This window comes from Muntiacus reevesi, chromosome 10, assembly GCF_963930625.1.
Source record: "Muntiacus reevesi chromosome 10, mMunRee1.1, whole genome shotgun sequence".
Lineage (NCBI taxonomy): Eukaryota > Metazoa > Chordata > Mammalia > Artiodactyla > Cervidae > Muntiacus > Muntiacus reevesi.
The window spans coordinates 77096413-77381118 of NC_089258.1; the positions used below are offsets into that span (position 1 = coordinate 77096413).

At 51.2% G+C, this 284706-nt stretch overlaps 4 protein-coding genes and 1 long non-coding RNA gene across 11 annotated transcripts; 3 read left to right on the forward strand and 2 right to left on the reverse strand.

Moving 5' to 3' along the window:
* The first annotated feature begins 15129 nt into the window (after positions 1 to 15129).
* Positions 15130 to 30351, forward strand: GINS4 (GINS complex subunit 4). The gene is made up of 8 exons (XM_065946911.1): positions 15130 to 15307; positions 16450 to 16564; positions 21133 to 21219; positions 22256 to 22369; positions 25419 to 25516; positions 25663 to 25751; positions 28194 to 28284; positions 28373 to 30351. Exons 2-8 carry the CDS (start codon positions 16469 to 16471, stop codon positions 28467 to 28469), a joined length of 672 nt encoding a protein of 223 aa, XP_065802983.1. The 5' UTR covers positions 15130 to 15307; positions 16450 to 16468; the 3' UTR covers positions 28470 to 30351.
* Positions 30352 to 61445: 31094 nt separating this feature from the next.
* On the forward strand, positions 61446 to 91237 carry GPAT4 (glycerol-3-phosphate acyltransferase 4). 2 transcript variants are annotated; one of them, XM_065901589.1, is made up of 12 exons: positions 61446 to 61543; positions 82423 to 82492; positions 82634 to 82934; positions 83598 to 83672; positions 84410 to 84499; positions 84629 to 84722; positions 85377 to 85492; positions 86253 to 86308; positions 86791 to 86876; positions 89910 to 90038; positions 90123 to 90202; positions 90381 to 91237. In XM_065901589.1, exons 2-12 carry the CDS (start codon positions 82438 to 82440, stop codon positions 90487 to 90489), a joined length of 1191 nt encoding a protein of 396 aa, XP_065757661.1. In that variant the 5' UTR covers positions 61446 to 61543; positions 82423 to 82437; the 3' UTR covers positions 90490 to 91237. The 2 variants fall into 2 exon arrangements, with proteins under 2 accessions (XP_065757661.1, XP_065757662.1); XM_065901590.1 differs by lacking the exon at positions 61446 to 61543 and adding an exon at positions 74284 to 74834 and having other exon boundaries at positions 90381 to 91235.
* Positions 91238 to 108067: 16830 nt separating this feature from the next.
* Positions 108068 to 112489, reverse strand: NKX6-3 (NK6 homeobox 3). Its single transcript, XM_065946540.1, has 3 exons — positions 112108 to 112489; positions 109844 to 110013; positions 108068 to 108310 (listed from the first exon to the last, which is right to left on the reverse strand). Exons 1-3 carry the CDS (start codon positions 112487 to 112489, stop codon positions 108068 to 108070), a joined length of 795 nt encoding a protein of 264 aa, XP_065802612.1.
* Positions 112490 to 117075: 4586 nt separating this feature from the next.
* ANK1 (ankyrin 1) lies at positions 117076 to 239723 on the reverse strand. Of its 6 annotated transcripts, XM_065947487.1 has the most exons (44): positions 226085 to 226517; positions 219333 to 219434; positions 195542 to 195640; positions 190594 to 190692; positions 189994 to 190092; positions 188849 to 189034; positions 187724 to 187822; positions 187226 to 187324; positions 186854 to 186952; positions 185830 to 186027; positions 184114 to 184212; positions 183609 to 183707; positions 183043 to 183141; positions 180600 to 180797; positions 180099 to 180197; positions 179543 to 179641; positions 175982 to 176179; positions 173172 to 173270; positions 170895 to 170993; positions 170112 to 170210; positions 168938 to 169030; positions 168398 to 168470; positions 167627 to 167650; positions 166358 to 166451; positions 164904 to 164982; positions 162741 to 162838; positions 162423 to 162647; positions 161113 to 161267; positions 160611 to 160822; positions 159906 to 160110; positions 159545 to 159641; positions 159053 to 159281; positions 157551 to 157676; positions 157158 to 157277; positions 155851 to 155929; positions 155542 to 155616; positions 152248 to 152379; positions 150385 to 150531; positions 133849 to 134407; positions 130786 to 131023; positions 125707 to 125790; positions 124684 to 124749; positions 124255 to 124388; positions 117076 to 117815 (listed from the first exon to the last, which is right to left on the reverse strand). In XM_065947487.1, the coding sequence occupies exons 1-43, from the start codon at positions 226121 to 226123 to the stop codon at positions 124290 to 124292; spliced, it is 5616 nt and encodes a 1871-aa protein (XP_065803559.1). In that variant the 5' UTR covers positions 226124 to 226517; the 3' UTR covers positions 117076 to 117815; positions 124255 to 124289. The 6 variants fall into 6 exon arrangements, with proteins under 6 accessions (XP_065803559.1, XP_065803560.1, XP_065803561.1 ...); XM_065947488.1 differs by lacking the exons at positions 124255 to 124388; positions 226085 to 226517 and adding an exon at positions 239681 to 239723 and having other exon boundaries at positions 124609 to 124749; XM_065947489.1 differs by lacking the exon at positions 124255 to 124388 and having other exon boundaries at positions 124609 to 124749; positions 133849 to 133921; positions 226085 to 226556.
* LOC136176841 (uncharacterized) lies at positions 191002 to 205054 on the forward strand. The gene is made up of 3 exons (XR_010664636.1): positions 191002 to 191116; positions 194482 to 194651; positions 204964 to 205054. It is a non-coding gene; the product is annotated as an uncharacterized lncRNA (long non-coding RNA).
* Positions 239724 to 284706: the final 44983 nt, after the last annotated feature.

A 284706-nucleotide genomic window follows, 5' to 3' on the forward strand; every position in this document is an offset into this window, starting at 1 on the left:
TGGACTGCAGCACACCAGGCCTGCCTGTCCATCACCAACTCCGGAGCTTGCTCAAACTCAAGTCCATCGAGTCAGTGATGTCATCCAACCATCTCATCCTCTGTTGTCCTCTTCTCCTCCTGCCTTCAATCTTTCCCAGCACCAGGGTGTTTTCCAAAGAATTGTTTTTTCCCATCAGATGGCCAAAATATTAGAGCTTCAGCTTAGCATCGGTCCTTCCAATGAATATTCAGGACTGATCTCCTTTAGGATTGACTGGTTTGACCTTGCAGTCCAAGGGACTCTCAAGAGGCTTCTCCAACACCACAGTTCAAAAACATCAATTTTTTGGTGCTCAGCTTTCTTTAGAGTCCAACTCTCACATCCATACATGACTACTGGAAAAACCATAGCTTTGAGTATAGACGGACCTTTGTTGGCAAAGTAATGTCTCTGCTTTTTAATATGCTGTCTAGGTTGATCATAGCTTTTCTTCCAAGGAGCAAGCATCTTTTAATTTCATGGCTACAGTCACCATCTGCAGTGATATTGGAGCCCAAAAAGATAGGGTCTGTCATTGTTTCCCCATCTATTTGCCATGAAGTGATGGGACCAGATGCCATGATCTTAGTTTTCTGAATGTTGAGTTTTAAGCCACCTTTTTCTCTCTCCTCTTTCAATTTCATCAAGAGCCTCTTTAGTTCTTTGCTGTCTGCCATAAGGGTGGTGTCATCTGTGTATCTAAGGTTACTGATATTTCTCCCAGCAATCTTGATTCCAGCTTGTGCTTCATCCAGCCCAGCATCTCTCATGATGTGCTCTGCATATAAGTTAAATAAGCAGGGTGACAATATATAGCCTTGACGTTCTCCTTTTCCTATTTGGAACCAGCCTGTTGTTTCATGTCCGATTCTGTTACTTCTTGACCTGCATACAGATTTCTCAGAAGGCAGGTCAGTTGGTCTGGTATTCCCGTCTCTTGAAGAATTTTTCACAATTTGTTGTGATCCACACAATCTAAGGCTTTGGCATAGTCAATAAAACAGTAGACATTTTTCTGGAACTCTGTTGCTTTTTCGATGATCCAACAGATGTTGGTAATTTGACCTCTGGTTCCTCTGCCTTTTCTAAATCCAGCTTGAACATCTGGGAATTCACCGTTCACGTACTGTCGAACCCTGACTTGGAGAATTTTGAGCCTTACTTTGCTAGCATGTGAGATGAGTGCAATTGTGTGGTAGTTTGAACATTCTTTGGCATTGCCTTTCTTTGGGAGTGGAATGAAAATTGACCTTTTCCGGTCCTGTGGCAACTGCTGGGTTTTCCAAATTTGCTGGCGTATTGAGTGCAGCACTTCCACAGCATCATCTTTTAGGATTTGAAATAGCTCAAATGGAATTCCATCACCTCCACTAGCTTTGTTCATAGTGATGCTTCCAAGGCCCACTTGCCTTCACCTTCCAGGATGTCTGGTTCTAGGACTTTTGCCTAAAGATAACTATTCTTGATTCCAGTGAGCTTTTCCCTCTGGATCAGGAATTCCCAGGGAAACGAAAGGAATTGCTTTCAAAACTTCTGACAAACATAATGAATGGGCCTCATACTTACACTTTGTTCTTTTGTTATTCTGTATGTCACTGGCATTGCCAGGGTGTTATGTTAAATCTATGTCTGTGTGTTAATTGCTCAGCTGTGTCCAACTCTGTGACGTCATGGACTGTAGCCTTCCAGGCTCCTCTCCTTGGGATTTCCCAGGCAAGAATACTGGAGTGAGTTTCCATTCCCTTCCCCAGGGGATCTTTCTGATACAGGGATTGAACCCAAGTCCCCTGCATTTCAAGCAGATTCTTTACCATCTGAGCCACCTGAAAATGGTTAAAACTAGAAGACACTTTAAAGTGTTGTAATATTTTTCTCCTTAATTCTTTAAACTTCTTTAATCTGATAAACATTCACTTTTAGAAAGTTTACACTTTTCAAAGTTTTCTAGAACCTTGTAAAGCATAAATGATACTTTGTATTCATTTACGATTTTACTGACTAGAATTCTCTGTACAAAGTTCCAAGAAACTGGATGAAGAACGTGCTTGTGGTTCATTTAGCAGTTAAAATGAACCCAACAGGCATGCAAATCACTTCTTAACGGGATAAATACTAACTGATATAGGTCAAAGTGATCCTCATCATTTGTCCTTGGCTGGAGGATAAGCATCAATAAATAGAACCATTACACAATGACCAACTTTAATCTGCAGATGTGTAAAATGTGAAGACTTTATCCTTCCTCCCACAGAGTTTATGGTTTTAAAGTAGTTCTCTGCACACCACAAAACTTGGAAACCTATAGAGAATAGCAAATGTCTGCGCACCATCTTATCTGCCCTGAATTTTGAATGCCAAAATGTAGCTTAAGCCCTCCTAAGTTCTAGGATAGTTAGTACAGTGGTACATATATGTTGTTCCAAAATGAGTGAACAGAATTCTGTGATCAAATAAAGGATAGGGCTCTTCTGTGCTGTATCCTAAGCTCTTCCCATAAACCTTCAGTGGTGCAGATGTGAAGTTCTGAGAAATTCTGCCTAAAACTAGGAAGCCCTATAGGAACTTAATGCCTACTTAAAAAAAGAAAAAAATTAAGCCTCCGTTTTGCAAAAAAGAAATAATGAAGAGCATTGGCTAGGGGTCACTGTCAAGTTAAAACAAATTTGCACCAGTAGAATTTTCAGATTTTTTTCCCATAGAATATAAGTAGTAAGTATTTATGGACCTTGTCAAGCATTTAACTTTGTACTGTCACTTTTTACCTTGGTAATGAAATCTCTAATCTTCAGATTAATTAAGTCACTTTGTCTTTGAAGAATCTCCTTTTATTTTTCATACAAAGAGTTTGTTTGTTTGTTTAAAGGCAGGTGGGGGCATAGGGTGAGGGGATGGCAGCGAAAAATCAGTCCATTGACTGCCAGACCTGTTGTCCTTAATGTTTCTGTTCATGTATATATTCTGTTACTTCGTATTTTCACAGACCAATTTATTGCCAGGAAATGAACATCATACTTTTTATTCAGTATGTTTTGGCAATCAGTCTTCTGGGAACAATCAAATAAATGCCTGGCAACACAACTGTAGAGCGCAGGTTCTGTGATATGCAAGGACTCAGAAACTTAGATGATTTATGACCTTTTCTTTCCAATTAAAGGATTAGTGTGCACAATTTTTGCACAGCTTTGTGCATCTCATGCAATGTACAAATATTTTATGTAGTCTAATTCATATTTTCTCAGATATTTGAAAGATTATGAAAAAGGACCATTGTTGTAGATGTTATTGTCTAATTTAAAAACAAGGAGTGCTTCAGTTAGACAGGAAAGGAAAGGCCTGACGGCATGTTTGGGCATTTTTAATATTGCAGAGAAAAAAAATCTTTGCTTAATATCTAATGATTTGGAAGCACTGCTTGAGGATAGGAAAAATCATCTATAAGTAACCATCCCAACAGCAATCATATTGACAATAGCCACTTTACCAACCCCTGCCAGCAAGGGCTATACATTAAAAATAATCAGATCCCTGATAGAAACAAAATTCCGAAGAAAAGGAAAAGTGGCTTGTGTACATCGTTTTCTGTCGGAAAGTTCTACACAGATTTTGAAGTGAACACAATATCTCTGTTTATTAAGGAAACTGTGTGGTGTCTGGATAAAATGCAGATACATATTGCCCACATGTGACAGAGGCAGAAAGTGAAAATGCCTCTGAAATGGGGGGCACTTAGGCTCACAGGGTAAAACTAATCTAATCAGTCGCTTAACAGACCAGCTTAATAGAAACTGAAGAACGCACTGGCCTGATAAAGTCCCTGTAAGAGTTGTTTGTTTGTTTTTGATGGCACTTCACATGCTGATTCTAGGAGAAGTGAAGTCGTGCCTTATATCTAGCATGGCGTGCAGACCCCGTAGAGTTGAGGTGTGTGGCTTTGGATCAAAGAGGGGCTCGTGGAAGACGGGGCAGAACAGAGAGCTGGCCGCGGGCTCCTGTGCGGTGGGCGGGACAGTGGCTTCGCCCCTCCGATCCTTTCTCCTTCGGTGTCCTCTCTACATTCTGGAAACCTGGACCTGTGCACGGCATCACCCTGGTTCCCTGGTACCCGGGCTTCCGGGAGGTTCGGCCCGAGGGAGGGATGCTCAGAGCCTGATCTGAGCATGCGCACTGATTCGGGGCGTGGCCAGCTGGCCATCCACGCCGTGCGAGGGCCCATTGGAGAGTGTCCCGTGCAGAGCTTCTTACTGAGAAAGTGGAGAGCGCTTTGCTGTCGGCCAGTTCACCCCAGCCCCCTGGTGCTTGCTCTGTGGGACCGCGTGAAATGGTTCTAGGACCGAGGTGGGTGGGGCGGGCAGCATGTGGTTCAACCACGTGGACTTCACAGCCAGTCTGTCCACCGCCAGGACTGAGTGCCTGCTCAGCCGTGGGACGCCGATTCAAAGCCCCAGTATGGCACTCCTCTCCAGGGGTTTCTGATGCTAACAAGACATCTTAATGAATGAATTGGGACTATGCTTTGTGACCTAAAGAGATCGTGGGACTTTTTTTTTTTTTTTTCAATCGAAGAGTGACAAGAGCAATCATGGACCTTTGTCAGTTTTCATCCAGCAATGGGGAAGATCTATTCCAACAAATGAAATGTCAAGGGACAAAAGTAAAGTTGCTTTATGACTACATTCTGTGAGTTATCTTGATACACACACACAGAGTTTTTGTTGTTATCATATTTTCTTTGGTACGAACATATTTGATAAAACATGGAATCATGCCTAGAGTGGGGAATGCCAGGCTGTTACCTTTGGAGGGGGAGGTGGGTAGTGTCAGAAAGAGGAACACAGGGCCCGAGACTGAACTCCTGATGTTAAATGCCTTGTTTTCCATACTTCATCAAATGCCTAAAAAAAAATTTGTGACAAAAACAATTATATGTCGTAAATCAACTATACTTTAAAAAGAAAGGGTAATACTCAATACTCTGTAACAACCAATGTGGGAAAAGAATCTGAAAAAGAATGTACATACATATATATATATGGAGAACTGAATCACTTTGTTGTACACTTGAAATTAACACAATATTGTAAATCAATGTTATTCCAAAATAAAATAAAATTAAATAATAAAAAAATTAAAATAAAAAACTTCATGTATTTGCCAACATAAACTACTATATCCTAAATATTCTGCACACTAGTTAACATCTTCAGGATCAGAATGGGCTTTGATAATTTTATACACTACCTCTCCCCTCCCCCCACCCCCAGATTTCACAATCACAGGTTTCTATTTGTGATTTGCATTCTGGCCAGTTGGTCTCTTCAGTTTCATTGTCACGAGACACTAGCCTCTAAGTCCTGCTAGTTCTAATTATATCCCCTCCCCCCAAAAGTGAAAAATATGGACAAATACCTTTTTTCCACTTATATGAGTGAGAGTCTGAAAAAAAAAAAAAAAGAACTGAACTTGCAACCTAGAAGCAGACTCTAGCTAAGGTTAAAGTTCAGGGTCAAGCTGAATTTCTCTCTTAAAGTAAACACGTCTAAGACGAAACAAAGAAGGTGACTGGGAAATGTATGATCTCACTTCACCACCAACAGGGAAAAGTCCAAAGTAATTTCAGCCTTCACAGAGCTCCGCGGGTCACATCCAGATTTTATTGATTCTCGTTGAATTAGCAGCTCACAGGATGACAGCTGCTCATGGCAAGATCACCTCTGACAGACCAACGGACCCAAGGTTTCTGGTTCGTTTCCCAAGATACCAGCAATTAGAACTTCATGACCAAAATTTCAGCATTTTCAGCTGAAAATATTTTTATAACTGACAGAACACAGCGTAAACTGAAAAATCTAATTTTTTGCATCCCTTTCGGATATTCCAAAGGTGGAATTACTACATTATCTATTTCGACTAATTCAATAGTAAAATACCCAGTGACATGGGATGTAATTAATCATGCTATTCTTTAGCTGTCTGATAGACAGAAGGTGAATATTGATCTCAATCAAAATATTCAGTTTCACCAGTGAGAAACTTGTAAGAAGTGTTTAAATGAAGAAATTTAGACAAAATACCAGAAGTTTTAAAGATGTCATAAATTTTTAAATTTCACATTTTTCTACTAACCCAAGTCTCTTATTCCTTATTATTTCAAGTACTGACACCTCAAGAGATGTATAATTTATACATGCTTATGCAGAAATGAAAACAAAATGGTAACAGTCATGATACAATTCCATCTCTGTAACTCTAGTTAGAAAGTTTGGAACTGGAGAAAATTTTAAAATAAATCTTACTGTATATTGTCAGTTCAGGGAAACCATACCTATATATAGATGAACTTGACTGTATTCTAAGAGTTCTATGCAAAAAAAAAAAAATTTAATAAACTTTAGTCTCAAGTAGAATGACCCATTTCATTCATTAGGTGAAATTTTCAAAATGGTTTCATGCCTACGATCCACTAACACAAAGAAGGTGACTTTTTACTTTTCTTGGTTATACTGTGGGCTTGTAATACCTTAGTTCCCCAACCAGGGATTGAACCCGCCCTCTAGGCAGTGAAAACACAGGTCCTAACCACAGGACCACCAGGGAATTCCCTGGAAGATGGCATTAAAATGAAGAACAATGAATGAAATTTTTTTTAAATTTATTTCATTGAAATACAGTTGATATATAAAATGCTAATTTCTGCTGTATAGCGAAGTGATTCAGTTATACATATACCTGTGTGTATATTCATAGACACACATTCTTTTTCAAATTCTTTTCCATGATGGTTTATCACAGGATATTGAATATAGTTCCCTGTGCTGTACAGAAGGACCTTGCTGTTTATCCATTCTCTATGTAATAGTTTACATCTGCTAGTCCCAAACTCCCCATCCATCCCATCATAAATCTCCTCTATGTTCGTGAGTCTGTTTCTGTTTTGTGAACAAGTTCATTATATCATACTTCAGGTTCCACATGTAAGTGATATTGTGTATTTGTCTTTCTCTGTCTGACTTCACTTAGTATGATAATCTCTAGTTGTATCCACGTTGTTGCAAATGGCACTATTTGATTATTTTTTATGGCTGAGTAGTATTCTATTGTGTATATATATATATACTCATACACACACCACATCTTAGCCAGTCATCTGCAGATGGACATTCAGGTTGTTTCATGTTTTGGCTTTTGTGAATAATGCTTCTGTGAACATAGGGATGCATGTATCTTTTTGAATATAGTTTTTTATGTATATATGCCCAGGAGTAGAATTGCTAGATCACATGGCAACTCGATTTTAGGATGCTGAGGAACTTCCCTACTGTTTTCCACAGTGGCTGTACCAATTCACATTCCCACCAACAGTGGGGGAGGGTTCCCTTTTCTCCACACTCTCCCCAGCATTTGTTATTTGTAGATGTTTTAATGATGATCATTCTGACCTGTGTGAAGTGGTACTTCTTTGTGCTATTGATTTGCACTTCTCTAATAATTAGTGATGTTAAGCATATTTTCATGTACCAGTACAGGGTATATTCTTGAGCAAGGCTGCCCTTTAGGTTTTTCCTATGACTGTGGTCAAAACTTTTCCTATAGCTATATATATATATTTTAAAAAGAGCATTGCCCTAAGACATAAGCATGTAGAAATACTGAGTTTGGCCTGGTTTTCATTTTGACCTAGACACATTTCCCTAGAGTAAATTATGTGGACCTAATAAACCAGCACTTGGACACAGAAGCTTTTTATCGGAGGTTCATGACACAAAGGCACACATATTTCTTGATGGAAAGGTCACATTTCTCTTTGCTTGACTCTCATCCGGAAAATCATTAAGAAAATCATCTTACTTGGTCTGATAAATGCAATTTGGCCATAGTTTTTCAGAAGATATGTTTAAAATGTTTTTTTTAAAGGAAAAGTCATGGTCATTGTGTATTGTGCAGTGAGCAAGTAACTGCAGAGCCTTTGGCCCTGCTCACAGTTCTGCACACCCCTCTCCTTGAAGCTGACTCATTCTTCCTGCAAGCATCGCTCACATGTCAGCTCCTCAGGCAGTCTGCTATACGCTGAATGTTTGTGTCTCTTCAAAATTCACATGTTGAGACCCTAACCCCCACCCAAGGGGATGGTGTTGGGAGGTGGGACCCCTGGGAAGCAATTAAGTCACGAGAGTGGCGCACTCGTGAATGAAATTAGTGCCCTTACAAAAGCAGCCCAGAAAGCTCCCCCTTCCTCCCACCATGTAAGGTCACAGTGAAAAAGACAGCCATTTGGAAGCAAGCCCTCACCAGACACTGACTCTCTCAGCACTGTGACCTTGGACACCCCAGCCTCCAGACCATGAGAAATAAATGTCGGTGCTTTATGAAACACTTAATCTATGGTATTTAATGGAACAGGGCATGCAATCCACTCCAGTATTCTTACCTGGAGAATTCTGTGGACAGAGGAACCTGGAGGGCTACAGTCCTCTGGGTCACAAAGAGTCGGACACGACTGAAGCGACTTAGCACAATACATGGTTACAGCAGCAGAATGGAGGAAGGTGTCTACCCCAACCAGACTCACTGTCCTTACTCTTGAAGTTCCCTATGTGGTTCCAGCTTTATTCTATCACCACCTGACAATCACTTGATATTAGTTTGTTTTCTGTCTCCCATCACAGCGTCTGTGTTTCCTCCTCACTGCTTTATCTTCAGCACCTACACAGGGCCTGGCAGTAAAACCTCAAGTGTCACTAGATGCTCAGAAATGCTGTGGAATGAAGAAACGAAGGCATGCAGAAATGATGGGTGCTGTACTAGATTTGCAGATACCCTCCGGGAATTCACAACTTAACAGGGGAAACGGACATGCCCACACTGCCATATGTGCCACGGGCTTAGTCACTCGGTCATGTCCAACACTTTGTGACCCCATGGACTGTAGCCCGCCAAGCTCCTCTGTCCATGGGGATTCTCCAGGCAAGAATACTGGAGTGGGTTGCCATGCCTCGCTCCAGGGGATATTCCCAACCCAGGGATCGAACCCAGGTCTCCCACATTGCAGATGGATTCTTTGCCAAGTGATCCACCAGGGCAGTCCGGCACTGCCCTATAGTGTGATAAATGCTCTATCAGAATAGTGTCAGACATGCGTGTGTCGGTCACTCAGTCGTGTCCAACTCTTGCGACCCCATGAAATATAGCCCACCAGGCGCCTCTGTCCATGGGATTCTCCAGGCAAGAATACTGCAGTGGGCTGCCATTTCCTTCTCCGGGGGATCTTCCCGACCCAGGAAGCGATCCCAGGTCTCCTGCATCGCAGGCGGGTTCTTTACCATCTGAGCTACCAGGGGAGTCCTGCAAGGTATACCGGTGACCTAAACGCCCAGGATGACCTCCCAGATGGAGGGGTCCTTCGGCTGAGTTCTGAAGCTCTCTTTTCAGGTGGTTAAAGGCAGAGAGAGACGCCCAGAAAGAGAGCACGGCAGAGGCAAGGAAAAGAGACAAAAATCCCACGGGTCCCTGAGTAGTTCCACGTGAATGGAGTGAAGAGCGTGTAAGGGGAGAGACCCAAACGACACGAAAATCAACAGAGCTGCTTTCAGAGCGAGACTCAAATCACAGAGCGCCCGATCACCTCCCTCCTCCTCTCCGGGAATTCCCTCTAGCTCCAACAGTGGTCTGGTGCTGCTGAGAGCAGTGGTCTCGGTCCGAGGACCGTGAGGAGCTGGCCGGGAGGTGTCCTGTCCACTCCCCTCCAAGGACAGCTCCAAGGTCGTGAACCAGCAACAGTGGGACACAAGAGCATCATCTTCCTCTCCGCCAGCCTTGGCGGGCGTCTGCCTCTGCCTCCTCCCTGACCACCTTGACGGCAAGCGGGGCGGTGGCACCCACCTCTCTGCCCGGGGTGGGGAAGCCTTCTTAGAGCTGAAGTCAAAGCCAGACGCTCTATTTCCTGGGTCAGCTTTCTCTTCTGGAGATGGCTACCCCAACACAGCAAACTGACTCTGGTATTCCCGAGGCTTGTCCTGGACTCGGGAGGAAAAAGGCATCCTCCATCAAAGAAGTGAAAGTGAAAGTCGCACAGTTGTGTTCGACTCTGCGATACCATGGACTCCTCTCTTGGTGGGATTCTCCAGGCAAGAATACCGGAAAAGGTTGTTATTTCCTTCTCCAGGGGATCCTCCCGACCCAGGGATCAAAACCACACCTCCTGCATTGGCAATCGGGTTCTTTACTGTCTGAGCCTCCAGGGAAGTCCATTGTCCCATCAACTATGAGGCAACAAGATGGAGAGCTGGAGGGTGTGTCTTCATCATAAACCAGAAACATGTTAAGACCAAACCAAGGAAAGAAAGGCCTCACTCGTGCTCCTCCAAGGGAGCAGGTAGGAGAAGAGAGCTTTAAACACTCGTGCTCACTTTTTTTTTTTTTGGTTTAGTTAAACAACATTACAAAGCCACATCATTCTTGAAACCACGATCTCAAAACTTAGAAGAGATTAGAAAAAATTATATCTTTATTGGAAACATACATGGGTTAATTTTTTTTTTAATATTTATTTCTATTCATTTATTTGGCCGAGCCAGGTCTTCCTTGTGGTGTGTGGGTTCTAGTTCCCTGACCAGGGAATGAAATCCAGGGCCTCCTGCTTTGGGAGCACAGATTCTTAGGCGCCGGACCACCAGGGAAGTCCCTACATGGGTTAATTTAATGTGCTTAAAGGCGGGGTTTGGAGAAGGGACAAGGAGCTAAAGTCTGAGGGTAAAAAAAGAAATAGAAATATCAAGCGCTGCCCAGATTTTACATTTTTCAGGGCTCTGGCCTCCTGAGTTTTCTAGCCTCTCAGTCACACAAGTGGGTGTGGGGTTTTACCATTGATCAGAGAAATAGTTACGAATTCACCGGTCAACAGCTTTCTTTGTGAGGCTAAAAGGATGCTGCACTTAAAAATGCAAGTTTCCTAATCTTTTCCTAATCTTCATTTCCTAATCTTGGTCCAAGTTTTCATTCATTCAGACAATCGCGGGTTACACTCTACTTAAAGAATACACTCCCCAAGCCTTCAGGCTTTGCTTCTTATAGTACCGAGAACAAGAATTCAGAGGAAGGAAACATTGAGAAACAGCTGTTGACCAAATGAGCAAGGGCCGTGATGATATGTGAACAATAATGGTGGTATCACCTTGTATTTAGAAAGTGTCTTTCTCCAGAAAGGATCACGGTACTGTACAGACATGTATATTTTGTCTTTTATCCTTAGTGACTGAAAAAATTAGGTCCATTCTTATTAATGGGTATTTCCACTCTTATTAACATGTATTAATGTATGGATATTTCTTATATCTATTTTGGCTGTTTCCATTTGCCACGTGTTAACTGCAATGAATTCCTTCATTGAGCAGTATCTAGAAATTGCATTGACTTTCTTCAACTGTCTAGGGTCGTACTTTCTATATCCTCTTCACCTTTGGGCAGTAACTTCTTTCTGCTTTTGCTATGTTGGTAGCTTCATGCTTTACCCGTCTGGATTCATGTTGGCATGTTCATCTTCATCTTTTTCTTCCTTTCTTCCTTTATTTTTGGCTGCATCAGGACCAGTTATAGCACACAAGATCTTCTGCTGAGGATCAGAGCTTCTCTTCAGTTGTACTGCATGGGTTCTAGCGCGTAGGCTCAGCAGATGCCACACGCAGCCTTAGTTGCAACGCCACACCCCACACCTGGGATCTTAGTTCTCAGACCAGGGGTCCAACTAGCATCCCTTGTGTTGGAAGGCAGATTCTTAACCACTAGACCACCAGGGAAGTCCCTCATCTTGCCTTTTGAATCATCAGAACTTGCCTATAAATTCTGTCCTACAATTCCATGTATCACCACTGAACTTCACCTTCCTGCTATTGCACCTTATGCAATTCCCTTTTTTATATGATTGCTTTCATGAAAGATGTTCCATCTGCACAGCTATGTAATTTTTTTTAAAAAACTCCTTGACACTGGGGATACATGCACCAGATGTTCCCGACTTTTCTCTTCCTTCTACATAATGTAACTTAAGATGTGTCTTCTTCTCCCACCTTCCTGAACGTCACAGGCCAACCGTCCCAACATAAGTTTGTGCCACTCCTTTAGACTCTTTGGATGGCTCCTTAAATGCTCCTTCTTTACACATCAATAGAAGAAATCTTTCTCTGGGAACGCATCTTACTCTAAAGTCATTTTATCTGATGAATATTAGTTGGAATCAAAGATCACAGACACAAAAGGGGGCCCCGATTTTGTATCTTTCCCTCTGCCTTCTTGTTTTCACTTAGTCAGTGCCACTGATCGAAGCCCAAAGAAGTGATGTGTCCCAGGTCATGGCTCTAAGAAAAGGAAGCAGGAGCTGGATGCCAGCTCCCCAGAGGAGGTGCCGTGGGACTGGGGAGGCAGCTGGCACCAGAGGAGAGAAGTCTCTGAGTGAGTAAACTCAGCAATTGGTACTTGCAAGGAGAAGTTATCGGCGCGCTTGGACTCCAATCTATAATAGTTAGGGAATATTTTAAAAGACCATTGAAGGGAATTCCTTGGTGGTCCACTGGTTAGAACTCCACTCTTCCACTGCAGAGGTTGAGGGTTCGATCCCTAGTAGGGGAGCTGAGATCCTGAAATCTGCACTGCTTGGCCAGTTTTTTAAAAATTACTATTAAAAAGCTATGTAGGAATGAGAACTATGGAAGAATGGGATTGGGCTCAGAGACTATTGTTCCAGTCATCCGAGGCTGATTAAAAACCACCCAAGGGGACTTCCCTGGAGGCACAATGAATGAGTTCGCCTGCCAATGCAGGGGACATGGCAGGTTCGATCCCTGGTCTGGGAAGATCCCACATGCCTCGGGCAGCTAAGCCCATGGGCCACAACTACTGAGCCTGTGCCCCAGAGCCCAAGAGCCATAACCACTGAGTCCATGTACATAGAGCCCGTTCTCTGCAAGAGGAGAAGTCACTGCAGTGAGAAGCCTGCACATTGCAACGAGAGAAAGCCCGCATGAAGGAATGAAACCAGAAAGAAAAAAATAAACTAAAGAAAAAACCCCCATAACTTAGAGCCTTGAAACATCCATATTTTGCTCACAAATCTGCAATCTGAGCAGAGTCCTGCAGGGACGTCTTGTCCCTGCTCTCTCGGGGTCAGCTGGGGTCACTCAAAGTCTAGAGCTAGAACAACAGTCTGAAGGCTCACCCCATTTGGAGTTCCGGAGGACCGAACAGCTGGGGCTCCTCAGACACGGCTCCCATAGCTATGTGATCTCTGCACGTGGACCTTCCATGAAGGCCACAGGAAAGTCAGACATCCTACCCGTCCCTGTCCCTTCCCAGGGCACACAGCTCAAGAAAGCTGCTAGAAGCTGCAGCTACGTTCATGACTCACCTCCAGAAGCCAGGCAGCATCACTTCTGCCATGTTCTCTTGGTCCAGCAGTTACAAAGGTCTTCCCAGACTGAAGAAGAGAGATCACACCCACTCCTGGGCATATATCTGGACAAAATGATACCGAAAAAGATATCACATACCCTTATGTTCATCGAAGTACTATTTACAAGAGCCAAGACGAGGAACACTAAACGTCCATTGACAGACAACTGGATAAAGAAGATGTGGTACATAGATACGGTGGAATACTACTCGGCCGTAAAAAAAGAATGAAATAATGCCATTTGCAACAACACGAATGAACCTAGAGATTATCATACTAAGCAAGTCAGACACAGAAAGACAAACACCATGTGATATCACTTACATGTGGAGTCTAAAATGAGACACAAATGCATTTATCTCCAAAACAGATACAGACTCACGCACATAGAGAACAGATTTGTGGCTGCCAAGGGAAAGGAAGGGTGTGGGAGTCATGGAGTGGGACTTTGGGGTTAGCAGATGCAAACTGTTATACATAGGATGGATAGACAAGGTCCTACTGTATAGCACAGGGAACCCTATTTAATACTCTGTGATAAACCATAATAGAAAAGAATATGAGAAAGAATGTGTACACAGGCATAACTGAATCACTTTGTTCTACAGCAGAAAGTAATACATTGTAAATCAACTATACTTCAACAAGATGATTTTTTTTTTAAGGAGGAGAGATTACAAACTCCATATCTGGATGGAGAGGTGTCAGCGGTCATGCTGCTGTAAAGAGTTCAGGATGAGATGGATATCAGAGCAGCTCTCTTGGAAAAACACAACCTGCTACAACTGAAAACCACTGAATCACCAACCAGGAAACAGAGCTGAAACGGACTTGGGGAAGGTCATCATCTGTCATTAACCAAACTCATTTTGTAAGACACGGCTCAAAGGGCCCTTCCCTTGGAATCGGTCTTCTGTATCTGTGTGTGTGTGTGTGTGCGTGTGTGTGTGCGCGCGCGCGCGCGTGTGCGGGCTTTTGCCCTACAGTCAGGGCAGAAGGCATAAACTGTACATGTCAACCTAGAGAGCAGCTGGGATTGTCCAAAGCAATGGCTCTCCAAGTTCACCTGCATCAGAATCATCTGATGAGCCAAGTCTGTTGAACTCCCCCCACCCACACACCCGTTTCTGGTTTCACAGGTCTGGGTTGGCCCTGAGAACTTGCATTTCTCAGGGGTCCCAGCCCGATTTGTTGCTGGTGGTCTTGAACGGCGTTTAAAGAGCCACTCGCCTAAAGGCTTTCAGAGCCGGGGGTAGTGGCCATAGCTGCAGCCCCGGCAGAGACGCGGGAGCCAGAAGGTTGGAGAAGACGACCCCAGAGGTGGAAGCAGCCTGATCTAACTAACACAGCTCACCTCCTTGCCGCCCGGGCTCGGCCAGAGCACACGCGGGCGCCCGTGCCGGGTGGCGCGAATGCTCTTGCCGCCTGCCGGAGTCCTCAGCCGCGGGGGCCGGGCGCCCCCTGCTGACGAACCCTGGGCTGTGCGAGCCGGGGCCGCACGCCGGACCCTGGCAGAGGTGGGCGGGGCTCAGCCGGACCCGCCCCCCCCGCCGCCTCCATTCGGGAAAGGGCGGGGAGAGCGGGCCGCGGGCACGCAGGCCCCGCCCCCACGGTGAGGAGGGACAGCCTGGCCGTGATTGGCCAGCGTCGCTAGTGCGCGGTGACGTTGCACCTGGACAGGAAGTGTCAGAGAGGAGCGCGGGAGCTGCGAAGTGAACGCTCTGGTCTGTTTGGGAAGCGGCTCGCGCCAAGCGTTCCGCGGCAGGTTGCTCCTCGGGCTGCTTCCCGCGAGCGTCCGGCTGTCGCTGCCCGCCGATTTGGAGGGCCTGTCAGCCTGCCCCGACCCGGGTGAGCGTCCGCGTGGGCTCACTGGAAGCGCGCTCGCCGCGTATCCGTGTGTGTGTGTGTGTGTGTCTGGAAGCGCGCTCGCCGCGTATCCGTGTGTGTGTGCGCGCGCGCGCGCCTGCTGTGTGTGTGTGTGTGTGTGTGTGTGCGCGCGCGCGCCTGGTGTGTGTGTGTGTGTGTGTGTGTGTGTGTGTGTGCGCGCGCGCGCGCGCCTGGTGTGTGTGTGCGCGCGCGCGCGCGCGCCTGGGGGGAGGCGGTGACCCTGTGCCCGCGACGCCAGGAGGGGAGCGGAGAGGAATGTGCTCTCGGAATCCCTGAGGCTCCAAGAAAGCTGAGCGCCGAAGAATTGATGTTCTTGAAGTGTGGTGTTGGAGAAGACTCTTGAGAGTCCCTTGGACTGCAAGGAGATCCAACCAGTCCATCCTAAAGGAGATCAGTCCTGGGTGTTCATTGGAAGGACTGATGCTGAGGCTGAAACTCCAATACTTTGGCCACCTGATGCGAAGATCTGATTCATTCATTTGAAAAGACCCTGATGCTGGGAAAGATTGAAGGCGGGAGAAGAAGGGGACGACAGAGGATAAGATGGTTGGATGGCATCACCGACTCAATGGACATGAGTTTGGGTAAACTCCGGGAGTTGGTGATGGACAGGGAGGCCTGGCATGCTGCAGTCCATGGCGTCGCAGAGTCGGACACAACTGAGCGACTGAACTGACTGAATTGACTGAGGCTCCTAGGATGCGACCTCGTCTCCATCACCCATCTTCCTAAGCCTCTGGGTCACTGACCGGCCAGGTCATTGTGTCCCCAGCCCTGAGAGGTGCCACGATTAATATTATAGCCAAAGCCAGCGCAGCCACTGAGGAAAGGATCTCCTCCTGGAAGGCAAACATGTGATTGGTGCTCCATTCAGCGAGCACCTGGAAACCCTTGTAAGGAGTGACCGCTTTGAGAAATTGATCCCTGACATAAGATTTGAAGGAAGAGGCAACGCATTACAAAACCAAAGCCAATGAACGCTCTAGCCACTGCCAACTCGCCTCTACAACCCGCGTAAACCTTCCTCTCCCAGGTATTGTGGTTGTGTGTTCGTGCCAATGAATACAAACACACAGCATTGTATGGGTTCTTTTATTTATCAGGTTCCTGGTTTCAGAGAAGATGGCAGAGGAAGCAGACCTCTTGGGACAGGACTCTGATGGGGACAGTGAGGAGGTGGTCCTGACCCCTGCCGAGCTCATTGACCGGCTGGAGCAGGTAAGCAGACCACACGGAATCCCCCTGCTGCAAGCGCAGCCTCTTTAGCTAGTCCAACGCTGCAGATGGCAGGATTCAAGAAATGAGGGGATGGAATTCAAGGCTTCTTAGAAGAGAAGAGACTTCATCTTACCATCTCCACAGAAGTAGGAAGCATAGGCACAGCCAGACAGAAAGTTCATAATGTCGAGCACAGAATCCTCAGGCGGGTCCAGTAAAGGCCGGCTTTGGGGACAGTTACAAGAACAGTTCACAAAGCAAGGATCTACTTGGTTTTTGTGAGGACTACAGAAGCACTTGATAGAGACATAAAAGTTCTAGAAAATGCTGAAACACCTTTAGGAGAAAACTGGTCTCATCCCTCCTTTTCCTCCAGTTTCTTTTGCCAACCATTCTGTACATTTCTAGTGCTTGCCTCACATCACCCCTGGGATGTTTCTTCTTTTAGTCATAGTCGCTTTGGTTTATTGAGTATTTCTTGTGTGTCAGGATTCTTTATATTTCTGGTCTCATGAAGCCTTGGTAGTTAGAGTTCAGACTACCTGTGTTTAAATCCCTCCAGCCCCTGGTCTGTTTTACAAACATAGGCAGGTTGTATAGTTTGTCTCTAGCATGCCCTTGACTATAAAGTGGAGGGAATGGTAGTGGCTACCTCATGGAATTTTTGTGAGGACTGAATGACGTAACGTGTGTGAAGCACTGAGTGTGGACTGAGGTGTGTGAAGGGCTCACTGAATGTCAGCTGTGAGCAGTAAGGCCCTTCACAACCCCCTGAGGGAGGTACTGTGTTATTTCCGTTTTAGAGAGAGGAAACTGAGGCTTCGAGATGAGAGGTGTAAAGAAACTTGCCAGGGTCCCACGACAGCATCAGAGCCAGGATGTGAACCAGGTCTCTCTGATTCAGCCCACCTGCTGCCTTATTCCTCTCCCTGCAATTGCCCCTTTCCAGAACTCTCTTGTGTCTGTTACTTTAGGATTCATTCTCCCCTACCCTACATGCCATTATGAGTGACGAAACCCAAGGAAGGTAATTTTAACCAGTCAGGGAAAGCCCCTTATTTCTGTTTTGTTTATGAGAAACCCTGGAGCAGCCAGGTGAGGCATTCTAGTTAAATAAAAATCCTGGGGAAGGTCTTATGAAGACTCTTTCTAAGTGTTAATAGGAATTTGATCAGCTTATTTGGGTTGCAATTTCCAAGGTTTAGAAACGTTACATAACCTTCCCCACATCCTAATTCTTATAGATCTCATTAGTGTTGAACTTTCTCATATCTCAATTCTTTGTGTATGCATTCTTTTCAGATGTATTAAACAAAAATCCTTCAAAAACTAAATTCTATCACAAACCTTTTTAAGAATCTAGTGAAAACTCTGGCTCTTCCTCCCAGAGCAGTGCACATGTACACTCACACAGAATTTTGCATATACTATCAGGAGATTCCCAGACACCCTGAAATTTTTAAACCCAATGAGATATCACTCATACCCATCAGATGGGCAGAAATGAAAAAGGTGAACAGTAGAGAGTGTTGGCAAGACTGTAGAGCCTCTGGCACACTTGTAAACCCATTCCAGCATTCTTGCCTGGAAAATCCAGGGACAGAGGAGCCTGGCGGGCTCCCGTCCATGGGGTCGCAAAGAGTCAGACACGACTGAGCGATGACACTTTGCCTTTCACACCTTTCATTCTCTTTCATGCAGTGGATGTGTAATGTGGTAGTGTCACTTAAAAAAATAACTTGTCATTTTCTGGTTGAAAAAAGCACACATATCCTGTGGCCCAATTATCCTCCTCTCAGGTGCATACCTAGAGTAAGGCATATTCACATAAAGAGGGGGAGAAAGAGTAGGAAAATGGATAAAAGCTCCTGCCGCCGCATGGACAGCTCTCAGGAGCGTCATGTAGAAGAGCAAACGATGGTTGCTGAAGAAACTGCAGCTCAGACCCCTGCCAGGCTGTGTCCAGGGCGGAGCTGGCCAGCATGGTGGCCGCACAGGCCGAGGCTCCGCAAGGGCCCAGATGCTGCCCCCCGTCCTCGGGGACAGCGGGGCCCCAGACCGATGGCTTCTGAGCGCCCTCGGGGCTCCTGGGAAGGCAACCCAAGGAGGGCGGATCTGACGGCCTTGGCAGGGGGTGGCAGGAATTGCACCCGGGGCCTGAGGCCCTCCTGCAGGGATGCCCTGTGGGCGGCCGAGCGCCTGGACAGCCTTGTGGGGTGGCCTCACAGGCCACTGGTGAGCACGGCTCCAGGACCCGTGGAGGAGACTCCTGAATGCTTGTGGGGAAAGAAAGGGTTTCAGACTTATTGCCTAAAACGCAGAGTTTCTCATCTTAACGGTGCTATGAGTTTGCTCAGGCTGCCTGACAAGTACCACAGGCGGGCGGCTCCAACAGAGCCGTGTCTGCCTTCTGGAGGCTCCTCTGTCTGAGGAGATCGGGGGCTGACACGCTTGGTCTCCTCGGCGGCCCCGCTCCTGGCCTTGGAGACGCTGTCTCCGTGTCCTCACGTGCTCTTTCCTCCCCGGAGATAATTTCACACAGAGAGCGAAGGTACATGAAGAAGAGAAGGCGACCACGGGCTGAACCTCAGGTCGCTCGGAGTCCGCCTCCTACTCTGCTGCAAGGACGCCTCCCATGTTGGATGAGGGCGCCCCCTAACGACCGCGTTTTAACCTGCTGTTTTCTTCCCTGGTGGCTCAGAGTTTGCCTGGAATGCGGGAGGCCCGGGTTCAACCCCTGAGGTGGGAAGATCCCCTGGAGAAGGAAATGGCAACCCATTCCAGTGTTCTTGCCTGGAGAATCCCATGGAGGGAGGAGCCTGGTGGGCTGCAGTCCATGGGGTCGCTAAGAGTTGGACATGACTGAGCGACTTCACTTTCACTTTACTTTCTTTTGTCCTTCAGCAGCTTGAGTCGGCCGGATTCTTCTCAGCGTCGTGGACGGTAGCTCGCCAGGCTCCTGTCTGTCCTTCTTTATCTCCCAGAGTTTGCGCAGAGTCCTGTTCGTTGAGTCAGTAACGCCATCTTAACCTAACTAGCTCTTTACAGACCTCACTCCAGAGACCTTCCGGGGCGCTGGGAGTTAGGACTTGAACATATAAACTGAGCGGGGGAGGCGGGCACATTTCCTCCCAGTAACAGTGAGAAACAGATTGTCGTTAAAATTTTTTTCAATGTAAGTCATTTCCAACACAGAACTGGATTTTAAAAGACTGAACTGAAACACAAGATTCTCACTAAAAACTTTGACAAGATTTTATTTAGACATTTGTACCAGTGTAAACTTCTAATGTTATATATTTTTATTACCATGATTTCATTCTGTCATGAGAAATCTCCCCAGATCTCTTCCATTTTACCCAGTGTACCACACACACACTGTCTTTTCTTTGAGGGCCCTGTCATGGGAAGGTTGGTAACCACCATGTAGAGATACAAACAGATGTAGTGAAATGACAGAAAATTAAACCCTAAATTCAGGCTAATGATCACCTCTGAGGAGGGAGGGAGAGAGCCAAGGGGACTTATAAGAAGATGGTATTCTTTAGTGAAGTTATGTGCAGTCAGCTGTTGATCATTGTTTTTCATGTTATGTATTTCATAAATATTTTTTTACCTATTCAATATATATTAAAGTCAGTTAAAAGAAAAATTCCTGCTAAAAGTCCTCACTGACAGTTTGATCTTTTCTCATTCAGCACACTACTTGAAAATACAGACCATCTTTCTGGTTAGTTTTCTATATCTGCAAACTATTCCAGAAGCCTAAACACCTGAAAAAAAAAAAAAAGTAAATAACTTTACCGTAGTAGCAACACCCAGTATTTAATAATGCTTCTGGATGGTGATAACTGGAGGAACGGAAACTGGAGGGTGTCAAAATGAATAAATGGAGCTTGCCTGACCTCTAATTCTGAGCTATGCTAAAGCTAAATTTTTTTGTGATTGAAAGATAAGTACAGTTTCCTCAGTCCCCTGTGGATATTTCAGTCCCCTAAGCCTTGGTGATTTCTGAAATGTACCAAGCATCTGGGCCTGAGTCATAAATTAGGGATTTAACCTCTTGTTCCACAACCGCTTAACAGATGAGTTTACATTTTCGTCTGTGATCCTTTGTACTCATGCGGTTAGCAAATAACATAATCTGTATTTTCTCATCAAGGAGATAAGGATAACTGAATCTGTTTCCTCTCAGTTATTGTAGTGATAAATGACAAAGTATTTGTAAAGTGCACCAAACTTCAGGCAGGAAAAAATGTGAGGTTAATATAGCTTAACCTCATCTCTCAGAATGGAAGGGTGTTGGTGCCCCCTGGTGGGCAATATCAGGTATAGACCTGTGTACACCATGTGGGTTACTCTCAGCTGTAGGTGTGCTAAGGACACAGCCTTCCCACCAAAGGAAATAAAAAAGCCATCATTAGACATAACTTGTCTTCAAAGCATCCCCAGTATTTCCAACCAGTCATTTTCTTTGCTGAGGTCGCTGTGATTTTAGGGTATGTACTGAGTCACAGGGTTATTTTGCTCCATGGTGAGTAATGCTCTTTTTTGGCTTTGTTTCTTAGGCGTGGATGAATGAGAAGTTTGCCCCTGAGCTGCTGGAAAACAAGTCTGAAATCGTAGAATGCGTCATGGAGCAGCTGGAGCACATGGTAAGCGGCGCCTGCCTCAGGGTCCAAAGGAGAGACCCTTAGGAGGTGTTTGAGCGCAGTGGGAGTCTGCCAGCAAATCTGTTTTGTTGGGCCCAGCCTAGTTTTGGGTTTTTTGTTTGTTTTTTAATGTTGAATTCCTTATCTACGTTTACAAAGCCTGGGAGCTCCTGGGAACATCTGGATGTCAGCTTCTGAAAACCTGTTCTCAGCCTTCCCGCGTTTGTGCGTGAGAACAGCTGACAAGCGCCTGGCAAGGCCCCCGCTCCCGACGTGCCCCCCAGGCCGCCGGCCCCTGGGCGCCCCCTCTCTGTGTTCCTCACCAGCCTGGCCCTGTAGCCTCTAAGTGTGCTGTTGTTTAACCGCAGAGTTGTATCTGACTCTTTTGTGACCCTGTGGACTGTAGCCCTCCAGGCTCCTCTGTCCGTGGGATTGGGCTGCCATTCCCTTCTCCAGGAGACCTTCCCAACTCAAGGGTCAGACCCACGTCTCCTGCGTTGGCAGGCAGATTCTTTACCGCCGCAGCACCAGGGATGCCCTCTGAGTGTGTGGTCCTTGGCTTAGATGAGCCAGTTTCAGCCACTTCCAGCCTCAGGCTAGCTTTAAAACTTTGGTATTTTGCAATTTCTCAACTGGTGTTTTCATACTGCTTTTAAGACCTTTTAGACATTTCTTAAATGCTGTGTTATCTAGTTTACACTTGGGTTGGAGTTCTTCTGGGCCCTTCTGACTGACCAAGTTCAGGTTCTATTCAAATGGTCATTTTCTAAAAGTGAATGAGCGCTGCTTGCACTTTATGTCCTGAGCTTGTGGTCACATATTGTTTGTATAATTAAGAGATGAGAAGAGAATCAGAGCTCTTACACAGGGAGTATTTTGTCCTCCTGTGACCTAAATATAGCCTCCGAGTCCTCAGCGTTGCCAACGATGACAGTCCTCGCGGGCCGCGGGCACATTGAACAAAAAATGTTCTTAAGTCTTTGACTCTCGGCTTTTTTTTTTTTTTTTTTTTCACAAACTTCTTTTTCTCTCTGAACAGGAGGAAAATCTCAAGAGGGCCAAGAAGGGGGACCTGAAGGTCAGCATCCATCAGATGGAGATGGAGCGGATCCGCTTCGTCCTGAGCAGCTACCTGCGCTGTCGGCTCATGAAGGTCGGGGAGCCTGTCGTGGGGGCTGAGGGTCCCAGGAAGGGGCTGGGAGGGTCCCGGGTCTGGAAGCGCTGCCCAGGCCCCACGTCAAGGGAGCCAGAGTCAGGGGGGCGACAGACCGTCCTGGAGGAGCAGACGCGAGACGTGGGTGGCCGTCGGCCTCCTCCTCCTCCTCCCGGGACACTTTGAGTCTGTCTGCTGCGAGAATGGCGCCCCCTGGAGTGACAGCGGGGCAGTGCTGAGGGCGGAGGTGTTGGCAGCGGCTGACCAGACCACTGGCCAGAGGGGACCGGGCTTTAAGAACTGTTCTGCATGTCATTCAGTCAGTGTCTTGTGGACCGTGATAATGACGTTAAGCTGTATCTGACTTACAAAAACGGAACTGCAAAACCTTCTTACTCAGTGTTCCGTATGATGTCTGTTTTAACCCCGGGAGGTTCTTACCTCCTTGAAGTTTCTTCTCGTTTGTTTCCACTTGTCCTCTTGGTTACGACAAAGCAAATACGGCGGATTCTTGAACAGCACAGTTGTGAACCGCACGGGTCCACTGATACACGGATTTTTTTCAGCAAATACGTGACGCATCTGCAGATGCAGAACCTTGGATATGGAGAGCCAACTGTAAAGTTACTCAAGGAGTTTGGGGTCGGAGGTGTGGTTCCCCCAACCTCCCTGTTGTTCAGGGACCACCATGATCCCTGATGTACCATCTTCCACGTGCGGTCACTTCCGATTCTGAGGACCGCTCACAAAGACTCATCGGAGTCCTCTCGGTTAAACATTTCAGTCATTTATTTCCCTTAACTCTCCTGGTCTCTTCCCTAAAACATCTGTCAGTATCCTTCTTAAATCATCCCACCTGTAACAGAACATAGAATTCCTCTTGTCCTTTGGTCACTTCTGTGAAAAGCAGGATGGTCACGTCCCTTCTCCTGGGCATCAGACTGGGAGTAATGCCGCCCAGGTCACATGGCGTCTCTGATGGTGGCATCCTGGGTTCATCCTGCGCTCACCATGAGCGCCAGCCTCTTCTCTAATTTTTCAGCTGTCATGATTATCACCTCTTCCTGTCACTGTCCTTTGCCTGTCACTGTATTTGCATGGCTTGATTTTTGACCCTTCCATGTAGGGCTCAATATGTCCCTCTTAAGCTTCTCCTCATTAAGTTGCGCAGTTCCCTGGTCTCTGGATCTCCGTCTCGTCACCTAGTTTATTCGTTATCTCAGCAAGTTTGATGAGTGTGTCATCAGAGGTCTTACCTGGCTTGTTAATAGGACTGGGCCAGAGTGAGATCGTCCCCTGAGCCTTCCCCGTGGGTCAGCATCAGTCTGTTCAGTTGTTTATGAGCCTCTAGTCTGGACTGTCACCGGTCTCCCCACCCCTGCTCCTGCTCACCCACAAAGGCATCAGAGACAATACCGCCTGTTTGGAACAAATGGAGACACACGGCCTGCCTCTCCCCACCTTCAGCTACCTGACCGCTCAGTTTTCTGTGTGTGGTGGGGTGAATCCTCGTCACGGTCACCACTCACTTTCCTTTGAGTTCACAAACCATCTTCTCTAGTATTTATTCTAATATAACAGCACGTACGACGTGAAGGACCCAGATCTGTGTTGACGATCCCCATCCTCCTTTGTATACTTGAAAATCAGGAAACGCGCCTGCCTCTTATCTTTCCCACCCCTTCTGAACTCAGTGACTCTGAGATTCTGAAACGGCGCGCATTCTGCTGCAGCAGCAGTGACGACCCACATGAAGATGGCAGACAGTGCATCACACACTCAGACTCCATCCACACGTGAGTTTAAGTCATCCTGCAAGACAGTGGTTCTGAGCTGGAAGACCTCACCCCTTTAGGGATAAATGCTGCCTTCTCTTGGCCTTCAGCTCCTCCTCACTTGTGCTTGCGAAGGGCACGAGTTTCCCTGGCCAAGGTGATCTTGACAGCCTTGACTCCGAACAAGAGACTGCCCTTCCTGGTTCCTGACCACGCACCTCTCTGTAGCTTTTAGCTTTGTTGTTGTCCTATTTTCTCATAGTTCTTAGCAGTTTTCCAGGCCTCACCCGTTTGTGGACTTTATTCTTGGCCATTATATTCTTTGATTCGAGCATCACTCCTCTGTCAGCTCATATGTTCTCTGTGTGTCTGTCCTGCCTCTGCATCTGCTCCGTCTTGCAGAAGGACACCTGTACAACTACACAGAAGTGCTGGCTGATGGCCCCATCCTGCCCCTTAAACTCCATTTCCACATGTCTCTCCAGAGTTTCTTTCATGAAACCCTTCCACCATTTTTAAACTGTCTTCCTTTTTCAAGCCCTGGTCTTCCCTCTGAATTCTCTGAAACCTGCCTTCTTGAAGTGTAGCAGGTAGGTCTTATGATTAGCAAGAGGCTCAACCATGAAGACTCACCATTTTGGTTTTTTTCCTGTTTTTTGGCCGCACGTGGTATGTAGGATCCTAGTTCCCCGCCCAGGAATTGAACCTGTGCCTCTTGCATTGGAAGCAGGAGTCCTAACCAGTGGACCACCAGGGAAGTCCCAAGACTTGCCTTAGTTATTTATGTATTTTTGACTCTGCTGGTTCTTCACTGCTGTGCAGACTTTTCTCTAGTCGTGGAGACTGGGGGCTACTCTCTAGTTGCGGCCTGAGGGCTTCTTGTTGCAATGGCTTCTATTTTCGCAGAGCGCGGGCTCTAAGACTCGAGAGTTTCAGTAGCTGCAGCCCATGGGTTCAGTAGTTGCGGCTTCCAGGCTCTAGAACACAGGATCAATAGTTGTGGCACACCGGCTTAGCTGCCCCACGGCATGTGGGATCTTTCTAGACCAGGGATCGAACCCATGTCTCCTGTGTTTTGGCAGGCAGATTCTTTACCACTGAACCACCAGAGAAGCCCAAGACTCACCATTTTTAAAGTCCATTTCTAGATTAACCTCCACCTGTTTCAGGAGACTCGTCTGCGTGCTGCTGGAATCAGACGAGGCCTTCGATGACCCACTTGATCAAACTAAGTGATGGCATGAAGCGTTGACAGATGTTTCCTGTCCCCGCAGATAGAGAAGTTTTTCCCTCACATCCTTGAAAAGGAAAAGACCCGCCGAGAGGAGGAGCCTTCCATCCTTTCTCCGGAGGAGTTTGTCTTTGCCAAAGAGTGAGCAGGCGCGGACCCGCCTTTACCCCCGCGGCCTTGGGAGTATGGGTTTAGTGGTTGTGTCCCTGAGGCCGGTGGCAGGGCCCCCGCTGTGGGTCTGATGACCGGTCAGGTGTGTCATCACAGCGTGGGGGTGTGTGTTTCAGGTTCTTGGCTAACACCGAGACCTATCTGAAGGACGCGGCCTTAAAGCACATGCCTCCCAATCTACAGAAAGTGGATCTCTTGAGGACAGGTGAGCAGAACATTCACTTTTCAGACATCCCGAGGAGCTGTGGTTCACACCCCACGTGTCTGCAGGTACCTTAGAATAGATTGTCACCTTCACTGTCTTCCCTAGAATGAAGGAAAATAAATGTGTAAACAGATGAGCAGAAAAGAGACCTAGAGGAAGGGTTAAAAACCAAGAATCGTTAAAAGCAGGTACCAGGGTAGCCGTTTGTAGCCATTTGAGCGTCACTTTTGTGTTCTGGTTTGGAGGAAATTCTCCAAATATAGACTAACCTCGTGATATATTCCGTTACCTCCTGGGCATCCACGCTGTGCTGGGCTCTTTGGGGCATGGAAGCTGCCAAGGTCTCTGTTTTCCAGGCGGGGATGGGGGGTGGGAGGGGCAACCTCCCCTTCACAGATTCCAGGCTGTGCAGGGCCTGTCTCCCTGCCCTGGGGGTGAGGGAGGGATGTTGGCTGGGAGGTTTCCAGGGGATCCCTCAGCGCTCCTGATCTTTATTTGTGAGCGATTTCCAGGCTGTGGACAGGGGAACAGAACTGAGGCTGGGAGAGGGGAGGCCCAGCCATCACCCCCTCACCCAGTCCCCCCAAGAGTCTGATGAGCAGAGGGGCAGGGGCCCTGGTGGTGACTCCTGAGGTCGGCTCAGCCAGCGGGGCCCCTGGTGTGTGGGCTCTAGTCCGCACCTCATCTTTGCCAGCTCCCTGTCTCCACACAGGACCTCCCAGGGGGCCTGGAGTCCAGGCTCACAAACTAAGTCTAGCACAGCCCACCCTTGGACATCCCCCAACTCAGCCACGTCTTTCCCCGACCCAGTCTGGGGGCCAAGCGGTGAGCCCTGCCGCAGGGGGCAGGCGACTCAGCTCCAGGTGGCATACTCAGTACCGCCAATCAGGGTGCCTGAACAGCAGGCGTGGATTCTCACACAGATCCAGAGGCCAGAGTTGATGGTCAAGGTGTGCTGACAGCGTTGGGCCCCCCAGGCCTCTCCCCTCGGCCTGCAGGTGACTGCCTGCACCCCCACACGCACACACACACACACACTGGGGTCCGTCCCTCTTCTTGCCAGGACACCAGTCAGGTTGGATTAGGGCCACCCCCCTCAATGGCTTCATTTTAGCCCTTTTAAGGCCGTGTCTCCAAACCTATTCTGTCCTGAAGTTCTGGGGGTCAGGGCTTCAACGTGTAAATTTGGGGGGACACAATACCAGGAGCAAGCCCAGCCCACGCAGGGTTTGTGGAACTCTGAGCTGGTCGTTTTGGAAGACCTGCCTGAGGGACACAGAAGGCCCAGGCCCTGTCCAGTTCAGCCTCTTTGTCTGCACGTATGAGTGGAGTGGGGGCCACGAACTCACCACCGCCCAGCGCTATCTGTCGTGTCCGTTGGGTTCAGCAGCTGGGAACCACCGATGGGCCTGCGTTGATTCCTGAGCTGGTCCAGGCCGTTTCCCAGGAGCTCCTACTTGATGCTGGTCAGCGCCTCCTAACACTCAAGTGTTGCTTGTGTTGAGTTCCTTCCAAGGACCAGAGCCAGGCTTCTAGGACTGGAACTATGCAGTGGGCAGCCTGCCCTGGGGGGATCAGAGCCTGGCTCACTCAGCCCAGATGCCCCGAGTCCCCCTCAGGCCCCTGGAGCATGGAAACCCTGCTGGCAGGGTCCGGAAGGTTGTCGTAACCTAACATCCTTTGAGGGTTTCCTTGAATCAGCAGCTGCCCAGGGGGCTCAGCTGACTCTGCTGAAGTTGGGAGTCTCTGGAGGCCCAGAACCCGGGAGCAGCCCAGAGGATCCGCGCCTGACTTTTGCAGTCAGTTATCCTCAGCCCCCTCCAGTGGATGGGGAACCATGGGCAGCCCCACACCAGAGCTGCGCCCTGAACACCGAGTGGTCCAGCAGGTTCTCTGGACTCTACTGGGTGGTGGGGTCCTCTGCTGGCAATGCAGGGCTGGAGGAGCAGCTGGCTCTGGGCTCTTCCTGACGAGGTGTGGCTGGTGGACAAGGAGAGGCACCAGCCTAACCTGTGATCAATGGAGGGACATGGATGGGAGCTTCCGGCGGTGGCCTGGATCCCTCAGCCTGACGTCCAAGGCCATCACCATGTGACTCCATCTCCCTGACATCCTGTCCTCCCGCCCTCTCCACAGATCTACTTTCGGGCTCCGTTCACACGCTGTCCTCCTGAGACGCTCGGGCGTGTTTCTCTCCAATGGTCCTTGCTCCCTCCTCCCAGGCTTCCCCTCATCTTAGGACCTCCCCACTTGTCCAGCCAGCGGGTGCCGAGTTAGAGCTTGAAGGAAGTAGGATCTCTCCTCAAATCCTTGCAACAATGCCCCGCCCCCATGCTTTATATCAAGGGTCCCTTCATGATTGAGGCAGTTAATCTCAGCAGCTCTTCCCTCTTGCTCTGATTAGCTGAGCATTTTCTGATGATATTACTGTTCTCCTGGCAGTTCCCAAGCCAGACCTAGACGCATACGTGTTTCTTAGAGTGAAAGAGCGACAAGAGAACATCCTGGTGGAACCAGAGTCGGACGAGCAGAGGTGAGTGACCTCTGCTGCGCACGGTGGGAAACAGCCCCAAGGGGTTGCCGCCGAGCTGGGCGGGTACAGAGTTCCCCTTCTTTTCCAGGGACTACGTGATCGACCTGGAGGAGGGCTCACAGCACTTGATCCGATACAGAACCATCGCACCCCTGGTCGCTTCTGGGGCCGTACAGCTAATTTAAGACCGGAAGTAACTAACCGAGAAATGAGGCCATGGGACCTCAGAGGACACATTTTTGGAAACCCTGCATGCCACCCCGTGCCGAGGGCAGCAGCGATCTCGGCGGTGCCGCGGGTCCCTGGAGCGTGGAGATCTGCTCGGAGCAGCCCCCTAACTTGTCCTCAGCTCTGCCGCTCCGGCCAGAATCAGCAGATGATACCACGGCTGTGCTGGTCCAGCTGCCAGAATCACTGAAACGCCCTTGGTGGTGGTGTTTGAACTGAGGAAAGCGAGGCCAGGGCGGTTCATAGAAAGCCATCACTGTCTGTGATGAGGGCACCCGTGGGCCCGACCTGACTGCGGCAGGAGCATGCGCCCGACCCTCCTGGTAGGAAGAGTGTAAATGGCTTCAACCGCCTGACCCTTTGTGGAAGTCACCGACTCGTGTAAACTCACCTTCTGGAACCTCTCCTCTTGGACGTAGAGCTAACCTGTGTCACATCTAGCTGAGCCTCACAAACCAACCAGTAAACTATTATTAGGTCTGGGTTTCGTGGCAGAAGGAGCACTGGGCCGTTCCCAGCGTGTGGTCTGATGAGGTGCGTCCTCCCCACCGCCTCGGCAGGCCAGCCTGCGGGCCATCTGCCGGCCTGGACCCGGTCAGAGCAGCAGCCGCAGCTCCTGTGGCCAGCGTTCGGTTTCTCAGGGAAATGGTCGGAATGAAACTCAGCGAGTGGGCATTGTCACCCAGGGAGGGATGTACAGACAACTGATGAATTGTCTTCCCTTCAAACGGGATGCAGAGGAACTGGGTTCCAGCCTATCTTGCTCCCTGAGAAGGCAGGTCTCCATCTACGTGATGTAGCCTCATAGAGTAACCAGTGCGGTGTTGCTGACCATTTCCAGGAGAAGACATTCAGTGAAAGCAGGGGAGAGTGTTTTTTATTCATTAGTAAAAGCATTTTATGTCTCATGCAGTACTTTATTTTCTTCAGAGCATTCTCAGCCTCCTCAGCCATTCACCGAACAAACGTTCAGTGAGCAGGGTGTGCCGGGTACAGTCCAGGGCACTGGGGTTCCACCCAGAACGAGGGGTCCCTGGCTCTGCTCAGGTGGGAGCAGCGCCTCATGGAGAATCAGACAGGGGCTCACCAGCATGCTTAGATGGGGTGCTCTGAGGAGCTCTCACTAATTTCAGCTAATCTTACTCAGTTAGGCTGAGGTGTGAATAACAAGAAAGGGCCAGAGACGCAGAGCTCAGAGGGGAGGGCTTTCCAGGCAAAGAAAAGGCAGCTTGTGCAAAGGCCCTGTGGCAGAAATGAATCCTGCCGCAGTCAGTGAGGCTCGAAGGCAGCGGGCACAGTGGAGAGGGTGCAGATGAGGTCTGAGAGGCAGTCTGGGCCCAGGTCACTTCCCGCTTGGTGAGCAAGGACCCCCTGGTCCTCCAGCGTCCTGAGAAGCAGGCAGGGCTGCTAGAGCTGACTCTTTGCGACCCTGTGGACTGTAGCCCGCCAGGCTCCTCTGTCCACACGGATTCTCCAGGCAAGAATACTGGAGTGGGTTGCCATGGCCTCCTCCAGGGGCCCTTCCCCATCCAAGGATCGAAGCATGTCTCCCGCATTGCAGGCAGATTCTTTACTGTCTGAGCCTCCAGGGAAGAGATGGAAAAGAGAAGGTGCGCATCTGGCAGTGAGTCTGCACCCAGGTCTCCTTCCTCGGGGCCGCCTGCGTGCTCCCGTCCCCCCGCTTCCGCTGCTGCGGAGAGGAGAGGATGGAACTGTGTCGCGTCACCCACTCCCTCCCGCGGGGGCCAGGCACGCAGGGGAGGGGTACAGCGTGTGTTGCTCCACTTCCTAGGTCGCCTCTTCAAAGGAAGATTGGTTTAGATGAGTCATTTCAAAATAAAGGGGAAGTTGAATTTCAAAACCAAGTATAGGGAATCGGTGTGATTTAGAGTGACGTTGTCTAACATTTTCAGCGCGTGGGGAGCATCTTGCTTTATAGGTAAAAGCGCATCCCTGGAGGCGTGATGGGACGTCGATTCAGGTAACGGCGTCACACTCTATTACAAGCTGGTCGCCAGCGAGATTCCTGAGAAGTGCTTGCAGCCCCCGTCTGAGTTTTCCAGCTGCAGCAAAAGCATGCATCAGCTGTGACCTTGCAGCAAGGCCCCGGCTGTGTTCACTGCCCAACCACAGCCGTCCGCCCCACCTTGCACACCCCCGCTGCCTCTGCGAGGGACGTGAGTTGACCGTGAAGCTCTCAGAGGGAACTGAGCAAGCGAGTCATTCACCAGTACTTCAGAAAGATGTCGTATGGTATCGCTTATATGTGAGATCTAAAGAAAGAAAACAACAAATGAACTTATTTCCAAAACAGACCCACAGGCATAGAAAACCCAGGCTACCAAAGGGGAAAGGGGGGTGGGGTGGACTGACAAATTAGGAGGTTGGTATTAACATATGCTTATTACTGTATATAAAATAGATAACCAACAAGGACTGACTATACAGCACAGGGAACTATACTCAATATTTTGTAATAGCCTATTAGGGAAGAGAATCTGAAGAAGTGTATACATATATAATATATAAATACATACACACATATATATAACTGAATTGCTATGCTTGCATACCTGAAACTAACACAGTATTGTAAATCAACTTTCAATTAAAAAATACTTCATGTAATATTAAGTGATTTATAATTGGAGGCTAAACATTCCAAACATTTGTAGTTGTTGAAAATTGATTTTTTTTTTTTTTTTTGTATTACGGTAAAATACATATAACATAGTTGCCATCTTAACCATTTTTAAGTGCACAGTTCAGGGATATTAAAGACCTTGTTGGTATCTGTCACCACTCTCCATGCCTGTGACTTTTCATCTTGTAAAACTGAAACTCTATACCCGTTAAATAGTAACTCGTTGGCCCCAGTCCTTGAAAACTACCAAGCTGCCTTGTCTTTATGGTTTTGACTTTTCTAAGTACCTCGTTCAGTTCAGTTCAGTTCAGTTGCTCAGTCGTGTCTGACTCTTTGCGACCCCATGAATTGCAGCATGCCAGGCCTCCCTGTCCATCACCAACTCCCAGAGTTTACTCCAACTTATGCCCATCGAGTTGGTGATGTCATCCAGATTTCTCATCCTCTGTCATCCCCTTCTCCTCCTGCCCCCAATCCTTCCCAGCATCAGAGTCTTTTCCAATGAGTCAACTCTTCGCATGAGGTGGCCCAAGTATTGGAGTTTCAGCTTCAGCATCAGTCCTTCCAGTGAACACCCAGGACTGATTTCCTTGCAGTCCAAGGGACTCTCAAGAGTCTTCTCCAACACCACAGTTCAAAAGCATCAATTTTTTGGCGCTCAGCTTTCTTCACAGTCCAACTCTCACATCCATACATGACCACTGGAAAAACCATAGCCTTGACCAGACGGACCTTTGTTGGCAAAGTAATGTCTCTGCTTTTTAATATGCCATCTAGGTTGGTCATAACTTTCCTTCCAAGGAGTAAGCGTCTTTTAATTTCATGGCTGCAGTCACCATCCGCAGTGATTTTGGAGCCCAAAAAAATAAAGTCTGACACTGTTTCCACTGTCTCCCTATCTATTTCCCATGAAGTGATGGGACCAGATGCCATGATCTTAGTTTTCTGAATGTTGAGCTTTAAGCCAACTTTTTCACTCTCCTCTTTCACTTTCATCAAGAGGCTTTTCAGTTCCTCTTCACTCTCTGCCATAAGGGTGGTGTCATCTGCATATCTGAGGTTATTGATATTTCTCCCGGCAATCTTGATTCCAGCTTGTGCTTTCTCCAGCCCAGCGTTTCTCATGACGTACTCTGCATCTAAGTTAAATAAGCAGGGTGACAATATACAACCTTGACGTACTCCTTTTCCTACTTGGAGCCAGTCTGTTGTTCCATGTCCAGTTCTAACTGCTGCTTCCTGACCTGCACACAGGTTTCTCAAGAGGCAGGTCAGGTGGTCTGGTATTCCCATCTCAGAATTTTCTACAGTTTATTGTGATCCACACAGTCGAAGGCTTTGGCTTAGTCAATAAAGCAGAAATAGATGTTTTTCTGGAACTCTCTTGCTTTTTCGATGATCCAGCGGATATTGGCAATTTGGTCTCTGGTTCCTCTGCCTTCTCTAAATCCAGCTTGAACATCTGGAAGTTTTCGGTTCACATATTGCTGAAGCCTGGCTTGGAGAATTTTGAGCATTACTTTACTAGCGTGTGAGATGAGTGCAATTGTGTGGTAGTTTGAGCATTCTTTGGGATTGCCTTTCTTAGGGATTGGAATGAAAACTGACCTTTTCCAGTCCTGTGGCCACTGCTGAGTTTTCCAAATTTGCTGGCGTATTGAGTGCAGCACTTTCACAGCATCATCTTTCAGGATTTGAAATAGCTCAACTGGAATTCCATCACATCCACTAGCTTTGTTCATAGTGATGCTTTCTAAGGCCCACTTGACTTCACATTCCAGGATGTCTGGCTAACTACCTCGTTAAGTGGAAGCAAATAGTTTGTCTTTTTGTGACAAGTTTCCCTTTTTTGTCTTGGCTTATTTCCCTTAGCATAATTTCCCCAAGGTTCATCCAGTTTGTGGCACGTGTTGAAAATTCCTTTTTAAGGCTGAATAATATTTCTTTGTGTGTGTAGACCATACATCTGTCAGTGGACCCTTGGGTTGCTTCCACATTTCAGCTGTTGTGAGTAATACTGCTGAGAGCATGGATGTGCAAATATCAAAATCCTGCTTTTAATTTTTGGGACTGTACACCCAGAAATAGAACTCCTGGGTCATAATGTAATTTTATTTTTAATTTTTTGAGGAGCTACCACACTCTTCCACAGCAGCTGCACCATTTTGCAAGGTTTCTCTCATCCTTGCCTATGCATTTTTTTTTTTAAACAGTAACCATCCTAATGAATATGAGGTTATATCACTGTAATTTTTATTTGCATTTCCCTAGTCACTCAGTATCGTCTATGTGCTTATTGGCTCTTCCTATATCTTCTTTGGAGAAATGTCAGGTGCTTTGTGATTTTTTTAAATTGGGTTTTCATTGATACTGAGATTTAGGAGTTCAGTGTATGTTCTGGGTATTAATCCCTTATCAGATATATGATTTACCAATGCTTTCTCTCATTCTGTGGGTTACCTTTTTACTCTGTGGATAGTATCTTTTAGGCACAATCTTTTAAATTTTGTTCCTCTTTTTCAAGATTGCTTTGGTTATTTGGGCTCTTTGAGATTCCATATGAATCTTGAGAGATTTTAGGATGGGTTTTTTTCTCTTTCTATAAAAAAAAAACAACAACAGATTTTTATAGAGATTGCTTTGAATCTGTAGATCTCTGGTTAGTATTGACATTTCAGCAATATTACGTCTTCTGTTCCATGAACATACAGTGTGTTTTCATTGATTTATGTCTTTTCTTTCAGCCATGTCTTGCCGTTTCCATTGTACAAGTCTTTTACCTTCTCAGTTAATTCCTAGATATTTTAGTCTTTTTGAGCTATTGTAAATGGAATTGTTTTTGTAATTGCCTTTTCAGATTGTTCGTGTATAGAAATGCAATTGGATTGCTATTTTGCTACTTTGCTGAATTCATGTATTAGTTCTAACAACTTTTTTGTGGAGTCTCTAGGGCTTCCTACATATGAGGTCATATGATCTTCAATCATAATTTTATTCGGTGGTGGTGGTGGTGGTTTAGTCACTAAGTCATGTCCAACTCTTAAAACTCCATGGACAGTAGCCCACCAGGCTCCTCTGTCCATGGGATTTCCCAGGCAAGAATACTGGGGTTGCCATTCCCTTCTCCAGGGGATCTTCCTGACCCAGGGATTGAACCTGGGTCTGCTTCTTTGCAGGCAGATTCTTTACCGACTGAGCCACCAAGGAAGCCTAATTTTACTTAGTCCTTTCCAATTTGGTTACCTTTTACTTTCCTTGCCTAAAGGCTCTGGCTAGAACTTCCAGTACTCTGTTGGAAGAAGTGAAGCTGGGCATTCTGATCTTAGATGAAAAGCTTTCAGCCTTTCACTGTTGAACGTGGTGTTTGGTGTGGGTTTTTACATATGACTTTTATTATATGGGGCTAGTTTCCTTCTCATTTTGTTGAGTGGTTTTACTATGAAAGAGTGTTGATTTTTGCCAAATGCTTTTTCTGCATCAATTGATAAGATTTTTTGTTTTTTCCTTCACTTGCTATTGTAATAATTGTAAAGTTATTGCATTGACAGTTTTCATATGTGGAGCCATCCTTGCATTCTAAGAATAAATCTCACTTAGTTGTGGTGTTTAATCCTTTTAATATGCTATTGAGTTCAGTTTGCTAGTATTTTTTTTGAGAATTTTTGCATCAATATTCATAAGGGATTTTGGTCTGTTATTTCCTTTTTTCTTTTCTTTTATTATTATAGTTCATTTACAATGTTGTGTTAATTTCCGCTATATAGCAATGTGACTCAGTTGTTTACATGTATACATTCTTTTTTATATTCTTTTCCATTATGGTTTATCCCAGGATATTGAGTATAGATCTCTGTGCTATAGTTTTCTTGTAGTGTCTTTGTCTGGCTTTGGTATAGGGTTATGCTGGCCTCATGGAATGAGTTTAAAAGTGTTCTCTCCTCTTCAGTTTTTTGGAAAAAGTTTGAGAAGGATTGGCATTAGTTCTTTATCTGTTTGGTAGAATTCACAGTGGAACCATCAAGTCCATGGCTTTATTTGGTTGGGAGATGCTAGATTCAATCCCCTTAGTCAGTATAAAATCTATTCATATTTTCTGATTCTTTGTGATTTAGTCTTGGGGTTTGTGTTTCTAGGAGTTTGTTCATTTCATCTAGATCATCTAATTTTAGGCACACAATTATTCACAGAACTCTTAAAACTCTTTTTATTTCTGTAGAATCTGTAGTAATGTCCCCACTTTCATTTCTGGTTTTAGTAATTTGAGTCCTCTCTCTTTTTTTCTTAGTCCCTCAAGGTGCAGGTTTGCCAATTTTTTTAATCTTTTTGAAGAACTGAATTTGTTTCATTGATTTTCTCTATCATTTTTCTATTCTCTATCTCATTTTTCTCTGCTCTAGTCCTAATCATTTCCTTCTTTCTGCTGACTTGGGGTTTAGTTCTCTTTTTTCTAGTTCCTTAAGTTATAAAGTTACTTTGTTGATTCTCTTCCCTGTTTTTTAGTGTAAGCATTTATAGCTATAAATTGCCCCCCTTAGCACTACTTTATGTACCATAATTTTTGGTACATAAGTTTTGGTTCTTTTCATTCGTGTCTAAGTATTTTTTTAATTTTCCTTGTGATTTCTTCTCTGAGCTATTGGTTGTTTAAAGGTGTATTATTTAACTTCCATAATTTTGTAAACTTTTTAATTTTACTTTTGCTATTGATTTCCGACTTTATCCTGTTGTGGCCAGAGGAGGTACTTTGTTATTTATCTTTTTAAATTCATTGACACTTGTTAATTTGTGGCCTAATATATGGTCTGTTCTAGAAAATGCCCCTGTGCACCTAAGAAGGCATATCCTATTGCTGGGTGGAGTCTTCTGTATACGTCTGTAGATCTAGTTGGTTTTCTGTATGTCCTACATTTTCTTATTTTCTGTTTGTTCTGTCCATTATTGTGAGTGGATATTGATGTTTTGGGGCTTCCTTGGTAGCTTAGCTGGTAAAGAATACTTCTACAATGCAGGAGACCCCGATTCAATTCCAGGGTCGGGAAGATCCCCTGGAGAAGGGATAGGCTATCCACTCCAGTATTCTTGGGCTTCCCTGGTGGCTCAGCCGGTAAAGAATCCTCCTGCAACGCTGGAGACCTGGGTTCAATCCCTGGGCTGGGAAGATCCCCTGAAGGAAGACATGGCAACCCGCTCCAGTATTCTTTTGGAGAATCCCCATGGACAGAGGATCCTGTCCATGTAGCCCGGAGCCCGTCTGGGCTGTGGTCCATGGGGTCGCAAAGAGTTGGAACCAACTGAGTGGCTAAGCAGCACAGCGCACTGGTGTCTTAACCGCGGAGCTTGCTACTTAGCACACACACACCACCCTGATGACACCATCAAAATGTATGAAGCTAAAGCTGACAGAGTTGAAGAGAGAAATAGACAAATAGGTAAAGACACGAGTGTGCATGCATGCTAAGTCGCTTCAGTCGTGTCTGACTCTGTAATCCTATGGACTATAGCCCTCCAGGCTCCTCTGTCCTTGGGATTCTCCAGGCATGAATACCGGAAGTGAAGTGTAGTGAAAGTTGCCCAGTCGTGTTCAACTCTTTGCAACCCCACGGACTATACGGTCCATGGAATTCTCCAGGCCAGAATACTGGAGTGGGTCGCCATTCCCTTCTCCAGGACATCTTCCCAACCCAGGGATTGAACCCAGGTCTCCCGCATTGCAGGCGGATTCTTTTCCAGCTGAGCCAGCAGGGAAGCCCAGAACACTAGAGTGGGTTGCCATTCCCTTCTCCAGGGAATCTTTACAAACCAAGGATCAAACCTATGTCTCTTATGTCTCCTGCATTGGCGGGTGGGTTCTTTACCACTCGTGCCACCTGGGAAGCCCTTCATTAGGGTAGTAAATGTTTATAATTGTCATATCTTATTGCTTATAATTGTTATATCCTCTTTTACTAATATATGACGTCCTTTGTCTTGTAAACTTTTTTGATTTAAAGTCAGTTTTGTCTGATGTTAGCATAGTCACCCCTGCTCTCTTTTGGTTACTATTTACATGGAATGTCTTTTCCCATCTTTTCCTTTTCATCCTCTTGTGTTTTGCATTTCAACTGAGTCTCTTGTAGACAGCATATAGTTGGATCATGTGTTTTTATCCATTCTGCTAATCTCTGTCTTTTGATTAGAACGTTTAATTCATTTACATTTAAGTTAATTACAGATAAGAAGGGACAGACTTCGGTTATTGTGTTCTTTGTTTTCTGTATGCCCTATAGCCATTTTCCCCCTCATTTCCTACACTCCTGTCTTCTTTTCTTTTTTGTTGATTTTTTGTTGTGAAGTGTTTAAGTTCCTTTTTCATTTTCTTTTGTGTGTACTCTAGCCATTTTCTTTGTGGTCACCATGAGGATAACATGATAAAGTTTTAACACTTTAGTTTGAATATATATCAGTTTAACTTCAATAAGTTTTGTATAAAACTGTTCCTTGGAACTTCCGTGGTGGTCCAGTGGTTAGGACTTTGTGTTTCCAATGCTGGGGGCCCTAGTTCCATCCCTGGTTGGGAAACTAAGATCCCCACAACCTGTAGCAAAGCCATAACAACAACAACAAAAAAAAAACCCCGCTGCTTTTTTACAATTCTGTCACCACCCCTTTCAGTGGTTGATATCATAAAATTACATCTTTATGCTCTGTAAGCCCGAAAACATAAATTTAAAATTCATTTAAATGTGTTAGTCTAGATTTAGACTTACAAACTAAAGTTACAGTAGTATTAATTTTACACTTGTAATTGATGTGATTTTTTTTTCTTAAAAATGTTTAGTCTCTTAAATCATGTAGAAAACAAAAAGTACAGTTACAAACCATTGTTACAATGATACTAGCTTTTATAATTGCCCATGTGTTTGCCTTTATTGAGATCTATATTTCTTCATGGGACTTTAAATTACTGTCTATGTCCTTTCATTTCACCCCAGAGAACTCCCTTGAGCATTTCTGCTGTTGCAATTGCTGTCTGGGTGGAGAGGCAGATTCCTGATGCTTCCTGCTCTGCCATCTCACAGAATCCTCTGAGACCTGATTTTTTAATGTATCTAGTCAACTAGACCTGAAAGTACACTCATCTTGTCAAAAAAAAAAAAAAAAAAAAAACTTCAATTTCTTCAGAAACAAAATTGCTATTCTTTAATTAATATTTAACAGACTTGACTTCAAATAACTTTGCCCTTTCAAAAAAAAATTGAATCTCCCTTTCACAGCAGAAGAACAACTACCAAGGTTTTCAAAGTAATAAATACACTATAGATATGAAGGCAATAATAATAGTAATAGCCAATGTTTATCACTTATTTACTGTGAATCAGACTCTCATATGCTTTAAGTAGATAACCCTGTAAATCTTTACAACAACCTATGCAAGGAAAAACTTGAGTTTTTTGGAGTGAGCAAAAGAGATTACTGGATATCCTTTCAATGGGATGCTTGATCCTTGTAGGGTGTGTCCGTGTTTTTGAATAGGCTATTTTACAACTCTGTAGACGTAGAAGTTAATTCATAGAAAACCGATAGTAATGTGAATTTTTCCTAACAATTGCTATGCAAGTGATTTCTATCCGTGGCAATGCAATTGAATTTTGTTCTGTAGAGAATAAAGCCAAATCCTTCTTTGAACTGGTTTTAACATTTTCTTGGTTCTCTCATTAAATAATAAGTTAAATAAAATCATTGACACGTGTTCATTTTATATCTGAGAGTCAACAGTTTCTACTATTAAATACAGTTTTAAATGTTTTGTATATTTGTAAGGTAGGTAATATTGACATCCCCATTTTAAAAAAGAGAAAGCAGATTGATCCACTGAAGGCCACATCTAACTACTAGGTAGAGGAGGTGGATTCAAACCCCAGTGAGCCCAGAGCTCCAGATTCCATCCTCTTCATTCCCTTCTCAAAAGGAAAGAAGATCCAAAAATATTTGAGCAATGATAATTTCATTGGAGTAAATGCAAGTCTTCCAAAAAGACTCCTTGGGGGAATGATAACTGATCAAAGTTCTTGGCCTTCCCCAGTCAACTGAAATTGACTAGAGGCCAGGCAAGGAATTCAGGCAAGACTTTATTGGAGCCCCTGATGCAGTGGAAGTGGGGACCCAAAACGAGTAATAGATTCCTTTGCTTGTTCCCTGAGCAGGGCACAAACTTGTTCCTTAAATGGGGTGAGGGTAGGGGTACGTCTGGGCTTCCCTGGTGGCTCAGCGGTAAAGAATCTGCCTGTCAACACAGGAGACAAGGGTTCACTACAGAACCCTGTAGTCTGGCCTCCATTCTCCACAGTCACCAGGGGGATTTTTCGAAATGCAGATCAGGTTTCTAAAAATGTAAATCTGATCATATCAGTTCTTAAGGTCCTTCAAAGACTTCTAGATGTTTCAATGCAAAATTTCAGATTTTTTCGAGCACAGTAAACCAGACCCCTGTAAGATTCCTATGTCAAGTAAGTCTTATAAGTCTCCTAGGACACCCTGTAAGATGGGTGCTCTCCTGCTGCACCCCACTCTCATCCTATGCTCTTGCCAAGCCCTGCTCCTCGGGGGCCCAGAATGTTCTGTGTGCTTAGAGGCTCCTGTGCCTCTAAACACGACATTTCCACCCGAAACAGCCATTACCTCTTCCCTCCTTGGCCTGGCTAACTACTTGAGTATTTCAAGTCCTGGCTCAGGCATCACCCCCTTCTGAGCAACTTTTGCTATTTCTTCATCTTTGGACATCTTCCTACGCTCTTTCTTAACGCTCCTTGCCCGTTCTTACGTTTGTAAAAGTGTATCGTCTGTGATTTGCACTCTGGTTGGTCTGTCTCACTAGACCATAGGCTGTTTCAGGTCATGGGGCATCCTTGCTCTGAATGCACAAGGGTACAAGCGGGCTACACACCCCAGTGTCTGGCCCTGTGGGTTCATGAACCAAAAGAATAGAGTTACACTTGGCAACTGCTATATGGATTGCCTCATTGATCTGACCTGTTCCCTCTTTCCAGAGTTCTAAAGAGATAAGACTCTACAGCTCTTGTCTTTATTACCACTTTTGTTCCTGTGCCTCACTTAGGAATTTGTGTTCTGTGAAATGGCTCATCCTCATACAGTATTTTTTTTTTAATGGCTGTGCATTGCTGAGAGAGCTTTTCTCTAGCTGTGATGAACAGGGGCTACTCTCTAGTTGCGGCGCACAGGCTTCTCATTGCGGTGGCCTCTCTTGTGGAGAACAGGCTCCAGGGCGCACAGGCTTCAGTAGTTATGGCCCGTGGGCTCAGCAGTCGGCTCCCCAGCTCCAGAGCACGGGCCCAATAGTTGTGGCGCATGGGCTGAGTCGCTCTGCAGCAAGTGGGATCTTCCCAGATCAAGGCTCAAACCCGTGTCTCCTGCATCGGCAGGCGGATTCTTTACCACTGAGCCACCAGAGAAGCCCCCTCACATAGGTATTTTAAAAATTAGGAGCTTGAGGTTGCTCATATATGCCCAAATGACTATGCTTATTTTCTTAATTTATTTCTTCTTTACTTAATTCTTATTTCTTCTTTACTTAATTCTTATTTCTTCTTTACTTAATTCTACCTGGGGTCACTTTTTAAATTAAGACAAAATAAAATAGAAAAATTGGAGGTATGAAAAGGAGATCAGTATTTAGGGAAAGATCCAGGCCAATGTTACAGGAAGCTGAGGTAAGACAGTGAAACAGGAATTGCCTCTGAGCCCCATGGTAGGAAGCCTGAAAGGGGAAGTGATAGGACTCATCTGTGTGATAAAAAAGAGTCATATACGTTTGAAGAGGCAAACTTTTATTGCACTAAATTCTGAGAAAAATGCATTACGTGGATCCTCATAAAGAAAAGAATGGGTCATGTGACTGAGCGAGCGCGTGAGAGTCGCTCAGTCGTGTCCAACACTTTGCTAGCCTATGACTTCAGCCTGCCAGGCTCCTCTGTCCATGTAATTTTCTCCATGTAAGCATACTAGAGTGGGTTGCCATTTCCTTCTCCATGTGATTGACAATGTCTTCAATTGTAATTTTCGGAAGACAGGAAGATGTTGTTCACAGGGCTATGTCTTTGCTGAAAGCAAGGAACTTATACATTAGCTCAGGGGTGTTGCTCTCTGGGTTTCCTCAGTGGTTCAGGGATAAAAGAATCCACCTGCTAATGTAGGAGATGCGGGTTTGATCCCTGGGTTGGGAAGATCCCCTGGAGTAGGAAATGGCAACCCACGCCAGTACTCTTGCGTGGGAAATCCCATGGACAGAGGAGCCTAGAGGGCTACAGTCCATGGGGTTGCAAAGAGTCGGACACTCTGGCAGTGAAAAGGAAAAAAGAGGAATGAGTTTTTCCCTTTCTCTTTCCTGAGAACAAAGAAGATAAAGAGAAGAGTGAGTAGGCCTGAATTTTCCTAGCTTTTACTTTAACTATAAAATGTGTAAAACTTGCATGTCGGTAAGTTTGTTTTTCTGTCCCCTAACTCTGCAGGAACTACAACTCACATTTTTTCCTTTGACTCTATGCTAAGTATATCCTCTATCTGGTGTTTACCCTTACAACACCCTTCCCCTTGGAGTTACATATCAGAAAGGCGGCCAGAGAGCCCCCCAACTGCCAGACTCAGTTACTGACGCCAGTCAGTAACCGCTCCCTTTACCAGACTGTGGAGGTTGGGGGATCCTGGCGACCAGCACCCACCGGTCACTCCTCCAGGCCAGGTCATCTCTTGTCTCCTGCTGCGTCCTGAGTGCTCGAGAGGCCTGCCTGGCACAGAGCAGATGCTCACTAACAGACTTGAGGGGGTACTGGTCCCCCATTTTACACAAGGGACACTGAGGCTCAGGCCTGCTGCCCCCACCTTCGGGCCAGGCTTATCAGGGAGAGACCCCATGGGGGGCAGTTCAGTTCAGTTCAAGTCAGTCACTCAGTTGTGCCCGACTCTTTGCGACCCCATGGACTGCAGCACGCCAGGCCTCCCTGTCCATCACCAACTCCCAGAGCTTACTCAAACTCATGTCCATTGAGTCGGTGATGCCATCCAACCATCTCATCCTCTGTCGTCCCCTTCTCCTCCCACCTTCAATCTTTCCCAGCATCAGGGTCATTCCAATGAGTCAGTTCTTCACATCAGGTGGCCAAAGGATTGGAGTTTCAGCTTTAGCATCAGTCCTTTCAATGAATATTCAGGACTGATTTCCTTTTTCTTTTTATTAGTTGGAGGCTAATTACTTCACATCATTCCAGTGGGTTTTGTCATACATTGACATGAATCAGCCATAGAGTTACATGTATTCCCCATCCCGATCCCCCCTCCCACCTCCCTCTCCACCCGATTCCTCTGGGTCCTCCCAGTGCACCAGGCCCGAGCGCTTGTCTCATGCATCCCACCTGGGTTGGTGATCTGTTTCACCATAGATATTATACATGCTGTTCTTTTGAAACATCCCACCCTCACCTTCTCCCACAGAGTTCAAAAGTCTGTTTTGTACTTCTGTGTCTCTTTTCCTGTTTTGCATATAGGGTTATCGTTACCATCTTTCTAAATTCCATATATATGTGTTAGTATGCTGTAATGTTCTTTATCTTTCTGGCTTACTTCACTCTGTATAATGGGCTCCAGTTTCATCCATCTCATTGGACTGATTTCCTTTAGGATGGACTGGTTTGGTCTCCCTGCAGTCCAAGGGACTCTCAAAAGTCTTCTCCAACACCACAGTTCAAAAGCATCAATTCTTTGGCTGGCACTCACCTTTCTTTATAGTCCAACTCTCACATTCATACATGACTACTGGAAAAACCATAGCTTTGACTAGATGGACCTTTGTTGGCAAAGTAATGTCTCTGCTTTTTAATATGCCATCTAGGTTGGTCATAGTCATGACTGCAGTCACCATCTTCAGTGATTTTGGAGATTCCCCCAAATAAAGTCAGTCACTGTTTCCACCATTTCCCCATCTATTTCTCATGAAGTGATGGGACCGGATACCATGATCTTAGTTTTCTGAATGTTGTTTCAAGCCAACTTTTTCACTCTCCTCTTTCACTTTCATCAAGAGGCTCTTTAGTTCTTTAGTTCTTTCGGACTCAGAAGTTTAGCTGTCTTTTCCCGATTGATCCCGTGCGGCATGTCCACTGAGTTTATGCTCTGGACTCCTGCTCTTCAGGCGACTTTGCACGCAGGCTATGCTTCCCAGCCGCCCCATGGAAAACCTGTGTTGAATAGTGAGGTCGCTTAGTGTGTAGGAGCTCTTTTCCAGTTCTCACTCTGGTTGAGTGTCTCCTTCCAAGTCAGGGTCTCTTTGTGGGTGAAGGATTTTTAGAATCTTTAAGACTTTGGCATATTCGTGTGTGTGCAGATGTGTTTCTGTATTGAACAGATTTAAGAGGTCTAAGGCATGCAGGATAAATGCACACAATCTTGATAAAAGAGGTCTAGATAATTGCCTGTGAAACTGTTCTTGCAATCTACATGAGCGCTGATGGCAGTGCCAGGATCATGCTGAGCTAGATGCTTGGCATCAGCCAATATAAACAGAGAAAAACAAACTTACACAATGTAGGTCAACCGAAAACAGAGCTTTCTGAAAGTGCAAGAGAAAAAGAGGTCAAATCTAGAAAAGCACAGTCCGACTGCTTTCTGTTCCCCCCAAATAACCCGACATTTAACACAGTGGAAAAGTGGATAATAGAGAAATAAACAAAGCTGTAACTTTGCCAGACTAATACTGACAAAGCAAAATAGAAGTACCAATAGCATTATCAACATAGACTACAAGGCAAAAAATACTAGCTAGGATAAAGAGGTTTATCATTGACTATATGAGATGAAACCCCCAAGAAAATATAATAGTGCTTCACACACCAAATAAAATACTGTTACAAAAATATGAAGCCTAAACTCTGGGAGAATATTCAAATTTGAGAAAAAGACAATCGTCACAGGAGACTTGAACTCTCTTTTCTCAGAATCTGAAGATCGAATGGAGGAACCTTATTTGAACAAACTGAGAAAACACTTGCTTTTTAAAGAAAATTTGTTCAAATACTAGCCAACAAAGAAAATTTTAATAATTCCATGTTTTCTGCATGCTAGAAGTTAAACCCCAAGGTGATCAGCAACCTTGCCGGTTTTGTTCACCTTTGTACTGGCGCAGCAAACACATTGTTTAGCACATAGTAGGGATCCAGAAGTATTTGTTTCATAAGGAAGAAAGGATGAAGGATGACCCATGACACAAAAGCAACATGAAAAATGCATCCTCACCCCGATATAATCCTTTAGAAATTTCAATTACACTCTTCACAACAATTCTTGTATCAAAGAGAAAACTGAAGTGGAAATTAGAGCCTATTTAAAATGAAATGGCCATGAGAGCACTGCACATAAAAATGTACTGGCTTTTCTGTGAAAAATGTACACCCAAATGCATTTCTTGGAAAACATAAAAGATGGAAAATAAATAGAGTATTCCACTGAAGAAAGTGGAAACAAAGTAGAAAAAGAAAAGGGGAAAATCATACAATGAAAACAAAAAATCATGAGCTAGACAGAAAGTCATTGCCTATAAAATTTAAGAAAACCTCATCTGATCATGAAAAAAAATAGAACACACAAGCGAAGTATGCTGGGAATAATAAAAGGACTGCAGAGAACTTCCCTGGTTGTCCGGTGATTGGGAACCCGCCTGCCAATGCAGGAAGCATGAATTTGATCCCTGGTCCGGGAGGATTCCATATGCCACCGGGCAACTGAGCCCATCCTCCACAACTATTAAGCCCACATTCCACAACTACCCGAGCCCCCTAGACCTGGTGCTCCGCAACAAGAGAAGTCACAGCAACAAGAAATCTGCACACAGTGACTGGGGAATAGCCCCTGCTCACTGCAACCATAGCAACCCCTGCTCATCACCTGCTAGAAGCAAGGAAGACCCAGTGTAGCAAAAAAATAAAATAAAGGACTGCAGATAACATGGAAATTTTAAAAAAAATTAATAAAACACTATGCCTAACTTCATAGCATTAAATTTAAGTTTAAAGTTTACAGAAAATAGCTGATTTTCTAGGAAAATACAAAGGCTCGAACCTGACTCAAGAAGAAGTAATATAACCTTGATTGGTCAAATATTTCCAAATACATTTTACTAGTCTTTTGTTCTATTGATTTTTTTATGGTGTCATTAGCCATACAAAATTTCTCACAGCCCAAAACTATACAAATATTCTATAATTCTTTCTTATAATTTATAGTTTCTTAAATTCTTCAGTTATTTTTGGTGTGAAGTAGAGTTCTACCTTTATCTTCCTCCAGCTAGATAGTCCACTCTGCCAATATAATTTATTAACCTAAGAGCTACTATCACTTAATTTAAAAATACGCAAATGGTTTACTATAAAAATTGGCCAGAGATTGGAATAAGCATTTGATTGAGAAGGAAATGGCCAGTAAATCATGAAAAAATACTACTACCATTTTTGTTTAATCAAAACAATCATGAAATAGTTTTTCACCTATCATATTGGCAAGTATTTAAAGTTTGATCATTTTTAATGATAGTGAGGATGCAGGAAAAAGGCAATTCAAGGTTACTGGTGAAATTAGAAATTTGCACACCCTTTCTGGAGGCAATTTGGCCATACTTACAGAATTTTTTAAACGTACCTTTGAACTAACAGTCTTCATTCTAAATATCTGTCATGAAATTCTCACACATGTACACAAATGTATGCATACAAGACTGTTGATTGAACTATTTTATTAGCCAGAAACATTGAGAACCACTTAAATGTCTGTAGTAGAGTACGGTAGACTGAGATGATGGAATCCCATGCATTAGGGTGAAAAATGGGCTATGTCTATATTAATATGAAAAGATGTCCAATATATAGTAGGTTAAAAATACACATTGCCTATATATGCTCTGAGGCTGTTTTTGTAAGACTAAAATCTTAATTTTATAATTAACAACCTCCTTCCTTTTAAAAAAAAAACAAAAACTTATGATTGATTGAAGTAAAACACATATACAAAAGATTATGCAAGGGGCATACCTGAGTTACCACCACCCAGATCAAGGAGTGAATCATTATCTAGGAGTCTGGAGCACAAGAGAAAGTTCCAGGCTAAAGGCAGAGACTTGGGAGTTAACATAGGAAAGCAATTGAATATTGTCAAAATCAGATAAAGACATCCAAGGAAAAGGTAGAAAGTCGGGGGTCGGGGGCTGGGGCAGGAAGGTATAAAGTGGAAAATGTGAGGGCTGAGGACTCAGGGTACATTAAAGCTTAAGGGGTAGGGACAGTGTACTGGGTCTGCAAAGGAGACTGAGAAGGATGCCCAAGATAAGAACCCGGAAAGAGACAAAGATAGTGGAGTAGAAGGACAGGAGCTCACATCTTCTTAGGAAAACACCAAAATCACAACTAATTGCTAAACAACCGGCAACACAAAAAACCACTTTGTTGTTATTGTTCAGTCGCTGGAACCTACTAAAAATGATATCCAACTTACAAAGACAAAGAAGCACAACAAGATGGTCAGAGGGGCACAATTCAGTTCAGTTGCTCAGTTGCGTCTGACTCTTTGCGACCCCATGGACTGCAGCACGCCAGGCCTCCCTGTCCATCACCAACTCCCAGTGTTTACTCAGACTCATGTCCACTGAGTCGGTGATGCCATCCAACCAACTCATCCTCTGTTGTCCCCTTCTCCTCCTGCCTTCAATCTTTCCCAACATCAGGGTCTTTTCTAGTGAGTTAATTCTTTCCATCATGTGGCCAGAGTTTTGGAGTTTCAGCTTCATCAGTCCCTCCAATGAGTATTCAGGACTGATCTCCTTTAGGATGGACTGGTTGAATCTCCTTGCAGTTCAAGAGATTCTCAAGGGTCTTTTCCAACACCACAGTTCAAAAGCCTCAATTCTTCAGCACTCAGCTTTCTTTATAGTCCAACTCTCACATCCATACATGACTACTGGAAAAAGTACAGCTTTGACTAGACGGACCTTTGTTAACAAAGTAATGTCTCTGCTTTTTATTATGCTGTCTAGGTTTGTCATAGCTTTTCTTCCAAGCAGCAAGCGTCCTTTAATTTCATGGCTTCAGTCACCATCTGCAGTGATTCTGGAGCCCCCCAAAATAAAGTCTATCAGTTTCTGTTGTTTCCCCATCTATTTGCCATGAAGTGATGGGACCGGATGCCATGATCTTAGTTTTTTGAATGTTGAGTTTTAAGCCAACTTTTTCACTCTTCTCTTGCACTTTCATCAAGAGGCTCGCAAAGGAAAAAAGGAAAGATATACTCATTTGAATGCAGAGTTCCAAAGAATAGCAAGGAGGGATAAGAAAGCCTTCCTCATTTTTCTTTAAGCTGTTTAGTTATGTTTTATAATACTCTTCTGAATGTATAATAAATTTTTCAATAATTAAAAAAAAAGAAAAAAGAAACGCTTTCTCAGCGATCAGTGCAAAGAAACAGAGGAAAACAATAGAAAGGGAAACACTAGAGATCTCTTCAAAAAAATTAGCGATACCAAAGGAACATTTCATGCAAAGATGGGCACAATAAAGGACAGAAATGGTATGGACCTAACAGAAGCAGAAGATATTAAGAGGAGGTGGCAAGAATACACAGAAGAACTATACGAAAAAGATCTTCATGACCCAGATAACCACGATGGTGTGATCACTCACCTGGAGCCAGACATCCTGGAATGCAAAGTCAAGTGGGCCTTCAGAAGCATCACTCCAACAAAGCTAGTGGAGGTGATAGAATTCCAGTTGAGATATTTCAAATCTTAAAAGTTGATGCTGTGAAAGTGCTGCACTCAATATACCAGCAAATTTGGAAAACTCAGCAGTGGCCACAGGACTGGAAAAGGTCAGTTTTCATTCTAATCCCAAAGAAAGGCAATGCCAAAGAATGCTCAAACTACCGCACAATTATACTCACCTCACATGTTACAAAAGTAATGATCAAAATCCTCCAAGCCAGGCTTCAACAGTATGTGAACCATGAACTCCCAGATGTTCAAGCTGGATTTAGAGAATGCAGAGGAACCAGAGATCAAGTTGCCAACATCTGCTGGATCATCAAAAAAGCAAGAGAGTTCCAGAAAAACATCTACTTCTGCTTTATTGACTATTCCAAAGCCTTTGACTGTGTGGATCACAATAAACTGTGGAAAATTCTTAAAGAGATGGAAATACCAGACTAACTGACATGCCTGCTGAGAAATCTGTATGCAGATCAAGAAGCAACAGTTAGAACTGGACAAGGAACAACAGACTGGTTCCAAATCGGGAAAGGAGTATGTCAAGGCTGTATATTGTCACCCTGCTTATTTAACTTATATGCAGAGTACATCAGGCGAAATGCTGGGTTGGATGAAGTACAAGCGGGAATCACGATTGCCGGGAGAAATATCAATAATCTCAGATATGCAGATGACACCATCCTTATGGCAGAGGGGCACAATCATGGCAAAATCAAATCCCATGCCTTCCAAATCATCAGCCTACAAACTAGATTCCCAGGAAAGTGTGAGGGCTGAGGACTTGGGGTACATTAAAACATACGGGGTAAGCTTCAGGTGGTCTCTCCACCACCTGAGACAATCTGAGCTGGCCCAGCAGAGGCTTGGAGTCCTGGAGTGCCATCCAGGTACACCGGTGGGATGTTATCGATATACTTTGTATCCCACGACCCTGTAACTCTGGCCACAACTGCCTGAACCAGAGATCTTGGCCCAGGTCTCTGTGCCAGCTCTCAGTATGGGTCCAGGCGTGGTCTCCTTGAACCACACACACACACACACACAAGTACAAAGAAGTGGGTCAACAGAGAATCCAACACGGAGAGAGAAACCAGTAACAGGCGTGTGGCTGGGAGGAAACCGTGGTGGAGAAAAACAGCCAGAAAGCGGGCAGCTTGAGGAAGCCGGGAAAAGGCAACAGGAGCGGGGGAGAGCGCGGTGCGAGCCCTGGGCAAGCCTCCCATTCCTGAAAGCCCATCTGTTGGCAGCCCAACGGGCTCAGCCCCCTCGCCGCGCGCACTGGCCTTCCCACAGGTGACCCGGAGCCTGCCAGGTCAGAGACGCAATGCCATCGCCTGGGCACAGTGTCTGAGTCACGCTTGCCTCTTGTCACATCCTTGTCCATTTCCCCCAACGCTTGACACGAAAGGCTCTTCTGATAGGCTGTCTCCGCGGTGGCCTCAGTACGGCTGACTCTCTGGGGGGTCAGGATTATATAAATAGTTGCTGCGGGGGGCACCTGGTCTCAGACGGGAGGAGCGCCATCTCTGCCACCGCGGCTGCCCGGTCCCGAGGCGGGGTAAGCGCTCCTGAACGTGACAGCTCGCTGGGCGCGCCGCGCTCCGCCCGGTTCTGACCGACCCTCCCGTGTCGTTTCATCCGACGCGGGTGGGCCGGGGACCCAGGGCGGGAGAAGGGCGGTGGTGGGACGAGGGGTCGGGGGCGGCGGGCTGCAGCTGGGAACGGCTGGCCCTTCGGCCCTGTCATCAGAAGGCCTCTCCCCCTCTCTTTTCAAAGGTCCGGGTCTCCCGCGCGCTGCCCCATGCACCTCTGCCTCGGCCGGCGCGCACCCCCGCGGATCGGCCGCGGGGACCCTCGGCCCCGGCCGGCCTTCCGCTCCTGTCTGGCACCATCTCCCGAAGCCCGGAGGCCCAGGAAGCGGGTGGTGTTCGCAGACACCAAGGGGCTCTCGCTGACGTCCGTGCACAGCTTTGAGGATGCTGTGGGCGCAGACTCAGAGAAGGACTCCTGCGGTGGGTCCAGGGGCGCGCGCCCCGCACCGCCCAGCTCGCCAAAGCCAAGACCCTCGCGCCCGGCCCCGAGCAGGACTCCGGGGTCCGCCGAGGCGTCTGCAGACCCCACGGAGGCCCGGAGCAGTGCGCGCGGCCGGGGGCCTCCCGCGAGGCGCCGTGCGGGCTCAAGGACTAGGTTTCCAGAAGGTGCCGACCGTGCGCATCGCCCTGGGTGCCTGGGGCTCGGTCTTTGAAGCGCCGCGACTCACGCGCCCCGTCCTGAAGGAAGCGGCAGCTTCGCCCTCTGCGCGGGGTTGCCGCGAGGTCCCCCGAGCGGGGGGAACCATCCAGCTGTGCTTCTCTTAAGAGTGTGCTCAGCCGCTTTCAGCGGGCGGTGATCAAGGTCAGAGTCACTGCTCGACGCCCAGTTCACCGCCCTGCCCATCAGAATGAAACTGAACTCTTCGAGGGCGCACAGACCGCAGTCCTCGCGGGTTACTTTCCCTGCGTCAAGCGAGACTCCCTGGCCTGGGTGTGCGCCTTTCCGATTTCCCCTGGAGCCCGTCACGGACTCCGCCAGCATCAATGTGGGGAGTGGAGAGGAACGCAACTCCTAGCCCCCCAGCAAGCCTTGAATGCCTTGCATTCTTATCTCTCAAAGAAAGACGCGGCCAATGGCCCCCTTCACCCTCTGCAGAGAAGCCAAATATAAACAAAGCTTTTGTATGTAATTACTTCAAAGGCCTGGAAGGGAGTGTCTGTAAGCAAGGTGCGGTGGCTAGGCGAGATGGGGAGGGGAGGGGGGACTGAACGCAGAAATGAGCTCTTTTACTTCCCTCTCCCTTCGGAAAGGGCTCATTTTCTGGTCGTTTCTTCAGCCTTTTCCTTTGGCCAGTCCTGCAGCATGTGGGATCTTAGTCCCCCAGACCAGCGATGGAACCTCATCATTGCCTACACTGGAAGCGCAGAGTCTTAACTACAGGACAGCCAGGGAAGTCCCTTGCTTCTTCAACTTTTGCCAAAAGAAATGTTTGTTGAAGCATTCTCAAGCTGTAAGCAATTGACCTTTCTCCTCTTCAGCAGATAAGAGTCTGGGACAAGTTTGTCTACCTCAAAATAGGCACACTTAAAAAAATTAATGGTTACACCTGCAATGCAGGAGACAGAGGTTCCATCCCTGGGTGGGGAAAATCCCCTGGAGGAGGAAATAGCAACTCACTCTGGTATTCTTGCCTGGAGAATCCCATGGACAGAGGAGCCTGGCGGGCTACAGTCCACGGGGTTGGATATGACTGAGCAACTAAGCATGCACCTTTTAAAAACTATAATTTACTGAAGCCGGAAGGCTGACCTTTGCTTCTGTGGACACCCACACTTTCCCTGTTGTATTTACCACCCTGTATTGAAACTATCCACTGAACTGTCACCGCTGTAAAATAAAGAATGCTGCCCACCATCCGGTTCTACAAGAATCAAGTCATTAGCCACTACAGTAACTGGTCTACAACACACCCTGAAAGGAATTCAGGATGAAAATCAGGATGAGGTAGTCTGTGCTCCAGGAAAACAGGCCAGATGAGCCCTTAGAAAGTTAGAAATATTGCAGGAGAAATTTTCTACGAACCTGGATTCTTGCATCGTCCTCTACTTAAAAAAGCACTAAAATCATTAACTGAGATACATGCTCCTCGTGACCAGCAGCAATCTTCTACTGAGACGTATGCTTGAAAGCATGTATCTTTTTGCCAAAATCACATATATACTGACCTGATCTCTTCAGAGCAGTTCCTCAGAGCTCTCTGAGAGGCTGTCTCCCTGGCTACAGCCCTCAGTAGGTCCTCCAATCAAACTGAAACTCACGGCTCTCACATGGTGGGTTTTTATTTCAGCCAACACCTCCCTCAGGTCTGGAAAGGCTGCTATGTACACTGCTGGCCCCCAGACTGGCCACCCTTGACATGCTCAGAATGTGTGCATTGGGATAATACATAAATTTTTAGTGTGTATGCCAAGCTTCAGTTTACAATGGTCTGAGATCTCTAGTCTTTGGAAGACTTTACCCTCTTTTCAGAGATTGTTCATTCTCTCAGATTATTGTTCATGGATGACAAATTTTAAATAAATGTGTCTAAAAAAACCTTTAGCTCTTCTGATCCTTGACTTCTTGGGTTACAATTGTCTGTAATTGCTGTGCCGGAAGCAGGCTATATAAATGCAGTCATAGTGGTTGAGCAAGAAGCATGTTCTTTATTTGTTTTTCTCCCTAAAGGGCCTGCCCCAGCCAACTCTATGTTATGCCCGATGTCCGAATCCCTGAGCGGGACGAGAGAAGGCTTCCAAGACAATGCAACTCGCAGGAAGGGAAGTTTATTACTGACTCGAGTTAGGACTCTCCGCCCGCAACTAACGCAGTGGTGCGAGTCAGAGAGCCCCGAGCCCAACCTGTTACAGAAATTTATAGAGTGAGAAGCGGATTGGTTACACGTTTGCAAAACAATTTCATTGGTGAATACTTTCGCGCAGGCGGGACTTTCCTGGGGGTTTCCGCCCCGTTCCTAATTTCCTAATTGGCAAACATCGGTGAAAGCTAATTGGTCCTAATTGGCAAACAGTGGTCATTGTTAAGCGAAAGCTACCTGATAGTAGGAAGGCCTACTCCTAATCTAAGTTGCATTACTTCTGCTCGCCTCACACTCTATAAAATAACCAAGTGGTTAACAGCATAAAGACAGAGGCAGCAAGACACACAGTCTTCCAGAGACAGTTTAAACACAGCGCGGCTTCCTCATCCAAAAAGGGAGGCTACTGTAAACACGCCGGATTCCTCCCAGTCTCTATATTCTGCCTCTGGTCCTGACTCCATTAAGTAATCAGGAATAAGGTGAGAGGTCCCCACAGAATGTGTTGTCAGGATTGGGGGGGGCACTTTCTGAAATTAAAGTTAGTAAGAGTTGTCCATGAAAAATATAGTCAATTGACTATGAATCAATAGTCAATCTAAGAAAAAAATGGAAAATTTTATTTGTGCCAACCTGAGGATTATAACCCAGGAGATAGCCTTTTAGAAGGCTCTAAGGGCTCTTTTGTAAAGGCAAAGGAAGAAGTCCATATATAGGTGATTTTGGCAAGTGGTTTTCAAGCACTCATCTTGGTAGAAGGTTACTGCTGTTCTCGAAGAACAGAAATCTTTCTCAGTGGTTTTAGTGCTTCTCTAACTATGGGACGATGCAAGAAAATGGATTCATATAATTTTCTCCTTGGACATGTCTGACTACTTGAGGGCCAGTTCTGCCAGTTTTCCCAGGGTGCGAAGGGCCTCATCCTGATCTTTGCCCAGAATTCCTTTCAAGATGTCCTGTAGGTCCGCAGCTGCAGTGGCAGGTGACTTGATTCTTGTTGCACTGGATGGTGGGCAATATTCTTTATTTCATAATCCCTTCCCTTTCAGTCTTAATTTCGATCAAGGTTGGGGAAGCTTTTGTGACTAGTCTGTCCCACGGCACTTGGAATGCTCACTCCCAGGTAAGACAAGGATTTTGTTGAAAGGCCTATCAATGGGCTATCACTACATTTGGCCCTGTTAATAGAAGCTCAAAGCCTCTGGATTGCCAGGCCTACTAGTCTCTTGTGGTCCAGAAATGTTTCCCTCTTGCTGTTTCCCCCTTTACCTAGAGTTATAATGTATTCTAATCATTGATTTATAGAATTATATATTTGATCAAGGGCTTGCCAGGTGGCACTAGTGGTAAAGAACCCACCAATTCAGGAGAGGTAAGAGATGTGGGTTCGACCCCAGTGTCTGGAAGATCACCTGGAGAAGGGAATGGCAACCCACTCCAGTATTCTTGCCTGCAGAATCCCATGGACAGCGGAGCCTGGTGGGCTACAGCCATAGGGTTGCAAAGAGTTGAACATGACTTTACCCCACACGCACATATTTGATCAATCATTTCAAGTCACCTAATCATCATCAATTATATTTGAAATTCAGTCACACATTTGCAAGAAACAAGTCTTGTAAAATTAGCAGAATACAGGTAATATCACTAGTGGCATTAATAAGGTCATAAGTAGGTATTTAAGAATGTCCATTAGGTGTGTCCCTAATGGGACACCCGGTGTCTCCCTAGGTCGTCTGACCAGTCTGTTCTTACCAATTTCTACTTTTAAGGGATGTGATCTATTGGCATTGGACATAAAGCTCACCAAAGATGCCTGTAGGTGCAAGGTGAGTGGTGGGTCATCGTGATCCCTTACAAGACTGAGAAAGGAATGTTATCATCTAAGGAATGTTATCCTCTGGCTGGAGCCAGAAGAAGAAAAATGGATCTTCTTGGTTGAGCAGGTATTTCTGCCATTGGAGAGGTCTAGTTAATTCATAATGCAGATGCCCAATGCACACTGGAGGGGAGAGAAGAGGCCCAAAAGGACAGATTTTATAGTTATTTTATGTTTAAGTTTTTGTTTATGTTTATGTGTTATGTTTATTTTATATTTATGTTTATTTTCTAGTTTGTTTTATTTTATTTCCATTTTTAAAATTTAAATTTCTCTTGTCTTACCTTAAAATGTGAAACATTATCTCATCAGTGTCAACAGGAAAAATGAGTAGCCAGCTATAATGGTGACTTACCCCTACAATGGGAAAGTGAAAGAGGAGAGTGAAAAAGTTGGCTTAAAGCTCAATATTCAGAAAACTAAGATCATGGCATCTGATCCCATCACTTCATGGCAAATAGATGGGGAAACGGTGGAAACAGTGGCTGACTTTCTTTTTCTCGGCTCCAAAATCACTGCAGATGGTGATTGTAGCCATGAAATTAAAAGACGCTTACTCCTTGGAAGGAAAGTGATGACCAACCTAGAGAGCATATTAAAAAGCAAAGACATTACTTTGCCAACAAAGGTCCGTCAAGTCAAGGTTATGGTTTTTCCAGAGGTCATGTATGGATGTGAGAGTTGGACTATAAAGAAAGCTGAGCACTGAAAAACTGATGCTTTTGAACTGTGGTGTTGGAGAAGACTCTTGAGAGTCCCTTGGACTGCAAGGAGATCCAACCTGTCCATCCTAAAGGAGATCAGTCCTGGGTGTTCATTGGAAGGACTGATGCTGAAGCTGAAACTCCAATACTTTGGCCACCTGATGCGAAGAGCTGACTCATTTGAAGAGACCCTGATGCTGGGAAAGATTGAAGGTGGGAGGAGAAGGGGACGACAGAGGATGAGATGGTTGGATGGCATCACCAACCCAATGGACATGAGCGACTGAACTGAACTGAACCCCTACAATGTGCTGTAATATTCAGTTCAGTTCAGTTCAGTCACTCAGTTGTGTCTGACTCTTTGCGACCCCATGAACCGCAGCATGCCAGGCCTCCCTGTCCATCACCAACTCCCGGAGTCCACCCAAACCCATGTCCATTGGGTCGGTGATGCCATCCAACCATCTCATCCTCTGTCGTCCCCTTCTCCTCTCACCCTCAAATCTTTCCCAGCATCAGGGTCTTTTCCAATGAGTAAGTTCTTCGCATCAGGTGGCCAAAGTATTGGAGTTTCAGCTTCAGCATCAGTCCTTCCAATGAACATCCAGGACTGATATCCTTTAGAATGGACTGGTTGGATCTCCTTGTAGTCCAAGGGACTCTCAAGAGTCTTCTCCAACACCACAGTTCAAAAGCATCATTTCTTCAATGCTCAGCTTTCTTTATGGTCCAACTCTTACATCCATACATGACTACTGGAAAAACCATAACTTTGACTAAACAGATCTTTGCCAGCAAAGTGATGTCTCCACTTTTTAATATGTTGTCTAGATTGGTCACAGCTTTTTTTCCAAGGAGCAAGCATTATAATCTATTTGTAATGAGACTGGATTTCTGAAATCTTATCAAGGAGCCTCTGAAAAAATGCAGCTCATGTTAAGACCCACCACTGGGGAGGGGAAGTCTGGAAGACCGTGTGGGTCAGGTCTCACAATTACTGGGGTCTGGAATCTAGACTTTTGGTATTATCTCCAGTATCATTATGTATCCAACCACAGCCGTAGCTAACAGGATTGATAAAAGATGCTACTCATTATTGTCTTTGAATTTCACAAGCCTGTATTGCACTTTGAATTCATATTTGATAATTTTATAAAGTTTTATTGAAATGAAGCAGTACTCTCTGGTCCTTCCCCGCCCCCCCCCCCACATCCTCCACCTGCCTTTTGTCTATGGAAAAATTTAGCCAGAGAACAAGTTTAATCGGGGAAGTGAGAAAATGCAGAAACAAAGGAAGACAACCCAACAAGACTAAACAATAATGATAGCTTAGTCAATAAGCATAGTTAAAGACCTGTCATTCTGTTCAAGGGCTATATTCTGAGCCATATCCTGTGAGCCTTCTTGTAGATACTGAAACCCCCACCAGGTGGAAGAAGTTAACCAAATGATGACTAGACGATGACATAAGCTGCCACAATGATAAGAACTGGCCTCAAAGACATGGGAGCGAACTGACCCTGGAACTGAAAAATAACTGTACTTACAACAGTCAAGATGACCCTGGTCAGCCCATCGATGATGACCAATTTCAAGATGATGGTCAGAGCCGACTGTGCTGTTTCTACAAGCAGCCCACTCCCTCAGCTTATAAAAGCTCCTGCCCACTGGTTGGGGGCAGGGAGCCAGCTTTTGGCTAGGAGTCTGCCATGCCTCATGTTACCCCCACCAGCAGTTGCCAGCGTCCAAAATGAAGCAACCTTCCCCTTCCACCAACCTGGCCTTTTTTTGACTTTTGAGCAGTGAGCAGCCAAACCCCACTTTGAGCTACATTAGCTTGTAAATAGCACAGCTGTGTTTATTGCTCCCCTTTTCTATTAAAATTATTAATTTTGGAAATAGATATGTACTATATGTCACAACTATGATCCTGTAAAGTTTTTTCTAGTGATAATCTAAAAAAAAAAAAAAAAAATGAAAGTGGTCCAGGACTCTTTTGACCTTTGAAGAATCGAGACTAAGATAAACTGGCCTAATTTATAACGCTCTTTCTATCTGGGTAATGTGTCCATTCACTGAGCTCTGGTATTTTTCCTGTTAAAAACCCCTTTTACTATTTTTCCGTATACAGAGTATGTATTGTCGACCAAATTTCAGGCATTCAGTACTAGCTCATTGCATGATTTCATTAACTGCATAAATAATTTGTCAAGTTTCTGGTAGTTACACTGTGTATGTTTTACTCATTTAACAAACATTGATTTTTGAGCAACTGCTATGTGCCAGACTTTATATTCACTGTTGAGAATGGAAAGATGCATTTTAGAAATTCACAGCCCAGCGAAGGAAGCCAGACACATAAAGAGATAACAAAAAAATGAATAGGGAATTCCTTGCTGGTCCATGGTTAGGACTCCCCAGTTTCCCTGTCAAGGGTACAGGTTCAATCCCTGGACTAAGAGTGATACGGACAGTAGAGAGACATCAGAGAACACGCCCTGTTGGAGTCGACCGCTAACATGGGTCTCTAAAAGGTGACCAGATGTTAGCCAGAAATTGCATTTTAGTTAGCTTAAACTAAAGCTACTTTTTGAGTTATTATCAAACCAACTGAAGCTCTCCTTTTCATTTTTCTTTTCTTGAGACTCTCAGAAAGGCAACTTAAAGGAGGTGGTAATGACAGGTGGGTGTGAATGTTAGAAAACAGAGAGCTGGGTAAAAAGAAGTAGTTTTCTGTGTTCATCCAAGAGGATGCTCTGCTCAGCCAAGGTTTTCTCAGCCACGTGGCAGGTAGAATGCTTTACAAGTAGACTTTGAGGGCGGGTGTATCCAATTGCTAGAGCCTTTAGAGTCACACATTCCATTTTTCTTTTCTTAAATTTTATAGTCAACAAACAACCTATTGATGATGGTTTAGTTTCCCAAGTAGATTTCCTGCTACTAAGAGTATAAACTGACCTATAGATTCTCTTATCCCAATTCTATGATTATCCTAATTCTATTAGTTAATTTAGCATTTCAGTTATCCAGCTAAATTAACTGAGCCTTATCAGTTATGAATGAGCCTTATCTTGTTATCAGAGACTCCTGTAGGTTTGATTACTACAAAAATCAGTACCTAAAGCCAGATTATCCTGCTGTGAACTGGCAAAATCAAGTTCATGTATTTTCATACTGAGAATCACAAATACAAACTGAAAAACTCATCTTCATTTTGCTCTTGCCTGCAAAGTCCTATTGAAGTCCGAATGTTCTTGTATTACTCTCATCCAAAATCTATATCATCCATATTCTGATGAGTCTCAAATTTACATCACAAGCTTGGATTTCTCCTCCCAACTCCAGACTCATGTATCAAAGAATAACATTTCAAATGGTGGTTCCCATCAATATTAAAAGTAGAACTACCAAACAATACAGCAACTCCATTTAGGGGTGTATAAATAAGACAATTAAAAGCAGGATCTCATATATTTGTACATTCATATCATACCAGAATTATTCACAGTATCCAAAAGGTGGAAGCAACTCAGACGCCCACCAATGAATGACTGACTGAAGAAAATGTGACCTATACCTACAATGAAATATTATTTAGCCATAAAAAGGAAGGAAATTCTGGATGAAGCTGGAGGACATTATGCTAAGTGAATTATGCCAGTCACAAAAAGACATGAATCTTATGACTTCATTTACATGAGGTATGAGTATGAGGTTTGAGTATCAAACTCATAGAAACAGAGAGTAGAATGGTGGTTGCCTAGAGCTGGGGAAAAGGGGAATGGGGAGCTTTGTTTAATGGATATAGAGTTTTCCTTTTTCAAGATGATACATTTCTGGAGGTTAATGGCCCAACAATGTGAATATACTTAACACTGCTGAACTGCATACTTAGAAGTGGTTAGGATGGTCAATTTCATGTGTATTTCACCACAATACATTTTTTTAAAAGAACCCAACTTTTGCTTAATTTGACATTTCCTCTTGAGGATTGGAAATCAATGTTTCTAGTTGAGGATTCACCTCTCAATAAATGTCAAAGGCTTTGCACACACAGCAGGTGACTTGGATAGGAGGAGAGAAGGTATACAGCATACTTGCGGGATGTTTGTACTAGGAGAAAGAGTATCTTTTGAAAGAAGTATCTTCCCAGTTCATAAGACTGTGTGTCACACACACAGCAAATGCAGTGATTGTAGAGGCTCATTTTGGGAAATGATCTCAAAGTTAGGATGATGGGGGAAGTTATCAAACTTCTCACTGAGTCCCTGAACCCTGTGATCCCCAACTCTTAAAGGACTACCCTTCGTCAGGTTTTTAAAATTACTCATGTTGTTTTTGTATTATGAAAGTATGCTCATTCTAGAATGTGAAAATACCTTTAATAATAATCTAAAAGTATAAATTCACAGTGACAAGGGGTTTGCTGTTGGATATAAGCCTGATCATGCTTTCAGCAACAGGCATCATCTGTAGGTAAACCTACTTTGTGTCTAATTTTTCAAGCATTCCTTGTTATTTTCTTCCTCCCATTTATATTCCTCCTATCTAGAAATGACCATGAGAGAGATGTGCCCGGATTATTGGCCTTTGCAAACAAAACTTTGGAGCCTAAGGGAACTATATTAGACCAGTTCTTATTGGCTTCCTCTTTGGAATGAAGTTTGATTACCTTCCTGAACTCAAGAGGATTAGAGACAGCCCCAGGGAATGTGTGTGCCTATTCTCACGTGTGTGTGTGTGTGTGTTGATAACCACCAACTGAGTCTACTATTTGGTTGGGCAAAGAATTGATCAACAGCATTTCTGTTCACTCTCTAGTATGTGTAAAATATTTTTAAATTTCAGAATTACTATGCACAAAGAACTGCAGTGTATGGTAAGAATCGTGAAGAAATTTAAACATGAATACGTATGAGCAAAGCAGGTGAATGGACGACTCCTACGTTTTGACTGATCCTGGGTCAAGAAAGGAGAGCAGATGCAAGAACCCAAAAAGCAGTTTTGATGGTGGTGGCCACTTTAAAGCCCGATCCCTGACACTGATGATGTCCAGTTTCTTCTTTTACAGAACTTAATCTAGTTGAAGATTAGAGACAGCCATGCATTATTCAGCTTTGCACCACTGGGACCAAAGTTCGTTAAACAAATGAATAAATGATTGAGTTAATGAATTCGGGAAAAGTCCCACAGGTATGGTAGCATTTAGCATGAGGAGGAGCAACCCTGTGTCTGGGAGCAAAGTCATCATTCTTACATGTCGATTTTGAGGTCTAAGAATATGGACGTTACCACTGTCAGATCATTTAGCGTGAATTGGCAATCTGACACCAGTGTGCAGAATAAACTAGGAGAGAGGGCTTGACCTTTTAAGAAGGAAAGGGCTAATTTTTTAAATAGGAGGATCAACTTTAGGACAGATGATATAAGCTCGGGTCAGGCGTTTGAAGTTTAAATACATGGTGAGAAAAACACGTGCAAACTTCAGCAGGCAGTAACCAGACTTTAGCAGAGAGGTTGGTTCCAAGTTGAGGTAGACACTGGAAAGTTGCACCTTCGAGGGGACTCGGAAATGCCAACACCAACCCTTGAACTCCTTGGGTTTTCGCTAGCTGGCAAAGGAGACTCTGATGAATGTGGTGGTGGTGGTGATGACAGCTAGCATTTCTTGAGCGTGCCGACCGCAAGTGATCTGTATCTCACTGTATACTCACGACGGCCCCAAGATGACAAGGCCGTTTCGTGACTCAGGCCTCTTTTGCTAATCAGGGCTGATTTCACTATCTTCAGAACCTACAACGAGTGTTCCTAGGGCGAAGTAGCCAGTATTCAGGTCCTGGAGCAGCGCGGAAGCGTGGAGACCCGTCTTTAGGAAATGGCAGCCCACTCCAGTTTTGTTGCCTGGAGAATCCCATGGATGGAGGAGCCTGGTGTGCTACAGTCCACGGGGTCGCAAAGAGTCGGACACGACTGAGCGACTTCACTTTCACTTTTTCACTTTCCCCTTATTAGAGCTGGAGTCTCGGGAAGGCACGCGCCAGGAGCGCCCAGGGAGCTCAATACTGGTCTCTGCAGCAGCTAGCCCGGCCAGGGCAACGGTGTTCGCCCTCCAGCTGGCAGCTCCGCAGCTCCTGGGCGCGCCCACAGGGAGCTAGCGACGCGGCAGCCCGCCTCTCCGCCTCCCGCACCGCCCACTCGGCTCCCCGCCTCCCCGGCCCCGCACTCGGCTCCCCATCTGCCCGTCTCCCCGCGCCCCGCCCCTCGAAGCCCCGCCTCCTCAGCACCGGCCTCCTCTGGGCCCCGCCTCCCCGCCTCCCCGGCCCACCACTCGGCGCCCCGTCTGCTCGTCTCCAGGCGCCCAGCCCCCTATCGCCCCGCCCCTCGGGGCCACGCCCAGCCTGGCCGGGCGCGCGCCGGCGCGTGGGTGCGGGGCGTGAGGTTAGATGGTGGCGGGCGGGGGTGGGGCTGGGACGCGAGGGTCACGTCAAGGCGGCGTAGACAAAGGGCGGGCGCGCGCACGTCCCTACGCACGCCTGGGGCCGGCGGCTGAGGCGGCGGCAGTGGCGGCAAGGGCGGGACGGACGGTCCGCGGAGGGATTTGGCGCCCGGAGCCTCGTGCTTGGTGAGTCGTGCGCGGCCGCCGCTTCCTGAAGGTCACGGGCCTCTAGCGGGGCTGGGGGTTTGGGCCGGTGGCCGCGAGGGCCCGGTCGGGGGACCGCCCTCTCCCTGCGCCGCCCCGGCGTCGGGAGGCACCACTGCCGCTGCCGGGGTGGGGGGTTCCGGGCGGTGGAGCGGCCCGCCAGTCCTCGCCGCGCCCTCCGTCCGGGGCCGGGCCCGCGCCCCCGCGCCCTAGGCGTGTGAGAGGTCGCGGGGAGGCGCCTTCGCCGTAACGGCTGAGGCGGCCCCGGGATGTCGGTTTTCCGCTCTTGATACCGAAGGGAGCCCCATTTTGCTTTTCTTGAGGATTTCTCAAGCCTCAAAATCCTTGCCTTTCCGTTTTGATTTCACGACCCGCGAAGCATCCTCCTCCCAGAGGAATTAGTTTATTTCCTGGCTTACCGTGTCACCGAGGGCTTTTAACTTTTGCCGTTGAAAAGTTAGGGAAAATGTACACCGTATGAAACACCACACTTCTGTGGAAGACAGCCCCGTACCGGACCTTAGTGCCTCTCCGCCCAGGGAAGGTCTCTGTGCCGTGTGAATAACCTTATTGAGGTCCGTTGAAGAATTTCCCTTTCTGCTTCATTTCCCTTAATTTTGGTTGAAGTTCGAGTACCTCTGCCCCGTGTCGTGTAGATTCTACCTCAAACCAAGAGAAATGGCACGAAAAGCAGTTATCCTTAGATCAAAGATTGTAGAAAAAGAGCCCTGTGTTAATGCCAGTTGGATATTCTTTTCTCGTTTTCACAACGATTTTTTTTTTCAATCTTGTATTTAGAATTTCAGACAGAGAAGTAGATAGAGCAGTGAACCAGCGTGTATGCCTCAGCCAAACCCACGAGCTCACCTATGACTGAGCTCGTCTCATCCCCCTCACGCCACCCCCATATCTCTGGGATAAATCCTTGATGTCAAAAGTAGCTTAAGAGTCAGAATAAAAATGTTACTTTATGACTGCATTGGGACTGAGCCTACCATTACAAGGCCTTCAACTCAGAAACACACAATGACATTGAAGAGGGATGGGAAAAGACATCTAAAATAATTAAGAGGCTGGAGGACAGGTTAAAACAAAAGGTGGGGATGAGAGCTTCCAGAGCATCTTGTCTTAACTTTCATTTCTGATGAGCCCTCAAGGCCCTCAAGGCCCAGAGAGGTTCAGTGACTTGTCCCCATCTGCAGGGAGTGTGAGAGGTTGAACTGAGGCTGGAAAAGACATCTCCCAAGGCCGCATCTAGTCTTCCTCCTGTACCCTGCTGGTTGCCTTTGGCGTTTTTTCTGGAAAAGAGAAAAGTGTGAAAGGGCTGTGATTGAAAACTCTTGCAACGAAGGGCTAGGGTGGGCAAATATGATCCTTTCTGCTAAAATCTGGAATAAATGAAACTTTGGGATAGGCCTTAAATTATTTCTTAAGCTAGACTTGGGATAGATTGAGGAGTTCTCACCATAGCTTTGAGGAAACATGGGAAGATGCTGACCTTAAAAGTGGAATTCCAGACTGAGAATGAGAACAAACTTGAAGATTTAGATTACACTCATAGCTATTTAATGAAGTGTGACTAAGAGAAACTGGAATTATTTTTAAGGGGGTTAACCCTTGGCTTCTCTGGTGGCTCAGACAGTAAAGAATCTGCCTGGAACCCAGGAGTCCCGGGTTTGATCCCTGGTTTGGGAAGATCCTCTGAAGAAGGCAATGGCAACCCACACCAGTATTCTTGCCTGGAGAATCCCATGGACAGAGAAGCCTGGTGGACTACAGTCCATGGGGTCACAAAGAGTTGGACAGGACTGAGCAACTTACTTACAACCCTAACCCTTGATGTTTTGCTCTTGGTAACCTGGAAAACAATAGCACCCTCCCATAAAACATCCTTCCTTGATGTGAGCAGATAAGAATCCAGCACTGCATGTGTTGCATTATAGACTTTTTTCTTTTAAACCATAATCTGCATTTTCTAGTGTACTTTATCCAATTAAGTTTCCTTGTCTCAAGTAAGACAGGTAAATTCAGTATCTGGGCCTTAATTTTTTTTTTTTGCCCTTAAATGCTGCCCGAGGTATGCTGTAATTCTTGTATGTAGACTTCTCTGAGTTTGCTTATAAGTTCAGTTTGTATGATATGACATAATTGTTTATAAATTTACTTTCAGGATGGACTTTTCTTCTGTGAGTTTGTGACCTAAATACAGTAATTGTCATGCACATCTAGCTTATGGAAATGCGACTCCAGTGAACAACATCTGGGTATCTTGGTAAATCATTACCCCTGAAGACATGGGGTGGTTGGGGGGAATTGTATTTTTCTTTTTGAGGGGCGAAGGTGGTGTGTGCTGGAGAATATGGTTCTGGTCAAGCTTGAGCTGTACTGCAGAATTGTTTCTTTAGGTAAAACAGAACCTCGTCACGGCAGGTCATTTACTTCTCACTGTATCATTAGGCTCATGGCAGGGAGGGTACCTGAGCAAGTGTCATCAGTGCCCTGCATAATAACACTTACTGTAGCATGAGGAATGAATTTTAGAGTTAGGAGAAGCTTGGGATTCCCCGTAAGTCCTTTAAGGCGCTCTTTCCTATAAAACATGGACATGCACACACCACCAGCCATGTGGAGGCTGGCCTGCTCTGTTGAAGCATTTGTCGTGGATAAGAGTTTTAGGGTGTTTGCTTCCTATAAAACTGTGAGCTCAAGATCTGCAACTCCAGAAAAGTACTTTGTAAAACGTAGGCATATAGTACACTTCTGTTGACGTTTTAAATAGAAAAACAAACCAAAATACCAGTGAGGGAACTTAAATCCACAGAAGGCGAGTAACTTATTGACAGTCACACACAGAAGAGAGGAACAGAGCTGAGCATCCAGCCTCAGACTGGACTCCTGAGTCCAGTTCTTAGCCCCTCCTTTGTATAGTTCTCTTCACACCTCAGAGGACAAGGGAGGGGAAGATACGTGGCATGTATTTTTTTCTTTACCCATTGGAGTTTTCATTATCTTCAAGGTCTGCCTTCAAAGTTTGTGGTCAGTGCTAAGTAAAACAGGTGAAATAATTTTAATAATTTAACCCAAATTATCCAGAATATCTGGTCAACATGTAATCAACATACAAGCCCTTCGTTAAATTATCTGTTTTTAATTAGAGAATAATTGCTTTACAGTGTTGCATTGGTTTCTGCCCTGTATCATCATGCATCAGCCATAGGTGTATGTGTGTCCCCTCCTTGAACCTCTTCCTGCCTCCCACTGCGTCTCACCCCTCCAGGTTGTCACAGAGCGTCAGAGTTGAGCTCCCTGCATCACACAGCAAATTTCCACTGGCTGGCTAATTTTACATACAGTAATGTATATGTTTCAGTAACATACAAGCTCTTAATGAGATCTTTTACATTCCTGGTTTTTCACCTTAAATCACTGAAATTCCAGTGTCTGTTTTTACAGCTCATTTCAATTTCAGCTGTCCACGCTTCCCAGTGCTCAGGGGTTATACGTGGTTAGTGGCTGTTGTGTCGGGCAGCACAGAATCACTGTCAACTGAACACAGAGATGAAAGAGCGTTTTATGTTCCTGGTAGAATGCAGGTCTGAGGTTAGAGTTTTTTTTTCCGTTGCACTGGGTCTTTATTGTGTGAGCGGGCCTTCTCGAATTTCGGTGAAGGGGGCTCCTCCTCGTTGCCATGCACAGGCTTCGCGCTGCAGTGGCTTATTTGTTGCAGAGTGTGGTCTCTCGAGCTCAGGCTTCAGCAGCTGTGGGGCCCAGCCTTAGTTGCTCCATGGCAGGTGGAATCTTCTCAGACCAGGGATCGAACCCCTGTCCCCTGAATTGGTGGTCAGCTATTCCCATCCACTGTGCCATCAGGGACGTCCAAGTTTGTGGTTTTGGTCATGCGTTTGTTTTTTTCTTTCCTGTTGAGGTGATTTCTCTTTGCCTATTTAGGGTTGTTGATACCTTGTGGCATGTTGAACAAAGAAGTCCCCCGTGTTTCACAGATTTTGCTTTTGTGATGAAATGCTTTCTCATTTTAAGTAAGACTGCTTCGTCATAGGGGTGAAGGAGCTTGACTTTTAAAAAATGGCTAGTGACAAAACTCAATAAGAAAATAACCCAGTAAAAAATAGGCAAAAGATTTGCACGCTTCACCAGGGGAAACATACAGATGGCTGGTAAGCACACGAAAGATGCTTCATATCATTGGTCACAAGGGAAACACAAAAACTATGAGATACCACCTCACATCTATTAGCCTGTCTAAAATTAAAAAGATTGATTGTAACAAGTGTTGGTGAGGATGTAGAGCAGATGGAACTTTCAGGCACTGTTGGTGAGAATTAACACAAGATGGTCCAACCAGTTCAGAAACCGGTTTGGCAGTTTCATCAAAAGCTAAATGCTACCTCTTTCCACTCCTCGGTGTTTGTGTTTATCCAGGAGAAGTGAAAGTGTGTGTCCTTACATGGCTGGTAGGTAGCGGCTTTATTTGTAACAGTCCCTGACTGGAAGGACCAGTTGCTGGGTGAGTGGGTAAAGAAGCTGTGGCCTGTTCTACCCAGGCAACAGTTCAGCAGTAGGGACTGCCATGGGCAGCCCTGAATGGTTCTCACAGGGATTATGCCAAGTAAAGTAAACCAGACAGAAAGGTCTTGAAAAAAGAAGGGCAGGAGGATGCTTCCAGTTACACGTGCAGTACTCAGATATCAAAGCACCAGTTTTGAAATGGAGTTCTGAGAGCTTGGTTCAGGGTCTTACAGCCCCAGCAAATCAAATTGCCCTTTCTTCAACTGATGACCCCAGAATAGCAATGTGTCCTGTATCTTTGTCCTTTTTTTTCTTTTCCAGTGATGTTGCTTTATGTTGAACTTGGTTCCATGTTACTTATTACCCAGATCCAACTCACGGGAGGCCTTTCTGGGCAAGGAGAAAGTGTTTAGGCCTTAACTGAGGTCTACCTCAGTTAAGACCATGACCCTGAAGCTGACCATATTCCTGTCTTCTTCCCAGTAAGTTGAATCATCCTTGAGCCTGCCATATCCTGGCTTTGTCTGAGACCATCTATTTTATCCAGGATTGCTCTCTGCTATAAGCATATCCCTTGTTTTTCAGCAGTTCAGGTTTGCTTCACCTAGCAGCTCTGGGTTGCCCCATCTCCTTGGAAATGTGTGTACACCTTTCCTCCTGAGCAGCAACATCCTACTCAAGCAAGTTTCTTACACTCCACTCCTCTGACACGCTCGACATCAGATTCACCCCAGTGTACATTTCCTCTGTGTGTGTGCCTTTATTTACCATCATATCAAAATGGGGGCATTTACTGGGTCTGTGACCTGACCGAGTAAACTCGGAAAAGTGGATACTTGCTCCGTAGCGAAGGAGAGGCCAGCCTAAGGCACAGAAAGACCCCTAGAGGGGGATGCAGATCTGAGGTGTAGTCCTGCCTCTAACAGGCCAGCTACGTGGCTCATCTCAGTCACTTAACTCTTCCAAGGCTCAATAATTTAGAAGAGCTTGGATTAGAATTCTCAGTGATTGACTAATAAAGTTGTGGCTTGCTCTAGTCATCTTTGGGGTTGTAAACATCTTCCTGCAGCAGTAGTGTCGAAAACAGATTTCTCCTAAGTGTTAACGTCATGATTTCTTGGGAAACACCTTCCAGTGCCCCTTCTCTGTAGTAACAGGAACTTAGCATAGTAGTAATAATAGTTGATGTGTTTTGAACATTTCCCTTGTTCTAGGCTTCCCTGGTGCCTCAGCTGGTAAAGAATCTGCCTGCAATGTGGGAGACCTGGGTTCAGTCCCTGGGTTGGGAAGATCCCCTGGAGAAAGGAAAGGCTACCCACTCCAGTATTCTGGCCTGGAGAACTCCATGGACTTTATAGTCCGTGGGGTCGCAAAGAGTTCGCAACGACTGAGCGAATTTCACTTGTTCTAGGCACTGTGAAAAGTGAACAGTTTTTTTGGTAGGTGTTGTTGAACAGAAGCTTAAAGAAATTTAAGTAATTTACCCAAAATAACAGACTGTGCTTCCCAGCTGGGTGATTGGTAAAGAATCTGCCTGCCAGTACAGGAGACTGGAGTTCGATCCCTGGGTTGGGAAGATCCCCTGGAGGAGGAAATGGCAGCCCACTCCAGTCTTCTTGCCTGGGGAATCCCAAGGACAGAGCAGCCTGGTGGGCTGTAGTCCACAGGGTCACAAAAGAGTCAGACTTGACTGAAGAGCAGAGCACACATATACGCACGCACACTCAGACTAGTAAGGTGATCAAGTTAGGGTTCACATCTAATGTCTTTTCTTTTGATTCCTGTCTGCGGACATTACAATGGTCCCAGGGTGGGTAGAATCAGCTGCCCCACGTTGAGAACTCCTGTTCCTGCTTATGTTTAGTATGAGTTTTTAGAAGTATAGTTGCTGGACCTAAGGTTATATGTAATTTAAATTCTGATGGTGAGTGCCGAATTGTTCTGTGTAGAGGTCGTACCCTTGTACATGCCAGTCAGCAGTATTTGAGGGTATTTTCTTTTTTTCACCAAAAGGATGGGTTATCAGAAACGTTTTTTGCCACCTCACTGTAGTCTTCATTCACATTTCTTGAGAGCTGACCTTTGTCTGAGCTTTTAGTGCTTGCTAGGCGCCGTGTAGTAGCTTGTGGTCTGTGGATTTTGTGATGTTTTGAAATGCCTCCCTCCCCATCCAACCTCTTAAAGTTTGGTACTTAGAATTGTGGACAGCACTCAGGTCATAATCTGGTAACAATGAAGCGATCACAGGTACCATTTATTGAGATCTAACCTGTGCAACAGACATTGTGCTTAGTATGCTTTAAAAATATGCTATCTCTACTTATTTTTCATGCAGTGGCGTGTCGTCTTGTTTCTGAATGGGTGTGTGACATCTCCCTGGACAGCAGGTACGGTCTCCGAAGTGTAGGGTGTCACAGAGCCACCGAGAGCTGACAGAAAAGAAGTTCCTGCAGCTGGGAATGTAGTAGTCCCTGCCTGGGCTTCCCAGGTGGTGCTAGTGGTAAAGAACCTGCCTGCCAGTGCAGGAGACGTGTTCATCCCTGGGTCAGGAAGATCCCCCAGAGAAGGAAATGGCAACCCACTCCAGTATTGCCTGGAGAATCCCAGAGGCAGAGGAGCCTGGCAGGCTGTAGTCCGTCGGATCACAGAGAGTTGGACACAACCGAAGCAACTCAGCACCACATGCCTGGTGATCAAGTCAGAATTGGTTTAGAAGCCCCAATTTAAATTTGTAAGATCCCTCCCTCTATTATTTTCTCTTCCAGGACTCTTGTTTGGTTTTTTTTTTTTATATATATACATAAATTGAAGTATAGTTGATGTATAACATTATATAAGTTACAAGTGAACCATATAATGATTCATAATTTTTAAAGGTTATACTCCATTTATAATTATTAGTATTATAGAATATTGACTGTATCATCAATGTTGAATAGTATGTCCTTATAACATTATTTTATACCTAATAGTTTATACCTCTTAATCACTTACCCTTTTGTTACCCCTTCCCTCTCCCCACTGGTAACCACTAGCTTGTTTTCTGTATCTGTGACTTGGCTTCTTTTTTGTTACATTCTCTAGTCTCTGTCTGACTTATTTCACTTGGCATAATGCCCTCCAGGTCCATCCACATTGCTGCAAATGGCAACATTTCATCTTTTTATGGCTGAATGGTATTCCATTGTGTGTCTTTATGCATTCTTCTGTTGATGGACACTTAGGTTCCTTCTGTATCTTGCAAATAATGCAGCCAGGAACATTGCAGTGCATATATCTTTTTGAATTAATGTTTTTTGTTTTCTTTGGATATATGCCCAAGAGTGAGATTGCTGGATCGTATGGTAATTCTGTTTTTATTTTTTTTGAGGAAGCACTATACTGTTTTCCACAGTGGACACAACAGTTTACATTCTCACCAACAGTGTATGCGAGGTACCTTGTCTCCACCCAGGACTCTTCTTGTTGACAGTCATCAAAGTGTGAAGTGATGACTGTGTGTGTGCCTTTTTGCTGAAAACGTGCCTGCAGGTGTGTGTGTTTACCACAGCATGCTTTCATACCTAACATGGTGTGTGGCATGGAGTGTGTGCCCTGAGCTAGTCACCCTGAGAACTGAGAAGCCCTGAAAAGTGACCCATTTGGGGACTCCGGTTTGTACCCCGTGGTTGAAGAGTCTAGTTAGCTTAGAGGTGGGCTGTCAGCTTCCTAGGATGAGACCACCTTCCCTCCCGAAAGGCTTAGAACTCGTTGGTTCTTCGGGTTGCCTTGGACTGGCTAGACTCCTGGGGGAACGTTGGTCCAAGTGACTCTGCATTTGGCTGAAAGTGGGGGAGGTAAAGAGAAGGAGTGACTATTGCTTTGCGCTGATGACTTACCCTGCTTCCTGTCAAGGAGTTGCAGTCTTGTTTACATGAAGCAAAATGGTTGCCTTTCTTACACGAGGATTTATCTAGAAACTTGTGTGACAGAGTTCTGATGTGAGCAGTTTGCCATATTTCCAGAGACTGAAGTCCGTGTTAAGGGGCCTTAAGGCACTTGCACCTCTGGCTGTGATGGCTGCTCCGCAATCCAGCAACATGTTTGGGGGCCTGTCTGATACCCACAGCTTTCTTACCTCGTCCCTACTTCTAAGAATCCACGGAGGATTGTTCAGAGTTGGCTAGTTGCTGTTGTGTGTTCTGGAGTCTGGTACTCCATGGCGGAGTCTGGGTAGGGGCTAGGGACAGTGGGGCAGGTCGCTGCCTCTGAGGGGAGGAAGGAGCAGTGGGGTCAGGGGTCTGCAGGCTGCTGCTGTGAAGGGTCGCCTAGTAGATAGCTGAGGCTTTGCAGGCTGTGGTCCTGTCACATTATCCTTTTTCTTAGGACTGTCTATAAATATGTAAACACCTTTCCTAGGTCATGAACTTTATCAAAACTGGCTCAGATTTTGCCCAGGGACCTGGTGTGCCCACTTCTGAACTAGGTGAAGTAATTAGTTTATTGCTAAATGTGTTTACTTTCATGTTTTGAGGACATGAACCCAGAATAACCTTGGGAATTCTCAGTTGGTTGTGATCCAGAGTAAAGAGATCTAAGCTCTGGCTTGGGAAATCAAAGTCACCCTGGTGTCTGTCACCTTGGGCCCATGGCTAATGTGACAGCAGCTATCCACTGGCACAGGGATGGGTAAGTGGGATGGAGGTGTGGCCCTGGGATTAGGCTGGAATTTGACAGGTTTAAGGAATACAGTGACTCAGCAGATTGACTTGATTATAGTCTCAGAAATAGATGTAACTTCCTATTACATCTGGGACACTGTTAGAAATTTGGCATGTACCAACAGCATGACCAGTTTATAGAAATGGGCAAGCAGGTTTGTTCCCTGGATTCTGAGAACACCAAATTCTGCTATAGGAACCCAGATTTGGCTTGTGGTTTCTCCCTGGTCACAAGAAGTTCTACGCAGCTGGCCCGGCATGGAGGAAGTGTTAACGTAGCTCAAGGTGTGTGAGAGATGAGAGGCCTGGGGGCCCCAGAGCGGGGCTGGGAATGGACGCACTTGTCCACGTGCCGCCTCTGCTGGTTGCAGCTTCACCCTCTCCGCCTCTGCTCCCTCACCTGTCCAGCGGGGTGACTGACTCCACCAGAGTGCTGCGGTGGGGGTTCAGTGAGGACGGCCCATGGAAGGAGCTCATTGTTCGCGCTCAGCGTCCGTCCCGGTGGCGTTGCATAAGCGTTAGCGATGATCACGAGGGAGCGGAAGTGGAGGACACCGCCCCTGAAGCAGCCTTGTCTAGGTTTCCCTGCCAGGTGTGTGGGACGTGGTGGGAGCAGTTAGGGGTCAAGGAATGGGGTCTGGGTCTCCCCTGCTGAGTTCTCTAACCGGTAAAATGGAGAGAAATAGAGAAATGGTAAAATGGAGAGAATACATATTGACAGGTTGTGGGATAACATGAGAAAGGGCTTTGCGCTCTCTACAGCAGTGGACAGGACTCACAGTGAAGTCAGTCACCTGTTCACTTGTTCCATTTCTTGAACTTTCAAATGTACTGGAACCGAGCCAGAAGGAGATTGGTGTGAGGACAGAAGTGTTTGCCAGAGAAAAGTGAGAGGATGGCTCCCACGTTTGGAACAAGGGACTGTATTGAGTGAAAGAAGCCAAGAAGGCTACATCCTGTAAGATTCCAATTAGATGACATTCTGGGAAAAAAATCTAACTGGAGACAGTGAAAAGATCAGTTATTGCCAGGGGTTGAGGGCAGGGAGGGGTGAAAAATCAGAGCCCAGAGAATTTTTAAAGCAGTGAAGATACTCTGTACTGTACAGTAATGATGGGTACAAATCACTGTACACTGTACATTTGTCAAAAACCTTAACGTGTACAACCCCAAGAGTGAACCCTAATGTAAACAGCCTTTATAATAAAAGAGGGGGCGGGGCCTGGTGGTTAAGAATCCGCCTGCCGATACAGGGGACACGGGTTTGATCCCCGGAGTGGAGCACCTAAGCCCGCGTGCCGCAGCTCCTGAGCCTGGGCGCAGAGCCCTTGAGCCAGGCGCTAGTGAAGCCTGTGCGCCTGGAGCCACTGCCGGGAGGGGCGCTGGCGCCGCAGCTGAAGAGCAGCCCCTGCTCACCGCAGCAGAGGGAGCCTGAGTGCATCAACCAAGACCATCTTGGCCAAAACCAAAAACAGAATAATAAATCTTAAAAAAAAAAAAAAAAGTGGCCAGAAAGGCTGGAGGAGTTAATCTACGAAGAAAATGTGACAGTATCTTGTAAAACTAAAACTGTACTTCTGGAAATTCCCTGGTGGTCCAGGGGTTAGAACACAGCACTTCCATCACAGGGACCACAGGTTCGATCCCCTGTTGGGGAACTCAGATCCCACAAGCCACACAGTGAGGCAAAAAAACCCCCTGTATTTCCCAAGTCAGAAGTGAAAGACAGATACTGTATATTCTCACATAAATGTGGCATCCAGAAAATATGAACTTGCAGAAACAAAAGTATGGTGGTTATCAGGGGCCAAGGGGTAGAAGAAATGGGGAAATATTGGGCAAAGGGTAAATACTTGGAGTTATGAAATGAGAAAGTTCTGGGATAGTGATTACAGTTGAAAGTTGCTGAGAGGGTAGATCTTACATGTTCTTACCACATACACAGAAAAGGTGACACTCTAACACTCTGGATTGTATCAAATCCTGCTTTGGCTCTGCAGAGTTGCTCAGTGTTAATGTGTTGGTATTATCAGTAAATCAGGGGAAATAAAAACAAGAGTTATATTTTTTCCTTAAACCTCAATTTCCTTTTCCCCTGTAATTACATCTCCAGGAGTTTATCCTGAAATTATATTTGCACGTGCATTTTGTATGCTAAATCACGTAGACAGGTTCATTGCATTTTCTGTAACAACAGAAGGGTGGAAACACTGGTGTCCAACCTCAGGAGAGAGCCAATAGCCGATTCACGGAGCATTCTTACAGCTGAGAACTGTGCGCCCGTCTGCAGGAAGGGAGCTCCGTTGGTGCGGAGGCAGCACTGTCCCTGGACGTGTCGAGCTAGGAAACAGAAAGCAGCGTTTCAGCGCACCCTCGCTGCTGCCTGGGTGGCTGGGGCAGGAGCGATCCCTCACGGTGTCCTGGGATGTGCGGGAACATCTCAGGAACCATCCACAGCATCCTCGTGTTGGGGCTGCTGCTGTGACCCAGAGCTCCGGGCAGCGGGGGACAGCGAGGAGGCCCGTCTTCTCCTCGGAGTGTGCCCTCTTTATCTCTTGAGCGGTGTCTCGTGTCCATGTCTTTTCATTTCCTTAATTCATTTTTTAAATTTGAGGTCTCTAATGATTTTTAGTTGAAGTATAGTTGGTTTATGGTGTGGGGTTAGTTTGTTCTGTGCAGCACAGTGACTCAGTTTAAACATGCACGTGCATTCCTTTTCGTATTCTCTCCCGTTATAGTTTATCAGGACTCTGCATATAGTTCTCTGTGCTGCACGGTAGCATCTTTTTGTCTGTCCAGTCTACATGTAGTCATTTGCATCTGCTAAGCCCAGACACGCATGTATTTCCTATTAGAGAAGTGTGAGTGGCCCCAGCTAGCACTTACACCAGCGGGGTTGAAAGCTGGATGAAACGCCTGCGGTTTTCATCCACGCCCACATGTGCCACCTGTTTGCCCCGCCTGGTCCCCTCAACCTTGGGGCTGAGAGGGGCTGGCCCTGGCTCTCGGCCGAACCTGACCGCCCTCGCCCCCGCGTGCAGTGGTGTCCCCCCCCCTCGGTCTGTGTCGCCTGCCTGACGCTGTTTCTGTCTCCTCCTCCAGCTTCGGCAGCATGTAAGCAGCTTCTTGCCAAGAACCCAGGTCACCGCTGAGAAGAGGGCCTGAGGGAAGAGCATCCAGAGGAGCCCAATGCCAGGCGTGCCTGGGATTACACGCCCCGCAGGCAGCATGAGCCGTTCCCTGCCAGTGCCTCTGTGCCCCTGGCAAGGCCTGTAGCTCTCCAGGGAGGAGGGTCCCGGGAGCAGCGTGCCAGGAGCCCCCAGAGGAAGGATGGGGCCAGATGTGAACGCAATTTTCAGCTTATGAAGGAGTTTTAAGGAAAACAATTATTTAATTTCCACTTATTCATGTTCACAAGACTTCTGTGGGAAGTGCCAGCAAGTCACACCCCGCCCCCCACTGGAGTTATCAGGCTTTTTCTGGCAGCACGTTGAACTCTTCTTGGTACTTCTGGCAATGACAGACCTTCAGGACAGATTTATCTGCTAAATGCTCTTGGGCAGGAGATAAAGGGACACTTCTGGAAGCAGTGCCAGCGGAGCAGAGCCCAGAGCGTGCCCGGGCCGCTCACTGGACGGGCCGCCCTGCCTGTCCTGAAGACTGAGCCCGCCCCGTCTGCCTGCAGCCCATCTCCTCCAGGGAGGCCCTCAGGGCCCCCTTCTGCTCTCATCCTCTGCCCAGTCTCCGTTCCGGCCGTCGAGGGATGCGAACTTGGGAATGGAGTTGGCGCCCCTCCCCAGGCCGGTGCTGACGGAGAGGACCATCTGAGGCCGGCTTTGTTCGTGGGGAGGAGGGCGCTGGCCTGGCCTGCATCCCCCACCATGTTCCTGCTGCTGCCTTTCGACAGCCTGATTGTCAACCTCCTAGGCATCTCCCTGACAGTCCTCTTCACCCTCCTCCTGGTTTTCATCATCGTCCCTGCCGTTTTCGGAGTCTCCTTTGGTATCCGAAAGCTCTACATGAAAACTCTGTTAAAGATCTTTGCGGTGAGTGTGCTGTCTACAAACAGTTGCTTCCCCGAGGAGAGAAGTGCCGTTAGCCCAAAAAAAAAAAAAAGAGTTGTTTCTGTCTGGTTGGTTGTGAGCTCTCGGCGGGACGTGGAGAGTGTTGGTAGAGTGGGAAGGAAGTGGCGTTTTGAGCAGAAAGGATAACTAGCATGAGCTTCTGAAGCCTGTAGCAGTCTTTTCCTTTGAGCTCAGGTACTTGGTGTTTGGTCCATCTGAGCAGAGGAACCACACCTGGCCTGTTTATTTCAAAAGGAGGGACTTAGCATTAAAGAAACAGTCACTGCTGGACACAGCCTATGATTATGTAACAGATAGTGAAAGTCAGCGCTGCTGCCAGCATGTTCCCTCACTGATAAGCATGGGAGGTGCGCTCTTCTGTTTCAAGCATTTATCTTAAATAGGTTCTTGCACTTCAGGCAAAAAGGAGTCACGAGAAGTGCATTTGAAGAATTGTGCTAGTTTCTTTAAGACAGAGGAGAAGAATATTTCCTAACATATGTCAGAACCTAAGTAGTTAGACTGCTGAACAGAACTGGTCATGGGGTTAAGGAAATGGGCAAGAAGTGGTATTTCCTGGAAGTTGATCTGTGCCATGAGCCTTTCAATATCTCTTCAGAGATTTGGTAATTGATGAGCAATATCTGTTTTCAGTAGTCACCAGATCTTCAGGTATTCTTTTCCATGGCTGAGACCATGTGTAATTGGGGAAATGCACTCATAATAGTGAAAACAATGCAGGTGTATTTGTTCAGATAGTATCTTATAGTTGAGAATAATTTCAGTTGCTGTCCTTTGGTTTTTTGTAGTTCTGCAGTGGACCAGGGTGTCTATCAATGATAGATTTTATCAGTGAAGAAATAGTGATTCAGAAAGATGAAGTGAGCTAGATGAAATGCTCCATTACAGCAAAAATATTTCTATGTATATCATTGAATCCTGTGTTTTGATATTTAATATTTGTGTAAGAATATGACTTTTTCATGTTTAAAAAATTGAGGTGATATTGACACTACAGAAAATTAACCATTTTAAAGGGAAGAGTTCCTCGGCGTTTCCTGTAGCCGCAGGGTTGTGTGACCGCCACCTCGGTGAAGTCCCACGGCCTCCTCATCACTCGAAGAGGAAGCCCCGTGCTCATTGAGTGGCTGCCTCTCTTGTCTGCTGCCTCCACCCCCTGGCGTCTGGCAGCCGTGGGTCTGTGTTCTGTCTCTGGGTTTACCTGTTCTGGGTATTTCATATTAACGAAATGATATAAAGTGTGCTCTTTTGTGAGTGCTTTTGTTTAGCATAACTTTGTAACACGTGTCAGTGCTTGGTTTTCATGGCTGGGCAGTGTCCCACCCTTTGTCTCTTCCATGATTTGCTTATCCACTCACCCACTGTTGGGCTGTGCTCCACCTTTTGGCGCTTGTCCATAGTGAGCTGTGCTGTGCTTCTACTTACTTGAGCGCTCGTGTTCGGTAGGGAGATTTCTGAGTGCTCTCTATGGTCTCTGGGGGAGAGAATGCTCTGAGATCAGCAGCTGAGTGTCACCTAAGACACTGGAAATGCTGCCACAGGCCCCCTTCAGACCTGCTAATTAGAATCTGCTCCAAGAAGCCCAGATGCACGGTGAAGCTTGAGAAGTGGCAGTCTAGTCAGTCATTAGTGTTTGTTTCAATTAATCATGAGATATAATTTTCTTGAACTTTAGTCCAAGAAAATCTTCAATAGAACCCAGGGTTCCTGTGAACCAAGTAACTACCCACGCCCACTTGCCACTGCATCAGTATGGAGTGGGTAGGACAGCTGATAAACTTCACGATGATGGCTAGCTTTTATTCACATTTATTTAAGCAAGCAATTAATTCATAGATCTATGGGAATCCTTAATTTTAAAACATAAAGTAAGAGTATTGAAATCAGAGTCCTTTTGTAATAGCTAAATTCTTAAAATTTGGGTCACTTTGGGTGAAAAAGACCTAGAATGTATGTACATTCCCTATTCCATTTTGAAAATGTCTCCTCAAATCAGTATTTTAAAGTTCCATGGGACAGGTATTCCTGAGCCATCAGAGACTGCTGACCACATCTTGAAAATCACTGGAAATGGAAGTCTGTGTGTGTGTGTGTGTGTGTGTGTGTGTGTGTGTGTGTGTGTGTGTGTGTGCGCGTGCGCGCGCGCCCGCCCCCTCATTGGTGACCTCCAGATTTCAGGTTTCAGGATCTCAGTTTGTACCTCGAATTTCCTGGAGGTGTGTGTCCGGCACTCGGACGGTTCTGGGTATCCCATGGCTCCTGTCCTGCTGAGCTTCCTGGATGATGACGACAACTTGGCTGTGAGCCCAAGTAAGGGGTGGGTGAGGAAGGGCCGATGCCTGCCAGCAGGGGCAGCAGGTGGTTCTGCAAGAGTAGTCCTTTCTCACCATCTGAGCAGGGTTGTTGCTCTGATTTGATCTTGGTGGACATTAAGAACTGAATGCCGTTTTTATCAGCAGTAATATGAGATGCAAGTTGGATTTGGCCAAACTGACTTTGGATCTTGGAAATACATCTGAGTATCCATGTATACATCTAAAATACACCTAAACTTGTGGGCGCTTTTAATAAAGACGGCACCTTTAGTTTGCCTTTTTTGTCATCTTCATCCTGTCATAACTGGGTTGCTCTATGTGGTTTTGCAATTGGAAGGAGGCTTAGAGATCATCTTCATTTCGTGGGTCTCTTCCTAACTACACATCTGAATCACCTGGGGAGCACTTAAAAAGTAACTTGTTCGGGAGCACTCAACTATCCCCTGGAAATTCTGGTTTAACTGGTTTTGGTGGGCATTTTTAAAAAGCTCCCTCAGTGATTCTAACATCTGTCATCATAAGGTGGAGTCTGATTGACTTCCTTGGGAGTGGGTGAATGTTTCTAACCTACAGGACGTGGTGGTCTTGGCTCCGTGTGACCTGTGAGGTTAGGGTGGGAGTGATGGTACAGCTTCCATCTGACTCTGCAGACTTGCCCCTGGAGCCTGGCTGCCACGTCATGAGGAAGCCCAGACCCCGTGTGGAGTTGCGGCTCCCAGTCCCGGGAGGCTGTGACGACAGGCTGATGGCATCAGCTGCCACCCTCGGGAGCCTGCGGGCCTTTGGGGAGTTCCAGCCCCTGCATTCAGCCTTCACCAGCCATGCCGGACCCTGTGTAGTTTGCAGATTCAAAAGCAGAGTAAATGGTGGTGGTATTTTAAGCCAGTGAGTTATGGGGTGGTCTGTTCCACAGCAGTAGATAACCAGACAAATAGTAATAGTTTTGTGTTACCTTTTGGTTGTGGTACTATCTTATGGCAGTTTAACAGACTGTGCATGTTATTTTATGTCTGCATTTTACTTTACAATCTTATCAGCCAGTTGTTTCGCACATTTTACTAGATAACCTCATAAAGATGAATCGAGCTGGTTGTCTGGTAGTCTGCACAGCGCATACACGCGTGCCTGTGGAGGACCTGAGGCAGTGCAGCTGGTCTCCCGTCAGAGCTCACCTCTCGCGTACCTCGGTGCTCCTGCCCGGGGCGGAGGGATGGGTGGTCGGTGTCTTTCCTCCTGGAGGACAACTTGCAGGTCCTATTAACACTGAGTTGAAATGCTTTAGTTTTCTTAATGTCTGTGCTTCAGGTTTATTACACAGCACAATGGTGGTGATTTTTGGGGGGTACAGTTCCTAGTGGACTTTCAACTGAGTTGAGAATGATTTAGGAAAGAAAGAGTGAAGAAAGTCTGTGTGTAAAGAAGAAAGATGGGGGAGGGGGCATGACTTGAGTTTTTTGCCCGATGTGAAAGGGATTGAGCAGATCAGGTCAGAGGAGAGGAGGTGGCTGTAACGTGCTTTGACATCGGGCTCCACAGCAGAACTGGTTGGAAACCGGTGATGGAGGTGAGGAGGTGGAAGAGACTGGACAGGCGGCGGCATTGTGGCGGGTGGGCGCGGCCCTTCTGAGGGTTTTCTTACCAACTGTGAAACTTGACCTAAGTCCTCAGAGTCTCCAGGCTGCTTCCTCCAGGGAGTGGGGGCGGTCATGGCTCCTTCACGAGGTGCAGGTCCAGGAGGGGATTGCGCCAGTGGCACCCCTTCCCTCCCCCATGGGAAGGGGATTCCAGTGTGACTGGCAGGAAGTAGCTCAGAGGACGGACGGAAGACGAGAGCGGGCTTACGGCGGGGAGGGTGCTCAGAAGTGGTTTTGGAGACCTTGATGAAGGGAAACCTTGGTCGTGGGTGAATTAAACCCAGTCCTTGTTGACTGCCTACTAAGTGCCACGGGGCACTTGGTCAGACTCCGTGGCACCACTGAGGCAGCTGTAGTTGAGTAGGAAAGACCAATGTCTGCCTACAGAACTGATTCAGAATGTAACACCAGTTAAAATATGCGGGTGGGATGAGCTCTGACTGCAGGAGTTGGGGAGGTGCCATTTCATCTGAGATTTGGCCTTTGATGGGTTTACAAAGGAAGCAGCTCGCGGAATGCCGTAGGTGGAGGCGAGAAGGGGCAGTCTGGTGTAGACACAGTGCCTGTTTCAGGAGAGGAGAGCCCTCGGGTCCCCGGATTGGCTGAGGTGGCTTATAAAACCGCTGTTCTTTAGGCTTTGAGAAGCCATTGAAAAGCCCCTGAAGGCTCAGGCCAGGGGATGAGACCAGAGTGTGCGTCCGTATGGCTTGGAGGGAGGAAGGAGCAGGGTGGAACCTGTTACACCAGTGTAGGTAAGAGATGACGGCGCTGGCCTGACTCAGACAGCTGGGGAGGAAGCGTCCGGGGCGGGCTGAGAGGACTGGGTGGACACATGGGGAGCCCGGCAGCTTGGGGAGCCCGGGAGGAGGGCGGGTGAGGGGGAGCACAGTGGGGTCCAGGCGTGTGCCTTGGCCACTCCCTCTCACACCGGATGCGAGGGTGGAGGGGCGCTGGCACGTGGTCACGACCAGTAGGTGATCAGAAACGTGAAGTGTGAAGTCAGGATTGTAAATTTAATGGCAGCTACCGAGTGATTCCCTCATAGCTCAGTTGGTAAAGAATCCACCTGCAATGCAGGAGACCCCGGTTCAATTCCTGGGTCAGGAAGATCCCCTGAAGAAGGGGAAGGCTACCCACTCCAGTGTTCTGGCCTGAAGAATCCCATGGACTGTATATAGTCTGCAGGGTCGCAAAGAGTTGGACACTTTTTCACTCACTGAGTGATTCTAGCCTAAGCAGGGAAGGAAGAGAGCATTGTTCAAAGATGCTCTCTCTGCTGGGGAAGTGGGAGAGGGTGGGGTGCTGGGAGCCTGGCATCTCTGGGGGCTAATTCTTGGGCATCCACAGTCCGGTCGGGGAAGGTGCGGTGCAGGCCGGCTGGAGAAGAGGGGAGGTCTTGCTGAGATGAGGCTGCCGAGGTTCTCCGGCCTTCCCTGGGAACTGGGCTCCTGAGCTGCCATGCAGCAGAGCTACTCACCGGCAAAGATGCACCTGTCACCCCGCCCACCTTCTAAGGGTCGGGCCTGCATGTCACCTGCCAAGAGCTGTCTCGGGTTTAGTGTTACCTACAGGGCAGCGTGTCTGTGCCCCTAACAGTCTTTGTGCAGGAGAAGCTGAGAAGGGAATAATTAAGTAATCTGACCCTGAACAAGGACGTAAGTGGCATCTTGGGTCAAGGAAGGAAGAGGAGAATTTGGGGAAACGAGCTCTGGACCTGGAGCTCTCACTTTTATTCTGGATGTCTGCACACAATAACTTCTTAAAGGGGGGCTGAGAAGCAGGCGTGTCATTCTCAGATGTTGCTGGTGCCAGCACCGCCTCCCGAGTCCCTGCGCTGGGCGAAGCAGCCGGTCCCAGGCAGCCCCCCCCCCCCGCCCTCCGCCCCTGCTCAGCTGCCTGGGTGCTGAACACAGACGTGTGTTGTATGTCCCTGAAGTTTGGAAAAGCAAAGCTAGAAGTACAGAGCAGGAGGACGGGGGATGTTTACGATGGAGCCAGAAGCCACATCGAACCAGCATCTTTCCAGTTAAAGCAGGAACCACAGGCTTCTAGAACTTCCCATCCTGAGTAGGTGCTCACAGATCTATGTCCTGGTGCTCCAGTGGCCTGAGGGCACGTGCTCCCTGCCTGTTACAGTCGAATCCGTGTGTCAGAATGGAGAAGTTCTGGGCGATGGGGCTGTGTCTTTGTACCAGGCTTGCTGTGCACTCACTTGCCCCTTAATCACCTCTTCCCTAGATGGCATTCCCAGGTGGGAGTTCGTCTTCCTCCACTGCAGCAGTTAAGTTTACATTTTCTTCTAGAAAAAAAGTCCTCCGTGCCAGAAGCCGTCAGGGGCTAAGAACCTGACGGGTTGTGTGAGTTTTCCGCCTCAGACCTTAGCGTGGGTGACTCTATGCGGCCTGTCTTCTCTGGGCCGTGACGTCTGAGAGGTTTCCACACGCGGCCAGATCGCTGATGAGGCGCGCGTCCTGCTGCTCGCTCCGCCACCCTGCTCACACTTCAGACTCTGCCAGCAGTCTCACAGAGGCTTTGGGCCGTGTGGATTCTGCTTCATTGTGGAAGGACAGGCTTCTTCTCTCCCTTGCATAGCTGTGGAGACAGAAGTTTGAAAAAACACCTTTAAAAGGCTCTGTGTCCTTGCTCGCCACGGTCCTGGCTTCTGCGCCGCGTGCCCGTCCCATCCTGTCCGGTCCGTCCCATCCCGGGCAGGCGGGGGCTGCTGTGCCCGCCCCTCCCTCCTGCTGGCAGGGGCCGCCCAGCCCCGGGCTCTCGTGCGGCACGTCAAAGGGTTCTGATAATGGCGAGAGGCTCTGGGAAGAGACTCTTCTCTGCAGTCTGTGCTGTTTCAGTCATGAGGGGCCTGGGGGCTCTGCAGTTCCCCAGAGTCTGTCACACATGGCCTCCTGTGTCCTCGTGAAATGGAGGTTGGCCTACCATCACCCACTTCTGTGGATGAAGAAGACCAGCATGATGGGATGAATCGCTGAAGGCACACAGCAGAACTCTCGAACTTGGGATTTGAACCTGGTCTTTTTTTTTAACACTTCTTTTTTTTTTAATTAACACTAAGCTGCTTTCAAGCCTTTTGTGTCAAGTTGTGGCGCTTCCTGTTAGAGATTACTCAGAGGGTGAATGGACAGTCCACATATGCATAATATTTAAATCTTTTATCAACTCAAAAGCTAAAATCGTTGTTCTCTTGGAATAGTTTGGGAGGCAGGCAGTACCTTCTCGAACACTTGGCTTGTCAGTTGGCGAAGAGCTCTTGTTTGGCAGAAACGAAGGAACCAGTGGGGTCTGTGGCCGGGCAGCCGGCGGGCTCCTTCGTGACCCAGGAGGCGGGAGGGGGGCGGGGGATGGCGAACCCCAAGCTCTCCTGGCTCCTCAGTTCACAGCTCTTGACCGCCGGGGACGAGGCTCAGTCCAGATCGTCAGGGACGGGTCTGCCCAGAGGAGAGGGCTCCGAGCCTCCCCAGAGCCCGCGCTCCCGGCTGCGGTCTGATGGGGGTGACTGGGCTTGAGGCTGTCCCAGACCAGAAGTGGAGGAGCCCCCTGAGAGGGGAATGGTCAGCCTGTGCGTTGCTGTTCCCCCTGCAGTGGGCTACCTTGAGGATGGAGCGAGGCGCCAAGGAGAAGAACCACCAGCTCTACAAGCCCTACACCAACGGTAAGACGGGGCCTCGGGCGCCCCCCCCCCGCCCCCCCGAGCCCACCCCACCCCTGCTCCCTGCGGCGGGCGGGGGTCTGCCCTGAGCGTTTCCAATGCCCTTCTCCCAGCAGACCACCTGACGGCGCTGTTCTCTTGTAGGAATCATTGCAAAAGACCCCACGTCACTAGAGGAAGAGATCAAAGAGATCCGCCGGAGCGGGAGCAGTAAGGCCCTGGACAACACTCCCGAGTTTGAGCTCTCGGACATTTTCTACTTCTGCCGGAAAGGAATGGAGACCATCATGGACGACGAGGTGACCAAGAGGTTCTCGGCAGAGGAGCTGGAGTCCTGGAACCTGCTGAGCAGGACCAATTACAACTTCCAGTACATCAGCCTGCGGCTGACCGTGCTCTGGGGCTTGGGCGTGCTCGTCCGCTACTGCCTCCTGCTGCCGCTCAGGTGAGGCCGGCCCCTCCCCGCGCTCCCACTCCAGAGGCGGACGGCAGGGTCCTCCCCCAGCCGGGCCCTCTGGCCCTCGGAAGAGTGCCCGGGGTTGTCTGCAGAGCAGACAGAAATAAAAACAGTTGAGTTTCTCGAAGACAGGTCGCTTGTCTGAACGGACTAAGCCCAGGGACAGGAGCACGGTGTTCTTCGGGGCCCGCCTCCCCAGGCCTGGCTGGTTCTTTCCTGCAGCTTCCTCTCCAGGACAGAGGCGGTATTGATCTCCCGAGTCTCTGTGCCACGTGCTGTTCTGAGTAGGCCTTGCTGGCTGCTGGCACCTTCAGACCCTACTTCCTGCTGCTTCACGGAGAAGCTGTGCTTCTGCCAGGGCTTAAAGCCAAGGGGAAGGGTGAGGCCGCAGGATGGCAGGTGCCTGAGGGCAGCACGGCTGGCCATCGGCTGTGCGGTCCTTCTGGCCGCTGCCCGCTGCCTGAGGAGAGGGTGTCTGTCGGCTGAGAGCCAAGTCCATGGTGCCCTGTCATGGGGCAGCAAGCGACCCCGGTTCTGATCTCGCTGGGAGTCCTGTGGGGCCAGCGATCGCATCTGCCTTTCTCACACATTCAGGCCTACACTCGGGGCAGGGGTTTGTCTGCTGTGTTGTAACCTGTCCTTTCGTCACAGGGTAGCTCTCGCCTTCACGGGGATCAGCCTCCTGGTTGTGGGCACAACGATGGTGGGGTACCTGCCGAACGGGAGGTGAGCGGAGCGTGGGCCTCGGACTCTGGGTACCACAGGGCGCGGGGGTGCGGCCCAAACCACAGGCTCTCAGATGGAGTCAGTGACTCCACGGTAACTGACGAGGCAGCAAAGCTTTTCCCCCTCACTGATCTCATCTGTGACTGTTCTTTTTGCCCTCCAGCCCTCGCATTCTTCCATTTTTAAAGACAAAACAGAGAAACCACAAAATGGTAGTGTCCAGGGCTAGCAGGCTTTACAAAGCAGGTAGTTGGCTTTTGAGCATTCTACTGTGTTGATGAACTGTTGAGAGGGTAAGAAGTGTAAGTAGGTAGGTCCTTTTTGTTTGCCTTTTCCCTTTTTTTATTTTTTTAAAGAAATGGGCTCCTTCCAGGAAGTTCTGGGGCTGGCAAACCTCTCTTCTGCCCCAGTTGGTGGGGAGGTTTGACTCTGGCTCCGCCTGCCTCTGTCCATCACTGGCAAGGAATGTAGGGGACTCACCTTTGCTGGAAATTCTCAGGCTGAGAATTCTGAGTCCATCACCCGCGGTGAATGTGAGCCGTCCTCATCATTTCTTCCTTTGTCTGTAGACAGAAAGATGCTAATGCCTACGGTAGACACTAATAAGTATAAACATACGTTCATACGCAGTTGTGAAGGGCGTAGGCAGTGGTGGTTAGGTGGTCAGACCTGGCGCCCTTTGCTGACTCCCGTATGCGTGTAAGGTGGAAGCAGAGCGCTCTGTCCTGTTGGCGCAGGTTCAAGGAGTTCCTGAGCAAGCACGTTCACCTCATGTGCTACCGGATCTGCGTGCGCGCGCTGACGGCCATCATCACCTACCACGACAGGTGAGGGTCCGCGGGGGCTTGGGGTGCCTCGGGGGCTGGGCTGCCAGGACTCGGGGGGCTCTAGCCGCTGCCAGACGCGCGTTCCAGATGCATCGTCTCATGCCGATTTCCATTGTACCTTGTGAACAGGAAGAACCGGCCTAGAAACGGCGGCATCTGCGTGGCCAACCACACGTCTCCCATTGATGTCATCATCCTGGCCAGTGACGGCTATTACGCCATGGTAAGGCCTCCCTCAGATTCCTCTAGCTGGTCAGGGCTGGGAGCTTTTCTCCAGGGGGTGAGAGGGTGAGTGTGCCTTCAGACTCGGACCCCAGCCTAGGCTATCGCCTTGGTTTCCATGGCCTCGGGGGCTCCCTGGGACCTGGGTGCTGTGAGCGGAGTGGCTGAGCACGTGGGGAAAGTGTCGGTGGGCAGCGGAGAGGGGGCTGAAGGTGGGGAGGGGGGTTTTCTTTTTTTCTCCCGGACTTTAAACTTCTTATTTTGTGTTGGGGTGTAGTTGATGAACAGTGTTGCGGTTCTTTCAGGTGAACGGTGAAGGGACTCAGCCATAGGTATACATGTATTCATCCTCCCCCAAGCCCCCAGAGAGGGCGATTTGAAGGGGCGGGGCGAAGAGGCCTTGGAGAATCCGCCCAGGGAGGGAGGGCATTTGGACACTGGGGGTTCTGCTTCACGGTTCTTTTTAGGGTTTTTAGTAGCACATCTCTGGTATCACAGATTAGAAGGAGAATTTAAATTCAGAGAATCTAACTAACGGTGGTTTCTGAACAGTGAAGAACGTCTTGTTACCAGCAAAGCGTAGGGGGCTGGAGGTTGGGAACAGGGACTTTCTGTGAGGATGGGCCCGCTCCCCTTGCCCTTCCTCTGCGAGCAGGTGGGACAGGTGCACGGCGGCCTCATGGGGGTCATCCAGAGAGCCATGGTCAAGGCCTGCCCCCACGTCTGGTTCGAGCGCTCCGAGGTGAAGGACCGCCACCTGGTGGCCAGAAGGTAACCGAGCGACACCCAGAGTCTGATTTTAGGGGAAGTCGTGCCTCCAGCCTTCTCCCCTGAGCCCAGCCGCTTCCACATCTGAAGTGTGGAATGTAGAGAGTATGAAAACGCTAGTCTAAACAAGTTAGTAGTGTTTTTAACCTTTTTAAATTTAATTCCTTGAACCCATTGTCATGAACAACCTACGAACTTTTAACATGATTTCAAATCTCAACATGAGTTCACTGTCACACGTGAAAGCACACTTAGAGCAATAGAATAAAGCGCAGCTCAGTTTTCAAGGAAAATAAAAGGCAGACGTGGCGCAGGTGATGGTGAGAGCGTTGCCGTAACTTGAGAGGAGTCGAGGCTCCCGAGAACCGCTCCCCAGGGCCAGTGGGCCGCCCTGAGTTCCCTGCACTGCGTCTCGGGGCTGCAGGCCCACCCAGCACGGCCCTAGGAAGTCGCCGCAAACATTTCTCAAGGCTGCTCTGTGGTGGGTGAGCCCGCTAGGCAGTCCCAGATCAGAGCCGCAGCCTCTACACTCAGACTCATGCGCTTCACTCAACAGCTGTTCATTTAAATAGTAACCAACCCAGGTTCCCTGTCCTGAGGCCTATTGTCTGTTAGAACGTGGGTTTATAAAAGAGTTATATTCATTAGCCTGCCTTCATACCACACCCACCCAGCGTCACATCTAGACAGAGTATTGACAGACGCATGGATGGTGATGGACGTGAGCCTGTCTGACCCTCCCTTCCATTTCTCTCTTCTGCAGGCTGACCGAGCACGTGCAGGATAAAAGCAAGTTGCCCATCCTCATCTTTCCAGAGGGTAAGCTTCTGTGTGGGGAGGCTGTGCAGGCAGGGGATCCAGGGTTGTGCTGGAGGAACCTGTCTTCCCCGCCTCAGGTGGGGGCCCTTTAGGCTGGTCCTGGAGCTGGAAGCCCAGGGGACTCAGCGTGGATTGCGAGTGCTGTCGCGTGGCCTCCCCAGTGCGGGAGCGCCTCCTGCGTCTTTGCCCACAGGCTGCCTGAGCTTGTGGCACAGTCCCTCCCGACTCGGCGGGGGCTCTGGCCTCCCCTCTGGGCTCCATGGGACCCCAGGAGGTGGTCCTGTAAGAAGAGAAGAGGAGGCAGTGCAGGGGTCTGCTCACCTCTTTGCAGCGTGCGTTCCCGAGCTGGGCAGATGACAGGCTTATCCTCTCAGAAGAGCTGTCAGAAGGACTTCTATTATTATGTTTAATCCACAAACTATCACCGACCTTTGGGGTGAAGCACCGAAAGGAAAAACATTTTGCCCTCTTTCGCGTTTTAGGGACCTGCATCAATAACACGTCAGTGATGATGTTCAAAAAGGGAAGTTTTGAAATCGGAGCCACAGTTTACCCCGTTGCTATCAAGGTAGGAGCCCCCGAGGGCCAGCGGTCATCGCCGCGGCTGCCGCAGAGGGTGGGCGGCTCCAGCCCGCGCTGCAGAGCCTTCGGGGCTCGGCAGCTCTCCCCACGTGCTCCTCTCTGTTCATAAACCCAACAGCTCGGAAGGCACTCCGCCTGAAGGGGGCTTCCTGTGGGTCGGGGACGCCCGGGGGATCTGTGCGTTTGCTTGGAGGTGCGGGTGGGTGGGTGGGCGCAGGACGTGTGTCCTTGTCACCGGAGAAGGAAACGGGGCCTCTACTTTGGCTCATGTGGCCGCTTGGGAAAACAGAGCAACCTTAGCAGCCGTCCTGTCTGCCCCGCTTGCAGGAGCTTGAACCTCTGACTGTTCAGACTCGCTTAGAAAGACGGGGTGCACTTTGCCGGGTTCCCTTCTTCCTCCTTCCTCTCTCTCCCTTCGTGTTCATCTGCTCTTATAAATAGATGCACATTATTATTGCTAAAAGAATGCTGTTACTCACATTACTATCTCTAAAAATACACGGCCTTTGTCACTACTTTTAAAGTATTTAGGTTGACAAATCAGGGCAAGGGTAAGCTTGAGTCAGAGTGGTGGTTAGAATTTCGCATGCCTTGGTTGTCTGCAGAGGCTTCTGTAGGAATGGTCCTTGTTTTCACTGGCGGCAGCTGGGGAGGTGGCATTCCCCTGGGGGAAGTGCAGGCTTCCAGGCCATGGCGCTTTCTCAGGGAGGTGACAGGCCAGGGCTGGCGGGGGATGAGCGGCTGCAGGGTAGCTAGCGGGTTCCTGGACCAGGGCTGCTGGGGGGTTGTTGAGGTTGCTGGTCTGGAGGAACAGGGGAGGCTCTGTCCACAGGGTCTGCCGTGGTGTGAGAATGGGGAGCGATGGTGTGGCACGCATGTCGTCCCACAGTGTAACGTGCTGGGGCTCAGGGCCTCCCCCTGGGTGTCTATTAAAACCAGCTGCTGCACAGAAGCCCCCTTCCTCGCTCCAGCGTTGGGTGTGTGTTTTTGGTTGCTCTGTGCGCAGGCTTTCTCTGGTTGTGGTGAGTGGGGGCTCCTCTTCGTGCGGTGAGCAGGCTTCTCACTACAGCAGCCTCTTACTGCGAGCGCAGGCTCTAGGCACACGGGCGCAGCGGTGGAGGCTCCCGGGCTTAGTTGCCCCGTGACACGTGGGATCCTCCCAGACCACAGAGGTGGAGCCCGTGCACCCTGCTTTGGCAGGTGATTCTTAACCATGGTGCCTGGAAGCTCCAGCGTTGGGTCTTCGCATCAGCTGGTGGGGCTGTGAGCATGCCCGTTGCTGAGCCCCACACCCAGAGTTTCAGAACTTGCATTTCGACCCCACCCCGGGTGCTGCTGGCGTTGCTGCCCGGGAATCTCAGCAGGAAGCTGCTCTTGGCATTTTCAGAGCGTGAACCATTGGACAGCTACAGCCTCTCTGGAACACGGGCATGGCCATTTTCCTTCCGTCCAAGGCTGAGGAAAGCCCACATGTGACTAAGAACTTCTGCCTCCCAAGTAGTTTTCTAGTTTTTGTGAAGCCATCATTGGTAACCAAACTTGCATAACCTCAGTGGTTTCCAAGCTCTCACTGCATTTCCACCAAAAGCAAGCTGTTGTCTGATCTGGAGGAATGTATTGCTGATCTTGAGCGTTGGCCTTGCTCTTCTCTCCACGGTGCCTGCCCAGCGTGGAACAGAGGCTCAGGCCTCAGCAGAGGGCTCTCACACGTGAGGTCAGGTTTCTCTCCGGTCCTACTGCTCCCGTCCCACGCGAGCTGCGATCTGAGGTCCGTTCTCCCTCGTTTACTGGTGGTGGTGTAGCGTGAGCCCAGTCCGCCTTCAGGGCTCCATCTGAAGTCTCTAGTTTCCGTAAGTAAGCCTGAGTGCCTTCAGTTCTGTAGTTGGGCTTGCAGTGAGGCACAGTTCTCTAACTTTTACTCTGAGAGTCATAGAATTCAGGCTTGAAAGTCCTGGAAGAAAAGCATGCAGTTCAAACCCAGCCCCCCCGAAGCGTAAGAGGCTGCGCTCGGGCATCTCAGCCGGTGTCCCTTCCCGAGGACTCGGGGGGCGGGGGTGGCCGCTGAGGCTCGGGTCGTCTCTGGTTTTCCGCTCGGGCCCTGGGTGCTTGCGCTGCAGTCACTCTCTGTCTAGCGTCACGTCTGGGAAAGCCCCAGACCCCGTGGCGGCTCAGCCCTGGTCCTTCTCAGCCCTTCTGGAGGACGTGGCCCGCTTGCTGCCTCTTGTGTCACCTCCCCGCCCCACCGTGCTCATGTTTGGGAGAAAGAAGGTGGGTCACAGCGGGGGCCGCGTCGCCCATGACGTGTCCCTTGCCGGGGCCTCCACCAGAGGGGCGGGCAGGGGACAGCGTCCAACGGGCACTCCCCCGGGAGAGGCCTCTGTGCCCGCACGGCCCCTGCAGCTTCTCACGGTCCGCGGGCCCCGGGAAGGGTGGGCAGAAGCAGAGCTCCCTCGTCCGCTCCCGGGCCTGGGCCCCAGAGGTGGGCTTTGAGGGCTGGCCGTCGTGTGAGGAGGTCTCTCTCTCTCTGGGGAGCTGCGTGTCAAAGTGCTTGTGAGTGTGTGACGTGCTGGGAGTGGGTTGCAGGAGCGAGTGTGGGGACTCTGGTGGTGGTTGGCTCGGGGCTGGGTCTATGGAGCCGCGGTCCCATCCTCAGTGTGCGGGTCGGCTTGAGGACGGAAAGAGTAGATGCCAGATGCCCGTGGGGGAGACGGGACGCGGCGGGGGAGGGCCGCCTCCCTGCTCTGCCGAGGAGGCAGACGCCGCTGGGGGCCAGCGGTGCCCGGGGTGCGCCTCCTGGGGAGTGTTCGGGTCGTGGGGCAGGGAGCCGTGTCCTCGTGCTGACCTTGCCCCCGGGTGGGGGGCGGTGTTCGGAAAGGTTGCTGTTCACACACACAGCTGATCCACACAAACACACATGCACACATGGAGAGCCGTGTCGACACTGCTGACGCACACACACTGTTGACACGTTTTTGCACGCGTGTACACACACACCCGCCCCCTGCCTGTCGCCCCGCAGTACGACCCACAGTTCGGGGACGCCTTCTGGAACAGCAGCAAGTATGGGATGGTGACCTACCTGCTCAGGATGATGACCAGCTGGGCCATCGTCTGCAGCGTGTGGTACCTGCCCCCGATGACCAGACAGGTGGGTGCCCAGCCCGCGCCTGGGGCCCCCCGTGCTCTGTGCCCCGTGTCCGGCTCAGGGGCTGGCATGCGTCCTCTCTTGCAGGCGGAGGAGGACGCGGTCCAGTTTGCCAACAGGGTGAAGTCCGCCATCGCCAGGCAGGGCGGCCTGGTGGACCTGCTGTGGTGAGTGGGGCCGGGCTCTGCCCGCCGGCTCTGGGGACGGGATTTCTGAGGCGGGTGCTGCCGGGTCGACTCCGTCCACGCAGACGCCCGCACCCTGGGTGTGGGGGCGCACAGCCGGCCGGGGGCAGGGTGGGCGCGGGCTGTTGCTCGGCGCCCAGCCCTGCCGTGCTCTCGCCAGGGACGGCGGCCTGAAGCGGGAGAAGGTGAAGGACACGTTCAAGGAGGAGCAGCAGAAGCTGTACAGCAAGATGATCGTCGGCAACCACGAGGACCGGAGCCGGTCCTGAGCCACCCGGCCAACCCGGGCCCAGCCACCTCCGTGTCCCTTTCCGCCGAGTCCTCTGGAGGAAGGCCATTAAAGTCCCTCCCCACCGAGCCAGAGCGGCCTGAGTGCTGGGTGGAAGCCCGCGTCCCCTCGGGGCCTGGGCGCCGTCTGAGGCCCGTGTGCAGGGGACCTGGCCGGCCAGCACTGCCCCAGGAGGGCCCGGCCTCGGGGCCAGACTCACGGGAGAGACTGTGACTGCAGGCTCCCGGGAGTGCCGTTCTCCCCGAGGGGCCGGCGTGGCCGTGGCTCGGCCCCCCGCTCAGCCGCGGCGCCACGCTCGTCTGCCCCCAGTCTGGGGGGTGGGGACGCCTGCCTCCCCGGGTTGTTGTGAGGGAGGGGCGGCCAGCCCAGTAGGTGGTGCAGGGCTGGGGGGCGGGCGGGCGGGCGAGGGAGAGCCAGAGCCAGCGGGGGCTTGGGCTCTGTTCCTGTGAGTCAATAAAGTTGTCTTTGATGGTGACTGAATCGCGGGGTTTCTCCCTTCACGCTCTCTCCCCCGGCTGTGAGCCTGAGCAGCGGGTTTCTCACCAGCGTTATGATTCCCTGAGTTAACCTACACGGGGCTTGGCTTCCAGAATGGGGGCTTGTGGCGTTGGGAAGAAAGTGAAACCCCCTCTCAGATGTCCGCACATCTCTGGGTGACTTGGAGTCCCCAGCACTGTTGAGATGGCGTTTCCCCCCACGGGGGTGCCGCGGGGTTGAGAGTGGGTGACACTGGGGGGTGAGTAGGAGATGATCTGGAGTACGGGTGGGGGATCCACATGGACCTGGGGCCAGGCGGGAGCCGGGGCGGGCCGGCGTATGGTGCCCCGTGCGCCTCGTGCAGCCAGAAGGAAGCTGTCGGCCTCCCTTGCCCGCCTGTGCTCGCTGGAAGGCAGGTCCAAAGCCAGGCCCCTTCCCGGTGTCCAGCTCCAGGCTTGACTGGATTCAGAGCTCCAGGAGAGAACTGCCTCTCCCCCTGACTCGTCCGTCTGTCCGCGCATCCGTCCCCGCGCATCCGTCCCCCCGCCCCGCACTGGCACCGCAGCCCCCACGCTTGGGCGTCTTGCGGCAGCTGTGGAACGTGTCACTGGCCGAGCTGTCCTCTGGATTCAACGCGAGCAGGTGGTGGCCATGGAGCCCGGCTCGGGGACTCCTGACCGACAGCGGCACCTCCTGGGACTTCAGTCTGACTCCCTGCCTAGCCACCCTCTTCCCCCTGAACAGTCTCCCGTCTCCTCCCACACACCCCCGCCCACCAGCGAGGAATTCTCTTTCTACCCTAGTCTTCTCAAACCAAACACTGTTAGGACAGTAAGAGCGTCCGCTTGTGAAATGTTTTACAAAACGTGCAAGAATAAACTGCTTGTTTAGACTTTTATAGGCAGTACTGTTTGGTGGTTTAAGAGCTCTCTGGAATGATCTTTGTAAAAATCAAGTTCCCTCTTGGAAAAGCTTCCTGCCGTTGAGTACGTTTGCTTCATGATTTTCGTGGGTACTTTGAATCACGTTGGTTTTCATCTTATGTTCTTTTTCAGCACATTAGTTTGTTGCTGATGACGCAGCAGAGTATTGTAAGAACCTGATCTGGAATAACTGTTACGTAAAGAAATACTTGAGACTAGTGATTATTTTTACTTTTACCAACTGAGAAGGGATGGAAATTACATCCCTTTAAAAAGAAATCTCTACAAGTTCTATTCAGTGCTTGTTACAAGCATACAGACTCATCAGACTGCTCCATCCTTTTAAACTGGGGACCCTGCCACCCCCCAGCTAGTCATTCGTTATTTGTAATTGATTTGGGGTAACTGAGTCAGCCATGTGGGAAGTCAGATAAAATGTCTTGACACTTCAGAATGACAAAAGAAACACATAGAGCAATGTAATGGACAAAATGCACCCACTCCTGGGACCCCGGCAGCCAGGAGGCCCGTCTTGGAGTGAAACTGAGTGGTCCTATCTGGGATGAGCGCTGGCCAGCTCCTAATCCCCGCTGTGGACCTGCTGCCGGTTTGCCGTTGGGGCCTTATTTCTCTGTGTTCTGACCCAGAGCTAGGGACTTGGGCCGGATGACCTCTAAGGCCCTTCCCACGTCTGAAATGTAATTTTTAAACCCGTGGTTCAGACTTCGGCTCTGAGCTCTGAAGTCGTCTAGGTTTAGTCATAAGTGAGTTTGGATCCATTTGGTTCGTGCAGAACATCAGGCTAGCGAAACTCAACCCCTTCGGAGAGTGTCACACGTGTCAAGGAGGGTCCCAGGGCTTCAGGTGGTCGCGGGGCTGGTTGGATTCGATTGTGGATCTTGGAAAGAGTTCTTTCACTAAAATGTGAGAGACTCGTTCCTCAGCTGTTTGGAGAAGGAACTTTGTGAAAAGGCAGGTAAAATCGCCATGGGGGGAAGCCTCATATAGAAGTTTGTTTCCAGGCCAGGGCTCAGTGAGCAGTTTAGGGGACTGTCCAACTTGGGGACCTGATTCTTCACTGGGTCGGACCCCACTGTGGGTTGCTGCCCTGCAGCCTGATGTGGGGAGGCAGGGCAGGGGACAGCTCTGCAGAACCCTGAGTGCCCAGACCAGGCAGCGACGAGCCCTTGGGCATCACCCCGGCTCAGCCCTTCTCAGCAGCATCTCCCAGGGCACCAACCCTGCTGTCCTGCGGAAGCCTCTGAGTCCATACACTCCCATTTCCTTCCTGAGTTGACCACAGGATCTGTGAGATGGCTTCTCCCCACAAGTCCTTGACAACCAGATCCACCTGGGGTGCATCCCAGGCAGCCAGACCTGATTTCTCAGGCTGCCCTCGCCCCAAGAGGCTGGACGCCCGGGCTGGGAGGGCAGCTGCCCGCACGCCGACTGTGAACGGGCTCAGAGACGACCATCCTGCCATCCATCTTGCCCTGCACTCACCCCCTCTCCCCCTGAGTCAATACGTCTCTCTCCGATGGGAAAGTTAATAAATTTTGCTCTAGATTAAAAGTATTGATCATTTCATTTGTAAACGATAAATAAAAAGGGGGAACTTTTCATTGCACCAGGGGTAGCGTCTGGTCTGTGTTGCGGGTGGAATTGCGCCGGCCAGCCGGGGGGAGGGCTCCTTGTATGCATCCCGGCCGGCCGGCACATCGATTTCCTATTAGTCTCCCGGCACCACCCAGTACCACATCATTCCAGTACCTGCTATTAATGGTCTTTTGATAAATAATCACTTGTAAGTCAATAAATTTTTATTAAACAGTGTGGCTCTCTGATTTATTAAAATCCGACCGTGTTTGTCTGGGAGAAAAGGGATGCTGAATTGAAGTGGAGGTTTTCATACATCTTCCTGACGGGCGAGCAGTCACGGCCACCCTCCAGAGAAAAACAATTGCATTTTAACAGAAACAAAACAGCCGAGTTTGGAACTTGGGTCCGGGGAAACTTTATCTCCGTCAGCCTGAGGCTCACTCTGCAGGGAGAAGCTGCCAGCACCGGGGGGCTTTTGAGTCCAGAAGTTTGTGTCTGCTTCCAGGAGGGGTGAGGTGCCGGGGCTGGGCAGCTCAGACCCTTACGCTGTGAATGGCCCGCGTGCACCCTGGAGCAGGTGCTCTCAGCAGACAGACTGAGATCCACGAGATTGCAGTCTTAGGATCCACAAAAAAGTTGGGTGATGTTTCAGCATCCTTCCTGGCCAGATGATGGAAGTCACAGCTTGTGGCAGTGACTGCCAAGGGATGGTTCGTATTTCACCTGGAGATCTGGCTGTACGGATTATCTTAGAAAGTGGGCCAAACTGCTGCAGATTGGAATCTTTTATGACTGAGACTGTCATCAGCATACAGTTCGCTGGAGAGGGTTTAGTTTGCAGTAGAGGGTTTGGCAAGTTTTCACTGAGACTAGTATGGCCCCAGACTTGGGTCCAGAGAGGCCCAGCCACGGGGTAGAGAACCAGAACTCCCAGCCCAGAGGGACGCATGAGACCAGGAACTCCCTGCCCTGCCCCACCTCCTCTGCTCACGTCCAGCGTGACCTGTGTCAGCAGGAAGGGGTTCTGAAGCGGGATGGCTAGTAAGTTCCGCTGAGGGCTTTAATGTTTTTAAAACACGTTATCAAATCTTTCAATCACGTGTTAAGATGTCCTAAAAATGGAATGTTTTAAACCTGCTGCGAGATTTCTCTTGTCGCTTGAGTTCCGCTTCTGTCCTGGTCTTGGGAGCGACAGCTGTGGTATCGGGGCACTGAAGGTGGTCGGGATGAGGGCCTGCCGGGGACGAGCGTGCCGCCGTCCTGCTGGGCGAGTGGGTGGTGACACGGCTGTCCTGGACCACGGCCCGTCCTGCCCCCTCTGCAGGGGTGCCCAAGAAGCCCTGGGGCCCGTGCCGAACACTCAGGTCCCCTCCTCCCAAGGAGGGTGTAGAGGTGACCCCGGGCAGGGGACCACAGGACAGCCTTCTAGGACATGCATCACAGGAAGGGTATTCTGCACTTCAGTGTGGACGTGCTAGTCCGACTCTTTGCAACCCCCATGGACGGTAGCCCACCAGGCTCCTCTCTTCATGGGATTCTCCAGGCAAGAATACTGGAGGGGGTTGCCATGCCCTCCTCCAGGGCATCTTCCCGACTCGGGGATCGAGCCCGGGTCTCCCGCATGGCAGGCAGATTCTTTACCGGCTGAGCCACCAGGGAAGCCCATTCTGCACTTTAGCCCGTGCACAACTCAAGTCCACTTCGGAGGTGAAACAGGGCCCTGGGCCTTGCTTCACCTGGGGTTCACCTCTAGCCTTGGTTCATTCTCCCTCTCTTCGCTTCCCCCATCCTTGTTCATTCCACCCTGCGTTAGGGACGCCAGAGAAGATTCACGTTAGGGTTTCTCCGTCAATCTACCTGCAGGAGATTGAGTCAAGTACATTACCTTGGGAGAAGGTGAGTCCTGCGGTGTGGCTTCTGTTAACCACCGCCGGCGGTGGGGGCAGGGGGAGTGAGTGAGGTTGGCACGCGGAGTTACAGGGGCATCTGGGCAGCACCAGGCAGGTGCCTGAACCACCTGTAGGCAGAGCCAGGCAGGAGGAGGCAGGGACAGTGGACAGAGTGGGCAGTGGACAGGCTCTGGCTGTTGAGAATAAGGGTGGAGGCCTGAACCTTCTAGAACAGAGGACCTGGTGATCCCAGAGTCCAGAGTTCTCAAGCTGCTCTTCACTGCACGTGACCCTCTGTGGGCTGCAGACTCACTGCGGAGTGGCAGGCGGGGACTGGGGTCAGGAGGCGAGCTAGTCCCTCTGCATCTGATGCCATCCAGAGCCCTGAGCCTAGGTGTTCTGTTCCCCCTGACCCCTCCTGCCCTCTTTTGGGGGGTCTGGGCAGACACTGCCCCTCCAGAGCTGAGGAGCGTCTCTGCAGGAGGACCCCAGGGGGGGAGGCCGAGCTCTTGGGGCGCCGGGTTGGGTGGCTGCAGCTCGGACTCGGGAAGGGCTGTGAGCACTCAGATTGATCCCCCAGCTGTGATCTGTCATTTCTGCGAGGCAGGCGCTGTTTTCTCCTGCTTCAGGAGCCCCTTCGACACCTGCTTTATTTTTCTTCTTGCGCTGACGTGACGGGAGACAGGTGTTAAACTACTTAATCACTTTAAAATTGTTTTAATTTTCTGTTTTTTATTGATCTCTCCAGCACCAATTAATCAGCTCACTGGACCAGGCAGTTAGTACATTAAAAATTGTCAGGGAGGCCGTGCATCTTGCAAAATGTCTAAAAAATATTCGGCTGGCAAATTTCGTTTTTCTTTGGCATGCAACAGTCCTCAGGCGGCAGAACTCCCACTCAGGAGGGGCCTCTACCTCTGGGGCTCACATACGGGAAGTATTCAGGGTGCAGGGGGGCTTCCGGGAGGAGGTGACCTTTTCATCCCTGATATGCATCTTTCCTTCCACTTTTGTTCCCGGCATCCCACGCGGCATCGGGTCTCCTTCCCCCAAGACCATTGGGAATTTTCAGGGAAGGGGCGCTTGCTCGGAACCTCCCGTCCTGACTGCCATGCGGGCAGGACCTCCCCATCTGTAACTGCCCTTGGGACCGACCAGGCACCAGACCCATAGGCAGGTTTCCGTTCCTGGGATGTCGGCACTTTTAACTTGTCCTGACGGTGCCAAAGCCAGCTCTCTGGGGCAGGGTCACTGCTAAACTTGGTAAGCTCTGTCTCTTGGCAGGTGGCTGCGTATCACGCCGCCCTGTCCCTGGCACCCGGCGATGCGCCTGAAGTCTGTCCATGGAATGTTCTGGACAGCCCCACCCACGCAGTCACACTGTCCATTGTGGCAAACCCTTGCCACTTGTCTTTTATCGCCCCTCTTGAAAATGATTAACGGCTTGGCTGTACTTTCTTGTTTAATTTATTTGAGTTTTGATTTTATTGAAGTGTAGTTGATTTACAAGGTTGTGTTAGCTTCAGTATACAGCAAAGTGATTCAGTTATACAAAACCACACACACACACACACATATATGTATATGTTCATTCTTTTTTAGATTCTTTTGTACTTTCTGAATTAAATAAAACATGGGCAGCATAACCAGGGGCTTCAACATCATTTCTTGGGGGTAGAAATTTGTTTTCTGGTTTTCCCATTGTTGTCACTGTTTTGCATTTTTTTCCGATCACTTTCCAAAGCAAGCCCCGTTTTTATGGTGTGTGTGGTTTTTTTTTTTTTTTTTGTGGCAAGTGAAGTCCCAAGCAGCCTACCTGCATGGTCTGAGCTGTCTGCTTCCTTCCGGAGGGCTCCATGCCCCCTCCCTCTCTCACCCTCCAGGCCCTCTCCCTTCGCTCCCCACGGGCTGAGGGGAGCTCTGTGTATCTCCCCCCGCCCCAGGCTACACCGTTCACTCCGGGTCCCCAGCTCTGGAACCAGGGCCGGCAGCCCCCATCTGAGCCGCAGGGAGGGGGCAGTGGACAGGGTCGGCCCCTGCCTGTGGCTGGAGGGCTTATCTCTCCCCTGCACCCAGCGCCACCTGCCCTTATTAATTGGTATACGATGGGGCTCGGGCATATAATCTCATATTGATTTTCTCTCTGGACGCCACAGCTTTATTTGCTCACATCTGCCTCGTGTTTAACAGGCGCTTTGCTCTGGAAATGAGAGGCGTTATCGGGCAGCTCGGTTTCTTTTCCTGGGGCACACAGGCACGCACACACCCTCACGCTGCAGCCGGTGGCCCAGGCTGGCCTCTCCCTGACCCTCCCTCGGAGGCATTCCTGGGGGGGGCGCTGGGGTAGAGGACAGTGACCCGGAAGGGCCGTCTCCGAGACTTCCTGTCTTTGCACTTGACCTCGCGCACTGGGTCTGACCCTGCCTGCTGCGAAAGTGCCTTTGGCTTTGGGGGTCAGACCTGGGTTCAAGTCCACCTGCTCTCCGCAGGTGCCCTTGACGTTGGCATTGTTCTGCACCGCAGTATCTTTTTAAATTAATTAATGAATCTTATATTTTTAAGTTACTTATTTTGGGGTTCTCTGGGTCTTTGTTTCTGGTTGCAGCGAGTGGGGGGGTACTCTCAAGTTGCGGTGCACGGGCTTCTCATCACGGTGGTTTCTCTCGTTGCAGAGCGTGGGCTCTAGGGCACTCGGGGCTCAGTAGCTGTGGGGCATGGGCTTAAGTTGCCCCAAGGCATGTGGGATCTTCCCAGGCCAGGGATCAAACCCGTGGGACCTGGATGGGCTGGCAGCATTCCAACCACTGGACCACCAGGGAAATCCTAATCTTCCTGAAGTTCAGTTGATTCACAACGCTGTGTTCTTTTCTGCTGTGCCACCTGCAGTATCTTCTTTATCTGAGAAGAAGACAGCATACCTGCTTTGTAGGACTCTCGGGAAACGAGTCTCGGGCATCATGCACAGTGCCAGGCACTTACTAGGTGCTTAGTAAACAGTGGCCACGGTCAGCCCCTGCTGGCATGAGAGATCCCAGCCTTGGGTGCTGGGGAGAAAAGAAAAGAGATACCCCGACCAGTCACCGTGTCCCGTGGGGCGGGGAGCACAGGTCCCCAGGCCCAGGGTGCAGGGACAGAGCCTGGGCCCCGAGGCACTTCTGTCTCCGCCCCCTGTCTGAGCCCCACCTGCATCTGGGGGTTTTGATTTTCTCCTCTGATTACCGTCCTGCCTCTGGGCTGGTCCGCCCTGGGGTTTTGGTAGCAAAGGGAAGGCGTAGAGGCCAGAGGTAAACACCAATTTCCTATTGACACAACATTAATTCTCCTGCTCAGACAGGTGAATGTGCTTCACTCACTTTACCAAGATTAATGATGTGTGTTTGCCCCACTAGGAGAGGTCTAATGGGGGGTTCTGAACGTGGACCTTCTGGGGGACTCTGCGGAAGAGGCTGGCAAGCAGCTCCACGTGGGAAGGACCAGCCCCTCCACCACTTCCAGCGTCATCCCTCCCCCTGGAAGGAGCAGGAGGAATTGTTTGTTAAAGAATGTGTCCTGCCCCCGGGGGGACTCTGACTGAGGGGGAGGCCTTCTGCCCAGACCTGCACCCTGAGGCCTGGAGGTCAGCTCCCCCACACCCCCTTGGCTGTCCCCTGAAACTCTCTTCCCACCTGTGCAAACCTGGGGGGGGGGTGTCCTTATCTCTACTCGCACCCGAGGCTGTTGTCAAAGGTCGGGTCCGTCTCTGGGGCATTGCTCTGAAGAGTGACAGAGTATTGGAGTGGACAGGCCAGGCCCTCTGAAGTGGGGCTTCTGGTAGAGAAGCACCAGGACCACCGTGGGAACAAGGCTGGACCCTGGCAGCCTCTGTGTTGTTACTTTGCAGGTTCAGCACAAAGCTTCCCTGCTGGCACAGTGGGAAGGCATCTGCCTGCCAAGCAAGAGATGTGGATTCCATCCCTGGGTCAGGAAGATCCCCTGGAGAAGGAAGCAACAATCCACTCCAGTATTCCTCCAGTATTCTGTCCTGGGGAATCCCATGGACAGAGGACCTGGTGGGCTACAATCCATAGGGTTGCAAAGAGTCGAACACAATATAGCGACTGAACAACAACAGTAGGTTCAGTGCAGCTCAAACATGGCAAGAAGGGGCCCGCGGCTCGGCTCTTTGCAGCTGAACAGGTCAAGACAGATAGAGGAGGTTGGAGGGTCGGGGAAGGAAATGGAGGAGGTTGCTACTCCAAATGCTGGACTATCAGGGTCCCCTAACGGTGTCCTCAGCCTTGAGGGGGACTGACAGACCAGGCCATCTCCTCCAAGACTGTCTGAGTCGGCAGAGCCCCGCAAGGAAGCCATGTCGCTCCCCACAATGAGGGCTGGGTGCTGCTCTCATCAGGAATTGACCACGGCTTGGAGCTATTAAATACCCGAGAAAGGGAAAGGGAAAGTGAAAGTCACTCAGTCGTGTCCCACTCTTTGCAACCCCATGGACTATGCAGTCCATAGAATTCTCCAGGCCAGAATACTGGAGTGGGGAGCCTTTCCCTCTTCCAGGGGATCTTCCCAACCCAGGGATTGGACCCAGGTCTCCTGCAGTGCAGGCAAGATTCTTTACCAGATGAGCCACGAGGGAAGCCCCAAGAATACTGGAGTAGGTAGTCTATCCCTTCTCCAGCGGGTCTTCCCGACTCAGGAATTGAATCAGGGTTTCCAGCATTGCAGGTGGATTCTTTACCAACTGAGCTATGAGGGAAGGACGTAACACCAGGGATGGGAGATTTAATCCAATTTAACCCAGTCCCTTTCTGTCACTAAGGATGGTCCATTATCCGGGGGCCAGAGCTGAGAGCAGAAAGTGGGGAATAAAGAGAGGAAGCCTGGGAAATCCGAACCCAGGCCAGCTCCCCTTCGTCCATCTGTCCCCTCGTCCCCCACAGGCTCCGTGGCAGGGCCAGCCTGTACGCAAACAACAGGATTCACAGATGCATTTTCTTGCTCTGTTAGTATTCTTTCAGCTATAAATTTTAGAAACCCAACGCATCCTGACTCAAGACACTAGGATGTGTCTTGTGTCCTGAGAAGGCTTAGAGGGGCACCACGCCTGGCTGAAAAAAGCGCCACCGGTCCAATTCCACTCTCTCCCGCCTCTCAGGTCTCCTGGGGTGGCCGCCTCCCGGGACAGGTGGACGGCCAGGCCACAGGGTGCGGCAGGTAGAGCGGGAAGCCCGCGCTCCCAGAGCAACCGGGCCCTTCGCTCATTGGCTGGGACCGAGCCGCAGGCCCATCCCTGGACCGACGGGTCACAGGACCAAGGAGCTGGCTTTCGCTGATTGGCTCAGGGCCGCGTCACTCATCTGCACCTGGGGATGGGGCGAGCCCGCCCGCCCACACAACATCAATCAAACGTGGCAGGAGGGTTGTTCTCGGTGGAAACTCAGGGTGGCCTTATCAGAGGCCGCAGGGATCCATGCCCGGCGAGCCCAAACCACAGAAGCGCTCTCCTCCTCACAGGAAGGAAGCTGCCGTTCGCTGGGCAGGGCACGGTACTCTACAGCGTTGCTGCAGCTGGGCCACGGAGACCCCGCGCGGCCCGTTTCCTCGTGGTCCGTGGCGCCCCGGCCAAAGGGCGCTGGAAATGCGAGGCTGTCGCTCAGAACCTAGCGGGGCGGGTGAGCAGATTCCTCAGTTCCAGCAGGGTCTCTTGCAGAATCCTTGGAGGTTTGAGTTGTCGGAACGTCCCACAGAATCACAGTCACAGGGCTGATGCCGGTGACGGCGGAAAATCGGAAGGGTCCTGCCATCCCTCCGTCTTTCCTGGGGAAGAGCATCTTTTCCACTCACCCTGGCTGCCTTCCGCGACTATGCGCTTCTCTGTCCCCTGGGCAGGAAGGGAAGGCTGCGGAACTCTTCGCAGGTCACCGAATAAACTCAGGGAGAGCCGAAACTCGTGGATGTAAGTCAAACTGGCTGTTGAAGGTCACCATTTATGAGGGACTTCCCTGGAGGTCCAGTGGTTAAGAGCCCACCCTCCCAAAGCAGGGGTCCAGGGTTCCATCCCCGGTGGGGTAGCTAAGACCCCACATACCTCAACTACAGAAGCCCTTTCCCCGCAAAGAAGAGCCCCTGTGGCAGCAAAGACCCAGCACAGCCAAAATCAGTTGAGAGCTAGACAGATTAAATGTATTTGTTAAAATCACCACTTGCCACATTTGTCCACTCCCAAGTCCTGGGACACTTGGTAACCAGGCACATTCCAGGGCCTCACCCACCCAAGGGGGAGTATCCCAGAAGGGCCCTACGAATCTGTATCTCTGGCGAGTCCTGTGGTCACACAAGCTTGGGAAGCTGTCGAAATGAACATCTTCTCTGGCTGTGGTGTGTCTGCTCCACCCAGGAACACTGGATGTCAATTATACAGCAGCAGAAACCATACCGAGGGCAATGGTGTACACTTTAGCCGTGCGCTGCAGTGCACTTGATCAGTGAGCCTTTGATGACGGGACCCTCCAGGTCCTCATACACCTGCAAGCTGACACAGCCCTGGCTTTCCAGGGTGGCTCAAAACGGTAACGAATCTGCCTGCAATGTGGGAAACCTGGATTCAATCCCTGGGTCGGAAAGACCCCCTGGGGAAGGGAATGGCAACCCACTCCAGTATTCTTGCCTGGAGAATCCCCATGGATAGAAGATCCTGGTGGGCTACAGTCCATGGGGTTGCAAAGACGAGTGAGCAACTTTCATTTTCACTTTCACATATCTGCGAGTCAACACAGCCCTGGCCTTAGAGTGGAAGACAAGGAATGTTGACCTTGGGTAGGTAGATTCACAGCATTTGAAGCCACGTATTAATAAAACAGGAGAAGGGAATGGCAACCCACTCCAGTGTTCTTCCCTGGAAAATCCTATGGGCTACAGTCCATGGGGTCCCTAAGAGTCGGACGTGACTGAGCCACTGAACAATAACAACAACAACAGCTGATTCACTTTGCTGTATCGCAAAAACTAACACGACATCGTAAAGTAGAGATACTCTAATAAAAGTAATAATAAATGTTGTTGCTCAGTTGCCAAGTCACACCCAACTCTTTACGACCCCGTGGACTGCAGTAGGCCAGGTTTCATAAATAAATAAATAATTTAGTATTTAAAATAAATAATTTGTTATTTAAATAATAAATAAAAGGAGGAAAAAAGAGAACGGGGCATTTCAGAAGTATAGGCCCCCATGGGCATTTGGCGATACAAAACTCAGCTTAGGTCAGTGCATCTCTTTGCGTCTAAGTTTTTCTGTTTGGTTTTGGTTTTGGTTTTGGTCGCACTGGGACTTCCGTGCATCGCGCCAGCTTTCTCTCTGTTGCAGAGCATGGGCTCCAGAGCACACGGGCTCAGCAGTTGCAGCCCGTGGGCCCCTCGAGTTGCGCAGGTTGACTTGCCCCAGGGCACATGGGATCTTTAGTTCCCCAGCCAGTGATGGAACCTGCGTCCCCTGCCTTGGAGGGTGGATTCTCAACCACTGCACACCAGGGCAGTCCCCTGACTGTTTTTTTATTGAGCTCCTAACTTGGGCCACGCTGTGTGCCCTGTGAAAAGAAGGGTTGTCTACACCCACTTACGTGCTCATACCCGCACTCCATCTTCTCACACTGCCGTTGTGTTCCTGCAAACCAACTGGAGATCTTGTCAAAAATGCAGACGTGGATTTGGGAGGGTTGAGATGGGGCCTGAGAGCCTGCCTTCCTACAAGGCCCCAGGTGAGGTCACTGCTGCTGGAGTGTGGACCGTGTCCAGGGTATCCAGGCTTTAGAGCAGGATGGGTCAGGCAGGAGGGGATGGAGCCCGTGGGTTCCAGGCCTGGAGATATGCTGGGAAAGGGGGGATCACCCCCTGGACGAGGCCTGCCCTGCCTACAGACCAGTTAAAGTTTCTATAAAAGGCATGGTCCTGTCCCAGAGAAACATATCTGCAAGCTGAATCCAGCCCTCGGCATCTGGCTTGGCTCCCTGTCCCAGAGTCCAGAACCACAGGCTTTTATTAATAGCAGGTAAATAGATCTGGTCACACACCAAGCCTTCCATAACCTCTATAGATAGCGACTGACCTGCCGGCGCTTGGGTACTTTCAGGACTGGGTATCTGTGACTTTGAATCTGCCTGTCCCGCTGCAGAGAAGACCCATTTAGGACGGAGTCTGCCACTTCCTGAGCTTTGCAGGTGGCGCTAGTGGTAAAGAACCCCCCTGCCAGTGCAGGAGATGTAAGAGACACGGGTTTGATCCCTGGGTCAGGAAGATCCCCTGGAGGAGGGCATGGCAACCCACTCCAGTATTCTTGCCTGGAGAATCCCATGGACAGAGGAGCCTGGCAGACTATAGTCCATGGGGTGGCAAAGAGTCAGACACGACGGAAGCGACTTAGCACGCACGCACTACCACTTCCTGGGTGTCTGAATTTGAGGAGGAAGGAGGGGCGCGTCCACTCCTTTTTATACCTTGTAGGTGATTTCAGCGCATCTTCTGCTGGGTCTTGCTGACACCCATGTCAGCTTCACTTTACGAACTGGATTTCAAGAGGTTGCCTAACTTGGTCACAGTGACCCAGAAACTACTTGGTGATGTGGCAACTCAAACTGGGGACTGTCGGGGTGCACATCCCTCTTGAAATAACATAGCAGATGCTGTTGGGTGTCTGTACAGGTCAGGCATGCCTGTGAGTTCTGATCTACTCATCCCATCTTACGGATGAGTAGACTGAGGCGCAGAGGTCGTCACTCATCCAAGAACACAGACAGTGGTGTTGCCAGCATTCGAGCCCAGCTCTAACGGAATGCAGTTCCGTCTGCCACACTCAGGGAAGACTCAGGCTGGTTGATGTCTGGGGCAGGAAGAGGGGTTGCCAGCAGTGTGATTTTAGTTCCCAGTCTCCTCATTGATTGTCACCATTGGGATATGGCCACTCAGAACCTGCTCAGATGCTGCCATCCTTACCTTCACCCTCGCCCTATTCGGGACAGGCAGGTCTGGGTTCTTTCTACACTGGAAGCCACAGACAGGAGGGCTGTGGATGGGACAGAGTCTTTTCTGCTTGCAGGAGCCTGGCCTGGGCTGCTGGCAGAGCAGGACTCTGTCACTCCTGGGAGCCCAGGCCAAATTGCTTTCTCTTTGCTCATCCCCAAAAAGCTTGTCATGTGGTCAAATTGCAAGAGGCATGAATATTCTAAAAGTTGTGTTGTTTTGTTTCTTTGACTCAGCAGATACAGGAAGGCCCTTTGTGAATGAAAAGGGGAAGTGAGGGGGAGTCTATGACTTATGATTTCTTTATGATGGATGAAGCGAAACAGTCCTGAGTTCCCCCCAGCTACACACCACACATGCGTGTGCTCACATGTGCACACGCATGCGTCTGCAGAGGACAAAACTTGCCCCAGACTACCCTCAGCCATCTGGGCTATTCATTTCCAGCCCTTCTCCTCCTTCAGACTCCGAGTCTGGTCCCTGGACAAGGCCTGAGCCATGCTTCTCTGTCGCTTGGCACCTGTGCTCGGGAGCAGGGGTGCGGTAGGGGGACGCCAGGAAGGCTGGACTCCTTGGTCCTGAGATTCCAGGGACAGGGACCCCCAGAATTTGGACACTGTAGGAGATTTTGTTTAGTTTAGCAAACGTTTCCCCAGCGGGAAAAAACTTTCCCTGGGTTTGATTTAATACTGACCTCAAACAACGTGGACTTCCCTGTGGCTCAGAGGGTAAAGCGTCTGCCCGCAACGCGGGAGACCTGGGTTCAATCCCTGGGTCGGGAAGATCTCCTGGAGAAGGAAATGGCAACCCACTCCAGTATTCTTGCCTGGAAAATCCCATGGATGGAGAAGCCTGGTAGGCTATAGTCCATGGGGTCACAAAGAGTCGGACACGACTGAGTAACCTCACCAAACAGTGTGAATCAGACACACAAGACTTACAGCTGTAATAGAGTGTTAGGATGGTAATATAGTTACAAAGAGAGCAAGAGTCTGCTTTCTTGTCCCTGACTGCTTTATTCCTCCATACCTGCCTCATGACTTTGCACCTGGAGTATGCTGAGAGGGGCTTCCCCAGTGACTCAGCGGTAAAGAATCTGCCTGCAACGCAGGAATCGCAGGAGACAGTTTCTATCATAGGGTTAGGAAGATCCCCTGGAGTAGGGAATGGCAACCCACTCCAGTTTTCGTGCCTGAAGAATCCCATGGACAGAGGAGCCTGGCGATTAACAGTCTACAGGGTTGTAAAGAGTCAGACATAAGTGAATTGACTTAGCATGAACGTATGCATGCATGCACACATATGTTGCGAGTCTCCTCCAGGCGACTCCTCCTCCCAAACTCTCTGCAAAGTGCTCAGGAAATCCTGGGCCCCTAACCTTGCCTCCAGAGCTTTTTTCTCTGTGGCTGTGCCCAGAGGGTCCTCAGGTCCTCCCAGTGGCCCCACCTGCTGCAGCTCAGCCTCCCGTGTTAGCTTGTGACCAGGAGCACACACAGGGGATGTTTGTTTATTTCCTTCCCACCTTGCAAGGAGAGAGACGGCACGTGGCCTCCTCGTGGAGTTAGGGTTACAGCTCAAAAGCATCGGAATCTTCTCATCACCTTCCCCATCCTCTGGGTTCGCTAGGGTTATGGTGAAGGGTTGGAGCCTCCATTTCTGAGAGGCCCCAGAGCTGGGGTCACCCTCCTGCTCCAGGCTGATTCTTCCAGCCCCATTCTCCCACCCTGAGGGCTCGAGGGATCAGAGAAGGACTTGCTGGGACAGCAGAGGTGGGCAGGCTGCTTATAGCTCGGAGGCCCTTGATGGTGTTGGCACAGGTGGTTACAGCTGGAAGGCGCTGAAAGCACGTCTCCTCTCACCTCTGGTTTTGCAGGAGGCGGTGAGCGGCATCAGCTCAGGTGGCCTCGCCCACTTCCGGGACTTGGTCTCGGGACTGTCTGGGTGTGTCTCCCCATCCCAGGTTTCTGGTGGGGTCGTGGGAGACGGTCCAGGCCTTCCACACGGGAGGAGTTGGTAGGTGTTCAGTGGGGTCCGTGATGCTCTTCTCTGCTCTGGGATCTTTTCTTTAAGGCACCTTGTTCCCCATAGATAAGTTCCCCAAGGAGGAAATTCCTGGGGGAACTCCTGGGAGGACTCTTGAGGGACCAGGAACCCCCGCTAAATGCCCTCGGGTTTCTCTCCCACCACGTTGTCTGGCATATACCAGCTAGACTTCAGGTTGCCCAGTGCCTGTAGGTTCCCTGACTCCCTGACCCCCTGGGGGCAGAGATGCAGTCATCGGGAGGGAGGGACCCCGGGAAAGACCCCCCCGCCCCGAGCCAGCATACCTGGGACACCCCACAGCCAGCACACCTGGGACCCCCACAGCCAGTTGCCTGGAAACACACGAGCCTTGGGGAGGGTTATGGGACTTTTATTTTTACTTTTTATATTTTAAAAGCCAGGGAAGATGGGCCAACTGTTAGTCGCTTTTGCCACTGCATGCCTCTAGGGCCACCCCCTCCCGCCTCCCGAAGCCCCAGCCCCTCCCGCCTGGTGGGCGGTGCACCCCTCCGCAGCACCTGCTCCAAGGCCCTGCCGCAGGGCATCCCAGGAAAGTGAGGGTCCTGGGTTCCATGCAAGCCCTGGGTGCCGTCCTCTCCTCTCCTGCGGGGGTACCCCACCGGAGGAGCAGGGACTCTGAGGTCCCTTCCGGCCCCGAGTGTCCCCCAGGAAGGATGCTCCTCTCTCTCCAGGGTTCCCGTCCTTGCTCTGGCCCCAAGGGCCGCCCGGTGGGAGGCTCTGGGACGCAGCATCGCTGCCAGGAGTCTCTCCTGTTTTCTCTGCTTCTGTCCACAACCTTCCTCTTTCCCAGCCAGTGGGGGCTTCTAATCTCCTCCTGTCCTGGGTAGAGGGGGGATGCCCTCTGAGGGCAAGATGGAGAAAGGATCGCAGGAGGACAGCTCCCTCTTGGGGGTGTGATCCACAAGTTGGGGTGTGGGGGTGTTCCTTCTTGGCTAGACCCTATTTCCCCGCCCCTGGTTTGGGGGGTCCTCCAGGCTGGGTTCAGCATTTATCTGTTGCCCCTAAGGTGGGATCCTTCTTGTGCCAGGGTCTGGGGAGAGGCCCTGGACTTGCCCGCTTTTCTAATCAGCCTAGAGGGAGACCCCAGACTTCCCAGAGGGAAGCCCCCCACACCCACCCAGCTACCGCGGTGGCGTGTCTGGGACCCCGCGGCCAGTGTCCTGGCTGCAGAGCTTGGCCGCCCTCATCCACCTGTGCACATAAGAGTCTGCAGAGCTGGCGAGGCCAGGCCTGGGCCCACAGAGGCGCAAGACGGCGCAGGGGCCCGGCTCGCGTCTCCCTCTTGGCTCCCTCCCCGCGCCCCCCACCTGGAGGAGGGCAGGGCAACCCACTCCAGGATTAGCGCCTGGAGAACCCCCATGGACAGAGGCGCCTGGAGGGCTACGGCCCATGGGGTCGCCAAGAGTCGGACATGACTGAGCACGAGCCCCCCAGAGGCTGGCCTTTCCTCCCCCTCCTCCTTCCCCGGCTCCAGCTCCTCTCCCTCCTCCGCGCCCCCTCCGCCTCCTCCCCTCCCCGGCCCCTCCTCCCTCCTCCTCCTCCCCGCAGCCCCCGTTCGCCCGCGCGGGGACCGCGGGGCCCCAGAGGCGGCGGGCGGGCGAGGTCAGACGCCACCGTGCGCGCCCAGGCCGAGCACCGAGAAGGCGGCGCGGTGCTTGCGCAGCAGCAGGCGGATCTTTTCGTCGTCCGAGTCCGGGTCCAGCGGCTTGTTGTACTCGTCGTCCTCGGTCTCGGAGGCCGCGCGCTCCCCGCCCGCGCCCGCGCCGCCCGGCGCCCGGGGCGTGGACGACGAGGGCTCCAGGGCGCTCTTCTTCCGCCACTTGGTCCTCCGGTTCTGGAACCACACCTGGGACGAGAGGGGCCCTGAGGATGGCGCGCGGCGCCCCTCTGGGGCCGGCGGCTCCCCGCGGCGGCTAGCTCTCTGCATCCTGGACCAGGCGCCGCAATGGACCAGGTTGCCACCGTCACACGACTGGTTTTTTTTGTTTGTTTTTGGAGGAAGGCAATAAAATTAAAACAGTGCAGCAGCTTTTCCGGCTTCCCTGTAACCCTTCCGTGTGGTGTATATCTTCTCCTTTGCCATCTGGGTATTGGGGTGGAAGGGGATGAAACGCTTTTAACCTCCTAGACGTGCACTGAACTTCACGAATAATTTCTCCAACAATAAAACTAACATGCCTCCTGCTGGGGATAGAACCCTGCAGAAAGGGCGCTTCCTCTCCAGCCGAGTTAGCATTGGGCGGAGGAGGCTGCGGGGGATGGGGGGGTCGGGGGGGGGGGCTTGGGGGTCCTGGGGGAGCCCAGACAGGGTCTCCAGCTGCCCCTGTGCCTCCCACTGCCCTCAAGTCCGTCACCTTGTCACGGAGCCAGGCAGTTCCAGCACAGCTCAGAGCTAGCCCAAGATGGTGCCCCGAGCCAAAGCCGCTCAGGGCACAGTGAGCCTCAGAGTTTCCAGGGTTGCCCCAGGAGCCTGAGAAAGCAGAAGCCCACATACTCACTTTCAAGTGGGAGGTGTGCAGTGAGACGGGTTTCCCCTGCTGAGCCTTGCCTCCAGATGGGCAGTCAGGCTCATGGGCAGTTGTGGGGAGGAGTTATATTCACTTTGAAGTCCTTGAAGTTTATTTTATATTGGTGGTGACCCAAGGCCAAGGCTGCCTAACAGAACAAGCCTGAAGTGAGTTCTGATCTGGCCCAGAGGCTGCCATCAGCTCTTGAAGTTTCCAGCCTGGGCCATGCAGAGGCTGGGGAAGGCATGGGGTTGGAGCCCTGTAATCCAGGTTTGACTCCCAGCACTTACTAGCCAGTTACCTTGGGCAAAAAACGGCTGAGTCGGTGGGTGGCTCAGACTGTAAAGAATCTGCCTGTTGTCAAGCAAGTATCCTTCAATTAAAAAATAAATACATTAAAAAAAAAAAAAAAGAATCTTCCTGCAATGCGGGAGACCTTGGTTTGATCCCTGGGTTGGAAAGATCCCCTGGAGAAGGGAATGGCAACCCACTCCAGTATCCTTGCCTGGAGAATCCCGTGGACAGAGGTTATAATCCATGGGGTCGCAAAGAGTTGGACTAACACGTTCACTTCTCACTTTCAAGTTGGGTAACAAGTCCCCCTTCCACTGATAAGGTTGCTGTGAGGTTTAAAAGGGCAGTTACACATCCAGCTCTCAGAAGAGGGCGCCGCGGATGACAGCCAGCGGGGTGATGGTCACTATTGCCATCTCCGGAGTTGGGCGGGCAGCTGGTGCCCACACACCTAAACATCCTCCCACTGAGCTGCAGTCGCAGTGAGCACAGGGCTGCCTCCCCACCAGGGAGTGGCACCCCATCCCAGCAGGCTCCTCACTGCCACGCAGACAGCCTCTTCACCCGCCCGGACTCACCTTGACCTGCGACTCGGTCATCCCCAGCGAGTACGCCAGCCGCGCCCTCTCGGGGCCAGCCAGGTACTTGGTCTGCTCGAAAGTCTTCTCCAGGGCGAAGATCTGGTGGCCCGTGAAGGTGGGCCGGGTGTGCTTTTTCTTATGCATGCTGTCGCTCAGGGGGTCCGGGGCTGGCGGGAGGAAGGAAGTGTGCCCTTAATGTGCGGAGTGTGGGGGAGTCCCAGCCCTGCCCTGCCTGCCCCACAGGGCGAGCGCCCCTACCGAGGAGCCGCTGAGGTTGCGGAGTCATCAGGGCACCTCTCACCTGAGCAGCCTGCCTCTGCCTTGTCTGGGTGGGTGGGGACCCCAAGGGCACCTGCCCCCAAGTTGTAGCTAACTACGGCCAGAGGGTGCTTGGAACTGCGTCTCCCCGTGGAACGTCCTCCTCACTACTCAGTGATGCCGCCCACCCCCGCCAAGGGGCAGGAGAAGCCTCCTCGGGGTCGCCGGGATGCCCCTTCAGGTCACCGAGAAACGGATTTGATGCCTTCTATCAACCATCAGGGCCCGGGGGGGGGGGGTGGGGGGTGGGCGAGGGACCTGGGAATTCCTCCACTTTCTTGCTCTTGGGATCCTGTTTTCCAGGTTCCTGGGAAAATCAGAGCCTGAAGCTCCAAGTGACTGCCTGGTCCCCAGGCCTGGGAGCCACGAGGGCTTCAGCCCCACGGGAGAGTCTGGAGGCAAGGCCTCAAGAACTGAGCCCTGGGTCATTCAGCAGCTTCCCGCCAGCTCTCTGTTTTACGTGTGACCATATATATGCTTCAGTGCTGCTGTCTCAGACCCGGGGAGTTCAGCCTGGTGCTCCGTGACTACTAGAGGGGTGGGATGGGGTGTGGAGGTGGGAGGGAGGCTTCAGGGGGGATATATATATATATATATATATACTTATGGCTGATTCACACCGTTGTTTGGCAGACACCACCACAACATTGTAAGGCAGTACATTGTAAGGCAGTTATCCTCCAATTAAAAATAAATTAAAAAAATACCCAAAACAGTGTGTGGGGGGGGGTGAGAGAACTGACCCCTGCCCATCCAGGGCAGCCTCTCAGGAGCTTGGTGGGGTGAGGAGAGTGTGGATGGGCCCCGGGGAAGCAGAAGGCCCATATGCTGGGCCTTGTTCAGCATAGTCTGACCCCCACATCCCACATCCTCGGGTCACAGGTGAGGAAACCGAGGCAGAGGCAGGCGAGAAGACCTCCCGAGAGACTGTCACCTTTGGTCCCCTCCCCTTGAGTGACTCCAGCCCCTGGCTCTAAGGTACTTTGCTGTGTGTGTGTGTGAGTGCATTCAGGGTTGAAGGGCAGGGTGCAGAGAGGGGGCTGTGTGTGCAAAGGGGGACGTGGACGGGAGAGTAAAGCACCCCCAAACCAGCTGTAAGATAGGTCCCCTGTGGGCCTCGCCATTTCAGGCTGATGGGGGCCATGGGGACCCCAGGAGCACAGAGGTGGGAGGCAGATGTGCTCCCGGCTTTCCTGGGCGGCCCCAAGCCGTGGAGGCCCCCCAAAGGGGGACAGAAGTGGACGCCACCCTCTGCCCCTGCCTGATGCGGGCCCGGGGGTGGTTCCGACAGCCACGATCACCCTCCCATGCCTCCCAGGTGAGGCCCCCCTGCCTCTGCACGACCTGCCACCTCCCCCAGGCCCTGCACCAACCCTCTGAAAGCCACAGTCTGGGGAAGCCTGGGTGAGGGGCTCCCCCAACAAGGAAGGTCCAGCGGGACGGGGTTCAGCAGCGCCTCTCGGAGGCTGGGCGGTCTGGCTGCTGCTGTTGACTTGAACCTCCACCCCCCAGGAGGGAACCAGCCCCCTGGATCACGGCAGGACCGAGGTGGGGTCGGGTACATTCGGGTCCCTGAGTGCTGCCGGGGCGTGGGAGGACTCTGGGAAGGTGATGGGGGGCAGATTCCCTTCACTGGGGAGAGCTGGTGACACGGCTCTGGGTGGGAGAAGTAAGGCGAGCAGGACCTTGTAAAGGATGGGGTGGGCCGTGTGGTCCTCTCTGGACCCCGGGGTCCCCAGGAGGGCGGCTGGTAAAGGGGTGGGGGCAGGGGTCGAGATGCCCATCCGGGCAAAGCCGGGGCGGGAGGGGGAGGGGAGAACCCCACGCCGCCCCTGGGTGGAGGGGCAGACCCAGGGTCTGCCGCAGGCAGTCGGACGGCCGCCGGGGACCCCCCACCCGCGCCCCCCGTGAGCGCCCGCTCCCCTCGCCCTCCCGGTACTCACTGCTGCCGCACTGCCGCCCGCCTCGCCAGTCCTGGCCCGTGTCCGCCCAGCAGTTCCGGGTCCGGCCGGGGTACTCGCTCCCCGCCTTGGAGAAGCTCCCCACCTGGGGGCCGTAGTAGACCCCCTGGGAGCCGAGGCCACCGAAGCCAGCCACGTGGGGGTAGCCGGGCAGGAGGCTGCTGCTGGCCGCGGCCACGGGCCTGCTCAGGATGTCCGTGATGCCGTGGGGGGTCCCGGCTGGCAGCTGGGGACCCAAGCCCGGGGGGCTGAGCTTGTAGAAGGAGTTCTGCACAGAGTACTGGCACACAGGCGCCTTCACCTCCGAGAACTGGGCCAGCGGCGCGTTGTTCAGCAGGAAGGGGCCCTGCAGGTTGGACTCCATGGCCCCCCCACAACAGGCCGAGGGGAGGCCGGAACCCCAAATCCGGGCCCCTAGAGCCCCCGAGGTCCAGCCCAGAACCCCATGGCAGCTCCTGAGGGTCAAATTGGCTCAAGCCCTGGGCCAGCCTCCCCCCAAGGCGTCCAGCCCAGCCCTTGCCCAGGTCCCGGACCACGTCAGACACGGGAAGTCAGGTGTTCCCAGGCAGGTGCCAGCACCGCCCCCCCCCCCCCACTTTCCCAGCGCCCCTGCCTTCTGCCCCTGCCTGGGGAGAGGCGGCTCCCCACGCCTCAGCTCAGGCCCCTTCTCTGCCTCGGAGTCCGGGGACCCTCCATGAGAAGTTTCCAGTTCAGAGAAGCAACATTTCCCTGATAAAGATGGGGCCCATTAGAATACAGACCCGAGACTGGCTGAGCGGCCGGAGTCGCCTCGCCATTGGTGGAAACCCTCTCGGGCCTCACATTGGCTTTTCCTAGACAAATTGCACTTTGAAAGATTGACTGTAAAATCAGCCTCTGTGTGTGTGTGTGTGTGTGTGTGTGTGTGTGTGTGTGTGTGTGTGTGACAGAGAGAGAGACAGAAAGAGAAAGGAGTGAGCGCTCAGAAACTGCTGTTCATTCTGAGAAGGTCTACCCGCTCCTGGTTCAAGTGAGCGTCTAAGAAAACGTGGGTACCTGGGGGGTGCCTCCGGGGCACCCGGAGGGCACAGTTGGTCCCCCTGTGGTCTCGGGAGATGCTACCCTGAGGTGCACAGGCCCCTTTCTGGGCAGATGCCCAGGCTTCTTGGGGGAGTGTGCAGAGTGGACATGGAGGCTTGCCCCTCCTCCCCGGCGCTGGGACGGGTAAGTGGGGAGGCTGGGCTTTGGGGCCCGAGAGCCTGCAGGTGGGAGCCTGCCAGGTAGGCTGGGCCGGGGTGGGAGTGGGACCCCGCTGCGCGTGCTGGCTGGGTGCTCCCCAGGCTCTGGCTCCGCCTCTCTCTGGCTCTCCCTGATCCCCTCTGTCCTCCCTTCCTCCTCCGAGGACTCATTTGTGCTTCTGCCATGTTCTGCTTGGCTTGGCATCTGGGTTGGATGGGTTGATGGCCTGGGATGGCCATTGATTCAGCAATGAGTGCCTGTGCCAGCTTTTGGTTTGTGCTCAGTAAATATTTGATGGAAGAGATGAGATTGAATCACAGGGCACCCATATGCCCTTTTTTTTTTTCTAATAAATTTTTACAACATGCAAGCCTCCACTAGGATCTCTCTCTCTCATTTTACAAATGGGGAAAACACAGTAACTAACTTGGATCATTTCTGCATGGAACAGCATCCTTTCCTGCGGTTTATTTTTATTTATTACTTTGTTTTTTTAATAATTAAATTTGTTTATTTTTGATCGGTGGATAATTGCTCTACAATATTGCGCTGCAGTGTTAGTCGCTCAGTCGTGTCCGACTCTTTGCGACCCCACAGACTGTAGCCCACCAGGCTCCTCTGTCCATGGAGTTCTCCAGGCAAGAATACTGGAGTGGCCTGCCATTTCCTTCTCCTGGGACAGTATTGTGCTGGTTTCTGCCAAACGCCACCATCAGTCAGCCATAGGTATACCTACGTCCTCTCCCTCCCCGTGTGTAGCTTCTGTTTAAATGCCCGTCAGCATGTCACTGGTTTGGACATGCAACATGACTGGGAACACAGAGGCTGCCAGACAGATGGATTTGTGTCCCTTCTCTGCCTGGCGGTCCCAGAGCCGTTTCTTTCCAGCCCACGGTCGCCCTTTGGCAGGTGGAGACGAGCCTGCTCCAGGGTTTTCAGCAGGAGGCCCAGGGTCCAGGTTGTAGGAATGGCTCCATTTCACAAAGAGCTGGCTCTGCCCACGCTTCTGTTATCTGCTCGGGCTGGAACTGGCTGTGAACCCTGTCGCACAAGTGATGCAGGTTAAATCCAAGAAAGACCTCACAAAGGCCATGGACCTTGTTTTTCTGGAAGTTTGGGTTAAACACAAGAGAAAAGGCTTTTTATCTGTCCGAATTGGCTGCGCTACAAAGCTGTCCATCACCACCCTTTGGGAAGCCATATTCCAGTTCCCCGCGTGGCCGCCTGAACCCACCCTGGCGGTTGTGATTCTGAAACTGTGTCTTAAAATCCCTCTGGGTGATGGTGGTGCACAGCTCGGCAGGCTGCTTGGCCTGGATACTGAGAGAGAGGCTTCAGAATCAGACTGAGGCTGGGTGCGCTCCTAACACCCTATGACTATGACTTGGCTATATACCCTGTCTCCTGCCCCCACCAATGATGCCAACTTAGGAAGAGAAGCCAGAGTAAATAATTTATTTCATGCCAAGGTTGACAAAGGCATTTGTGTTCAGTGATCCCAGGATGGCAAGCTGAAGAGACTTTACTACTTGCTTGATCCCTTCCCCCATTTGATGGATGAGAAAACTGAGGCCAGCTTGGTGGCTAGCCTTGCAGGAAGTGTTAGGAACTAGTTAGGATCAGAGTGATTTTGTTGGAAGTTGTTGAACTTTGGCACTGAATGCAGGGGTCAGACACCTTCACAGGGAGCACTGGGGGTCCCCCTTAAGTGTATGCCCGCTGTGGGCTTACCCACCTACCTTGGTGTTTGTGGTTCCCTCTGCTCCGCCCCTCCCCCCCACAAAGATCTTGGACTTGCCCCCATCGCATGGTCCTTATGGGGTGGGACAGCAATCTGCCCTATCATCTGGAGGGTGGGGTGGGGGGCCTCTCCCAGAATGGGTGGTCCTGATTAAGGGGCTGCCCATGTTTCCAGAAGGTGGGCGGGGGGGGGGGGCGCAGGCCTCCCTGCAGACTGATCACCCCCAGACTCCTCCAGCTCTGCTACCCCCCACCCCCAACTCCCTAAAGATGAGCAAGCCAGTGCCATGAATCGATTTCTTTATTAATTTTGACATTTGTTCAGCTGGTGTAGGGAGAATGGTCTATACATCAGAGAGGGGTGGGTAGGGGGGAGATTCCCTCCAGAGAACAGAGCCGTGTGGAAGAGTCAAGAAAAGAATCATTTTCATAACAATTTAAAAAAATCAAGGTAATTCCAAAACTTCTAAAAAGCGTCTAAGGTGCAGACTGCAGCATTCTCTAGGCATCGTGTGGCGACCCCAAACCCCTCCCCTACAAGCTCCTACTAGCAGCGGACGCGGCAGGCCGCCGAGGGCCGGGGCCGGAGGGCCAAGCAGCGAAGCCAGACAGAGAGAGGGGCCAAAGCGCAGCCGGGCCGGGGCCGGGGCTCTACGGGGGCTACTGGGGCGGGGCGCCGGGGCGAGGTGGGGGCCGATGGCGGCGGGAGGCGGCCCCGCGCCGGTCTTCCTTGGCCTTCAGCGAGTCCAGCCGGCCCGGGGCGCTGGGGGGTCGGGGCGCCGGGGCCGGGCGAAGGGTCAGGCCGGCGGCGGCCAGGATGCTCGGCGCGCCGCCCCGCGCGCGCGGGGGGCTCCCTCTCCCCGCTTGCCCCTTGGAGGCCGGGCCGACCCCGACCCCGCCGGGACCCACGGGAACACGTGTGCTCTGGGGCCGGCCGGGGCCGAGGGCGCTGGAGGGTGGGGGGGCGCGCTCTGCCGTCGAGGGGGGCTTCTGTGCTACTTGGAAGGTTCGGATGTGTTCGGAGGACACCTCGGCAGAGCGGCGGGGAGGACGGGGACCGGACATCCACACTCAGTGTGGCCCTTGGGCGGGCGAGAAGAGCCTGCAGTCTCTCCCGGCCTGGAGGGCGCCGCGGGGCGGGCGCGTTGTGCTGATTCGGGCCTCCCTCTGCCGGGGGTCGGGGGCTCTGGTGTAACTTTAAGGCTCTTCCCTGATGGCACCGAGGCGAGGAACTTCGTCTCCTTCCTGCCCTGACGGCGGGGGAGCCCTGGGCCGGGAGGGTCTCCTTCCTGGCTGGGGCCTCCAGGTGGTCAGCCGTCTGTCCCCTGCGCTCCGCCCGCGCCCCCTGCGCTGCCTCTCCAGGAGGCGGGCGGGGGCGGGGGGAGGCGGGGGCACCTTGACTGCCCAGCCCAGACCACCCCCCATCCCGCCGGCTGCCTGGACTTAGAGCACCGAGTTCGCTCCGGGAGACCTCGGGTGGCGGCTGACCTAAGAGCTGGGCAGGTCCGTATTCGCTAGCCCTATGCCCTTCCTTCCTGTTTCACTGAGAGGCTGCGGAGTTCCTTCTCCCGCAGCCTGGAGAAGTCCTCAGGAGCTGAGCTGTTTGTGAGTGCTCTGTACATACTGCTAAAGTGTTTCTATTGATTTGCATAGTATTTATTGTTTTCCATATACACAAGGCTTGATTACTGTACAGTTTACACTTTGAACACAGACTAGGATATAAGTGCCTGAAGGTATAGAAAACCTCTTCTCTATTGATCATGCTGGTGCAATCCTGGGACAGCCATCGGCCCTCCCCCAGCTGAGAGCAAAGACCCTTCCGGATGGGGCGCTGGCTCCCTTGGAGCCCTGCAGCTAAGCCTGGGGAGTCCTCGCCTCAGATTCTTAAGTCCCTGACACAAGGAACCCCCGAATGCATTCTGAAGATAATGATTTTCCATTGGAAGATGATTAATACTAGCAGAGAGAGAGAGAGAGAGAGAGACAACATGAAAAAAATTCCAGTTTATCCACAGGAGAGTCTATACAGCCTCGGACATCACAGTAAAATCTGTGTGTATACTGAGCGGAGGGGAGAGGTGTGCATGTGCGGGCGTGTTTGTGTCCTGATGCCGTGTAGCGCATTCTGGAAGGTTCTGGAAGGTTCGGTCCACCGGCAAGGATGGTCACACGTGGAGCATGGAGGTGTGTGGGTGTGGAAGGCTGGCAGATGAGGGCAAGGGATTAAAGGTGTGGAACTGATTTCATGTCTAGTTTTCTGGTTTTTTTTTTCCTTTCCAGGAAGCTTTTTTTTTTTTTTCCCCCTTTCCAGGAAGCTCACATGGATTTCCTACAGAATGAGGTTGGGGAAAAAAAAAAAAGTACCCTGTAACAAGTTGAAATTGAAATGATTTAAAAAAATATCTCATCCCAGCCACAAAAGAGCCCTTGTTTTGCTGTTGCCTTCGGCGCTCTCCTGCGCGTGTTTTGCGTCCCTCTCTCTCTGCACACCCCCTCTTGTTGCTTCCGTCCACATTCCCCACAGAGATCCACCGTCGCTAGAGGCAGGACTGAAGACTGTAGGTCATGCGTCTACAGTCGTTCATGCGAATAGGTGACTAAAGGAAGTCCCTTACAGAGGTCATGCCGTCAGCCTCCAGGGACGCGTGCGCGGGGCCTCCGGGCCAGCTCTCCTCCTGGATGTGTGGCAGAGTGGGTGGAGTTCAAGGGTTGGGTGTCGAGGTGTGATCCTGGGGGACACACAGACAGAAGGGGTCCCTGAGAAGAGGCGCAACCCCCAGCAAAGAAAAAAAAACAAAAAACCCCCGCCATCCTGAGCTTTTGCGCTGGCGGCCCCGGGGCAGGAGTGAATCAGGAAAAGCGGCCTCCCCAAGCAAGGCAGGAGCTGCAAGCTGCTGAGCCCAGCGGGGACCTTCCTGAAACCCCAGCTGCCCCGCTCCCGGACCCAGAGGTGCCACAGGCTCCATGCCCTCGGATGAGGTCCCTGGACAGCACGGTCACCTGGGGAGAGGCCCCCCCGTGTGCCCAGCACCCAGGAGAGGGGCCGGGCTGGGCAGCACCGCCCCGGCTCGTTCAGTTCAGTCCAGCCAGCGGGCACGGGTGTCTCCTGTGTGCCAGGCTGCACGGAGCAGGCGTGGCCTCGGGAGCTCGTGGCCTCAAGGGACCTCAGTGCTGCTTTGGTTCTGTCCACGACTGTATTTGTCAGCAGCCTCTGGCTCCTCTCCCCATGTCTTGCGGATGGACAGCCTTGACTGGGGCCTACAGGCCTTTGAAAACCAGAGGCCTTCTCCCCAGGAGACGAGGTGTATCAGACTGGAAGACGGCAGCTGTGCCTGCCGAGTGAAGTTGAACTCTGCAGCCTACAAGTCACAGCCGCATGGCCTCCCTGTGGGGCCTCGTCTTCCAGCCTGGGGCGGGGGGCACGCGTAAAACTCCATGTTTGTGGGATTGGTCACCCAAGGTTCTATCTGTAGGAATTTAACATGAAGAGGAGCTGACAGCCTCCTAGGCGGGGCTGGAAGTGATACAGAAAGGCAGAAACTCATCTGAGGCACAGCTGTCTCCAGGTGGGGAGCTCGTCATCGTGGGTCCTACAGGAGCCAGAAGTTGGGGAGGAAGCTTGGAGGTGACCAACTGGAGCTCAGCCCCAAGTGGCTCCCCAGGGATGGAGAGCAGGGTTAAGCTCCTCGCCAGACTGAAGAGCCAGGCCTGCTGCCGCTATGGCGTGAACGAGCTGTCGCCCTGGAAGGGACCCCTCCACCACGGCCCGTGTCCCTGTTAGCGAAGCCACCTCCTCGGAGTCCGAACCCCCGTGCCTGCTGCTGCCTGCCTCCGACCTCGGCTCCTCCGTCAAGGACACCATCCAGTTTCCTCTCGGCTGAAGTTCGGCCTCCCAGCCCTCTCCTCCAGGAAGCCCTCCTGAAAACTCCAGCTCCCCTTCTCCCTAGCCTCTTGTGCCACATGAGGCATGTGACGAACAGTCTGGCTGCGAGCAAGGACTCTGAAGCCAGGTTGCCTGTACTCACATCCTGTCTCTGCCTGTTTCCTGCTCTGTAGTCTCGGTTGAGTTACTTATACTGTCGGGGACTCGGTTTCCCTTGCTGTAAATCGAGGCCAGGAGGAGGACGCAGCTCGTTTGACTCTCGTGATGCTGGACAGCTAACCCTCTAGGAAGCGCTCGGGACCCTGAGCGGTACTGGATACCGCCGTGGTCGGGACCCGGAAACGCTCCGTCCTATCTGTCCTGTCTCTCATCTGCCTACCTCCCTGGCTGGAGTTATCAACACTCTGAGGGCAGTAGCCAGCCTTAACTCTTCCTGTGGGGGGCTTCCCAGGTGGTGCCAGGGGTAAAGAACCTGCCTCCCAATGCAGGAGATGTAAGAGACTCGGGTTCTTGGGGTCGCAAAGAGTTGGACACGGCTGAAGCGACTGAGCACGCATGTACATACCCTTCCCGCGGGCGCCAGAGCGCCTACCCCAGCGCTGTGCACGCCTCTCGTAAGAGACCTTACAGGATCCTGAGCCTGGGGAAGACAAGCTAGGATCTTCCTCCCGCTCTTCGGCCCTGACACGGAGCAGAGGAGAAGGTTCAGCGCAGAGAGGGATGATTCTGGGGTAACCGCTCTTCCTGTCTCTGGGTGAGCTCAGCTCCAGGAGGCGTTTGGGACCGGCTGGCAGTGGCAGCGGCAGCCAGGGAGTGCGGATCTCTGCTCGCCACTGCCCTGGATGCCCATCCAGAAAGGTCTCAGCCCCCAAAACGCTAAGCCAACAGCCTCCTGCGCTCCAAGTGGCTGGGCAGGTCAGGCTCCTTCCCTCATGTCATTTCTCTGTGTGTGCCACCAGCCCCTACCCCTGCCAGCGTCTGGGGATGTCTCCTCTCTCCTGAAGCCCCAGGCTCCAATATACCTGCGGAGGCTGGGGGTGAGAGTGGACTTTCACTTAAAAGAGGAAAGTAAACAGGACCTCAGCCCTCCTTGCCTCCTCCTACGGAGACTGTGCTGTGCTAAGATGCTTTAGTCATGTCTGACTCTTTGCCACCCCATGGACCGTAGCCTGCCAGGCTCCTCTGTCCATGGGACTCTCCAGGCAAGAACACTGGAGTGGGTGGACATTCCATTCTCCAGGGGATCTTCCCGACCCAGGGATCAAACCCGAGTCTCTTAGGCCTCCTGCACTGGCAGGTGGGTTCTTTATAGGTTAACTTTCATTTATTAAAATATTCTGGGCTTCCCAGACAGTAAAGAATCTGCCTGCAATACAGGAGACCTGGGTTCCATCCTGGGGTCAGGAAGACCCTCTAGAGAAGGAAATGGCAACCCACTCCAGTATTCTTGCCTGGAGAATTCCATGAACAGAGGAGCGTGGTGCTGGGTCGCAAAGAGTCAGACACAGCTGAAGCGGCTAACAGTTACTTACTATTAAAATGCTCTCTTTAGTCAGAGCTAACACAAAAGGAAACAAAAAAAGCAACAGCTATGGCATGCGTGGCACGGCCCACACCTGGCTGGGCACCTCTAACCTAGGGGGCAGAGGCTGCGTGCTCCCTGCTGTGCCCTGGGAGCGCTGACACCCTGATTCTTGCACCTGGAGCAAAACCCACCAGCTGCTTCCGGCCTGCCGCACACTGACCAGGCTTGTCTCCACAGCAACTATCTAGCGCCTTCAATGGGACTAGAAAGCGCCCTCCCCCACCTGCCAGAACTCATGCAAAATCCTTCCCAAGGGCCGGCAGGATAGGTGTGGAATTGCAGTGGGCACTGGGGATCAGGGTGTTCTGCCCTCTGGGCTGTTCCACTGCTTCGAACAAACTGTCGCTGTCTCATCTCAGCTCACCTTTTAGGCATCAAGTCTACAACTGTGCCACAGGATCTCTGGGCGGTTTGGGAAGAAAAATCAGAATGGGTCCTACTAGCCCACTCTTCAGTCTGCAACAAAATCACTGGAGGTTGCCCCAATCCTGAGCCCCAGGACGGTGGTTCATAAGTGCTGGGCAGGACCGGGAGTCTGCTATCACCAGGCGCCCGGATGAGGGTGCCACAGGGATGTGGGCGGCACTTGGAGAATCAGTGGACTGGGACTGGACAATTTAGAAAACCCTTTCACGAACGTAAACCCACAGATCGCCATAGCCACCCTGCAAGAGGAAGACGCCGGGGCACCTGAGGCTTGGAGAGGTCAGCTGACCCGCCTGGGTCACGCTGCACGTAAGACTTGCCGTTGGTTGAGTGCCAGGATACACCTTGTATTCTCCTTACTCCTCACAGTCGCCCTCACGGTTACCATGGTTATTTTTAAACCTAAAAGGAAATGGCAACCCACTCCAGTATTCTTGCCTGGGAAATCCCATGGACAGAGAAGCCTGCTGGGCTATATAGTCCACAGGGCTGCAAAGAGTCAGACACACCTCAGTGGCTAAACAACAACAGCACCGGAGTGACACGAATTCAGAGAGAGTAATTTCATCCTCCCAGTAGGAGACGGAAGCTGGAGGAGCAGGAGGAGCAGGAGGAGCCAGGCCTGGACCCTGGACCCCTGCCCAGCTTCCACTCTCTCTCAAACAGCCAGTTCTCATTGTCTGCAGGAGGCATGTTCTCTCGAGTAGCCAGGACCCCTGAATTAGCCAGGCCTTGACCACTGCTCCCCAGCAAAGTGCCGCTCAGGGTTCCTGCCAGCCTCTGGTCATGACATGTTTTTCAAACTATAAACACACAACCCTGTGTATTTCTGGTCAAAGACAACATATTTAATGTACCGCTGACCCTTGAACAATATGGGTTTGGACTGCACAGACCCACTTACACATTGGCTCTCTTTTTCAGTAAATACAGTACTTGCATTTTCATTTCACAGGATCTTTAGATGAACTGAGGGTGGGGACGAGTTCGTATCGGATTACAGATCACAGCACTTAGAGTTGAAAGAACCAGGGTTTGAACCCAGGATTCTATCCAGACTGTTCCAGCTTCCTGCCCTGGGGGTGAGTCATTCATCAAAGCCTTTGTTTTTTAGGCAGACAGAACACTGCTGAGATTTTCAACTGCCTGGAGGGTCAGCGCCCCCTAAGTCCCAAGTTGTTAAAGGGTCAACTGGATATTGTTGCATTATTAATACTGAACTAGTGTCCCGCAGAGCTTTAACTCATGACTGAATGAAGCTCATTTAACACACGGATTTCCTCCACACGGCCCATCACAGCCCTGCTGCTCTTAGCGACACCAGACAGCTGGGCTATTTATAACAGCGAAAGCACCCACCAACAGCACAAAGATGCAAAAAAAAAGTGACACTAAATAGACACCAAAAGGACGCTGGGTCTGAGTGTGATCTGAAACAGGGACAGAGAGACGGTCGCCTTGTTTGACCTCCGCTGGGAACAGGCCCGCAGGGTACTTACTGCTTTACCACCAGCACGTCCCTGAAAGGCCACAGGAGGGAAGCGTGGGCGTGCTGGATTTGGGGGTTACAATGAGCTGTAACTAGTAGGCGACTCTGCAAGTTAGCAATTATTTGGAATCCGGGAACCCTGGGGCCTGTGCAAGCTTGCAAGTGGCAGGTAGCAAAGCAGGAAGGACTGAGCACCCTCAGCCCCTTCTCTGTCTTGTCTGCACTCTGTCTTGCTCAGGGGGTAGAGCCTTGGCTGTCCCCCGGGCTCTGGGGACCAGACAGGAGCCTCCTGCATGCTGGCCCCCGCCCCACAGACTTCCCTGGCCTCTTCCAGGCAGAAGCCTCATCCCTCTGCGGTAGCCAGGCCGCTCTGCACCATGCCACCCACGCCAGGTGGCCTTGGACCTGCATCTCCCCAGTGTGTGTGTGTATGTGTGTGTGGCGGGGTTCAGCCACTTTGCAGATCTACAGAAAAAAATTTCCGAATGTCTAGGTTCCGTCCTTCCCCTGGCCTGTGGTCTGGGCCGCCTCTCTCCTGTTTGGGAACAGCAGCAGAACCTGAGCCAAACGTCATTGCCCTAAGAAAAATAAGGCCAAAGAGTGTCCTCTGCCTTCCACTCTGCTTTCTCAAAGTATTTGCACCTCTGGATAATTTCCAGGACTGACCACAGCCGATGCTCTAAACCAGCAGCCCGCTGGGACCCTGGCAGCGTGGGGGTTAACGCGGTGACCTCCTTAAGCTGCTGAGAAGTCAGGTCTAATTTTATCCTATGACTGGATGGGCCAGACTTTTTCCCCCCCTCCAAGTGCTGAGGGAAGCCCAGAGTCAGCACTTCTGGGGGCTTGGGAGACAGCGGCCCTGCGGGTTTTTTTTGCCAAGTGCAGAAAGCGAGCCTGCTGGCCTCGGGCCCAGAGCCAGGCCCTGCGGGTGTAAGTGACAACAGCCCGGTGCGTGCGCGCGCGGGCGCTGGGGCCGCGTGCTTCCTGCTTCCGGCCGACTCCCACCCCGACGCGCCCGGCACTGAGCTGATCCGAGCTGGGCACAGCGAAGGGCCTCGGGGCAGCTCAGTACAGGACCCGTCAGGGAGGACGCAGGTCCCCGCGGGCCGCGAAGCCCCGCCCCCGCCCCGCACTGCGCAGCCCACTGGAGCGCCTTCGCCGCCTCTTCACGGCTTCCTTCCCTCCCGCGCTGCACATCACGCCCGGCACCCCCCACCCGTCGCCCCTACAGCCTCCTGTGGTTAACTTTGCCTCTTCCTAGAAAGCCAGGGAGTCACATGCTTCAGAAAACACCAAGGAGGATGGAAGCCTTGGATTCCGGGTTCAAGGTACAGCTGGGTTCCAAGCCTCTCCCCGATCTTCCTGGGCACGTGCGCTGAAACCTCACAGCTAGCGGACCCCACTGCACCCTCCGGGGCCCTGCCTCCTACCCCACCCCAGGCTCCCTTGCTGGGCTGGGCTCCCAGAATAACGATCCTACGGAGATGCACCCAGTGCTTCTCACTTAGGGAAGCACGTGTCCCACATCTGTTTCTGCACTCCCGAGGAACGGGTCAGCAGAGGCTGTAACGGTTCTCTCAAGGAGGAAACAGCTCAGAGGGCACTGTTAGTAAGCAGGAGTCTGAGCTTGGAGACCACAGCCGTGCCTGGTCCTCCCACTTCATGCTGGGAGAGGCGGGAGTTGGCGGAAGGATGGGGATGCAAAATGAGCCGCCATGGCAGAGGTTGTGGAGGGGGTGGCAGCGGGAGACCGGGCCATGCAGAAAAGACCGATGCCCGTGTTACCTCCAAAGAGGCCATTCCATAGGAGGGGCTGGAGATCACTGCTTCCCCCTTTTGAGGCTGGCCCGCTTCACTATCTGAGCCCCCTTCCTGCCCTCTATCAGGTCCGGCTGCAGGCCACTTCCTCTCAGCTCCACCTGGAGATAGCAGTTCAGACAGAAGGCAGGACAGATCACACAGAGAGACGGCGGGAAGGCCAGAGAGAACAGGCACCCTACGGAGGCAGCGGGAGGCTCGAGGGGGAGCCGGCAGACAGGTGAGAGGAGAGGCCCAGGCGGGCTGGCGCAGGGGCAGTGGAGGTCACGGGCCGGCCCCTCGGAAGAGCGAGGGCCTGGGAGGCCGCGGCCCCGGCAGTACCTTGGCGTGAGTCATAAAGGAATCAATGTCCACCTCCATCTCACTAGGGTCCTCCGGGGGCCCCTCGGAAATCACCTCCTCGAGCTCCTGGGTGTCATCGGGTCCGGAAGGGTCTATCTGGCGAACGACTTTGCGGACGATCTGGAAGAATGAGAGGGAGGGTAGGAGGGCGCTGGGGGAAGCCGTCGAGGAAGAGCTTGAAAAGGGGCAGGTCCCGGAGTGCAGGAGGGTGGGGGGGAGGACGCGGGCTGTGACCCCAGGTGCCCTTCCCTGTGGTCAAGGTCAGGGGCGGCCTCTGACCCCCTGGTTGGGTGGGGAGCCCGCACTGGGCGGTCTCAGAAGGCCTGGAATTTGCGGGGGGGAGGGGGCGGTCTCGGTGAAGCTCATGGACAAGCGGGTCTGACCCCATGACTTCCATCTCTAGCCCATGGGGTCCATTCTGCCTGCTGCTGTGTGACGAACATTTACACTGTCTCTCTTCCCTGCACGACAGTGAGCCCCTGACGGGGAGGGCGTGTCTGTCCCTGCAACCCTCTGTTCCCTATTCACACATCTGAATATGCCAATGACTGTCTGCTCTGCACCAACCGTGTGCAAGGAGTGGGAAGGTGAGAACATGCACAAGCCTGGAGCTCCTCGTGCAAAAGGAGAGACCAGGCCCTGCTCCGACCGAGTGTGTGCACTGGAGCCACACCGGTCAGCCCCGCCCCGCACCCAGCACAGCGCTTGTCCAGCAGAATCGCAGCTCCTGGTGGAGACCTGCCGCCAACCCCCTGCATTCTCACATCCTTTATATCTCAGGAAACCCCGTGGGGACCCCCGGAACTGCTGTCACGCAGCTGTTTTCAGGGCCAGGCGTCACAGGACTAGGCGTGGGCTGCATCCACAGGGCCCCGTCCTTCTGGAACACGGCCGCCCCAGCTGAGCTCAGGCCGAATCAGGCAAAGTAAGGACCGCCACGTCCGGAACTGCGACAGGTACCCGAACCGTCCCATCTGAGCCGGGCTTACCCCGCTGTTAGGGCAGCAGCAAGACGCTGAGGGTGAGCCCAACGCCCTCTGCCTGGCTCAGGGTGAGCCCAGCATCCTCTGCACTCACCTTCTTGGTGACGACGTTGCCCTGCTCATCCGTGAAATGCTCCTCTGTCACCTGCTCCCCTGGAATATTCTGAAGCTCATTCCCCTGGAATCAGAGGCAGGGAGAAAACTCAAGATGGGTAAGTGGAGATAAGGATGGAAAGAAAGGGGAAGTGAAAGTCGCTCTGTCGCATCCGAGTCTTTGCAGCCCCGTAGACTATACAGTCCGTGGAGTTCTCCAGGCCATACTGGAATGTGTAGCCGTTCCCTTCTCCAGGGGATCTTCCCAACCCAGGGATCAAACCTGGGTCTCCCGCATTGCAGGCAGAGTCTTTACCAGCTGAGCCACACAAGAGAAGCCCAAGAACACTGGAGTGGGTAGCCTATCCCTTCTCCAGCGGATCTTTCTGACCCAGGAATCGAACCGGGGTCTCCTGCGTTGTAGGCGGATTGTTTACCAACTGAGCTGTGAGGGAAGCCCAATAAGGAAATAAGGTAGCGGTAGCAGCAGCAGCCAGAGTCTGGTGAGACCCCACCCTGGCAGGAAACCGCAACTCAGCAAGAACTGAGCTGGACTGACCAACGGCTGCTCCAAGTTGAGGCCGTGGCGGGGGAGGGGGGCACCCCCGGGGGCCCTGGGCCTGAGGTCGGGAGGGGAGCCCAGGCTCACGGGAGCGCCGAGTGACGGATCCCTGCCATCACGCCCCAGAGTGGGTGAGACAGGGGCCTCAATGATGCAGATTGACGGAGGAGCTCCTGGGAGAGGGAGACCCTGATGTCTACTCTGACGGCACTTTCAGGGGAAGAACGCCCCGGCCACAGACACCCGTGCCCCGGGGCGGGGGCTCTTGCTGCCTCCCTGAGCTGGTTGTGGACAGAAGCAGGCAGAGGGCCAGCCTCCTGAGTCCCAGAGCAGTGCCTTCTCGGCCATTGTGGGGGACGGGGGGTGGGGAGGGCGAGGAAGTGCCGCCTAGCTCTGGGCCTGCACATCCCCAGCGCCCCCCGCAGCCAGGCCGCCTGACCTCTCTTCCCGAGGGGCATCGGAACTGGTGCCCCCCGCGCCCTCCCCACCCCGGGTTACCTTCAGGAGGACCCGGCGCCGGACCACCCTGGTGGAGATGGTCTCCTCGTCGTCGCTCAGCCCCTCACTCTCCCCCAGCTCCTTGTCTAGCTCCTGATGGATGTGCTTGAGCACGAAGCCCAGGGAGCCCCGGACAATGTGCGCCACATTCTGGCAGCTGACCAGGAAGAAGCCCAGCAGCACCAGGGTGACCAGGAGCTGGGTGACGAAGGTCCACATCCTCGCCTGCTCACCAGCCCAGGCCTCCAGGGCCTGCGGAGCCAGGGCGGTGGGGCCAGCCGCTCATTCTCCCCGGGGCCTCCGGAGGCCCCCCGGGACCCACTCCATTCTCTGCAGTGCTTGCAGGAGGCTGCAAGGCCCCACGGTGGAACTGCCGCCCGAGTGCCCGCCCGGCTGAGCGCCCGCCTCTGCCCCTGGACTGGCTGACGTCAGGCCCCAGTAATTCTAGCTGCCGAGCCAGCTGCCCCAGGCTGTCCGGCGGGGCCAGAGGGAAGCCGGCAGGTGTGCGCGTCCCGGGCACCAGACGTGCGTGTTAAAGGGCGCTGTGAGAGACGCCGCCCCCACCCCCCACCCCCACCCCCGAGAGCCCGCCCCTGTGCTAGCCAGAGGCACCTTTAGCCATGCCCAGGAAAAGGGTCCCGTTCAGGACTTGGGGAAAAAAATCAGACATCTACAGAATGCGGTTCCTGGTGTGTGTCCTGGGTGGCTACCGCCGGGACCACGGGGACGTCCACCCGCTTGCTCGTGGGGTGGGGCCAGCTAACACCCTGGAGGGTGCAGGGTTTGTTTTAAAAATAGCACCCCCCGGGGTGAGTGGTCAGCCCCGGGAGCGCAGGTGTCCAGCACAGGTGGCCGGGGCCTTGGGAGCCCGTGCGATTTCATGAGCCCTGCGGCCCTTGGTGGCCCCCAGCCCACGCCTTAGGCAGCACAGCCACCCTAAATGCAAGCGGGTCCCCGGTGTGTCTATTTAAGGCCTCTCCTTCACGGCTCTTCCCCGGGCGGGGCTGGCAGTGCCAGGGGCAGGAACCAGGTGCCTGCAACTCGCCTCTCCAGGCCTGGCTCCCCAAGGCAACCCAGCAGCTGAGGCTCAAAGGAGTCCCATTTCTGGGACGGGGCGGCCCCTCTCTGGGCAGCAGCAGGTATGGCGGGAAGAACCAGGATCAGGACTAGCACCCCGACCCTGTGGAGGTCTAGTGGGGTGGCTGAGGGGGTGCGCTCCTCTGGGCCTCGGTTTCCCAGCCATCAAGATGAGGGGTCGGGTTGTGAGCCCACCCACCGCTAGGGACTGTGACGGCCCTCACCCCATGCGGCCCGCTGCCCAGGCGGGGCTCTGCCTACCCTTCCACACATCAACTGGGTTACATTAACACCGTCGTGTCTCTGGAGTTCCCACGTCCCTCACGCGAGGGCAACGGAGGCACAGAGAGGTTAATGACTTGTCCCATCGCAACACAGGCGCGCCGGGGACGCAGACACGGCGTGTGCAGGGGACCCCTGAGCCCTGGGTCCGAGCCTGGGCCGGGAGCCCAAGGTCAGATGCTGCCCACTGGGCCAAAGAGAAGGGCTGGCTGCCTTCCAGGTTGAGGTCCCTAGTTGCAGTAACCACCCCCCCAGCCCCCACTGTGCGCTGAGGCTCGCTGGAAATACCAGTCAACAGGTGCTCTGCATGCTGTCACCTTCAACAGGCCTCTTGATCATCCCCTGGGGCCCAGGAGACCGTGAGGAGACAGTTCGCCAAACCTCGCATCCGCCCTAGACGGGGCGGCACGGGCCCTGCCCGTTCCTGGGACCCGGGACCAGGAGGTCTGGGACTCTCCCCGCCCTGACGCCGAGCCTCCTGGGACTCAGTTTCCTCATCTGTAAACGGGGCAGCTGGGCACAGGGACCCTGGCTTGCTTCTCCAGGATCCTGCTTTCTCTCCAGTCCTCGTCCGCCCCACGAAGCCGAGCACGGAGCGGCTCCTGTGCGGTGTCGTCCCCAGGACTCGCGGTGGGGGGCATAGACCCAGGGTTGGGGAGCGGGCCCGGTGCTTTGGGACAAGTGCGCACGACCAGGCGTGGCAGAAGCGGGTGCAGTCCGACCACCAAGAACGCACGGGGTGGCCTGGGGTTAAAAACGGGAGCAGCGGCCTGGCCATCGGAGGCATGTCCTTGGCAGGGACGCCTTCTAAATAAAACCCTGTTTAATTCCTGGCACCTCTTGAAAGCCAGCAGCCCGGGGCCCATGGTGGAGCCCGCCTGGTCCTGGGGTCCTCAGAGGTGCCTGCGAGGCTCGGGCTGGGACAGGGGCGGGGGGAGAAGCCGGCAGTGAAGGGGAGGGCGGAAAAGGACGTGCCCACGGAGGAAAGGGACCAGGGAGGCGCGGAGCACAGGCCACGCGTTTGCTGAAAGCGTCGATACGTGCTCACAGGGCAGCTCACACTCCATACAAACACAGATTAGAAAAGATGTCAGGGATGTCCCCCGCGGCTCTGTGGATAAGCATGCACCTGCCAGTGCCGGGGGCACGGGTTCGATCCCTGGTTCGGGAAGATTCCACGTGCCACGGAGCCACTAAACCCAGCGCACCACAACGGCTGGGCCCGAGTTCCAGGGCCCGTGAGCGGCAATGACTGAAGCCCGCACGCCTGGAGCCCCGTGCTCAGCAACAAGAGACGCCACTGCGGTGAGGAGCCTGCCCGTGCCACAAGGAAGGGCGGCCCCCGATCGTCGCAACCAGAGGAAAGCCCGCACCAAGCAACGAAGACCCAGTGCAGCCAAGAGTAAATAAATAAATAAAATTATTACAAAAAAAAAAAGATGTCATGATCATAAGGGGCTTCTCAAGTGGCACTAATGGTGAAGAACCCGCCTGCCAATGCAGGAGAGGTAAGAGGGGAGGGACGGATCCCTGGGTCGGGAAGATCCCCTGGAGGGGAGCATGGCAGCCCGCTCCAGTGTTCTTGCCTGGAGAGTCCCCATGGACAGAGGAGCCTGGGGGGCTGCCATCCATGGGGTTGAAAAGAGTCAGACATGAGTGAAGCGACTGAGCATGCACGCAAGATCATAAGACACCTGGGATTAGTTTCAAGACAACGTCAGGGGGAAGTGTGTGTGCGCTTGAAGGTGATAGGCTATCCTATCTGGTTTTGTATCTATTTGTAATTTTTCCAAATACAAAAAGGTTTCAAAAAATACATTGAAACAGATGTCCATGGAAATGGGGAGTCAAGACAAAAGGGAATAAATAAATTAAGTTGGGGGACTGAAGGGAGGGTCAAACCAGAGCCTGTGCGGGCGTTGCCCCCCCGTCCCAGCCTGTCCCCACAGGGGTCCACCCGTGTGGGCACAGAGACCCCAGGGAACCCTGGCGGCAATCCTTTCTCTACCTCTTTTACACAAGGGAACCCAGAGGCCTGGAGGAGAGTAGCTGGTCCTTGGCCCCAAAGACAAGGTAAGACCCACGTCAGCCCAGCGGCCAGGCCTCTGGGTTCTAAGCCCTTCTTCCTAAAACATGATGGATAAAGAAAACAAACAAAACCAGCTCTCCAAAGACCCTGATGCCGGGAAAGATGGAAGGCAAAAGGAGAAGGGGGCAACAGAGGATGAGGTGGTTGGATGGCATCACCGACTCAATGGATATGAGTTTGAGCAAGCTCTGGGAGACAGTGAAGGACAGGGAAGCCTGGCGTGCTGCAGTGTGTGGGGTCGCAAAGAGTCGGACACGACTTAGCGGCTGAACAACAGCTACAAGGCCCCCCTCTGATCCTGTGACCACCTTGGGCATATGAAGGGCAGCCGGCGGTGGGGAGTGGGAAGGGGGCACCATAGGTGTGCTTGGGCGTCTCTGGACCCCCATCAAGGAGAGCCCCTCCCTGCCCTCAGAAGGGTCATGGAGGCCGACAGGTGGGCAGACAGAAAGAGGAGCCACCACCCCAACCTTGAAAGACAGAAACCACTCCCGGCAGGGATCTGACGCCAGGGGCCCTGGTCCTCCAAGTGGAGTGTCAGGGAGGCCCTGCCCCAAGGCGCCCGCCTTTACCTGGAGGGAGAAGGTGCTGCCAGCCTCCTGCGTCCACTCTTGGGGGCCGGGTGGTCTCTGCTCCCTGCCAGCCTCGGACAGCTCAGCTGCAGGCCCTGGGCCCTCCTCGAGCTCCGGAGAGCTGCTGACCGTTCTCTGGAATGAGCGTGGGCCAAGCAGGGCCTCCTCCAGCCAGGAGCCATGTGCGGCCTCTTGCAGGTAGGAGACGATGGAGCCTTCCGCATCCCAGTCGTGCACCCTGCCCCCGGGAAGAGCCCGAGGACACCGGTCACCCCCAGCCTCCACTCTCAGGGGTCCTCCCCATCTGGAGCCTGCCCTGCCCTCTGGAGGCTGGGAAGGCGTGACCCATCACACAGCATCTGCCCCGTTCAGACAGACGCGGACATAAGTGCGGCTGGGCCCTGTCCTCTGAGTGGACAGCTCTGCTCCTGAGGCCCCATGATGATCCGGTCATCGGGGGTCCCCCCACCCGCGTCCAGTTCCCCCCCACATTGCTCCCACACCAGAGTCCTCATGCCGGGGCTCAGCTGGTCAGATGACCCCCCCGCCCCCCCGAAGCAGGACCTTCCACGGCCTCGGGGACACATGCGCCTGCTCCTCCCTCCCTCGCTGGCTGTTCCTTCTCAGTGTCCTTCATGTCTCCTCCTAACTTCCCCCGGCGTCTGACCCTGGAAGGGCCCAGGCTCAGTTCTCAGACCTCTCTCTCTCTGTCTATCCCCACTTCCCAGATGAGGTCATTCAGCCCGTGGCTTTAAGCCCACTGGCGGGTCCCTGGTAGCTCTTCCCGGAGCTGCAGGCCTGTGTGCCCAACGGCCTCCTTGACACCTGTCCTGATGGGCATCTCGGGGGCTCAAGTCCTCACCGAGGGGCTCCTCTCCAGGCCCGTTCCAGCCGTCTCCCCACCCTGCAGTAGACAGCACCCTGGGTCCTTCAGGTGTCAGCTCAAGGATACCCATGTCCTCTTGGACACCCCTCTTTCTCTCAATCGCTACATCTTATTTGCCAGCAAATCCTTGGGATTCAACTTGCAAAAATACATCCCGAGCACGACCACTCCTGGCCAACCATCTGGGTCCACGTCACCATGGACTCTTTCCTGCAGCTCGTCTTCCTGCCTCTACCCCTGGCCGTGTCCAGCTATGGCCACATCACCTTGGATCTCTGCTCAAAACCCTCTGACGATTCTCCATCCTACCCAGGAAGCACCACAGTCCTTCTACGACCCCAAGGCCTGCTGTGTCGGGCCCCACCACCTCCCTGATCACCCTGCTCTGGGCGCAGCCAGCTCCTCGCTATCTCTGGAATGTGGTGGGCATGCTCTGCTCTGAGGCCTTTGCACCAACAGGGCCCCTGAGGGCACCTCCGCTCAGATGCTCACAGGGCTCGTCACCTGAATTCCTTGACATCTTTCTTCCAAGTCACTCTCAGGCATCCCTGGCCGCCTTCTCTATAATTCCAATCACCCCCTTTTCCTCTTTTTTTCTTCTTTTTCTTTCCTGCTTTATTTTTTCTCTTCAGCACTTAGCACTGACAAACATTTCTTTTTCAAAATTAGTTTCCATTCCATTTATCTGTTTATTGTCAGCTTCCTCCCTAGAACAGGGGTTCCCCCACCTCTGGGATCCCAGTGCCCGATGATCTGAGGTGGAGCTGATGTAATCATAATAGAAATAAAGGGCTCAATAAATGCAATGCCCTTGAATCATCCCCAAACCATCCCTCCCCAACCCTGTTCATGGAAAAACAGTCTTCCACGAAATCAGTCCTTGGTGCCAAAAAAGGTTGGTGACCGCTGCACAAGAACATACATGTCTTGTGGGTGGCGACTGTCTTTTTGCTCAAGGCCACATCCCTGGCTTGGAGGCATTTGCACAGGGGCCGGGCACACAGCTGGCCTCAATACACTGTCGCGTGAATGAATGAAATCCATCTGTCCCCACGGGAGGGCTGGCCCAGGTCACAGAGCCCGCGGGTCATGTTCTGAGGCTTGGCCGCCAGGCCCCTGGTCCCTGACTAGGGATGCTGCTGTCACAGTGGGGCAGTGGCCAGCACACACGGGCATCCAATCCATGCTTCTTGAGCAAAGGGCCACTGCAGATGCTTGGGAGGCCAAATTTCACCTTGGATCCTCACCGCTCAGCCTGCCCAATTCTCCTCACGAATCAAAGGGTTCATCTGGGGCACTGAATGATTCCCGGTTATCCTGTCTCCTAAATGGCTTTGGGCCTCGGCCACGCCTTTCCTGGGCCAGCCCCAGAGGCCACAGTGATACCTGTCACTCATCTGTCTGTCTCGCTCTCACCCCAAGACCCCTCTGCACTTAGCTCAAGCGCCAGCGTGTGGCGGGCTGTCCATGGCATGGATGTGGCCTGGACACTCCGTGTCCACCGAGGCGCACGAGGCCCTTCCGCCTGCACTGCCAGCCTGGCCGGGTCCCAGGCCTTCTTACGGCAGGAAGCGTGGCCAGGAGCTACCCAGGAGAGGAACCATCTTCAACGACTGAAGCTCTGTCCCGCCCAGATGAGCCCAATTGGCCTCACTCCTCCGAAGAGGTGTAACTAGAAAGGGCAGCCTTATCAGCTCCGTCACATGCAGGCCCTGTGACTGCCCACCCACTCGCCTGGGCCCTGGAGCTTCCAGGCTTCCAATTATGGTTTGCTTTCAATCATTGACATAGAGCAGCGACCGGGGCCCAGGGCCTCCAGCTCTGCTGTACTGCCAGGGCTGTGGCTTGTCCCAGCCTGACAATCGCTCTCCCCATCCCAACACCCCCAGCCTCTCTCCTGGGGGCTGCACAAAATTTGGGGGTGGGGGTGGGGAAGGACTGACCTTTGCAGACGCAGCTCCACTCTTTATCACAACACAGCGGCCTGCGTGCCAGCTGGGAGGCACAGGGCGAGCTGGCACCTTACTAAATTATTTCCTCCAGGGCGTTTCGCACACAAGGTTTGGGGGGCAGCAGCATATAAAAGTTTCCCCTTACTCACTGCTAGGCACAGGACCCCCCTGGAAGCCCGGGATGGCAAAAGGCACCCCGCCCAGCAGCCCAGCCCTTGCCCTTACCTGTCCTCGCTCGAGTCCGTCGCCCAACTCACGGTGGGGGTTTCTGAGATGCGGGCGTGTACCCTCTGCTGGCCTGAAACAAGAGACACTTCACGCTCTGAGTCCTGCCCTGCACCTGTCGAGTCCTCCTGCCTCTCATGACCTGGCAGCTTCTCTTCTGACCTCTGACCTTCCTCCTGGTCAAGCAAATCGATAAGGCCATTTGTGGCATCTGAATCCACCGTGTCGTCCTCCACGAGGTCCAGAGAGCCCAGCGTGGGGCCCCGGGGTCCCTCGGAGAGCGCCCCCTCCAGCTTCCACTCGTGCCCGGTGGCGTCCGAGTCCTCGGCCTTGCTGCACTCCAGAGAGGAGTCCTCAGCAGTGACCAGCGAGGGCGTGAGGCCCGCGGACCACACCTGCATGTCAGACATCTCCAGCAGGGCGTCATGCTCCGTGCCCGCCAAGGGGATGGCGTCTAGGACGGCCACCTCGTTCCAGTACTGGTCCGCGCGCAGCGGAGAGGGGAGCGCGTAGTGCAGGGAGGCGGGGGACAGCAGCTCGTCCTGCAGCGACGAGTAACCTGGATGGGCAGACAGAGGACGACGTGCTCCAGCGGCGCCCTCCGTCACACGCGCGCACGTGCAGGGCCACTCACGCGCGCGCACGGGCTCGGCCACGATCGGGCATGCGCATTCCGGGGCGGGGCTGCCCAAGCCTTGCGGCTGCTGCCCAGGCACGCGGGCCAGAGGACAAGGCTCTGGGGCGCGGGGCGCGGGGCGCGGGGCAAGCCGGGGGTGGGAGCTGGATGCCAAGAGGATGGAACGCTTGCTCTTCCGAGTCCAGAGCAGGGATCAAGATGCCTTGATCCAAAGGCTTGTGCCAGAGCCTTCCGACAGCCGCGCGGAAGGAGGGGCTGCTCTCTCGTTGCACCCACGTCCCCTGGGCACAGCTCTCGGGGGAAGGGGCTCTGTTAGGGAGGCATCTCCAAGGGAGGGGGCAACCCCAGAACCATTGTGGGTGACTGCGCCCTGGCTGGGGGAGGGGAGTCTGGCGTGTACAGAGAGCATCTGCAGACCTCGGCGCGGTGGTCAAACGGGAAACCCCAAGGAGGTTGAAGATACGTCTGCAAGCAGCGGCGTATGGATTCTAGGAACTGGGAAGGGTCTAAAGTGGCATCGGGGGGTGGGGGTGGGGTCCTTCGGGGTTAACAGCGGGAGGCCGGGTTAGAGGGCCCAGGAGGTCCCAGGCACATCGCCGCTCCCTTGGAAGCCTGCCTGCTCCGGCCAGGTCAGCCGTGAGCCAGTAGACGTGGCTGCCTGGTCCCACGCCTGGTCCCTGGGGACGCGCCGGGACCCCGACCTCTGACAGTTTCCTGGTTGGGTCTGGTGTGCAGACTTGAGGAGGAAACTGAGGGGGCGGCAGATGTGAGTGTGAGATCGGTGTGTGTGTTAGGAGCCTCAGCCCTCCTCTAACTGCGGTGAGGGAGGGGATCGCTGCCCTCCCTTTGGAGCCGGTGCTGATCCACCGGCAGGAGAAAGGCTAGGAGCCAAGATTCTCCACTGGGTCCAGCTAGTCTGGGGCCCCCAGGAGCATGCGTGTGCCCACAACCTCTGAAGATCCGGCAGAGCCCAAAGGGACCTGCGGCATGGGTGCGGCTGCCCTGCAGGGCCCCCAGCGGCCCTTCCCAGGAGCCCAGAGAGGCCCCTAACCTAGTGTCCACACTCTCCATCCCGCCGCTCCTCCCGCACTTCTACTGCTCCACTGCATGCAGGCTTCCGGTCCCTCTCCTGGGCAGACCGGCCCACCTCGAGTCCAGCTGGGCCTCAGCTCCTGCCCTCCAGCTGCCAGACTTCTGACAGAGCTCACTGTCCTCATCCACTCACTTCTCCCACCAACACACACTGAGGTCTGCTTCCATGGCAGGTACCGTACGTGCCAAAGGGTTGGGGACAATAAACATACAGGCAGACACACACGCACGCGTGCACACACACGCATAGAACATAGGTTCTCTTCGTCCTCTTTCTTTCATGACGTTTTCCCAACGACTCCAGCTCACCTAGATCCTCCATCTCTGAACCTGCCCCACAATCCCCCCGGGCTGGTTCCCGGGACTGTCCACCCTGCGGACAAGGAGTCTGTCCCAGGGCGGAGCCTTCAGATACGGGAGGGACTCGGGAGCCAGGATGGACGACCTCGCCAGTAAGTCATGAAATGGCAACGACGAATAAGGACAGGTGTGTAACGTGGCAGGCAACCGAGCTACGTGCTTGACTCTGGTAATCTCCCACGGGAGCCTTCCTCCTGTCTGATCTACAAGACTCCTACACATCTACATGGTTTTGCGTTCCCAAATTAGGAGAAGGAGGAAGAAACCATGATGTCTGGGGTGGTATGGGCTGGTGGGAGGGCTGTGTGGTGACAGGGACCAAGGGAGACCCCCAGCTCTGGCCAAACTGGGAGGGACAAAGCGGAGCGTGGGGGACAGGCGTGTGTCGGAGCCTCCCATGATAGTGACACCAAGTCATCACATGTGAGATTATGACCGAACTGGGAAACCAGGGCCATGGCCTTCCAACCCTCCACAGAAATCTTTGCGGGTAGAGGTGAGCAGGCTGTTTAAGAATCATGTAATTAGTTTTCTTCTTGTTATTATTCTTGAAAGCATCATTCCATTATTACCATTACTGAATGAGTTCTCTCTCATGAAAATGTATCCCGCTTGTGGATTGACAAATTTTATTTGTCACAACATTACTCCCACCTTATAAATGAGGAAACGAGAGATTCAGCAACTTGCTGGATGGACACGGAGTGGTTCTAAATTTCGCCAATACAGTATTTTAAAGATAGCTTCATGGAGGTACAGTTGGCACATGATAAATGCACATTATATATATAATTTATTTGGCTGTGCTGGGTCTTCGTTGCTGTGAAGCCTCTTCTCTAGTTGTGGCGATGGGGATTGCTCTCTAGTTACGGTGCGAGGGCTTCTCATTGTGCTGGCTTCTCTTCTTGTGGAGCACGGGCTTCAGGGTGTGCAGGCTTCGGCAGCTGAGGTATGTGGGCTCGGGAATTGCAGCTCCCAGGCTGTAGAGCAAAGGCTCAGTAGCTACGGCACACGGGCGCAGCTGCTCTGCGGCAAGTGGGATCTTCCTGGACCAGGGATTGAACCCGTGTCCCCTAGGTTGGCAGATGGACTCTTTATCACTCCGTGAGCCATGGAGGAAGCCCTAAATGCATGCATTTAAAGTAGATAATCTGATAATTTCGGACACAGGGAAACACCCATGAAACAAACCATCAGCACAGTGACGAGGGGGCCATTCATCACCCCTGAAAGGTTTCCTCAGGCTTCGTTGCAGTCCTTCCTTCCGCCACCCTGCTCCCAGGTAACCACTAATCTGCTTCCTGTCACTGTACATTAGTTTCACTTGCCAGAATTTTATCTAAATGGAGCAATACAGTGTGGAATCTTTGTGTCTTTTTTTTTTTTTTACTCAACTTAATTTCATCCACGTTGTTGCATGTATTGACAATTCATCCATTGTTTTTTGCTGAATGGCTAGGTCACACTGTAGGGATATCTTTAAATTTTAAAGAAACAACCAAAGTTTTTTGCAAAGTGACAGTCCCATTTACATTCCCACCAGCAGTGCACGGAGGTCCCAGGTTCTCCATATCCTCCTTGACACTTGATATGCTCAGTCTTTTTCACTCTAGCTCTTCTTACAGATGTGCAGTGTACCTCCTTATATCAATAGTTTTAATTTGCATTTCCCTGATGACTAATGATGCTGAGCATCTTTTTGTGTGCTTCTTCACCATCTGTCTATCTTCTTGGTTAAGTTAAAATCTTCTGCTCATCCTAAAGCTTGGGTTGCTATTGAGTTTTGAGAGTTCTTTGTATATTGTGGATACAAGTCCTATATCAGATGATTATTTGCCAATACTTTCTCCCAATCAGTAGCTTGTTTTTTTTTTCCTTTTTTTTTCTTTCATTTTTTGTAGTGCATTTTGAAGGCCAGAAGTTTTTGATGAAGTCCAACTTGTTGATTTGTTCTTTTGCTTTTTGGTATCGCATATAAGAGATCTTTGCCTTATCCAATCTAAGGTGTTTTTTTTCTTATGTTTTAATCAAGAAGTCTTATAGTTTCAGGTTTTACATTTAATCTATGATCCACTTTGATTTAATTTTTGTATATGATGTAAGGTATGAATCAAAGTTTATTTCTGCATATAAATATCCAATTGTTCCTGCACGATATGTGGCAACAATGATCCACTGAATTGTCTTTGCACCTTTGCTGAATATCAGTTGTTCCTGTATGTGTCGTTCTATGTCTGGACTCACTGACTTATCTATCTTTATGGCAATACCACATTGCATTGGTCACTGTAGCTTTGTAATAAATCTTCTTGTTCAGTCACCAAGTCAAGTCTAACTCTCATGACTCCATGGACTACACCCCCAGGCTTCTGTGTCCATGGGATTTTTCAAGCAAGAATCCTGGAGTAGGTTGCCATCTCTTGAAGTCAGTGTAAATCCTTCAACTTTGTCCTTTTTCAAAGTTGTTTTGGATGTTCTAGGTCTTTTCCTAGATAAATTAGAGATACCAAGGGAACATTTCATGCAAAGATGGGTTCAATAAAGGACAGAAATGGTATGGACCTAACAGAAGCAGAAGATATTAAGAAGAGGTGGCAACAATAAACAGAAGAACTGTACAAAAAAGATCTTCACGACCCAGATAATCACGATGGTGTGATCACTCACCTAGAGTCAGACATCCTGGAATGTGAAGTCAAGTGGGCCTTAGGAAGCGTCACTAGAAACAAAGCTAGTGGAGGTGATGGAATTCCAGTTGAGCTATTTCAAATCCTAAAAGATGATGCTGTGAAAGTGCTGCACTCATAATGCCAGCAAATTTGGAAAACTCAGCAGTGGCCACAGGACTGGAAAAGATCAGTTTTCATTCCAATCCCTAAGAAAGACAATCCCAAAGAATGCTCAAACTACCGCACAATTGCACTCAACTCACATGCTAGTAAAGTAATGCTCAAAATCCTCCAAGCCTGGCTTCAGCAATACGTGAACCGTGAACTTCCAGATGTTCAAGTTGGTTTTAGAAAAGGCAGAGGAACCAGAGATCAAATTGCCAACATCCGCTGGATCATTGAAAAAGCAAGAGAGTTCCAGAAAAACATCTATTTCTGCTTTATTGACTATGCCAAAGCCTTTGACTGTGTGGATCACAATTAACTGTGGAAAATTCTGAAAGAGATGGGAATACCACACCACCTGACCTGCCTCTTGAGGAAGCTATATTCAGGTCAGGAAGCAATAGTTAGAACTGGACATGGAACAACAGACTGGTTCCAAATAGGAAAAGGAGTACGTCAAGGCTGTATATTGTCACCCTGCTTATTTAACTTACACACAGAGTACATCATAAGAAACGTTGGGCTGGAAGAAGCACAAGCTGGAATTAAGATTGCTGGGAGAAATATCATTAACCTCAGCTATGCAGATGACACCACCCTTATGGCAGAAAGTGAAGAGGAGCTAAAAAACCTCTTGATGAAAGTGAAAGAGAAGAGTGAAAAAGTTGGCTTAAAGCTCAACATTCAGAAAACTAAGATCATGCCCTCTGGTTCCATCACCTCATGGCAAATAGATGGGGAAACAATGGAAACAGTGTCAGATTTTATTTTGGGGGGGTTCCAAAATCACTGCAGATGGTGATTGCAGCCATGAAATTAAAAGACGCTTACTCCTTGTAAGGAAAGTTATGACCAACCTGGTTAGCATATTAAAAAGCAGAGACATTACTTTGCCAACAAAGGTCCGTCTGGTCAAGGCTATGGTTTTTCCAGTGGTCACGTATGGATGTGAGAGTTGGAGTGTGAAGAAAGCTGAGCGCTGAAAAACTGATGCTTTTAAACTGTGGTGTTGGAGAAGACTCTTGAGAGTCCCTTGGACTGCAAGGAGATCCAACCAGCCCATCCTAAAGAAGATCAGTTCTGGGTATTCATTGGAAGGACTGATGCTGAAGCTGAAACTCCAATACTTTGGCCACCTCATGTGAAGAGTTGACTCATTGGAAAAGACTGATGCTGGGAAGGATTGGGGGCAGGAGGAGAAGGGGATGACAGAGGATCAGATGGCTGAATGGCATCACCGACTCGATGGGCATGAGTTTGAGTAAACTCCGGGAGTTGGTGAGGGACAGGGAGGCCTGGCGTGCTGCGATTCATGGGGTCACAAAGAGTTGGACACAATTGAGCAACTGAACTGAACTGAACTGAGGTCTTTTCCATATAAATTTTAGAACAACTTTGTCACTTTTCACAAAAAAGCCTACTGGGATTTTGATTGGGCTGCATCATATATTTAGATCATTTCAGGGAGAACTAACAACAGTATTGAGTCTTCTGACCCATGACACAGTGTATCTCTCCGTTTATTTGTTGTGGCTCAGCTGCTGAGTCATATCCGACTCTTTGCGACTCCATGGACTGCAGCACACCAGGCTGCTCTGTCCTCCACTATCTCCCGGAGTTTGCTCAGGTCTTTAATTTCTCTCAGCAATGTTTTGTAGTTTTCAGTGTATATCTTTCACGTCTTTTATCAGATTCACCTCCAAGTATTTCTCTTTTTTCAATGCTACTGTAAAGGCTATTCTTTTTTCAATTTCAGTTGGTACTTTTCCACTGCTGGTATATAGAATTCAATTGATTTTCTTATATACTGCAATTGTATCCTGCAACTTTACCAAACTCATTTGTTAGATTCCATCGGATTTTTATATATATCATGTTGTCTGTGAACAAGGACAGTTTACTTCTTCCTCTCCAATCTAGCTGCCTTTTATTTCTCTTACTTGCCTTATTGTACCAGTGGCACCTCAAGGACAGTCCTGAACAGAAGCAGGGGTAGTGGGACTTCCCTAGTGGTCCAGTGGCTAAGACACCGTGCTCCCAGTGCAGGGGGCCAGGGTTCCATTCCTGGTCAGGGAACAAGATATCGCATGCTGCAACTACGAGATCCCACACACTGCAAGGAAGACTGAAGACCTGAGTGTCCTAAGACCAGGTGCAGCCAAACAAATATTAAAAAAAAAAAAAGCAGCAGCAGGAGAAGAAGACATGATTGTCTTGTTACTGAATGTGGGAGGAAAGCACTCAGCCTTTCATCATCAAGTGTAATGTTAGCTCCCCGTTTTTTTGTAGATGCCTTTAGGTATCTGCTCCAGTAAATTGCTATTCTTCATATTCACCGATCAGACTGTCTGATTTGGAGGATAGTAATTTGCCCTAAGCCCTCACTTCTACAGATTCTAGAAGAGTTACTGATTTTTCAAACTGCTTAGCTTTTTACCTGTTGTCAGCATGCAGTGGTGACATCCACGCTCCTTACATGCAAAACCAGATGCTGATTTATTTTTGAATATTCAACTATTTTGCATTCGTTAGATGAACCCCACTTGATCATGATGCATTGTCCTTTTATTTAGTGTTGGATTTGGATTTGCTAAAATTTAGAGTTTCTGCATAAATGCTCACTCCTTATTGGTCTGTAGTTTTTCTGTAAATGGCATTCTTTCTTTCCTTTTCTTTTTAACGAAAAATGTCAAGTGGCCCTCAGAGAATGAGCTGGGAAATATTACGTCCTTTAAAATTGTCTGAGTGAGCTATTTCTTCCTTAATGCTTGGTAGCATTTGCCAGTGAAGTCATCTAGGCTTGGAGTTTTCTTGGTGGGAATGTTTTCTTTTTTTTTTATTATTTTGTTTTATCGAAGTATAGTTGATTTACAATGTTGTCTTAATCCTCAATGTGCAGCAAAATGATTCAGTTATATATATATTCTTCATATTCTTTGCCATTCTGTTTTATCACAGGATATTGAATATAGTTCCCTGTGCTATACAGTAGGATCTTGTTGCTTATCCATCCTGTATATAATGGGTGGCATTTGCTGATCCCAAACTCCCAATCCATCCTTCCCCCAGCTCCCCTCCCCCTTGGTTCTCTATGTCTGTGAATCTGTTTCTGCTTCATAGATAAGTTCATCTGTGTCATATTTTAGAGTCCACATATAAGTGACATGACATGATAGTTGTCTTTCTCTGTCTGACTTACTTCACTTCGTATGATAATCTCTAGGTCCATCCACATTGCTGCAAGTGGCATTATTTCATTCTTTTTATTGGCTGAATAATATTCCATGGTGTATGTGTACCACATCCTCTTTATCCATTCATTTGTTGACGGACAGGTTCTTTCCATGTCTCGACAACTGTAAACAGTGCTTCAGTGAACATTAGGGTGCATGCATCTTCAAATAATAATTTTGTTTGGATATATACCCAGGACTAGGATTGCAGGATCACATGGCAACTAGTTTTTTGAGAAACCTCCATACTATTTTCCATAGTGGCTGCGCCAACCTACAAATTGGTAGGAATGTTTTAAATTACACATTTGATTTCTTTAATATATCCAGAGTATCTCTTTCTTACTATGTGAGCTTTGATAGCTTGTATTTTCCAATCTCACTTATGCTTTCAAATTTATTGGAATAAAATTGTCATAATATTATCATCCTTTTGCTTCCTATAGAATCGTTACTGATATTACCTCTTATTTTTGATATTGGTCATTCTTTTCTTCTCTTTCATCATCAGTCTGGCTGGATGCTTATCAATTTATTGATCATTTCAAAGAACCAGCTTTTGGTTTTAATGGTTTTCTTTAGTGTTTTCTGTTTTTGGTTTCATCAATTTCTGCTTTGATCTTTATTATCTTCCTTCTGCTTACTTTGGGTTTAATTTGTTCTTTTTAGAATATCTTAAAATATTACAAAGCTGAGGTAACTGACTTGAGAACTTTCCTCTTGTTTAACGTGGATGTTTAGTGCTATAAATTTCTCCCTAATACTGCTTTGCTGGCATCCCATACATTTTGACATCTCATGTTTTCATTTTCATTCGATTCAAAATACTCTCTAATTTCCCTTTTGATCTCTTCTTTGACCCACGGGTTACTTAGAAGTGTATTATTTAGCTCCCAAATGTCTGAGAGTTCCTATGTATCTTTTGGTTATTGTCTTGTAATTTAATTTACTGTGGTCAGAGAATATACTTTGAATGACTTCAAATTCTTTGATATTTATCAAGACTTGCTTTATAGTCAAGAACAATGGTCTCCAACATTCTTGGCACCAGGGGCCAGTTTTGTGGAAGACAATTTTTTTCATAAACCAGGTGCAGGAGATGATTTCAGGATGATTCAAGCGCATTACATTTATTGTGTTTGATTTATTGAGAATCAAATACCACGGTCACTCTGACAGGAGATGGAACCCCGGCAGTGATGCTACTGTTGAGAAGAGCTGTAATTACAGATGAGGCTTCGCTCACTCGCCCACCACTCAGACCTGCTGTTCCTAACAGGTGGATTTTGGCCCAGGGGTCAGGGACCTCTGGTTGAGAATACGGTCTATGTCGGTTTGATCCAGGCGCAATTGAAAAGAGTGTATATTCTTCTTTCATTGGGTGGAATGTTCTATAAATGTCAATCAGGTCAAGGTGAATGACTGTTGTTCAAATCCGTTTGGGTACTCATTTTTCTACTTGTTCTATCAATTAGCAAGATGGGGGTATTGAAATCTCCCACTCTGTGATCCTGCCTATTCCTCACTGTGGTTTTCTCAGATTTTGCTCATGTATTTTAAAGCTATGTTACTGGTGCATCAACATTTAAGATTGTGATGCCCTCTTGGTGAACTACTTATCCTTATGAAAGTATTTTCTTTATCCCTGGTAACATTCTCTGTTCTGAAATCTACGTGTTTGATATTACGACAGTCACTTCAGTTTTCTTTTGATTCGCGTTAGCACAGTTTATCTTCACCCTGTGACTTTTAAGGAGTTCGTGTTTTTATACTTAAAGACATTTCCTGTAGGCAGTATATAGTTGACATTTACCTTTATATCTGCCTTTTGGGTTTTTTTAGATCATTTACAATAATGAGATTATTAATATGGTTAGGTTTAAATCTATCATTTGTTAGTTTCTACTTCTGTCCCATCAGTTTTTCATTCTCTTTTCCCTTTCTTTATGCCTTTTTAAAAAAAAGTAATAATTTTAGTATTTATTTTTGACTGCGCTAGGCCTTCACTGCACAAGTCCTTCTCTAGTTGTGGTGCATGGGCTTCTCAGCACGGCGCCTTCCCTGGTTGCAGAGCACGGGCTCTAGGGTGCTTGGGCTCAGTAGTTGCGGCTTCCCGGCTCCAGAGTACAGCCTCAGGGGTTGTGGCACGCGGGCTTAGTAGCTCCACAGCATGTGGGATCTTCCCGGATCACGCATCAGACCCGTCTCTCCTGCACGGGCAGATGGGTTTTTTACCACTGAGCCACCAGGGAAGCCCTCTTTCTGCCTTCTTTTGGGTTAATTGAAAAACTTCCATTTTATCTCTTTGGATGGCTTATTAGCTACGATTCTTTGAGTATTTTAGTAGTTGCTTTAAGGCTTCTCGCATACGTCATTAAACTATCCCAGTCTGCTTTTAAGTGATATTATAACACTTTGCATATAGTATAAGAACCTTACAATAATATACTTCCATTTTTCTCTCTCAACTTTTTCAACTTTTGTACCATCATTGTAATACATTTTACTTTTATATATGTTATAAACACATTATATTATTTTGAACAGTTATCTTTTAAAAAGATTTAAATAATGAGAAAATTATGTATTATCCTTTTAGCTAACATTTTTGGCACTGTTCATTCCTTCATGTAAATCCATATTTCTTTCTGGTGTGATTTTTCTTTTGGCCTGAAAGACGTTTTATGAAAAAAAAATAAATTGCTTGTAGCAGTCACTTCCTGTTGACGAATTCCTTTTGCTTTTGTATGTCTGGAAAAGTCTTTATTTGCTTTCATTTTGTGGAAGTTATTTTTGCTGGGTATAGAATTGTAGGTTACTTTAGAGATGTTCTACTTTAAAGATATTGCTCTGCGGTCTTACTTCCATTGTTTCCAGTGAGAAATTTGATGTATCCTTACCTTTATCTCCGTATATAATGCATCTTTCCCCCCACCTTTGGCTACTTTAAAAACTTTATCATTGGTTCTGACTAATTTGTTGAAAATGTGCCTTGGTATAGTAGACTTCACATTTCATGTGGTTAACGGAACTTCTTGGATCTGTGTAATTATTGTTTTTGTCAACTTGGAAAATTCTGGACCATTAATTCTTCAAATACTTTTTCAGCCCCTTTCTCTGTTGGAAACTAATTTCACAAATATTAGGTCACTTGAAATTGCCCCATAGCTCACCGATGCTTTTAAAGATTTTTGTTGTTGTTGTTCTTGAGTTTCATTTTGGAGAGTTTCTATTACTATGTGGCCAAGTTCACTTTTCTTCTTTAATGAAATTTAATTCAGTGTATTTTTCAACCTATATCTTATAGTTTCTCTCTAGAGGATTGGTTTGGGTCTTTAAAAAACATCTCCCAAGTTTCTACTTGACTTTTGGAACATCTGAAATAGTTATAACTGTTATACCATTCTTGTCTACTAATTCTAACATCTGCATCAGTTTTTATTGATTGATTTTTCTCCTCATTATGGGTTTTGTTTCCCTGCCTCTTTGAATGTATGTCTGAGAATCTTTAATTGGACTATGTGGATGTCAGACACTGTGACTTTTATCTTGTTGGGTGCTGGATATCTTGTATTCCTGTAACAATTCTTTAGAATCCCTTGGACTGCAAGGACAGCAAGTCAGTCAATCCTAAAGGAAATCAGCCTTGAGTATTCATTGGGAAGACTGTTGTTGAAGCTGAAGCTCCAATATTTTGGCCACTTGATGTGAAGCACTGACTCATTGGAAAAGCCCCTGATGCTGGGAAAGATTGAAGGCAGGAGGAGAAGGGAGGAGCAGAGGATGAAATGGTTAGACAGCATCACTGACTCAATGGACACGAATTTCAGCAAACTCCAGGACATAGTGGAGGACAGAGGAGCCAGTCTGTGGGGTCGTGAAGAGTCAGACATGACTTAGCAGTGAACAACAACAACAAATGATTCTTGAGCTTTGTTCTGTTATGTCATTGAGTTACTTGGAAACAGCTTGATCCTCTTGAGTTTTGCTTTCAAGGTTAATTAGGTGGGAGCATTGATCAATCTAGGGCTAATCATTCGCCATTATTGAGAAGGACCACTCTGTGTTCCCTATGCAACGCCTGTGAACAATCAGTCTGACTGTTGGAAATAGGTGATTAATAAATAATCAACTAAAATTTGTGGGGGACCTTCTGAAGCTCTCCAGAGTGCTGCCTCTGTGCAGCTGTCTCTCTAGGGAATTCTAGCTGCCCTGATCTCCTTGGACTGCCAGCAACTTCTCCCTAACCAGGGGCTCTTCTGGATTTCTCTTCCTTCCATCATGACTTAGAAACTCTTTCAAGGCAATAATACAGGCAATTGTATGGTTCACCTCATTTATTTTCCACGTTTCATATGACCTTTACTGCCTGATTTCAGTGTCTTGAAAACTGCTGTTTCATATAGCTTGTCCATTTTTTGCTTGTTTTAGGCAGGAGGGATATGTTCAGTCCTTGTTGCCTTATCTTAGCCAGAAGTGGACTGCATCTCAGATAGCTCCTCAGATATGGCTGGATAAACATTCTATCACTCCCGGGAATCTCAGTAAGATCTGACTAAGGGTGAGAGAGGGTAATGACTCTGCCAGTCACAGTATGCCTGAGTCTCATTCTTGGTGAGTTTACCACCTTGAAACTTCCTGGGGTTCACATGAATGGAATTTCACCCAAATGAAAGTGTGTCCACAGAGAACCCATGCACACCCTTCCTCAGGACTTCTTTCTGCTTTGTGTTTATGCTGGAGCCCCCCCCCCCTCCGATTGCAGGGTCTGGGGGCTATGCTCCCTGCCCCCTCTGAGTCTCCAGAAGACTCCACTGACCCCCCACCCCCACAAGCATGGATCTGAGGCTGTAGGTGGCCATACTCAGTGGGGATTCCTACTAAGCAGGGGCCATGCTCAGCGAGGACTATCACACGAGGTCTGGGTGGACCGGAGCACAGGAAGGTTGGCCGAGTTCTCTGGTTGAGATCCAGAAGTGCCTGTCTCTGGAGCAGTCTCTCGTGGCCCTACCATTCCTGGGTCACCAGCCCATCCCTCTGTCTAGAGCTGTCCCCTAGGGGTCGCATTTTGGGGAAATCAGGTAATAGGCAACCAAACACACAGCCTTGGGGCAGAGCAATCCAGGAGCACCCACCCCCTGATTCCAGCCCCTCCTTATCTCAGCTGTCACCTAGGGTCTCTGTTAACCCAGACACAACAATGACCCTAATAGTTTGATGTCAGCAGTAGACTCAACAAGGGCTGGACAGACAACCTGACCTCAGACAGAAGCCACACTTCACTAGTTCTGCTAAGAGTTGAGAGAAATGAGACATATTATATTTCCAAGTAGACGTTGCATCCAACCTATGAAAACCAGAGTTGACTGAAGGGGATGTGAGATGTCCATTTTTCCCTTTAATATGAGAAATCTGTTTTATTTTTAGGAACACGATTTTTTGTTTCTTGTTTTTGCTCTATGGGCAATTTTTTTTTTCCTTCACATTTATTCCCAGGGTCTGGGGTAGTTCCCTCCTCTACAGGAGAAGCAAACTGGCCCTTCTGCCCCGGCCAGTCCAGACAAACCCAGCAAGAAGAGCCAGGAAGGAAGGATGAGAGACCTCAGGGTCCTATCTTGCTGAAACCACAGAGCAACCAATCACCGCCCTGAGTGCCCACGGTGGCCGAGGGAGGCTCAGACGAGCAGAGGGCAGGGAAAGCACAAAGGAAGCAAGGGATGCCGCGGCCATCAGCGTGAGGGCCGGGCTGGCCCGGGACGGAAAGTCAGAGGAAGTGCAGGGGGCAGCCGTCTGCCTGCTCTTCCACCTCTGATCCCTCCTGCTCCTCCTCTCCAGGCCAGAAGGGCATGGTCTTCCCGGGACAGGAAGGCAGAAGGCAGGAAAAACACACAGAAGCCAGCTCTGGTGCCCCGAAAGGCCAGGATGGACCAAGCGGACATCTGAGTGTCTGCTCCGGCCTGGCGGGAGCGAGCAGGCAGGGCACACGGCCCGCGTCTGCCGGGACGCCCGCGGGACGAGGGGTTCGGAAGGGCTGGCAGGCGGCAGAGCGGCCAGGAAGCACAGAAGCATTCAGACTGTGTCTGCAATCAAAGCGGGGAGGGCCCCTGGTCCACCCGTCAGATCGCGAGACTCTTCTGCTCCAGACCAGCTATGGCTCTCCATCGCCCTCCTAGTAAAACCAGCGTCCCAGGACGGCCTGGAGGAGCCGGCCTCCCGCGGCCCCTCCGTGCTCGGCGGGCGCCGCAGGCCCACCTGCTCGGGGCCCTGCCCAGGTTGCTGGTCTGGCCACTCTCTCCCCAGTTCACACGCCCACCCCGCCTCTCCCTCCAGCCTCTGTTCACGTGCTACCCACTCCCACCCCACTTTCTAACCCCTCAATCCCACACGCCAACCTTGCTTGCCTCCAACTCTTTCCCCCCATCACCCTGCTAGCACGTTATCTAACTCACTTCCATAAATTTTTGTTTGCCTGTCCCGACAGAAGGCAAGCTCCATGAAGGCAGAGTTTGGGGCTCTGCTCTTTTCGGGGTCTCTTTGAGAACTGACTTATCTGCCTGGCTTAGATCAAACTTCTGGCGGGTGGCAAGTGTTCAAAGAACGTTTGCCAAATGAGCGGCCCAACTGGACTGCCCTTCCACAGTCACGGGGCACAGGGCCCAGGCCCATCGGGGTTAGAATTCTGCTCCGGCTTTAGAGTCTCCAGGGCCAGAAGACACATTCATAAATACTCGGGTACGTAACTGCCCTTAAAAAAAACTTTTTTTACTGTGATACGAACATTTGGCATGGGATCTGTCCTCTTGACAGGATTTTAATTGTTGTAATTGCCTTGTTTATCCTCATATAATTCTATGTGCCCAGTGTCCATAGATTTGGGATACAAACCCCCCAAAACTTGCTGCCTTGCCTTGACTGAACCAACTCTGGGTGTCTGTTAATAAACCCAACCAAGTGACTGGTTACCTTGTTAAAAAAGGGGAAAAAATCTCTTGATTTCCCCCAGCTTGCAGCATTTCTCCGCCACCCTCCCTCCGTCCTTGTGAAAGCGAGTTGGTTGCTTAGCGGTCCCAGTCATGTCCAGCCGGTCCCCCAAGGGGCAGGAAGAAGGCTAGCCTGGGAGCCCTGGACGCTGGGGCTGAGAGCGCGCCTCCTCCCCGGGGACAGCCCGGAGCTTACACACAGGCCCCGAACGGAAGGGCAGCCACCCCCGGGGCAGGCCGGGGTCCTCGGGAAAAGCATCTGGGGAGGCTGAGGGCCCTGAACACTGGCCGCCAGGGTGAGGCAGTGAAGACAGGCCGTGCGGGCAAGAGCAGCCCAGCAATCCAGATAAGGTCAGGGGCAGAAGAGGAAGGCTGCAGGACGCGGTCAGCCGATGGGCCCTGCGCCCGGGGGCGCTGGACGCCAGGTTTTGGGGAGAGAGACCAGTGTGAGGGGTGCGGCGGTCACTGGGGAGGCCCCTGCCCCCTGCCCCCTGATCCCACTCTCTCACAAGCTCGGGCTGCAGGGGCCTGCATGGGGGCACGCACGTGGGGGTGGCCGGGATGGCTGGTGGCCTAAGAGCGGGGGGAAGGTGGGTGGTGAAGCTGGAGGGGTGGGGGGGGGCGTACTCCGCACCCGGAAAGCCGGGCCCCAGAACCAAATTGTTTCTCAAGGCCTGTAAGGAACCTCAGGTCGCTGATCCAACTTGTGGATTTTAAAGCAGAGGCTGATGGCCCAGCAGGTGGAATCAAGAGGAAAGGAAGGGTCCCAGCTCCCACCATACCAGCAGGATGAGGCTCCCCGCCTGCCTCTCTGATTAGAGACGCAGATGAAGGGGAATAGAGGTCTGGGCCCTGCTCCCCACACGGCCCGTCCTCTGCTGCAAGGAAGGTGTCCTAAAGGCCACAGAGGGGGTGCTGGGGGCAAAGGTCAGGCCTCCGTGGAGCGGGGTCACCGGAGGGGGCGGGGCTCCGTGCCAGGCCAAACCGCATAGAAACAAGAGATGGGGAAGGGATGGGGCGAGAAAAAAAGGGAGACAAAAGCAGAAACCGGCTCGAAGGAAAGAGCCCGCTTAGCCCCAGAGAGAGGTAGCCCGAGGGCTCGAGGACACCTCCCCGCTGGTCCCCACCCGACCTGCGCCAGAACCTCGTTCCCACGGACCGGGGTCGCAGGTGGGTCTGCGCAGCGTTGAGGGCGCGGCAAGCAGCGGAGGGGAGCGGAGTGGGGGCGGCGGCCGCCCCTCCCATCCTGCTTCCCCCCGCCCCGCCCCGGGACCCCCATCATCTCTGCTCTCACCACCGCCCATCCAGAGGGAGACTGACCTCCGGCCACCGGGCGAGAAGGTTCCAGGGAGGGTCAGGCGGCGGCTCGGCCCGCCCGCCCACGTCCGGGGGACACTCACCATTCATCTGGGAGGGGGACGACGAGTAGTCCCGGTCGGCGGGCCGGCGGTCGGGCTTGAGGCTGCGGCCCTGCCTGCCGGAGCCCTCCAGCATGTTCACGATCTCGCCGCGGTCGATGTTCCGCAGGGCGGCGTACAGGTTCTCCACTGCGGGCAGAGAGGAGGAAGAGGGCGCTCGCGGGCCGCTACGCATCGCGGGCCACGTGGGCCGCCTGCGCGGCTCTGAACTCTGGAGTGTGGGTGTGTGGGTGTGTTTGTGGGTGGGTGGATGGGGGGAATTGCAGGCCCCCCCTTTTCTAAAAGTCCAAACAAACTACCTCGAGGAGAAGTCAGGCAGACCTGGAGATGATGCAGTTTCCGTCCAGACTGTGCAATAAAGCCAATAAGAAGGAGAAACCAAATTTTTTGATTTCCAGGGGCTTCCCTGGTGGCTCAGATGGTAAAGAATCTGCCCGCAGTGCAGGAGACCCGGGTTCGATTCCTGGGTCGGGAAGATCCCCTGGAAAAGGGAATGGCAACCCACTCCAGTATTCTTGACAGGAGGATTCCATGGGGGGAGGGGCCTGGAGGGCTTCAGTCTGTGGGGTCCCAAAGAGTCAGACACGACTGGGCAACTGATACACAGTGCATATGAAAGTTACATTACACTACATTCGAGTCTATTAGGTGTGCAATAGCACTGTGTCTAGGAAAAAAACAAGGTACATATCTTAGAGTTATTTTATGGCTAAAAAATGCAAACTCTCCTCTAAGCCTTCATTGAGTCTTCACAGTCACATAAGGACCCTGATCACAGATCAGCAGGACAAAGGCAGTCATCATGAGAAAATGTGAAACGCTGAGAGAATTCCCCAAACGTGACAGACACCAAGTGAGCAGATGCTGCTGGAAATTGGCACCAACAGATCTGATGAATTTGGGAGGGAAATGCAGTATCTTTGAAGCACAGTAAAGTGAGGGAGGCCTGTGTTTTGTCATCCTTTAACAGATCTTTTCCAAACCCTAGCAGTGGGGAATTTCAAGGCATGGAAAGACTGCTTCTTTCTCTTTTTTTGTAACCCAAAAGCAATACTGGGGCTTCCCTGGTGGCTCAGCAGTAGAGAGTCCACCTGCCAATGCAGGAAACATTGAGTCAGGAAGATCCCCTGGAGAAGGGAATGGTAACCCACTCCAGTATTCTTGCCTGGGAAGGCCCACGGACAGAGGAGCCAGGCGGGCTACGGTCCATGCGGTTGCAGAGAGTTGGACACAACTTAGCGACTAAACAGCAAAACAATAACAGGAGGAATACTCCAAGAAAATAAGAGGGAGAAGAATTGGACTCTGTTCTTCAGAAATCTTTGGTCCTTGCCAGTTGATTTGAGATGCAAATGTAAACACTCAATTTCCTCTTAGAGTTTTGTGTTCGGGAATGTGGTTGAGAAGGAGCTGAAAAGAGAGTCACATCTTCCCCTCCAGGTTGAAGAAAATTCTGGGAGAACAAGAACTACATCTGGCTGGGCTCTGTCCCGTCCTGAGGGGACAGTCCTCGTTTGAGAAATTCAACCAAGAGGCACACACCCCATACAGATGCGGTCTTTTTGGGGTCCTGGTGCAATCGCAAACATCCTGAGAATGGGGAGAGGTCATTGCCAAGGTTCTGATGTGCCCTCCTGGCAGGACTGCCCAGAAGACCAGGGACCCTCAGAGGTGTGTGCATGCGTGTGTGTGCACTTGTGTATGTGTGTGTGAGAGACAGAATGTGCAGAAGAGATTGGTTCCAAAGGTCAACAGCACCCTGAGAGGGGCGAACTGCTTGGTGAGCTCCTGGCATAGGCTTTGGGGAGAGAAGGGTCCCAGCTGCGCCCCCGCCCCGGTACTGACTCTTGGCGTCTTGGCCTTCACGGGTGACCCAGAGGTTCAGCAAGGCCACGCTCTGCTCCAGCAAGGAGTTGGGGTTCTCCACACGGATCCTGTTGATGTCGTCCACGCTGAACTGCAGCTCCCGGGCCAGCTCTACACGCAAGGAACCAAGAGCAGGGTGAGACCAGCTGGAGCCAACCCCGAGCCCACGTGTGGAGCAGGGCGCCCCGAGGGGTACCCCGAGAGGCACCCCGAGACAGAGAAAAGTCCCCTGTGGACTTAGAGCCTTCTTCCCAAGGATGCCTAGTGTAAGGTGACACCTGCCCCGTGGTATCCCCAGGAAATGCGCCAGGAGGAGGCGTGATCACAGGAGGGTAATAAGGACTGACTGAATGAATGAACGCTCTTGCTGTCATCACTTGGAATACAGATGATGAGGCTGAGCCCCATAAGGTCGCAGGATCCACTGGGGTCCAGGGGGAGGGTGAGCAGCAGATGCCCTCGGCACTAACAGTGCGGCAAACGCCGCCGCCCTTCCCTCGGGAAGCAGTCATAATGGAAACGCATCTGTGTATTTGTGTTTCTTCAGGGAAAGGTGCTGTTTACATTTAAAATGGGAATACAAGTCCCCATCTAGATGCAAGGCACCATCGCAGAACGCGAGCGCTTCCTCTCCCGCTGTCTTCACAGCTGTTTCTTGCAGGTGCTTTAGATGAGAGCACAGTCTGAGTCTCATTTCAGGGATGAGGAAGACCAGCGTGGAAAGTGATGGTGAGAACCAGAATGTGAGTGTGCCACACACACCACACACACACCACATACACACACACCACATACACACACACCACATACACACACACCACATACACATTCACATACCACATACACAGCACACCATGTACACACACCACACACACACACCACATACACACACACCACATACACAGCACACCATGTACACACACCACATACACACACACCACATACACACACACCACATACACATTCACACACCACATACACAACACACCATGTACACACACCACATACACACCACATACACACACACCACATACACACACACCACATACACACACACCACATACACATTCACACACCACATACACAGCACACCATGTACACACACCACACACACACACCACATACACACACACCACATACACAGCACACCATGTACACACACCACATACACAACACACCACATACACAACACACCACATACACAACACACCATGTACACACACCACATACACACCACACCACGAACACACAACACACACACCACATACACAACAGACCACATACACACACACCACATACACACACACACCACATACACACACACCACATACACACACACCACATACACATTCACATACCACATACACAGCACACCATGTACACACACCACACACACACCACATACACACACACCACATACACAACACACCACATACACAACACACCATGTACACACACCACATACACAACACACCACGAACACACAACACACACACCACATACACAACACTCCACATACACAGACACCACATACACATTCACACACCACATACACAACACACCATGTACACACACCACATACACAACACACCACGAACACACAACACACACACCACATACACAACACACCACATACACACACACCACATACACACACACCACATACACACACACCACATACACATTCACATACCACATGCACAGCACACCATGTACACACACCACACACACACACCACATACACACACACCACATACACATTCACATACCACATACACAGCACACCATGTACACACACCACACACACACACCACATACACACACACCACATACACAGCACACCACATACACAACACACACAACACAACACATACACACACCACATACACAACACTCCACATACACACACACTACATACACATTCACACACCACATACACAGCACACCATGTACACACACCACATACACAACACACCACGAACACACAACACACACAACACATACACAACACACCACATACACACACACCACATACACACACACCACATACACATTCACATACCACATACACAGCACACCATGTACACACACCACATACACACCACACACACACACACACACCACATACACAACACACCACATACACAACACACCATGTACACACACCACATACACACCACACCACGAACACACAACACACACACCACATACACAACACACCACATACACACACACCACATACACACACACACCACATACACACATACCACATACACACACACCACATACACACACACCACATACACATTCACATACCACATGCACAACACACCATGTACACACACCACATACACACCACACACACACACACCACATACACAACACTCCACATACACAACACTCCACGTAACACAACGCATACACACAACACATACATAACACACCACACAGACAACACACCATGTACACACAACACACCACACACACCATATACACATCACATACACACAACACACATATGCACGTACCACAAACACACACACCACATACACACTCACAAACCAGACACACATAATACGTACACAACACACACCACATACACCACACACCACATACACAACACTCCACGCATACACACCACATACACACTCACAAGCCAGACACACACAGCATGTACACAACACACCACATACACAACACACACACTCACGACATACACAACACACACACACAAACATCCACACTCACAAAACCAAGAAGCGGCAGCAAATTGCTTTTGCCCGTGTCTTCCCTCTTTTCCCTCAACAAAGCCAGCCTGCAGGACAGATGACGCGTGTGGTGTAGGGAGCGGTGTAGGCAGTCAGGACACGCATTTTGTGTTTGCTTGTGTGTCCTTGGTTTGCTGGCCTTTTCAGGGCTCTATCAGTAACTCGCTGCACAACCAAAGTCACCCTTGCTAGTGGGATCTCAGCCTCCCCATCTGTAAAATGGGCAGACTGGATCCACCCTAAGGTCTCCTGTAATGTCAGAAGTTGAGTTTCTCAAGAGGAAAACTAGAGAGAAGTGGGGGAGGGAGGGAGCCCGCCTCCCCTGGTACCCAAAGGCGTTGCCTGGGCAACAGCACCATCAGAGACAACCCCGGATCAGATGCACGGTGGATGGTGGGCAGAGGCTTAGAAGCGCTGACAGCGCTGCCCTTCAGAGGGAAGGCGGTGTGTGTGTGGAGGCGGGGCGGACAGGCACCCTGCTCTCTCGCCCCGGTCCCTGACTCACCCGCCCAGCTGAGGCCCAGCTGATCGGATATGAGCGTCATCTTCATGTCGGCCCGCTCTGTGCCGCCGGGGAAACCTGGGGAAAGCGCATTCTGTTTAGCAGCCTTGGCAGGGCACAGAGCCGCCTGCATGGGCGGGGGCCTACAGAGCGCTCAGGTCACGCTCCGCGTCCCCCGACTGGCGGCTGAGCCCGAGAGGGTCGGTGCAGACCCCCGCCGAGGGCTGAGCCGATGGTGTCCGCTGGGGGGCTCCGGCGACACGACCTCCCTCGCCGCCCCCGGGAAGGGAGTGAGCGCAGGGAGGTGTGTACCCGTTGCGGACTCGCTGAGAAGGCTGTATCTCAGGGCCAGCGGCGTCAGCGTCCTCCTCCGCTCGTCGGCTCCGCTGCCCTGCAGGAGAGAGACCAGCAGGGGGCGCTGTGGGCGCGGGGAGGACGCCCTGGCGACGGGCAGCCCCAGGACGCGCAGGCTGTGTATGGGGCGGGGGCGGCGAGAGGGAGTCGATGAGGTCCACGTGCTTCATGTCTAGTGATAATAATAAGCTCGTGCGTGCGTGCTAAGTCGCTCAGTCGTGTCCGCCTCTTAGCGACCCCATGGACTGTAGCCCACCAGGCTCCTCTGTCCATGGCATCCTCCAGGCAAGAATGCTAGAGTGGGTTGCTGTGCCCTCGTTCAGGGGGTCTTCCCGACTCAGCGATGGAACCAGCGTCTTCTGACTTGCAGGCGGCTTCTTTACCACTGAGCCGCCAAGCTCACGCAGCCCTAGTCACATGCCAGGCCCTGCCTGGTGGTCAGCGCTGCCTGAGGCAGGTACCATCATTCTTCCCAAGTCACCAGCCCAGAGGCTGGAACAACCCACCCAAGGCCGCTCAGACAGTAATCGGTGGAGCTGGGGTTTGCATTCTTAAAAAAAAAACAAACAAACGAGCTTTTCTTTCTGAATTCCTTTCTCAAAAGACCTGTGCCCAAGCCTTAGAATGCTGGCGCTGTGGCAAAGCAGCAGGGTGCTTGTTCAAGGCTTCGGGAGCCCCTCTGGTGCAAAAGAAGTCGGCTCCCCCTCGTCCTTAGTCAGGAAAAAAATACCAGCCTCGACGTTTGGACGTGGCCTCACTTGTCTAGTTGGGCATGAAAGGCTGATGATAAAAACACCAGGAGTCACCAACACAACGGAGGCGGTCCCTCCATCCCTGGGCAGCCTGGTGCTCCCTGGCTGGTGACACTCGGTCCTCACGCCTCCGCTGAGCTCAGAGCCCCGGGTAAGCGCCGGGCTGAGACACCAGGCTTCCCTCCTCTGGGGAGGCCTGGCCCCTGACCAAGTTCAGGAGAAAGAGGCTCCGAAGAAGCCCTGCTGTGACTGGGACACCTTCAGCCACCAGCCATCCGGTTCTCAGGCCTCGCCTTCCAACCTCCCGGAGGGGGCGTCCTGGGGAGCTCGGGGCCTTGGGGTGAACACGGGTGTCACCCTTGCACCCTGACGTTTGCTCCTGAGCTTTGCAGGAAGGACTGGGCCACAGCCTGTGTCAGAGGAGAGCCCAGGGCCTTTCTCCACCCTGGGGGGTGGGGAGGGGGGGCGCGTCTTGGGCCGTCTGTTGGCCGAGGGCCCCGGCGGGGCGCTCACCTTGGTGCAGGGCGGCATGGTGATGTTCAGGTGACAGAGGATGTGCTGCGTGTCCTCGTACTTCATCGCCTTGCGCAGGAAGGACAAGGACCCTGCTGGCTCCCGACTGCTGTCCCTCACCTGGACTCAGTCACACAGAACGGAGGGTCAGGGGCCGCCCTCGTCCCGCCCAGCCTGGCCACCAGCCCGGCCAGCTCAGAGGCACCCCCCTCCCCGACCCCGGCCACTAGACCAGCCAGCTCAGAGGACACCCCCTCCCCGACCCCGGCCACCAGCCCGGCTGGCTCTGGGTTCTCTGCCTCCCCAACCCCAACCACCAGACCGGCCAGCTCTGGGCCCTCTGCCTCCCGAACTTCTAGATCCGAGCGAGGGGTAGGCGAGAGGAGGGCGCACCTTGACGGGAATGGCCAACCGGTTCTCCCGGAAGGACTGGAAGAGGAAACTCCGTTGCTGAGCGGCCTTCTTGACGGGCACCAGGTTCCCCGAGAGCTCGGCGAAGAGGGGCATGCCCTCCAAAACCTGCGGGAGAAAGGGAGCAGGTGGGAACACGCAGATGCCTGGCCCCCTTGTCAGCCCTGGTCTCTCCCTCCCCACGAGCCCAGAGGCTGTGTCCTGGGAAGCCCCATGGGGGGTTTTGGAAAGGTCATGGCAGATGCTTCTTTACTTCAAAGGGTTTTTTAAAATAAGCAGGACTTTCCACATCTCCCTGTGTGGTTGATCGCCGCTGCTTATCAAAGGACTCCAGAACTCCACTAGCAGATCATAATACGGCTCCAGAAAGCACTTCTCTCTTTTAACACACATCCAACAGTGTTTCATTTATGCGAGTGCCAGAAAGGCCACGTGATATTTTAATCTCACCCACGGCATAACGATCCCTACTGTGTATATAAAACTTTCCACTGAGAAGTTACCAGGAACCCATGTGACAGATGAGGAAACTGAGGCACAAAGAGACACAATCCTTTGCCCGGTTAGAGCCCCAAACAGCATTTGAGGCAGGTCCCAGCCTTGGGCTCCTCCTTCTGGCCCGTCAGAACCCCGGAAGGCTCAGGACAGCCTCTGAGGCCAGACCCTGGGCAAGGTCCTGGCTTGTTACACATCTTAACCCGAGAGAGGACTCCAGGATGGGTGACAGGTTCACACCAAGGCCCGCACTTCGCTTCGCCTCCCGTTTGCCCAGGCTCTCCCCTGCTTCCCCATCTGGGCACCGCCCAAACCCTGGTGGGGCAGAGAGAGTAGGACAAGTCCTTTCTCTACTGTTAACTTAGCTGGGTGACCTTGGGCAGGTAACCTAACCTCTCCCGGCCTCGGTTTCCTCATCTGGAAACTGGGGATAAGAAAAGGACACCCCGTTGCAAGAATCAGGGGAGATGATGTCACTTGAGTCTTTTTATTTTCTATTTTTAAAAAAAAATTTAAAGATTTTTTTGTCTTTGATGTGAACCGTTTTTAAAGTCTTTATTGAATTTGTTACAATATCTCTTTGCTTTCATGTTTTGGATTCTGGGCTGTGAGGCATGTGGGATCTCAGTCCCTGACCAGGGATTGAACCCATGCCCCTGGCATTGGAAGGTGAAGTCGTAACCACTGGACCACCAGCGAAGTCCCTCAAGCACTTTTAATAGCATCTAGGAGGTGAGAATTTTAATGAACGTCAGCTCTTAGTACCACTGGGCTGACAGCCTGCAGCCTCCTGAGACACGCAGGGCGGTGTCCTCAGCTTTGGGGCGGCCTCCCAAGGATGCTTTTCAAGAGGGACATGCCCAGGAGCCCCTCTGCAGATGCCGCCCGCCTGACGGCTCGGGGTTCCAGTGTCACACCCCCCTGACCCGCGGCCCTGGAGGTGCCATCTCCCCTCGAGGCATGAGCCTGGTGGGGGGCCCGGCCCCTACCTCGATGTCCCTGCTCCGGGCCACCTCCACGAAGTTCTCGTGCTGCTCCAGGGTCTTGTCCACCTTGTCGTCCGTCATGCAGTAGCATCGCAGACGCCCTTCCCGGGGGTCGTTCATCTTGGCGAAAATGACAAACTTGGCCATGTAGGGCACCGCGGTCAGCTCCGCGTACAGCTGGGTGGCAAAGTTCACGGCTTCCGCCGTCCGGGGGCAGTCCGACAGCCAGAACCTGCAAGGGGGCAGCCTTGAGCCTGTCCCTCAGCGTCCGGGGCAGGAGCGTCCCCTCCATCCACCAGGACGGCCTGTGAGCAGGGCGGTGGCCGCTCAGACAGCCCCGGTGGGGTGGGGGCGGCGCTTTCAGGCGGAGAAGGGGAGGGACAGCGGAGGACCCTCGGGCCTACAAGGTCAGCCTGAGCACGGCCGCCCCCGGGGACAGCGCCGCCCTCCTCGTGTGGGGTCCGGGGGGGCCGCGGGGCCGGGCCGCGGTCTCACCTGGCAGAGACGTTGGTGGTGAAGGCGGCGCACTCATTGGCGTAGACGAGCTTGGTGGTCCCCGTGATGTCCTCCCACTGGGCCTGGTCGGTTCCCCCTGCCACAGGCATAGACAGGGTTGGGGGACCATCTCCAGAGGCCGACGCGGGGCGTGCACACCTGGCTGAGGCCCTGATCCCAGCCCCCCACCCCGCCACCCTGCACCCCGTGACCTCCTCCCCCCCCGGGAGGACCCCCTCCTCGGGGGCCCGGGGGCTCTTCAGGGACCGGGAGACTCTACCTGGAGGCAGCCCCCCATCCCTCCGAGGGCCCCATCGCTCCCCAGCTCCATCCCCTCCCGTCTCCGAGGGGCGCCCCTCACCGATGACACTGCAGAGCAGTCGCAGGCTGGTGGTGTCCCCCTCCCCGCTGTCCCGGGGGTTGTCCATCCAGGACGGGGGCAGCGGGATGCGGAGGCCGATGGGGCGGTGGAACTTCCGGCGCCTCGGCTCCACGGTGACGATGGGACTGAACGTGGCCTGGTTGCCCAGGAGTTTGGTGACTAGCTCATCGGGTACAGGCTGGGCCTGCGAGGTGCCCAAGGGGGACGCTTAGCCTGGAGCAGCCGAGGGGCCCATGGGAGGGGATGAGGGCGGCTGTCCCGGCAGGTGCAAAGGTCCCCTGGGGGCTGGGGGGGGGCGTCCTGCTGACGTCCTGCCCAGCTCCCCTGTCTGAGCCCCAACCCCCGTTTCCCTGCTGCTCCCCACTCCCCGGGGCCTTGCTCAGCATCAGGCACCTGTCCAGGGAGCCATGTGGCTGCCCCTCAATGCTGACCCAGCAGTTTAAACACGTCATCTAGGGTTTCCTGCAACTTAATGGAGCGTCTGCCCTATCCCAGTCACCCAACTCTCCTCTGAGCTTAAGGTCAGAGCTCTCACGGGATTTTTTAGGCAGTGGACCAACAGTTAGTGATGTCCTGGGGACAAAGGCCTTGTGCAAGGATGAAGGCTATCTCTGAGGGCCCTGATGCCTTGAACCCGGTCCAGGTTGACGGGGCCCCAGCAGGCAGAGGGGCTGCGTGCATCACCTGCAGGGCCAGCTTCACCCTCTTGGTGACTGCGTTCTCAGGGAAGGTGGCCTGCACCAGGGGCACCAGCTTGCTCGTCAGAGAGCCGCCCTCGGGGCCGATGGTGTCGTAGTCCTGGTAGAGCCGGGACATGATCACGAAGTACAAGGGGAAGTCGGTGGTGACGATGCGGCAGACACGCTTCTTCTCCAGCTCCTCCAGGCTCCCCAGTTCTGCAACCACACACACGCGCCCGCCCGCTGGTCACCACCACGGGCCTCCAGGGCCTGTCGTCCCGGCTCCAGCACCGCCCCCCCTCCGGCAGGGGTGGGAAAGAGTCCAGGCCCAGATGGAGCAGCACAAGGAGACCAGGCTGCAGGGGGCCTGGGCGCCGGAGCTGAGCCGTCTCTAGACTCTCAGGGCATCCCCCACCCCAGGAGGCACCGCCAGCCCACCCCCAGCATAGCCTTAAACCCCCTCCTCCAGGAGGAAGGCGCTGCTTGGGCCCCCGGGGCTTGCTCACCTTCGTCCATCCCGTTGAGGATCTGGTCCAGGTAGCTCTCTCCGTAGCGGTTCTTGTGTTCCTTCCACACGGAGCCGTTTTCACTCCGCAGCACCACGAGCTCACGGTCCCCACGGCCTTGGGAGGCGAAGTGGGGGATCTCCACGATGACAGGGCTGGGGGGGACAGAGGGGACAGGCGAGGGGCTGGACGCAGGTGTGTGTGCCGTGTGGGCGACGGCCGTGGGCTCGGGAGGCAAGAGCAGGCAGGCAGGGGGCAGCAGGGTCCGCCTGGCGGGCTGGTCCTCACAGCGGACAGACCTGCCTCAGGTTCCCGGGATGCCCCAGGACCCTCTCATCAGGCCCAACCTCACTTCACAGGGCGCGTCCTGCCACGACCACGTGGCTGAGGCTCGGCAGAATAACCCTGACCTTGGACCTGACCTTGAGAACCCATCCATGTCCTGGACAGGGGACCAAACCCCTCTGAGCCTTAGCATCCTCCTCTGTCAGCCTAGACAGTGGCATTTCCTCGGGAGGATGGTTGTAGTTGTTGCTGTTATTTAGTCGCTGAGTCGTGTCTGACTCTTTGCAACCCCACGGGCTGTAGCCCACCAGGCTTCCTCTGTCCATGGGATACTCCAGGCAAAAATACTGGAGTGGGGTGCCATGCCCTCCTCCGGGGGATCTTCCCGACTCAGGGATGGAACCAGCATCTCCTGCATTGCAGGCAGATTCTTTACCACTGAGCCACCAGGGAAGTGAGGAAGGACGGCTTTGAGCGTCACATTTAAAGGGGAAATCAACGTGAAAGTTTACAGCTGCTCTGCAGTTGGTGGAAGAAAGCTGGGGGCGGGGGTGGGAGCGAGGCAGGCCATGGACGCAGACGGGAAGTCAGGGCCTCCTGGGCCAGGCCTGTCCCAACATGGAACCCGTGGTGCCTGAAGGAGGCAGGGTTGCCAGGAGAAGCAGGTCTGCTGCAGGAAAGGTGAGGGGGGCCTCCGAAACCATCAGACTTGTCCTTGGGAACAAGGCTGTCTTCTAGGAAGCCCATTTCAGAACTTAACGAAACCTCGGGGCGGGGTGGGGGGCCTCCGAAGTAGCCGTGTTCGTCCCCTTCTAAGAGCATCACACAGGACCTGAGGGTGCTAAGCTCGCCCCAGGCACCAGCCTCCTACGTGTACCTAGGAGCCCAGGGGCTTCCAGTTCCGACAAGTCAGGACACAGAGAAAGCAGGCTGGGTGGGGGCTGGGGGTGGCGGTTTCTGGGCTCGCCGCCCCTCAGCCCGGGCGCGGCAGGGATGGGTCAGGGGGCAGGGGAGCGAGCTCTTACCTCAGAAACTGGACCCCCGTGGGCCCCAGCGCGATGACCCTGCTGGCCAGGCCCTCCTCCTCGGCCAGTGGGGGCGGCGTGGGCAGCTTCTGGGGCTTCACCAGGCGGCAGGTGATGCGGGTGGGCGCCGCGCACGTCCGTGGCGGGACCACCACCCTCAGGCCGTTGTGCCGGCTGCCCCGCATGGAGCCCCCACGGGCGTCCACCATGAAGCTCACCAGGAACCTAGGGCACAGCGGGTCCATGTCGGCCTCTCCCAGGCGGGCGGCCGGGCAGGCAAGAGGGGCCAGGGCCGCCAGCCCCTCCTGGGTCACTCACCCTGTGTGCACCGGGCTGGCCACGGGGCTGATGTTGTCCGAGGTCTCTGTGGCCGGGCTGCTGGGGATCAGAGAGTCTTCATCGTACTCTTTGGACACCTGGGGATGGAGCAGGGCGGGGGAAAGGCCAGCTGTTCTCACCCGCGGGCCATAGCTCCGGCCGATGGTCCCAGCCAGTGGACCTCACGCAGAGGTCAGGGAGGCTCGGCCAGCCAACAAGGGCCCAGCGAAGGAGGTGCTGCCCGGAACTCACTGACCCTTTGGGACAAAGCTCACCCAGAGTCTAAAAGGGAGCACGGGCCTCCTGGGACCTACACGGCCTCTCCTCGGCTCAGGACCCTAGGCCAGGGCTTCCGACGCTGGAGCGAGTCCTCCCTCCCGTCCAGCCCTGGTCTCAGCTCACGCACCACGCACACTTGGGGCCTGCCCCCTGCCCCGTGAATCCTGCCATGTGAGCTCCACGCAGCTCCTTTTCACATGTGAGTTGGCGCCAGAGCCCACGCTGTCACCTACAAGCTGCCCAGCTCTGGGCAAGCCACGTGAACTGCGGCATCCAGGGAAAGAGAACAGACCCCCCCCCCGCCGATCCCAGGGCATGGGGTGCTTCCTGCTTCTTCCTCTGCAAATGGGGCAGCCCCCTCTTCACAGTGATGCTGTAATTGCAGGACCTCAGGGCTGCCTCAGCCCAGGCCTTGTCCATCGTGAGGACTCACGAAGCCCGTAGATTCGGATCCTACCCCCACCCCCTCCAGCTTCATTCTCAACTTGGCCCTTGCTCTGGCATCCCCATCGGCCCAGGTGCCCACATCCGTCTCCTTCACTGGACCCCCAGTGCATCATCCACCTCTCGCCTCCTCTGAGAACCATTGCCCTTGACTCTGACCTGGAAGGGCTCCCCGCCACCCCCAACGCTGCTGAGTCGTTGGGTAGTCACCCCCCTGCATTCTGAGACCCTCCCCAGCTGGACCATCTACTCCCGTGCCCTCCCATCCGCAGTCCCCTCCAGGGCGCCTGGCGGGACTCCAGGAAGCCCCTGCTGACCCGGTTCACGACTTAGCAGGGCCTCAGAGTGCACAGTTGCCCAGGGAACAGCAGAACCCGCATCCCCCTGGGGCTTTCTCATCGCTGTCTTCAGCAGCATGGGGGGAATATACCATGGCAGTGCCAGGGCCATATCTGACCGTATCTCTCCCAAACTACCCCCCTCCCCGCGGCATGACACCACCATCACAGCCCTGTGACCTGCCCTAGGGTGGGAGGGCTGACTGAACCACGTCACAGCCATCCTCTCCCAAGCCCCACTGGGGTCCAGGGCTTCCGCCGCTGCTTTCAGACATGTATCCCTTCAATGGGGAGGAAGAGACCAGCCCTAGCTGGAAAACCGACACGTCTGGCTCAGTGACCACGCTCAGGGTGGCTGTTTCCAACCTCTAAACACTACACTGCTTCCATCTGATCCCAGAAAACCCCTTGGCCCAGGGAAAAAAAGAGTGCCAGCTAGCATAAAAATTAAATCAAAGAGCGTTACATTGTTTTAAACCATCCCACCCATTTTGGGGACAAATTCAAGCGGCATCGAGGGAAGCCACAAATAGGGTATTATAATGAGTAGCAGCCACGCTGGGGACAGCTCTCCTTGACATCCCCTTTCCACCTGGACTGGTATTTTTAAGTTCCCAGTAATCCCTTGAGGAAGGTGAGGCAGAGACTGTCCCATTTTTATGGATGTGAAACAAAAAGGTGCTGAGTTTTGGACTTGCCCGCAGCTCCACAGAGGTGCGGCTGCAGCCTCGGGGCCCCCTCTCCAGTACCGGGACCCATGGACCCTATGGGTGCAGACAGCGTGTGCTCAGGGCGTGTGTGCAAGAGAACATGGGCTTTGGAGCCAGAACTTGTTCTGTCAGTTCTCAGACCTGCCAAGACTGGCATGAGGGTGTCCCAGGCACCCTCGGGCTCTCAGAGACTCAGATCTTCTATAGCTGGGGTTATATGAGTGCTGGGGGCACAGCTGCTGCAGAAGACACGTGAAACCTGAGATCCGCAGGGCCTGGTAAGCGCGGCGAGCTTTATGAATTCTTCCCATCCTGCAGGTCATCTCAGAGCAATCACTGCCTGGGGAATCTGTTCCCCGCCAAGAGGAGGTAAGAGAAAGGATGTGTCTCACCTGATCTGGCTCTTCGGCTCTGATCACCACTGTCTCAGGTGTGACGCAGGGAATCCGCGGGATGGCTGGAGATTCTACCCTGCACGCCGAGGACGTTGGGACATTAGGGCGCGATCCTTCTGCATAGCCCATCATCTTCCACTGGGTGCCTCAGGGAGACAATTCTGTACCCCCAGGATCACCTGTCCAATCCGATCCCGCCCCCTCCACCATCTGAACCCCACTGGCACAGGTGCTACTTCCTGGCCTCCCCCCCCCCACCTCTAGGCCTTTCCCCAGAGCCTGTCTTGAGCCTGAGTTGAAAGACTGCCTCCTCCAGGAAGTCTTCCTGCCCGTACCACCCCAGTTCTATAGCCTTAGTCCCCTTGTTGAGGGAACTCGTGCTCTGGCCATAACATCTTATTCTGCATCACGGTCTGACCACTGGGTGTGTGTTTTCATTCTACCGAATACATCTGTAGGTTCTCCGTGGTTGAGGTCTTAGTTTTGTGTTTCTGACTGAAGTTCAGTAATACTAATCACAGGTTCCCTTCTCCTTGGTCCACAGCCCTCTTTTGTATAAGCGCCGGAACCAAGCTGGCACGTGTCTTTCTTTTCAGAAAACCCCAAGGGCTCAATGTTCCTACAAACTTGTTGCATTCAGGTTCGTTCACAGAACCCCTGTGTGCGCCAACACACGCACATGGGAACAGCTCACTGCATTCCCGGAGGAAGGAGAGACACGTGCGAGGCAGACGCAGACCCTTTGTGGGGTTTCCCTACTGGACCGGCTGATGGAGGGACGAGGCCGGCTTGTGAGCTCAGCTTGGCAATAGTTTCTTTCTATTTAAATTTCTTAACCGAATGAAAGGTTCACTAAATTATATAGTGCTTTACAATGTTCAAAATTTCACACATGTGATTTCATATAATCCTATATGTGTGTGTGTTAGTCACTCAGTCATGGTGAACTCTTTGCGACCCCATGGACTGTAGCCCACCAGGCTCCTCTGTCCATGAAATTCTCCAGGCAGGAATACTGAAGTGGGCTGGAGATCTTCCCAACCCAGGGATCGAACCTAGGTCTCCCGCATTGCAGGCAGATTCTTTACCCTCCGAGCCACCAGGGAAACCCCATCCTATAATAACCCACCCCTCTTTTGACAACGGTTTCTAATGGGATCTCCCTCAGCGGATTTTTCTGGAGCAAAACTGACTGTTTGAAAGGGGGAGGGGTGTGGATAGAGCACTGAGGGAGGGGAGGAGGAACCGTGGGAGGCAGGGACCCCGGAGAGGGTGGCAGGCTGTAGGGGAGACGTCTGCCCCTGCCTGGCACCCCCAGTGCAGGCCTAGCTTATCCTAGGACACTGGGCCAGCTCTCTGTCCAGGCCTGGCCTTCCTGGCACCTCCCTGCTCCGGGATCTTCTACCTTGAGTCTGGGGAGGAGGGGTCTCCCCCACGGGAGCATTTCTTACACTTGGTCCAGCTTCGGCACGAAATCCAGCAGCTCTTTCTCTTCATCTACATCCCTGGCGTCTGGCCTCTCTGCCCTGGGGCCAAGATCCTCCCCTGAAACCACACAGGTTTAAGTGAACGACAGGAAGGAGATACTCTCTTTCTTTTTAAAAAGTGTCTTTCCACTCCTCCTCTCAATGCTCGCCTCTGCTGGGGCATGGGCCAAGGTCTCTGATGCTCAAAGCGGACCATAGCAATGTCTTCATCTTCAACCAGCCCTGTACCTCTGACCCTGGAGCCAGGCAGCCAGTCCCTAACATAGTCTGCACCAGGTTTTGGAGGAGATAACAACTCAATCAAAAGGGGCTTTCTTCCTTTTGAGGGTGGTGGGGGAGGGGTGGTGGCATGCCTCACAGCATGTGGGATTCAGTTCCCTGAAAGTGCGAGTCGCTCAGTTGTGTCCGACTCTTTGCAACTCCACGGACTATGCAGTCCATGGAATTCTCCAGGCCAGAATACTGGAGTAGGTAGCCTTTCCCTTCTCCAGGGGATCTTCCCAACCCAGGGATCAAACCCAGGTCTCCTGCATTGCAGGCAGATTCTTTACCAGCTGAGCCAGCAGGGAAGCTCTGACCAGGGATCAAACCCACACCCCCTGCTCTGGAAGTGCAAAGTCTTAACTACTGGACCACCAGGGAAGGCCTGGAAGGAACCTTCTTTGCCTGACAAGTTCCACTTCAGAACAGCTCTTGTGGAGGGTGCTCTTTCCCTAAAGAGGTGCTTCTGTTCTTTTCCACGCCACACGCGACGGAAGAACAAACCCCCGTGGAACAGAGCCCATCCGTCTGGAGAGGCACTAGGGACTTGTGTGACCTCAGCGGCTGAATCTGCATTCCCGAAGCCCATTGCCAGGAGGTTCAACTTCTGTCTGCAACCCCGACTCTGCCTCTTTGATTCTCTCTCCTGCTTGCACTGGAGTGGGGGCCCTGGATCTTGCAGGGTCCTTTCCTGCCCCTCAGCGGCCCCTCCTGGCCTTGTGATCAGGAGCCTACAGGATGGAACCACAGCAGCTCATGCAGTTATGACCGCAGACACAGTGGCAAGTGGCAGACACAGACGCGGACAGGCTGGAGCCGCCCGCCAAGGCATGGACCGTACAGCGGAAATGTCCTGCTTGAGTCAAGCTCCGATTGTTATGGAAAGCAGGGGTGGATTAGTGAGAGCTTGGGTGGCTGAGGGTGAAATGCACTCATGAGAAAGGACCACAGGGAACAGAGAGTGTTTCATACCCATTATAGTTATGTGAGCAGTTCCTGGAAAGCAAAGAAAGAGCCATGTTTAAGGAAGGACGGGACTGAAGTCAGGCCAAGTGAGCGGTGTCTCGTTAAAGGGCGTTCAGGAGAGCTTAGCCCACCAGGCTGCACAGCTCCTGGGTTACCAGGATGGAAGGGGCCAGAGAGATAATCTGCTCCAGCCCCCCCCCCCCTTGTTAATAACAGGATTGTCTTCCAATTTAATAGAGGAGACAGGTGTACTTGGGGCAGGAAAAAGTGCTACAAGTACCCCGCGGCCCACAGAAGTGGAAAACACAGTCATTTCGTAACAGATCCACCCCCGAAACCGACTGGCCCACCATGTGGCCTGAAGAGCAGCTGATGAAAAGGAATTCTTAACGCATTTTAAATAGCTTGCTATTCGTTCAAAGCACAAGGAACGCACCAGGTGGGATTTTGTGACAGTTCCTTACAGCTCTGAGAGCTGATCTGAGCAGAATCACACTCCATGTATGCTATATGCAAACACACGTGTATTTATGCAACTTTCTGGGATTTTCTATTTTTAATCTCTGTGATGTTAGATTTCCTTCTCCTCAAATCACATTAAAGAAGCCCTTTTGATGAGGGACAGCATCATTAGAAAGTGGTTCTGTCCACTTTCTGACTCTGACGACCTGGTGACCCGGGGTGACGGCCAGAGGCCCCCTGAGTGAGTGTTCAGAGTCCTGAGTGCCCCCCTTCAGCCTGACTCGACCCGCACGTGGTATCGATCCCAGCCTGTACCTTCATCTTCAGAGACATCCAGGATCTCATCCACCGTCTCCGGGAAGCTCATCCGGTGCTTGTCCGTGATCAACTGAAAAGAGAAGAAAGCAAGGAATTCAACCCCAACACCGCAGCGGACCCTTTCACCCAGTCGGCAGTTATCTGGTCATGACTGGAGACCGGAAGGAGATGAGAAAGGAGGTTTGTCCCAAATGAAGAGAAGGACAAAAGGGTCTCTGGGGTCTGGCAGGAGCCGTAGGGGGCGATGAACGGAACCCCAGCTTCTGGTTGCCTGGTGCCTGCCCTCAGCTCCGTCCGGGCTGCCCTTGGTCTGGTCCAGGCCCCAACTCTTCTGGCCACCAGGTGGCAGTAAAGCCCCGCCTGATGGAGGAGGACCCCCCAACTCCCACTGCACCCCCAATCCCCAATTTTCAGGCTTCAAGCTTCCCTCAGGGATCCCAGGACCCCAGAACACGCTCCACTTCCCGGGGTACCCCCAAGGGCGCCCTGCAGGCGGTGTGTGTCTGAGGTGGGGGTGCAGGGGAGGAGCAGACGTACCTCGACGCTGGTTTCGTCGGTGACAACCTTGAGCACGTCTGTTACAGAAATGTAGCCCAAGCGCTTGGCTATGGCGAGAGGCGTGGTTCCATTCTGGGGAGGGGAGCAGATGCAGGGCGTGATCAGCCCAGACCCACACCCCAGTCGCTCACACCCAGAGCAAGACCCCGCACGCGTGTGCACCCAGATGGGTGTGGTCAGTGGTGCTCAGAGACGGGCTGCCCTGGTGCCTAAACTGCCAGTGTTGGGTGTTCAGAGGAGATCTAGACACCGACGTCAAGAGCGGCCGAGAGGGAGCCAGTGGGAAGGTCAGGGTAAGGGAGGGGTTGGAGGGTGGGGGGTTGGAGGAGTAAAGAGGCCCCAGGCGGTACTGCCCAGGCTGCCAAGGCCGGTTCTTCCGGTGTCAGTTGCTGAGCATGCAAACAGTTCAAATAACCCACACACTTCAGCGAACTCTTCGCAGGCCAGCCGGAAATCGCAAGTCACCAGAAAATAAGGGAGGGGCAAATTTCTACTCTGATTTTAAAAGGAAGAGCTAAGTGAAACTAAATGGATAACTAGGCTTTCCTTCTTTTTTCTTTTTTTAACTTTTTGGCCGCGCCACATGGCGTGTGGGACCTCGGTCCCCTGACCAGGGGTCGAACCCGCGCCCTTCCAAAGTTCTCTGCTTCCAGGGTCTACCCCACCCAGATTCGGTCCCATCCACAACTACGGCTTCAGCAGCCACAGCGACAATCAGAGGTCCTCACGTTTTCCGAACTGGAAGCAGTCATGGAGATAAGCCAGTATCTCTGACAGTCCCGTTGCCCGGGGAGGAAGTGACCCCTGAACAGTGACCGCTGACGTGGCTGAAGACCCCGAGGCCCCCAAACATCAGGAGCCCCCCGCCAAGACATTTGGTTCTGTTTGCTCTCGTCACACTGAGAACAGCTTCACAAATTTTAGCAAGGATTTTACTAAAGGTTTTGACAACATTTAAACCAAAATAAAAGAGAGAGGGTAAGCGGTGCTACTAGGATAAACTTCCACCTTCCGGAAGGAGGCCCCATGCCCCCGGGAGCCTGTTCGGGCCCCAGATGCTCTGGAGGATGACCTGAGCTTCCCCGGTGAAGGCTCGTCTCAGCTGCCCCCGTGAGAGCAGGTCTCCGGAATCAGGGCCCCGGGCGGTACTCACCGAGCTGACCTCGTTTGGGGAAGCACCATGTTTGAGAAGCAATGTCACGATGTCCGTATGGCCCTGTTGAGCCGCCTGGTGCAAGGGGCTGTATCCGAGCTGTAAAGCGGGTAGACATTTGGGAGGATGAGCTAGCGACAGAGAAAGCACTGCCCACCCACCTCAGAGCCTGTGTTTTCTGTACGCAAAAAAAAAAAAAAAAAAAAAAAAGAATGCATTTTCCCCATTTCTTCCTCCAGCATCAAAGGTGAAAATTGAGGCAGAGCCCCACGTGTGCCCAGAGTGATTCTAGGTGCCTCTGTATCTGGCACTGGTCTTGTTACCGACCAGGGTCCTCGGCTTTTCCAGTCAATAGAAATTGATCAGAGGCCAGACAAGAAACTCAGGCAAGGCTTTATTGGGGCCCCTGCTGCAGCGGGGATGGGGGGTCAAAAATAAGTAACAGTTCCCTTGCTTGCTCCCCAAGGCAATGGGACAAGCTGTTTCCTGACATGGAGTGATGGTAGGGGCGGGTCCAAGGGTCAGACTGGAGGGGTGACTCAGGTGGTTTGCCCTTGGGTGGTGGTGTGTGTGGGGGGCATGCACAGGACCTTGCTTTTGCTTTTGACACCCTGGTTTGCTCCCAGCTCTCCCAGCGAAGTTCCAACTGCTCAGGCATGCACGGTTATTTTTTGCCCATTATAGAGTCTTTGTATCTTTGTTGCTGGAGATATTTGTCCTGGTACCAGCCCTGCAGCAAAGGCAGGTGGATCCAGCATGTCTCTGTCTCGGGCATTCCCATACCTTGGTCTTGGCATTGACGTCTGCCTTGTGCTGCAGCAGAAACTTCACCAGCTTGATGTTCCCGTAATGACTGGCCACGTGGAGTGGAGTGTAACCCATCTGGAAAGTAACAGAGGAGAGAGAGTGACCGGCAGGGCTTCTGGGGACAACACGAGTCACTCTGAGCTGAACGAGAAGGAAACTCTCACGGTAACGGCGGTAAAGGGGAGGATGGATGAGGAGGCCTTGGCAAGGTTGGCAGCGGCTCCCTGGGGTCAACTGTCCAGGCCGTCAGAGGCCAGGGGCCTCGGAGGGGCACGGGGCTCAGCGTCGGGCAAGCGCAGCGTGAGGTGAGCAGGGGAGACTCGAGGTGGGCAGGCAAGCGGGTGATGGGAAAAGCGGCCCTGGGCCTGGGGAAGAGGGCCCGGCAAGGAGGCGCCCGTGGGCGTCAAGTCTTGGTGGTGAGTGAATTTCCCCAGATGAAGTATGGTGAGAAAAAAGTGGAGCTCACGGGACTGAGGCAATATTTACAGGGAGTTCAGAAAAGAGAGTGGGGAGGGGGCAGCAAAGAGGGAGGAGGGAAGGCGGAAGAGGCCGTGCTGCAGAAGCCAAGACGACGCACTCAGAGAGCGAGGGGCCCTGCATGAGAACGAGGTCCCTGCTGACCCGGACAAGACCCGGCCTGCCCTGCTATCTGGGCTACTGAGTGGTACGGTCAGGTACCACGATGGTAGGAACTGGCCGTGGCTTGAAATGAGGGGCTTTCAGTATTTATTCACTTGAATTTTGGCCACAAAGGAGGTAATTCTCAAGGAAGCTGTTCTGCTGAATATTTTAGTGCTCCCTCCACAGGCTGACAGGCCAAGCCTCTCTTGGCCCCTAAGTGTCCTAGGGAGCCTGACCCCAGAGACCATCTGGATCCAGACCCACAGGCTGGACCTGAAGTGATGGGCTGGCTTTGAGATCGCTAAGTTCTAATAAAGGTCCATCTAGTCAAAGCTATGATTTTTCCAGTAGTCATGTATGGATGTGAGAGTTGGACCATAAAGAAGGCTGAGTGCTAAGGAACTGATGCTTTCCAACTGTGGTGCTGGAGAAGATTCTTAAGAGTCCGCTGGATAGCAAGGAGGTCACACCAATCCATCCTGAAGGAAATCAACCCTGAATATTCATTGGAAGGACTGATGCTGAAGCTGAAGCTGCAATACTTTGGCCACCTGATGCAAAGAACCGACTCACTGGAAAAGGCCCTTATGCTTGGAAAGACTGAAGGCAGGAGAAGGGGGTGACAGAGGATGAGATGGTTGGACAGCATCACTGACTCAATGGACCTGAGTTTGAACAAACTCCGGAAGATGGTGAAGGATAGGGAAGCCTGGTGTGCTGCAGTCCATGGGGCCGCAAAGAGCTGGACAAGGCTTAGCGGCTGAACAAAAGCAGCAGCAAGTTCTAACTCACAGCATAGGACCTCTCAGGGCAAGATCCCAAAAGACTAAACTGGGCCGGCCAGAGAACCTCAAAGATCCAGAACATTCTTGGGTTTTAAGCAGGTTCCTGTAGAAGCTATAGGCAGTTGGGGATAAAATACGTCTTGGATTTTTCTGGGAGCATTTAATGGAGCTCTGGAGGGGGCTGGGACTGGAGAGGTGTCACGTTGTCCCTTTCTTTTAATACACTTGCCTTGCAGTGAAAAGGAACAAAATGATGCCTCTTCCAGAAAGCTTCCTTCTCCCACCAAGTGGAGAGACCCTCTCCTCCCGCCCTCTATGCTCCCTCGGGTTCACTAGCGCCCACCTTGCACCGGACATCACACCCATTGTCCCTTTCTGCCTCTTACATCATCTGCAGGCGCCTGGAGGCAGATTCCACTGTGTGTTGGGCACTGGGTTATTCTCCATCCCCCACCCCAGAGCCGGCCCCGCTGCCAACCCTCTGCACACAGGCTCTGGAAATGCTGACCCGCTCTGAGCCAAATCCGGACTAGAAGGCATACGGAATTCTCCAGCGCATCCAGGGAAGCCTGACATTTTGACACTTGGCTCATGTAAGACAGAGGTTGGAATCATGACTCACTACAGAGGCTCAAAGAAGTTTTAACCAACTTCTTAAACTCCCCATTGGAAAGTGAGTCCGTTGACCTGGGGTCCACTGCTGCCCCTAGGAAGTGGCAGACAAGAATGGGCCGCTATGTCCTCGGGGTTTCCAAACTCCTGGGATGGACCTGTGAGGGAGGCCAGAGTGGGCAGGCCCGTGGGTGCAGGGGGAAGGTGTGGACAGGATGCAGGCTGTGGGTCTTACCCGGGTGGTGGCGTCCACCGTGACACCGTGTTTGATCAGCACGTCTGCCACTGGAACGTGGCCTTCTTGTGCGACTAGATGGAGGGGAGTGAGTCCACTCTGGGAAGGAAAAGAAGTTCATCAGCTTGCAGCCAAGATAGAGTTCTAGGTCACCCTGGAAAAGCACTGAGGTTTGGGAGTCAAACTTCGCTCTGTACCCACTAACCAGCTATCTGACCTCGGGCAAGCTCTTCTAGGCCCCTACATCCTTAGCGAAAAGATGAGGTGGTGGAACTAAGCCAGAGGTCCGCAATGGCTTCTGCTAAGGGCCAGATCAGCAATATTTAGGCTTAACTCCATCAATTATAATGAGAAAGCATCTTTGCCAACAGGTGAACAAATGGGCATGGCTGTGTTCCAATAAAACTTTATTTATACAAACAAGTGGTGGGCCAGATTTGGCCTTCAGGCCGTAGTTTGCTGATATCTGAACTACATGAACTTTATTGTCCATTTCAGTGGTAACATTTCTTATTTCCACGACTTGAGATGAGCTTCAAAGTCTTGGTTTGCTTATCGAGAAAATAGAGATTATCATTGACAAATCTCAAGGGCAAGGGAAGGCTCGCTTGAGAAAACATAGACAAAAACATGTTGTAAAGCAAGATGTGCCATTTAAATGCAGTCTGTGATCCGCACACCCAGCCAGTGCTTCACTGGAAAAAGGATGGGACGATGGAAAATCCTGTTGGGGCTGAAAAACGCCAGATTCTTGAAGTTCTCATCACATCCTTCTCATAGTGCATAGGAGAGTGTTAGTCGCTCAGTCGTGTCTGACTCTTTGCGACCCCATGGACTATAGCCCACCAGGCTCCTCTGTCTGTGGAATTCTCCAGGCAAGAATACTGGAGTGGGTAGCCATTCCCTTCTCCAGGGGATCTTCCTGACCCAGGAATTGAACCCAGGTTTCCTGCATTATAGGTGGATTCTTTACCATCTGAGCTACCAGGGAAGTCCATCCATCTTACAAGGATGGTAATACTCCAGAAATCTTGCTTGATATGTGTGCGCTCACAAAGAAATTCCAGGAAAGCCTTCTATCTCCTGTATCTGACTCTACAAGTCTTCCTCACTGTGGGGCAAATGGGGCTGCCCCTTCTCCAGAAACTCCATTCACCCTCCCCTGCCACCTGTCCTTTCCCCCCGGCTGACGGGAGGCCCAGGGGCAGTGCCCCCCACACTGAAGCCAGTGAAGTGGGCAGGGATGCCCAGAGAAGAACAGGTCCTGGGTCAGTCCCAGCTACCAGGCACCGTGCCTGACCCCTGGGATAACACAGGAGCCTGTCTGGTGATGGGGGATGTTGATGGATGGGCATGTCTCCAGGGCAAGGCATGGCCATCCTGCCCCTGGTCCCTGACAGAGCTCACTTAAATGGCACCAGCAAGTAACCAATATAATGGTGCTGCCCTAACGGTTCCCTCCTGGGGGTCACCTGTCCAAACCTGTCCAGAAAGAGCCAGCAGATCCAGTAGATTCTTAAAGAAATATTAAGCTATCCTTAAAATGCTTGCCCTTCTGAAACTGTATTATGTTCATGTATCATCTAAAGAAGTTACTCTCTATAGCGTATGATTCCATTTACAAGAAATGTCCATAACAGGCAAATTCATGGTGACAGAGAGCCAATGAATGGTTGCCAGGGGACAGGGGTTTGAGGGAAACAGGATGTGGCCACTAATGGGTCTGAGGTTTCCTTTTGGGGTGGCGGGAATATCCTGAAGTTAGGTAGCGGTGGTGTTCATTCAATTCTGCAAATATACCCAAAACCACCAAATAGTGCAGTTCAAACCAGTGAAGTTTATGGTATGGGAGTTAAATTTCAATAAAATGACTGCTTCATAAAAGAAGTGACTCTTGTAGACTTAGAGAATGAACTTACAGTTTCTGGAGGGATGGATTGGGGGAAGGGATCGTTAGGGAGTTGAGGATTGATATTTACACACTGTTGTCTATTAAATGGATAACCAACAAGGACGTGCTGTATAGACAGAGAACTCTGCTCAATGTTCTGTGGCAGCCTGGATGGGAGGGGAGTTTGGGGGAGAATGGACACAGGAATATGGATGGCTGAGTCCCTTCACTATTCACCTAAAACTACCACGACATCCTTAATTGGCTATACCCCAGTACACAACAAAAAGCTTAAAAGTTACAAAACAAAACAAAAAAACAAAAGGAGTGACTCTTAGCCTTTCTTGGGCCATGTCTTCCTTTGAGAGGCTGATGAAAACCACGAGGACGTCACCAGGGAACCAGTTCCCAGGTCCTCCCTTCACAGGTCGCTACACCAGGAGGGTTTTCTACTCAGACGGCAATAGTCCCTGGACTGATAATCCCATTTAAGGGACAGGTCAGCATTGAAAACAACGCCTTCCCTACAGAAAAAGAATATTTAGTTCCAACTTCATACATTCCTGAATGTAGAAACTGGCCTCTATTTGGGAAAGCGTGCAGTGGATTTCAACAGTGACCTTTGTGTGGGTTCTTGAGTCATTCTATTTAGGAAGGACCAGTCAAGGCTTTGGCATCAGGTAGGCATGGGGTCCTACCACCTTGGAATTAGCAACCTTTCTGAACCTGTTTATTCACTTATAAAACTGAGATAAAACCTACACAGGGCTGTTGTAAGGGTCACACACATGCACACAATCACACACACACGTGCAACACCTGATTCAGAACCCGGGCACACCACACCACTGGTGCTCCCAGTCTTCAGCTGACCCCCAACGCGATCGAGTCTACAGGAGCGTCGCAGACGCGTGCTTACCTTGTTGCCCAGGTTACCGTTGGCCTGTTTGGACAGCAGGAGAGCCACCATCTCCGCGTGGCCCTCCTGAGCCGCCAGGTGGAGGGGGGTCACGCCTTGCACCGACTCCGCGTTCGCCGAGGCCCCGTACTGCAGCAGACTGCGGGCCACCTCCAGCTGGTTCTGCTTGGCGGCGATGTGCAGAGGGGTGTAGCCGTTCTGAAATAGACAGGGGCCCCGGGAGCCTGCTTACAGGAGAGCTGAGTTGACAAGCTGAGCACAGGCCTCCTGGTTCAGATCCTCTGAGGCGGGGCCAGAAGGTCTGGTTTAGGGCTGGTGTCACCCGGGAGGGCCGCTTCAGTAAACAAACAAACCGACCGAGTCCATTGGGTTTGGAGAGGCTCCCAGCCCAGCAAAGCCCTGTTCGCGTTCTCTCCATCTATGTTCTGGGCCTGAGTACCCTGTCCCCAGCAGATGCTAGGATTCAGCCGGGAAGCCTATAGAACAACCAGCAGGCTAGGTGCGGATGAAAATACAAGACCCTCTTTCCTGCCATGAGAAGAGCATCTGGACAGTTCATGGAGGGGAAAGAACAGAGCTCTTTCTGGCTCCCTGTGCGGCTGGCCCAAGAGCTCCCCCTGAACTCCATGGCTTCAGGCAGGTGGTGTGAGGGGACAAGCCCCTGGCAAGGGACCTGGGGACATGGAGTCAGTCCTTGGCTCACTTTTATTTTATTTTTTATTAATTTTTATTGGAGGACAGTCGCTCTACAAGTCCCTGATCTACTTTAACCAGCTGCATGACTAGGGCAAAAGAGTCAGTGCCCTCTAGACTCCCTTTTGTACTTTTTTAAGGCATTAAAAGTGGATAGTGTAGCTAGGACCTGCAAGCAACCTAGATGTCCACTAACAGATGAATGGATACAGAGATAGTGGTACAAGGTGGCAGCAGACCAATACCGTAAAATCCCAGTTTAAAGCACTGAGGGACAGGGTAAGATCCATCTCCATAGTGGATTTTATGGGGAAAGGAAAAGTCACTTACCCAAAGAAGGAAACTGAATAACAAAAATCATTCTCTTTCGAGGAATTACGTAAGACCATTTTAGTGTTCCTCCTTTTAGATTGGATTATGTTATGAGAAAACATTAAATCCTTTGGAGGCTGTGTTCCCCTGACAAGACTGGCATTTCGAATGTAGTAAAATCAATTAAACAAAATGAGTTTTGTACTGTATCAAGAGAGAGCCAAGGAAAGAGGCAGGGTTCGGTGGATCAGGCCTGAGATCTGGAGTCAGGCCCACATGGATAGCCTGCTCTCTGAGCATCAGAGAATATTCTGACTTCAGAACGCAGGTGCTTTTAGCTGGAGCCCTGCTTCTCAGACTCATGTGTGTATGAAATCACGTGGGATCTTGTTAAAGTGCAGATTCTGACTAGGCGGGCCCCAGATTCTGCATTCTGAAAAGCTCCCTGGTCAGGATGAGGTGAGACCAGGGTGAAATGTGGTGAGGCTGAGGCCCACCCAAGGTGCCACGGAGCAGCCTGCATTCCATTCCCTGCATGGAAGCAAGGGTCAGGGACTTCTCCTGTGAAAAGAGGTACCTGGCAAGGGACCTGGGGACATGGGACTCGAGCACTTATTCTTGATGGTATAGTCGGGAGTCCAGGCCACTAGGCCAGACAGTGGAGGATGTGCGGCAAGAACAGCATCCTGTCCTGGCAACGGGCAAGCTTGCCCTGGAGCTCAGGCTGCCGGGTGACCCCCGGGTAAAACTGAGATACAAGAGCAACTATCTGTCTCAAATCAGGGGCCAGCCTCTCGGAGCTCCCTCTGAGCCAGGACTACAGGGAATGAATGACCTTCTGTAGGTGATGAGACAGGGGCAGGAGTGTCAGGGAGAGATGACGTGAGCCATAAAACGCTCCTCTTTCCCCAGGCGGTGAGCTCGTCCAAAGGAACGCACACGCTGGAGAGAGAGCTGCCTCAGTGTTAAAACAACATCATCAGAATGAGAAAGGGGGCGGGTTTGGTTTGGGTGCAGAGAGATTTGCATGTGAAAATCTACAAAATTGCCAGACTACTTTGGAAACTATTTTTTGCCATGGAAACAAAACCCATCTGTACAGGGTTTATGTGTGGATAAAGCTCTCTTTAAATACCGTGGGGCTGGCTCCGATTTCCTTTATATAAGGAGGGGTGTGAGGAGGAGGGGAGTCCAGCAGTTTTATTTTTAGAGGCAGGAGTAAGTCACGTCCCCCCGCGGGGGCCGCGCGCTGTCTGCGCAGTGATGCGGGCTCTGCCACAGCAGGGGTGGGGGACTGGAGTCCAAGGAGACAGGGCGTCTGGGAGAGGCCGTGTGCTGTGTCTCCAGGAAGGCGATGCTGTAAGTATCAGACGAGCATCCGATCTGAGCGGGGAGGGCAATCTGAAGGCCAGCACAGATCTTCCCCGACCAGGCTGCATCCCCACAGGAGTCTGCAGGGGTCAGCTGGGATCATACTTTGACCCACCCGAGACCCCTCCTGCTGAAGGGCTGAGCACGGGGGTTCGCGCCCCGCCCCCAAAATCTGTAAATTATCCTCACTCACACTTTCCTTTCTTCTGAGTCTCAACTGTCCATCTAACAGTGAGCAGAGAGACCGCATGTGTCCTTTGCCCCGAGCCCTGCTCCCTCTCCTCACCCTCCTCCACTTGGCCACCAACCCCCAAGGCCCCTCTGCCCTCGCAGATCTTGCCACCCTCTCATCTCATCCCGCAGGGGGGCAGCCTGTCCCCCCAAATGATGCTGGTGTCAAGCTTCATCTCTGTACCTTGTTCTGCGCCCTGCAGTCCACTCTAACATAAGCCCCACCTGCTCCCAACACTCAGGGTCCCTCAGGGGTGATGTACCCGTGACTCTGAGCATCTCAGGGGCTGGCGTGAGGCTGGTCAGCGGCCACGCGTCCCCGTGTAACATATGGACAGAAGGAGCACCGCTTCAGAGCCTGAACTCAGGAGGAGATCAGAGCTGGGGGAGACTATTCGCCTTTAAAACAGGTTCTGTGCTTCAAGATTCTAGCAAGTTCACCCCCTGCCCTGAATATTCTCCAAGTGTGGCCCGTGTCCCAGCATCAGGAGCATGAGATCACCCCCCACCCTGAATATTCTCCAGGGGGGCCCCTGTCCCAGCATCAAGAGCACGAGATCACCCCCCACCCTGAATATTCTCCAGGGGGCCCCTGTTCCAGCATCAAGAGCACGAGATCACCCCCCACCCTGAATATTCTCCAGGGGGCCCCTGTTCCAGCATCAAGAGCACGAGATCACCCCCACGCTGAATATTCTCCAGGGGGGCTCCTGTCCCAGCATCCAAGAGCACGCTGCACACGACGACCTCTGAGGTCAGGCTTGGGGACATATCTGTTGTGTGAACAAGTCCCTGCTCTGGGAGGCGACCTGTGGTGGGAACTGCCCCCACCCCCCGCCCCGCTCCTGGTCCCCCAGCGCTGCGGGCAGCTCGGCGGCTTCAGCACAGCCCACCGGGGGGTGACAGCGGGCTCCCGGGGTGGGCGCTGCGGTGGGGACCGGCCGGGAGGCTTACCCAGGCGGGGCTGTGCGGGGAGCCGCCCCGGGGCAGCAGCAGCTTGACGATGTCCAGGTGGTTGTGGTGCACAGCCACGTGAAGGGGCGTCAGGCCGTTCTGTGGGGGGACGGGACAGCCTTAACTCAGGGGATGGCCCCCTGGCCAGGCCCCAGGAGCCAGGCCTAGGGGTCCGAGTCACTTCTGCTACCCAGGAAATCCGCGGAAGAGCCGTGTCAGAGCCAGGCCACTGGAGAACACAGCCAGCGGAACCTGGGCCACCTCCTCAGTCCTGGGGGCCACCCCTCAGTCCTGGGGGTCACCCTCTCAGTCCTGGGGGTCACCCCTCAGTCCTGGGGCCGACGGGGCAGTACCCTCAGCACTCTGGCTCAGAGGGGCCAGCAGGTCTTTCTAGAAGGGCGAGGCGTCATCAGGAAGATCATTCCCCCCAGAGGCCACTCTCCCCGGGCGGCCGCCTGATCACAAGGCAGAGATGCCACCACCCGCGTGAAGCTGCGCCTCCATCCTGGCTCCGCCCTGACCCCTGACCCCAGATGGGGCGTGAGGTCAAGCGCACCTTCCCGGCGGCGTTGGGGTGCGCGTCGCGCTCCAGCAGCAGCTCCGCCATGCGCGCCTTCCCGTACTTGGCCGCCACGTGGAGAGGGGTAAATCCTTTCTGAGGAGAAACACCGGCCGTCAGAAGCCTGGGCGCCCCCGCTGTCCTCCCCAGGGAAAGGGCCTGCGTGCGGCCAAGGAGGCGCCCACCCCGGCTGGCACGGAGCGGGCGGTCCCGCCGGCAACCGGCCACCGCCCCTCTCTCTCCTGTGACGGAGGCAGAACCGCTCGCGCTGTTATTTGACGGCCAGCGAGCTGAGGGCTGGGGCTGGCCCGTCATCCTCTCATCCCAGGACCCGTCTGGATTGTTCAGAGCAGACCCTGAGACATTCCATGATGAATGTTGGAATGATGAGACATTCCATGATGAAGGCTGGGTGTTCAAGGCAACGCAGGGGCGAGACGGCCCTCCCCTGCCCGGGACCCAGCCTGCTTCTGGACAGCAGGAGGAGGGAGGCCATACCTTGGTCATGCACGCCTGGGACGCCTCCTTTTCCAGAAGGGCCAGCGCCGTCTCCACGTGGCCCTCCCGGGCCGCGATGTGCAGGGGGGTGTGCCCGGCAGTGGTGGCCAGGTTGGGGTTGGCGTTATTTTCCAGCAGCAGCCTCACCATGTTTGTGTGGCCGATGCGAGCTGCGCAGTGAAGCGGGGTCTGGTCATCCTGGAACCCAGAGGGAAAACAAAGGACAGGAACGCTAGGGCTACCTAACCCAACGCTTCATTTCACACAGCAGGCAGCTGAGGCCCGGAGAGGTTCAGGGATTTTCTCAAAGCCACAGGGCTAGTGAGAGGAAGAGCTGAGATTCAAGTCTCCAAGTTACAGAAACCGATACGTTCTTTCTCATTTAATCCTTATAACTCATTTAGTCCTATGACAACCTTTCAAGTGAGTTCTTGTTCCTACTGATTTGCCTAAAGGCTTAGCCTTCCCATCTATAAAAGGGGAATAATGGTATTGACCTCATAGGGCTGTGGTTAGGATCAAGCAGACTGCGTATATAAGAAGTCTCACACCAAGTATGATAGAATCAAGATTGCCGGGAGAAATATCAATAACCTCAGGTATGCAGATGACACCACCCTTATGGCAGAAAGCGAAGAGGAACTAAAAAGCCTCTTGATGAAAGTGAAAGAGGAGAGTGAAAAAGTTGGCTTAAAACTTAACATTCAGAAAACTAAGATCATGGCATCTGGTCCCACCACTTCATGGCAAATAGATGGGGAAACAGTAGAAACAGTGAGAGACTTTATTTTGGGGGGCTCCAAAATCACTGCAGATGATGACTGCGGCCATGAAATTAAATGATGCTTGCTTCTTGGAAGAAAAGTTATGGCCAATCTAGACAGCATATTAAAAAGCAGAGACATTACTTTGCCAACAAAGGTCCGTCTAGTCAAAGCTATGGTTTTTCCAGTGGTCATGTATGGGTGTGTGAGTTGGACTATAAAGAAAGCTGAGCACTGAAGAACTGATGCTTTTGAACCGTGGTGTTGGAGAAGACTCTTAAGAGTCCCTTGGACTGCAAGGAGATCCAACCAGTCTATGCTAAAGGAAATCAGTCCTGACTATTCACTGGAAGGACTGATGCTAAAGCTGAAATTCCAATACTTTGGCTACCTGACATGAGGAACTGACTCAATGGAAAAGACGCTGATGCTGGGAAAGATTGAAGGGTGGGAGAAGGGGATGACAGAGGATGAGAGGTTGGATGGCATTACCAACTCGACAGACATGAGTTTGAGTAAGCTCCCAGAGTTGGTAATGGACAGGGAAGCCTGACGTGCTTGCAGTCCATGGGGTCACAAAGAGTCAGACACAACTGAGCAACTGAACTGAACTGAACTGAACTGATCCATTGTGGTTCTTCTCACAGGCAGACCTCAGAGACATTGTGGGTTCAGCCCCAGACCATGGCAATAAAATGGGTTATCACAGTAAAGCGAGTCACACAAATTTTTTGGTTTCCCAATGCATATAAAAATTATTTTTATATGATATTATTTTCCATTATGTGTGCAATGGCATTATGTCCAAATATATATACATATATATATATATATATATATATCATAATTGAAAAATACTTTATTGCTAGAAAAATGCTAACCACTTGACAACCCGGGTTGCCACAAACCTTCAAACAGTAAAAAACACATTATTTGCAAAGTGCACTAAAGCAAAGGGCAATTAAACCAGGGGATCTGTCCTGTCTGAGCATCTGCTTGTCTTTCTGTCTGAAGGCTTCCCTGGCTTTCTCTATGCCAAGGGTGATGGAGGGTCAGAACTGCGAAAGGGCAAGATGATTTTTCATCCCCTGTCCCCCACCCCTCCCCGTTTCCCCCCCCGAAACGGAAGCAGTCGGTGGGCCAGATCTCCGTGTTACTGGGCCCAGGAGTGGGGGCTCTGTCACATGGTCCAAACCCAGACTGCAGTCCTGACGCTCAACAGCACCTCTGTGGCCTGTGCGGTAGGGAAGCCTGATGGTGACCAAAGCCAGCCTGCAAACCCAGCTGCAATTCTTCCCCTTCGCTCACTCAGTCTCTCTGAGATGCCTGTTACCACCAGGGGGAGTCTTTTGTTTTCAGATTAAGTAATTCCCGATTTTCACCGTCAACGCTTCCTTGAAAAAGTGACTTCTCTTCTGATACTGTGACTGCAACCACCATGCATCCTTTCAGCTCCCCAAACACTGCTTCGTGGCCTTTTGTTTTCCTAAAGAAACAGCTCTGATGCCAGCACACGTCTGGCCTTCTCAGAAGCCCTGCAAAGTGGAACCTGAGCGTTGGGTGCAACCACGTGGCCGGGACAGGGAATCTCGGCCCCACGAGCCCTGCAGCCTGGCCTCGGAGCTCCTGTTGCACTTGAAGGGCTCATGTCCAGGACCGCTCCTGCCTCCTGAACCCACCTTGGCCTTGGCGTTGACTTTGGCTTTGTTCTGGAGCAAATATTTGGCCACTTCCGTGTGCCCTGCTCTGGCTGCCATGTGTAACGGGGTCTCCACTTTCTGCAAAACAACAAAATTATGGAGGTGTTAACTCGCTCCGGGTTTCTAAAAGGGCACACACAGAGCTCCACGGTGCCAGCTTGGGGGCTTTTCACCCAAGAGGTGGATTTGCCCCAGCAAGCAACATCAGCCTTTGGCCTGCTGATGCCTAGGGGGGGCGGGAGCGTTGTCTATGTGTTTGAGTGTGTGTATGTGTGTGCAAGATACACTTAAAAGTAAACCCCAGAGCAAAGGAATGTTAATAAATGCACATATATTCCCAGAACAACATAGAAGTTTCCGAATAATTGTCCAAAATAAAATCCAAGACTTACAGATGCGTAACAAGTTTCACTGAGATACAGACATTCTCCCCAAGTCAGAAGTCCCTGCTATTCTGAGATTTCTACCTCTGTCCAGGACAGGAGAGCTCGGGCTCCTCTGAGCCCTCGGTCCCCAGCAAGCGCCGTCTCTGCCCACGGACTCACCACGTTGGAGACGTTGGGTGATGCTTCCCGCTGCAGCAGGCTCTTCACGATGGGCAGGTGCCCCATGAAGGAGGCCACGTGGAGAGGCGTCAGGCCGGACTGGAACAGACCAGACGGGAGTGAGACGGGAGCCCTCTCCGTCTCAGATACAGCCAGAGGGAGCTTAGGCTCTCTTGCCTCTAGGTGCTTCGCAACAGTTTTCCCATGAAAGGGAGTTCAAGGAAATGGGTCTGCTTGCAGGAAAAGGGTGGAAGAGGGGGAATCTAATTGCAGGGTGATTCCACCCATATTCACAACTCAGAATATTGCATCTGACCTTGGACAGCTCCCTGAGGCCTAACACAAGCTCCCAGTCTTATCCATCCCTGATTCATTCCTTTGAGAGTTCTAGACTAGTACCCGTGCGGACATGGGCACACACAGAGGCAGCCACAAAGGACAACTCAGATGTCTATTAGAAGAAGACCCTCGGAGGCCCTCAGATCGCCTACAGAGTTCCCCTTACCTCCGTGACCGCATCGATGGAGGCCCCCATCTTCAGCAGCAGCTCCATGACACGGATGTGATTCTTCTTGCAGGCGATGTGCAAGGGGGTAAAGCCATTCTGCAGCCCCACACAAAGGGAGACAGATGAGCAGGGGCTTACCCGAGAGCCCAGGGAACACCCAGACTGCCTCGCTGATGAGAAGGCAGCCTCGGGCCCGGCCCATCAGCGGTTCCCACAAACCAGAAGAGGCAGGCGGCGCGCGCCATGCACCATGCATAGTTCTGAACATGTCTGCACATCTTTTCGTTTTTTTTTTTTTTTTTTAATTTGGTCGTATTTTTGGATGAACTGAAAGAGCCTGCTGTTTAGTTTCCTTAAGGGGAAATTTACAGTGAAAGAGAACTTGTGTGAAGCACATCACATTCCCTCGTCCCGGGAATCACTGATCAGCTTTTGGTCAAATGGATTCCTGTGCCTCATCCCTACTGTAACATGTTATGTGTGTTAGTCGCTTAGTCGTGTCCGATTCTTCACAACCCCATGGACTATATAACCCACCAGGCTCCTCTGTCCATGAGATTCTCTAGGCAAGAATACTGGAGTGGGTTGCCATGCCCTCCTCCAGGGGATCGTCCCGACCTGGGGATTGAACCCAGATCTCCTGCACTGCAGGCAGACTCTTTACTGTGTGAGCAGGAAGTACTAGGATGTAAACTCCATAAGGGGAGGGATTTCTGTTTCTTAGGCTTTGTCTCTGCTTATTTTTCAGTGCTTTATTCCTCTAGGGCAACAGTTCTCAAGGTTGGGGGAGGGGAGTTTGTCTCAACCACTCCCAACCCCAGGAGTATTTATCAATATCTAGAGACTTTTTTGATTGTCACCACTAGGGGAGGAGTGATGTCAGTGCCTAGTGGGTGGAGATGGGATGCTGCTAAAGGGCCTACTATTCACAGGCCAGTCTCCCCATAGCAAAGAATCATGTTCACGCTCAGTCGCTTCAGTCGTGTCTGACTCTTTGCGACTCCATGGACTGCAGCCCATGAGGCCCCTCTGTCCATGGGAGTCTCCAGGCAGGAATACTGGAGTGGGTTGCTGTGCCCTCCTCCAGGAGATCTTCCTGACCCAGGGATCAAATCCACATCTCCTGCCTCTCCTGCTTTGCAGGCAGATTCTTTACCACTTCGCCCCTGGGGAAGACCACAACTAAGAATATCCGGCCCCCAAAGTCAGTAGGGCTGAGGTCAAAAAACCCCAACTGCCCCAGACAGTGCCTGGCTGGTGGGAGAGCTCAGGGAAAGCTTTCTGAATGAATGAATGAAGAGTGGACGAGCCATCCTTGTGGCCCTGGAGGCTGTCCTGTCTTCTAGAATCTCCTCTGGGAAGGGGCAGAGAGGGGATGGGGTCCATGGGCAGGCTCTGTGCGGCACTCCGGCCCCGCCAGGAACTTCCCTGGGAGCTCTCGGCCTGGGGCGAGGGAAGAGGAACCACAGTCCGAGGAGGGATTGCTTTAGGCCTGAGCGCCCCTCTGCTCGAGCCCCACGAGCACTGTGTGCGCCCCTCGGCCTGTTATGGGGGCTCGGTCATGAGGTGTAGAAACACGGCAGGCAGGGAGGTCAGGGCTGCCTGGCCTCGGGACCCCAGCCCTCTGCCTGCCCGGAGTCTCCAGGGCGGAGACTTAGGCCTGCAGCTCTGGCCCTCGCCCCTCTGGCCCCTTCTCGACAGCCTCCCACTCACCAGGGCTCTGGAGTTGGGTTTGGCCCCTTTATCCAGAAGGACCTTGGCCACCCTGTGGTGGCCGCAGTGGGCGGCCACGTGGAGTGGGGTCAGGTGATCCAGGGTGATGTCATCAATCTCTGCATTGTATTGCAATAGGAGTCGGACACAGTCGAGGTGATCTCCCTGAGCCGCCATATGGATCGGGGACAGGCCATTCTGGTGAAGAGGGAAAGCAAGCAATTGGAACGGAAATGAACACTGAGATTCAGGGCACCGAGTCCAACCTCGCTTCCCATCTCCCCCCTAGCTTCGGGGCCTCCGCGTGGCTCTCGAGTGAGCCTGGTTCGTTCTGGTCTCCACACTCCTGCTGGTCTCGGATAGCAAGCTTTCGCCTTCCCACCCAGCCAAATCCTCCAGGCCTGGAGGTGGCGTAGGCAGCACTGGGGTGGCCTGACAGCATTAGCCCCACCCAGGAAGATTAAGACCTCATGCTAGAACTGAGAGCCTTCTAGCCCTGAAAGGACTTTGAGAACAACTATTCTGTTTTCTTTTTAAAGTCATCCAGCCCACCCCAGGCTCTGAAGACTCCCTGAATGCTCAGTCTCTGTCTTTTCTGGAGCTCGGGTAAAAGAGACGAGGCCTGATCTAGAGCTGAACAGACAAATGACAGTCCGAGGCTTAAATCCGGCCCACTGCCTGTGCTTGTCAGTAAAGTTTTATTAGAACAGGGCCGCTTGTTGACACATTATCCAGGGCTGCTTTCTCACTACAGTGACGGACTTGAATCATTGTGACCTTGACCATGGCCTGCAAAGCCTAAAAGTATTTAATATCTGGCTCTTTAGAGGGAAAGTTAGCCAACCTTGATCTAGATAATAGAGTCGAGTGCCTCCCGTGTGCCAGGCATTGGGGTCAACATTGCATACAATGGCTAAGTTAGCAGTATTAGCCTGTCTGTTTCTCAGAAGTGGGATTCTACTCCGCGTCGGCCTGACCTGGAGCCCTGCCTAAAAGATGCTCCTCGCAGGAAGGTAGCCCACACCTTGGTTTTGGCTTGGATGGGTGCCCCGTGGTCCAGCAGGATCTCTGAGATTCGCAGGTGCCCATTCCGAGCTGCACAGTGGAGAGGTGTCAGTTCATCCTTTAAAAGACAGTCAAAAAGAGAAAGCCCCAGAGGCGCCCATCAGAGGCTGCTGGAGAGAGGACAGCCTGTGGCATCATCCCAGCTGAAGGGGCACATCAAGTCCTTAAGGATTGGCTTGACGGAGCAGCCCGATCTCCGGCTGCCCCTGCGGGCTGCTCTAGAGGCTGGACGCCCTTTCCCCGCTGGTCACAGAGAGCCCACCTCCTGGAGTGGGGCCCCGGCAGGTAGCACTCCCTCCCTGGCCTCACTGTGCATTTTGCTGGCACCCACCTTGGTCCTTGTTTCTATCTGGGCCCCGCGGTCCAGCAGGAGCCGCACCATGATCACGTTCCCCCGGCGGGAGGCGATGTGCAGTGGCGTGATGCCGTTCTGTAAGGAGGGACAGATTGTCAGGACGCACACCCTCCTGGGGGAGAGGGGCAGCTGCCCCGCACCCCGCACTCCCGTGCCCCCACCCCAAGGCAGGCAGCCAGCCTGAGCCCACTGCTAGGACTCTTCTCGCCTAAGAAAGATTTCCAAGCCTCTAAGGACAGGCCAGCATCGTGGTTCATCACTGCAAGCTGGAAAGGCTGGGTCTCCCGGGGAGTCAACAGCACGGGCTGCAACCTCTTAGAAACCCACCCATCAGGAGCCTTAATAGACTCCAGGCTGTCCCACCCACCCTGCGAGGATTTCCTCAGTGCCATGAGGGGTGGGGGCACTGGATTCTAGACCCTCAGCTGCCGCACGTGTGTGGGCGCCCCCCACCCCTGCCCCCGAGAGCCTCACCTGGGGCGTGAAGTTGACGCTGGCTCCGCGGTTGAGGAGCAGCTGGGCTACATTGAGGTTCTCGTAATGAGCTGCGATGTGGAGGGGGGTGAATCCGGTCTGGGGCACAATAGTGGACAAACAGCATTGTACTACCGTCTATTGTCATTTCTACCTAGGATCAGCCCAGGCTCTGAAAAGCTGGTAGGACCAGAGGACCCCACAGGTGGGCAGATTTGGACCGAAGGGGTCATCAGACATCCCACGGCAAGTTACATCCAAAAGTGAGGTGCTGCCTGTGGGCGGGGGGGAGCGCCCAGTCTCTGGGTTCACATGGACAAACCACAGGTCAGGGTCACCTCCAGCCCTTCAGATGGGGCCCAATCCTCTGAACGGCTACTTTTGAAGAGATTTTCATGAATGAGAGAAGCATTATGGGGTTATGACTTTAATCCTCGGGACCGTTTCAGCCCCAAATGGGCTGCGATGACTCAGCTGGGTGGACAAGGCAGACCTCTGATCTTTGGTGCGTCAGTCGCCATTATTCTGTTCCTAACCTTGCCCATGACTAATAACCCAGGTAGAGTTATCCAGATGGAAGCCCATGACCTCTGCGTCAGGGGTGGGGGGGTTGCTTCGTGACTGACTTGGTGCAAATACATCATCTCCCTTGGGAGGGAGACACCAACAGCCTAAACTTACAGACAGTATGCACACTGAACAGTGTGGGCAGATGGTGGGCTGGCCAGGCCCCCGGGAGCCCCTCCAGGGTCCCCTCTCTGTGTGGGGATCCCCATCTCCCTCTACCAGGGGATGGACGGGGAGAGAGCTGGAATACAATTCTAACACAACACCAGGGGTCAGGGGCTGGATTCCAAAGCCCTACTCTGGTCAGACGCCCCTCCTGTCTCGCCAGGATGCTGCTCTGAACGCCCCAGCACGTGTTTCCTCAGCGTTGACCGGGGATTTAAAGTGGGGCGCTCGTGTGGCTGCTGGGAATGGCGGGCGTGGCGGGGCTTGCTCGGGGTGCACACTGGGGTTTCTCTGGCCTGGGCTGGTTCCGGGGAACTGGCGGGGAACACGTGGGGCCCCCGAGGCCTCCCGACCAGGGCCCCAGGGTGCTCCCTGCCCCGCCGGGAGCCTCACCTTGGAAAGCACGTCGGGGTTGGGGTCGTTCTGCAGCAGCACAGCGGCCGTCCGCGTGTCGTCGTTGCGGGCTGCGATGTGCAGGGCGGGCAGGCGCACCTTGCCCTTCGTTCCGTAGTTGATGAGGTGTGCCACCACATTCTCATGGCCCTGCTGCAGGGCCACGGCCAGCGGGGTGAAGCCGTCCTGGCCGGGGCAGAGGAGAGACCCATGTGCGCCCACCGTCCTGACCGTTCCGGTCCTCGGGGCGGGACACGCGCCTTCGAGCTCAGGGCCCTTGCCCTTGGCCTGGGAGCGCCTCCGTCCTCCACGTCCTGCAAGCTCAGCTCAGACGCTGCCTCCTCCCTAATGCCCTCTTTGGCTCCACTTTCATTCTCTGCCATCTCACAGCACGTGCGATAACTTTCCTTTAGCGCTTAGCTAATTTTTCCTTTATGGCTTGTTCCGAGCACTTTTCCTGAGCGCTTGACTGCCCTGTCTCTCTGCCTCCCTCCCTCGCATGTCATGACCCGGTGTCAGGACAGGGCCCTGAATGGATGGCCGACAATCAGGCCTTCATTCATTTCACAAATATTACTGAACACCTACCAAACGCTGGAAACCACAGCAGGCACCGAGGTTTCAATTCTGAGCTACTGTTATTAATCTCCTTGGTGTGTACAGGGGCACAGGGCGCCCTGAACTGGAGAAGCAGAATGAAAACAGCCATCTAATCATTGCGTCGTCTGATGCTAAGGGTCAAGAGAAGCTTTGGTTTCATCTACTCCGATTCCGTCATTTCACCAGTGACAATACTCAGGGTCAAGCGACTTGTCCAAGGGTGTTTGTGGGCTCGGAGCAAGATCTTTATACTTCTTGTAAAGGTCCGAGGCACACCTGTCACCCACACACATGCATGCCTCCCGCCCCTGCAGCCTCCAGCGTTGGCCACAGTGGGAATGACAGATTCATCCCTGCGGTCATTCCTCTGGTACGTGTCTGGGCATCCCACAACAGCCATGACTGTCTCTCAACCCCCTGCAGGGTCTGACAGCACCCTGGACGCTCAGCATAACAGAGGGTGAATCCCAAGCCCTGTCCCAGGAATCCATGCCCCCATGACCCTGTCATTCAGTCATGAGGCCACATCCCCCCAAGGTACTTACTTCTGTGGCTACATTCTGATTAGCTCCATTTTCCAGCAAAAATTTAACCACCTCCAAGTGATTCTCTTGTGCTGCCATGTACAGGGGGGTAAAGCCTTTCTGTAAACCAAGAGGAAAAGCCATTGGCAGCCAGCCACGTCCATGCCCGATGCTAAAACCGGTGCAAAATCCTGCAAACTGAAGGACGGCTCTTCCGACATCCTGTTTCCACCCAGACCTGGGGGCAACATCCCCACCTGAGTCTCCAGCTGTCAAAACTCAGCACACTTTGCAGTTGGCGTAGCGGGGTTACTGCAAAAGGCCAGCAGGTGGGGCGACCCTCCGCCCCCACCCCGCCATAATGCCCCTCCATACATAGACGAGCTACATACATACATACATACAGCTAAACAAGACACATTATTCAACTCCAGGAACAGGGTCCACAATGACCCTGCCCACCGTGCTCAGAATGCCCACTGAAGCAGGAAAAGGCAAGAAAGCGCTTGGAGACACCTGATCACACCGGACTCGGCCACACAGTGAGTGTACGCCCCCCCCTCACTCCCCGGGGTGAAGCAGACGGGCAGCCCCACCAGCCCCCAGGGGCCCGAGCATCACCTGCGACTGGGCGTTGACGTTGGCGCCATAGTTGACGAGCTCCCGGACCACCTCGTCCTGACCCGCCAGGGCGGCGATGTGCAGCGCCGTGTTCCCCTTCTGCAACACAGAGAGGACAGGAGGTTCCCGGGGCCGGCCGCAGGAGGGGGAAACACGCGCCAGCCCCGGGCGGGCAGCAGGCTTCCTTTATGGCCCCAGGGGGCACGCAACACGCTCTCGTGTGCCTGACCCACCAGACCTCGTGAGCGGCGCCGGAAGCCCGGGGAGGGAAACGCGTCCTGTGCTCCTGAAAAACACTGCTCTGGAGTAAGAGCGCCTCCTTCTCAGCTGATCTGCAGCCCGCAGGCTCAGGGGCCTGTCATCGGCGGAGACCCGCTGAAGGACTGCCGGGCAAGTCGGCTCCTTGGACGGCCAGCTCCTCGCAGGCCGCGGCTCTGCAGGACGGCGTGGAGCCCCGTGAGGCCCGGAGCTCCGGGACAAAGGGGGCTGCAGATCCCGCGGGCCAGCACCGTGTGCCGAGACGGTAACACCCGCCGCCCGGAGGCTGGAGCAGAGCGGGCAGGGCTTGAGGAGGGCACAGCACCAGGCAGGAGTGGGAGGGCTGTGTTGCTGTTGTTGTTTAGTTGCCTAGTCGTGTCTGACTCTTTACAACCCCAGGGACTGTAGCCCGCCAGGCTCCTCTGTCCATGGGATTTCCCAGGCAAGAATACCGGAGTGGGTTGCCATGCCCTCCTCCAAAGGATCTTCCTGACCCAGGGATTGAACCCACATCTCCTGCCTTACAGGCAGATTCTTTACCACTGAGCCACCAGGGGAAGCCCGTCAACATAGGTAAAGGGGTGGGGGAGGCAATAAAACAGACTATGTGATGTCTGTAGAAGAGAAGAAAAAATACGAAATTGTGTGTGTGTGGGAGGGGAACAAACAAAATAAAATCTGGCAACAGAAAATCCAAAGAAAAAATATGAATCATAAAATACAGCGAGTGAGAGATCAGCAGGCAAGAGAGGAGAGTCTTCTTTTCTCAGAAGGACCGCTAGACGAAAAGTGAGGGTCACAGCTGTTTCAAAGTCAGCTTTTCAGAAGGCTGCCTGTCTCCACTTCATTTCTAGGGTTTCATCTCGCCCCTAAAAGCCGGGGCGTAACCTCCTGCTTTTTCACACTGATTAGCTCTCTGTAATGTGCTTTGGTTTTAGTCACTGTGGGACTGTGGTTCTCTCTTGCCTCTTCTGTCTGCCCTCTGATGGAGGAGACTGAGGCTTCTGTAAGCTTCCTGATGGGAGGGACCGGTTAAAGTAAACTTTTTAAAAGCTGAAAACTGACAGCAGAGACTAGGAAGCTAGGCCGGTTATGGGAAGGTGGGGGGACAGGCAGGGTTTCTTGTCTGGCTCCGTCCTGGGTGTGTGTACCTGCACTTTCTGGACAGGCTCGAGTCCTGCAGGCGTCTTTTGTTTCCAGGACGCCTCCTCCCCGCCTGGCCCCTTCCTGCTTCCCTGTGAAGTCCCTCTCGCCCACGTGACTCCAAGGGCACCCCCGCACCAGGAGGGGCAGGCACTTGACTACGTCCATCAAATAAGGACCACAGCTGCACCCATCTGGCCCTCTGCTACTTAAGGAGCAGAGATTTCTCATGACCTCACTTTTTCTAGTTTAGGCGGCATATCAACTCAGTTCAGTCGCTCAGCCGTATCTGACTCTTTGTGACCCCATGGACTGCAGCACGTCACCAACTCCCAGAGTTTGCTCAAACTCATGTCTATCGAGTCGGTCATGCCATCATCGAGTCAGTGTTGCAGCATATAGTTAATGATAATTAGTTTCTAACTAAACTAAGCTACTTGCTAATCCATCTTGGGAAACCCACCGAACTGGGATTCAAATTCAGCCCATGCGATGGGGCCACTGAGACCGGTCACTAGGAATCAAGTGTCTCCCCTGGGAGTCTGAGCACCAAATCCAAGCGCCCGAGGGGTGAGGGGCCCCCACGTGTCACCGCTGCCCCAGGGCCCCAGGGCTCAGGTTCTGGTCTCTACCGTGTGATGTGATTCAGGCTGAGTGTCCCCTGTTACCTCCCGAACTTGTCTTTCCGATTTCTCCTTTTTGATAAGCAAAAGGGTTTTTTTCTCAAATGTCCATCAGAGAGCAAGAGCCAGAAATGAGTATGTAGATACTAATTAATCCTTTTTTCTCAGCAGTCCAAAGAGCCTACATTTAGAGGCCTGGGCACTTGGGTCTGACTCACTTCCTGTATCGAGAGGAAAGGGGTGTGGGCCCCAGAACCTTCTCTAGGAATCAGGACTGGGACCTCCGGGCCTCCCCACCTAGAAGGAGGCACGCTGTGTCCCTCCATCTATTTGCACAGGCCGAGCACGTGTGTGCCAGGCACCGGGCCAGCTCAGGAGGGGTTTGTCAAATGTTTCTTTCCATCTGCTCCTTCCTGCCCGACCCACGGTAACAGAGCCCAACCATATAAACCTATAAAGCCAGGGAGGGCTGTTGGGGCCCCGCTGTGGGTCTCAGCCCGTGACATCTTCAGGATCTGGGCCGAGGGCAGCCCAGGTGAGGAAGGGACCCCCCCTCCACCCACCTCCACACACTTGCACATGCCGCAAGGCTCAGGAGGAAGGCCCCCAGCCTTGGGTTCAGAGTCACGGGGAGATGGGTTTTTCTCTGCCCCTCCCTCGGAGCGAAGGAACATGCCCTCAAAGCAGCAGGAAAAATTACTTAGCTATATTTGGATCCTCAAAGACCCAGTTTCTCCATTTCCAGGGAGCCCCAGAGCTCGCGGCAGGGAGGGTGGCTGTGGTGGGTGCTGAGTGAGGGTGGGGGTGGGGTGGGGGTCAACGATGTTCCATCACCACCAGCCTGGATGCTCAGCTGGCCTCTGGAGGTGGAGGTGGGAGGCAGGGAACACATTTGCTTCACGCTTTTAAAATTTCTAAGCACAGTTTAGGAATCTATATTGGTTTTGGCTTTTCAGTCGTGTCTTTTTTTAATCTTGCTCCTGCTTGCGAGACCCATTACAATTCCCCAATCTGTTGTGATTCTTGCTTTGCCCACGGTTTCAGCTTCACTCTTTTTTTTTTTTTTTTAAACTCTCTCTGTTGGGCCCTCAGAAACCACGCCAGCTTATATCACTTCTATAAATAACAAAGACACTCCAAGTGTTCGCTTGCAAAATACCAATCAAAGGGGGAAACTCAGAGCTCGTAAACGTGCTGAAGCGTACTGTTTCTACAGCTCCTGGGGGGATGCCAGAGAAGGCACAGCCCCTCCGGCCCCCACAGCCGGTCAGATGGCCTTGTGCTTGCAGCCAGGTAGGCGAGAACATCAGGAGAGAAAGAGCCACGGACTCCTCACCCACAGAAGAAGCAGGTGGAGACGACCAGTATCCGTCATTTGTTTGCTGTCCAGTTGCTAAGCCGTGTCTGACTCTTTGCGACCCCAAGGACTGTAGCCCACCAGGCTATCCTCCACTATCTCCCAGAGCTCGCTAAAATTCACGTCCATCGAGTCATTGATGTCATCCAACCATCTCATCCTCTGTCGTCCCCTTCTCTTCCTGCCCTCAATCTATCCCAGCATCAGGGTCTTTTCCAACGAGTCAGCTCTTTGCATCAGGTGGTCAAGTTACTGGAGCTTCAGCTTCAGCATCAATCCTTCCAGTGAATGTTCAATTTGTCATGGGGTTAGAAAATACAATACCCTGTACATGTTCAGAAAGAGCAAGTCAGTCTATTTCACCCGTGAGATCTCTTCACCTTCGGGAAATGACATGAAAATTACAGAATTCTACCTCAAGAGATGATTCTACTTTCATAATATTTTGGTAGCTCACTTCATAACCATAAATTATGTCTGTTCTCTACGTGTTGTTCTTCTTCTCAGCTCGAGAGGCAGCAAAATGCTTGCTGTGTGAAACAAATCAGCGCTGTGCTTGAGGCCACGTTAAATAAACAGCAAATGAAAAATAAGACAGAGAGGGGACCAGCCAAGGGGAAAAAAACCACAGGACCTACGTAACAAAGGGAGAGGAAGAGGAAACAGTACTGAATACGGTAAACAGAGGTGACTTTTTGATTTAATGTTGTTTGTCTTTAAATGCTGGCTGAAGGGTGCTGAATACACAAATAAGATGCATAAGAAATGAAACGGATTTTGCAACATGTATAAATGCACTTGCAACCTGTATCAATGCATCCATTTCATGATTGTAGTTTCTGGACTTGAGTCACTGGTGTTTATAATCTACTGCTTTGGGGGGAAGCCTCCTGTTAAGAGAGGTGTGATGCCAGCCGTGCTTAGAGTAAAAGAGAACTCTGTCTGCTGTTCAAGGGACCGAGTAAAGAGAGGAGATGGGTTTGGAAGTGATCAAGGAGCAGGTTCTCGAAATGATCAAGAACCTGCTGGAGAAGGATGAATGGGAGGGATGTGGATTCTTCCGAAACCCTCACAAATGACACAGTCACCAATACTTTTTTATTTCTTTCTATGTAGACATTTTCTATATAGTACCATGTTTAACTTTCATACCAATCCTGCAACTAACTATCAGAATCCCCATTTTAAAGGTGAGTAAACTAAGTCCTCTCGCTGGTTGAGTCACTCACTTAAGGTCACAGAGCATGAAGCACCTCAGCGAGGATTTGGACACAAGGATCTTCCAGTGCTCTCAGCCTGGGACAGCATGAAGCCCCTGGGAGAGGCTTGTGTTTTTAGACTTATAGTCTCGCGATGAGGATAAAGGCCCCCCGAATTTTTGTGGAAAAGGGATCCTGTGCTTTCCAAGTGACTACAGGGGCTCATAGACCTAGAAAGCGACTGGAAGAAGGAGACAAATTCAGAAGCAGGACTGGGTTTCTGTCATGAAGGACTGGTTTCTATGGCTTGAGGGTTTGGGGCAATACGTGAATATCAGGGAAAAGCTCTGGCTCCCCAAGAGACGTACCTTGGTTGTGGTTTCCAGGATGATCTCTTTGTGCAGAAGTTCAACCACCATCTTCACGTGGCCTTCTTTAGAGGCCAGATGTAAGCCGTTCAACCCATTCTGTGGAGAGCAGAGAGGCAGGGAGAGTGGGGTTAGAGGGTCCGTGTGTCCTGCCGGTCCATGAGGCTGGACCGAGGCCCCTGCCCCCGAGGGGAAGTGAAAGGGATGGAAGGGGAGGCCCGAGGGACCCCGGAGGGGTGTCCACACAGGCTCAGGACTGAGCCAGGCCGGCTCCAGAGAAGGGTTTCTGTAGCGAGTCAGATGGAAAGAAAGAGGGCGGTAACGAGCCCCCCACCCCCGGGTGTGACTGAAGTGTGGGAAGCTCTCATAAAACCAGCAGCGACCTTGAAATTCACACCTTAGCCCGGCGCAGGCACCACTTAACTGGGATGGTCTAGCTTTAACCCCCTGGTTAATTTTCACAGCAGCAACCAGAAACGGCAGAGCAGCAACACCCGGGCCTCCTAAGCATTTGGAGAGCTAGACGTACGTTTAGTAAAATAATGCATTTTGAAAGAAGGTCATCTGAAAACTAAATACCACCAATCATCCTGCTATAAGATTTCCTCCACAGAAGAGTTAGTATTAAAATAGCCCTTTGCGGGAATTCCCTGGCAGTCCAGCTGTTAGGGCTTCTTGATTTCACTGCCGAGGGTGTGGGTTCAATCCCCGGTCAGGGAACTAAAATCACACAACCCTTGCAGTGTGGCCAAATAATAAGAATAGTAAGATAAAGCCAATAATTTATTTAAAAAATAGTTCTAGGGTATATCATAAGTCTGAGAGAAAAAGTATATGATATCATTTATTTGTGAAATCTAAAAAATAATACAAATGAATCTCTTTCCAAAACAAATAGACTCACAGGCACAGAATAAATGTATGGTTACCAAACAGGGAGTTGGGGAGGGATAAACTGGGAGTGTGAGGTTAACAGATGCAAACTACTATACATAAAACGGATAAACAGCTAGGATTTAATGTATAGCACGGGGCTATATTCAACATCTTGTAATAACCTATCATGGAAAAGAAACTGAAAATATATGTAAATATATATATAGGGCTTCCCAGGTGGTGCTAGTGGTAAAAAACCTGCAAGCAGGGGAACAGATGTAAATCCATGGCCGATTCATGTCAATGTATGGCAAAAACCACTACAATATTGTAAAGTAATTAGCCCCCAACTAATAAAAATAAATGGAAAAAAAAAAAGAAGAAGAACCTACAAGCCAAACAGGAGGTGTAAGAGATGCAGGTTCCATCCCTGGGTCGGGAAGATCCCCTGAAGGAGGGCATGGCAACCCACTCCAGTATTCTTGCCTGGAGAATCCCAGGGACAGAGGAGCCTGGCGGGCTACAGTCCATGGGGTCACAAAGAGTCAGACATGACCGAAGCGACTTAGCACACACACATATATAATTGAATCACTTTGGTATATAGCTGAAACTAACACGATATTGTAAATCAACTATACTTCAATGAAATAAAATAGCTCCTTAGCCACCATGGCATTTCAAATAGGACCAAAACTTGCCTGACAGTTAAATTTTAGGGGAGAGAAAAAAAAAACAAGCAGACACTTGACATTTTTCAGGCCCAACCATCAGTCCACAAAAGCAGAACTCTCTCTCAGTCAGCAGCTGAAGCTCCAGCTGCCCTGGTGGAGCTCCTCCGGGCCCTAGAGTCAGGAGCCAGCGCAGCTCCAGTGGTCCCCCTCTGCCTCTGATTCTTCTGCCCTTGCATTCAGATGCCTCGAAACTTCCTGGCAAAAGCTGAATTCAAAGAGCTACTCAGACCATAGTCATGTATGGATGTGAGAGTTGGACTATAAAGAAAGCTGAGTGCAGAAGAATTGATGCTTTTGAACTGTGTTGTTGGAGAAGACTCTTGAAAGTCTCTTGGACTGAAAGGAGAGCCAACCAGTCCATCCTAAAGGAGATCAGTCCCTGAGTGTTCACTGGAAGGACTGATGCTGAAGCTGAAACTCCAATACTTTGGCCACCTGATGAGAAAAGCTGACTCGTTTGAAAAGACCCTGATGTTGGGAAAGATTGAAGGCAGGAGAAGGGGACGACAGAGGATGAGATGGTTGGATGGCATCATCAACTTGAGGGACATGAGTTTGGGTGGGCTCCGGGAGTTGGTGATGGACAGGGAGGCCTGGCATGCTGCGGTTCATGGGGTCGCAAAGAGTCAGACACGACTGTGTGATTAGACTGAACTGAATTGAACTGAACTCAGAGCAGACATAAGTGACGACGTGATGGCTGTCAGTTCCAATGAAGAAGGCAATCCTGGCTTCACATACAGAATGGTTTTCATCAGTCACCTCCTTCCCCACCAGAAATTCTCCCTTCTTCCCACTTTCCCCTTCCTGTCTCCTCTGCTGCTCAACCCTGTTCTCATACATCCCTTCAGGGGCTGCCCCAGGGCCACCTCAGGCTCTGGCCTATAAGAAAGACCCTCACCACCAGGATGGAGGGACTTGGTTCCTGCTGATGAGAGCAGAGGGGTCCCTGACTCAGCCATTTTCAAACACCTCTGCAGCTCCACCTTGGGGTCCTGAAACACCCACTCTCACTTTGCATCCGGGCATCATTTTCGGCAGATTCCAATTAAAGCACAAATATTCTGCCTTGGAGTGGTAGTGTTCCCACCCATGAACAGATGGGTCCTGTTGCTTTGCTAAAACCACCGAGGAAAGTACTGAGCGATCACTGCAGGCACACAACGCAGGTGCCTCATGATGGGAGAGGGAACCGGAGAGCAAAGACGTACGTCGGGGTCTTGGATGCGGCAAACACAACAGGTGCCTTGGGGGTCAGAAGACAGCCGACAGCAGGCTTGAGGGCAGCCTTACCTACTTCCTATTAAGATCAGACCCGCCCTGCACCCTGAACAGAGTGCAGTTGGCCAAATCTTTGCCCGTCAGCACAGCCAGCCTTGCTGGTGGGGGCAGGGATGTGGAGGGGGTGGGAGGTGGGTGATCTGAGAGCCCAGGCAATTTTCCCTCTTGCGTGTTTTGCTAAGTTGCTTCAGTCGTGTCCAACTCTTTGCAACCACATGGACTGTAGGCTGCCAGGCCCCTCTGTCCATGGGATTCTCCAAGAATACTGGAGTGGGTTGCCAGGTCCTCCTCCAGAGAATCTTCCCAACCCAGGGATCGAACCCACGTCTCCTACATCTCCTGCATTGGCAAGCAGGTTCTTTACTACTAGCGCCACCTGGGAAATCCATTTTCTCTTGCAAATGCATGCCTGAAAATCTCCATGAGATTTCTTCCTCTTGCAGATTTTGGATAGCATGATAGAGAGGGTCCAAAACTGTGAATTATTCACACCCCAGTGTGAATGGGTTTATCAGATAAAGGCCAGGTCTGAGCCAGTTTGGGTCACAGAAAGGGAGAGACTGGTTGAGGGTCAGAGGGCAGTTTGTTACTAGAGGAATCTGGGGGAGGAGGAAGAGCTTGGGGTTGAAGTACACCAGCCCTGTTCAAATCACTTTGATTTGAAAGACAAACTTGCAGAAAAGCAATTTGTCCGGTGACCTGCTAGTGGCCCCAGGAGCCACTCTCTCCAACTTTGCATCTTGACCCAGTACTGGGGTGGGTCTGCATGGCAGAAGACCCCCTCCCTCCCCAGCACTGTGATCTGCAATCCCGTCTACACACCCAAAAGTCACCTAGTCTGGAAGGTTCGGGGTGCTGAGCACAGACACCCTGTGGTTACGTGGGTACTCGGGATGGCGTGTGTGGCCGTGGGAATTGCAGTCTGCTCACCGCAGGGGTCTCGGCTGTGGTTGTGTGTGTGCGTGTTTGCATGTGCGTGCATGTGTGTGTGTGTATGTGTGTGTGCATGCGTGCGTGTGCGTGCATGTGTGTGCGTGTGTGTGTGTGTACATGTGTGCGTGCATGTGTGTGCATGAGTGTGTGTGTGTGTGTTGACTGCTGGGGTTTCAGTGGTGCCGTAGGTTGCAGTCACCTTCTGGGGGCAGTTACTGGCCCTGAATATGCCTCAAAGCTGGGGAAGTGGCAAGTCTAGAAGGAAAACTCAAGTTTGCTGCTAAAGCCCCAGGGTGACTGTCCCTGCTCTTTGGAGCCACAGGGTCAGCGTACTGTCTGCCCGGAGAAGGCTGGTGGCCAGCGGGATGCTGGAGATCCATGGATGCTGAGGAAACGGAGGCCCAGAGAGGTCAAATGACTGGCTCAAGTCACACAGCCTTTCTAGGGCACCGCCACAGACAGAGCTAACCTGGATTCCCCAGAAGAAAGGGTTTGAGTTTTTTTTCTTTTCAACCTGAGGAACTACTGTTTCTTTTCATAGATGATGAGCGCACAGTTTCCCTTTGTGATTACCAGGCAGCCTAGAGGGACTTCCCAGTCACCGTAAGCATCCCTGTGGGGCTGGCCACGCGCGCTGTGGATAGTCCCCAGGATTTTACTCATTCGCCGCCCTGGTCCCAGGGAAGCCCCTCTGCTTCCTCCTTAAGTCACATGCCCCTCCCGAAGCTGCACGCTGGCAGAAGACAAAGGATGGTCTAAATAGATCCGCGTCTCCAATAGCTTTACTCAACTTCCACCTCAGCTCCTGGTTCAAAGATACCTTCTTGATGGCTTCATTTTTCTCACCTCGTCTTTGATCGTTTCTAACACAGTCACCCTAAGGTACTTCCAAGTCCATTTATGGGATGATCTGAATCCAACACCCTCACCAGGAGCCCAGGGTAAGCCCCATGTGGCAGAGCTACAACAAGTGTGCAAAAAGGCTCCAGAGTTTTGCGCAGAGTAAAATCACACAGATCACGGCTGCGACAAACTCCTGTGACAGCTACAGCCGCTTCAGGCCGAGCACACACTTCATCTGCTTCAGCAGACGTTTACTGAGGACCTATTCTGTGCGTGGCACCGTGCTAGGGAGGCCTGAAACGCAAACCCTGAGTCTCGAAGGACTCAGTTTTGTAGACGAAAGAGATGCATGGACAAATGCGAAGCCATGTGAAAAGCGCCCCAAATGCAGGTAGAGGACAACACGTATCACAGACGAGAAAGGAGTCGCTTGGTTAGGGGGTCAGAAAGCTTCACGGAGGTCTTCTCAGGGCAGTCTGCCCACAGTCAGGGGCGCAAGTCCGTTGACAACGGCGAGGTGCATGCAAATTCCAAACCCGTGAGCTCAGGTGCCAGAAACCAAGTCCCCAGCCAGTCTCATCAAGTGCCCTCCTCTTTCTTCTGTGAAGCAGCTGAATACAAGGGGTGCACACACCCCCAGGCCCCCTGCAGCAAGTCTTCTCCAGTAGGTGGCCTCAGCAGGTGGATGACCGTTCACTTCCAGCAGCTGAAGTCACTGCAAGCCTGAAAATGCGTTCACCACATATGTTCACGAAGAAGGTTGCACAACAGACTCATTAGAGGCACAGCTAGTTTGTAGAGGAGACTCCTTTCAGTATTTCAAGAGTTTTTTTTTATGAATAAACACCTCATTTCATCCTACCTTTTTCTTTCAGCAGATTTGTTATTGCTCAAATCCAAAGATGAGAGGGGTGCAAATTCTGGGAGCTGCTTGTTTTTAGCTTTAACTATGGACAGAGTTAAAAATCAGGATCTGTGTGCTGTATTGGAGTTAAATTGAGGTTCAAGTCATTCAGTTCAGTCACTCAGTCATGTCCAACTCTTTGCAACCCCATGGACTGCAAGCATGCCAGGCTTCCCTGTCCATCACCAACTCTCAGAGCTTGCTCAAACTCATGTCCATCAAGTCAGTGATGCCATCCAACCATCTCATCCTCTGTCATCCCCTTCTCCTCCCGCCTTCAATCTTTCCCAGCACCAGGGTCTTTTCTAACAAGTCAGTTATTCCTATCAGGTGGCCAAATTACTGGAGTTTCAGCTTCAGCATCAGTCCTTCCAATGAACATTCAGGGCTGATTTCTTTAAGGATTGACTGGTTTGATCTCCTTGCAGTCCAAGGGACTCTCAAGAGTCTTCTCCAACGCCACAGTTCAAAAAGCATCAATTCTTCAGTGCTCAGCTTTCTTTATAGTCCAACTCTCACATCCAACATGAGTACTAGAAAAGCCATATAGCTTTGACTAGATGGAACTTTGTTTGCAAAGTAATGTCTCTGCTTTTTAATATGCTGTCTAGGTTGGTCATAGCTTTTCTTCCAAGGAGTAAGCGTCTTTTAATTTCATGACTATAGTCACTATCTGCAGTGATTTTGGAACCCCAAAAAATAAAGTCTCTCACTCTTTCCATTGTTTCCCCATCTATTTGCCAAGACGTTGGCTATGAGTAAAAGGCTGCTGAGTCTCCCTTGAACCTTTTCAGCTGCTCCAGCTAACCCGACAATGACTCCACTCCATGCCGAATGGCAGACAGGCTATTGAGGGGGATTGTGGGGGAGAAATCATCTATTTCTTCACTCAAATAACTGGGTGTAGAAGATAAACAAGAAGGAGATGGAGGGATATTAGAGGAAAAGGTTCCCCTAAATTAGAAGCCGAGGAGCAAAGCAGTAGCTACTTGTGGCCATTTTTTAACACATGACTTTCTCAGGCAAACGCCAGCCTACCAAATTCCTCTTCTTAAAGACACTTGCTTCTGGGTCTCCACCGACACACGTTAAACCAACTGCTTTTGTCCCACAGCCCCTGCCTGTTCTGCTGTTTTTCCTTCATTATTCGTTTCCTCTCCTTTGCTTCAGTTTCGATCATTTCTGTAGACTGATCATCATGTTCTTTGATTCTTTTCTCAGCTAAGTCCAGTCTACTCTTGGGCCTGTTGAAGAAATCTCTCATCGCCAAGAAACTTTTTTAAAAAATTTCTAGCATTTCATTGGGCTCTTTCTTACAGCTGGGGCTTCTCTAGTAGCTCAGATGGTAAAGAATCTGCCTGTGATGCAGAAGATGTGGGTTCAAACCCTGGGTTGGGAAGAACCCCCTGGAGAAGGAAATGGCAACCCACTCCAGTATTGTGGCCTGAAAAATTCCATGGACAGAGGAGTCTGGTGGGCTACAGTCCATGGGGTCGCAAAGACTGGGACAGAACTGAGCGATGAACATCTTTCTACAGTTTTCCCCACTCTGCTAAAACTTCCTCTGTTCGTGAATGGTGTCCATTTTTCCTACCAGATCCATATTAAGCACAGGTGAAGTCCATCTGATAGCTCCAACATCCAGGTCATCTCTGAGTCTGGCTCTGTTGATGGCTTTGTCTATTGACAATGCTTTGCTCTCTCTTACGTTATTTGTGTATTGTAATTTTTAATTGCATGCCAGACATCATACACAGAAGAACAGTAGAGACTGAAGTAATCTGTGCCTGGAAATGGACATGCTTCTTCTTCTTCTGAGAAGCTGTTGGCATACGAGTGAAGGTGGGGGAGCTGAGTCAATCCTCTCGGGAGCTGGCCTGCGCCCGGGTGTTCTGTGACCCCTGGTGCACACAGCCTTTCATAGGCTGCTGTCCCCTTGAGTCCAGAGCTGGAGCTGGGACGCCAGAGGCCTGTTCTGTGTTCCCGATCTCCCCCTGTTATGCCCGATGTCCGAATCCCCGAGCGGGAAGAGAGAAGGCTTCCAAGACAATGCAACTCGCAGGAAGGGAAGTTTATTACTGACTCGAGTCAGGACTCCCTGCCGTAACCAACGCAGTGGTGCGGGTCAGAGAGCTCCGAGCCCAACCTGTTACACAAATTTATAGAGTGAGAAGCGGATTGGTTACACGTTTGCAAAACAATTTCATTGGTCAATACTTTCGCGTGGGCGGGACTTTCCTGGGGGTTTCCGCCCCGTTCCTAATTTCCTAATTGGCAAACATTGGTGAAAGCTAATTGGTCCTAATTGGCAAACAGTGGTCATTGTTAAGCGAAAGCTACCTGATAGTAGGAAGGCCTACTCCTAATCTAAGTTGCGTTACTTCTGCTCGCCTCACACCCCCAGCTTCCAGTCCATCCTGGTACGCCTGTGCCTCCACTGGGGTCTTTCTCCACACTCTTGCCCCCCTCCCTGCAGTCCTATGTTCTTCCTTGTTACAAGGTCGGAGCACGGAGCTTCTCTTCTGTCCTGGTCCAGCTTCAGTCTTAGGCAGGCTTTGCTCTTGGACCTCAAAGGTGGAGGTGTTTTTTTTCCCCCCATTATTTTCCCCCCTCTTCAAGCAGCAAAACCTGCCTTGTCTCTATACTTGGTGTTGAGTGACATTTCCTTGCTCTTCCTCCCCTAACAGAAGCAGATCTCTGCTTTTTCTTGGAACAAGACAGTTCCTGGCCCCAGTTTCCCGCCCTCCCTAGGGGTACAGAGGTTGTGACCCCCCCTTTCCTGCAGGGGTCTCTGCCTGTGTCCTGGGGCTGGAAGGTTTCCCACCCTCACCAAAAGCAGAGGCAGTTTGACTCTACTTCCCCCCTCGAGACGGGATTTCTGCCTGGGGTCTGAAGGGGAGAGGGTCTGTTTTTGCTTCACATAAAGGAAGAGTCTGCAACGCAGGCAAGGCTTTGCCTGTGGTCCCCTCCACCCCGATCCCACAGCCACAGGTAACACCCGCTCTCCTGTCGTGAGCTCTCTGCTCACCAGGGATGCTTTCTGATCTGATTCACTCCAGTATTTCTCAGGAGCCCCTGGTGGAGGCCTGAGGTTCCAGACACACTGCAGCCACGCTGGCCTGTTAGCCAAGAATCTGGTAAGACTTCGGCTTTATGGCAACTGCTTTTCTCTCCTGCATCTACCAAAACTGAAACGGGGGCCTCTCCTAGGAGGGCTTGTCCCTTTTGAGAATTCAGCCAACCTTGTTGCCTTGTGATCTCAGCCTTCTGATGCGCTTAGGGAAAACCGTCATTCTGCGGAGTATCCAGGCTTTTTTTGCTGTTAGGGTGGGAGCAATGTTCTTCGAAGCTTTCTGCATCCTAGAAACTCTATCCTGAGTCTCTGAGGCCACCTGGCCTCCATATGATCTTGTCCCACATGGTCTGAACACAGCAGACAACCATTTTAGGATCTTTCTGGCAAAAATATTCATGCCAAGCATGCACACCTGCAGTTTTTCATTTGCCTTTGCTCTTTTTTTTTTTCAGGTAAAATGTCAATTTAGTGGGTTCTTCTGAGCAGCAATCTGTCTGATGCGAGGGAGCGGAGATCTCAGCCAGGCTGTGTTTCTTTTAACATTTTTAAGAAGAAAGGGAAAAAAAATCATTCAGCCTGAATGATTTAATTTGCAGTATTTTCTTGTACCAACTGTGAAAAATTCCACTGGCAAAACAGACAACTCTAGACATTTGTTCTCAGCAAATGATCCCTCTGTTCCATGTCTCTGATTGCCCCAATTACGCTAATTGATTTCTCAATGTACAAATACAGTAGACGTGTCACAGGCAATTCAAACTCTCGTCCTGTCCAGAGTGGAGAACTGTTCCAAATGGAGAGGCCATGGTGTCCGGAGACCCTTTGCCTCTTTGGAAACTCCAGGAACACCTCCAAGGCTGGTGCTGGCGTGCTTGCGTGGACACACTCTGTTCCACACCTTTTCTCACACTTGGTGAGTATTTCACCGGCACACTCAGCCGGTCCTGCCCCCACGGGCACAGTTTCTGGCTATGTCCTAACGATTTCATGCCCACTTGCCCCTCCCACCCCACTGCCCCCCCCCAAACTCATGATTCTAGCCCCTATCCCTTTTCTCTGAGCTAAGCGATGTCTGCTCCTGTAGCAACTGGGAAGCATGGCCTTTTTATTCATAAACACCTGCTACCCTACTATTGATTGGGCTTATCAGATTAATTTTGGCTGCCCTACCGCCAGAGGCGATGGAGCCCTGGGCAGGGGAAGCTTTGATGGGGAAGGAAAGGAGTGGAGTCCTGGAAGAACAGGCCAGAGTAGTGGCAGAGAAAGCCAAGAAGCCAAGGACCCCGGAGGGGAACAAGAAGAAGCCGGGGAGGGGCTTTCAGGTAATTTGCCTTCAGGTGGTCAGCAAAGAGTGAGAGTCTCTCCCATAAAGGACAAGGATGTGCACACACAGCATCATACCCCTAGTTCTTATATGTTATACCCTACTTTCCCACTCAGTCTGGATCCTCTATTAGCTTGCTCTATCTGTTCAGAGAAGTTACAGAAGCTTAATTCCCTGAATAACAACCTGCTGATGCATTTGTGACCTCTGGCTTTGCTCTATTATTGGTTCTTATTTGTGCAGCAAGATCACTGACTATATATTTGCAGGTCTGCAGCCCTGAAACAGAGCAGGAAATAAGAATCTAAATGGGGCGCTGGAGAGAAACAAAAAGGTCGACATGGTGGCCATCTCGCCTCTGAATCCTTTAATTTATGGGGAATAGGGAAAGGGTCAGGGAAGACGGAGAGGCAGAGACCATGGAAACCAAAGGCCAAGGAGACGGTGAGCAACCCGAGGTGATGGGGAAGGAAGATGAGGTGACTGTTATCCTGGGCTCACGAGATAAGGGCTTGGACTAAGCTGCTGACAAAGAAATGACTACAACAATGTAAATCTTGGGGCCTCTCCTCAAATTGCCAGCATTAGGTTTTCAGCCTAAACAGAAACAAAATCGAAAGGGAACAGGAATGTCCCCATCTTCCCTTTTCTTCCTCTTCCCTTCCCTCACACCGCTCCCCGCCCCCAATCCAGCCAGAAGATGATGGCATCTGAGGATGCAGGATGGTGAACCAGAGGGGTGCCGTGCAGAGGCATCTGAGAAGGAGGCGGGGGCTGCGCTGGAGTGCTTGGGAGGTGGGTACATAGAGCAAATAAACAAGTGCGTTGAAGGTGATGCAAATCAGTGGAGTCAGGCTGCTCACTGTCTGAAGAAATTTAAACCTGGAAAGAGGAAAGGCTAGGAAGAGCCCTGAGGTCTTGGATTAAGACTAGAAGTATTGGCCTGATCTCATGGATTTTTAGACACACACACACAGACAGATGTAGACGTCGTTATAGATGTGTGCACACACACAAAAGCAGTAGCAATGGGCACACTGAGAGACCAGATTTTGGTGTCTACATACCAGGCTCCACCCAAGAAACAGAGGCCTTGGAAAAGTGGCTGATTCAGCACTGGGGGAGGGAAAGTACAAAATGATGCTGGCATAACTTCTGCCCTAAAGTAAAGAAATCAAAGAATGATGCAGACACATCAGAGAACACAGAAGCCAGCTTACTGAAAAGCCTACTAGTGGCCTGATTGAAATTTGATCATCCGAGAGTATCAGACTACAGCCCATCAAATGAACTCTTGAATCTGAACAGGTATAAATAAATAATGAAAAAATGAATCAGTAAGAAAGAAGGGAAAGCTTATCCTTCAGTGGAATATCAGCTAATAAGTGTAAGAGGAATGATGAAGATGGAGAAGCATTCCTTTGAACCATCACAGTGGTAACCGATGCAGGTAGAACCAACCGTGTTTGCCAAGAATGGTGGCTGGAAGTCTGATGAGGAACAGGCTATTGGCAATACATGAGAATATTCTTCCCCAAGAAAACACTGAGCAACCACAAAGGGAAAAAAATCAATGATTTTACAGAAGAAAAATTTGGCAGACACCAATATCAAGGTGAACATCCTCGGATATGGAAAGAGAGCTTGATTTCTACAGGATCCTGCCAAGAGTGCATGGCCTCAGCCTGGTCACCAGGAAACGTCTGCGGACACAACTAGGGTTCAAAGTACAGGATGGAAGACAGTCAAGAAGATGAGACGGGCCAAGACTGAGGAAGCATTCCAGATTGAAGGAGACCCATAAGACGTGATAAGTGAGCCCAAAGTGCACTCCTTGAGAGATCCTGTATTATGCGGGAAAGTGTCCTGACTTCCGTATGGTACCCACCGGATGTTTAGCAGTGATGGGGAATGACACCATCTCTGTACCTCTTACACATCAACAGACAGGAAAGGTCAGAGGATCTGGGTGACAGAGGAGTCTTTGTACTGTTCATGGAACTTTTCTATAGGTGCGGAAATTTAAAAAAAAAAAAAAAAAAGCCAGGGAGTGGGTAGGAGGGAGCCACGGGATGAGAGCAGCAGAGGCTGTCGGAGAATCCGAGGCAGAGCTGGGGATGACTCTGGGTGCTGGCTATGGTGGGAGCGGATGGGCAGCCCACTGGGGTCCCTGCACATCTAGGACCAGTGACGGTGTGGGAGGCTGAGCACACACATCCCTGAGTTCTGCAGGCCCAAGGGGTGCCGCCTTTACCAGAGGCTAGAGACCATTCCAGGCTGGAAAGCCCAGAGAGCAGCCTAAGCCGTGCGTGGGAACCAGCTGATGGGAGGGCAGGCCCCCTGCCTGCAGGCTCCTCCTGACCCGGATATCGTGTGACTGCTTGATGGGAAAGGTCTGCTAAAAATACATGATCCTGGATCTAACGCATCGGAAGCCAGAAAGAGCCGACGTGATGGCTGTCACCCTGGCGGGAAATCACCCTCAGTCTCTTTCGCCAGCCTGTCTCTGGTCCAGGACCAGGGAAGGGAGGAGAAATTCAGAAACCGGGAGGAAGGCGCAGGGTCCGAGAGGAACGCTCAGAGCCAGCTCTGAGCACCCTCCTCTGCTCTATCACATTCGGAGTTTATCTCCTGACCCAGGTACTGCTTCTGATTCTGGTTTACTGGATATTCACAAGGAGGGAAACAACCGAAAGCTTTTCATTATCTTAAGAAGGGAAAAAAAAAAAAAAAAAGAAACCCATACGTCTTTGAGAGCTCTGGGAGGAGATGCTTCAACCTGGTCCCTTGGCCGCTCCTCGCTGGACACACACCTGGGCAGCCTCCCAGCTCAGCCGCCCGGCAGCTGCAGGGACTGGAGGCCCCTAGGCACACGCCGGAAAGGGTGAGCTCTGGGCAGTGAGACAATGGGACTCTGACATGGAGCTCGGCCGCTAAGAAAACATCCTGTGGACTGAAAAGAGTGTCCACGTCCAAGATCTCGGCCTCCCTTCAAAAGGATGAAAAGAGCCAGCCCCTCAGAAGCAGGGGAAGGACATCAGATACTGAACGAAGGCCTCTCAGCTGTCCTCTAATGTCTAGACGTGTCACTTCACCTCCGGGGCCTCTGTCTGTGAGTCTTCAAAATGGCAGGCCTGCTTCCTCTTATTTTTTTTTAAATTTTTTAAATATGTATTTATTGGGCTGCAACAGGTCTTAGTTGTGGCATGCGGGATCTAGTTCCTTGACCAGGGATTGAACCCGGGCCCCCTGCATTGGGAGCGTGGAGTCTCAGCCACTGGAGCACCAGGGAAGTCCCAGCCTGCTTCCTCTTAATTCCACAATTCCAGAATCAAACAGTTATATGCACTCTCAGAAGGCAATCAAGAGATATGTTTCTGCATGCAGAGATGCAGAGAAAGATACAAGACTCATGCCAAACTGCTCACAGTGATTTGAGGGATGTGGGGGCAGAAGGGGAGACTTACAGAAGACTGACTTTCTGTATTTCTATCAAGGGTGACTTTTTCAGCAACCACCCTATATTCATCTGTTGTTAAATTAAAAATCACGAAACAATGAAACCTAGGAAGATGGTTCTCACAAATGCCAAAAACGTGCCTATTAGAGAATTCACATTCGAGTGTCAACGATGCCAGGACAAATTCACACACCTGCTCTATTCTACTCAGAAAGAAAATGAACTGTGTTTACATTTCCTCTGTTAGCCAGGGAGATAAATCTTCTTCCAAGGCCCAGATCCCATGTCATTTTCCTCTCTAAATTTCTTTGTCTCTCTCTCATTCCCCCCACCCCCCCCCCCGACACACGCTGTATTCCCAGCTCCCAGAGTTAGTCGCTCTCCCGACCATATCCCCAGGGCACTTGATGACCTTAACACTGCGCCTACCAGCTCTTGAGTATCTGTCTCCAAGTAGGACTGTCTGCAGAGTCCCGCTTCTCACTGTACCTCTGGTTCCAGCCTGGGGCCTGGGCACTCACTGTGTTCTCCCCAGGCATTGGCGGAACTGAACTCACAGGCTTGCAACCCGACACGCACACAGACCTATCTTTCTTTTCAGTCTCTCAAAATGAAGATGGCACATTTGGTCTTCATGTTATAAACTCAGAGCAGTCAAACCACCAAGTGGACTTTGGAAGCTGTGCTTTTCTTGTGAAGCATTCCAGATCATTCCTGATGATGCTATCAACCTTTCTCGTCCCTAGGATCCCAGAGATGTCCCCACTGTTGCTACCAGTGGGCACCTTTATTTGCCCGAAGTGGTCTGTTGACTCTTCCTTCACCAGGAGGGAAGGAAAATGAAAATAAAACCAGCACAAGGAAGGCCACCCAGAGAATGGGGGGGCCCGCTGCACAGTCAGCCTGTCCTCAGAGTTCAGTGTTGAGAGACACTGGCTCCAGCCCAGGAAGCCTCTTTGCCTCTCTGCCGACCTTACTAATCAAGCACCTGCTCTATCATCCACCCCACAAGGGTGATGCGGGCCTTCAAAGTGGGTGTGCCTGGGGGGGCTTGAGAAAGCAGAGGCGTCGGAGAACTGAAACCTGCGATTCTTAAACACCATGGGTCACCCTGACTCCAGTCAAGCAATCAACTTCCTTTCAAACGATAAATTAGTCACTGTAATTAGCAAGATGAACATCAAATAGCTCATTTCTGCTGCGATGCAGAAGTAATTTACCTATTTAAAATAATTCAGGGGAAGGAGGTTTTCAGGTTCTATCTTTTTCACAAACATCTTTCTCTGGTGGAAACTGTCCCTGGAACTGGATGCTGGGGTATCTGGCCCTCCCCTCATTCACCTGCACTCCCCCACCTCCCCAGGACCACCTCTCTCCCACACGGGGGCTGCAATTACACATCCTTCCCTTCTCCTCATCACTAATTCAGAGCTGCATGCTTCCAGAAGTCTCGTGCGTGGGCTCAGCCGCTTCAGTCGTGTCTGACTCTGCGACCCCATGGACTGTAGCCCGCCAGGCTCCTCTTATCTGTGGGATTCTCCAGGCAAGAATATTGGAGTGGGTTGTCATGCTCTCCTCCAGGGCATCTTCCTGATCCAGGGATCGAAACCAGGTCTCCTGCATTGCAAGTGGATTCTTTACCCATGAGTCACCTGAGAAGCCCACTAGAAGGCTCAATGTGTTACCCCGTCATTACAGGGAGAGGCTTTCTGTGTGAGTTGGGGGCGGTACAGGTAGAATTAGGGGAAGATGTAGATGAACACGATCTCTATGCCGATCAGCAGTTCCTAGGCAAAAGATGATGCAGAGGGGAATTCCCCGGGGGTCCAGAGGTTAAGACTGCACGTCCACTGCAGGGGGCGTGGGTTCAATTGCTGGTCGGGGAACTAAGGTCTCGCACGACACGCGGTGCGGCCAAAAAGAAAAAAGAAAAGATGAATCCAGAGAAGAGTAATAGGCTGCGTATCAACCTTGATCCAGATGTACCCTCCTAGCCTGACTGCCCCCATCCTTCCCTCTTACGTTTCATTCCCCCCAACCTCGCTCCTGCCCACTCCCCACGCCCTTCACTGCCCCTGCCACTGCAGCAACTGCTCCTTCTTGCTACAATTCCCCGTGCCCAGTCTCCCTGGCAGACTCCCACTCTTTCTTCCGAGGCTTCCTCTGACTCACTGGCATCCCAGCCACCACCCCCAGATGGGGAGCGACGGGGGAGTCGACGCCGGGACTCCCTCTTAGTGGCCAGCACGTGGCTTAGTAGAGCAGCTCAAGAAGTGTGTGGAGTGAATGAATGAAAGCCTCTGTGTTCCTCCCGGATGCTACTAGACGTGTAACCTTCTATTTCCAAGCTGGGCTTCTTTACTGGCCTTTGAGTTCTTTGAGAGCAGGGCATGGATGAATTAAGTATCTACAACGTGCTGGGGGCATTGTAAGAGCTCGGTTTATGTTTGTAGAACTAGTATATGTAGAGTGGGTAAAGAACAAGGTCCTACTGGATAGCACAGGGAACTCTACTCAATATCTTGTGGTAAACCACAATGGCTAAGCACGTGAAGAAGCATTTATGCGTATAACCAAGTCGCTTCGCTGTATGGCAGAAATGAACACAATGTTGTAAATCAACTACACTTCAATAAAATAAATTCTTAAAAAAAAAAATTGAAAGAAAAAAATTTTAAATACATCTAAAATTTTTAGAATAAACGAATGAGCAGAGAAACTTCAGGTGGTCTTTGCCAACCCATCTCTCCAAATCCAAAGTGAAAAAGCTCAGAAGACATTCAGAAGTAACCTCTGAACCTCAGCTTTCCGAGCTACAGAAGTGAGAGTTGAATGCCCTGCTCTCCTCTAAGCTCTAAGACTGTAATTTGGAAAGGTAGCAATTATCACAATCACCAGAGCCCAACGAATCCTGATCAGAAGACTTGGCATTTGGCTGCTGCAGAAAAGATTATTCCGTGGCTCCATGTATCTGAAATGCTGAAAACCCTTCACCTTCGAGATAAACAAGTCCCCAGCAGTGGTGGCCTGTGTGTGATGGCACACGTGGAAATTTAGGGAACATCGATGGAACTTGGATGGTTTTGCATGCTCTCGTGGGCTGTGTTGGAAATTGTTTATGTTTTTGTGATTGCTCAGATGGTCGAGCTTCTGGCTTCGGCAGCAAATATTGCCACATATTTGACGCATGTGGCTGGTGCCAAAACCACCATCCTGCAAAAGAGTCATTATTCTGAGAGCGACTATTTCATTATGCTCTTAAAAGTGGCAGTGCTTATATTTGCAACGACGTGGATGGACTTAGAGATCATCATACTGAAGGAAGCAAGCCAGACAGAGAAAGACAGACACCATATGATATCACTTATATGTGGAATCTAAAAAAAAGACTACAAACGAACTCACAAAACAGAAATAGATTCACAGACACAGAAAACAGACACGGTTACCAGAGGAGAAAGGAAGGAGGGATAGATTAAAATACACACTATTGTACACAAAGGCTTCCCGGGTGGCTCGGGGTAAAGAATCTGCCTGCCAATGCAAGGAGATGCAAGGGACATGAGTTCGATCCCTGGGCTGGGAAGATCCCCTGGAGGAGGAAATGGCAACCCACTCCTGTGTTCTTCTCTGGAGAATCCCATGGACAGAGGAGCCTGGCGGGCTACAGTCCATGGAGTCACAAAGAGTTGGACACGACTGAGTGAGCACGCAAGCATACTACCGGATACAAAAGAGACAACCACCAAGGACCTACTGCATCGCACGGGGAGCTATAATCAACACCTCGTAACAGCCTATAATGGAAGCAAATATAAGAAAAGAATTATATATATATATATAACTGAACCACTTTGCTGAAGCCCTGAAACTAACATAGCATTGCAACTACATTTCAATAAAAATGTACACGTAAATAAAATTTTAAGACAAAACGTAGTGGCAGTGCATAGGTGGGGTTCCTTCATGGGCTAGGCACCAAATACATGAGCTTTCCCCTTTCGTGGTGACAGCAGACTGTACAGCTCGGGACTGCAATTATGAGCACCTACTATGCGCCAGGCAGAATCCCTGACAAGGGGCACTGCACAGAGCAAAGTCCTTGCCCATCGGGGTGTCTCCACCACAGCGGGGAAGACAGAGCGTGATGAAGAGATAGAGAGACGCGTAGTAGGAGGTCAGGCAGCAGTAAGGACCATGGAGAAGGATGACAGGCTCGGGGGTGGAGGTAACTGGGATGCTCCAGGTGATGCCCTCCTAACTCTCTGCCTTGGGCCAGCACTGCGGACGTGCAACTTCCTCCAAGGGTCTCAAGGAACTCTGCTCCTATCAGGAGGGCCAGGCTTGGTGAGCATCAGAAGAACAGAGACAAAACCTAAAAGTGTGAGGCTTTTCGTCCCTGGAGTTAGAGCAGGCTGTTCCCAGTCGGAGCCCTGTGTAGACCTGGCAATTCCAGGAATTCGGGGGAACAGATGATTTTTGACCTGGTCTCCTCTCGTTCTCTTTTCATTGGGCTGATGGCTAAGTGCATACGGTCAATCAGTTCATCCCAGAAAAGTATTATTTTACCTTGCTATGGCCTCCATAATAAAATATTTTGATACCGCAATCTAGCGACCATTCTGGAAACTGGACGGAGGAAGCTGATGTTAGGATGTGCCTAACATCACAGCCATTTAATCAGCCCAGTATTGACCACAGGACACGCTGTGTGCCAGGTGCTATGGGCAGAAGCAGCTGTGAACTTCGCCCCCAGACACCTAGCGTCTCCTGGGACAGATAAGACACGGCCACTCTGGGCGGCTGGCCACGCTGAGCTACAAGAGGTATGGAGTGACCGCGGGGGACGTAGCTTCAGGCCCTGGGAACCACGGGGTCTTCACGATGGCCTCTGAGTTGAGACACAGCCCAACCAGTCCACTGCCATGTGGTAGCCCTGGTGATGAGAATGACATGGTCTGGGGCTGAGTGAGGGTCCCCAGGACCCACATCCCATGTGCCCTAGCCAAGGCGATGACCCAGTGACCCTGGGGAGGCAAGTCCCTGGGCTTTACCCTCTGCAGTGTCTCCCCCTTATTCAAAGCCCCTCGGGGTTCTGCCTGGCCCCTTCCCTCACACCCCACCATCTCCCTGCTTCCATTTCTGTGTCCCGAGACGATCCTCCACATGGCAGCCAGGGCCACCTCTTAAATATTAAGTCAGATGGAGCACCTTCCAAAGACTTCCCATCACCCTTGCAGCAAAGTCCAGGTCCTCACCGTGACCCCAAAACCCTTCAAGATTCAGCCCCAGCAATGCCTCCCACCTCCCCCCACCCTATGCCTCCCTTCCATCTCTCCATTGCAGCCACCCTGTTCCTGCTCTTTCCCAAACAAACCAACCCCACGCTGCCCCAGGGCCTTTGCACATCCTCCCCCCACCCCCGCCCTCCCCGCCTCCACCCCATCTTCCAAGACTGTTCTGCTCACCTCAGGAGCCCACATGGTTCTCCCTCACTTCTTTTCAAATCACCCCCTGAGACAGGTCTGGCTTAACCACCCTCAAGATTAGACCCCTCACCCCCTCTCCTCCACGGGAGGTCTCATTAGTGGACGTTAGACACCTTTTTGCTTTCTTATCGCCCGTCTTCTTCACCAGCTGTAAATGTCACGGGAGCACAGACGTTGTCCCTTTTGACTATCTTGCTCAGTGCCCAATACTTGGCGCAAAGAAGATGTTTAATAAACACGGGTGAACTGACCCCTACACGTGCGGATTGACACTGGGGAGTTGGATTTGACACGCCCCTCCTTCCTGTTCTCATCAGCCAACGGCCAGAACTTCGCTTCCTCAAGTGCTGAATGGTTTCCAAATATCTATCTTTGGGTTGGACCTCTTATCTGGATTCCAGGCTCAAATATCCAGATTCCTCAAAGGCTCTGTAAGAGGATCCCCATCCCGTTCTCACCTTCTCATCCCAATTCCACACACTGAGCTGGCTCCTAGTTCTTGGGTCAGCAAACAGAGGTCGTTCCCACTCCCCAGTACAAGCCAGACATCTGAGGGTCCCTTCCGAAGTCTCCTGCCCCTTCCCTCATGCCTGTCCAACTCATCCATCCCCACGGCCACGACCCTTACCCGGGCCAGTGACACGTCCCTCCCGGACCGCTGCCGTCGTCTGAAAACTGGCTTTCCCGTACCCGCCCGTGGGCCCTCCCGCCTGCCGCGTCCACAGTGGGCACCCGCCGCCCCGGCTCCTGTGCTTCAATCTGTGGCCGCCCCCCTCGGCTCTCAGGGTAAAGGCCGGCACCCCTCCCCAGGTCTGCAAGCCGGGTGGACGCTCCGTCAGGACACATGCACGCGGCGATGTGGGAGGTCACAGGCTGAAATGCCTCCATCCCTCTTGGTCTGCCCCCCACCCCTGCCGCTCTGGCCCTGCCCCGGACCCCCCTCCTCACTCTGCAACCAGACGGTTCACGTGCGGCGGAGCAGGAAACACGCGGTCACGCACGCGCCTACACGCATGACGCACACACGCGGCTCGGGCCCTGGGGCACGCTGACCCCGTCGTCGGCCGCTGTGACCATCACCCCTGCCTCTCGCGTCCAGCCCAGCCCCGCTCGCACCTCGCTGGCTGACCTCATCTGGTCCCTGGTCTCTCCCTCCCGCCTGCAGCCGCTCTGCCACCCTGCCCTCTAAACTCTCGGGGCTCTTCTCTGCTTCTGGAATGTTCTTCCCTCCCTCCGCTCATCAACCCTGACCCACCCTTTAGCGCAATAGCTCTCCCTCCAGGAGGCTTCTCTGACCTCTGGCCCTACCCCCGGGTCTCTCTTACAGACTCTCCTCACTCCCTGTGACTTTCCTCCTGGGCTCCCAACATAGCTTGTCTGCAGATCTGTTTGCGTGATTACTCAATAAACAGCTTTCACAGTCAGCAGACTATGGGTCAGAGTGGATGAGGAGGACGGCTTTTGTTTTTTAACTATGAAATCCCTAAAGCCCAGCTCTATACTTGAGGAAGTATCCGGGAAGACATGGACGTGTGGGTTTGAAGCTTAAAAAACGCCTGGATAAATGAAAGGAGTATTTACGTAGAGATACTGGCGAGGCCACGTGTAGCTCTATGTCCTTGTGTGTGGATTTGCTCTTTTCTACAACCGTAATCATGGTGACAAAAATCAGCAGACAAAAATCCATGCACCAAGGAAGTTGCCCTGAATATTCAGATGTCTCTTATATAAGCCTCTTTCCACACTACTTGGAGTAATTATTTCCGACTATGGCAAACGACTCTTGTTCTTTCCACGAAACATCCTCTGAAAGTATGTTACTTATGTAAGCATCGGCGTTTGCCCTATCACTGTGATTGTGGTTCATCGGCTCAAAAGGTTCCGACAGAAGCAGATTCTTGAGCCATGACCCCAGGACAAGAGCCTGTGTTTTCCAATCTTCTCAGAACAGTGAACGCATGCTCTAAAGAGAAGACGCTCGCATGCCCTAAGGAAGATGGGTCTGTGCATGTCACAGAGCCAGGGCGCTGTCCCAGGGATGCGCCAAGGTGAGCTGAGCTTTAGGTTCTGACCCACCTCGCCCCGGACCCCGGTGCCCTGTCATCCTCTCCGCCTGTATCTCCACTCAGAGCAAGAGCCCGATCACCCTGTAACACGGGAAGGAGGCTCCTGTGATGCTGGCGGTCCTGGGGCAGCTCTGCAGCAGGCAGAGCGAAAGACAAGGACCAGCGGGGCTCAGATCTGGGGGGGTGGGCATGAAGGAGCCGCAGGACTAAGATCTGAGGGTGGGGGTGAAGGAGCCATTGGGGAGCCCTTCCTTCAACCACCAGCCCCCCGTTCCTCTCCGGCAGCAGTTAGCAGCCTCCTCCAGCACTAAGCCTCTCAGAGACGGCGCCCATAATGTGCAAATGCGGCCTGGGCACTGGCCGAGCCGGCGATGGACCAAGGAGGGGCCCCGCGGAGTGGCCGCCCAGGGACAGGCCGGGCTCGCGGGGCCTCGCCGGCAGCAGCCCCATCAGGAGAGTCCTGCCCGTGTGCTCAGAACCTGCCCGTGGCTCAGGGCTCAGGACCACGTGGTTGCCCCTGATCCTGCTAAGTGACTCCTTTGAGAGTGGGAGTCCTAACCCTCGGAGGGCCTCTGGGGGGCTGGTGCTTCTCACCAGGAGCTGCTCTGTGGAGGGACGCTCAGTTCCGTTTCTGGGCCTGAACGAAGGAAGCTGGGAGCTCGCCCTGGGCCCCCAGGAGTGCATCTGCAGGTTCTCCCCCCGGAGGGGGCGGGGAGACCACCACAGCTCACACAGCTCCTCTGCTGAGCCCTCTGACCCCAGCACCCTCTCGTGGCCCCCAGACTTTGCTCCTCTGTCCCTTTCCACAAAAGAAATGGGACCAGAGTGTCCACTTCCCCAAAGGCAACCTTTTGCGCTGAACCTATCAGCTCAGTTCAGTCATTCAGTTGTATCCAACTCTTTGCAACCCCATGGACTGCAGGCCTCCCTGTCCATCACCAACTCCCGGAGTCCACTCAAACTCATGTCCATTGAGTTGGTGATGCCATCCAACCATCTCATCCTCTGTCATCCCCTTCTCCTGCCTTCAATCTTTCCCAGCATCAGGGTCTTTTCCAACGAGTCAGTTCTTCGCATCAGTTGGCCAAAGGATTGGAGTTTCAGCTTCAACATCAGTCCTTCCAGTGAATATTCAGAATTGATTTTCTTTAGGATGGACTGGTTGGATTTCCTTGCAGTCCAAGAGACTCTCAAGAGTCTTCTCCAACACCACAGTTCAAAAGCATCAATTCTTCGGCACTCAGCTTTCTTTCTCGTCCAAATCTCACATCCATACATGACTACTGGAAAAACCATAGCTTTGACTAGACAAACCTTTGTTGGTAAAGTAACGTCTCTGCTTTTTAATATGCTGTCTAGAACCACCCAGGATGCCTCAGGTCTGGGATGTTTGGGGGGAGGGATGACAGAAGCGGGGGCTTGCTTCCCCCCATTCAGTCTGCAAGCCAAGTTCATCCACATGCTTGGCTCCCCTCTGGGGTCCACTGCCGTGGCTGCTGCTCCATATCACCCTCCTCCCTCTGTTTCCTATCCCACCCTCCCCACCTCATCTTCTCTGAGCTTCCACGTGTGGATTTAGACCACAGAAGCCCAACTGTGTCCAAAAGGAATCTCACCACATGGTCCCGTGCACTTTAAGCGGAGTAGGGGGCAGGCAGGCGAGGCTGAGGGGCCTTAAGCTGCATCCTGGGTGTTTCTTCTGCTGGTTTGTGAAAGCCACCCAGTCTAGAACAACACAGACAGACCCGGGGGAGCCTGTGCTCCGTGAAATAAGCCGGTTCGCAAAGACAAACTCTACATCGTGAGTTCACTGCTATGCGATTCCGAGAGACAGACAGGAGGATGCTGGTCGGGAGGGGCTGGGGAGTTAGTTTGCTGGGTGCTGAGGTTCAGTTTTGCGAGGTGAAAAGTGAACTTGGGGATGGATAGCGGTGATGGCCATGGATGTAACTCAGGCCACTGAACTGGATAGTTACAAATGCTTGAGACGGTCAATTCTATGTGAGATGCTTCTCACCACAACCAGAAACAGTTTTCTAATGGTTAGGATGGCTTTTTACGAAGCCAGAATGGGTAAATTTCTTCTCAATTAGAGACAGAATTGGCCACGTAGCCGAACAACTCAACCGACTGGCAAAAACAGACAAACGAAACCAAAGGCATCAGATCCACAGCCCCGGCCCCACCCCTGTCCTCTGTTCCCCAGGGAGCGTATGGCTCTCTGCTCAGTCAGGGCCTCGAGTCTCGGGCCCCACACCTGCCAATCTGTGCCCCAGGCCGTCCCGCACACCCTCAGTTTCCCCCGCCACAGAGCCCCATCACTTAGCGCCAGAAACGTCCAGAGAACCCTTCCAGCCGCCCTGGTTCTCAGCCTCCGGCAACACCCAACAGGGAGTCCTCAGCGCTACCTCCTTCTCAGCGGCAAACCCACAAAGGCCGCGGCGGACAAAGGAGATGAATGTCGCCACCGACACGGCATCCTTCAAAGCCCTTCCGCCCCCCGCCCCCGCTTCAAAAGCCACAAAGTGCAAGCCCGCAGCAGGCACCAGCAGGCACTTCAGACTGGAGAGGCCGCGGGGGGTGGACGGGGCGCGGCCCACGCGGTTGGGGCACCAGCCCTTCCCCGTGGGGCCCTGGGCCTTCGCGGGGCCGGCACGTGCCCAGGGCAGGGCCTTCAATGGGCGGGAGCCCCGGAGGGTGTTTGAGGCCAGGGGGAGAAAGGTTTATAAAGGCAGAGCCTTCAGAAAACAGCTCCAGGCACAAGCCACTCTTTAGAGACCACACACCCGCCTCCCTCTCACTTACCTGGTTGCAGGTGTTAATGTCTACCCCATTCCGCAGGTGATCCAAAGCTTTGTCCAAGTTACCTGATCTGGCTGCCCTCAGAAAGCTGGTAGCAGCATCGGCCTGTGAGGACAGAGAGCAGCTGTGAGTGGGTCTGCGTGCTGAGGGGCTCATGGGCCGCGGCAGCCACCAGCCCCTCCCATTAAGTGCCCACCATGGTCCCCAGGAGTGCACGGGTCTGGAGCCCCCCAAGACGGACGGCTCTCGGCCTGAGGGTGGGGTAGCCTTCAGAGGCTGGAGTATTTATAAGCAAGCCATCTCAGCTGGGACCCGGGAGGGGCCGCCTTCTAGAGGGTTCCCGTTCCACCCGGGAGACGTCTCAGCAGGCCTGGCATCTCCCTGCCTCGGGATCTCTGCAGGCTCCACCTTCCCACTCGGGAGCCTGGCCCCCACCACCCGGCCCCACCCGCTGAGATCAGGAGAAGCACTTTGGTGCTGTTTTGCGGGTTTTGCCTTCACATAAACAGCACCCAACACTTACTACATGCCGGGAACCATTATCGGCCCTTGACTATAATGTGCATTTACACGGGGCGGGGCGGGGGGAGAGAAAGGAGATTCATTTAGCCATTAAAGACATCCGCAGGAGGTAAGTACTCCTGCCATGCCCATTTCACAGATGCGGGAACTGAGGCCCAGAGAGCCCACGTGACTTGTGCAGGATCCCTGCCTCTTGACCTGGCAGGCGCCCCTCGCCAGTCTTCCTGAATGAGAGTGAAGCACTTAGGTCTGTAGGCTGAGGCTCAGCCCGCAAGCAGGCCCTGCCCAGGACGCCGGCTTGTGTTAGAGGTGAATGACAGCCAGAAGGGAGAGGGGGTGAGAGAGCGGGAAAGGGGGTGACATAAGGTCCAGCGAGGCAGACAAGGGCAGGGCCTCCGAGTAGCTCCCTGCATCTAAGGGGTCCCACGGTCCGCAGGTACCTCCACTCCTGCGTTCTTAGCTGTAAGGGGAGGGCAAGGCTTGTCCCATACCCTGGCTGTGAAACTGAACGGAAATATTACAGATTATATGTGAGTGTAATGATTGCACCAGTGTGAGCGTGGAGCATGGGGCTTGCACGTGGTGGGCACTCGGGGTGAGTTTAACGGGTGAGGGCTGCCATATGACAGGCCGAGAGTGAAGGGGAGTGTTTAGGTTTGGTGGGGGGGGCGGGGGTATGTACCGTTGTTCCTCCAGAAGATCCAGCCTGGGGTGCTCTGTCTCCCTGCTTCGTGCTCCCCTCATCTGAGAACGTGCTGTCGTGGGCTGAAGGGTGGTGCCCAAGATATGTCTGTACCCCAACCCCTGGAACCCCAGCATGTGTCCTCTTGGAAAGTGTCTTTACGGATGTAATGATGTCATGGGTCTTGAGGTGAGCACCCTCGATACCCCGTGAGCTGTGTGCTAAGTCACTTCATTCATTTTCTACTCTTTGCCATCTCACGTCCTACTCTTTACAGGCTCCTCTGTCCAAGGGATTTCCCAGGCAAGAATACTGGAGTGAATTGCCATTTCCTTCTCCAGGGGATCTTCCTGACCCAAGGATTGAACCTATATCTCTTGGGTCTCCTGCATTGGCAAGCAAGTTCTTTACCACCAGCGCCACCTGGGAAGCCAGCCCTAAACCCAGTGATAAGTGTCCTTATAAAAGACAGAAGAACACGCACACACGCACGCATACACACACACACACACACGAGATGTAGGCAGAGATAGGAGTGATGCGGCCACAAGCCGAGGAAGCCGGCAACCAGCAGGAGCCAGAAGCATAGAATCTCTCCTCTGGCACCTCCAGAGGGAGCTCAGCCCTGCCCACACCTTGAGTTCAGACCTCTGGCCTCCAGACTGTGAGAGAAGCTTCTCCTGTTTTAAGCCACCAAGTCTGCAGCAGTTTGTTAGAGCAGACGACGGTCCCTAACCATGGACGAGTCAAAATCAACAGCCAACAATCACCATGTACGACAATTAAACCAGAGCTAATCCAAGGCAGAAAAAGAGTCTCCAGCCTTACAGACCTTCACCCCTGAGGGCTGCCCCCAGCCATCTCAGCCCTCCAGTCCTGCTCCAAGACTCCTGGCTGATACTTCTCCACTCAACCTCACTGCTCTTCCTAAAATTCTGATGTCCTGCTAGTCCTCCCTGACTCCAGGCCTGCGAGGGTCCTGCTACATAAGCTCAAAGCCAAGCCCGGAGTTTGCTGGTTCATTGCACACATGGATCGCACACCCCCAGCACAACAGGATGGTGGGTTCCTCCCCGTCCTCCCCCCAGCCCTCCCCCTGCATCCCCATCCCCTGTCTCCCGAGAGGCCCGTCCTCCCCCCAGCCTCGCCCCGGCATCCCCATCCTGTCTCCCGAGAGGCCCTCACTCTGACGTCCTCTCGCTTGTTAAGCCCTGTCTTGCCTTTCTTCACAGTCCACTCAGGCCTTTTGTCCTCTGAGTTGCTAACCTTGGAAACCCAATCTTTACCATCTTTACATCTAGAAACAAGAGCTCGATTTCTTAAAATGCATTTTCAATACACTTTCCTCTTTTACACAAGTCTTGTTTCCCATGGGCAAATCATTTGCTTCTTGGGTCAGGGACCAGATCTTCTACCTCTTTTGAATCCTTCAAAGCACGAATCGTCTGTTAGACCAAGACTTCCCTTGACTTAAAACACACGGCACCTAGAAACCCCAGGCTTCTTGGCAGGGCATCTGTAAAGGAGTATTTCAGAAATGAGGACCAATCCATGGGTCCCCTATGAGCTGGATCCCCAAAGAAATCAGGCTCAAGGTCTAGTCTCTCCAAAAATGTCTGTGCCTGCTGCTTCAGAAGGCCTCTGTGGACTCAGCTGTTTATAAAAATACAGTGTATTATTCCCCCAAAATGACGGTATTAGAAACACATCTCCCACCTGCCCAATCTATCTTCTGCAGAATAACTAGAGCATTAGGGATGAAAACTGAGCATGGTGGATAAAAACAGATGCAACACCAGCTAACGACACTGTCACTGTTCAAAACAATGAATCTAGGCAGCAAAGGAGAGTATTTACAACAGACAGACAAGCAGATAAATAGAGGGCAGGGGAAGCCGAACCTAGACTAGGCTGAGGAAGGATGAATACTTCCTGTTGTGTATATAATTGCACCGTGAAATTATAATACTTATACCAGTCACTGGGCAAGTATTGGGCTGGCCCAAAAGTTTGAATTTTTCTGCAAGCTGTTAAGGAGAAATCCGAATGAACATTTTGGCCACTTCAATGTATTACCAACATTCTATCTTTTAATCCTGATCACAAACTGGATTGTGGAGGTTGGTGTAACGATGATGTCCATTTTAGAGGTTGGAGGAGGTGAACGGTTTGCCCAGGTTCTGCAAAAGTTGGTTAATACTCGGGGATTCAGGCCACGACTCCCTGAACCAAGCCTACATCTTCCTACTGCCTTTGATCTCGAAACGCATTCTCCGCAATTTCAAACCTCAGGGTGACCAGAAAGCCCTGACACAGATGTAGGAGCCAGGAGGGGCCCAGGCCTTTTCCAATTAAGCTTTGAACTCACAGCAGAAAAAAGGACCCGGCAGGTCTCTACTCTGACCCTGGCCACTGCATTAAGTCCAAGATAGGCCTCTAGAAAGAAATCATCTAGTCTCAGTCCTTCCCTTCTCTGATCATAAAACTGAAGGCAAAAAGGAAGTGTCTGGCTAAGGTCACCTACATAACTAGGGGTGAAGTTCAATTACTAAGGCTTTTTCGTTTCCTCTCTTGTCTTCTATGGGTGTAGGGTAGTCAGGACCCAAGCAGGATCCTGGGAGTATCTTACAGGTGGCTTGTAGGTAATAATGGTGTCATTCCACTGGAAACCCCCTCAGTTAATCCCACAAGTATTTCCTGAGGTCCTGTTGCAAGTCCAGGATCCCGCTAGGGCAAAGACGGAGAGAGTAGAAATTCCGAATATACGTCCCCGCCCTGAAGATTTGAAGCACAACGTGACAGAGTTAGAAAGTGACCCATTCAACAAGCAAGCAGCGGTCATCTCCTGGGTGCCGGGGGCCATCTCAGCTGCAGAGCAAATGACCCTCTTTGGAGTATGAGACCACCTCTTGCCAGCTCATTCTGCCGAGCCGCTAATTCAATTACCTCCAACTCAATGACCCGTCCTAGGAGCCGCTTCCTGGTGCATCTAGGAACAGTCTATAATCCAACAGGGCAGAAAGTCAAAAGAATCCAATAGGCTCCATTTTAGACTGTTTACATGAGTAAACACCAGCCAGAAAAACAACAGTAACAAACATGCCCCAGACTATCTCAGCGGTTGGACAGACTGGAGCAGAGTCCCTGGCCCTTCCTGAGTGCTCCTCCCTGTAGGGCAGCCTCTGAGTGGAGAGATCAGAGGGGTTAGAGAAGGCTGTTCCCTGCATCCAGAAAAGTCAATCCACAATGCCCCTAACCTCCACATCACCCCCGAGAGCTGTCACCCCTCTGATCACCCCACCAAGGCTGCCTGCTCACACCTCTGCTCCGTGCTCATCTTGAGCTTTATGGAAATCTAATTTTTCCCCTGAGAAAATTGCCAGCACTCAGGGGATGAGGGGACACACACATCTCACGGTGTTCCCAGCCCCCATCCCTACAGGTCAACTCATGTGATGTCCCTGAACTTCCTTCCATAACAACAGAAGTTACCTTTATAAAGCCCTTCCTCTGTGTTAAGCCCTCTCCATCCACAGATTCGTTGGCTCCCCCCAATAATTTCTGGAGGCAGGTACTTTTCCTTATTTCCTCCTCACTGAGGAGCTAAACAAGTCACAGAGACGTTAAGCACATTGTCTGAGGTCACACAGCGAATCCTGGCCGGGTCAGGATGTGAATCTAAGCAGTGCTTCCTCACTGCCCACGTTCTCCCGCCCTGAGATTCCTCTCCAGCTCAGCTCAGCTCTGGCTGGGGGAGGAGGTGGGGAGCCTTCTGCCCCCGCTCAGAGACTATGCCCACTTCACTCCTCCCCTCTGGAGGAAGGAAGTAGAGGGGAAGAAAGGGACCAGGATTCCTCCTGGGAGTCAAGTTCCCATCAGGGCTGCTCTTCGGAAAAGGGAGGTGAGCCCTTGGTTACCTGAGACACCCAGACTATTATTAAACTTGCACTTCCTGAGTGGGGCCATACGAATATAGCAATAGATAGTAGCCCTGGGGGCTCCAGTGTCGGGAGAGAGAGCCAGAAGCCTGCTGCCAAATGTCAGCAAGCCAGGGGTGGGGGTGGGGTAATTGGGGGGTGGGAGATTGCATCTGGGGGTGGGGGAGGCTCCCCAAGACCAGAGCCCAACACCAGAGCGAAGCTGAAGTTTAGAACAGGCAGCAGGGAGAACCCATGGCTTCCGCAGGCCTTGTCTGGAGCTTGAGATGACCTGAGTTTTCCCAGGACAAATCATGACTTTTTCAAGGTCTTTGAGTGCAAAATTCTCATCTAAAACGATGACTGGAAACAGCTCTTACCAGCTTCTGTAAACAGCGGTAAGAGGGGGTCTCCTTCCCAAAGGGTCCTGTCTGGGCAAAAGGCAGTTTCTTGGCCAGAGTCAGGGTCGGATCTCCCGGTCCAGGCTCTGGACCCTGTCCTAGGGGGCCGCAGCTCTACCAGGAGACCAAGCAGAGCAGGGCCTGCGTGGGGCCAGCCCTCAAGTTCCGAGTGCCCTTCGGACTCAGCGCTCGGGTGCTCCTGGCGGTCCAGGTGGGGCCTCCAAAGGGAAGGCGCAGCGCCCGCTGGCGCACACCTGCTGGCCCCTGCCTCAATCCCACCGACTACAGAGAAGCAGCCGTGAACCCCTGCGGCCCCAGGGTGCGTTTTCATTAGGTTCCTTTCCTTTTTTCTCTCTGGAAAGTTGGACTGTTAAAGGTGTCGCTGGCGAAACGAGGCGCGCAAGCCGGAGACCCCAAGGTCTTTCCGAAGCTATCCAGTGCGAGGCCCGGGGAGGGGGGGGAACCAGCCGTCCCCTTCCTGCGCTCCTCGGGCAGCGCGCTCGGAGGCTGGGCGATGCGGGACGGGAGAAAAGCCACCCATGGACCCTGACGGTGGGCAGCGCTGGCGGGGAGCCCCGCTCTGCCACTTGATGCTGTGCCTCGGACAAGTTCCCAACCTCAACGTTCCCACTGCTAAAATGGGGACAGCACACAGCTCTCCGGGGAGTGGGGGGGGGGGCGGCGGTGAGGATGACAAAGGACAGGCGACCCCGGCTCCCTCTCCCCCCATTCATTTCCCGCTGCTTCTGGATGTCTGGGCGCTCGCGTTTCTGAGGTCTAAGGGTCAGGCGCGCCGCGGGCTCGCGAGGCGGCCCTTCTCCGGCCAAGGCCAAGCCCGGGGCATCCCGGCGGGTCCGAGGGGTTCCCGCGAGGGGCGGCCGGACGCCCCCCCAACCGCCTCGCCCAATCGCAGAGCCGGCCCGGCGGGACTCTCCTCCGGGCACTCCGCGCGCCCGCCCGTGCGCCCCGCTTTGCCCGCCCTCCCGCCCGCCCGCCGGGCACGCGTCCCGCACCAGCCCCTCCGCGGCGGCGGCCTCCGGGTCAGAGGAATTTTCCTCCGGCTCCGGCTGGAAGCCTCTGCGCCCGCGGGCGTGAGGCAGCAGAAGGGCGGCCGGCGGGCGCGCCCCCGCCCGCTCCCGCGCCCCGAAAGTTGGCGCCCGGCGAGCCCGCGGCTGGGGGCGCGGCGGCGGCGGCGGCGTGGACCCCGCGCGGGCGCGGCGGCCAGGCACTCACCGCGGCGTCCGGACCCGACCTGCCCTGTCGCGCTGCCATCGTCCGGCGCCCGCGCGGAAACCCGAGCCCGCGCGCGGCTCCCCTCCCCCGTTATCTGCTCGGCGGCGCGCGGAGCGCCAGCAAGTTCCCCGGCATCGGGCTAAAAATACCGGCGCCCGCCGCTCGGCGGGGCCCGGCGGGGCTCCGGCCCCCGGGCCCCCGGCCCCGGCCCGCCCGCCAGCTCCTACAGGGGTCTCTTCACTGTGTCCCCCATCCTCGCGTCTGCTGGGCAAGTTCACGCGAAGCGGGCTCCGGAGACGAGGCGCCTGCGGCCGAGCCCCGCGGCGCGGGCGCGGGGAGGCTGCGGCGGGCGCGCGGGCCGAGCGGCCGGGGCGGGCGGCCGGCGGGGGGCAGCGTCCTGCGGCTGCTGGGGGGGCGGCACCCACGTCCAATGGAGGTGAGGCGCTCCCAGCCGCATGGCGCGGCCGCCCTGCCTCCTGCCTCCCCGGCCGCCCGGGTGAATGGGCCGCGGGGCCGGCGGGGCCGGTCACGGTGAGCTCAGCAGAGTCTATTTATGCCCTTCGCCGCCTCGCGCGTCTCCAGCTCTCGCCCCGTGTGTGTCCCGAGATTCCAGCTCCTGCCGAGAGCGCGCGGCGGCGGAGGGAAGCCGCGAGGCCAGACTGTGTTACTACGTCTTCCTTCATCCTTCCAGGCTGACGCATCCAAGGCCGGTGGAAGCGCTCAGATTCTGCTCCCGGACCATCCTCCCCTTCTCCCGAGGTCATTCCGGGGGTATGGGGGGGGGTGTCAAAGACATGTCGGGGAGCTGGGGGCGGCACCAGGGATTACTCTGAGCGATGCCCGCAGAAGCACCCCGGGAGCTGTCACGGCCGCTGGCGACACCGCTTGCTCCAACATGCGTGTTTTGTATCGTGAGCCCAGCTTCACGCTCTCTGCAAAGAGCAGTCCGGATAGCACAGGCTCTTTCCCACCCCTCCCGCCCCGAAGCAGGGGCACAGGAGGGCCGTGTGCTTGGGAGACATCAACCCCTTAAGTAACTGTGAGGTGAAGGACATTTTGCCATTACCTCATCTAACCCTCGCAGCCACCTCTTAAGCCAGAAGGTGCCATTGAAACTGTATGGTGGACAAGCTGAACCCAGAGAGGTTAAGGTCAGGTCCGAAATTACTACTGGGAAACAGAGGGTTCAGCTGACCCAAAGCCCTTCCGCTAGCAGCACTGGCAAGATCCCCAAACTAAGTGTGCACAGGGCCCGGAGGGGACGCCAAGGGAGATGCTCTGAGGTTAGAAAAACTGACTGTTCTCCAAGGTAAGGTGCTCTTGTAAATTGGTGCAGCCACTGTGGAAAACAGTCAGGAGGTTCCTCAAAAAAACTAAAAATAGAACTACCATATGATCCAGCAATCCCACTCCTGGGTATTTAGCCCAAGAAAATAGAAGCGCTAATTCGAAAAAATGCATTCATAGCGGCACTATTTACAACAGCCAAGAGGTCAACCCACTCCAGTATTCTTGCCTGGAAAATCCCAAGGATGGAGGAGCCTGACCGGCTGCCGTCCATACCGTCACAAAGAGTCAGACACGACTGAGCGACTTCACTTTCTTTCAAGACATGGAAGCAACCTATGTGTCCATCAACAGAGGAATGGATAAAGATGTGGTATATACAGTGGAATGTTGTAGTTATGTGCTAAGTCATGTCTGACTTATTATGACCCCATGAACTGTAGCCTGGCAGGCTCTTCTGTCTCTGGGATTTCCCAGGCAAGAATACTGGAGTAGGTTGTCACTTCCCTCTCCAGGGGATCTTCCCGATCCAAGGATCAAACCCGCATCTCCTGCACTGGCAAGTGGATGCTCTATGACTGAGCAACTAAGGAAGCTCGTAATGGAATATCACTCAGCCATTGAAAGAACGAAAGTTTGCCACTGGCAACAGCGTGGATGAACCTGAAACGTGTTATACTTAGTGAAATTAAGTCAGACAGAGAAAGACAAATAGCTGTGCATTTTCACTTATATGTGGAATCTAAACAAATGAATATTAAAAAAGAGAAATAGTTTCACAGATACAGAAAACTAGTGGGGAGAGAGTTTGGTGAGGGGGAGGATAGGGGATAGGAAAGAAAATTAAGAGGTACAATCTACTAGGTGTTATATAAACAAGATATACGGGTGTAAAGGGTAGCACAGGGACTAGAGCCAATATTTTATAATGACTTTAAATGGAGTACAATCTATAAACGTTCTGAATCACTATGTTGTACACTTGAAACTAAAAGCTAATATTGTGAATCAACTATATTTCAATTTAAAAAAAATACCAAGTAAGGCCCCATTCAGCACTATTTGACAATTAGGGGAAGGTCCCCAATAAAAGGGATAAATAAGGATCAAGAGAGAGGGACAGGATGATCCCAGAAGAGAGTGACTTGCAGTGACTTGCAGTGTGTAACTCCTGTGTGGAGGCCAACACTGGTATTTGAAGACGGGGCATCAGAATTCTCCAGGCCCAAGACCCTCATCATCATCAGAGGACAGGCCACCTCTGAAAGGTGGGAAACACCACATCCCTGTACCAAAGACAGGTGCCTGGGCGCGGGGGGTTCACCACAGCCCCTCCTTCAGGCACAAAAATGCACACATTTTAAAACCTCGCGTTATCTTACAGGCCTTTTGCTATGGTGCCCCCTTAAAACTGCCTCTCAGATTTGCTAAAAGCCTCTACACAGCGAGCTTCAATTAATAAATGATGGTTACTGGAACAGCCCTGATCATAGGCCAGCACAATATCTCAAGGGATTCCAAAACACTGTTCCAACATTAATACTGAGAGAGAGAGAAACGCCCTACTCAGATGGAAGAAGAACAGTACTTACAATAGTTTCAAAAGCACAAATACAATTGGCTCGCACAATGAACTGAAAAACAGACCATTTTGAACAGCTGTATTGAAGTATAATTGACACTTTATAAACTACATATTTTAAATGGACTTGGTAAGTTTTTATACATACAGAACCTTATAAAACCATCACTACAGTCAAGACAGGGAACCTCCAAAATCACCTCCAACAGTTTCCTCCTGCCCGTTTGTAGCCCCTCCCATTGGTCCATTATCCTTGCTAACACTTGGTATTAGTTAGTTGCTCAGTCCTGTCCGATATGCAACCCCATGGACTATAGCCTGTCAGGCTCCTCTGTCCATGGGATTTTCCCAGGCAAGAATACTGAAATGGGTTGCCATTCCCTTCTCCAGGGGATCTTCCCGACCCAGGGATCAAACCCAAGTCTCCTGCGTGGGCAGGTGGATTTTTTTACCATCTGAACCACGAGGGAAGCCCACCCCGACGGTCACTGCAGCACTATTTACAATAGCTAGGACATGGAAGCTCCAACTTGGTATGGTCAGTCCCACTTTAGACATTCTAATAGATGGGTAGCAGTATTTCATTGTGGTTTTAATTTGCATTTCCCTAATAACTAATGATGCTAAACATCTTTTCAGGGGTTTTTTTCCTGTCCACATATCTTCTTTGGTGATGTATTTGTTCAAATGTTTTGCCCATTTTTTAAATTGGGTTGTTTGTCGTCTTTTTACTGAGCTTTTTTCCTAGATAGCACATTTATTTTTTAAAATTATTTTTATTGGCGTAGAGTTGCTTTACAATGTTGTGTTAATTTCTGCTGTACAGAAATATGAATCAGCCATACATATATGTATATTTCCTCCCTTTTGAATGTCCTTCCCATTCAGCTCACCACAGAGGATTTAGTAGAGTTCCCGGTGCTACACACATGTTCTCATTAGTTATCTATTGTATACACAGTATCAATAGTGTATATATGTCAATGCCAACCTCCCAATTCCTCCCCAGAGCACAAAAACTGAGATCTTACAAGTGAAATATTCGAAGTTAAATAGCACAAAACTCCCAATCCAATTCCGATACCCAGGGAATCTAACTCCGAAGCCCAGGGTTCCTTACACCATAAATGCTTTGGGTTATATAGTCAATACGTTCAATACACACATCCAATACAATCACAAAGAAAAAAGACAGTGGACCAGAAGCTGACTACAACCCACGGTTCTGCTGAGAACGGGAAAGGGCCCGAGGTGTTCTTAGAGGACTTGAGGACTCAGGACTGCCAAGAATTCTTGAGGCTGGTTGTGACCTCGGAAGGGTTGAGGTTTTTGCAACTTAGATACGCAGAGTCAGACAAAGCCCAAGAGGAGAAGGAAAAAACTCCAGGCACGCTACTCAATAAAGTCTGAGGTTAAAGGACCTGGGATGATTGACACTAAAGAAGGGAAGGCAGGGATTTCCCTGGGGGGCTAAGACTCTGTGCTTCCAGTACTGTGGTCACCGGTTCCATCTCCGCTCATGGAATTAAGATCCCACATGCCAAAAAAATTAAAAAAGACAGAAAGCTCAAGAAGATGGCTCTTAAGATGTATGTGATCCCCTCCAGCACTAGAACCCAGATCCCAGAGTGGGACGAACTATATGGCGCCCTTTCCCCAGATGCTTTGGCCACCAGGACTCAGCTATAAGCTTACAGCTGAGGTAGAGCAGTCTTATTCCTAGAGGTAGAGACAGCTGGGCCCACATGCCCTGTAGACCCAGTCCCTCTCCCTCACTTCTCCACACAGAGCTGGGTGATGCCAAATAAATGCTTGCTTGACTGACGTATGAATATTTCCATGGGTCATAAGGAAACTGGCAATCATGGGATTAAATTGATGTGAAGAAGGTGTAGATCAGACAGAAGAAATTTTTTCCAGTGCTAAGGGATGTGACATAATAGAATTCATTATTCAGAAAGAGCTGAATCCTTGCTGCGGGAGGGGGGGGGGGTGCTTCTTTGGAGTAGCAGAGAAACATAACTCATCATTTGATATAGCACATAGAAATGCAAGATAAACTTGATGACTTTTAAGGGCTTCTTTGGGCTCTAGGGATTCAGAAACATAAGCCCTTACTTTTTCCCTCTTAATAGACTGCCCCTCTTCAACCTTCCATTACTCCCACACCCTTCGACAACAAGGAATCATACTGCTGCTTGCCTGTTTTCCTGTATATTTTCATGCCTGAAGACTGCTCTTCTCAATGTGTCTTTAAAACAAAAAAATGGAGTGTGATTGCTTTAAAATGTTGTGTTAGATTCCACTCTACAACAAAGTGTATCAGCTATATGTTATATATATATATATATCTCCCCCCTCACTCTTGGACCTCCCCCCACCCCACCCCATCCCACCCCTCTAGGTCATCATAGAGCGATGAGTTGAGCCCCCTGTGATATATAGCAAGTTCCCACTAGTTATCTGTTCTACACATGGTAATGCATTTACGTATTCACCTTTATTACAGGTATTTAGTATGCCTGGGAGATCTGCCAGAAGAGTCGCTGAAATCAAAGCAAACAACCATCTCAAAGGAGCAGAAAGGAATCAATGGGCTAAGAAAAAGATGAGGGCTGCTTGGTAAGGACCACTGGTTCCATCTTCCAGGTTCATGGTGTGTGCAGTTTTTTCCCCGGTTGTGCTGAATACTTTACCGACTGTCTCTGCAGTTCCTCACGGACGAGCCTAATGAGGTGCTGGAGGAGTTGTGGAGTTCTGTGCTCCAGGCCACATCAGCTGTGCCGGGCGGAGATGGCGCGGGGAGAAGAAAGGGCTGCAGCTCCCAGGCGCCCTGCCACGGACTCCCCCGTGAACCTTAGCTCCTTCCACAAACTGGGAGCATGCTTCCTTTTGCTCAGAAGCCTGAAGCAAAGGATCTCGGGTGCTTGGGGTCCTCGGATGACCGCCTCCCCAGAAGCCTTTCAGGGGAACAGGAAGAAGCAGCTTCCGGCAGGAACCAGCCGTGACCCAAGCTGGTTCCTTGCTACAGAGACGTCAAAGCTGAGACTCAGGGCAGAGCTGGGATTCCAGAGATGGCCCTCCTGGAAACTCACACCTGGAGCAGTGACCATGCGTCTCCCCCTGCAGGGAACTGGAGGACCCATGGGGCTCCTGTCCCTCCAGTTTTCATCCTCCTCTGCAATCAAGTCAGGCTGCGTCCTCCCTGAATGTCAGGATCACCATCTGCTTTTCTGGGCAGCTTTAAAATACTCAAAGTTAGCATGCTCATGTACTTTTGATAAAGGGAAATAACTTTTCTGAGCATTCGCATCCTCATCAGGGAAATGAAAGTAACCTTCCCCTGCCCCCAGGTACTGTGCAAATAATGTAAAAATGCCCAGCACCACCCCAGGCAGGTAGTAAGTCCTCAGTCAATGGCAAGAATGCTCTTTTTCCTCCTTCCCTCTAGCTTCCTTCATGAAAGCCTTGGTCAAAGGTGACCTCCTCCCCTCCCACCCTGAGACAGGGAGTGTGACTGATTTGGCTTCTACACTGGAAAATTAGGGCCCGGTCACTGCTTCTGCAAGGTCAGAACAGCCATGGCTGGGAACAGGATCCCAGCACCCCCAGCACGCTGCTGTGATGCTGTAGCAGCTGCACCTCCTGGGCTTTCTTCCGCTGCATCATTTTCCATTTCCATTTCCTCTGCAGCGGAGGACCAGGTCTCAGGGTGCGCAGACAGCTGAAGCCCTGCTCCTGAGCCCAGCCTGGGGCCGCAGCTCCTCCCCAGCTGACGAGGCTGGCTTTGCCCCCGACCATTCTTCTATCTGCTGGGCTCCACACCCACGCAGGGAGGTGCCCCGGCCCAGCATCTCTGTCCAAGGCCGATAAGGGTGGGCGCCAGGGCTCCGCCCTTTACTGAGAAAGGCAGGCTGGCTTATCTGCACCTGGGGCAGCGGTCAGCCACCCCAGGACTCTGCGAACCGTCTAGAGCGTTGTTGCTGCTGCGGGAGGAAATGTCTTCCCTCTTGTGGACAGTATTGCACCCTCCCACCCTGGCCCCCTCCCTTGTTAATTGGGGGGGACTTCACAGAACAGATGGTACGGCTGTCATGTTGAATGAACCGAGAAATCCAGTGGACCGAGAAATTCAGACCTGCAGAGGCGAGGGAAAGAGAATCTGGCTTGCTTTCCTGTTGAACTTTGCGTGAGGAGTTCCCAGCAGCCAGTTCAGTGGCCGCAGGACCCGGAGTCCGGGGTCTATTTAGAGAGCTGATGGGAGCTGGGTGTCAGGTCCCACGGTGCTGGCCCTCTTCCCATCATGTTCCTTTTAAAAGGGTTGGCAGGCCTGGAGTCTATTTTTAAATCTACGAGAAGGTGCTACATGGATTCCAGGGAGGGCCGGCCTTAAACCCGAGCTCGCAGGGGGGAGGCGGGGAGGGCGCAGCTGAACCTAGGATTTTCCCTTCACCTACACACAGGGGTTCCCCTCCGTGCTGGAACTAGAGGCCGACTGTCCATCACAGGCCCCTCTGGGACTTGACCTCGTGGAAGCCGCCCCCTCACCATGAAGCCTTGAGTTGCCTGCTGGGTCTGTGTTTCAGTATCAAGATTTTAAAAATATACCCCTGCACAGTGTGAAAAATCAACCTGCCTTTATATGTATCAGTCATCTCCCTCTCTTCTGGTTTTCAGATCAGAACTGGAAACTCCCTCTCGCCGCTGCCCCTCAGCCCTGCGAGCCCACAGCCAAGTTTGCCAACAGGAGGAAGCAAAAAAAACCCTGACCCCTGAAGGGTCTCTGTGCCCACTCCCCACCCTGGAAATCCTGCCCTGTGCTGGAGAGAAGGTGGGGATGGGGCTCGAGGGGCGAGTCTGCAGGGGACGAGATTATTTTTCCAATAGTGAGAAGCCGACATCAGTTTCTCATCAAATAGCCAGATGAAGAGAACAGAATGTTTGATGTTGAATAACAAGTTTCAGCGTCAGCATCCATTTCTCTTTTGGGGTAAGACATAAACCCGGAACTCCTAAAGGATGAACTGCCTTGAGAACAATCTAGTGCTTCTGCTGAGCAGCCCTGGGACCACCGGGCAGGCGGTAAAGAAGCAGGAGGCATCCTCTCTTGTGCATCTCAGAACCCCTGTGCCCAGCATGGAAGCAGTTCTCAGTACGTGTCAACCAAACGGGAGCTTTGGCCAGGCCGGGTCAAAACAAGACATGAGTGTTAGCGTGATTCTGCCCACACGCCAGAGGCTCCAGGAACGTTAGCCAAATTGGAATCTGAATTGATCAGTTCAGATTTGTAAATGTCACATCAGTGAAAAAATAATCATGTCCAGGGCTATTTGACCCAATTGTTCATTTCCCCGTAAGCCACAATGGTGCCTGTGAATACAGCCTTGGGACCACTGTGGTTTTCTGGGTGGGGAGGATATGGTTCTAGGTGGGCTGCATTGCAGACAAGGGTCCCCCATTCCAGCCCGTGGCTCCCAGCCCTTCCCCTACAATCTCCATCAGCTCTAAATTGTCCGGACCCCACAGGGCAACTCCACCTCCTCAGTCTCAGGGCAGGGAGGCAGACCAGTCTGTAACAGTTCACATCTCTCAGCGGAGGCTGGGAGGGGGCACAAGATGTCGTGAGAGGTGTCAGTATCATTCCAAGAGCATCCCCCATCGGCAAGTGCACTGGCCCACGTTGGACCATCACGCTTCACTTTCTCCACGGTGTGAGGCGCTAGCTACATTCAGATCATGTTGCCTGATTGCTGAGTGCAGAGCCCAGACCTGAGGCAGCAATTGCACGCACTTCTGAGAACACATGTGCGATGCGATGTGATGGGCTGTCGGACGATCCCGTTGCTAAACTATACCCAGTGCTTCCTCACATCACAGGAATCTGCTCCTGCAACCTGGAGGCGTGAGAAGGAGAGGCAGACACACCAGAGAAACTGCACGGCCGCACTCACTTCTCAGGTGTACATGCTAATGCGGAAACCCTTGTCTTCTTTCAAGTAGCGCAGCGGGCTTGTCTATCTGCAATGAAACCCATCGTAACCAGAGTTTCTGAAGGATGGTCAGTGTCAGCTCTGACAGCCCTGCATGGCTGGGCTTTATCTGAACAGTTCTCCCTGAAGAGACAGAGCCAGGAGGGGATGACCTGTTGCCAGCCACGTGGAGACTTGCCTGAAGGATTCCAGAGAGGCCTTTGACCCCCGAGTTTGTCCAGCCTGGGTAGCAAGGCTTTCCCAGCTTGGCGGAGACATCCCCTAGGAACCTGGGCTTGGGAAGGTGATGCTGAGTGAGCCCTTCCATGCCCTATGGCCCTGATACTTCACTGTCATGACAATTCGATGCAGATGAAAGGGCAGGAGAGAGAAATGATTCAAAAATAGTGATAGCTGAAATTTACAAGCTAGGCACTACTCTAAGCCTTTTACTTAACACCTTTAATCCTCCACAACCATTCCATGAGGTAGCTTCCATCATTGCCCCCATTGGACAGAAGACAAAGCCAAGGCATGAAGACATTAAGTAATTTACCCAAAGCCACCGAGGGGTGATATGATGCTCTGGGTGGTATGTGGAGCAGAGTGAAGGCAGTTGCTCTGGTTTTTGCTTGATTCAGTGAGCCTAAGGTGTGGTTAGGGTATGTGAGAAACATGAAAATCGGAATTTTCCAGAAAGAATTATTCCGTCCTGGAAATCTGAGTGCAACTAGGACCTGTCTGTGAATGTGGCCATTCTCTATAATCAGAAAAGACCCTAGCCACTGCTCTAAGACATGTTCAATGCAGAAATGTTAGACCACTGTTTCTATGAATCCAGGCCCCCAAAGATTTTTTTGTTTTGTTTTTTCATTGAAGTGCAGTTGATTTATAATATTATATTAGTTTCAGAGATACAGCATAGTGAATCAACATTTTCATAGATTACTCTGTTTAGAGTTATTATGAAATATTGGCTCTATTTCCCTGTGCCATACAATATACCCTTGTCTTTATTTTATACATAGAAGCTTGTATCTCATAAGCCCCACCAGCACTGCTAACCACTAGCTTGTTCTGTGTCTGAGTCTGTTTCTGTTTTGTTATATTAAAGGTTTAATGAGAAGTGATTGAAATTGTCCTTCCCAGAGGGTTGGGGAAATGGACAGACTTGAAACAATAAGGGTGACTTCAGTCCCAGGCTCCCCACTTGAGTTCTCTGGAATCATCACTGTGACTTTAGGTACACTCCCTCCCAAACCAGGCGAAGGGAGGTCCAGGCAGCCGGTGCTAAGCCTCCCCCGGCTGCCCTGCGTGCTCAGCCCACAGCAGTGCAGCCCTGGGGATTCTCTGCGATGGAACCAATGTCTCACCCCTTTCATTCAGGCCCCGACGGCCAAATGCTGACCGAAAAGGTTTCCTCTCTCTCTTCCTGGAGCCAAAACGTTTCAAGGGAATCAAACCCGATTAAACTACCACCCAGCCCACCGACCAGCCCCTGAAGCTTGCGGTTTTCCACAACTTGACAACAGGAAGGCAGGCTCTGTCCTTTAAGATGCACTTAAGCTCCTTTCAACAGGGCATTTAGCGGTTACCCCTGAAAAGCACCTTGGCAACTGCCTTCAGCTTCCCCGCGCTATTTTCTTTTTACTACCAAGGCAACAGGGCAGATGCTACACAGGATATGTCACATAGCGCTCATCATAGTACCCTTAATAATTGAACAGAGACCATTAGCTCTCTATTTAATCCTCTTGTGAATTCCGGCTGGCTTCTCTTTCAAATATCTTTTCATACAGTATTTATAACACCCCTTTTATGATTATTTAAATAAAAAGGTGAGGAAATAAGCTATAAGTCATCAGGCCGATCTACATTTCTCTCCATCCAACTTCATCTGCAGAAATCCCTACCCGCCATGGGTGAATTCTGAGATCTGTTTCTCACTTAGACATTTCTCATCCAGACAATGATGAAGGCTGACTAGACAGTCCCTTTCTGAAACCTTGACTGCATATCTTTTTAAAGAAATAAAATGTTAGAGATGTTTTCCTTCTCTTGCCGTCTCCAAAATGTTATGAGTTCATGAAGACCGCATTTCTCCTCTAAAATCACCCTTGATAGCATTCCATAGCTACTTTTCGACATGACTTTTCTTAGCAACACCCCCCTCCCCACACACACACCTTGAACTCCTAAATAAAGGTTAAATATTAGAAAAAGAAAGAGAAATAGGCCATGAATCATTTATCACTAAAACAAGTGTTATCATATCTGTAATCACTGAGCTAGTTCTTGGCTGTCAGAGACACATTTCCAGGACTTCTGAAATCAGATACCTAGAGGCCAAATCAGCATTTCCAAAAGAAAATCATTTGTCAATATCCACATCAACCTTGAGCTCTGTGAGTGCTTTTAGGATGAGGGCAGCGAGAAAATATCCATACAGGATACTAACAGGTCTCCTTCTCTCATTCGTTCCCTCTTCCACTCTGACGTATGAGCTGCTGAATTGCTGTGTGCGATCTGAGAACCCAGCAGAAGACACAGATAAGCATCTTCTGTGGTTCCTGGCCTTGGGAAGATTGCAAACTAGTAGAGGGGAAAGATATAGCTATATGGGAAATACATAGAACAATACACAGGCCAAAGATTCAGTAAGACAGTAGCTCAAGAGATACCCCATGAGTGTCTGATTAAAAGGCAGTGTGGAAGTCCTTCAACAGAAGAATGGATTAAAAAAAAAAAAAGACGTGGTACATATGTACAATGGACTGCTACTCAGCCATAAAAAAAGAATGAAATAATGCCATTTGCAGCAACGTGGATGGACCTAGAGATTATCATATTAAGTGCAATAAGTCAGACAGAGAAAGACAAATATATGAGATCACTCATATGTGGAATTCAATTTAAAAATGATAGGAAAGAATTTATTTAAAGAAGAGAAACAGACTTATTGAAAACAAACGTATCGTTACCAGAGGGGAACCGTGGGAGGAGGGATAAGCCAGGAGTTGGGATGAGCATACACACACCACTTTATATAAGATGGATAACCGACAAGGATCTGCTGTGTGGCGCTGGGGACTCTACCCAGTAATCTGTACTAACCTAGAAGAGAAAAGAATCTGAAAAAGAATGGATACATGTGTATGTGTCACTGGATCACTTACTGTGCTGTACCCCCAAAACTAACACACCACTGTAAGTGAACTCTACTCCAATACATTTTTTTTTTTAAGGCAGTAAGAGGTTTCACCAAGAAGTGCCGGGAATTCAAATCAAGAGTTGAGATCAGAGGGGAATAAGGCACTCAGGGGACCCTTTCATCCAGCAGTGAGAACCTTAAGGGCTGCCAGTTTTCAGGCAGCCGCTGGGATCCATGTTAACACTACCAATCCTGCTTGGAGCCCCCTGTGTTCTAGGTGTCCGGTTCTAGAAGATAAAGGGAATACATGCTTCGTAAACAGAAGGTAGGGATCCAGAAACACTTGTCGATTAAAAATATGTATGTTAGTCAACAAAACAAACATGCCTACTCTAGGGAATGGCGTGAAAACTGAGTAAAAGAATGGTTTGTTCCTAATGATAGTACAGCCTTTAAAGGTTTAAACGTCGTGAGGCTGTAGGAAGTTCCCATCACTATGTTATTATGCAAGAGGAGGATAAGATGATGGTTGTTAGGTCTGTTTATTTCTTTAAAAAATATTTGTGTGCCTATTAAGTGCCAGGACTATCTAGGACCCAGCGTGTCCTCAGACAGACAGACAGACAGACATCCTGCTCTCACGGAGCTTGCCTTCTGATGGGGAAGGAAAGGGGATAAAGTAATAAGACACGTGTACATAAAACGCAGCAGGACGTTGTGGTCCTCGCCCGCATGTCCTCTGCCTGCCTTTTTTCTGTGGAAAAACTTCAGCTAAAGAATAAGTTTAATCAGAGAAGTGAGAACATGCAGAAGCAAAGGAAAGCAGCCAAAGGAGACCAAATAATATGTAGTCATTAGGCATAGTCAAGGACCTCTAGTTCCTTCTCAAGGGCTATAGATAATATTCTGAGCCATATCCTGTGAGCCGTCTCATAGATACTGAAACCCCAGGTGCAAGAGGTGAACTGTGTGTGACCAGACTGTGTCCATGACATAAGCTACCACAGTTCCAAGAACTGGCCTCAAGAAATGGAAGCAAACGGACTCTGGAACCGAAGGGTAACTGTACTGAAAACAATCAAGGCGATGCTGGCCGGACCCCTGAGGACCAGTTTGAAGATGACTGTCAGAGCTGACTGTGCTGTTTCTGCCTGTAGCCCCCTCCCTCCGTCTATAAAGCTCTTGCCCAGTGACGGTTAGTTGGGGGTGGGGGGAGTTGGTTTTTGGACAGGGGTCCACCCTCCCCACATTGCCAGCTTCCAAAATAAAGCAAGCATCCCTTTCCACCAACCTGGCCTCTTTAATGGACTCCCCAGGTGGCTGTAGCGGTAAAGAACCCGTCTGCCAATGCAGGAGATGTTAGAGAGATGGGTTTGAGCCCTGTGTCAGGAAGATCCCCTGGAGGAGGGCATGGCAACCCACTCCAGTGTGCTTGCCTGGAGAATCCCACGGACAGAGGAGCCTGGTGGGCTACAGCCCATGGGGTCCCAAAGAGCCAGGCACAACTGAAAGGCCTCAGCATGCAGCAGACCCTGTCCAGGGGCCGACCAGGGAGGCTGAAGTCACGGACCCTCATGGCTCCTTCCCAGGCCCTCCCGGGTCCTCACCTGGAGCCCAGCTGGCTAATCAGGCCAGATGGGAGGCCCAGGTTCACCTCCTCTTCAGCTGGAGTCAATATCTTTCCATGACTTCCTCTTGGACTCTGGATTCATAAATAGCAGGAGTGCTTTTCAAGTGCCCGTAGGAGTTTGTTGAGTTAACCTGAGTGACTCATTATTAGAGCATCCAGCTTCTTCTCCTCCTCGGGAAGGATGACTCATCCTTCTACACCCAATGCCCACCCCTCCCCACCCCAGGGGGGGATGGACTGGGGAGCAGATGCCTATCTCTTACTAGATTCTTCCCACCCATGTGGTTGGTGCTCCTGGGGCCACGGGGGCTGGTTTTCCTGGACTCCAAGGCCTGGAGGCCACAGTACTTGTTCAGGGATGATGTGTGTGCATCTGTGTGCATGCACATACATGTGTGCATACATGTGCATGTGCGTGTGTGTGTACGAGTATGTGTGTGTGTGTGTGTGTGTACGAGTGTGTGGATCATCACTGTCAGGGCAACATCAGACACGGAGCTAAAGAGTGGGTCAGAAGGCGTCGAGTCTGGGGCTGGATGTGGGCAGGATGCTGAGGAGGGCAGAGGACCACTGGGTTCACCGCTGTCTCTTCCATCGTTTCTGTGGGCAGGTGTGTTACAATTTGACCAGAGAGGTCACGTCTAGAGGGCACAAGCTGGTGGGGGTTGGGGAGAGGCCACCACGCACACACAGAAAACCAGAAGAGGTCTCGGCATTTAACTTCTCCCCATGCCTCGCGGGGAAACGGGTGAAATCCCTTACCAGCGATGCTAAAGAGAAATGTCTGGCCCTGTGCTTCTACATTTGTGGGAAAGTCTTCCCTCTCTGGGAAAACAGTCCTCCTTTTGTGTTTTAACTGCGGACTCTGTTTGGAAGGCTCAGGAGAGGAGAAGACAGGCAGTCGGAAGTCACGATGGGGAACGGGATGCCCCTTGCCCTCCAGCGTCCTCAGCTACCTCCGCCATCCCAGCCCTCAGCCAGCTTCAGTCCATCCAGAATTCACAGCCAGGACTCCCTGCCCCGGGGCCCTTCCTAACTGTTGTGCAATCCCCCTAATTTTCGCGTGATCCGAGAGATGCCTCAGGTTGGGTACCAGAGGGCCCCACCCCTACCGACAGTGGTGTCACCTGCCTTCTGCTTGGGGACGGCACCCCTGGGATCCCAGCACGGAGGGACTTGGCAAGACCACCTTCCAGGCTCCCCCGGCCCCCAGGCTCCGCTCTTGACTCCTTCCTTCCCCGCCCTCATTTTATTCCCACCACACATTCTGCTATTGCCTTCTGCCGAGGGATCAGCGTGCAATCATTCCTAACCCCAGCCAGGGTGGAAACCAAAACACGACTCAGAGAGAGCTGCATGCCCTGGATGAGCTGGAAAGGCACAGATTTCAGGACCTGAAAACCACCCTTCATCTCTGGGTCCGGAAAGATGAAGTGACCGGCTCAAGGTCACAGATCATGGCGGTAGTATTTACAGGACCAGAAACCAAGTCTCCGTCCTCTGGTCCAGCACGGTCCACACCCCTGGGGTTTGCTCAGAAGGCCCCTTCTCCCTGCCCTTCCTGGGCGCGGGGCCTGCTCGGACACTGAGCTACAACCAACGGGAACCAGGAGAGGGGAGTGGGGGAAGGAAGGCACAAGTGTGCCAAGGTCCAGAAGGTCAAGTTCAGGTCCCGCCCAGAGCCCAGGGCTCGGGAGGCGAGAGCAAGTGCTGGGGGCATGGAACAAATTCAGTAGGGGCTGCGGGGGCCGGTCCGTGGCTGTTACCACCTGGCTTGCATGAGGCATCTGGGGCCGGCCCCACCGCCTGAAGGTCAAAGGCAGAATGGTCAGAACATCTCTGGCCAAATGGGGAACGGCGCTAAGAAACCCAAGAATGCAAATCACTGGGGTTTTAAATGACGGATAAAAGAACGGGAGCTCAGCTGCTGTATGCTGAGTCCTTGGTTTAGAGAATGTAGACCTTTCAGATGCCGGACACCAGCTTCTTGTGCCAGGCGCCAGCCGAAGGGGGCCAGGAGCCCTCCAGGGCGGGGTTTCGCCTGCCTTGCCCTCCTCCCAGAGAGGAAGCCAGCCCCCAGCCCACCCCAGCTCTAGGGGGCTGCCTGATGGAAGACGGCAGGAGGGCTGTTACAGGAAACGTGTGCTCTCTCAAGGTCAAATACAGGGCCAGGAAAAGAGTAGGGGATGTAGTAGAAACACCCATCTCTGTCGATGAGGATGTGCCTGGCGTTCCCTGCGTATTTCAACTGGGAGAGCAAAAAGCTGCCATCCTCCGGGCCTGCTCATATCACCCCCTGTGTGTCTCCTTTGATCTGTTTGCCAGCAAGCAAGTCACCCAACCATTCCAGTCTCCACCTCCGCAAGATAAGATCTTATTTCCCAGCGGAAGCGGCAGCACTAGGAGTGAGTCACTTCTGCATCTGCAGGCCTGTCCCTAAATATCTGTAAGCCCCTCACCTGGGTATTTCCTAAGGCCCGGGGGGGTTAGGTGCTGCCTGCTGAGAGCTGTCGCCCAGGTGGTGGTCTCGGATCCTTAGTCAATCAAGGTCTAAGCATTTTATTTGAATCGAGAGGTAGCACATTGCAGCCATTAATTTTTACACTTGGAATTAGGACCTCTCTAGCTCTAATCGCCCATGCAAATCTAAGTCAATAAGATGTCAGTCTGGATCCCCAAGTAGATGAGAGAATTCCATCCTATTCAGCTTCCACAATTTCAAGGATTTCATGGACTCGATCCCTAGACATCAGTGGATCAGAAGTACTAAGATTCTTAGCCACCATATATACTGAGTGGTAGAGGCACTCCAAAAATAGCTACACCGGAAAAAGCTCCTCTACTCATTCCAAATCCATTTCCCCTGATGGAATGGTTTTCTCATTTCCACAGAGAGCTTTGAAACCAGCCATGCGAGTGTTGAGGCCCATAGACCCAGCAGGAGAAGAAGATTAGACCGGCATTCAGACAAGTCAACCCCCTAACAAAGTAACAGTGTGAACAGTGGGGCACACGGGAATGTCTGTCAACTGAACCCTGCTTCTGGTCTGAGCAATCTCATCACTGTCGTTCAAGGTCATCATGTCCGAGGCCACCTAGGTCCTCCTCCCGATCCATGGCCCTCCAGGCAGGCATCTGATCACGTCCTTTCCTCTTTGGAGAGTTCTAACTGCTGGAAAGTTCTTTCTCACTCAAAATGGGGACCCTACATATGTGCTCCAATCATCGATGTCTGTCCTGAAGTGGAAATCTGAACACCACCCTCTCCGTGGAACCTGGTAACTCCATTTCCCAAAGTGTTTTCACAGGAACACCAGCCCCATGCAGCATCACCCACTCCACACCAAGGGTGCACTGGGCAAGCAAATGTGGAAAATGCAAACTTCATCCTTAGAGAGTCACAAAACAAGAGAGCATATTAAGGCTCTGAGCAATCTTGGGGAAACCCTGATAGAGGTGTTTAGGCCAATGTACCATCAACAGCATTTGACTCTAAAACCTTTCATCTTCCCCACATCAGGAAAGGCTGGTCATTTCACTCTGATGTCCCACTGGCTAAGCCTTGTAACACTTCAGTTTTCTATACCCCAGCCTACCCCATCCCCGATCTCTCCTTGGCCCCCAGGAATTAATGTAAAAACAAGAACTTCAATGCAATAGCTCAGTTGGTAAAGAATCTGCCTGCAATGCAGGAGACCTGGGTTCAATTCCTGGGTTGGGAAGATCCCCTGGAGAAAGGATAGGCTACCCACTCCAGTATTCTTGGGCTTCCCTTGTGGCTCAGCTGGTAAAGAATCCGCCTGCAAAGTGGGAGACCTGGGTTTGATCACTGGGTTGGGAAGATCCCCTGGAGGAGAAGGGAAAGTACCCACTCCAGTATTCTGGCCTGGAGAATTCCATGGACTGTATAGGTCCATGGGGTTGCAAAGAGTCTGACACGAGGGAGCGACTTTCACTTTCACTTTCGATGCAATAGCAAACTGTATTTAGTGGATTCCTTCCTAAAACAAAACATCCTTTGGGGATGTAAAGAATCAATTCCATAATTGTCCTGTTTGGGATGTGTGAACTTTACTATATTTTCATTTCTTCTGTTAGACCTGTTAAAAAAATTCAAGGCTACCATCTGCACATATATTTTCATTTCTTCAGTTAGACCTGGGAAACAATTCAAGGTTACCATCTACACACAGACACTTTTTTAGATGATTGATATTTGCCATTAAATTCACGGACAAATATGAAAGGCAAGGAGAAAATCGGAAGCATTTTTAGATATCTTCAGCGTGTACGGTGCATCTGAATCGACTCTGTTAAAGCTTTATTATTATTTTTTTTTTGCCTTCCACAAACGTTTTCATATATAATAATTTCCCTATGCACTTGGGAGCTAGTTATTTAAAGAAACCCCATGGTGAAGCTTTTGCAAATTAAGTAAACATCCTACCGTGCATTTGTGTTTTGAGTTCAGATGGGGACACGCTTCCTGAGGTGCTTCTGCTTTGGTTTATGGGGGGATCCCTGCATACAGGAAACCAGTAAGACTCCACTGAAGGGATGAGAAGTGTGGGTGATGGGAAGGGTCCGAAAGTTGGGCCAACACGATCCTGCCGCAGGGCCATGCTGGCACCCTGGGGTCAAAGGTTTGGCTGGGAGGCTCAGGAGTTCCAAGGGAAATGCTGCCCCAGGACCCAGCAGGAGGGATGCCAGCCCCCCACCCGCCCCTGCCACGCCTCCCGAGCCTCCTGCTTCAGCTACTCTCGTGAAAGCAGGAGAAGCCACTGGATCAGAAGCCGGGCTCTGGGGCCAGCTGTCCTGGCTGCTTATCCCAGTGCCACTGCACACTTGCTCTCGCAGCTGTGAGCATTTTCACCTCCCTGCACCTCCGTGTCCTCAGCATCACATGCAATGCAGTCCTGAGGGCCAGGACCAGGGTCCTGTCCAGTCCCGAGAGCACAGCCCACATGGGGGCCATCAGTTCCTGCTCTCAGTTCCCACCATCACACGCATTCCCTGCTTTCCGTTTCACGCCTCGAATCAGGGCTTTATCACTTCTTACCTGGACCACTCCGCCTCAACCTCCCAGGTGCCTCCACCTCCAGGTGGAGTTTCCTGTGAAACTTACACGCTGGTGCAAGAGTCTGTTTCCTGAACCTCCCCGGCTCACTGCTTTCCAGGTCCTTTGAACAGCCTGGTAGGTCATCCCCGTTTTCAGCTGCATGTCTAGCCTGACCTCACCCCTCCCTTCCTCTCCTGCCCTGAGCTGATTGATGACGTGCCACCCAATCAGGGCTGTCATCTCACTGTTCTCTTCCTCGGGGATGCCCTTCCATGCTCTACTCTGCCTCCATCCTCAGCTCCTTGCACCAAACCTGTCCCTGACAGCCACCTTGGAGGCCCTATCTCCATGGAACTCCCCTCGATTTCCTCTGCTTGCAGGATTTTCTCTCTTAGGAATTTCCAAAGCCTTTTATTCCTTGTGGCAAATTCCTCCAGCCTTTGGGGTCCAGCGGTTTCTGTACACACTACCCCAGGCTTCACTTCCGGAGGAGCTCGCCCATCTCAGGAGCTCAGGAATCACTCGCCAGCTTGAGTGAGTGATGCTCCAGAGTAAGACGGAAGGAACAGGAGCAGGGGGCAGGGCTGGCTGGGGATGAGGGAGGGAGGAGGTTTTGGAGGAAGGTCTGCATGGGGGAAGGGCAGGATGGAAGGAAGTCTCCCGGCAGGTCACCTGGGGCCCTGGCAGAGCTGCCTCAGGAGGGGATCAACTGGATCGTGGGGGACCCCAGAGACAGACTCCCCAGCCCAGCCATCAGCAGTTGCTCTAAGCAGGACACATATGCATTGTTACACAAACAAAATTAGACGCCAACAAACCAAGGAAAGAGCTTCAATCAACAACTTAAGGCTGAAGACAAGGAACCAACCTCAGAGTTCATTGACATGAATGGATAAAGAAGATGTGGTGCATGTACACAATGGAATACACTGTCTGAATATACACAGTGGAATACACTGCCTGCATATACACAGTGGTATATACACTGTATACATATAGACAATGGAATACTACTCAGCTATAAAAATAACAAAATAATGCCATTCACAGCGACATAGATGCACCCAGAGATTATCACACTAAGTCAAGCAGGTCAGAAAGAGAAAGACAAATTTATGATATGACTCACATGTGGAATCTAAAGCATGACACAAATGAACTTCTCTACAAATCAGAAACAGACTCACAGACATAGAGAGCAGACTTGGGGCTGTCAAGGAGGACGGCATGGGGGAGGGCTGGAGTGGGAGTTTGGGGTTAGCAGAGGTAAGCTGTTACACATAGAATGGGTAAACCAGGACCTACTGTATAGCACAGGGAACTATATTCAATATCCTATGAGAGAGCACAGTGGGGAAGAATATTTTAAAAAGGGGATTCCTTAGTGGTCCAGTGGTTAAGACTCTCTGTGGTCCCCACACAGGGGTGCACGTTCGATCCCTGATCAGGGAACTAAGAATCCACGTGCTGAGTGGCATGGCCAAAAAAAAAATGTATACATATGTGTAACGGAATCACTTGGCTGTACACCAGAGATTAACACAACATTGTAAATCAGCAATATTTCAATTAAAAAAAAAAAACAAGGCCGACCCATGCACTACATGACTTAAATATATCCCATTTATTCAATGCCTAGAGTCAGAATTCCCAATGGCCACACTGGGATGAACGGGGTAGAGAGAAAAGGCGAGGGCAGGGACCCTAACCCCGGAGCATCTATTTGAACATCGCTCTGTGCCCAAGACATAAAGAACAACCCGCTAGCACAAACAGCGCCTGACACCAAACTCCCTCATGGTCCTTGGTGCCAAGTGTATTTTTCAGATGGAGAAACAAGAACTTTCAAACTGAAGTGGTTTTTTTTTTTCAAAACCCTACAGGAAGACAGTTTAGATGAAGATGTAGAATCCAAAGCTCCCAGCTTGTTAGTTCGTCACTCCATCTGCAAATACCTCTTAACCAAATCTGAAAAACACTACAGTTCTCCTAAAAGGCTGTTTCAATGAGGGAGGAAGTCATAAAGAAGGAAAAAAGACAGCAGTGGAAACAAGCGCTGCTGAATTGTCACTCAATGCAACAAACTCGATACTCTGTAAAGTTTCACACACACACACTCAGAGCTGGGGTTCGATTGCTGTTTTTAAATTCTGGGGGCTGTACTGGGTCTTCATTGTGGAATGAGGGTTTAGGTGCCTGGTAGCATGCAGAATCTTAGTTCCCTGACCAGGGATCAAATCACATTGGAAGGCAGATTCTCAACACTGAACCCCATCCACCCCCCACCCCCCCCCCGCCCCGGGGAAGTCTCTTGCTATTCACTTCTTTTTTTTTTTTTTTGATGCCGCACCTATTTGGTGCCAGACGCATATGAGAACAGAGAGGATCGCCTGGTAGATGAGGCCACAGTCTGGCGGGGACAGGTTGGGGGGAGGGTGGAGTGGGAGCTGGGGGGAGGAGGGACAATTCCCATTGTCAAAGGACAATGGGAATCCTCCTTCTCAAAGGAGGGTGGCTTTGAATGGGTGCAGAGAGATGGAGTTGGGGGCAGACCCAGCCGGGAGGTCAACAGTCCAGGTAGGAAGGTGATTCTATCCAAAGCTTGGTTGAGGAAGTTGGGTTGGAAATCTCCATTCAAACAGGTGAGATGAGTGGCAACTCACACAGCTGGTGATGAGCTGACCCCCACTGCCATCACTTCAGGGCTGGGGGTCAGTGGGCTCCGTGCCTAGGTCTCTGCACTGACCCTGCCACTTGCTAGCTCTCTCATGTGAATTAAACCCCTGAACCTGACAGTCACAGCCAGGGGAGACAAGGAAGATGGAACGTGTGATATAATCTCACCCTCTGAGAGGTAACCAGTGAAATCCACGCCCAACGCACAGCGCTGGTTGGCTTCTGACGTCTCCTTGACAGACTGCATGTCTCTCAAATGAGCAGCAGTCAGAACATGGCTCATCTGATTACAGCTCGATGGAAGAAGAAAGAAAAAGATGGAAGAGCAGAAAAAGCAAAACAACCAGGGACCAGAAATGGCTGCTATAACCCTCCCACCGGTGCTCCAACCCTCCCCCACCTGGCACCTGGAAGACGCTGCTAATTCATCACACACACTTTCCCATGAGCCCGAAAGTGGCTCCAGGCTCCTGCTCAGCACAACATCCCGGGCAGCTGGTACCACTCGGATCAGCGTGGACATGGGTGACGAGACCTGTTTTCTATTCCCATCTTGTTTAACCAGCCGTTTGTAACCAGTGTGATGCTCTTGGCTGTGGCGCATGAATAGCTCATCAGGCCTCCCTGCGGTCTTGATGACATCTTCTCCTGGATGATTTTGCCCCTGTTTCCCTGATTGCATGCTCCCCAGACGCTGCTCTAACCGACTGGCCACTTAGATTCTCTTCGTGGGGCGAATTCACTGGCCAGAGAACCCAAGTGCATGAGACAGCAGGACGCCAGAGGGCCACAGGGGCCCTCCTCCTCCCTGTGAAGTTGGCCGGCTGAGGTCCACTCTAGGCTCCTGCAGGCCAGGGTAGCATGAAGTCACTTCCTAGACCTGCTGTCCTCAGGTGGCGCCTCCAGAACAAGTTGCTGGGCCTGAAAGCTGAGGACCAGACCCCAGACCACAGGGGCACCCCAACAATGCCGCAGAGAGCAGCCTGATTTCCTCACCCCTCCTGGCTGCCGCAAGACTTGGTTTCCTCTTGGGTAACATGGGTAGTGATTCCTGGAGAGGTTGCTGTGAGCATGGGCTGAGCTGAGCTGAGTACTCCCACCGCATGGTAGCTGGTCCCCTCGGGGATATCAAATGTCCGCCATCCCCTTAATCTGGACCTCACCCATTCTTGCCTGGAGAGGGAGACGTTTTCCTAACTGGTTTCCACTCCCTGACACTCTGAAGACCCCCTTCCTCACCCAATCAGAGGGAATGTTCTTCAGTCATGACACTGTCCTACCCAAAGCCTTTAGCGGGGGCTCCCCAGGAGCTGGAAATGAAATTTGAGCCTGAAGCTGCCGTTCAGAAATATTCACATTCCAGGGACTTCCCTGGTGGCCCAGAGGTTAAGGCTCCATGCTACCAATGTGGGGGACATGGGTTCAATCCCGGGTCAAGGAAGATTCCACACGCCTCGGAGCAACTAGGCCTGGTTGCTGCACCTATGGAGCCCACCAAGCTGTGGTCAGACGAGCCGTATTCTGACTGCTGGTTATCTGGGAGACATCCAGTCTGTCAGGGAGGTATCTCAGGGAAAGTAGTTCAAGGTGTCATCGAGAAACTGGCAGGGATTCAAGGGCAGGTGGACTGGCTGCAGACCTTGGAGGCTGGACCATCGAGGTCGTACCAGCCTTTGGCGATGCTGGGGTGAAACCTCTGTCCTGTCCACCTTTGAGCCTTGGAATGCAGACCAGTGGGGAGACAGGCATATAAAATAATGGTTTCAGCATGACCAGGATGTGAAATGAAGAGACTGCATAACCTATGAGCATCTACAGGGTGCTGGGAGACAGACAAGAGCCAGGAACCTGGCTGTGGGACTTGAGCCAGTTAACTGACCGTGCAGCCTCTGTTTCCTCATCTGGAAAGTGGGCATAATAACACCCATCTCTCAGGGTGGCCTCAAGATTGCATTTAGATGAAGTGCGCAAAGTGAGTGCTACATGACTCTGCACAGATTAACATAATAATTCAGAAGTACATTATTCTGGACAGCTCTTCAAAGTCTAGCAGAGGAACAAGGAGTAGTTTCCTGGGCACTGAAGTCCAGAAGTTCAGCCGATTCCTGGGCTGACCTCATGATGCCCTGGATGGCCTGTGTACAAGGAGGGTTTGGAATCCGAGTAACTCCACCACTGGTCCCTACTCGCACTTTCACTCCAACATCATTTATCAGGGTCTACACGGTGACAGGCACATTGCCTGAAACCCACATCCCAGGATGTACAGATGCCTAGGGGTCTTGATCCCAGTCACTGTCCGGAGAAAAGTGACTTTTCCTTCCTACCCCTCTGTCCTCACCTCACCCCTCTCCATCCCATTCTGTGACCCTGCCCTAAATTCCACTCCTTGATTTAGCCTGATCCTCAGCTAAACCCACAAAATAAGAATTACCTCCTTGCATCTGTATGACTTGAGATCCTATTAGAAAGGCTTGCTGCTGCTGCTAAGTCACTTCAGTCGTGGCCGACTCTGTGCGACCCCATAGACAGCAGCCCACCAGGCTCCCCAGTCCCTGGGATTCTCCAGGCAAGAACACTGGAGTGGGTTGCCATTTCCGTCTCCAATGCATGAAAGTGAAAAGTGAAAGTGAAGTCCCTGGGTCTTGTCCGACTCTTTGCGACCCCGTGGACTACAGCCTACCAGGCTCCTCCGTCCATGGGATTTTCCAGGCAAGAGTACTGGAGTGGGTTGCCATTGCCTTCTCCGATTAGAAAGGCTTAAGCATATGCAATTAATAGAAGACTTTGAGAGATGAAAGCCCTTTTAAGAACCTGAGGAATGCTTTCTAATGGTGGAACTTGGGGCTTACCAAGCCTAAGGGTACCTTCAAATCAAACCACTTAAAAATGCCAGCCAGCTCCACCCCACCCCACCCCCCAGCCCCCGGTGGGGAGGGGTGGGCACGGAGAACCTACAGACGTCACACCCCAGCCATTCCCTTCCTCCAGAGAAAAAGAAAACCACCACAGATACACCTCCCGATCCACCCCGCTGGGAGGAGAGGCTGCCAGAGTGGGAGAGGGAGCAGAGCCCAGATTGGGTTTTCAGAATAACTGGAATTTCTTCCAATGTTTGCAAATCATCTTCACCCTCCATCCATGGCTGGACCAAAGCCAGCTTCTTTTCAGCTTTTACAGGCACACGTTTTCCGAAGGAAACTGAAACCCTGCGCTCTTCCTGACAAGCTACGCGCTTCACAATCCATCATTCCGGAAAAGCAAGGCAGTATCCTGACCAATCTGGTCTTGGGGACGGGGCTGGGGGAGTGGAGTGTGCGGTGCGGGGGTGGGGGGTGGGCAAGACAGGACTCCCGCGGCCTCCTCCGTATCCTGGCAACTCTGGTGCATGTAGCTTCCTCGGGAGGGAACCTGCCTTCCAGGCCCCGGGCAGGAGAGAAAGTCTGGGGGCAGGGGTGCGTTTGCCTCCAGGCGCGTTTCCTTTCGATCCGTCCCCGCCGCATGCATCCGCCCACCTTCCCCTGCCCGCGGCCCCGGCCGTTAGTTAGCCCGGATCCGCCTCCTCTCTACACCGCGCCTTCCCTCCCCGCAGCGACGGTCCGTTCAGGAGATGGATCAGCCTGGGTGGGAATGAGGGTGGGGATGAGCGGGAGGCCCGGGGGCGACTTTTCCCTCGCGATCCCTGGTTGGCTGTCACCGCGGCAGGAGCGCGATGACAAAGCCCGCGTCTGCCAGCGCCGGCCCCGCGGCCGGGCCCCGCAGGGAGTCGGCGCCGAGCGGCCGGCGGGCCCAGGCTGTGACTGCTGCTTCTGCGTGGGGCCTGCGGGAGACGGATTTTCTGAGCAAGCGCCCGCGAAAGGTTCCTAACCCTCGGTCAGCGCTCACCGGGTGTGCAAGCGAAGGAGAAGCCACTGTTCTGGCTCATTCGTGGGTTTTAAACGGCTTCCTTTAACAAATAGGTTTTTTTCTCAGTCCCACGTTCAAGACCTGGGTGGGTGCTGGGGAGAAGAACCTGACTCGGAGCTGAGTAGCCAGGCTGCACCCTCCCCCACCTCCCCGCCCTGGGGGAGAAGACACCTGTCTAAACAAGTGGAAAGATGTAGTATTAGAAAAAGACAAGAGTCTCAACGGAGGTTCCAGTAAAACAACCCTAAGGAGGGGAGCTTCCCTGCTGGTCCAGTCAGTTCAATCGCTCAGTCGTGTCCCACTCTTTGCGACCCCATGGACTGCAGCACGCCAGGCTTCCCTGTCCATCACCAACTCCCGGAGCTCACTCAAACTCATGTCCATCGAGTCCATCCCTGGTGATCCAGTGGATAAGAATTCACCTGCCAATGCTGGGGACACAAGTTTAATACCTGGTCTGGGAAGATTTCACGTGCCTATGGCAGAAAGTGAAGAGGAACTAAAAAGCCTCTTGATGAAAGTGAAAGAGAGTGAAAAAAATGTCTTAAAACTCAACATTCAAAAAACTAAGATCATGGCATCTGGTCCCATCACCTCATGGGAAATAGATGGGGAAACAGTGGAAACAGTGAGAGACTTTATTTTTGGGGGCTCCAAAATCACTGTAGATGGTGATTGCAGCCATGAAATTAAAAGACGCTCCTTGGAAGGAAAGTTATGACCAACCTAGATAGCATATTAAAAAGCAGAGACATTACTTTGCCAACAAAGGTCCGTCTAGTCAAGGCTGTGGTTTTTCCAGTGGTCATGTATGGATGTGAGAGTTGGACTATAAAGAAAGCTGAGCACTGAAGAATTGATGCTTTTGAACTATGGTGTGGGAGAAGACTCTTGAGAGTCCCTTGGACTGCAAGGAGATCAAACCAGTCAATCCTTAAAGAAATCAGCCCTGAATGTTCATTGGAAGGACTGATGCTGAAGCTGAAACTCCAATACTTTGGCCACCTCATACAAAGAGTTGACTCATTGGAAAAGACCCTGATGCTGGGAGGGATTGGGGGCAGGAGGAGAAGGGGACAACAGAGGATGAAATGGCTGGATGGCATCACTGACTCAATGGACATGTGTTTGAGTAAACTCTGGGAGTTTGTGATGGACAGGGAGGCCTGGTGTGCTGCAATTCATGGGTCACAAAGAATCAGACATGACTGAGCAACTGAACTGAACTGAACTGAGGGGCAACTCAGCCTGTGCCTGGCAACTACTGAGCCTGTGCCCTAGAGCCTGGCTTTGCAATGAGAGAAGTCACCGCGATGAGAAGCCCCTGCACCACAACGACAGAGTAGCCCCCCTGACTTGCTGCAACTAGAGAAAGCCCAAGAGCCGCAACAAAGACCCGGTGCTAAATGAATAAATAAATATTTTTTTTCAATGCAAAAAGCGTTCAGAGGAAGCAGAAACAATCTTGTAGATTAAAAAAAAAAAAAATCCCAAGAGCAGAGTATATAAAAAGTCACACACACAAACCACTAGAGCTTGGATTGCAGCCTTGTGGCCCAACGAGAGAACAGTCAACAGTCATGAGGTGCTTTTTTGCAAGTCATGTACTGTCCGTTCACAAATTGCAATCAGATTTCATGAATACCTGCTATGTGCAGGGCTCTGTGCTACATGCTGGGTAACAACAGTGAAGAAAGCATGCACGGGTGAAGTTCACACATAGAATAATTTCCAAGCTCAACCGGTTGAACGAGCTGACAGCTCTTCTGGAAGCGTGGAGTAGGAAGACGGGCAGGCAGGGTGAGAGAGGTCCCAGGGAGGAGTTTGGACTCCATCCTAAGAGCAAGGTGAGGCCATAGAAGGTTCACAGCAGGGCAGTGACAGGGTGGGATGTGTTTCCTACAAAATCACCTTGGTTGTGTGTGAAGAATGGATCCCAGGGATCAAGGCCACTTAGAAGAAGACCATTTGTTGTTGTTTAGTCACTAAGCTGTGTCCAACTCTTTGTGACCCCATCGACTGTGGCCCGCCAGACTTCTCCGTCCGTGGGATTTTCCAGGCGAGAATACTGGAGTGGGTTGCCATTTCCTTCTCCCAGGTATCTTCCTGACTCAGGGATCGAACCCACATCTCCTGGATTGGCAGGGAGATTCTTTACCACTGAGCCACCTGGGAAGACCCAAGAAGACCATTGTGTGTGCGTGTTAGTCATTCAGGCATGTCCAGCTCTCTGTGACCCCCTGGACTGTAGCCTGCCAGCCTCCTTTGTCCTTGGGATTTCCTGGGCAAGAATACGGTAGCGGGTTGCCATTTCCTTCTCCAGGATATCTTTCCAACCCAGGGATTGAACCTGGGTCTCCTGCATTAAAGGTAGATTCTTTACCATCTGAGCCACCGGGGACAAGAAAATCATTACTACTTTTCAAAACTTGGAACAAAGTCAAGCTTCTCCCTCCAGCAGCTCCTCCAGCAATTCCTCCCTCCAGCAATTCCTCGTGTTCATGCAGTGAGCTCTCTGGACAGCTAACTTCCAGAAGCTCCATCCACAGTGAGCTCCACAGAAAACGAGCCACCAGCAACAGCTGTGACAGCAAATTGCTGTCCTGCATATAAATTATGATTTCAGAGTGGCTTCCATTTCCTTCTTAATTTTACATGTGCTATTTTTTTTTAAGTCAAGAGCATCTGTGACACTATTTCCTCATTAAGTTGCAGAGTGTAAGGGAGAGGGGGTTATGAATACCTGGGTATGACTATGAAATCAATCATCTGTAACTATGTCAGCAACCAGCCCTGTGCATCCCAGAGTTAAAATAGGCAGAGAACAATTGCACGAGGGGTCAACTGCATACTCCAACTCCATACCTGAGAGTTTGGTTGCAAAGGCTTTTGGAGTCATGGGTATAGGGATAAGTCAAGTCATCCTATTTGTTCAACCCCAAGACTGTCTTTGATGCTTCTTATCCTTCTCAGGGTTAAAATAATGTCCTTATGATGGTGCACAAGGCCCCATGAGTTCTGCACCCTGCCCCCGCCCCCCCCCCCCCCCCGCCTTCCCTCCGGCCACCCCATGACCTCCTGCTGCTCCAGCCGGTCACAGGGCCTTGGCATTAGCCATTTCCTCCAGAGTCCTGCAGGGCTGAGCTCACCTACTTCAAGTCTTTGCTCAGTGGTTGGTTGGTTTAAATAGGAGATTTGAAAGCTAATGGGCTTCCCTGGAGGCTCAGCTGGTAAAGAATCTGCCTGTAATGCTGGAGACCTGGGTTTGATTCCTGCGTGGAGAAGATCCTCTGGAGAAGGGAATGGCCACCCACTCCAGGATTCTTGCTGAGGAGCCTGGCAGGCTACAGTTCCTAGGGTCACAAGAGTCGGACACGACTCAGCGCTATCTTTCTTTACGAAAACTAATATTCTTTGTTCTTGAGAATATCCCTAACCAAGATCATCACGTCTGTCAGTGCTCATAACACATTTAGCAAGCTCCCCCCTACCCCAATTCATAACAGGCAAATACAATCCACAGCAGTTTGATATGAGAAATCCTGGCAACCCCAGAGAGAAGAGGCCTAAGACGTCATCCATCCATCCAGGTGGGCCAGCCAGAAAGGCCAGCGCCCAGCCGTCCCACTGGACAGTGTCTGCTGCCCCATCACTACGTGTCCTGTCTCGACAGTGATGATGTAACTGAGAAACCCGCAGCTTCTGACCGTTAACACAGTCTGATATTTAAGATTCCAGACAGCAAATTATAATCCTTTATTCATAGTCCTGTGGAATCACAAAGGCCAAAGTCAACCTATCTGAGGCCTGCTGAGCGCCTATTTTGATGGCAGAAACCCCCTGCCTGCACTCTGCCCCAGCGCCTCTCAGCTTTGGATACAGGAACACTCGTTTATTTTGTTTCTAGCCTGGCTCCTCATCCTCCTGGATGGTCAGCTCCGCAGGACACGGGTGTGTGCATTTTGTTCACGGCTGCGTTCCCAGTGCCACCCCAGGACTGACCCAGCGGTACACGAGGAAGCCAGATTAGATGCTGAACAGACCTTGGAGACAGTCATTTTCAGTTACTTTGCCTTTAGAAAGCACTCTCTTAATCTGTCTTACTTTCTTTTATTTTTTCAGCCATAGCAACGATGAAAAACCTGCCTTTCTCAACATGGTTCGCTTAGCTAAACCTCCAGATAAATTGGCTCATTTTGCAAAGACGCCGGGTGGGGGGTGGGGGGGTAAGGGGTGGCCATCTGGGTCTAAAAACTCATTGTCTTTGACCCCTGAAGTCAGGGCTCAGCTGAGCTTAGACGGCCCTGCTTATAAAAACCACACTTGAGACTAGTTTCCTTTCCTAAGGTTTTCACTTTCAGCCTCAGCGCAGACCCACCAACCCCTGAGCCTGTGCGCTGGGGTCTGGGTCTGGCCTGAATCCACCACCAAAGGCAAGAACCTCACTCCGACCCAGGACACCTTACACAGACACAGCCCGCAGGCCACGACGATAACTCTCATCATCGTGGGGAGAATCGGGGGTGGGGTGGCCCCTGAAACGTTCCGCAACCTCTCTAAGAACACCCTTAGACCCCGTACCCCAGAGCCGCTTTCAGCCCTTCCTTCTTCAACTTTCCCCCTCTCCTTTGTTAGCAACATGAATCCAAAGTACCCCCGTTTCAACAACAGAGCAGGCAGATCAATGCATTGACTGGCTTTTGTGGGTCATTGAGAAAACAAGCCCCCTTCCAGACAGGGCTGACCCCGGACCCCCGCAGAGCAGCCCCCAGAAAGCTGCCTTATGCTCCCTCAGGGACACAGTCTTGTGACCACACTCCCGCGAGAGGCAGGATTCAGTAGCATCAGAGGAAAGCTTCTAGAGACCCTGCAGACAGACGAAAGAAACAGCATCCAGAGTCTCCTTCCCGACCCCTAACACAGACAGAATATAATTCAGAGAGCCAGGTAGGCAGAACTCAAGTTGACAGCAAATCTCGGGCAGTAAAAAATATGAACTGGATTAATTGAGTCAAGCAGAGGCCACCTGCCCCCTTCGCCGACGAAAAAACGGCGTGTTGATATGATTATAAAGTTGGGGCCCAGGGATGGGACTGGGTGAACGCGCAGCTCCGGTCCGCCCCGGCCCACCCGCCTCCTCTCCTTGCCATCGCCCCCTCCCCTCCCTGGAGCGGCTGCCCCAGCACTCACGCTGCCGAAGCCCGGGAAGTGCATGCCGTCCCTGGCCGGGTCCCCGAGGTCAGTCACCGTGGGCTGTGGATACAGTTGGGGTTGCCGGAGCCACCGCACCTCTGCGGGGCCCGCGAGGCTGGGCCCTCGGGGGCTTTATCAGCAGCACAGGCGCTATCGGGCCCAGGAGCCAAGCAGAGGGGAGGCGCCTGCCTGGGGCCTGCAGATTGCTGGGGCGCCCTCGCTCGAGCTCAGCCAGGAGGCCTGGCCCCACTCCCTGGGCCCGTCAGGCGGTGAGTAGGGTGGGGGGCCACTCCGAGCCCTGGCTGCTGAGTTTGGGTGCTGGAGTCCTGCAGAGCCAGGGGGGCTGCCTGGAGGAGGCGTCCAGAGGGGACGAATTCCCCAAGTGAAGGTAGCTTTCCTCCCAGGGGCAGAGGGCCTTTCAGAGCCCCTGACCCTCCCTGCGTAACCAGCCCTGGGCTGCAGGGACATGGGGTCTAGGTTTTCACAGGCTTTCCCAGGGGGGGCCCTGTCTTCATTCATGGCCGATTTGCAGGGAATCTGGGCACGATCTTAATAACGTTGGGGCTCAAAATAACCACATTCCTGGGAACCAGAGGCAAGTCAGCAGAAACAGCGCTGGTAGGGAAAAGGGCCAAGAGTCGGGGCTGCCCAGCAGGTCCCGCCAGCGCCAGCTCCTGAGGCCTGGCATGGAAGGAGGCTTCTTTTGCAACATCCGTCCATCGCTGACCGGATGAGGGGGCACCTGCCCCGAGTGGCTTTATCCGGTGAGGACACTTGCCCTGGAATCACAGTCGGTGGCAGAGGGAGCGGATGAAACATGAGGCCTGCCCTGCACGGGCCGTGTTACACGCTCATGTGTGACACGTTGGCGTTTTTGCTTTGCCACGTGTATTGACACTGCTGGGTTCTGTTCTGCCTGAGAAAGCCTCTCCAGCCTCTCTCCTGGCCCTTCGGCCGCCTCTGTGCTGAGGCTGGTCCAGGGGCCCCGAGGGGCAGCCATCTGGCCTCAGCTTTTCCGCAGATCCAAGCGGGCCCTGCTGTGAGGCCACAGCTGCGTGAGACCCACCAGCGAGGGCCGCTCTGCGACGCTCTGGAAACCCCGCGTGGGGGCCGGGCATCCCCCAGCAGGCCAGCACTGAGGCGGGTGGGGAGGGCAAAGCAGGTTCCAGGGCACCTTTAGGATAAAAATACCCACTATAACCATCATCAGACCAGCAAGGTTCAATACAGGAAGCCGGTCCTGAATGTTCATTGGAAAGACTGATGCTGCAGATGAAGCTCCAATCCTCTGACCACCGGATGCGAAGAAGTGACTCATTGGAAAAGACCCTGATGCTGGGAAAGATTGAAGGTGGGAGGAGAAGGGGACGACAGAGGATGAGATGGTTGGATGGCATCACTGACTCAATGGACATGAATTTGAGCAAGCTCCGGGGGATGGTGAAGGACAGGGAAGCTGGCGTGCTGTAGTCCATGGGGTCACAAAGAGTCTGACATGAATGATCAACTGAACAACAACATGATCATTATAGTACTCAGTCACTCAGTTGTGTCCGATTCTTTGAGACCCTATGGACTGTAGCCTGTCAGGCTCCTCTGTCCATGGGATTTCCCAGGCAAGAATACTGGAGTGGGTTGCCATGCCCTCCTCCAGGGGATCTTTCTGACTCAGGGATCAAACCTAAGTGTCCTGAGGCTCCCACATTGGCAGGCAGATTCTTTACCACTGAGCCACCAGAGAAGCCCACAATCATTATAGACAAGAATTCAAAGCAATGTCCTTAGCACAGAATTTAAAAAAAAAAAAATGTTTTTTTGTGAGAGGCCAGAATAGTGAAAAAAATGTCAAAGAACCAGGTCACGTGAGGGTTGACTTCAAACAACCCGACCACAGGACAAATGATCTTACTTGGTGACAGAGGCTGGGCCAGGCTGGTTCACGGTGTCAAGGTGCTGCCCACACCCCCTGGGCGTGGGACGGAGTTTGTAATTAGAGGAGCTGGCATGGAGGAAGTACTCAGGGGAGGTTCTGGACCGACCGTGACTGTCACCAGCAGGGTGGTGGGAGCAAGGAGCTGGTTCACCATCCCAGGAAGAACAGAAACTGTAATAGTTTCCTCTTCAGAGTCCCTGGGCTCTGAAGAGAAGCCAGCAGCAACTAAACACGGAGCGTAACAAGGACTTAGAAAATGCCTGTAGTCGAAACTGTGACTTCAAATCTTTGGCAAGGGGACCAGCAGGCAGGCTGCGAGGATTCTGCGAGGCCATTGGATGGTGCTTTAGGCAATGAGATGGATCTCACAGGCCCCTGAGCCTTGAAAGTCCAGCAGCTCTGGGTCTCCCAGAGCCCGCCCGGATGCCGTGGAAGTTTCCCTAGAACCAGCCCCGTGGGCAGTGCGAGGCTCTCCTCCCGTGGACCCGTCAGCGGGGAAAGGCCAGTTACACACAGCACAAAACCAGCAACCAGGCTCATCCAGGCTCCAAAGTGCTGGCCTCACGGCGCCCGGAGGCCCTGACTCTTCCCCGGGGCGGGGCTCCCGTGACAACCAGGATAAGGGAGGGCGAGTGGTCTGATGGGGAGCAAGGTGACATTGTCAGCCCCTGGTCAGCAGGCTGCTCCCAGGAGCGTGCATGCATTTTCTGCCTTTCTTTCTTCTTCATCTCTGAAAGGGAACCATGGACGCTGTCTCAGCCCATGAAGCTCAAGGCCTGGTTATTTCAGGAGCTCGAGGATCCCTCCAAATTTCAGCACTGCCCCCTCTCCAAGCCCCGCCTCCTTTGTTCCACTGACTTAAGAACGTACAAGCTTATACCCGGGCCTTTCTATGGGCCAGGCTGTTCTAAGCACGTGACAGTCACCTATATAATCCTTGTAACTGTCTCTGAGGCATCTGTAGCCTGAGGCCCAGCTTACAGAAGAGGATATTGAGGCACAGCAAGAACAAGAAGCCTACTCAAGCAACAGAGCCAGTTTTCAAGCCGGGAGTCTGTATCCAGGGCCTGGAAGCCAAGTCACCATCTGGCTTTAGGGTGAACACCAGTTTCGTTCACAGTGGACCAATCCATTCCCTTAGTAAGGATGGAGTCCAGCAACTGTTTCAATGTTTCAAGGGTTCTTGGTGTTCCAGTTTTAGAAGAGGAAAAATAAGTGGATACAAGTTTTTAGTAGCTTCTTTTAACTTTTAATGTTATTTGGAGTATAGTTGATTAACAACATTGTGTTAGTTTCAGGTATATGACAAAGTGATTCGTGTATACATACGTATATATTTTCATATATGTATATTCATGTATACTGATATATATACATATTCCTTTTCAAATTCTTAAAAATTTGAAAATTTAATAGGCTTTTAATTACAAGAGTAATGACATCCTCATTGAAAAATTTTCAAAAGTGCAGATTATCACCTACAGTCTCAACCCCCCTGCAGCCCCCTAATGTGATCACACTCAGATTTTGATGCATTTCCCTCCAGACTTTCCACACATGTTTCTTTTCCTCTAATTTTTTTTTTTAGGAAATATTTCAAACAAAATGAAAATTACAGAGAATGTCTGTGTAAATACTCCAGGACACATCCCTCAGTTTCATTAAAATTTTGTCTCCTGTCAGATTTCTTAAGGAAATAAAACATAATTGATACTGTTGAAGGCCTTAAGTGCAATGTGCCTTAATGCCATCCCCTTCTTACTTAGAGGTAATGACTAACCAGAATTTGGTATTTATTGGTCCCATGAATTTTCAATACAAAAAAACCCTACTATAGCCATGCAGAAGGCATAAAGAAAGATAATTAAATGAACGCCAAGTCCTTTTTTATAGCTGAGTAGTACCCCATTCTATATATGTGCCACATCTTTTTTTTATTGGCATATAGTCTTTACACTGCTGTGTTTGTTTTTCTGCTGTATTGGAAAGTGAATCAGCCACAGAAATGAACTTATCTACAGAACAGAAACAGACTCACAGACATAGAAAACAGACGTGTGGCTGCTGAGGGGAGGCGGGAAGGGAGAGGAATGGACCTGGAGTTTGGGGCTGGTAGATGCAAATGATCACATTTAGAATGGATAAGCAACAAGGTCCTACTGTATAGCAGGGTTTCCCTGGTGGCTCAGCTGGTGAAGCATCTGCCTGCAATGTGGGAGACCTGGGTTATATGCCTGGGTCAGGAAGACCCCCTGGAGAAGGGACAGGCTACCCACTCCAGTATTCTGGCCTGGAGAATTCCATGGATTGTATAGTCCATGGGGTCACAAAGAGTTGGACACGACTGAGCGACTTTCACTTTCACTGTATAACACAGGGCTATATTCAATGTCCTGTGACAAACCATAATGGAGAAGGATTTTTTTTTTTTAATGTGTTAAAAAAAATGAACACCAAGAACTCTGACCCAGCTAATGAAGAGAGGGTTATGGGCACCCACATCCACACCTTCTTTCTGATTCCTCCTGCCTGGTGACCTCATCCCACCCACCAGGTTCAAACACTGTCCTGAATTCTGTTTCTCATTCCCTTGCCGCTTCTACCGTTTTACCACTTTTGAATGTATCCCTCAACAACATACTGTTTAGTTTTGCATGCTTTCTAACTTTGAACAAGTAGAATCATGCTATATGGATTCTTCTACTAGTATTTGTATTTTTTATGCAACATAATTCCTGCACTTCAGAGGGAGTCTTTTGTTCATTCCCACTGCTGGAAAGTGTTCCACGGGACTTGAATATCACAAGTTACTTGTCCATTTTGCAGATATTGGGGTTTGAGCCAGCTTCAGGTTTTTGCTACTTGCTGCTACAAACATTCTTAGACACACTTCCTACTGCGCATGTGTAAGATCCATTTGGCGTGTGTGTTACTGGGCGTGAAGTCACGGGATTGTAGTGTGCACACTCAGTTCTCCTAGAACCGTCAAGATGTGTATGGAACTCCCAAGAGCAGAAGATACAGTTGCTCCCCAATTGAATCAGCACTTGACACTGTCAGACTTTGACATTTTCGTCAGCCAGGTAGGTTTCCACGGACAGAGGAGCGCGGCAGGCTACAGTCCATGGGGTCGCAAAGAGCTGAACATGGCCAAGTGACTGAGCAGACAGGTGTACGACGGTCATAGCTTTCATTTGCATTTCCCAGACGACTAACGAGGTTGGGCACATTTTTAGGTGCTTCCTGGCCATTTGTTTCTTCCTTCCAGTGAAAGGATTGTGAAGCCTGTCTTCCCCCATTTCTGTGTTCTGTTATTTGTGTTTTTTTTAGTGAGGTGCCGGAGTTCTTGACATGGTCTGGATACCAATCGTTTCTCAGTTACACACTTTGCAAGAAGCTTTTCCCTGGGTGGGGCTTACCTTTTGACTTTTTAAAATAGTGTCTTTTCATAGAGAGCAGACTTGTGATTGCCAAAGCGGGAATGAGAGTGGGGGAGGGAAGGACTAGAAGTTTGTGATTAGCGGATAAAACTATTACATGTAGAATGGATAAACAAGGTCCTACTGGACAGCACAGGGGACTGCATTCAATATCCTGTGATAAACCACAGTGGAAGAGAGTAAGAAAAAGAATATATATATATATGTATAACTGAGTATGTATGTATGTATGTAGTATAACTGAGCCACCAAAGGGGAAAGGGGGGCATAAATCAAGAAGTTGGGATTAACAGACACACACTCCTGAACATAAAATAGGGAACCAACAAGAACCTCCTGTAAAGCACAGGGAACTCTACTCAATATTCTGTAATAACCTAAATGGGAAAAGAATCTGAAAAAGAATAGATAATATGTAAATGTATATATATAACTGAATCACTTTGCTGAATACCTGAGACTAATACCTTACAAATCAACTATACTCCAATATAAAATAAAAATTAAAAGAAAAAAAAAGAATTCAGGAGCAGCTTATCTGGGTGGCCCAGCTCAGGGTCTTTCATGAAATCGCAGGCAGGGTGTTGCTAGGGCTACCGTCGCCGCCTGATGGCTCAGCCGGGCTGGGGGCTCTGCTTGCGAGGTCCTCGGGTGGGTCACTTGGATGGCTACTGGCAAAAGGCTTCAACTCCTCACTGCTCGGACCTCTCCACAGCTGCTTGCGTGTCCTCATAGCGTGGCAGCCGGCTGCCCCCAGAAGGACCCAAGAGAGCAAGGCAGACACCACAAGCCTCTCATGCGCTGCTGGGCTGCAGTCCATGGGGTCACAGAGAGTCAGACACGACTTAGCGACTAAATAGCAACCGCAGCAGGACACAACACACCATCACTTCTACCAGAGTCTCCTTGCTAGAAGCAAGTCACTAAGCCCAGTCCACACCCAAGGGCAAGGGTGCTGTCAAAGGGAGTATATCAAAGAGTTTGTGTTCATGTTTTCAGCCATCACATTGGTTTATCATTTCTTCTTCCTACATTGTCTCCAGTTTTCTTATCATGCTATACCAACTCATAAGATGAGTCAGGTAGCTTTTCTTCCTTGTCTGTTCCCTGCCGTGGTTCGTCCACGAGAGGGATAACCTGTCGGCAAAATCATTTTGTCCTCGTGTGTTTTTCAAAGTGAAGGTGACTATTGTAAGGGAGAGTGCTAATTGTTTTAATGTCACAACGTGTTTTCAGACTACAAGTTTGATAAGAGTTCAATATGTTTAGAACACGTTCCAGACTCTGAAAACTTACTCCCACTTTCTTAAACCTTATACGTCTTTTATCTACCTTGCCCTAACCTAGCCTTCTGCAAAATTCTTACATTCAGCAAAACACTGAAACAAAGGTGCAACCTCATTCACTTAAAGTATTTCAGCATGAAGAGTTCAGGAAGGTACAAGGTTGAAGAGGTTAAATAATAGACAATTAATAACAAGTAATCCATTGGTCGACCCACTCATTCTCATAAATTTATGACAGTGACTGTCCAACTTTTTGATTTCAGAAGCCCTTTATCTTTTAAAAATAATTGAGCTTTTTTCTTAAATGTGAGTTTTATCTATCACTATTAGCAATTAAATCAGTATTAGCAATTAAATTAGTATTAGCAATTAAATTAAATTAAATTAGTATTAGCAATTAAATCAGAAAGTTTTTTAAACTAGTGCTTACTAATTCACTTGAACATGGCACAGTAAGCCTATTTCGCATGAACATCAGTTCAGTTCAGTTCAGTCACTCAGTCGTGTCTGACTCTTTGCGACCCCATGAACCACAGCACGCCAGGCTTCCCTGTCCATCACCAACTCTCAGAGCTTGCTCAAACTCATGTCCACTGAGTTGGTGATGCCATGCAACCATCTCATCCTCTGTCTTCCCCTTCTCCTCCCGCCTTCAATCTTTCCCAGCATCAGGGTCTTTTCAAATGATTCAGCTCTTCACATCAGATGGCCAAAGTATTGAAGTTTCAGCTTCAGCATCAGTCCTTCCATGAATATTCAGGACTGATCTCCTTTAGGATAGACAGGTTGGATCTCCTTGTAGTCTAAGGGACTCTCAAGAGTCTTCTCCAACACCACAGTTTGGAAGTGTCAATTCTTTGGCCCTCAGTTTTCTTTGTGGTCCAACTCTCACATCCATACGTGACTACTGGAAAAACCATAGCTTTGACTAGACGGACCTAGATAACATTTTTATGGGAAACAACTGTACTTTCTTAAAAAGTAAGAAGAGGGTTGTTGTATGTTCACAGATCTGTCTGGTGTCTGGCTTAAAAGAAAAGGCAGCTGAATTCTCCTGTGCTTCTGCAGTCCAGGGTTGTACCCTGTTTAGGCTGAGGTCCATGAAGTCTGGCCTCACTCAGATATGTAGGTGGGAAAGAGGGGAGGGCTGTCACAGCCTTGTAAGTTAATCACATACTGTCTTGTTGGATCCGACACCAACACTCGGCAAGCGGGCATTTCTTAAAGGTTAGCGGCTGTGTGTAGTCTCAGGGATGATCAGTGAAATCTCGTCTTCTTTACACTTGTGAGAGAGTGAGAGGAGAAGGGAAAATAACATCTTAGTATTATGGGACTAGCTTTGCCCTTGGACACCACCCCACCATTACCACTCCCTGCCACCGACAGCCCCCTGACCCCGCCACACACACACATTGAAAGCAGCTGGGAGACTCCCTAAGACTTTCCAGACTGCAGATACAGGGAATCAGACATCCTCTGACACTGAGCTATGAAAGAAAAATCATGGAGCTAGAGTACGAGAGGCTGATCCCAACTCAGAGAGCGGCATCCTCACTGTGCAAACGAAATTCCCACCCGAGAGACACCGGAACTCATCCAGGACGTTTGCAGAGCCAAATCCCGAGTCCTCTACCTTTGCCCCGCTGGGTGAAAGAAGAGGAAGAATGCGGAGAAAAGTAAGAGGAAGACGCTATTACAGCCGCAGCTCCGTGATCTGAGACGGCCAACTGCGACCCTCTTGTACTGTTTCACATGCTGATTTTTCAGTGCTTTTCTCCAGACGCTCTTCTTCCTCAGATATCCCTTGTTAATGCTGCATCGGATTTGTTCTCTTACTCCCAACACTCTCACCATCAGGAGACACGAGAAAAACAGGTAACCACACTCAAATCAACAGAACTGTACTTCTCCTTTCCAGAGGAGCGGTGGAAGAATGAAATGCTTGATAATAATAATAGTTAGCATTTATTAAGCACTTATCATAAGCTTGTTCATTCACTTTTCTTTCTACCATTCACACTTCCCTTCCCTTCTTTCTCTCCATCTCTCTCTCTTTCCATCTGTCTATCTTTCAGTATTTACAAGCAACTATTACATTCCAGGCATGCAACTACGGATGTGACGGTTAAGGAAATAGTCTAATGCTTCAACATTCACCTCTGACTCCTTCAACCCCACAGCATAAATACTGTGATGACCCCATTTTCATGATGAAGTAACCAAGGCACAGAGGCTCGCCAAGGTCACGGAGCTCGAGAAGGGACGTGTGTCTTACTCTGGAGCAGTCTCCTGTCCCCAGAGCAGCGCATGAGCCTACAAATGGCTTTGAGCCACTTGCAGTTCACGTTATTTGAATTTACACCCCGCCCCCTGAAGACTAGAGTGGAAAATCGAGTCATTATTGCCCCACTCCTTTGGACCCTCTCGCCTTCTTTCGGCGAGCGTCTGACCCGACCTTAGATTCAGGAGTATGACTTCACTGCTGCCACGTGACAGGAGGTGGAGTTTAAGAGGCGGCCATGCCCTGCCCCACGATGGGTCCCCTGGGGACGGTGGTGATGTGCTGAAGACAGTGGGCGGCACCTGAAACCTCTGACCATCTCTAAGAGGTCCTGAGATAGTTGTAAGAAATCAAGGACATTTACTTCCTCTCTCTCTCTTTTTCTTTTTTTTTTGGACAGGAAAGTATGATTCATTGGTGGCCCGAGTAAGAAGGGGACAGAGCCAAGGCTCTCATGAGTCCAGGACTGGTCATTTGTCCAGGGGGTCACCTTTAGGGATGTGTTTGACCTGACAGCCATCGGGGGTGAGCCGCTTTGCTGCCACCCTGTTTTCAAATTCATCCACATTCAACCTAGTAAACCCCCACTTCTTGGAGATATGGATCTTCTGGTGGCCAGAGAACTTGACCTTGGCCGTGTGGGAGGCCTTAATCACACGGTCCCTTGTTCCTCATCCTCGTGTGGATGGACATTACGACTTGGCCACTGTGGACCCTGGCCTCTGCTCGGGGGTTTTTCAAAGGCACCACACACAGCTGAATGGAGCCTGGACTGCAGACAGCATGTCAGTCACGGACGTCCACCAGGAAGGGCTGTCTCCAGGTCCCCCAGGGCCAGCTGTGCAGGCCAGAGGCTACACGCGCTGCCAAGGAGGCTGCTCTCTTAGCTTTAAACTGGAGAATAAAACACTGGTCTTCAAGGGGGGGCCTTAGTTGAAGAAGGTCAGATCCATGTCACTGAAACTTCCTTCTCTATAAGTGTCTACAGGGTTGGGTTTCTCTCTAGGAGAACAGTGGTCTGGAGGAGGAGAAAGAGAGGGATGGGGTGGCAGGGAGAGATTATTTTTCTGGAGAAAGAGCCTGTCTGGCCCGTCTCCAGGTCCACAGCCCTCTGCTTTGAGCCAAACCCGAAAGGGTCTCGCTTAGATAGATCAGTGCTCGACCTTCCACCTCCTCAGAGGTCATAGGGCTTTGCTTCCTGACCCAAGAACCCCTGCTGCAGACCTTCCACCCAACTTCAGTCCCACCCAAGTTCCCAGGGGGTTCTTTCCACTCCAGAACAACTCTTTCTGAAAACTCATTTTTATGTAAACAACTTTGGAGTTAGATGGAGTTAGATGGTCTAAGTTTTAATGGATCCTTTGTTACTTCAGACCACGGAGCCTGGGACAGGCCACAAAGCCTGGGACAGGCCACTTACAGGCGCTGAGCCTCAGTTTTCCTCATCTACAAAATGGGTATAAGAAACTGTCTCTCTGCTTGCTTCATAGAATTTTATGAGGACAAGTGCTGATCTAAAAGCACTTTATTTTTATCCACTGAACAATGTCACACTCTGGTAATGGCCTGGGTTATGTAATCCCCTGTTCTTGCAATTCAACGAGCTGAGGACTGGAGGCCATTTTCAAAGTGCCAGTAGCCTCATGCCAGTCATTCCCCATGCTGACATCCCCATCCTATCCAGTTGGGTGGAACACTTATTTAAATACACAGGAAATGAGAATTTGCCATCAGATAAAAGTTTTTTTAAAAAGGTAGGTTTTTAAATATATATATATATATATATATATATATATATATATATATATATGTTTATTTATTTACTTACTTACTTCTTTGGCAGTGCCAGGTCTTATTTCCGGCATGCAGGATCTTTAGTTGAGCCATGTGGCCTTCCATTTGTGGCATGGGGGACCCAGTTCCACAACCAGGGATCAAACCCAGGCCCCCTGTCGTGGGAGCTCAGTCTTAGCCACTGGACCACCAAGGAAGTCCTCAAAATAGTAAAATAGCTCATGATCTTGCAGTCTGAGTAGAACCGCTACTGTGACAGAAAGGTTGGATCAAGAAAGGTTTGCCAACCCCAGCTTTGCAGTCAGACAGACCTGGGTTCTCCCCTGAGCAGCCGCAGGTGCCTGGCCTCCTACTCACAACTCTCAGGCCCTAAATCCCCTCTGCTGTGAGGCAAGACCACACGTGCTGGCTTCAGGGCTTGGTGAGAGGTCTAAGGCGTGGAGCCTGCCCCATGCAGCCAGCGCTCCAGAAACGGTAGCTGGCATTACCATTTAAGTGACTATCCCTCAGACCTCTAAACACGCACATGCAACACATATGAACACACACATGGCTCCAAAAACAGGACTCAGCGCTTTATAATCTGCTCTTGTTAACATGTGCAGGCGTGTGTGCAGAGTCACTTAAGTCATGTTCGATTCTTTGCAACCCCATGGACTGTAGCCCGCCAGGCTCTCCTGCCTATGGGCATCTCCAGGCAAGAATACTGGAGTGGGTTGCCATGCCCTCCTCCAGGGGATCTTCCCGACCCAGAGATCGAACCCATGTCTCTTATGTCTCCTACACTGACAGGCGGGTTCTTTACCACCAGTACCACCTGGGAAGCCTCTCTTGTTAAATATTTTTCATATGAAATATTATTTAATATTAAAATATTCAGATGTAAGAAAAATACACATCTGCTCATCTTTTATTGGTTGCAGAGTAAGGGTTCCCAAGAAAGCTTGTTATTTCACTTAAACTACCCCCTACTGCTGACCACTTAGGTGCTGCCTAAAATATTTTGCTAATTTATTAAAAAAAATTTTAATGTATTTTTTCTTTTTTTTAAATTAATTTATTTTTTTGTTGAAGGATAATTGCTTTACAGAATTTTGCTGTTTTCTGTCAAACCTCAACATGAATCAGCCATAGGTGTACATACATCCCCTCCCTTTTGAACCTCCCTCCCATAACCCTCCCCATCCCACCCCCTAGGTTGATACAGAGCCCCTGTTTGAGTTTCCTGAGCCGTACAGCAAATTCCCTAGCTTTTAAAATAGCTATCTATTTTACATATGGTAATGTAAGTTTCCATGTTACTCTTACCATACATCTCACCCTCTCCTCCCCTCTCCCCATGGCCCTAAGTCTGTTCTCTATGTCTGTTTTTCCATTGCTGCTCTGTAAATAAATTCTTCAGTACCATTTTTCTAGATTCCATATATATGCATTAGAATACAATACCCTTAAGATCAGGAACAAGACAAGGGTGTCCACTTTCACCACTATTATTCAACATAGTTCTACAAGTCTTAGCTACAGCAATCAGAAGAAAAATAAATAAAAGGAATCCAGATAAGAAAAGAAGAAGTAAAGCTCTCACTGTTTGCAGATGACATGATACTGTACATAGAAAATCCTAAAGATAGTATCAGAAAATTGCTAGAGCTAATCAGTGAATTTAGCAAAGTTGCTGGATAAAAATCAATACACACAAATCACTTGCATTTCTATATACTAACAATGAAAAATCAGAAAGAGGAATTAAGGAATCAATCCCATTCACCACTGCAACAAAAAGAATTAAATATCTAGGAGTAAACTTACCTAAGGAGACAAAAGAACTGTACACAGAAAATTATAAGACACTAATCAAAGAAATCAAAGATGACATAAACAGATGGAGAGATAGTCCATGTTCCTGGGTAGGAAGAATCAATATTGTGAAAATGACTATACTACCAAATGCAATCTACAGATTCAATGGAATCCCTATCAAATTACCAATGGCATTTTTCACAGAACTAGAGCAAAAAATTACACAATTCATATGGAAACACATAAGACCCCTAATAGTCAAAGCAGTCTTGCGAAAGAAGAATGAAGGTGGAAGAATCAACCTTCCTGACTTCAGATTATACTACAAAGCTACAGTCATCAAGACAGTAATGATATTGGCACAGAAACAGAAATATAGACCAATGGAACAAGATAGAAAGCCAGGAAATAAATCCATGCACCTATGGGGGCCTTATTTTTGACAAAGGAGGCAAGAATACCCAATGGGGCAAAGACAGCCTCTTCAATAAATGGTGCTGGGAAACTGGATAGCTACATGTAAAGGAATGAAATTAGAACACTTCCTAACACCATACACAAAGATCAACTCAAAATGGATTAAAGACCTAAATGTAAGACCAGAAACTATAAAACTCTTAGAGGAAAACATAGGCAGAACACTCGATGACATAAATCAAAGGAAGATCCTCTATGGCCCACCTCCTGGAGTAACAGAATTAAAAACAAAAGTAAACAGTGTGGGCAAGTGGGAGCTGATTAAACTTAAAGGCTTTTGTACAGCAACGGAAACTACAAGCAAGGTGAAAAGACATCCCTCAGAATGGGAGAAAATAATAGCAAGTGAAACAACTGACAAAGGATTAGTTTCCAAAATATAAAAGCAGCTCATACAACTCAGTACCAGAAAAATAAACAACCCAATCAAAAAGCGGGAAAAAGACCTAAACAGACATTTCTCCAAAGACATACAGACAGCTCACAAACATATGCAAAGATGCTCAACATCGCTCATTGCTATAGAAATGCAAATCAAAACTACAATGAGATATCACCTCACACCAGTCAGAATGGCCATCATCAAGAAGTCTACAATCTATAAATGCTGGAGAGGGTGTGAAGGAAAGGGAATGCTCCTGCACTGCTGGTGGGAATGTGAATTGGTACAGCCACTACGGAGGATGGTACGGAGATTCTTTAAAAAACTAGGAATAGAAGCACCATAAAAGCACCCAGCAATCCCACTCCTAGGCATATGCCCTGAGGAAACCAAAATTGAAAAAGACACACGTATCCCATTGTTCACTGAAGCACTATTTACAATAGCTAGAGCATGGAAGCAACCTAGATGTCCATCGACAGATGAATGGATAAAGAAGCTGTGGTACATATAACAACGGAATATTACTCAGCCATGATAAAGGAACGCATTTGAGTCAGTTCTGATGAGGTGGGTGAACATAGAAACTACTATACAGAGTGAAGTGCGTCAGAAAGAGAAAGATAAATAAAATGTACTTGCTTTTGGCTGCACTGGGTCTTCATCACTGCATGTGGCCTTTCTCTAGGTATCCTGAGGAGGGACTACTTTTTGTTATGGAGCTTGGCTTCTCATTGTTGTGGAGGAGAAGCCAATTCTGACTCCACATTGGAACTGTTTCTTTGATGTGCTTTTCATTGCTTTTGTTATTATAACCGTACAGAATGGGCCTCAGAGAATCCTGCCCCTCTGCCTGACTGTTAAACTCAAGTGTCTTTGTTCAGAACCGTGTGCTGTAGATGACAGGAAGGAAGAAATTAATACACACTCTGCCTGAGGCTGGGCGTTCTAGGAGATGTTTGCAAGATTCATGGCCTTTCTACTTTGCTTCCTCACCTCCCCTCATCTGTGATCTATATAAGAACCTGGCATCCAGACCCCATAAGGTGGTTATTTTGAGGCACTGGGTGCCATCTTTTCCATCAGCCAGCTCCCCGATTAAAGTCTGTTCTTTGCCTCAACCCCTCGCCTCTCAGATTCATTGGCCCGCCGCGCAGCAAGGAGAGTGGGCTTGGACTCAGTGACAGTTGCAGAGGCTTCTCTTGGTGCCCAGCACAGGCTCTGGACCACGCGGGCTTCAGTAGTTGTGGTACATGAGCCCAGTTGCCCCTGGACATGTGGGATCTTCCCAGATCAGCGATCAAACCCACGTCCCCTGAATTGGCAGATGGATTCTTCACCGCTAGACCACCAGGGGAGTCCTATTTTGCCAGTTTAAACAATGTGACAGTTAATATCTTCATGTTTTTGAATGTGATTATTCCCTTCTTGTCTTTCCCAGACATTTTTCTAGGCTGGCTTTGATGGGCATTGTCAATTTTCCTCCAGAAAATGGGTGAACTGCTTCCAGGCACCCAGTTGGCAATGGAGACTAATTATTCTTTCACTCTTAGAAAAGTCAAGCTCTTGAGGTAGCATTATCACCCCATACCACTCACGAAGCTGCGAACCAGTCTTGCAAGTCGTGGTCTGGCTGGGGGCCTGAGGTGGACAGCCAGGCCCACTACACATATGGGACTCCACCCAGGGCCCTCCTGAAGGCTTTTAAGAACCATCCTTATCTGGGGAGCAATGCTTAATCCCTACCATGATCCCACTCCTTACTGCTCCTCTGTGTACATATTATAAGGTAAGGGCAGGACCACCGGTTTGGGCAGTTACACATCCTGGCTTAGCAGAGATTTATCTATTTATTCCAAGTGCTTGAGGAGCCATAAATCAAACCCTGCATTTATGGCAAATGTGGACCTTTGTGTTCAAAGTACTACACAATTGCACTCATCTCACACGCTGGCAAAGTAATGATCAAAATTCTCCAAGCCAGGCTTCAACAGTACATGAACCCTGAACTTCCAGATGTTCAAACTGGATGTAGAAAAGGCAGAGGAACCAGAGATCAAATTGCCAACATCCGTTGGATCATTGAAAAAGCACGAGAGTTCTAGAAAAACATCTATTTCTGCTTTATTGACCACGCCAAAGCCTTTGACTGTGTGGATCACAACAAACTATGGAAAATTCTTCAAGGGATGGGAATACCAGACCACCTGACCTGCCTCCTGAGAAACCTGTATGCAGGTCAAGAAGCAACAGTTAGACCTGGACATGGAACAACAGACTGGTTCCAAGTAGGAAAAGAAGTATGTCAAGGCTGTATATTGTCACCCTGCTTATTTAACTTACATGCAGAGTACATAATGCAAAATGCCAGGCTGGATGAAGCACAAGCTGGAATCAAGATTGCCGGGAGAAATATCAATAACTTCAGGTATGCAGATGACACCACCCTTATGGCTGAAAGCGAAGAATTAAAGAGCTTCTTGATGAAAGTGAAAGAAGAGAGTGAAAAAGTTGGCTTAAAGCTCAACATTCAGAAAAGGAAGATCATGGCATCCAGTCCCATCACTTCATGGCAAATAGATGGGAAAATAATGAAAACAGTGAGAGACTTTATTTTGGGGTGCTCCCAAATCACTGCAGATGGTGACTGCAGCCATGAAATTAAAAGACGCTTGCTTCTTGGAAGAAAAGCTATGACAAACCTAGACAGCATTTTAAAAAGCAGAGACATTATTTTGCCAACAAAGGTCCGTCTAGCCAAAGCTATGGTTTTTCCAGTAGTCATGTATGGATGTAAGAGTTGGATTATAAAGAAAGCTGAGCACCAAAGAATTGATGCTTTTGAACTGTGCTGTTGGAGAAGACTCTTGAGAGTCCCTTGGACTGCAAAGCAATCCAAATAGTCCATCCTAAAGGAAATCAGTCCTGAATATTCATTGGAAGGACTGATGCTGAAGCTGAAACTCCAATACTTTGGCCAACTGATGCGAAGACCTGACTCATTTGAAAAGATCCTGATGCTGGGAAAGATTGAGGGGAGGAGAAGGGGGTGACAGAGGATGAGATGGTTGGATGGCATCACTGACTCAGTGGACATGAGTTTGAGTAAACTCTGGGAATTGGTTATGGACAGGGAGGCCTGGCGTGCTGCAGTCCATGGGGTCACAAAGAGTTTACATGACTGAGTGACTGAAGAGAGTGAGTGAGTGCACCTTTGTAAACAGCCTCCAGAGTCGCGGGAGGTTTCCCCCCATAACAGCCGAGATAATATTACGCATTTGTAGAGCAGTTTGCAGACAGATCAGTGTACAATGAGATGTGTGCTCCTCGGGACAATCCCACAGTCTTTATTATTGTGAGAAGTGATGATTACTATCTGTTTTACAAACTGGGGAATGGAGACGAAGAAAATTGAACTGAGTCACTGTGGTCCCACAGCTAATTAGTGATCAAGGCTGGAATTCACTCTTCCAACTAATCCCAGACTCACACCACACGACTTCCTCGACTTCATAAAAGGAAATCAGTCCTGTTGTTGGGCTCACCTGGTCACAGGGGCTCTCTGGTCACCATTTAACATGGACCATATGTTACCAAAGGGCTTCCCTGGTGACTCAGATGGTAAAGAATCTGCTCGTAATGTGGGAGAGCCGGGTTCGATTGCTGGGTCGGGAAGATCCCCTGGAGAAGGGAATGGCTACCCACTCCAGTATTCTTGCCTGGAGAATTCCATGAACAGAGGAGCCTGGCGAGCTACTGTCCATGGTGTTGCAAAGAGTCAGACAGGACTGAGCAATTAGCAGACATACACACACACACACATAGGTATCCGATGGATGGGGTCCTATGTTAGGGGTGACGGGTGGAGGAAAGAGAGAAAGGGCAGGGAAAGAAAGAGAGACACAGAGAATTTCCCTCGATCCCCCCCAGTTCTAGGTTTACCCTGGATCCAACAATGCTAACATTTCAAGTGCGGGATGTTCTGTCTGGCGGTCATTTTCCAGCCGGGAGGGCATTTAAGCTCGATTCTCCAGCTTATGCTTCCCAACACAGCACAGTTTGTCTGATTATTTATACCTGGCATTTCCTACATCTCGGCAGCATTTGGAGAGGAAGTCAGTCATATTGACAAATGCTGACTGTTCAAAATGCAGCTGAATAATCGGTGCATCTGAAGTTTCACGTTAGACGATATAAAGGTTTGAAGGTTGATTTTTATTCCTCCCCTAAAAGGCAAATCTCAGGTAACAGCCACTCACACTGGTTCCCTCCGCCCCTCGGGCCAGGGATCTGGCCTCTCTGGAAGCAAGCTGGTGTCCATGGTGAAGCCATCTGTGCTCCTCTAAGGATGCTACCCGGAGCCAGATCAATGTCTCTTTTACAGCTGGCAAACCCGCCATCTACAAATCCAATGTTTCACACACATCACGGAACTCAAAGTGGTAACAGACCTTAAAGGTCATCTCGTGGCAGAATCTTGGTGGGGAATGGGGCCACCTCCCCTTGACCCTCCAGGAGGACTGTCCTCGGGGTTCAGAAGCTCCTTCACATATGGGGGCTGCCACCCTGTAACCCACCTCTTTGGCTCCACCTCCTCAGGCTGCCTCCCCTCCTGGCCACAAGCCCAGGTCCTTCCCCCAGTCCTGGGCAGCCGGGCAGGCTTGGGGACCCTCTATAAACCTCAGTGCGTCCAGCTGTCTGGTGGGAATGACCACAGAGGCCACCTCCTGGGGCTTCAGTGAGGGCTAACGAGACCACGTGTGTACAAGTTCCCCAGGCACAATCGTATGTGCTCAGGAAATGCAGCTATTATTATCTCATTATCTTTATTTCCTCCACATTTCTCCTCCTAGCCTGCCTGTGTTTCTCAATGCCTTTCATCTGGACAGCCTGATGAAATATTCCGGAACGTTCCAACCCAGGACAGAGGGCACTCACGGTCTCCAGGCATCGGAATGCACACAATCCTTCCCCACCTGCAGAGTTAGGTGAATATGGTCCCTGTGCTTACAAGAAAACTGCGAACTGAGGGGTCAGCTGGTGCCCACCGAGGACGGGACCCCATGCCTGTCACCAAAGCCCCCTCCCAGGGCTGGTGAAGGTTCACCAAGCAACCCTCTTGGGTATGGCTGCTCACCTAGGTTCCAGCTCCCTAACTATCTCATCCGACCCAAACTGTCTTCAGTTTTCTTCATTTTGTCCACAAAGACTCCTGAGTGACCCTGCCAGTATCACACATATATAAAGTTAAAAAAAAATTGGAAATACGATATTTCAAAATAAGTATTTTAGAAGTTCTAGTGTTTTCCTTCCTCTCTGAAATGTGTGGTCCTGCTGTCAGGATCACTGTCTGCAGACGATTCTCCTGTGGCTGAATCCTAGCCACATTCATTTATGAAAGAACCACACTGCTTATCATAGAACTGCTATGTGGCACTTATGGGCTTCCCTCGTGGTTCAGTAGTTTAAAAAAAAAAAAAAAAAAACCCACCTGCCAATGCAGGAGACATGTGTTTGATCCCTGGATCGGGAAGACCCCCTGGAGAAGGAAATGGCAACTCACTCCAGTATTCTTGCCTGGGAAAAAGGAGAGGAGCCTGATGGGCTACAGTCCACGGGATCGCAACGAGTCAGACAGGACTGAGTGTTTTAACAACAACTATTGTGGCACTTATTCTACTTTATTATAGACGCTTGTGCACCGGTTGATCTCCTTTATTGAAAGGAAAGCTCTTTGGGGGCAGAGATTCCAGTACACTCATCATTAGATGTCGTTCAAGCCTGCAATTTTAAGCATGCTAGATGCTCAGAAATTTCCTGTCAAGTGGACCATGAATTGTATGCGAGTGTGAAAAAATGAATGAATGAACAGTGTCTCCCAATAAACCCCTGTCGAGTGTTATGAAGGAAAGGAGTTCAGCTGGGCTGATTCATTCCTGCTGAACCCACGCTATCTGCCAGAGATCATGATTTTTCCCCTAACCGGCCATTAACCATCTGCTTAATGTGAAAGTCACTCAGTCGTGTCTGGCTGTTGCGACCCCGTGGACTGTAGCCCGTCAGGCTCCTCTGTCCATGGGATTCTCCAGGCAAGAATACTGGAGTGGTTTGCCATGCCCTTCTCTAGGGGATCTTCCCAGCCCAGGGATCAAACCTGGGTCTCCTGCATTGCCAAGGTGGATTCTTCACCATCTGAGCCACCAATTTTTTTTTCCCAGAATGTACACCTTGAAATCTGATTTCTTGAAAACCGAGACATCTACCTGTCTTCAGCTTTCCTCTCTGAGTTTCACCAACATTCCCCAGAGTGCCTCCACGCCCACGTGTCCAACGCACTCAGCACCAGGGAGAACATGTGTCTGGACGAGGAGACCTGGGCTCTTTTCTCATGCGTGTGCTCACACAGCGGCTGATTGGAAATGAGGTGGACCAGGGCAGTTGAGTAGACTTTTCAAAGCCTTCATACATTTTAAGTTGCATGCTCCTATTAATACAAATATTTCTGAGCCTGTAGCTTCAATATCTGGCTATTTATTCATAAATCATATACATGTACTACCTTGCCTATGCATTATGTGCATATAAAAAACACAGTGAGGCAGAAACTGCTACAGGATGGAGATCTTCCTGCCTCTTCTTGCACACTGAGAAGGGTACATGGACCCCAGTTTGGAGATCCCAGGACTGTCAGGATCATGAGCCAATACTCCTGAGGGCCAGAGGGGTTCACTGCCCTCCACAGCCACCTGGCTTGTGTCCTTAACTCTCTAGTTCAGTTCAGTTCAGTCGCTCAGTCATGTCCAACTCTTTGCGATCCCACAAACTGCAGCACGCCAGGCTTCCCCGTCCATCACTAACTCCCGGAACTTACTCAAATTCATGTCCACTGAGTCATTGATGCCATCCAACCATCTCATCCTCTGCCGTCCCCTTCTCCTCCTGCCTTCAATCTTTCCCAGCATCAGGGGCTTTTCCAATGAGTCAGTTGGTACCCTCCTAAGCATCTCCCAAATGGGAGCCATTGGTCACAAGGCAGAGAGCCCCAACACGTGGCTGGGTCTGCACCCCCTTCTGGGGGCCACAGCTCAAGAAGGTGGGCAACCGAGGCCGCTCTGGGCATGAGCACCAAAGTGACTGTGTCTGGGAACCCCTGGTGAAAGTGAATATTAGCCCCTCCATCGTGTCTAACTCTGTGACCATAACCCGCCAGGCTCCTCTGTCCATGGGATTCTCCAGGCAAGAACACTGGAGTGGGTTGCCATTTCCTTCTCCAGGGGATCTTCCCAACCCAGGGACTGAACACGGGTCTCCTACATTGCAGGCAGATTCTTCACCGTCTTAGCTACTAGGAAAGCCCACAAGGACTCCGGGGCCAGAGGTCGTGGGGGCGGGGGGAGTGGGCAGTAGGCGCCTTATTCTGGGCAAGCTGCTGAGAACCAGCAGGCTCCATCACTCATCTATAAAGTAGGAAGGCTAATACCTACATCTCAGGCTGATACGAGAATTAAATGAGGTAACAGGTGCCTCGTGGGCACAAAACGGGTGCCCAGACAACAACGTCTGTACCCTCTCACGTATGATGCATGATCTTTTTATTTAGAAGCTGGTGTCTGGAAGAAACGAAGCCGCTCAGATCACATCAGGAGCCCCCATCTTACTGCCTGGACGTAGTTTTCTTCTAGCCAGTGGTGGAAGATATAATTACTCAGAAACGCTGGAAGGCACAATCTAGGGAGGGAGAAGTGGTTGGTGTAGATAAGCAAGGGAGTGAAAAAAAAAGCACCCAACTTAGCGGAGAAACAGACATTTACTCAGCTTTCCCGCCCTCCAGTTTTTCTTCTGTGAAGCCATCTTTATATGAGATATCTTTTAAATGTAGTTTATTTATATTTAAAACATATCCTATCATGTTGAAGACATACTAAAGGGGACAAAGAAAAATACAACGGCTGTGTATTCAATGCTCAGCTCAAGAAATAAAACATTGGAAACAGTTAAATCCATCTTCTGCAACTTCGTCCCAACCCAATAACATTAATTTGGTGTTTGTCATTCCACACATATTTGCATACCTTTATAACATATGGATATATCCCTAAGCAGTGCCTAGTATCATTCAAAGTATTTCTAAACTTAAGAACATGTCTTCTCATTTCGTTATTATAATCGCATTGCCTCGTTAACTGATCCACACAACAGACAGTTAGAAAGAGCCTACAACGCTCTTTGTGCCACGATGGGTTGTGATATCCAGGGAACTCCCTTCCCTACAAAGGTGTCAGCACAAGCAACATGAAAAATGGTTCCTTGCAAAGTCATCTTCAGACTTTGCAAATTCCGATTGCTTCTATTTCACTATCTCTAGAGAGAACCCACCACTCTGTTATTAAACAGAGTAAAGCTGGACTCTGCGATTTGAGAACTGGGGCATAAAAACATGCCACAAATGCCTAAACCGGTTCTCCCTCAGAAGGCAGCCAGGGTGTGCATGACGGGGATGGAGGAGGAGTTATGCCTGGAAACCCTGCCTCCACAAGGCTTCAGCGCTGGACATCAGAGTTCAGAACAGAACAGGATTCTCCTGACCTGGATCCCTGGGAGTTCAGTGACGGAGGCATCTGAGTAGCGTTGATGCTGAAAACACTCCTGACCCTCCGGTTCTGTCCACCAGGGGCTTCGTGTGCAGAGGGCTGGCTACAAATCCGCTGTGGGGCCTGGGACATGCGCTCCTTTCACAGGCTCCAGCCCTGCATCTACTCAAGGGTGAAGACCTCAAGGGCCACCCCTCCCCCGCCCCGGTTCTTGCTTTCCACTGGTCACCCGTGGGCAGGCCGAGAAAGTGAAGTCATTTTCACCAGTTCCCAGCAGAGGACCCAGGGCGCACTTCAGCCCGTCTGGTTGCCTGTTGCCAGGGCTTCTAGGGTTCACGACCTCCTTGTCCTTGGGATGAGGTACACAGCAATCCTCCTGTGAACCTTAAGTGATCGACAGACCATTCATCTTTTATTACGATTGTCGGTAAGTTGCAGGATTCCTCCAGCCTCTGTGGTCCCAAGTACTGGCCTTGGGGTCACACTTTCAGTTAATCCCACTCATGCTGGGCTGCTCACTGACCGAGCCCCTGCATTCTGGGTGGAAGAATCACTTCCAGCCCCTGCAGGATGGAAGCCAGTGACATTTGCCAGGGAAAACCCAGAGTTTCTCGGGCCTCTGGATGGGTGAGGCCCGATCAGGTGAGCAGTGACGTTAGCGATGATTCTGTCCTAGGCAACATGTGACCCAGGTTGCCCTTCCGCACCTTGAAATGGCCAAGCAGCACCCCAGGGCCCCCTCCAGTATAGCTCCCGTGCTCAGGGCCACCTGTGTGGCGGCTGCCTCTGAAAAGTCGCCCTGCTGTCGAAGTGTAGGTTCCGGAGCCCCAGGCAGGCGCCGGGCACCAGGGAGCCACCCCGTGTCCAGGTGGGGGTTTGGGACAGAGTCAAGGCATCGCACCCGGACCCTGCCTGCGAGTGATGGTCCACAGGCAACCACGACCCCTCAACCCCAGTCCAGAGGCCCAGCAACTCGGAAGTCTCACCACTTGCTGAAGGAGGGGCTGGGTCTCAGAGTGGGTGGCTCCCAAATCCCCCTCCATGGCACTCTGGTTACCTTGAATTCAAGTTATTAAGAAATGCAGGGGGCATGAGTTCGATCCCTGGTCGGGAAACTAAGATCTTGCATGCCTTGAGACTCAGCCAAAAAGTAAGTAAATAAAAATAAATCTATGTAAGCATTTAAAAAAAAAAAAAGAAAGAAAGAAAAGAAGAAAAGACATACAAGAGGGACACTTTGACCCTCTCTCTGTCTCCCAAAAAAGCAGGACATAAATCTCCTCTTCAGAAGGTGACCTCCCACATCTGGAGGTAGAAAACAGGGAATAATAGCACCAGAGCTAGGGATTTGGGGCCAAGAAACCTGTATGAACAAACCCTGTTACTTGTCTAGTTGACAACCCCGAGCCCAAGTTCTGCATAGACTCTTCATTAACTGAGCGCCCAAACCCAGTTTCTTTGTCCCGTCACATAATTTTATGGTTTCTTTGTCTAAAAAGCATAAAAGCTGCCTGCTTGGGCCACTTCTTAGGTCCCGGTTTCTGTGTGATCTCTATAAGCACAAGCTCAGATTTGCGTCTTTTTTCTCCTGTTAATCCATCCCGTGTTAATTTCATGATTAGTCCAGCCACAAGAACTTGAGATGAGTCCTGGGGATTAGCCCAGGACTGAGACGGGGCGTCCAGTCCGAGGGATGGAACACGTCATCTCAGGGCCCCTCAGCACCTCTGACAGCCCACTGTTGGACGTTTTATCCTTCCTTTTTTGCCTGTGCAATTGCTGTATTTTTCTAGAAAAGGCTTTTCTGGCCAAGCTCATTCCCTTAGTGTTCATGACCCACGAGGGCCGGGTCTCCTGTTCTCTTGGGTCAGAATCATTCACTGTGACGGCCTCTGCGCTGGTCCCTTCCCACCAGGCCCCCTCCACTCCCCACTGCCAGGCAGGATGCAGTGCAGCCCGCAGGGTACCACCCGCTGGTCCTCACCCCTCGCCACTGCGGCCCACCCCACGCACACCCGCCCAGCGCTGGTCTGTGTGATCCCAGACACGCCCTCCCTAGGTGCCAGGGTACTGAGCACAGGCCCATGAGTACACAGGCTTCCCAGGTGGTACTTGTGGTAAAGAATCTGCCTACCAATACACGAGATGCAAGAGTTGGGGGTTCAATCCCTGGGTCAGGAAGATCCCTTGAGGGAGTCATGGCAACCCCCTCCAGTATTCTTGCCTGGAGAATCCCACGGACAGAGGAGCCAGGTGGGCTACAGTCCATAGGGTCGCAAAAGAACTGGACCTGGGAAGACTCTTGAGAGTCCCCTGGACAGCAAGGAGGTCCAACCAGTCCATCCTAAAGGAAATCAGTCCTGAATATTCATTGGAAGGACTGATCCTGAATACTTTGGCCACCTGATGTGAAGAACTGACTCATTGGAAAAGACCCTGATGCTGGGAAAGATTGAAGGCAGGAGGAGAAGGGGACGACAGAGGATGAGATGGTTGGATGGCATCACCGACTTAACGGTCATGAGTGTGAGTAAACTCTGGGAGTTGGTGATGGGCAGGGAGGCTGGTGTGCTGCAATCCACGGGGTCTCAAAGAGTCAGACATGACCCAGCGACTGAACTGAACTGAACTGAACACACACACACATGAGTATATCTTCTCATAAGGAACAGTGGGGACTTACATAGTAATCCAGTGGCTAAAACTCTGCACTCCCCATGCAGGAGGCCTGGTTCAATCCCTGGTCAGGTAATTAGATCCTACAAGCTGCTAATGAAAGATCCTGTGTGCCACAACTAAGACCCAGCACAGCCAAATAAACAAATATTTTTTTAGAAAAGGAACCATGTGTTATTTTTTCCTCACTGTAAGACTGTCATTTCATTATAAACAAAAAAATACCAAGAAGTAAAAAGGAGAAACTAAAAACCATCCATCATCCCTCCATCATTCGACAAGCAGTGTTTATATTTTGATACACTTGCTTGCAGCTTTTTTCTTGCATATGAATAAAACATATTTTTTCAAAATTGGATGTATACCATGTGTAATAGTTTGTACATGGTGATTTTTTTCCAGCCTCGCTCCAACAATAAACACAACACTCATTCTTGCCTCTGTAACTCAGGTGTGGTGTTCACAAATTCTCACCCCTTTCCTCCATCCATTTAAATCTCCCCCTACCTTTAATTCCCAGCCCTGACAAGCCTGGCCTGATAATCCCAGTTGGTATTAATTTGGTTCCTGTCAATATGTTCTGCCTTTGTGATACAGATGGCACAATTCAGGGCTTTATCTCATGTCTTATCTTTTCTAATTGAATTGGTCTTATGTCCCTGTAATTAATGTGAGCCCCTCAAGGTCAGCAACTGTGCCTCATGTACAGTAGGTGATGAGTAAGTACTGCTGCTTTTCAGACAGTTTCCTATTTTGTGAATTCTGTCACGCCCCCTGCCCTCTGATGTTTGTAGAAATTTTCAGAGAAGTCTTCAGAAGCCAGGAATAAACACCAATCTCATGAAAAGTATGGGGCTCACACCTCGTGCTCAGCCCCTCCCTTGGCAGGCGGAGGACACGCAGCCTGGTTCTCTAAGAACTACCCTGGACCTTCCTGGGTCAGAATTTACCAAGGGTGGACCATCCCACAGTCTGGCCAGTTCATCAAACAAAGAAATAATGAAATGCAAACTCTCCTTCTGACCCTCTCTCCAACTTAAATATGAGTAAAAAGGTCTTCCAAAGGAAATTTAGGTTCGATGGGATTGCAAATTAACAAGAGTAATTTGCTGACACTGAAGCAGCATTTTTTTTCATTCATTCACTCAACATCTGTTGCTCTCTGTCAGGCACTGTTCTAGACACTGAGGATACAATAAAGACAGGTTGAAGCAGCATTTTTTCTGACACTATTTTGCAAAGGCTGTTCCCTCCACTCCCACATACAGACCCACCCCTACCTCTAGCTGGAGCAAGAAAGAGCCAGCACCCTCTGCAACTCACTTGTCAGTAATATGGACCAAGATCATCCACCAGTTCAGCACAGTCCCAGGGTCCCAGAATCTAAACAGGACATTCCTCCCTAGATCATCAACTTGGCATCAACTTGGAGTTAATCAATTCTCCATCACCTGAAGTTTGATGTGGCCTTCCCTGGTAGCTTAGATGAAAAAGAATCTGCCGGCAATGCAGGAGACCCGGGTTCAATCCCTGGGCCAGGGATCCTGGAGAAAGGAACGGCAACCCACTCCAGAGTCCTTGCCTGGAGAATCCCATGGACAGAGGAGCCCGGTGGGCGACCGTCCATGGGGTCACAAAGAGTCAGACACGACTGAGCGACCAACACTTGCTTTCGCTCTGATGTCTGATGCTCAGCTTCATGCTGAAGGCTGTGTGCCGAGGACAACGAGACAGGAAGTCTGGGTGCTCCCCTTCCCTCCAGACCCCCCAGCACTCCTCCCTGTGCTGCCCACCCTGGCCCAGCCCCTGCTGAGTTAGCTGTGTGACTTGGGCAAATCGCCTTACCCCTCTGAGCACCGTTTCCTTTTCCATACAGGCGTGACGGCCTCCCTCCCGCTCCTGGGTCCAGGGTTCTACGGAAGAACCTTCTGCACCTTCCCCATCTCATGTTCCAGATCTCAAAGGACCGTGGAGTTGTTTGACGTGGGCAGAGGTGTGGGCTCCATCGGAGGCCACCAGCCTCTTAAATCCTGCCCGACGTCCCTTCCCTGAAACAGCGGCCCAGGTGCACCCCAGATGTCACCTCCTCCAGGAAGCTCCTCTTTCCTTATAATTATCACCCCCCATCACCAGATGGAGCATCTCCTGCGTGCCCCAAGGGCGTTTTGCTTGCTCCCCTGTTTGAGTCTTATACTCACTCTCTGCCCTTGAAATAGCACTGAAATGTTCTTGAATGCAACTGTTAGCTGAATGATTCCTGATCGCAGGGCTGGGCAGAGGGCACTTGTAACCGAGGCACCCCTTGTTTCTCACACGCGCCCCGGACACTACGGTAAAGTGAACGTGAGAGTTGTTCAGTCGTGTCCGACTCTTTGGGACCCCATGGAATAGTCCATGGAATTCTCCAGGCCAGAATCCTGGAGTGGGTAGCTCTCCCTTCTCCAGGGGATCTTCCCAACCCAGGGGTCAAACCCAGGTCTCCGGCTAAGCGGGCAAATTCTTTACCAGCTGAGCCCCCAGGGAAGCCCAAGAATACTGGAGCGGATAGCCTATCCCTTCTCTAGGGGATCTTCCCGACCCAGGAATCGAACCGGGGTCTCGTGCATTGCAGGCGGATTCTTCACCCACTGAATTATGAGGGGACGCTACGGTGGGGCAGTGATTTTTTTCATTACCCTTTAAATGTTCCATACAAGGCTGCAGACTTTGGGGGAAGGCGTTCGGCAGAAGCGCTGGGGAGGGAGAAGGTGTTGGCGCTCTGTCCCTCCTCCTGGAGAACCCTGAAAACCGAGCGGGGGATGAGCGGGTCCCCATCACTCCGCCCCTGGCAGAGATCCAGAGCCCGGTTCCGCCTCGGTCCAGCGGTGCCCCCCTCGCCGGCGCCCCCTGGCGGCCGCTGAGCCTCGGAGGGCGGACTCTGCTTAAATATTAACACATTTGTGTATAATCTTGGAGAAGGGAATGGCAACCCACTCCGGTATTCTTGCCTGGAGAATCCCATGGGCAGAGGAGCCTGGCAGGCCCCAGTCCACGGGGTCGCAAGAGTCGGACACGACTTAGTGACTAAACCAACCATATGTAGAATCTAGAAAAAAGGATACGGATGAACCTACGTCCAAGGCAGGAACAGCGATGCAGACGTGGAGAGACAGGTGGACACGGTGGGGGAGGGGAGGGCGGGATAGACTGGGGGGCCAGGATTGACACTGTACCCACCACCACGGGTAAAGCAGCCAGCCAGTGGGAACGTGCTGTGGAGCCGGGGGAGCTCAGCTCAGCGCTCTGGGATGACCTCGGTGAGGGTGGGGGTGGGAGGGTGGCCCAGGAGGAAGGGTATACATGGATGCATAGGGCTGATCCACTTCACCATACAGCAGAAACTGACCAACATTGTAAAGCAGTTATATTCCAGTTTAAGAAAAAAAGATCAAATGCAAGAAATGCTCTTCTGACCCGACTTTAGAATGGTTAGACAAGCGGCTTTGGCGGGGGCGCTCACTGCATAGCCT

Excerpts from the sequence above, each read along its gene's own strand:
- GINS4 (XM_065946911.1), top strand. The coding sequence starts at position 16,469 with ATGGCAGAGGAAGCAGACCTCTTGGGACAGGACTCTGATGGGGACAGT. Across the intron at positions 25,517-25,662 it reads GAGTTTGTCTTTGCCAAAGA|GTTCTTGGCTAACACCGAGA; the intron begins GTGAGCAGGCGC and ends TGTGTGTTTCAG. Across the intron at positions 28,285-28,372 it reads CCAGAGTCGGACGAGCAGAG|GGACTACGTGATCGACCTGG; the intron begins GTGAGTGACCTC and ends CTTCTTTTCCAG.
- ANK1 (XM_065947486.1), bottom strand. The coding sequence starts at position 226,123 with ATGGCAGCGCGACAGGGCAGGTCGGGTCCGGACGCCGCG. Across the intron at positions 187,823-188,848 it reads ACCCCGACGTGCTTTCCAAG|ACCGGATTCACCCCCCTCCA; the intron begins GTGAGGCTCCCG and ends ATTGTGCCCCAG. Across the intron at positions 180,198-180,599 it reads CCCAGGCGTGCATGACCAAG|AAAGGATTTACCCCTCTCCA; the intron begins GTATGGCCTCCC and ends GTTTCTCCTCAG.
- NKX6-3 (XM_065946540.1), bottom strand. The coding sequence starts at position 112,489 with ATGGAGTCCAACCTGCAGGGCCCCTTCCTGCTGAACAACGCGCCGCTG. Across the intron at positions 110,014-112,107 it reads CGGGCGGCAGTGCGGCAGCA|CCCCGGACCCCCTGAGCGAC; the intron begins GTGAGTACCGGG and ends TCCTCCCGCCAG. Across the intron at positions 108,311-109,843 it reads TGACCGAGTCGCAGGTCAAG|GTGTGGTTCCAGAACCGGAG; the intron begins GTGAGTCCGGGC and ends CTCTCGTCCCAG.
- GPAT4 (XM_065901590.1), top strand. The coding sequence starts at position 74,670 with ATGTTCCTGCTGCTGCCTTTCGACAGCCTGATTGTCAACCTCCTAGGC. Across the intron at positions 82,493-82,633 it reads CTACAAGCCCTACACCAACG|GAATCATTGCAAAAGACCCC; the intron begins GTAAGACGGGGC and ends GTTCTCTTGTAG. Across the intron at positions 84,500-84,628 it reads ATCATCACCTACCACGACAG|GAAGAACCGGCCTAGAAACG; the intron begins GTGAGGGTCCGC and ends CCTTGTGAACAG.